At 38.5% G+C, this 288,358-nt stretch overlaps 3 protein-coding genes across 20 annotated transcripts in view; 2 read left to right on the top strand and 1 right to left on the bottom strand.

Moving 5' to 3' along the window:
* DGLUCY (D-glutamate cyclase) overlaps positions 1-10,700 on the bottom strand; it is a 49,969-nt gene extending 39,269 nt beyond the window's left edge. For 10 of the 11 annotated variants that reach the window (XR_012995948.1, XR_012995947.1, XM_076345281.1 and 7 more), the window contains exon 1: positions 10,594-10,700. The gene's annotated coding sequence lies outside the window, so the exon portion shown is untranslated. Of the gene's footprint in view, positions 1-10,546 lie in introns of all 11 variants that reach the window. The other variant, XM_076345280.1, reaches the window with a different exon arrangement.
* Positions 10,701-11,555: 855 nt separating this feature from the next.
* On the top strand, positions 11,556-96,469 carry RPS6KA5 (ribosomal protein S6 kinase A5). Of its 5 annotated transcripts, none has more exons than XM_076345272.1 (17): positions 11,556-11,877; positions 24,898-24,969; positions 36,603-36,821; positions 41,314-41,429; positions 42,192-42,299; positions 61,635-61,718; positions 64,920-65,023; positions 75,663-75,813; positions 77,194-77,355; positions 78,527-78,652; positions 79,377-79,510; positions 82,679-82,772; positions 84,786-84,956; positions 88,352-88,543; positions 89,155-89,314; positions 90,292-90,455; positions 91,436-96,469. In XM_076345272.1, the coding sequence occupies exons 1-17, from the start codon at positions 11,805-11,807 to the stop codon at positions 91,673-91,675; spliced, it is 2,370 nt and encodes a 789-aa protein (XP_076201387.1). In that variant the 5' UTR covers positions 11,556-11,804; the 3' UTR covers positions 91,676-96,469. The 5 variants fall into 5 exon arrangements, with proteins under 5 accessions (XP_076201387.1, XP_076201390.1, XP_076201392.1 ...); XM_076345275.1 differs by lacking the exon at positions 11,556-11,877 and adding an exon at positions 12,031-12,075; XM_076345277.1 differs by lacking the exons at positions 11,556-11,877; positions 24,898-24,969; positions 36,603-36,821 and adding an exon at positions 37,697-37,798.
* Positions 96,470-109,015: 12,546 nt separating this feature from the next.
* On the top strand, positions 109,016-258,961 carry TTC7B (tetratricopeptide repeat domain 7B). 4 transcript variants are annotated; one of them, XM_076345268.1, is made up of 21 exons: positions 109,016-109,236; positions 130,915-131,069; positions 132,213-132,381; positions 144,407-144,537; positions 146,747-146,868; positions 161,869-161,947; positions 164,278-164,450; positions 169,044-169,107; positions 174,452-174,589; positions 179,734-179,817; positions 181,060-181,164; positions 182,516-182,633; positions 182,831-182,888; positions 187,404-187,476; positions 188,764-188,924; positions 203,085-203,201; positions 207,439-207,536; positions 211,048-211,212; positions 218,737-218,877; positions 225,377-225,579; positions 257,968-258,961. In XM_076345268.1, the coding sequence occupies exons 1-21, from the start codon at positions 109,116-109,118 to the stop codon at positions 258,187-258,189; spliced, it is 2,697 nt and encodes an 898-aa protein (XP_076201383.1). In that variant the 5' UTR covers positions 109,016-109,115; the 3' UTR covers positions 258,190-258,961. The 4 variants fall into 4 exon arrangements, with proteins under 4 accessions (XP_076201383.1, XP_076201385.1, XP_076201384.1 ...); XM_076345270.1 differs by lacking the exon at positions 257,968-258,961 and adding an exon at positions 236,526-238,624; XM_076345269.1 differs by lacking the exon at positions 211,048-211,212.
* The last annotated feature ends 29,397 nt before the right edge of the window (positions 258,962-288,358 follow it).

Raw genomic sequence — 288,358 nt, 5'->3', positions numbered from 1 at the left:
CATCATAGTGCCTTAAGAGTTTCATGGTGTGGATTAATGCATGAATAAACTCCAAATAATTAAAAATATTATTACAACAGTATTCTTCAGAAGACAGGATTAAAGCTACATCAAGCCCAGTATCGTAAACTTCATAGTGGCCAATAATGCATACCTATGGAAGAGTTTAAAATCAGAGCAAATATTGACAAAACTTAGCTGGTGTATTCTTCCAGCATTCCATGACCTGCGATTCAGGACTTCGGAGCTAAGGGTGATCTCTTTGTTTGTAGAGGTTAACATAAAAACCGATAGCCAAGTGGACTTTATCCCATATAACGGCAGTTTGCAGCATATCATATGGATTCCAGTAGCTACCTCCTAAATTAATTTACTTGGGGAACTGTCTAGATGCAAAACCCAAGAATTTTGCATGGATTCCAGTTCCAAAGCTAATATATTTAAAAGTAACTAAACTATATTAGAATGCAATCTAAAAACAGACACTCCTTTAATCCTAATTCCATAAATATATATCCTCTTGAGACAAGCATCTAAAGAGTGTTCCAAATACAATTAATTAGCTATTACCGGCAATATCTTCTCCCAAAGAAGGGTCAGACTACACAGTATTATGAAAAAAGACAAGACAAATTAAAAGCACTCAGCAGCTTGCATTAATGGCCTCCAAGTCTAAATGTACAATTAAAATAGAGCATTCACATTTGCAAAAACTGAACTGTGAAAATCTATGGGTTTTCTCTCCAAAAGATTAGTCAAATGTGTGGGGATTTGATTGTGGGGGAAAGGGAGTAGTGAGTTTGGTTCAAACCTACGCGTATTTAGCTAGCTTCTCTTTTAATATAATTAGTATGAAGACACATTTCTGGGACCACCGAGAATTTTGAAAATGGAGTGAGTATTTAGGATCAGCATTTCTGGACAGAAAAAGATAAATTTACAAAAGAGATAATTGCTCAAGTACTTGGAAATAAAAACAAACAAAAATCATATAGAGCAGGGTATATTGTATGATATATTGCTATATCATACCTATCAGGGAGTATTTTTAATAATATGCAAAGATGGAAGAACATTATAATTTAATATAGGTTGAAGGTGTTTCTCACTACAGAAAGAAGAGAGAGGATTTTAATCAGCTAAAAGGAAGATGAACAGGCATCAGTTACTAGAACCTGCTATGATTTCCAGTCAGACTGGTGGAGCAGTAGAAGACTGCTATTAAAAAACATAGTTGCTGCTACTAAAACATTTGAAAAGATGATGGTAGCTAATGACTTTCAAACTCCATTCTCTACTGATAGATTTCCCTAATGGAAATCTCTTCTCTATTCTCATAACACTTGTCTTTGTAAATTAACCAACTTTGACATAGAAAGTTTGCTATACAAGGCTAATTTTGAATCTATTAAGCACTTCAAACTGCAGATATATGAGATATACAATCATTGTGTCCATGGCAAAACTGTCAGAAATAATGCAAGTTCACTGGAGCATGAAAATACAAGACTGGAAAGATGTGAGACTTTCTTGCTTGACATCGCAAATATAGTTGACCAGAAGGCATATAAAAGAATATGAAACCATAGATAAAAATTAGCAAATCTGTGTCTTCCTGATCAAACAATAAACATGCTTTTTTTTTCCCCCCATTTACTGGAAAGTTTAAAACCTAAGCATTCTGAGTAGATCCAGCTTCAGTTTGGAAAATATTATGCAGTATTTTCCATTCCTTTTGAAGAAGGAAACTATTGTGATCAGTATTTGGTTTCAAACTCTAGGCAAAAAAAAGTGTGTGCGTATATATATAATATATATATGCATTCATTCCATGGTTGATCACATAAAGCAAACTGGTCTCAATTAAAGAGAGTTATTTCAAGACTGCATACATTTAACAGAATAAAAGACAGTCCAAAGTGAGTATCTTATAGTTCACAGAATAGAATGATCTGTATGTGACTTTTCCATGGTTACTAAGTATACAAAAGAAAATACGCACAACAAAGTGTATTAAGCGGGCATTGTTTAGGATATAATCTATGTATATTAAAACCAGCTAAGAATATTAACAGACATGCATCTAACTTCAGTGACCTTGGGTTAATGCGCCCTGCAGAAGTCACACATCTCAAATGTCTTTCTTAAAAATAAACAGGAATAGAGAGGATACCATGCTTATAGATGGCCCATTTTGTTCCCGTTAGACATGTATTTTTGATGGACAACCAATTTCTGACCTTTATAGTAATTATCAGCTTCAGTGAAAAAGTAAAAGTTTTCCCAGTTTTCCGTCGTGCTCTAAGGGCCTTTATCATAGCACATTAATGAGAAATTTTGGGGGGCACCTTTTTGTTCTGAGTCTGTATATTGCTCAGCACAAAGGGGTGCCAATCTATAGCAAGGGCTCTTCAGCATTACTGCAGTGTGATGCAGTCTCTTACTTGCACTGAACACTCGTCCTGTGACTAAAAGCATAAGCATATGTTTTCAATCATAGATCGAAACTCCTGCTGAAAATAAACTCAATACCACCTATAAAATAGCATTTAGAATTAATTCATTAGATCTTTTTGTAATAAATCAGAACACGTTTGTGGCTTCTTTGAAACATCTGATGCAAATTGTAGGTAACTTGACTGCTGGGATATTTACTGCAGGAATATGTGGACTTAATAGGTAGATGCAAGACAAGCAAATAACCAGGAAAGGCAAGAGATAAGCCTTTCTGAAGTAAATAGCTAAAGATTAGCAATGAACATTCTATGAACAGGGGATAGTAAGATTATTAATAAGATGGATAGGTAGACTTTCTTTAAATGTTTTGGGTTTATTGTTATTCTAGACAAGGCTCTGTTTTAGTAAGACTATATGATTTCTGTATTTGTCACTTTTAAGAATCTCAAACAGAACAACCAAATCAATAGGGCCAAAATAGATTGAATTGTAGCCCAAAGCTTCAACTATGTAAGAGGATGCACTGTGAAGCTCCAGCCGAGAGAGGTAAAAGCATTAAAAGGAAGAGATGAGTGATGATGTGCAGATGCGCAGCATTACCTGCAACTGTGACAATAACATCCTTGCCTGTGCAACTGAAGACAAATGAATGTTGCTGCTACTGTAGCAGAGGCAGGGAGTGGGGGGGAAGGCTGCTCTCCTGGGGCGTGTAGGTGAGGTGAGAAGGCATTTACTTCTGCAGAGAAAGAGAGGCACTGGGAAGATTAGGCAACTGTTGCCTTAGAGGAGGAATGATTACTTTTTCATGGGGTATCTGAAGTCAGAAAGGGTACATAAAAGGCTACAGAAAGCATGGTCCTGGTCTGGATAGACTGCATAGCTTTCTAAAGAAAAATATTGTCACACGGTGGAAGAGTTTAACCAATTTATTATCTAAAGACTTAGGAAAATAATGAAAAGCATCTCACAGCAACCCACTACCACCCAAAACCAAATGCTTTGGTGGGAAGACATCATTAGGCTACGTTGCAGATATATGTTACTCAGAGAACGAGTGATTAAGTTGAAATCATACCCTAACTTCTCTACATATTACAAGTACTTCTAAGAATCTGTGGGGTTCGCCTCATTTGACTTCCCATTTTGAAGATGCATCTCACTAGAGTCGTAGGAAGGCAACACTGAGTCCAATGGGAAGCAAATCACTTACAGAGTTTCTATAATGACATGGTGGATTTGGTGTAATAAAATCTGGTTGAATAGGAATGTGTTCTTTTGAAGCTGGAGAGAGATGTAGTGTAAACCTTCATTAAATCCCAGAAAATGCCGGGGGGTGAGGGGGTTGAAGTAGCTCAGAGTTAATGGAGTTATTTAAAATGTCAATAATCTGCACTGCTGCAATGTTCCTCATCAATATGTTAACAAGCAGTCACAACAGAAAAGTAACTTTGAATGTGACATGTTGTAAGGAGGAGGATGCCAAACCTTACTCTTAGCCAGACTTAATAAATGGCAGCCAGAGGAAAATTGCTTAATGGGACATTTCTTTGCATAGAAGTCTAACGCTTCAGAGAAAATGCAAATCCTGAGGAATTTACAAAAGGAGTGTAAAATGCCTTCTGACCAACTGGGGTTTTGATATCCTCTTAAAAGACTGTCACAGCAAACACTTCACATTAGAAGAGAAAAGAGGTCTATTGAAACTGAGGGTTCTAATGTCTAAATAACCTCAGTTTCCCCTATAAACCCTTTACCTAAGAAAAATGAAAGAAATGAGGCTGTGCATGGATTACTGAAAGCTCAAAGAACTGCTAGTGCCTGGTGCATAACCTGTACCTACAGTAAATATTTTATTGGACATTTTGAGGCGGGGGGGACTAGTGCTTCAAATTCCAGGTTTGCCTATGAAATAGGGGCAGGTCCAACAAAAGCATGGAGGAGATAAAAGGTAACGATTCTTCACTCTCTTTTTTAACTAAATCATTACGGGTCATCAGATGAAACTAGCAAATGGCAAATTCAAAGCAAACAAATGGAGGTCTTTATTCATAGACTGCATATTTAAACCTTAGAAGTTTCTTACCACAGTTTGTCATGACACTACACAGCTGCTATTGGCCAGTGCTGGAGACGGGATGCTGAGCTAGACATACCCTAGTTTGTATCCTGTATCTCAATAAATCAATATGGGATGAAAAATTTAAGAAAAACAGTATCAAAATTATAGAATTGCTGAGTACCAGTTAGCGGTTAGCTCTACTCCCAAGTCATACAGTTTACAGTGCCAGTGTCAATTATGCAACTTCAGTTAAATATCCCCATTTTTTAGATTGAAAAATTTTAGATTTGAAAATTTGTAATTTATTATTATAGATACTGGGTTTACTACCTGATTTTTCACAGTAGTATTTTATATCTGGTGTGTGTTCACAGAATCATGTTTATCTACTGTTTTTATAATCCTTTTTTCTTTTTATTCTTTAAAACTAAGTGTAATCTTTCAAATCAAATCTTTCGTCAAAACTTTTTCCTGGTCCTTTTAAAGAAGTTTTTAGTTGTAATGCTGCTTATATTAAATCATATTGTATTATATTACATAATATTATATTACACTATGTTAAGAGGTGCCTTCCAGTCACCTGATATAGTACTTGAAACTAATGGGAGTTTTTGTATTTTTTCTGAGGAGCTCCAAGTTTTTTCCAAACTCCAGGAGATACACCACCTGAGTCTGGAATATATTTCTCTTTATCTATCCATCTGTTTCAGGATTTTCTCTTCTGTTATTTCAATTCATGGGAGCATCTTATCTTTGTAAATTTAAAAGAGTAGGTTCAAAATCAATAACCATACAACTTTTGTCAAGGTAAAGGGAAAAGGAAAAAAGGAATCTCTGCAATATTGTTCACATCATTAAATCTCTTTTTTGCTCCATGGTAATTTAACAGATGCAATATCTTTAAATACGTCAGTAGAAAAAAAGTTGTGGAAATGAACTTCTTAGTTTTCATTTATGCTTTTCAAAAACTGCCTTTCCCCCTTCATTTTATGTGGCACTTCTTTTCACCTACCTCCTTTTTGGTAGGCTCTCTTTAAGAACTACAATGCATACCTTTAAGCTCTGCCATTTAATCACTTTTTTCCTCATGTTTTTCTTCCTTCTTTGGGGTGGAAAGCAGATGCATGGCTTCTGCAACTATCAGGATGTACTCATGGTCTCCATGTTGAGTTAAAAGTTTTGATTTCCTCATCTCTAGGTTTCAGATCATCTTGATTAGCTTCTCTTTTCTAAAGTCCCCTTGTCCAAAGTTTACAGTCAATTTTCAAAATAGTGAGAATTCACGTGAGTCTTCTGAAAAGGATTTTGAGTTTAATTACACTGCAGTCAGGATTACTCAGAGGTTTAATAACTCTGAGTTATTAAATCCAAAGTCAATTCTTTGTATTAACTAGAAATTCCATCTCTGCCTAGCCTAAGCATTTAAGCAGATCAGAAATTGAAATAAACCCCTATTTCTGTTTTAATAGATAGTGCTGCTTCCTTTCCCCTCTGGACAGTGTTCATTCATTTTTCTTTTCCTCATCAGAAACTGAGTAACATAACAAATATTTCTATTGTTTCTCTTTTATAGCCATGTAGATTTTTAACAATTAAACTTTTGAAAGTGTTGCCTGGAATACTAGTTGTAACTGTACTGTAACTGAAGAAAAAATAAACAAATGAATTTTCAGTGAAGAAATGAACACTAACTGAAACAGGGCTTAAGTTTAATCAAAGATGTAACCCTAGAATCAGTAACACATCTTCACTTATATGCAGTCTTTCAAGAAACGATCCATTTCCTGACAGAGTTGTACCACTTCCGTTAAGAGAATTATTAGGCTTGGATGCTTAGCATAACTTCTCCTTTCATGGTAAGACATTAAGTGGTTTTAGAGAGATAAAATTGTTGGCCAGAGCAGTTTCATACAAAAATGCTTTAAACAGCAAATTTACCTACCCAATCTACTTTTCTGACAGTTATCAAGCACAAAATGTTCAGTTGCAGATTTAAAAAAAAATCACAGAGGATATATGTAAACTAGAAACTAGAACTAATACTCTACTAAATCTCACACAAAAGCTGTTTCATGTCACGACTGTCTTTCACGGGGAGTCCTTCCCTAATCCATTTCTTGGTTTCCAAAATTTGATCCTCTTTTTCCCTTACTGTGCAAATGTTCTCTGTGGAGTGATTAAAGGGAACATGTTGTATCATCTGGCTTTCCAACATTTGTACTTTGAAAATAACACCTATTTCTGTAACAATTCAATGACCATAAGAAAGCGCCAGATGCCTCCAACTTCAGCTCCATAGAAACTACGTTTTTCATATGCAGCTCCCCTTCAGAAAGAAAGTCAGTCAAGTACCTCAAAACTGTAAAGCTGTGACACCCTGGAAGTATGCAGCTACAGCACTCATTTTCTTCTCTCTTTCTCTCTCTCTCATTTCCTCTCAGAAGTCTGTACACTGAGCATTTCAATTTCACCTCAGCCCTCAAACCAGCTTGGCACACCACCTCTTTTAGAAGCAGAAAGGAAATGTTGTGACACTTTTTCTTAAATGAAGTTCAATAATATCTTTCCATGTGGGTACTTCCCACAACATTTTTTCCTCCCTCTCTTCACAATTAGGAAAGGCAAGTAAATACACATATTTTTGAACAGTTGTGTTGTGGGGTAGAGAAGGGACATCTATCTTTAGAACTCTGTTACTCCATGTTCCCAAACTTGCAGCACACGCTCAGCCCAAACATTGAATTGTCGGTTGATTGACCTGTCAGGTTGCTCTTATCGTACACATGAACATAAGAATGCTACTTAAAAAAAAAACATTTACACTATGGAGAAAGACTGGCTCTGCATCACCCCATAGTTTTTAATTGTTTTTACATCAAATATTTTTCCTTTTAACATTGGAGAGGTAATTTATTGAATGCACATCATACAAATAGTATTTTTTTGTTCTGTGTCATAGCACACACATAAATGAGTATTTAAAATGCAAATAACATTTTCAGTCAGTTAAATTACACTCAGAGCTGCACTTCTAAAAGCAGAGTTTACATAGCAAGGGTGGTTTTACTTCTCCAAACTATAAAGGAATTTCTTATAGACCATTCTGTACTCCCTGTGGGTCTATAGCCCATCATTGTTTCTGTACTTTCACATGCCTGCTTTGGCTGCAGGCTCAAGCCAAATTTCCTCCCTCATCTGACTCTGTGATTGTCTGTGTTAGTGATTTAAATGGGACAAAAGCAGAATCTGAGCACTGGCACATGACTATTGATAATTCTGACTGCTGGCATGCTTTTGGGAATGGTTGGGCCCCTGACTAGTACTCTCCCAGGCAATGCCCTTGTACAAGTTGGGGGCTAGCATAGCTCAGTAACGGTTTGCAATCTGTATAAATCCAGTAGGCAGTATGGAAAAGGCCACCCTGTTTTGAAGGAGAAAGAATTTAGCTGTGTGCATGCGAGCTATGCCACGCCATGTCATGCCACTTGGCCTGACACCTAAAGAACAAGTCCTAATCTGCTTTATTTTCTGGTACAGATGTAGCCTGTATGTTTCCACCTACCTGTAAATCCTGTCTACCCTTAAGGCAGACAAAACCATGTCCTTTTACAAACAACCACAAAGCCTTGTGATACTGCTTCAAAGACAAAGGTGATGGAGGTAATGAAACCAGCCCACTATGCCTGGACCATTCCACCGAAGGTAGGTCCACTTAAATCAAGCACACGACCAAGTTTAATCCTCCACTGCTCTCAAAAGTTCAGTTGAAATGAAAACTTGAGCATAGTCTTGTACTCATGGACTACCGACAGGAGGTTTAGGATTTCAGTGCAAGTATAGCTCTTTTGTCTGTCAAAAGGTGGGATTCTTTCCAAGCATTTGGTGGGGCTGCTTTGCTGTTTCTGGATATGACACGAGAATCCCACTGCAAAAATATTTTAACACTGGAGAGATTGTTATGTAAAAAAATCTTAATTTTTTAAATGGAATGACCATGTTGCTCCGTTACTTTTTCCAAGGTGCAAGCAAATCAGCGGGTCCCTCAGTGATAACAATGAACTTTCAGTTCATGCAATAGTACTTTCCAAGCCCAGTCACAACTTAAAAACCTAAATATTACAGGGTAATCACTGTGTCTTGCATAGTCAGCAGCTACCACAATGGATCATTAACCTTGGTTCGATGTTTTAGGGTTATCGCCTCATTCTTTAAAGCTGTTTTAACTGAAATTTAAAAGGAGAAAAGAGAAGGTTTCAGCCTGCGGCAAATAAGCAGATAAAGTCTGTCAAGCTATGAACATTTGAAACCAAGACTATTAGCAACTACTGGATTCATTGCCAGCTCCACTCACAGAGTGCTAGTAAGGAACAGAGTGGAGTCAGATTTCAGTTCCTCTCTTCTGAAGCTGCCAGGGACAGTTAGTCCGAAGTGTAGGCTAGTAGAGCCACTGGATGAAATACAGCACTAGTCTCTTTGAAATGTAACATCTCGGACACAGAATAATCAGAAGTGGTTGTTACTCCTTGTAAAGAAGTAAAACTGACACTCCCCACTAGTTGTACAAAGGAGACATTAGTTACAAAGACGCAAAAATTTAATTTAACAATGAACTTTATCAGTTTATTTTGCATTTTCTATTTTCATTATTTTCCCTTTTGTAGTTTAATATTATGCTGATGTAACATTTACTGTCTCTGCAATAGAGAGGCTTCTAAAATCAAGTGACAAAAGTTAGTGAATCAATTATTTTTCAGTATGATAACATCTTCTGTGATCAGACTTTTTGTATTTATAGTCTTGATATAATACTGTCGGAAAGGCAGTAACTGGATGGACATTTTCAGTGAAGTTATATGTGTATCATATACTACAGGGAGATACCTCAACGGAACACCTGCAGTGGAAAACTGCGGAAAACACCTTCAACAGTTTTACCAGGAATACTATGAAACCTTTAGATAGTATTTTTAATTTCTGGGAAGAAAACCAATCCCAAAAGCGCCCTAAAAACGAAGTTTGGTATTTAAACAATTCTACAGTAGAAAGTTCTTATCAACTTTAAATAGTTCAACTCAAGCTCTCTACAGGAAACTGTAGAAATGTGTGTATGTATATATGTACATGTATTTTTTTTATATACGCACACAAACACACACACACACATATAATACTGGAAAGTGAATAAAGGATTAACAGAAGACATTTTATTTCATTTATGTTTGATGTACCGGAATCAGGCTCTGCATGAGCACAGCTGTTGTATGTGACGTGGCATTGCAAATTAGCATCTTGTTATACAGTGTCAAAGGACAGGAAGCAACAGCATTCAAAAGCAAAAGGTCAGAAATTACTGTAAATAAGAAATGGAGAGAAAAGTGATTTGTGTGATCTGTCTGAGGAAATGTGGACTGCTTTAGACATATCAGATTGCTTCCAAAACATAACAGACTGAGAGGCTTAAGTGAGATGAACAGGTCTAATACGATTCAAAACACATCTTCCTTAAAAACGAAATCAAAACCCGCCGTCGGGACAGTGTGTTCCACGCAGCTAATAGAACCAGATGAAAACGCCCCAAGCAGTGCAATGTGAACTGGGTACATAGATACCCACCCAGCCTCTTCTCCCACTCCCGCCTCGCAGCACGCCAAGGCAGGCAACCCCCTAACAAGCACGTCCCGAGCCGGCATAACCACGCAAGCTCCTCTTTGCTTTGTGACCGTTCAGCGATCACAACGGTTGTTTTGTCTTCCAGTAAATTCAGCCTCTGCAACCTCCCAAGACGACGGCTCCGCTCGCTGCCCTGCGGCCGGGCCGCGGACGTCGCCTGCTCCCCCAGCCCGGGCCGTCGGGCCCCCCGGCCCCGCCTAAGGGCGAAGGCCGCGTCAGGCGCGACCCGGGGCGCCTCTCTCCCCGCAGCCCCCTCAGCGCAGCCCGGCGCCAGGCCTGCGCTCACCCGCCGCCCGGGGGCCCCGCCACCCACGCCCTCATCTTGCAGGGCCCCGGAGCCCGCGTGACCCGAACGCGTACCGCACGGCCGCTGCGCTGTCACCCGGCGCTGAGCGCTGCGGACGTACCGACGTGCCACACTGACGGCGGCAGCTCTCCAGCTGCCCCAGCCCAAGGAGGCGGCCGAGCCGAGCCGAGCCGAGCCGAGTCGAGCCGAGCCGAGCCGCGCCGCGCCGCGCCGCACGGACGGGCCGCCGCTGTGGGCCCGCACACACTGCCCGCGCCGTGCGGGGAGGCGGAGGTTCAGGGGGCGGTCAGGACCCTGCGGGAACCCCCCCCCGGCCGTCCCTCGCTCCTCCCTGCCCCGTCGCGTCCCTCGGCGAGGGGGTACCCTCGTCCCCGCTCCCGCTGCCGCCTCCCCCCGCGCGAGGCTAGAGCTCTGCTCGGCTCCCCCCTGCCTCCACTGCCAGTGGGGAAGCCCACGGCTGCTTCCCCCCCCGCAAGTACGATAGAACGGGCCCGTAACGCGAGGGAAGGGCGCCACCGCCGCTCCCTCAGATGATTGCCAGCTCCAGTGGTCAATCAGCGCCTTCCCTTTTATCTAGGCAACCCAGCGCCCGCCCTCACGAGGAGGGGGAGTGGGAGAGGCGGGCGGGAATGTTTACAAACAAGATTAGGGAGTAGCAGGATTGGGGGGAAATCGGGGGGCGGAGCTAGCGATTGGCGCAGCCGCTGATCCAATGAGGGAACGCGCCGCTCGGCGGAAGGGCGGGGGGAGGCACGCAGAACGTTCTCTGTCCAACAGCCGCTGGGGTTCGCGGGCGCGCGCGCCCAATGAGCGCCGGGCGGGTGGGGAGGGAGGGGGCGCGAGCGCCTGAGTAGGAGCCGCTCGTCACAGCGCCCCCTCCTCCCGTCTCGCCCAGCCTGTCCCGGCTGGGCCGCGCTGGGCTCGGCTCGGCTCCGCTCGGCTCGGCTCCGCTCGGCTCGGCTCCGCTCCGCTCCCTGCTGTTGGGCGGGGAGGGCGGCCGGAGCAAGGGGGAGGGGAACCGCGAGGACATGGGCTGGCTCTGAGGGCCGGGGGAGGGAAGCCGACGTGCGTGTGCCTCCCTGTATTTTAATAACTGTTTGTTGTTGGGTGGTGTGGGTTTTTTTTTTTCCGTCTTCCCCAAGGCGGAGGGGAGAACAGCCGCCCGCCGCCCCCAGCGCGCCTGCATGGCTCCTCTCCTCCGGAGCGCCCCTGGAAAATAAAATCTGCCTCGGGCCAGGTGACGTCCCCCCCGCCTCCGCGCTCACACACAAGGGGAGCGGCAGAGGCGGGGGAGCGCCCGTCTGTGAGAACATGGAGGGACCCTCGGGCCCGGCCGGGGAAGGGGAGCTGCCGCTCCTCACCGTCAAGCACGAGCTGAGGAACGGTGAGCGGGGCGGCCGGGGGAGATTATGGCGGTGGGGGGTGTCGACGGGGGGGCGCTGAGGGGAGCGCTCCTGCCTGAGGGGAGGGCGGCGGGAAGCGCGGGGGTTGGCGGAGGGGGGCCCGGGCTGCCGGGACTTGGGGAAGAAGCGGTGAGGAAGGAGGTTCAGGAGAGTTGATCGGGACCAGTATGGAAATCTCGGTGAGGAAAAAAAAAAAGAGGATGAGCTGAAAGACATGGGCAGAAGCGTGTAAGATGGGGGCTGGGGGGGGTCCCTTTTATTTCTGAAAAAAGTATTTCAGTTGGACTTCTGCTGCGTACTTGGCTCTCCTGTTCCACTTCCTCAGTGGTATTTGGCGCTTTTGAAGGAGATAAGGGTTAGCCATTCTTTTTTTATTTTTTAAATCGTGTGTTTGACTTTTATGGCTATGTCAGTATGGGGGGGGGAGGGGGAATGTTAGCTGTTAGTTACAGCCCTAAATAATGTCGTTTTATGTGACAGCTTTTCTCTGACCTCGGTGAAATGCCGGAATTGTAGGGAGGGGAATGTGCCAACATGTAACCGCAGGGTTATCTGCCTTTTCAGTCTGTGAATCTTCTTGTAGCTCAGTAGTTACTGGAAGACCCTCTGGAGAAGTAGTTCAACATGTGAAATGTATATGACCTTTCAAGATACAGTAGAAATGCTCTGTCGTAGGTTGTTGTGTTGGGGAAAATCTTTATATATTTTTAATAGGCACTCTGTCCTTCTCGGAAGTTTCCAGGCAACTTGAATACTGCACTAAATCTAGATTTTACTGTTACTTTAGAAGTGCGTGTAAAACGTAATCAGGATATATATTCTCTGTATTTATAAACAATGGAGGTGACATTAACCCATGTCCTTCATTCCTTTTCTCTCATCTTTTTTTCTCCATGATGAAGTAGAAGTAAGTATATGATGCTGTTCATCGCAAAAGTTTGAGAGAACCACCCCCCGGGTTCATGTAGTTGACACTCTCTAATGGGCCGACGGGGAAGGCAAGTGGTGGTGCTGGGTCTCTTCGGTCGCGTTCAGCCTTCTGTCCCCCTGTCACTCGGGTCTAGGGGCTCAGCGGAGGTGCCCCAGCGGAACGTAGCTATCACTGCAGCTTAGGAAAAAAAAAAAAAAGGCGCTCTTCCTGATAGCTACGCAGAAACCAAAAGGACTGTAGTTTCCTTCTTATAAGAAGAAGCAAAAGAACTGGTGGAAAACATACTTGTCTCGTTGGGTGTTGCTAGATTTCAGTGTGCAGGAGAAAAACGGGTAAGGGGAAAGGAAGTGGAACACATTTATTCTATATATTTACCAAGCTGTGTCTAGATTTCTTTTACAAAAGTTGAGACAGCACATATCCCTGCAGGATAGTTATTTAAAGATAGTTTGAGGAATAAACACATTCATATAACCTAGACAAAGAGCTGTCTAATATAGCATAATAATCCATTTTCATTTTGATCCTGATCTTAAAGCTTTATAGATTTAGGAAGCACCGATACTCACTTTTAAATTAAAAATTCTCAACCTTGTTTGTGTCTCTTTAAGCTTCTGAAGTTCAGCTTAATAGTAATCAGTTGCTTCTCCCCTCCTTATTCTCTTCTCCTTATTAAGTATTTAGAAAACTCTGCTTTCTGAAAAATGCTTTCTAGCAATGGCTTGTCTATTTCTGGAGCGTTAGGGTGGAGGAGGGAGCTGCTCTGTCATGTACTCCTGGGAGACTCCTACTCCTTAAGGTGTCAATAGTGTCATCACTATGCAAGACATATCAAGATACTGTTTCAGAATTTGTCTCTACATAATGCACAGAGATATGATAATTTGAGGAGAAAAATTGCAGTCAGCTTCTGTTGATATAGAAATAAATAAATAATCTATAGGCTACTTTGGATATTTTTCTTAGTTTTTTGTACTGGGTCTGGCTGTGTGGGTGCCTAGCTGCTGGCTAGGGTCAACCCACCACAGTTTTAAAGCATGCAGCATGATTATTTACTTTTGCTTCATTTTGGGAAAGACAGTGAGGGGACGTGCAAGAAGTAGAACTGGAGCCAGAGGATCTTCGTTGCTCTTAAATACTGAGGTTGTATACCATGAATATCCTTTTAATATGTGATTTGTTTAGATTCTAGTGTTCCCCTCCTCTCTGTGTTCTTTCTTTGATGTTGCTAGCTCTGTGACTAATTGAATGATTTAGAATTACGTATCGAAAGTAGCTGTCAGTTGGCAGATGAAAAAGAGGTCAGTCTCCACAGTGCTTTGAAAGAATGTACTATTGTGGTAGAAATAGTGGCTTCTTTGAGAAGGGAGTGTCTCATTTTCATATTGTGGAAGCTGTTGCTTCAACCTCTTGATAACAAACAAAGTACAAAATTATATATTCAAATCAACTAAATGCAGGTGAACCTACAGTTATACTTCGCATTTGCAATTACTTGGGTCTTGGAATTGCTCTAAAAATATTAAACGAGTTAGAGACAGGCATTGATTATGGTCAATTGAGTAAGTGAACATACTATAAAACTTGAATTTAAGATGAAATTAGTATCTTCAAGAATGACACAGATGATTGTTGTTACCTTCAAGCAAGTATTGCCGCATATGAAAATGCACAGTTAGAGCATATGCAGTGCAATTAATACACAGCTCCCAGCTGATTGTTAACCCTATCATACCATGGTTTGACTTCTTTTAAACTTTGACTTTGAAAATACAGTGCTGGCTTTGATATGTAGGGTCAACCTTAATTTTAGCTCTATATCCCATATTCTTAGGGCCCTGAAACTCCTCTGTTACGTGACCAAAAAGCAATTGCTGAAAAAACATCACTTCATAGGCATGTAGATTGAGTCTGTGATAGGGAAGGAACTGTGGCGCAGAACACTTGAGTGCCTCTATGAGATGCCATGTGATTTGCTGTATTACAAATACTGGGCACTGATCTGTGTATATATATTTTATTGTAATGATGCAAAGAATCAGAATGTCCCCGTACTGCTGGGGAAACTAAGCAGCATATGCTTCAATGATTGTTCCTTCAGCTGGTTATTTTGCAGATTAGACACAGCAGTGACTTTTAGGACACGTTTCAGTTAATAATGATTTTCTCCTAATATATTTAGCAACTTTTTTCTTTTTCTTTTTTTTTTCTTTTCCTGTCACACAAGCCATTTCTTTCTCAATAGAAACCTCACAATTCAGCCACTTCAGAATAGTCACCATCTTTCTTTTCTCACTTTGGGAAGGAAATGAGTTTTTGGGGAAAGTGGAATCACCTCCTCTTTTCAGGAAGTGGAAGAAAAAATATGTCAAAGATCAAATGGTAGGAAGTGGTGACTATCTCCGATTCTCACTGAAGCTCTCCAGTGAAAGTAATGAGAAAATGAATTTTTCTGCAGCATCTGTTTCTGGAATCTTGTAAAGGAAAAGGTTTTATTTTTTGAAAGCTAACCTCAGAGTTAGTACAACTTCTGATCTTTTTGGAGACCTAAGAAATTAAGTATTATTTACAGTGAAAAAAGAATATTGTTGCCTTTTCACATTTTCTGTTTCCTGGTAATGCCATGGAACTGAACAGTGGCAAATGTAAAGCCTGTTAGGGAATAATTTTTGTGTGATAGGGAAGGCTACGGGCAGAGAGGGAAAGACTTGTGATGTAGGAAGGCAAGAAGGAGATAGAACTGTTAACAGTGAGATTTCCCCCCCCACCTCCTGTTGGCTTCTGTCATAGCTCTTGTTTTTGGGGAAAAAAATAAAGTAAGGATCAAGGGATCCTGAACCTTCAGTGTATGTGACTAGGTAGGAGGTTGGACATCTTGCAGTGTGCCTGTGCACTCCCTGCTTTGCCCAGTGAGAGGCAGAGATTAACAAAACTGGGATCTTGAAGGGAACTTCTGAGACATTCCATGAATATATGGGCGATAGGCTGTATATATGTTGTTTGTTTTGCTTTAAGATGTTGTTCTTTTCCTTTTGGCAAGTCTGTTTTGAAGAGGATACTGGATTCATTTTAATGCTATCAAAAACCTTGGGGTAAAGAACTTGCTTTAGTTTACAGTTTGTCTGACTGTAACACATTACATGGGAAAAGGCATGTGTAGCCCAGAAGTCAACGTAGCAATCGGCTGCAGGGCTCCAGAGGCAGAAGAATTTGGAACTTCCACTTGAGTCAAATAGTCTAACTTATAATTCAGTATGAAACTATAAAAGGCTTCAGACAATAAATACATGGACTATTTGAAGGGTTTAGTATTGCAAATTCTTAGTTACCCCTTCTTGAATGAGAACTTAAACTAGAATGGATTTATCTGTAAGCTGTAAGGTCCATGTTACATTATAAGGCATTGTGAAAATTCCTATGGATAAAAAACATGATGAATCATGCATTAAATAGAGTATTCAGCCTTCACTGTGGAGCTACACCTGGCACCTCTACAGTATTCTATTTTTTATTTTTAAAAGGCAACGTTCTTATGAAAGTTTAAAGATACTTTTTAAATTATATTTTCTCTAATACAGATTTTTTTTTATTTGACTCTGTGTACTAATTCTGTATATTGTTTAGAGATCAGGAGCTATTAATAGTTGAATATTTCAAAGCTTGGATTGCTTTTACTTCTACATTTTTTGTTTGAGCACTAAAATTTATGTGTTCTCATATTGCTGTGGGAAGCATAAAGAGTGTTTAAAGAGAGTAAGTTTATGAATCATCCTTAATACAACTTAAATCTCTGGATTTTACTCTTTACAGAATCAGTACTTTTTAAAAATATTTTGTAGTTTAGGAATTTATTGTTATTTATCTTCTGGTAACTTTGATTATGATAAGCTTTGATTATGAAGGAGCAGAATGACTCCTGATCTTCTGGTGTTTGTTTTTTTTTTTTTTCCCCCCAGGCTTTGGAATCTTAACAAACCTGGGTAAAATGATCTGTAAAAGGGTCTGGTACCATTGCTCATTTTGCTCTCATTGTTTCAGTGATATTCTATAAAATGTCCAATATAAATGAAGACTTAGTCGCAGTCTTCATTGTCAGCCTGTTGTTTAGCTTTGTTCCAATGTATTCTAAATGCAATGGTATAAAAGCTCATGCTGAATTCCACAAAAGAGTTAGGAGACTTAAATGCACTTCAGGATTTTATTCAGGAGGCAATTCAGAAAACACTTGCCAGAGTTGCTTAAACATATGAGAAGGCCTGGGTATCTGAGGGTGTGATTTGCAGCTATATTCTTCATGTAAATATTTCTGTTGGATCCCCTTCATTGCTTGGCATCATCTGATATCTTAGGGTAAACATTCTTTCTGTGTCTTTTTTTTTAACCATTATACAATCCTAATGATGAGGTGCAAGCTCTGCTAAGATTTCTTTGCTTTTGACTCATTCTGTAGATAGGCAGATGACCTGGTTTATGAAGGACTCACGTTAGACTCAGTCACTTTGTTTTTGTGTTTAGTTTTGGGATCTGTTGCGACTGTTTCCTCTTCCCATTTTTTGTTGATGTCCATAAATATTTTATGCTGGCTTGGGCAGATGGTTATAAAAGCTTTACCTGAGAGAGGATAATTCTGAAGATAATTCTTAAGTTTCCTGGTTAATGTCTACATAAACTAATATGTAAATACCTTCCATCAACATTTAAATTGTCAGTTGCCCTTCTTTTGTTGATAAATTAATCTATGTTCTATTACTTTTAATACTGTGTCCAAAGTGCCTGTGATTGAATAAAGTGTATTTTTTTAAGTGTTGTACTGATTTCTGATGATAGAGAAGACCAAAGTTGATTCATATCTTGTACTTGGATGTAATTTCTTGTTTGAAAAGGTATGCACCATCTTTAGATATCTGTTATTTTGATCTGACTGTTTCAACTCTGTTCAGCATTAGATTCTCTATAGCACCTTTATTCATTAGCATCTTTCCTAATTAAATTTTGGGGGTTTTGGCTATTATGTGATGTATAGTGTAACTGCACCTTAAGCTTCTAGCTAACCATGGAGGTGCTTCTGGGTTGAATCTTGGTGACCTCATAGTGATTCATCTCACAGTAATGACAAACCTCATAGCAAAATCACCTCTGTAATAGCAAAAGGGCTACTGCTGATTAATGCAAATGGATCTTAACATGGAGCACTTTCCAATTCAGACTGTTAGGAGTCTGGATCGTTAATCTCAGATGTCCGCAGTTTTATCTTTATTTCAGCTTCTGATGTGCAAATGATAACTTCGGTGGGATAGTCTTCTGCAGCTTCAGCCTATTTTCATAATGGTGATGATAGTTTCCTGTCCTGTTCCCCACGGCATTCCATGCTTCTGAATTTCCGCATACTGTATTCCACTTAGCTAGTACTTCAGAGGTCTTTGTCATCTTTGGCTCTGTAAAGTTTTGGCTTCCAGGCCTTCTAGAATGGAATCAGCAGCTTTGTGAGAGCTTGAATTTTTTTTCAGTTCAGATGGCCTTCTCCTTAAGCATCTAATATTATAGAGAATGGACAGTTGTCACCCCAGTTATCTTACTTGTGATCCTAGAGTTCAGAGTAACATGAATTGCATTTTCTCTTCTTGATGTGAGTTTGGAACTGTGTACGTGTTTTGTTTTTGCTCTAAATTCTTTTTTGGCCTAAGAAAAATGCAGGTAGTCCTTGTGATGGTATGCTTTTTAAATTCCATTTTAAGTTTGTGAGGTAGTTCCCTGTCCTGATTAAATGGTATTCTTTTTCAGTGACCTGACAATTATTAGTTGGTGATGGTCTGTCAGATTTGAAGGACAGGAATATTTTTCACTTCCCTTCACAAATAGTTCTCAGTTGCTGTAACCAATTACAATCAAAGTATAATTTTATATATAGCAGAAAAACAGTATAACATCCTAGATGCATTTTCTTCAGTGTCTAACAAGCAATAGTTGTGTGGTTTCTGTTACGTGGTGGGTTGTTTTTTTTTTTTTCCCCCAGAAAGGAATGTGCTAGTTTTGCTTAATTTCAAGGAAAAACACCCACTCCTCAGTCTGAGTAAGGGATAATCTCAAGTTTGTGTTCATATAACTTTGAAAACAGCATCTGTTCTTTGTTGCTGTGACTTAAAAAAGTAGATCTGTTAGGTGAGTGGAGATGAGCCATTCTCTGAAGTAACAGGTTAGAATCTAGTTGATCTTGGTACCAGCCGTTGGACGCCTAATAGTTTGAAATATTACAGAATGTCTCCTGTCCTGTTTTCCTTCTTGCTTTCTCTATTCTGCTTTAAATTGTCTGAGGTTCATTGTTCTGCAGAGTGGGTCTCACATTGCAGAGAATAGCAGGGACAAGTCGCAGCTTTCAGGCAGAGCTTGTATTTGAAGGTCGCTTGATCAGTTCAGTAGAGGAAGCTCTAGTTTTGTTTGTCTGCTTCAAAACCTGTATGCAACGGAGTCCAGAAAGAGAGGACACAGCACATTAACTTGAAAACAACCACTGGTGAAATATTATTTCTTAAGATCATAAAAGTACAAGTAAAAGCAAATAGTCATTACACAGTACCAGCTTGCACAGTTCTCAGTTCACGCTTGGCCATTTCAAAGTTCAGATATAGTGCAGGTGACAGTCCTGTCTCTGCCATCTGGAGATCCTCCATCAAGCAGAAATACTTTGTTCTGGTTCCCAGAGTTAAACAGACTGTCCTATTTCCAGGAGGCTGAGAACAATAATACTCATCTCCATGCATTGGTGTCCCTGCATGTGGAGGTTTGTCTTCGCAGTGGGAATATTTCTAGATATTTGCTTTCTTTTTGCCTTCGGAGGTGATAATTGCGAGCAGTACCACTATTTCATCTTTGTTTTTATGGATGCCATGATGTCTTGGCCTTTCCCTTTAGTCTTTGTTTCTGAGTTGATCTGTTGTATCTCGCTGTTGCCCTCAGTTGCATACTCTCCTTTGTACCATGTTGGTCCAATGCTGATTACTGTGGACTACAGTAGAATGGAAGCTTTTCCTAATCGTGCACCTATGCAGTTAGCTTGTCTCCTAGAAGGTGCTGTCAGCTTACTGCTTTTTTTTTCCACGATATGCCACCATCTTTATACTGCTGTGTCATGTGTAGCTTCAGATCATTGGAGAAACTCTCGTCCTGTTGACTTGGACAGTACTTTCTTCCTGTCCAAGCTTGGTTCCCTTCCTTGGTACTCTTCAGCTGATGCATCAACAGACTTGGAAAAAAAAGGGCATGGAGAAGTAAATTTTCTGTTTCCAAAACTGCTTTCCTTGTGCTCAATTCTTAATTTAAGAGCTTTCCCAAAGCCGCTGTTTCTGAATAGCATCTTTGCACACACTGAAATGTTATGATACTATTTGCTAGAAATACTGCTAGCTAGATGCTGGAGTGCACATCCTGTTGCACTCTTGACATAGGTTGTCTTCATGCAGGTTGCACAGGCAGTTGTTGGGTCAGGTTCTGATACCAACGCTAGCATGGTGATGTCTGCGAGGTGGGAGAAGCCTTTCACTCTTCTGTCAGTGGTGGTAGTAGTGGCCTTCTTGTTGGGATTCTTTAAAGCCTCTCAAACTTGGAACAGTTGTCTTGTAATTGCAGAAAGCATTACTTGTGAAGGGTCCTCCAGCAGTGCTCATTTGGGTTCCTGGGAGTGATTGGTGAATAGAATAACTGACCTTTGAGGATTTATGCTCTTGAAAGCAAGTTGAAGGAAATGTCGGTATGATGACTTCTGTCATGGAGAAACTGCACCTCACCTCAGCTAGAATGTTGAAAAGTGCTGTGCCTGGTTTCAGCAGATGAAGACAAAGACCTGCTCTAGCAGTGTCTTTGGAAAGAATGTGGCAAAGACACAATCTCTTCAGCTTGCTTTTCTTGGCGTATGACTTAAGAGATGGACTGAGTGCAGCAACTGAGGCTGTTGGAGCAAGCCATTGCCAGCCATGGCAACACTGGGAGAAGCACCTTCTGGGAATTGTTCATCTTTTCTTGTAGCTTTGAAGATTTGTTATTTGTATTTTTTTTAAATCAAGGATAATTCTTGCTTTATAGGGAGTAATTCTGAGAGAGAGTTTGTACGTCTCAAGTGTCCTATCATACCTCTGTGTTATGCAGCACCTTTTAGCTATATGATCTTGTGGGACAGCTTTTTTCCTCAGTATAATGCAAAAAGAATTAGGTGGGACTTATTTTATAGTGATCATATGCTTATTTGTGATGTTGCTTTCCCTTTATACTATGAAAATAATATTACAATAACCTTCAAGACAATCCTAAATGAAAGTAAAAATGTGATTAAGTGGATAGTGCAAAATTACAGCTCACATTGAAACAAGTACATAATGATTCAAGCTAGGTATCACTCAGCTTTTTACTGGAAGTGGGAAAGGTTTTACTAAAGTTATTGAATGTGGAATACAAGTTAAATTGAGTTTATGGTACAGTTTAGATTAATGGATTGAGTGTAGGACTTGATCTCTTTTTAGGACTGTAGCCAGCACTACAAACCTTCGTGTTACTGGAGATGCAGCGTTTCTGTGTTCTACTCTGTCTTCCTATTCAGTTCCAAGAATATGGCAGGATTAAATGACTGTTTTGCTTTCTAGAAGGGTGTTTAATTGAAAAGCCTTCTGCTGACAACTCTTAAAGGATGTGAGATGGTAAAACCTTTCTGGGGTACTTCATAATGGAAGATCCAAATCAGTGGATTTCTCAGTGAAAAATTTCTTCCCACTCTGAGTTCAGCACTTACTTAGCTAGTATCGAGAAAAGTTCTATGTCCTGAATCTCTTCAGTGTCCACAGTTTTAATGAAGCAGTGGATGTCACTCTAGCCCTGGTCTCTTTAGGATAGTCCCTGACTCCTGCTGTCCCTGGCAGGAAAGACATTGTTTTGAAACTGTATACATTGAGTACCATTCTCAGTACTTGTTAAGAAGAGTAATATGTAATACTATGTTGCTTCAAGACAGACTGCTTTCTCACTGTGACACAACGTACTGTAATTATATAGACACTAACTCAGTCTAGATTTGCCTTACCTGCTATTACTCCTTTCTTGGCACATGAGTGCATCTTCTTTACTGCTGACTTCAGCAATGACTGTGATGTAGCACTAGCAACAGTATTTGTTCTATTGGCAGTGAAAATAGTACAGCAAGCTTCAATTCAACTTGTGGTGCATATTGCCTCGTTGATTTGTTAAGGATTCTGGTACTGTTTTGCCTAGTACATGTTATTAAGATGGAACTGAGCACAAAAGTAATATTGCTCTAATAATTTCACTGTGCTCTGTTTTTGGTTTTTTTTACATGTACTATTAGGATAGCTTGTAGATTCCCTCAGACTTGCAAAAATCATTGTCATGTGTACTTCTGTTTGTACAAGAAAAAATCCTGAAAGCTCTTTTAGACTTTCTAATCTCCCAGTAATTTCAAGTGGTCTCTCTGCACTTATTCCAAGTTTGATTAATCCCTAGTAAAGATGAATGATAAGAATTGAAAATAATATTTTAGATGAGATTTCATCAGCGCCTTGCATGAGACACTAATGTTACCCTATTCCAACTAGATGCATTTTGTGTATGTGTACAGATTCCTAGGATTGTTGGAATAAGTCACAGAATCATAGAATCATTAAGGTTGGAAAAGATCTCTAAGATCATCGAGTCCAACCGTCAACCCAACACCACCATGCCCACTAAACCATGTCCCTAAGCGCCTTATCTACACATCTTTTAAATACTTCCAGGGATGGGGACTCAACCACTTCCCTGGGCAGCCTGGTCCAATGTTTAACCACTCTTTCAGTAAAGACATTTTTCCTCATGTCCAATCTAAACCTCCCCTGGCGCAACTTGAGGCCATTTCCTCTCGTCCTATTGCTTGTTACTTGGGAGAAGAGACCGACACCCACCTCGCTACAACCTCCTTTCAGGTAGTTGTAGAGCGCAATGAGGTCTCCCCTCAGCCTCCTTTTCTCCAGGCTAAACAACCCCAGTTCCCTCAGCCGCTCCTCATAAGCCTTGTTCTCCAGACCCTTCACCAGCCTCGTTGCCCTTCTCTGGACACGCTCCAGCACCTCAACGTCCTTCTTGTAGTGAGGGGCCCAAAACTGAACACAGTATTCAAGGTGTGGCCTCACCAGTGCCGAGTACAGGGGCACGATCACTTCCCTACTCCTGCTGGCCACACTCTTTCTGATACAGGCCAGGATGCCATTGGCCTTCTTGGCCGCCTGGGCACACTGCCGCCTCATGTTCAGCCGGCTGTCGACCAGCACCCCCAGGTCCTTTTCTGCCAGGCAGCTTTCCAGCCACTCTTCCCCAAGCCTGTAGCGCTGCATGGGGTTGTTGTGGCCGAAGTGCAGGACCCGGCACTTGGCCTTGTTGAACCTCATACAATTGGCCTGGGCCCATCGATCCAGCCTGTCCAGGTCCCTCTACAGAGCCTTCCTACCCTCGAGCAGATCAACACTCCCGCCCAACTTGGTGTCATCTGCAAACTTACTGAGGGTACACTCGATCCCCTCATCCAGATCATTGATAAAGATACTGAACAAGACTGTCCCCCAAAAAAGATACTGAATAAGACTGGCCCCAAGTCACGAATTTGCTTTTTCATTTATTTAGTGTTTGGAGTTATACTTGTTCCTCCTTTGCAGAGAGATGTCTTTCTGAAGCTTTAAGTGTTCTGTTTGCTTTGAGTTGCTGAGTTACTGCAGTTCTGTGAATGGAGATTAACTATACATTTTGATAATTAATTCAGAAAGCACACCGTATTGATAAAATTTCTTAGAAATATCAAGCCAAATGAGAATTTCTATTGAACAGAGTAAGTTAATCTTGATATTAATAGCATTAATCTTGATAGCATCTCCTATCAAAGAGCTTTCTCCTTTTGGTTAGGAGATCTTTGTACTTGAAATCTGTGGTGCTGCTGCTAAAAACTTCTTGCACATCTTTCCTAAGCCTCTTTTTTTTTTTAACTAGCCTTTAAACATACAGTTTGGCTTGAAGTTGCTCTTTGAGAGGCATTCTTTTAGCAGCCATGCCAGCTTATGCAGCTTCTGCTGCTTGATGCTGCATCCTTAATTGTGCTAGTAAAACTGCTTATACAGCTGCTCATTAAAGTGGATTAGGGAACTGAATTTGGTTAAGAATAATCAAACTTAGTTACTTTTTTGCCTTACTGCTTTTAACCTGGATCATTTCAATGAGCAGCTCTGCTGAATGGCCTGCAGTCATATTGATGCAAATGGATGGATAATATTATGATAGGAATGAAAGAGGGAAAAAATGGGAACTGCTTAAGGCTTTCTTTTAGCAGCTTATAAAAGGGAAAAACCCAAACCAACAACAAACCAACCCACCACAACTCCTTTTTTAAATAGGGCTCTTCACTTCCCTGCTTCGAAAAATGTCTGTTAGACAAAAAAAATACTCGCAGTGGTATAGATTTGTATAAACGTAGAACCTCTCTCTCCCAAACTCCCCAACAAATGAAACAACTTTGTAGCAGCTTAGATTTTTCTAGACTTGTTGGTTATGTAGACTCAAGCTCTTTCCTACTCGATAGTAGTGGAGAGTCTGTATAGGTTTATTAATCCTATGTTAAATGCATGAATAGTTATTCATTATAGTCTACTTATGTCATCCCAGGCGCCATATAATCCAAGAACATGAGAGTATTCAGGGTGCTAGGGCTAAGGGATGACCTGATTGCTGTCTATGACTATGTGATTAGAGATTACAGACAAGGTGGAACTGGACTCTCTTCAGAGGTGCCCAGTGATAGGGTGAAAGATGGTGTATACAAGCTAGATGGGCTTCAGTTATTATTCTGTGATTTTATACCTCCAGGAACACTGATGGCAGCAAGAAAATTGCTCTCCCTTGCTTTTCAAGTTAAAAGAATACAGTATGCAACTGGAATGTCCTTTTAGTGCTGCTTATGTGGTTCATCTGCTAACTTGTTTTTACTGAAGTTGTATGTCAGAATGATGTTTGTGTACTATATATCTGATGTGATTTTTTTTTTTTCCTTCAGCAAATTTGACAGGCCATGCAGAGAAAGTTGGCATTGAAAACTTCGAACTCCTGAAAGTTCTTGGAACAGGGGGTAAGATGCACTGTTTTTCTAAGTTGAATGTTGGAAGCACTACTCTTAAGTGTAGTTTTGTTTTCTAGCTGAGATTTTGGTAATTAGAACATTCTTTAGGAAGATATAGCACCCTTGTATTGCATAGCATAATTTTCTTCACTTTTTTTTCTCACAAATATTGTGCAAAATTGGAGGTCACATGTTCTAGCTTACAGCACTTTTGAAGATGCACTTTTTAAAAAAAAAGGAAAATAAATGAGTTGAGATTTATGACAATTTAATACAGTTTGTGAAAAATCTGATCTAAGTTAAGGCATGATCTTGATAATTTCATTAAATTTTCAGACTATGTTCTCATGAATTTCTGGAAAAACACAGTAATGTTAGTACATTATTGAATAGGATGCTCCACTCTAACTATATGTTTTAGAGTTGGCATTGGCTCTACTAGTCTTTTTCTGTCCTATTCAAATCCCAGTAATTTTTAAGATGGAAAATGTGCACTGCTGCATTGTGGATTCCAGCACAAGGTTGGGTATTTGTAGGATGTTGTAGGATTGCTGCCTGTAACCAAAAAAAAAAGCTTTGTTTCCCCTTTGTTAAAGGGGGATACACACAGGCCCGTACAAAGACCAAAAGTTAATGGCTTTTATTCTTCTCAGTGTGTTTATGCATTTTTTTGTCAGTATTAACATCAGATGCAGTGTTGAGTAGATTGGGATAATCATGAAGGTGGACTATCATCAAGGTCTGTAGACGTAAGTTAGTTATGATATTAAATTTTGGATGTTATCAGCCATTAACAGCTAGCAGTGAGGCTATAATTGCACAAGCTGCTATATCACTGAAAAGAGCAAAGGGTTTTGATTTTCACATTTAGCTGTCATACAGATTCTTTCAAAAATTCATTAAGCTGTTAAATCACCTGAGAGTACATTTTTCTGTTTCTGAAGTAATTTTTTTTAAATTTAACAGGCTTAACAATTCAACCCTTGCTGCTAAATTTCAGTAGTTAGTGGTAGAGGCAAGGAGGCTCTAATATTCGTAGATATATGTTGCCTGTTCATAGGTAGAAGCAGCTATGCTGTTCTGAAGTGGTCAGTATTGGTCTGAGTGGGGTTCACAAGTGAAATTACTTAATAATTATGCATTTATGTGAGGATGACTTTCTCTCCTGCTGATGGAAACATTGGCTGGATTTTTAATGTACGTGTGTGTATGTATATGAAAACCAGTCCCATACCTGAATTTCTTCCTCTTTCCTTACTACTGCCATTGGTCTGAGATCACCTTAATATTACAACTGTTGCATCTGGAATACAAAGTAAGTTTTGGTGGTTTCATAAGTGTTGGTCTTCAAGTTCAGACTAGTAGTAGCCTGACCTCCTCCTACTGTCTTTAGGCAGCACCTCTAAAATACCCCTTTTGCTGCTGTTAAACTGTTGTCTGTCATTCATTGCTACCTTCCACGCTCTCTCTTCTTCATGAACAGATTAGCCAAATTTCTTTTGGCCTGGGATACTCTGAATCATAGCAGGTAGTCCTTAGGCTCATAGTGCAAAGCTATCCTATTCACTCCAGTTAATAGGGTAATTTTTATGAGTGACCCCTTTCAGGAAGGGCTACTTCAATGGGCTGACAATGGGATTGACAGTATGTGTATGTGTGAAGAAAAAAAAGCTGAGGAAGCATGCCTGTCTGTCTTCATCGTGCTCTAGTGGTCGCGTTGCTCCAGAAACATCTTCTGTCTTAGTAGACTTCAAACTATTTCAAGAACTGACTAAAAGATTTCTGCAAGCTTTAGGAATCCAAGGACACCTTGGGTATCCTGGAATGGCATTTGTAGGAAGAGTATTTTTTTGTCAAGGAAATGCTAGTCGCACTTTTTTAATATGTGATTTCAATCATGGCCTGAGATTCTTGCTTCGATAATCTAGACCATCAGGCAGTCAAGAAGCTTTGTTCAGTCATAAGTGTATCACAGCTAAGACTAGTGCACTAGGTATATCAGAGGTTGTGGCTTGCCAATTACTGGACAGCATTAAATGCAAATGACCTGATCAGAATGGAGCTAGATCTGTTTGCTTTTGGGGAAGTGACCAGCTGTGAATTGTCAGTGTTTGCAGTAACGTGGAGTTACTGAGAACAGGACTGGAATGCACTTGAAGAGGTTCTCTAATTGCTTGGCCCAAGACACAATCAGTTATACCTGTATCATCCGCGATGATTCGTTCTTAAAAGCCTCCAGTAGTAGAGATTCTGCAACCTTCCTAGATGTTCTTGCTGAGGATGCTTAATTTCCTAGCTTGAGAAGCATTCTGGGGATTGCAATAAGGAAAATTCCCCTCTCATTCTTGCAAGAGATTTCTGAAAGAACATTATTTCACAATAGGATATACCTGTGTTAAGGCATTTCTTCTGTAAATATCATCCAACAAATTTTTGATGCAGTTCTGAACACCATCTTCACTTTCAGTGTATTTCTAATTGTTATGGTCAGAAGAGTTTGTATCCTTTTCATTGACTTGACAGAGCAGAACAGAAACTGAAGCAAGATGTTGGCCATTTGGCTAAGATGATCCTGAAATGTTCTACTGTGAAATACATTTTTGTGAGTATTGCGCCTGCTGTTACAGAACCACAGAGAACTTGTATGAATTGATTCTGGTGCTGTTAGCTTAATAACATACAAACTCCTTTGTAAAAACTTAGTTTTTAGAAAGTTCTAGAACGACCTTGTCAATAACAAGAATTATTGTGCAAGCCCTCCATCTTAAGTATGGAAAACCAACTTAAATGCCATAGACCTTGCAGTATCTGCTGCATGTGAAAAGTCTGGGGCTATACATTCAGTTATTTAGCTATCTTACTGACTGTATGTTTTTCCTGTGCAATGTACCTTGCTTAAATTTTCCCCACAACTTCCATAGCAAAGAGATGATTTTTCAAAAACTTTAGAAGATGCTAGCCGCCTGTTTGCATGCAAACTTTGCTAAAAGATCTTAGGTGTGTTGTGTCATGAGTTGTGGGGTCCTGTTTAGGCCTGCAACTTCTTGTTCTTATGCTTGAATTGAGGTTGGAGGAGTGAGTATGACTACTCTGACTTCTCAGTTCTTTGTACCAGAATATATGTTTACTTGGGGGAATGAGAAGAAACATAAAGAAAACTGTCTATAATCACAATAATGTAAGTCAGAAATATTTGGAATAGCAGGGTCTTATTGCAGACTTGTCTTAAATGATACTGTACAAGAGTAAGGCCTCATTTAGAACTTGTACTGTCTTGTACAAAACTACTCTTCTGCATTTCAGTTGTCCTTAGTCTTGCTCACAAAAAATGAAGAAAAAGTTCAGAAGATATTTGCACGCCTTCTGTATTGATAAGTAAGAGTGAATTATCTTGTTCTGTAGTTTTTATTTTATTAGAAAAAGAAAGGAGGATATTTTCTTCAATGTATATCTAACTAGGTTTTATCTATGTATAGTTGGCAATCTAATTATGGTGAAGCTAAATGTTATCCCTCTAAACAGTAACTGCCTGTTGGCTAGGTTGTAAGTTGCAGGTGCTTATTAGATGCCTTTTACCTTTCAGCCAGAAAAAAAAGCGATGATTTCATTATTTCAGAAATTTGAAGTATTTCAAGTATTTTTCAAGTGGGGGGTGTGTGTGTGTGTGGGGGTGTGTTGTTTTTTTTGTTTGTTTTCCCTTCGTTTTTAATCAGGGTCTGTGGGGAAGGCATGGTGATTCCTGGAACACCATGAGAGACCTCTCCAAACAGTCATTGTATCTCCATTAGTGACTTGCCACCAAATTATGGACAGGATGATAAGAACTATTTTTTTTTTTGTTTTGGGGTGTTGGGTTTTTTTTGACAATTCTGAGAACTTCTCTGTTCTCTTACACGAGTAAATTCTATGAAGTTGAAGATGGGGCTGGGGGTTGAGGTCATCTTAGACAAATTGATTCACAGAGACAAAAGGGATACTACTGCTTTTTGGGGAGCAATTTAAAGAAAAATGAGGAAGAGGGCATCTGATGGCTTCTGTTTACATGTTGCTGTATATTTTTAGGCAAGAGCTATCTTTACTCTGGGAGTGAAAGCCTTATCCTGGTGTGAGCTTCTAGGTATTACTGATATTACTGTAATATAGCTAATGCTAAATAAAAGCTGTGATGCTGTTTTAAAATTCTTCACTGTGGAGTTGAGGAGCATGCAAAGTGTTTTCAAACCATCTGATACTTAAATGATCTACAGTAATGCAAGGCAGAATATATTGAAACCTCATAGTCATATTAAGTGATGACCGTAGATGCTATTTTAACTAATTACAATATATTAAATATAGTCTGCTATGAAGCAACTGGAATAACTAAAGAAGATACTCAAAATGTGTTAAACTAAATGATACCTTGCTTAAGTATATGTAATTGTGGTAATTTCATATAGTTTTTTCAGGTAACAGCAGTGAAGGTTTGTTTAAATCTTCAGTTTTAAGTTTTATTTTTTAAAAAGACAAAGAAAATTAAGATTATTAGAAATAGTATCCTTCTCCTGTGGAAGTGATTTTTTTTTTTGTGATAACATTTTCTCCATGCTATGGCTTAGCATAATTTCATACTTATTATTGTCTTCAATTTGCATTTCTTTCTTTCTTGCATTCCTTTATGTCTGGTTTGTTCTTGTACACACTCTCTCAATTGGAAGCATGCTTGTTATGTTTTGCTTTTTGGTGTTAAAAGAATATCATAGTATGCACATTCCTCTTTTGACCCGAGTCTCACAGGAAAAGACAAGCAAAAAACTGAGTTAGTAGCCTTTTAATCTGAGTTGGATCCTTTTACGTTGCATTAAGAAGTTATTAATAGAATAAACTTCCCCACTGAAGAAATCAGTAACACTTTACATCAGTAAAACAAAATACATGACAGTATGCCACTGTTAATAAAGCTATTAATAATGTACTTGTTGCTCTGGGAGCAAATTATTGCTTATTTGACGACTTTGACTTGCCCATGTTCTACTCAGTATATACATTCTGAAATTCCAGTCTCTTTTTTTTTTCTTTTAAGTCCTTTTCTCCTGCTGTTACTGTATAGCCTTGCTAATTTGGAATTTTCAGATTTCCTGTCTACTGAATTCATGTTTCTAGCTGTCCGTCCTATCTAGTTAAAGCTTTTTTCCTGTGACGTAGAAAACTAGTGTCTATTCTATAGAACAAGGTTACTTTACAGCAAAGTAATCTAATTGCTTCCCAAAGCCACGAAAGGAACAACAAGAGAAGGTGGCTGTGTTGGTTTATGCACGCCCACTTGGCTTATTTGCTTCATTCTTTGTAAATATGTTTTTAAAATAAAAAAATTGTTAATGTAGAGTGCATTCTGGGTCATACATTTTTTCACACATAGATTATTCCATTTTTCCTGCTCCACTGTTGCTTCTTTTGATTTTAATAAATGCTGCTTTAGTTCAGTCTTCCAGCTGTGCTTAAGAGACAATACAAGTGGTTCCTGAGCATGTGCCCTAATAATCTGGTCTACTGCTTGAACCTCAGTCTGCTAATGAAGACAAAAAATAATTAGAAACAAGAGTATAACTGCCATATATAAAAAAATATTTTATACATTATCTTTTGGAATTAACTGCTTATATGGGAAGCATATTCTCCTTATATGTGGAAGATACTTAGAATCTGAAGGATATATTCATATGAAGGGAAGAAAATTGGTAGGATGAATGTCAGATTTAAATAATAGGTTCAAAAATCTTGTTACACAAGAAGGTATATTGAAATTCCATCTAAGAGGTCAGAAAGTATTCTGACAAAGTTAAGACTGAAATTAAGTTAGATCTTTCAAAGCATATTGAAGAAAATATAAAATATTCTTCTCTCAGGAGGAGAAAGAAAGAAGTGGGGTTACTATGCTCAGGAGAGTGAGCCAAAATTAGGGAGTGTCTAAAAATAATTCCAAACTCCAATTTTTTACTTCAGTTTCTGCTGAGGAAAGCTATGACGAATACTGAATGGAAGGTGGGATGGTTAATCAGAGACAGTTTGGAAATAGGAAATTATTTTTCTGTACGAAGAACAGACTGAAAAGAGGGGACTGTGTTCAGTCTAAGAACCTGGACACATTTGTGCCATTCATCCATCAGAGAATTCTGAAAGATTCTGGACATTAAATTGGAGATCAGTAGCAAAGATTCTTACTGGAACTAATGTCAGAGGTGGTTCAGTATGACCGGAGAGAAGAACAAATGCAATCCTACATTTAAGAAGGAAGTAAGAAGATGATCCAGGCAGCTATTGGTTAATTTTTCTGACTTCATCTGACTTCAGCAGTATGCAGTGCCTTCAAAGCAATTTTGAAGAAAATAATTTACCTTAATTTTTGTAATAATTAAAAATGAATGGCATGCTTATCCAGTGGTAGATTGTCTTGAGAGTCTTCTAAAAACTTACTTTTTTTAAAAAAGAAAAAAAGTTAGGCATGTATTGCCCGCCATACCTATTTCCTGTAATAACACTTTTTTTAAAAAGCTAAAGGTAGAAAAGCAAAAAAAGCACAAAAGCATAGTGCTGATAGAAAGTACATTTTAAGGTGCAACTTACCCTCTCCTGTCACTTTCTGCCTTTCTTATCATCTCTCACTCACTTGTTTAATGGGACAGGGAACTCGTTCTTGGGGAAATAATAATGTTGAAAAAAGCCAATTAAAGATTCTTGCTTATCTGATATTTAAGGGAAGATGACAGAGGATGCCTCATCTTTGACAGTTTGGTGGTGGACAATAAAAATTGGAAGTACGTGTTCAGAATGCTGTTATTTGATCTTTGTTAAGGTTTTTGCTTGGCTTTTTTTTCTGTTTTTAGCTGCTAGAGCTATATGCCTTTCTGACTTTGCCACATCCCAAATTTGAGTTTATATGGACAGATACCTGCACAGTGAGAGTTCTGCCTCCAAATTCTTTAGGAAGATTAAATCTAAAGACTATTTTAACAATAAAAAGTACAGGGGAAAGAGGTCATTAGGCATATATCATGCAAGAATACAGTGGAATTTATTCAAATCATTAAATATTTTGTACCTTCGAGCTTTTTCCTATTGTTCTCTCATGATTATGCTTACACTGATAGTAAAAAAAGTAACTTAAGAGAGGTATAGCTTATCTTAACACTTGAAAACTTTGCTTTAAAGCTGTCTATACAAATGTCAAGTTTTGATGGATTTAGAAGTCCGCATAAACCATCCTGTGTGCTATAAACAATAAGAATTGCTTGCCTTTTTCTCTGTAAGAATTAGCTGGCATGATGCAATGGCTTAGCATGCTTGCATTTATACAGAAAGAATAAAGAAGCAAAGAATACTCTTTTAAAATCCATTGTCTTTCAGCAAGCGTGTACTTTAGAATATTCTAATGACTTGCTGAATTGTTACTTATGATGATGTGTATTACTATGAATGTGTATGAAAAAGGCGGTAGTGAAAGGAAAGATTTAACCCCCAATTACATTTTTCTGCCTCACAAATTAAGTGGAAATTTGGTATAAATTGCTGGTATGAAATCTCTTATTCATCTTCCAGGCCTGATGTCCATATCAGTCTGCAACTAATAATTGCTTTTTTCTTTAACTTTCATTTTATTTCTCTTAACTGCAACGTCAGTCTAACATAGTTTGTGTTTGTGTATGTATATGTGTGTGTGTATATATATATAGTATGTATTATATAGTCTTTTAGTTCTTCCATCATTTAAAATATTTTTAATGAATTTGGGGGGTGAATATTTGGTGACTATGGTGAATATGTGTGTGTTTCTTTATGGGGGATATATTGCTGGCTAAATATTTCTGCCTTGGAAGTAGTTGAGATGTGCATCAGATTTTATGAGAATGAACATTAAAATGTGGCTCTTTGAGAAATTAAAAAAGCTTTTCTGAAGTAAGATTATCAGGTAAGGGTAGTCTTGGAATTAGCTTATGTGCCTTCTCCTTGCTGCCACTCAAATGAATTGCTTTTGCAGTGTTGTCTTTTAAGTAGATTTCTTGTGGTGATATCAGAGATTCTGGTGTTGAATATATCGTGAGTCATTTGATTAAAATAGTGCTACTTAAGATTTATTCTCATCAAAACTGCTGAGAATCCTCATCATTCTGTCAGTCCTTTCCAGATTTCTGAAGAAACAATTTGTACCGTGGTAAAGCTCTATGTTGCAAATTCTTTTATGATAACACTAGTATAGTTTCTAGAGATTTCCTTACAGCTATTACAGTTACAGCACAGGAGAAAATTATCTGGTATGTAAAGCTGTAGTTGGTGCTGTTAATATACTGTTAGCATTCTGCCACTGAAGATGCATTATTGTAGGTTTCTATAAAGTGTGATTAAAGATACAGGTAGCCAAGCGTTAAAATCTGCAGGCTTTTGTTTATTTTAATTTAGCTTAACTTAATGTTCTCCAACATTTCTGATAAAACCACTGTTTCCCGGGAACCTAAGGAAACTTCTCTTTAATGCTCTAGACTGGGCTTTTCAGAGAGGCACAAGGAAGTTCAGTGTCAAGCTCCAGCTGAAAATTGGTGAAAACTGGGGCTGTTCCCTTAAGCAGTTGAGAAATGCAAGCTAAGGCCATGCTCCGCACTGTTTTTGTTGTGTTAGTAGAATGCAGGAGTGTTAGCTACACTGTTTGAGAAGTAACTCCTTAAAAAGATATAAATACTACTTTTGGAAGCTCTCAGTAGTACGGGTCTGTTTTTCAGATGCTAAAAATTATTTAACATCCAATATTGGAAAAATAGGTGAATAATGTTAAAATTGTGCATATGCATAACAGTATTACTGTCGTTGCAATATTATGGTCTGTACAACCTTGATTCAGATCACTTGTGTCTGTACATCATGACAGGATTTATGGCCCATATCTATTTTACTACAGTAATCTTTTTACATCTGTGGTTATCAATTTCTTGATGACCAGCTGGTGACTATTGAGTCCCACTTAGATACACTTGAGATCTCATACCTACAATTAAAGTTGAGGAATACAATACTGAACATCTTGAAAAAGATTGTCCTGGGTATCTCACATTTGTCTCCCAAAATAGAAAGATACGTTTACACTAACCTGTTCTGACTCTATTTGTGATTCTTGACAGATAATGTTGTGAAAACTTATTTTATGAAAGCTCTTATTGAGAATAATGGGTTCTATAAAGAAGGCAAGCATGATTCCTTAGGGTGTGATGATTCAGGTAAAGAACTTCTTAAAAAAAGAATTGTTCATTATATGAGCGGTATCAGTTTTGTATACTGAATGAAGCAGAACTCGGTTGTAGGAAAAAAAACACGTCATTTGATAATTTAAAACTCTCTATTACCTGTCTGGTAAAAACAGGAAAAATCTTGAGTTACATGTAGTTACATACTAGGGGCAGTGTATGCTATAGCATTTTTAAAGACTAACTGAACTTGAGTGTCTCACATCAGGACAGTATACTCTGTCTAGTGTATTTACAGTTTTGAGATACTTGAGCATTCTCTTTGAGAAAGTAATGTGAAGATAATTATAGATGTTGGACAAAACACCCAGCTGGTTCAGTTTTCTGTGTCTCATGATGGCTTAAGGAGACCCTACAAGAACATGGAGAGGCATACGATAATGGTTTCCGTAGTGAACTTGTAGCAGCCTGCAGTTTGGGGTCTGCCTGAGACAGATTCTCTTCTGTGTTTAGCAACACTTGGTATACTTTTCTCTCCCTCAAGGGTTTATACAATCTTTTTGAACTCATCTACACTTCCGACATCTGCAGCATAACATAACAGTAGTTCCACAGCTTAACTACATATTTGTTTGTGTGTTTTGGGCAGTTCTTAATCTTGATACCTAATGATTTCATTTGTTACCTTAGTTATTTTATTTCTAGAAATAATGAAAAATTGTTCTTTACTTAACTTCATACAATTTTTGATTTTTAACTCTCTAGCATCTTCTTAAGTATTCTACTCTTTCAGGCTAAATAAAAAGTCTAAGTGTGTTTAGTTCCCTTCATAATTAAAAGAATTCTTTTTATACTTTTCTGTGGTTTTTTTTTAACATTCTCCTATACTTTTTGTTTCTGATGGAGGGAAGGGGAACTGGGGACAGAAGAGAGGGGAGCCCGAAATAGTGTGCATCAGTCAAGATATGGGCACATGAAGATTTCATACCACAGCATAAGGGATTTCTGGTTCTGTGTTGAAGGCTTGGGGGATGGTACATCTGTGTCATTTTTCCCCTTCAATACTTTCCTTGAAGTTCTAACATTCTATTTGCTTTTTGGATTACCACTGGTGTCTTCTCATAGGGTTGTCTGTGGTAACTCCAGGTATATATTTTTTTTTCCCTCAGTTGTAACACTATGCACAACTAATTATTATCATACTTGACATAGATTACTCATTTACGTCTTTGGAATTTTATCTGCCGCTTTATTTTTCAGCTACTTAATATTTTGATACTGTGGTACAGTTTTCAGCAGTCAGCTTCAATTTCTGTTGCAGTGGATAATTTACTAAACTAAGAAAATCAGCTTCCTCACTGTTCATATATGACTGAATCAGGCAGGATGAATTCTTGTGGTGACCTCCTTTCACTGAAAAAGCTGAATATTTTTAACCTTTTGGTTTTTTGTCTGCTAATATAATTCATTCATAAGAGGACCCCCCTCTTTGCACCCATGATTGTTCAGTGTTTTTAAGATGCTTTTGTAAGGGAACTTAAGTACCTTGGAAATCTAAATAAGTTAACCATATCATTGTTCCTTCCTCCTGATTCCTTTGAGTGATTATTAATAGAAATAATTATTACTATCTACAAAAGTAATACTCATTCTTTCACATAGTATCCTGTTTGTGTATCTGCTAATTCTAACCTTTATTGTTTCTACAGGTTTGCCTAGCAGAGGTATCAAATTTACCTGTGTCCAGTACCCAGGAGCCCTTTTTATTTAAAAAAAAAAAAGTCCGTGTTTGCCACTTATTACTCCAGTATGGAGTGTATTTTTAACCAAATATGTAAACAGAACACCTAGACTCCATAATTTAAAACTCTGGAAACACTCCATTTTGGTCCTGGTGACTTTTTTACTGTTTGTGTTCTTAAAACTTTCTTTTTGAGATAATCCCTCTAGCTTATTCTCATTTAAGTCCAGCATGGGAGCCTCAAAGTTCCTATGTACTAAATACTGATGGGAAGAATTCATTGGCTTTTCTATGGGTTTTTGGAACTTCACTGCTGTAAAGCCAGTAATGAAAGTGTATAAGGTGTGCAAATATGGGCAGACTATAGCATCTCTCTTACTCCAAACTCTTGCTAAATTCTAGGTATGGGAGTTTTAGGTTATTACAGAGAAAGAAATCATCAGCTTTTAAAATTGTTTTTAAATACTGAAACTGTTTGATTGTTTCTCCCACTCTTGCTGTGTTCAGTCACTAAGCTCATTTGGTTGAAATTTTGCTCAGAAAAGGTCAGTTTGAAACAAAAAGTGTTCTGGAAGATTTTAGCCTGAATGGTTACTGTTTGCCATAACAATGAGTAATTGAAAATAATATCAGCCAGACCTGTAGTATGAGTAGGTGACTTTTTTTTTTCTCTCCACTTTTTCTTTTTTAAGCCTATGGAAAAGTGTTCCTAGTAAGGAAAGTAAGTGGCCATGATGCTGGAAAGCTATATGCCATGAAAGTACTGAAGAAAGCGACAATAGTTCAAAAAGCCAAAACAACTGAGCACACAAGGACAGAACGACAAGTGTTGGAGCACATTAGGCAATCACCATTTTTGGTCACATTACATTATGCCTTCCAGACAGATACAAAGCTTCATCTCATTTTAGGTGAGTAGTTTTCAGGATTCAAGTCTTATGTTAAAGAAAAAAAAAAAATCTGCCCTTTTATCTCCTTAATGTTTTGTAGGGTTTTTTTTCATGTGGTCTTAAGTACTACTGTGTGTTTGGCGATTGTGTGAGAGACCATAGGAAGTAAAACACTGTTCATCTTCAACAGTGTCTGTGTTTGTGGTTTTCCTGTTTGAAGTTCAGTGTGCTACTCTGGCTTGAGGGTGGAGGGGGAAGTATTATCAGTGACTTAAATGCAGCAAAAATGTATATGACCATAAGTACCTAAACCAGAGAAATATTTTCTTGAACTTACCCAGAAGATGAAATTTTGATTGGCACTTTTTTAACCATTATTATATACATACTGCATTAGTTTTCATTCATGGTAGCAATTTGTCTGAAAATCTGTAGAAAAAGTTCTTAATCTGTATGAATATGGGCATTAAAGTGATTCAGTTTATTTTCTCTGCATGCTGCCTTTGTGTATGTGGCACAGAGGTTATTGGTGGGGTGGGATGACCAAACATGACTTTTGTTACTGGGATTAGTTGGTAGGAAAGAAGAAAAAAATTAAGGAAATATTTAAGCAGCAGAAAGCCTTCTAGTTCAAACATACTGCACATTTCACTGTGAGAACATGTTGTATATTGTCCTCAATGTCATCAGTGTTTTTGAAATGTTGTCATCTGTCTGAGAGGACAGGGCTACCTGTCACTATGCTGACCAGTTAGTACACTGTTTTAGCACTGAAATGCTACAAACTGAAAGATCGTATCAGGCAGGTCTCTTTTTCTGAACAAATGTGCTCCTAATGTGGGCGATGCCAGTTAAAGATGATTGTGCTTTCATTTATTTCTGGTCAAATTCGTTACAACACTGGAATCTACAAGTTGTTGGTACAGTTTCCTGCTGTAAAACCCTGGTGAAAATACTTGTATTGTGGATCAGCTTCTTGTTTTATATACTTCATTTTGGTAAGTTCTACCAGTAACTTTTGTAAATCTCCATTTACGAGAGATGCTTGATAATGAACTATTGTATAGCAAGCCTTACTAGAACATTCTTCGTTCCACTTCTGTCCTTGCCATTCTGCTTTCCATTTTGATGTGAAAAAACACATCTATTTCTGTAGCATTTGCAAGGTTGGCAGAAGACTGATCAGGAGCTTTCTTAGGGTTTTCAACTCCGATATAACTTCTGTATATGTGTGTCTCTCCATTTCCTACTGCTATCCTTTTTTTGGGACAGTAACGTTTTTGGGAAAGATGCGGAGATTAAGGAGTTAATTCCTTTTGCTTTATTCCCCAATTTCCTTGCCTTTGAAGAGTCCTGTCTTTCTCAGGAAGATGAAGGATTTTTCCTGATAATAAGGAACATCTACTTCAGGAGCTGGAAAAGAGTATTAAAATGGACTCTAAACCTTACTGCTTCAGGAAGCATTTGCTGCCAAAACTTTTTGTTATGAAACCATTTGATCTTTGAGTATTGAGATACTTGCATGTTTCAATTTTGGGGTGTTAAGAGGCAATCCAAAACCACACATTTCTGTGCTGAAAGTAGAGCTTGTTGATAAGGCTTGGTACCACTCTAAAATTAGAAATATTTCTACCTTTCAGATCAGCAGCAAATTTTGTGTTTGGAATGTAAGATGTATTTAAGAAAACTACAAGTAATTTTTAAAGACTGCTTACTTAGAGTATTTTAAAAGAACTGGAAAATGAATAATCAGGTTAATGCTTTGATGCAAAATACGTTTTTGTAGTGAATTATTTGAAGAAGTAAATGGTCCTTTTAATTGAAGTGAAGTTTTGCAATTCCTTTTAGCTCATAACTTCCATTTATTGAACCTTTATTAACAGGCTGATTTAGACATTAAACTAATAAAAATTTATTAATGTTATGAATCTACACCACTGGCTGTCAATTCTTAGGAAGGTGTTCTATGTGTATACCTTAGTTTCATATACTACAGTGAGATAATACAGGTATCTGAGGAGCTCAAGCTTAAATGGAGTATTCACTAGATTCCTTTTGAAAATGAGAGTTGAAAATTGTAATAAGGATTCTTACAAATTCTTCTGACTAGGACATTAAAGAAATATGTAAAATATTGTCACAGGTTGGAAAATGCTAAAGAGACAAAGAAAAAATTAGTAATACATTGATAGCTTTGTGATTCCTTGATGTTAACCTTTAATAATTAAGGCTGGGGGTTTTTTTAGTATTTAAGTTATTGATTAATAATTTGGAAAAAATGTTTGAAAGATTAAAGGAGACAAAATGTGAACATGTATTATAAATATTATAGTACCATTCTTTAAATCCAGATATTTTTTTGCTAGAATGCAGTTTAGATCCCATTAGAAACATTAAAAAAAGACAGCAAACCAAAACAAAAAACTTCACACCTGAGATGGATGTAGTTACCTAAAAATAAATAGATAGTAATGGAGAAATTTAGGTGACAAGGATAATTAGAAGGCCAGAAAATCCTCTTAAGTGAAGGAACAATTAAAAGCTTGACATTGTATTCTCATAAGAATCAAAGAGGAGGGAGCCCGGTAGTTCTGAAGAACGTTACATAGCAGATAGCAGGCATGTGCCCATTTTACACTATAACACAATGTTAAGGTGATGTTTAAAGCGAGAAATTCAAAGCTGATGTACAATTAAAGGCTTTTTGTTTTGTTTTTTTGCTTTCCCACAAAGTCTACATGAATACATTCTCAGAATATCAGTTGGGGCCAGAAAGGCCTGAATTTTTTGGGGAAACCAGTCTCTGCCTTTGTTTTTGTACCTAGCTGAACTTGGTGTATGAGCAACATGTCATTTCAGTTTCAAGAGGTTTTCGAATTGGAGTCTCAGTGCAATATTTAATACAGTTCTTTATGCCATCAGATTATATAACCATATGAATTTAGTCTGGATCAAGTGCAGACGTGCAGCTGCATTTCTGCCGAACTTCCAGAATACAGGGTTTGCAGTTGATTCCAGTTTTTAGGTTGACGTTAAACTATGATTGAAAGAACAAAGTATTGTATCGATGTGAGTACTGCTTCTACACAAAGCCTGTCACACAAGGTTAACCTACTACTACTTAAAAAAAATATCTGAACTGTCAGATGGAGTTTATATTGAAGTAATTGATAAGTATTTTTTTTTTCCCCATTGTGTTGGTGGTGTATTTGATCTAGCACCAAGGATTTGAAGGCTGGTTATTTCATTGGGCTGTGGTTAGTGTTATAACCTGAATAGAATTAGGCTTGTTCTGCCACTCCTGTGGCAGCTTTAGTTTGTATCTGTCACAGTCTTTAGAACAGTGCCTGGGAATTCAGTTCTTACCTTGTACTAAGTTAGTGGTTCTGATTAGAAATACTTAAAAATTTTTCTGTTATCTTTGTTTTCTTCATGATTAGAATGCTGAAGTTCTTTTGGAAGAAGGAAGCAATTGTAAAAAGTGGGTTATTTATACTTTATTATAATTTTTTTCATATGCTTACTGATCTAGATAAATAATCTTCCTCACATTGTTTGATTCCACTAATATTCCTTCCCAAACAGAGAACTGGAGAACCAAAAAGAATAGAGAGATCAGAATGTCTATCATTTGTATATATGCTTTCTCCTTTGAAGTAGTAACTTACTTATAATAGGATTGGACCTTTTCACAGATTTATGTATTATACCAATGAATCTATAGAAACAATATTCAAGAAAATCTTGAGTAAGATGTTGTGGGGCATGTTCCCTGCTCTGTATATGTAGACCTCAAATACAGTATGGGGACTGTGGGGTTGCAAATCAATGGCTTTAATGTACACTGCTAGCATAAACAGCTCTACCTCTAAAATGTGTTTGTGTTGCAGTGGAGCTCTGTTGTAATAATTACTTCTTTCCCCCCCTCCCTGACTGTGGGGAAAACCCTTGTGTCATAGCCTGCAAAGAATGAAAGTGTGGTTTCCGTGAGGGAATGTATGTGGAAATAATCTTCTCCAGTAAGTTTTGCCATCAAAGCTCCCCTTGCAAAGGTTAAAACTTGTAATTGCTCATAGTTGATTATTTCACCTAATACCTGTTTTCTGAATTGCCTTTCTTGATGTCAGTCTGCCTTGTTGCTCTTAAGTATTTCATAAGAGTGTACAAGTGTTCTGTTTGTAGATATCATTTGTACTCCTTTCTTTTCATATTCCTAGATAACTAAAAGACTGATTTTGAAAAAAAAAAAAATTAATCTTTATAATTTATGGATGTTTGAGGCTTATTTTATGGTTTTGCTGCTTATTTAAAAGTTGGTCATGTTCTTCCATCAGTCCTCTAAGAAGGAAATAGTATTGTACAACATGATGAAATATTACTAATTACAATAAAGTAAAAGCATCTGATCCCAGAAAATCTTATTAAATAACTTACAAAGTACCTATTAATATTCCAATAAGAAAATTAAGTTGTCAGAAAGTGAAATTATAAGGTTCTTTGTTCTACTTTTTAGACTATATAAATGGAGGAGAATTGTTTACTCACCTTTCACACAGAGAGAGATTCTCAGAAAATGAGGTGCAAATTTACATTGGGGAAATCGTTTTGGCACTTGAACATCTCCACAAGGTAAAGTAACTTTATCCTAGTGCTGATTTTGTGGAACTACAACTGTATTCTTTTCACTTCATATAAAGTTAGTAAGGAGAACTATTGTTTTAGATTGTTTGAAGCTCAAAGTAACTTTATCTAGCAATGGGACATTAGTTGTATAATCAGAAATACTTCTCAATGAAGTGTCTATTCATGCGCACCAGATTAAGGCAAATTTGTTATTTGCAAATGATTGCTAATTCTTAGTAATCCTTTATGAAATGGTGTATGTCACTAAAACTACTTAGTAGTCAACATGAACAGTGTTTGGGTTGCACTGTTGTTCAGTTGTCCTTGTTTTGATACAATTAAATAGAGTTCTGAAATTTTGGCACAACTGTAGGCATGAAAAGTGTTATAGTTTTCAGAGGTAATAAGTAGATTTGTAGGCATGTATGTTCTAGAACATATTACAGAAGCATCCATTTTCATTCGTAATGAAAGCTGAACTGAGTTTTGCACTCAACAGCAAGTATTCAGTCACTTTTAGATTGAAATGATATAGTATGACCTTTAAATTTTAAGACAATGCACAGTGTAATTTCTGAGAACTTAAGTTGCTCAAAGTTATTTCATCAAAGGCATTTTAAAATTGTCCTTTTTGAGGTGCAACTTTCAGGTGTCAGATTACCTTAATAATGGGAATTTTGCTAGCTTCGTATTTAAATGCATTCAACAGTGTCTCCATGATGCGGTTACACTGATTTGGAAATACTTTTTCTTATATTCTGTTTGCAGTTGGGGATTATATATCGGGATATAAAACTTGAGAATATTCTCCTTGATTCTGATGGCCATGTGGTGCTGACAGACTTTGGTCTGAGTAAGGAGTTTCTTGCTGATGAGGTGAGTATTTGAATCTCCAGTAAGTGTGGACAGAATCCAGCAAGATCACAAGGTCAAATTCTGTCTCACTGAAATCAAAAACACATTTGAGAGGGGAGAAAAACTGCCTCTAGACTCTTACTTCATAGAACAAAATCTAGTAGTCTGTTTTACTAGGTTTTGAGCTTTCAGCTCATTGGTCTTTGGCCTGCCAGTGTTGTCAGACATTTTTGTCTGTTCTGGTTTTCCGTGAAATGCCTTTATGCTCCCTCCTGCTGCCCTTTATGTGAAAAAGGAGAGATCCACATAAGTCTGAAAAGCCACTTACATTATAATTTTCTGATGCCTTTTTAAAAACGCTTGACTGTGCTAATACTTTGCAGTGACTAGGCAAATGGTATGCTATGACTCTTCTTTATGCTAATAATAATTAATGTATTATTATCTTGTCTCTTTCTCATGTCTTTGTGTCACTTTTGATAAGCTAAATTGCAAGCTTTTGGGATAAAAGCCTATCTCTTATTAAATATGTGCATAGTACCTAACATGGTGATCTCTGACTGTTGACGTTAGTTGTTAATTATTTGTAAGGTACAGTTTTATCTCCAAATATGCTTTTTAGATTTCAGAGTCAAAATTGCGCGGGATTTTACTTCTGAGAGAATTTAAAAATGGCTATTTTTTGGCTTTCACTTTAGGTATCAGAGGTATTGAAATCTGGGACTGTAGATCTAAAAGTCTTTGTTAGAAGCAGCAGAGGGGCTTTCTAAAAATAGATAACTGGTAGTTTCCTCTAGAATATTTGCATTTCAAATGGAGCCTGGTAGGATTTGGGAGGTACCATTTTTAGAGATACAAAATGTTACTTTCTGAAGCAGGGAAATAGTACAGATAATGTCAGTATATTCCTTTTAAATTATAGCTTGAAACCAAGGGGAGGTTCAACTGGCATGACAAGGGATTAGCAGCAGGTTGCCAGACCAGTGCAAGAGAGGAAGTAGAGATGCAGTTTTCAGCAGGAAGGAATGACAGTAAAAGGTGTGGCTAGGGAGAGTAGGACCTGCTTAGAGTTGTGAGAGAAGCTGTGCTGGGCACAAGAGACAAAAGTAAAGTATATGGAATGGTATTACTGCACCAATGGGAGGGGAAAAGGAGCAGTCCTCCAGCCTTTGAGCCAAAGTTGAACGAAGGCAAAATCTTCCCTGTGATAATGTCATAATGAATCAGGACCTTCTTTAAGTCTCAAAACAGATGGTTTTAGGAAATAGACTTATTTCTCATCTGTCATTTGCAAGCAGTGCAAGGAAAGGGGAGGACTTGGATAAGCATCAGAGATGCCTGCCCACTTTTCCCACACTCTGAATCGGATTTTGTTTCTACAGTCATTAAATAAAGCAGTCTTACTGCTTGGTCATTTAATGTTGGTTCCTCTGACTAATCCATTCTGTTTTCAGTTATATACCTCAGAAATCTCTTCATATTTTTTTCTCCTATTCTCCTTCACATTTTATATTTGTCTTCCCTGTCAGAAAAGCTCAACATTTCTAGTGTTTCTTTTAAGGAAAAAAGTAATTGCAATTGTATTGTTTGCTTTCAAAATCTAAGAAATTGTCTGCACTTGACTACAGTTTTCATGTGTACTATTGTAATTTAGCCACTGAACCTAAGCATGATTAGAATGACCCATTTACACATAGAAATTGACATTTCATATTGTATTCTCTGTAGACAATTCAGCTACTACTAGAACACTTACAATTCCCATTACAAAAGATACTTAACTTACACTTCTGAACCAATGTACTTACAAGAGGTAAAATTTGCCTGTATAACTGCATAGCTTTGTATCTGTTTTCATGCTAATTGGGTAGCACTTTTAAATAAAATTACACAACTGCATAAGTCAGGTGAAAGAGTGTAGCATTTGCAATTTAATCAGAGCAGTATGCTTTCCTTTCTCCCCCTTTCTTCACGCTTTTTCCCTGGCCCACCCTGCTTCTTGCAAGAACTTTGCCATTAAAAAAGTATACATATGCAAGTGGAATTTATTCTAGTAACCCCCCTCTTTGGATTGTATTTTCTGAAAGAAGATATATTTAGGTTATTAAGAATGTATAAGAACTATCAGCAATTACAAGCATGTACTATGTTTACAATTCTTAGAGAATTCTTTACCATGTATTTATGAATTTCGGATGGTTTTGTAGTTAGGGATACTTGCTAGGAAACATCATAGTTCAGTGTTTTCATTACCCCTGCTGTAATCTGATGGTTGTTAAATATTTCCAGGTACCTGAGCAAGTAAAGAATCTAACAGAAGTTGTTTTATAATAAAAAATGTACTATTTCTTGACTATAATAACTATAGCAGATTAATTGAGTATTCAGCAACGAAGAGATGGGAAGCTGCTTTTCCTAAGCATTGTTTGAGTGAAGGGAAGCAAATGCATGTGACTTCTAGGAAAACAGAAACCTATTGATTTCTGCCATGCAGCTACTGAAGCATGAGTGTGAGGAGTGCATTGTCAAGTATCCTCTTTGTTTTACAATTATGTGGAAGTGCTTATAACATGCAAGAATTACAAATCCAAGCTGAAAGCAGTGCAGTTTTAAGAGCTCTAAAGTGTTTTATACTACTTGTTTGCTAAAAACTGAAATTTGTCTTGTACAAGTGAAATGGCATTCTGGTTTTGCCTTTGTTTTATCTTTAAAATGAAGTCCATATGCTTGTATTTGCATGCAAAAAGAAGAAATAACCTGGCTGGAATAAAGTAGTCGAATAAAAATGAATTTTCACATAGGATAGGTCAGTATCACAAGGTATTTAGGTATGAAATGACTTCGGATACTCAAATTTTATTTAATATCTCATGAAGACCTACAGTTTGACTAACCTAACCATAGAATGGGATTAGGTAAGAGATTAAGAGATTGAAATGAATAGTACCTTTTTAGTATTAAGTTTTATGGCATTAGCATTCTTAGCCCTGTGATGAATTGAAGGCTAGTCTTTCTGATTTTTAACTCTCAACTGAATTGCAAAGAAAATTGGGGTAAAAAAAGACTTCTTAGCCTTATGCTTTCATGCATCTCAGTTGAGTTCCTATCTAACTGGGATATAGAATATATTTGCACATGACAAATTATTATCGGGGGTGCAGGGGATTGATAGGACTGACAGACTTTGTATTGAAACTTCTACAACACTGTTGTGTTCATTGCATAAGTGCAATCACTTTGGTGTTGCTGTTTTTTTCAAGTCTTGCATTTCATTTACCTTTTAAAAAACCAAAACCCCTAAGTTGGTATTGTTGCCATGTTATTTCTTGTGTAGTATCTTTATCTTCTGGATTTGTGGCTTAGGCATAGTTTTATCTTTTTATCTCATTAATAGCTCTACTTGTATGCTGGAATTGTTTTGATTTGGTTAATGTCAGTTTAACCTAATCATTAGGTCTGGTATTCATTTTAATGTTTATTGTTAAAATGCTACTTCATTTTTTAAATCTTTTTTTCCTATCACATTTCCTTTAGTTCTGTAACTACACTAAAAATCATACTTTAGTATATATGGAGACCTTTACGTCTCAGAAAAAATAATCTGAACACATTCATTGAATTATTGTAGTAGTAATCTATTCTATTGGACCATGCATAACAATTAACACTTTTCTTGTTAATTAAATCCCATAAAGTACACTTTCTTCCAGAGTACAGTGAAACGCTCAATTCTTCTGCATTGCATGTCTTCTGCATTAGCCTAAGTTTGCAGTTTTTGTGTTTGCTTAATGAAGTTTAAAAAAAATTATGTAGTAAATACTGAACATTGTCAGTCTTCAAACAATCTATCTGAGAGCATACAAGTGCCTTAATAAATAAGAGTAGATATTCTGTATGAGGGATGATTGAATTGTAATCTTAAGTCAGTTGGATGGGTATCTCTGTACTTCTGTCTGTGTAGAATGAATAGTTTAGATACATTATTGTTTTCCCATCTGAAAATCTCTTGGTCAGAGTTGCAAGTTTAGTTATAACTGTCAGATGCTTTTCACTGTTGAATTGTTGTTTGTTTTTGTTTATTAGCTGGTTGAGTGAACATTTTATTCTGGAAAGAAAATTAATATGTAATTTTAAGACTTCAAAGGAAATTTCATTAAAGGAAAAATGATAAACAGGTGGTTAGTCCACTATGGATTTTGGTAGATGAAGCAGGAAGAGATTCGTACACATTCTTAGAGCAGTTTAAAGGTAGTCCAGAACAGAGGGAAGTGACTACAACTTGACTCTTGTTTAGTGCTGTATGAACTGTCATCTCACTTGAGTGACCTGGTAGATTAGCTGTGCATTTAGCTTTAAAAGACCCTTTATAATTGTCTAATTAAAGTGATAATGTCTGATCATTGAAATTTGATAGTGCATCCTCTGAACATTGAGCATTCTCTTGTGAAGATGAGTTAGAATAATCCATGCTGTGGATGACTGTTACTAGCTCTGCTTGCGTTTTAGTTAATTGTCCAGTGATGTAGACATAGGACAGTTATAAGGAGTAGATTTACATTTCTGCAAAGAGGAAAAAGTAAGAAAGAGTAAACTGAATAGTGAAGCTTGTCCACAGAAGTTAACATTTGTTATAGATCTGTCTGGACAATGAGTTATTATTTCCCTTATTTTGGAAAAGGAAATGAAACAATGGCAAAAGCTTTTTGCTTTAATTGGTGTGCTTCTGTTGGTGTTTTAAGTGTCCTGAAATTGAATGTGGAGAGCATACCAAACACTCCAAAGGCATATAACTGAACTGGACTCATTTATTTGCAAAACCAGGTCATCGGTGATCAGATGACTGTGCCTTAGCCCAAGAGGTATCCCTTTTTCAGTGCTTATCACAAAAATGATTGTGCTTTCCCGGCATGGAGCAGTAGTGCAGAAGATTGGAGAACAAAATACATTCTGTCCAGATTTTGATGCCAAAAATCTCAAAGTGCCATTAAGAACTTTTGCAAGACAGATCATGATTTCTTACAGTGACTGCTCTAAGAATACCATTTTCTTATTGTAATATACCACTTAAAAATCACATTTTGGGGAGAAATACTGATCTGTGTGTTAAGTAGCCTGGTATCTTATAATGGATCTTAGAATAATATGTTACTAGTCAACTCGGGAAAATTCTGTTTCTGTTTTCGAAGGGGGAAAAAAAGTAACTTTTTGAGGCCAAACACTGCCATCCTCATTAATCTTTTTTTCTCATAGATTTTTTTTTTACCTCTTGAATTACTGTGAATACCTAACTTCAATGAAACTTGGACAACCAGGTGTGAAAAACTTACATGACCAGAGATTCATAGCCATATGAAAATTAATTTAGAACCAGATGGATTGCATTTCAGCAAAATTGTCTGCTCCTACTCCTCTACCTTTTACATCTGGTGCTCTCTCATACTATAAATGTTTATTTGGCATCTCCTGTGCATTTTTTCTTTACGTTCTCTTTTTAAAAATAAATTTTTGAAGGCTTGCAGTGGCAGCCAGTAGAATTCTTCCCAGAATTAGTACTCTTTTATACCTTATAATTTTGCCTCTATTTGAAGAAAGAGAATTTTTTTCAGGTTTTGCTTTGTATACCTTACTTCTCTTTTGGTACCATTACTTCTCATCAAAAGACAATGCTTTAGAAAAAAAGTCTTCCAAAAATTGGAATTTTGAGAAAAACCTAGTACAAAACGTTCATCTGGGACAACAGTGGTACATACTTGCATTCCTCCCACGCAATAATGTGCTGTTTCTGAATTTTTTTGCCTGCAGAACTGAGACTTTTGTTTTCTCTTAGTTATTTGCTTTACAAATCCATTATCAGGAACTGATTTAAAGAATTCCTTGCAGAATTGCAATTGCATTGTACTGCAAAAGCAAACATAGCCATTGTATAAATCTGTGAAAAGTGTTTCTTGAACCTCCACTCGACATTAGGTGAGGGCTTAGCCTTGCATTGAGTTATGTTTTGGGGCCACAGCTGTAGAGGTTGCATGTTTCTTGGCTGGCGTGCAGTACCAGGTTTAGCTGTTCTTGCTCTCCCTTTTACGTGCCTGTTCTGATGGTAGCTTCTGGCAGGCGAATCTCACTCTTGCTTGAAAAATTCAGTAGCCTGATTCCATGTCTGTTTTGGAAGCAGAAGTCATTAGTGTGTCTAGCTCTGGCATGAGGTATAGTAACCAACATGGTATTTTGACTTAATTGGCTTCTTCGGGTAGGAACAGCCACCAGGATAGGATTTTTAATTAATTTCAGATGACCTTATAAATTTATCTTTTTTAATTAATTCTTCTTGAGATGACATTTCAAACTAGTGGACCTTTGATCTGCCATATTGCAACCATTCTTGGTCTAGTCTAAACCTTTACTTTCGTACTACATTCTTCATTATGATTTTGTTGAATGCAGCAGAGCAGTCTAACTAGTGTACTACTAAACATTTTTCCTGTCTTTGTTCTTCCTCCTCTGTCTCCTACAGAGATCATAGTTTTGGTCCTGAATAGAAGTTATAGCTACAGAAGCAACAGCCTACAGCTGAGAGATCTTTTGGGTGAAGCTGTACTCTTTCTGATATGGACAGCTTAATTACCCAGTGTTATGTCTGGGTATTATGACCAAAAAGGCTCCCAAAACAATTAAAATGGGGAAAAAAAAAGTGAGAAAAAAGAAGCCAGTCAGTCTGGCATGTACTCTGTTGGAACAGGCTTTTTGTTTTTCATTTTAAATCTACATCACATCTTTGAACCATGAGAGGGCTTTTCTGTCAATTTTTGTATGCCTTCCTAGATTGAGACTACAATTACTGTTATTCTGGACAACTAAAATGATGGCGAAGAATGTTACAGGTCTGATTTCTATGGAAACAGTTTTTTTTTCTTGGTGCATTTCTATTTTTGAGGTAATATCAATAAAATCACTTTAAGATAGGATGACCTCTAAGGTTCACTGAAGGTACAAGGCCTGTTTCTGCATGGAATTTAGGCTTTTCATTCTTTACTTGTGATTTTCCTGAAATGCAAAATCCATTTAGCAGGTCAGCTTGTTAGTAGCACCTCTGCTATGTGGCCTCTACAGCACTGCAAGTAAATTTCCATTTATGACAGTATTCTTCTGATTTTATCCTATGGCCCTGTTTTTCTCATTATCCTTACAAGGGAACTGTTAATGGCTCACTTAATCAGTAGCTTATAGACAGTTTGCTGATAGCTGATGTATGAGATACTCTGTCACACTGCTGAACTCTTCAACTGCTTAAGTTCTTCGATCTTACAATCTGTTTCTAGAGGAACTGTGGTTCTTGACTAGTTTGTCAGGCAGCAGCAGGACGGGGAGACTGCTCCCCATGTTAGTGCGAGCTGGGAGCTGAGGGTGACAGCAAGGCAGGCATGGATCAGCATGCTCACTGTCCAGTGGCGCAATCCCACAGTTGCCAAACAAGAAGACCAGAGCAAGTCCAGTGGCAGTAAGACAGGCTCAGACAACAGTCCAGTGGTTATCAGACAAGCTTGTCATGAGGAGGGAGGCTTGAGGTCAAGCCAGGATTTGAAGCTGGTGGATCAGGATCACTGAGGTACACAGCCAAGTACAGGCATACCTGCAGCAGAGCTGACACAAGGATCAAGAATGGGAATTGAGCTTCAGCTCCCAGCTGAAGGTGGAGGGAGGCCCTTGACAAGGTTTCACACAAGTTTCTGAGCTGCATTGTGTCAGCGTTGGTCTTGAGCACAGATGCCTTAATGCCTAGGATTGGGGAAGGAGGTTGCAGAGCCTGTTGGTAAGCTCAGGGCCCTGACGTGGTTATCCTAGGAAAGTTTTCACTATTTATGCCTGTAGCCAAAACTTAAGTTATGGCTTTCAGAACTCTGATTACATCCACTCACAGCTGTACAAAATAGCAACAATAATGATACTTTCCCTTGTATTCTAGAAATTCTGCTATTTTTTTTTATTTCTGATTGATGTTATTTGCTACACTACTTTGCTACCTCAGTGAGGGTCTAATTAATGCATCCTGGAAGTTAACTTCGACTTTGAAGTTCTTTTAACAAAGGAAGAAAGACAACTTTAGACTTGAAACATTTGTTTAGAGGTATAAGCAGTTAAAGAAGGTAGTTTTATTCCATCATGTTTCCCTGGGTTAGTCAAATGAAAAGCAACAGTGAGACTTCTCTAGAACAGTACAAATACTGGCATCTGTTCATACCTAGAAATGATCTACCACTTTAGGCATTTGAGGAAATTAAGAAATGGATTATATGTTGCTGTTGAAAGGACAAGAAAATTATTTCATTTGATAACCTGTGAAACTCTTCAGGTGAGCCCATACCCCTAGTTAAGTCTGAGTCTTACTCCTGAATGCAGTGGCATAATATATCCTTTCTAGCCTTTACTGTCTGAATTTGCTTATTTCTCAACTAATTACATTTTTCTTCAATGACCTCATAAAAATAGTAGAATGAATGATGCTTCTGTCAACTTCCAAGTATGCATTGAATAAATTAAAATGATTAGAAGGGACCGTGTAGTGTGTATTGTTTAAAATGTTCTTCCTTGTTAACTAAGAAATTGGTAAAACCATAAAATAAAGGGTCATTTGCCATAATATTGTGGCTGAAGCTATTCCTATTATATTGATACCGATAAATATGCATGCTAAGAGATCGCAGGAACCTCACAGAAACACATTAGCATTATTCTTCAAGAGGATTCACTGCCTATTTAGCATGTTTCCAGTACTATTACCTCTTGCTGCCATTTCTAGTCCTGAATTGGAGTCTGCTTTTCTGCCTTACCCTCTTGAGTGAGACCTTCTGTGGAAGTGTAACATGCAGGTTTCATTTGGGATGACTTGTTCATCACTGGGTGAAGTGTTACAGTCCTAGCCAGGTATCAGTTACAAGTGTTTATGCAAAGAGCGTTGGGACTTCTGCACGTTCAATTTAAATTAGTGCTAGGAGCTGTTAAATACTCTAATACAAAGTTAGATACTCGGTACCTTTTGGGACAGCCTTGCTCTCCCAAGCAACTTTTTTGCTAAAGCCTTCATGAGAGCATACTAGGGTTGTTAGTTGCCATCATTAAACCTTCAAAACAGAATGATACAGTCTAGTGTATGTCTTTTGTTTGAGCAGACTGACTTTTCTTCTGCTAGACTCTTGTAGCTGATGCAAAAGAAAGAGCAGACTTCACCACACAAAGTTAAGATCATGTGAGAAGCGTATGAGAAGTCATAGAAATTGTTCTGTGGGTTTTCTGTTCAGAATTTGTATGAAGCACTACTTAAAAAATAGAATTTTTCTTAGGTACAGTTAGTATATTGGTAATCATACCACAAAAGGAAACAGTTATTTGAGGAGCTTTACAAGCAGTTCTGAATTTATCCAATATAACCTTGCAATCTGTGACAGTATCCAGAACAATTCACAGCAGTCTTTCTGCAGATACCAGAAATACCTGGCAAGGCCAAATCTTCTTGAAGAATCTGCTGTATTAAGTTCCCTTTCTTAGTTTTGTAAAGACTTGTGAAGCATTCTGTATACCTAAAGATTTTTGTACATCAGGGAAATGTTTCCTGGCACAATTGAAACATGCTATCCTCCAGTCTCATTGAATCACAGAATTTAGAATATCCTTATTTGGAAGGGGCCCTCAAGGATCATCAAGTCCAACTCCCGACTCCACAGAGGGCCATCTAAAAGTTAAATCATATATCTAAGACCATTTTCCAAACACTTTCTTGAACACTGACAGGCTTGGGGCCATGACCACTTCCCTGACAAGCTTGTTCCCATACTTAACCACCCTCTCAGTGAAGAATTTTTTTCCCAATATCCACTCTGAACTTCCCCTCATGCAGCCTTAAGCCATTCCCTTGCTTCCTATCACCGGACACCAGAGAGGAGAGATCAGCACCTCCCTCTCCGCTCCCCATCATGAGAACATTGTAGGCAGCAATAAGGTTACCCCTCCATCTCCTCTGCTCTTAGCTGAACAAACCTAGTATCCTTATCTGCTCCTCAAAAGTCATGCTCTCTAGTCCTTTCGCCATCTTTGCCCTCCTTTGGACACATTCTAATATTTTTATGTCCTTCTTATATAGTGGAGTCTAAAACTGCACACAGTACTTAAGGTGAGGCTGCACCAATGAAGTGTGTAGTGGGACGATCTTTTTTTTGGACTTGTTAGTTATAATGTGCTTAGTGCACCAGGATATGGTTGTTCCCTTTTTTCCACCTGGGCACACTGATGACTCATACTGAGCCTACCATTAACTGAAACCCCTAAATCCCTTTCTGTAGGGCTGTACTCTAGCCTCTTGTCCCCCAGCCTCTACATTGATCTCTCATTGCAGGAGAGATCAAATGCTTCTGGTTTCCTTCATTAGAGATTGGTTGATGTACCTAGGAAACATTAATGACTTCAAGGATGAAGGTTCTCTCTGTGTCTTTCTCCTCTTTGTAGTTTGTGGTATTCAGCAAGGATTCATCTCGGCTGAACTTCTTGTGAGCCAAAAGCACAGCATCCCTGCAGATCTTATTTACTCTAGAACAGAAGTTGAAAATGCACCACCTTGTGCAAGAATTACAATACTGTGGAGTCAAAGAAACTTTAACATCTGCCATTCATTTCTATTCCATGTGATCCCTTCCCCAGTTGTGAGTCTTATTCCTGTGTAAAGACATCTTTTTTTGGCATCTTTACTTCCCAAGAAGTTATGACATGCTATGCACCTGGTAATATAAGAAGACTTACCCTCTGTCAGAGAAGAAAACTTGGGTTGTAAATACTTATGAATAACCATCAAGATTACAGATTTTCATGTGCTAGAATGTTTATTTACTAAATAGAATTCAGAGCAAGGTCTTTATATTGATCATAACTTTACCAGTTCCAAAAGGTTGGTTTGAAAATTTAAATCTTCTGGAGACTGGCTTTCTTCTTGTCATATTACATGCAGACTGCTTCCAATTTATTGTAGGTGAGAGGCATTTTCACGGAAGAGTGGTGGATTTTACTTGTAGCCCTGAGTATTTTATAGAAGTTGGAAACACAGTAGTAGCTTACTTGATTTACATGGTGTACACATTCACATGAAGTATAACCTGTTAGGTGATTGCTTAAAGAGAAGACCCAAGATATGCAGAGTTTTAGCTAAACTATGATTTTCATCAGTTTGATTTTTCATCTGTATACCTGATCTGAAAGTTGGTATGGAGAATTTTACTACCCATGCAGTAAGAAGGAATTGTCCTTGACTTTAAGTAGAAAGACCATATCTGTATTAGATTAAAAACCTTCTTTGAACTTGCTATGTGATTTCAGAGTACCTCCAACAACAGTTAAGCATTCCTCTCGTCTTGCTAGATTGTAACATTTTGAAACCTTCATAATGATGAGGTCAGATTAAGTGAATGAAGCAATTTAATTTGCCAACTAACAAGTATGGACAAGCATAGGAATCTCATAAGAATGTTGCTGAAATCTGTGGAAGAACCCAGCCAAAACACGCATAGTAATTCTATTATTTCTCTGTAACAAAAATGTGACAAGAACCAGTAAGTAATTCTTGTCTGGATTAGAGAATTTTTCAGTGGACTTGTGGAGAGTCAGTCCTGAGAGCAGCCCTGAATCTCTTCAGTGAGCTTCTGTCTGGCTACCTGGTTCCCTTCTGTTCCATTGCACCCTCTTGCTCTGTGTCACTAGGTGCTACTCAGCCACAGAGTTGTTGCTGACAGATGAAATACATGCCATCAGGGACTGCAACTCTGACTCCCCAACTCTAGAGGTTGTCTTTGTGTTCTTCGGCCCAACAGCACTTAGTGTTTCTAGGTTTTGGTTTTGTTGTCATTTTTTTAATGTTGAATACACTAAAGGAGTAATTCTTAAGCTATTTGATTATGTTCCTAGAATATTTTATACAAATACAGAATGCAAGGAAATTAAGGTCCAAGCCAATTTAATACCTGAGAAGTGCCCTTTCCCTAATATTGTATAGTTTCCATTTCTTGAAATTCTTATGCTAGAAATGATGTGCTCTAGGATTTAACCAAGCATTTTGACTGTATCCTACCATCGCTTCTATTAGCAAGGAATTCTTATTAGAGAACACATACAGTATTAAAGAACATTTAGAGAAGAGTAGCTTTGTTTTTATTTATTTGTTTTTATTTATTTTTTTTAAATTTGCGAAATTCATTTAAGGAGTCAAATTTCATGGTTCAAAGGAATATGATAGTAGTACGGTTTCAGAATGTGTCATATCTGATGTTCAGGGTAGTAGTCCAGCTCAGTTAAGAACAAAGTATTTGTGCATTAAGTAGTTGGAGAACAGAAGCAGTCTGTTCTGTTTCAAAGGTGACCTTTCATGTAGTTGAAGTGGGTCTTAATTGTGAATGCTGAAAAGAATGGCTTCTGTGAATACTTGGCTAATCCTCTGGCTAAAATACATTTTCACAAAGACTGTTGTGAATAAAATAAGCTGTAGGATTGTAGGACCCAAGTGTCTGTTGGAGCAGTGGCACGTGTTGCTTGAATGCAATTCATCAAGTTGAAGAAGTACTTCAAAGGCCATATATTTAAACATTAAATAATATGTCTTCAAATGGCAGAATGACTGTTTTAAGACACTTGAGTGCCTTCCATATCTGCATTCACACTTTGGAGATAAAATCACAAATGCTCAAGCTCTGAAGCATTTTCCCAAAGCAGTATTTGTATGGCAAATAGATGCTCTCCTTAGGCTTGGTGCATATGGATAGAACAGTGTAGTTGGAGTATGCCTCGGTATTCTGAGCCAGATACTCTAGGTAGAGCATCTGGTTATTCTTTGCAGATGTGTTTTTCGTTTTGTTTTACCTATGTTAGTATTCTGTTAGCTAGCTTTATCTCAACTCACCCTTTCCAGCATTCATACCTCAGTAGTCTTCTTTCATGTTTTTGTTTGGGTGCTTTGCTTTGATGTGTGTTTGTTTTGTTCTCGAGGCCTCTGAAACAAAATCTTGTGGGTTCTTAAGACTTTGTTTGATCTTTTCCTTTGTTTTTGCTCCCATTTTTCCAATGGTCAAATGGCATGCTCCAGTTTGCTCAGTCTGTCTCTTGTACAAACAGCCAATTTGGCAACAGATGGGTGCATTTTGTGCTTAATGTTTGTATAGATTATATGTTTCTCTTGATGTAACTTCTAGTTACTTGCAGAAGTCTAAACAGAAATCTTATTTTCTTTAGTACTCAGCAGCAACATACTGATGACACCATTGACTCAAGAGGTACTCAGCACATCAGCCCTTGCTTGCTTGAGTCTTGAACCTTTCAATGTGGGTCATTGCTCGGGGGCTGCTTTGGAGCTCCAAGAGCTGTTCTCTGTATTTTTCTTCAGGCTGACTTGGATGCCCTGTCTGCCATGCTATGAGTAAGCATGACAATCGCAAGATGTGCTTTCCAATTATGCAGTTCTCAGTTTCCAGAGGGTATGATTAACTTGCTTTTTTTGAGTCCCTGAACTAATGATGTTCTCTGCTTATTGAAGGAGTTATAATACCATGTAACAGTCCCTTGGGATCTTGTCCTCTGCTCTAAGAAGACTTTCTTTGTGAACGCTAGTTTGGCCCTGACATTCAGACAGTTGTCTACCTGTGTCCTCCTAGCTGAAGATGTCTTCAGCCGAGTATTAAAACACTTTGTTTCTCAGATGCAGATCTTTGGGTGCATGTGATAAAATAATGCAGGCCTTCACCCGCTAGGTGCTGGGAAACACCTGTCGGGAATCTGTTGTCTCTCTTTCTTTGCCCAGTTTCCATGCCCTTTCGGACATGTTAGGACATTGAATCAGGCATTTTCAGTGCATCTGCACTGTGTGAGTTTTTTGTGGCACTGGAAACTAACACCATCCTTTCAGCACAGTAACTTCTTAAGTCGGACGTAATGGATGTCCAAATAGCTGACTACCAAAAGGCAGTTTGGCCCAGTAGGGATGAGCCTTTTAGGAGCATGTTGTGCATGTGTGATTCCTTGGCTCTCCTGAAGTCTCATGTAATTCCTGCGGTTTGCTTTGGAATTAACAGTTCTTGTCCCACATACCCTGTTATGACCTGTTGAACAGTTATGAGACTTAATAACTGTCTGAGCTGCCATTGCATATGTTGCTAAACTGAATTTGCATTGCTGTAGACTGGGATGTGTACTCTCAAGGACACATCCTTGTATTATAGTAGTGACTGTTTCTCTGTCAGTCAGGCTTTTCCTGTAGATGTGGTGAGTTTGATTAGTCCCTGCAGAGAAATGGAGTTTCTTCCTCTTGCTTTTTGTGCCACTGTTAATGTGCTTTTTTACTTGATGAGGGAGCTCATTAGAGAACTCTGAAGGCATAAGTCCTCTCTGAGGAGAAAAGTTTACACGTATACTTTCTACAACTTCAGGTAGTTTCAAATGCCTGCCTAGCATTCCTTGGTTATAAAGCAGGGCCAAGTGGTGATACCACAAGAGCATGATGGTGCAAGACCTCCATCCTGTCAGCACTTTTGATTGAATTCTGGAGCTAGGTTTTTTGATCTCTGGAAATGGTGTAATTGTGGTCAACCAGCCAAGGTCAGTGTACATAGTCTTAGCAAAGAAGACACTGCTCTGAGGTTTTTTTCTTTAGTGAAGTGACTGTCTTCCAGGGCGAATGCTAATCCACATTACACCTCTCCATCTTGGACAGTCACAGAATTCTCTGTCCTAAAGCTGCTTGGTGGCTAGGGCCTTTAAACATTTCCTGGTTGGAAGACAAATTATGCCCTTTCCTTTTTGATGAAGGAAAAGGAAAATGGGATGCTAAAATAGATAACCTGGAGAAAAGGTTGCAGGTATCGTATAGACATAGTATTGAAAGTGCCCTAGTGAGTTAAAGTAGTTACATTTCACTAGGATGCTCAGATCAGTCAGAATGATTGCAAGGAACTCAGAAAGAGGGCAGTGCACTATCTTTTTTATATTGCCATAAGTGGAGTGGGAAAAGTTAGAGGTCTACCTGATGTGTGGTACTAGAGTATTTATTAGACACGGTCTGATAATACATATAGGCACATCCACAGTGTCAGTGTGTAGCTCGTCTCAAAGAATAAGTGTTAAGGGAATATAACGTGTTTTTCTAATTTAACAAAGGGATGGTTTAACAAAGTGAACTGCCTGGCTGTCCAGGTGAACCTATCTATATTCACTGATCAGGACCTCTAACAAAATTCTCTTTGTTTCAGTGGCTTCATGAAAAGTTGTTGCACTCTTAAGCAGCTGACCAGTTTGAAGTAGCCACTTTGTATACTTTTACTAAAAACTATGCTATTGCATAAACATTCAGGAATGTTGCTGAACTTGGTAAAGAAAAAAACAGAAATCAAAACCAGCTGTTGTGTGCTAGAAGACTGAAGACTATCTCCAGATTATCTGTAAACATGGAAGCACTGCTGATTGGGAACAAACATAATGACACTCTTTCAAAGACAAGGTCAATATTGCCATACTGAGTTCCTAGAGATGGGTTAGCCATGCTTCTGTTTCCTTCTGTTAGTGTCTGATTGCTTGCTGTTCTGCAACTCAGAAGAGGGAACCACAATGTTTAAGGCATGCATGCTGAGTGAGGGAAGAAAATGAGCATTCTGCATTATGCAAAAAATTCTTACGGTTGAGTATTTGCAAGGTGTGCGTGCTCAGTGAGAATTCACCTGTAGGTAGTCCACGTTCAGTTGTTGTTTAATAACTTCCTTTCTTGTCTTACATCTCATAACATGAAAGTATTAATAATGTGGATTCTGGAATTTGGATTCATGTTATAAAGTTGAATGAAATGTAAATTTCGGGGGTAAAATACAAAATGGGGTTTGGTTGTGGTTTTTGAAATTTGGGGGGGGGCTGCATACTTGATTTGTGAGTGAAATGTGATTTCACAAATGAATGGTGAAATACAACTTACAGGGACTTTTTGTCACAGAATGGTTGAGGTTGAAAGGGATCTCTGGAGGTCATTTGGTCCAAGCCCCCTGCTCAGACATAGTCACCTAGAGCCAGTTGCCCACGACCATGTCCAGAAGCCTTTTGAATATCTCCAAGGAGGGAGACTCCACCACCTCCGTGGGCAGCCTGTGCCAGTGCTCAGTCACCCCCACAGTAAAAAAGTGTTTCCTGATGTTCAGAGGGAACCTTCTGTGTTTCAGTTTGTACCTGTTACCTCTGGTCCTGTCACTGGGCATCACTGAAAAGAGCCTGGCTCCCTCTTCTTTGTACTCTCCCTTCACGTATTTGTACACACTGATGAGATCCACCCTGAGCTTTCCCTTCTCCAGGTGGAACAGTCCCAGCCTTTCCTCATATGCTTCAGTACCTTAATCTTCTTAGTGGCCCTTCCTTGGGTTCTCTCCAGTATGTCCACTTCTCTCTTGTACTGGGGAGACCAGAAGAAGACAAAAAAGGAAACTGTTGTTGGAGGTAGCATTCTTTTGAAAATGGTTTTAAACGTACATGTAATGTGTAATAGTAAAGACTATTAGTGACTCCCTGTAAGAGGCATATTTAACAATGAAAAATTTATGTAAGTGCTCCTAGTGAAACTTGCTATAAAAACTGTGTTCTGTAAGTAACAGCTAAATGTAATTGGTGGGGCTTGTAATTTAGTAAAACACGACATAAATGGAGGTGTCTAACGAAGTATCTAGATTTTGTGACTTCAACTGTCTGAAGTCAGGACTTCCTACGGCATCTTATGAAGGCAAATCTGTGTCAATTTGTAGTAGTGTCAGAATGCTTTGCTTTCAGACAGTTGGCTTTATTAATGTTCTTGAGAGTGCTGTAGTCCTCTGAGCTTTTTTGTGTGGTTAAATAAGAAACTGTAAATAGTTGGTATCAGAGTGTTTTTTCTTAATGGTCACCCTGTAACAGTCATAAGCTGGTTCCAACAGGGCTTCTGGAATACGGTGCTTGTATATGTAATGGCAAATCAGTGTTGATTATGAAGAAAATGCTCAGTGGGTGCACTTTTTTTTTTTCCTACCTAATGCTGAGTTGCAATTTACCACTTAATTTCTTGCTGGGAACTCCACTTGTGATAATCATCTGCTTTCTTCTTCTTGGCTCTGTTCAGCCTTGAATTTCAGCAGTTAGACCGCTTCTAAACTGAAAAGGAAGCAAGAGGTAAAGGATACAAGTACTTACCTATGTGGATTAGAAGTTGGGGTTTTTATAACCTCATTACAAACATACCCCAGAGTGTTTTCAATTTATAAATGCCTGTTTGTGACTTACAGTATGAGTTTTTCATATTGAAATTTAATTATAAGAAATGATTTCAAATGATTCAATACCAATTTTCTTAAACCTCCAAAATTATTTTGGGGGTTTTAAACACTGAATTTTGCAAGGGACAAAAAAATACCTCAGACATGAATTTAAGAAAGAAATAAAACTAATTTTCAAATATTGTTTCAGAAATTCTTTCATATTAAAAGCTAAAATGATTGTAAAAGGTAAAAAGTAAATATAATTGAACATCAGAACCACCAATTATGTATAGTAAGGGTTGTAATTGTACCTCGAAAAAGCTACTACTAATAGTTCTGCATGTTTTGAAATGTTTTTAGCGGGCCTTCTCACCGGCAAAAGGTACCTGAGATCATGAGGGTTCTGCTGTACCACTGTATACATCCATATACAACTCCCCAGTCTGTTTCTTGTCACTGTAGTATCTTGTAGCCTAGCTTTATTACACAATGTGGAGACAAAAAAGACATAATTTTACAGATGATTTGCTGAATTTACAGCTAAGTAAGTGATAATAGCTTTCATCCATTTCTTTTGATGTATTAACATTATAAATTGTTTTAATAAATCTCAGCTTGGCTGCATTATCTTTACTCTTTGGAGAGGTAGCAAGCAAAGAACAGTTTCGTTTTGTATTTTTCATTCCCCTTCCTTTTCCTTCTTCCCCTTTTTCCCCCCTCCATCTCTCCCAGGTGAAGGAAAAACGAACAGAGGGATATATGAATAGCTTTAGATTAGCTGATGCCAGGATGGAGGGCTAGGAATTTCTGAATTTTTTTTGTTTTTGTTTTTGCTTTTTATCATACTATTTTTCTTTTAGATAACAGGTACTGGAAAAGATAATAAAAGAGAAACAATATCTGTGTCAAAAGAAAGTGGAATCATGAAGTTTATTTTATGGTTTTGTCTCAGAAGTTAATATTTCAAGTTAATATTTGAACAAAATGAGGCCTATAACTATTTTGAACTCAGAATTTTACCCCAAAAAACCAGTCACAGTATATGTATTTTATAAATACAGTTTAATAATATGCTGTTGGACTGTTTAATTTTTATGCCTCAGGGTAGCACTGAGCACTATTTCTACTTTTAGAAGCTTCTTCTGATTAGTGTAGTAAATTCTCTTATATAGTACCTGTTTTAAACTCCAAATCTGAATCTACAAATGTAAAACCTGACTTTTGAAATATTTGCTTTTTTGAACACTCTTCTTTAAAGGACCTATCAGGATCTCTCCCCAAAATGCTAGAAGCTTGAAGGATAAGGGAGGAACAATGTTGCATGGCCCAAACACATGTGCTTTCGTCATTAGCAAGGTACAGCATGACCTCATGTTGACCTCAAAGGTAAATCGCTAACAGGGAACAATTATACATGCCTGTGAAAGCAGCTTAGTTTTGAACATAATCAAGACAATAACTTCAGTGTGTAGAATAAAATTAAATTTACACTGTCTGCCTTTCTCTTTCTCTCCTGTCTCTCTCCAAGTCTCTTCTTGAGAGAATGTTGTGTTTTTTATATATGTGCGTGTTGCGAAAGAAAATCACTTTTCTAGAGGTCATAATAAATTCCTAAATATGGGGAACCCAAAGGATCTTGTATCCAATTTAGTCAAATTGTACATCTTACAATGAAATGCTCTTTTTGATGGAAAAGTTTCATTTGTTGTCTAGAGTATTGCAGCCTTCAGAATGTGTGTCTATATTACCCTGGGGAATCTTGTGTAGTTCTGAAACGTATAGATCATTTAGACTTACGGGAAAGTTTTTTAAATATCAATACATTAATTTTTGTGTGCTTATTGTAGACTGCCACACAAACCTATGACACTATTTTTTTTTGTAGATGACTGTAAATATTCTGTAGTGTTATGTGATACATCTCTACATATGATGGAATATGATTTAGCTAGCAGTTCTAAGCTATTTGGAGAAGAATTGCTGCCAGCATTTTGGAACTGTTAGCCATATCTGTCCCATATGATTTGTATAATATAATTGTTTGACATGAATTTTATTTCTTTTTTTTTTTTTTTGCTAGAATGAGAGAGCATATTCCTTCTGTGGAACAATAGAATACATGGCTCCAGATATTGTAAGAGGAGGAGATACAGGACATGATAAGGTATGTTCTATCTAAGTTTATTACTGAAAAGAAATTATTTCTTTAGGCAACCCTGTTGTTCAGCTTGAGGGGTTTTTGTAAAATGTGAATAGTGTCTTATTTAAACATGCCTTATTTCAGGTTGTCCTAAAATAGATTTTTGCCTATATTTAAAACCATCAGTATGATGTATTTTCAGTTTTTAATCTTAAGTAAAAGGCATATTTATAAAGGTATTGTGGCTCATTTATGTTCTATTCAAAATTTGTTCTAAACGTGCAGTGGGACAAAAAAACTTAGCTGACACTTACTTCCTTTTAAATAAAAAAAACAGTCTGGAGCAGAAAAATGACTGTTTTGTGGCTAACTGATATATTTTTTTAAATTGTACATCAGGGAAATCTATTATATTTCTTGAAGTATAGAGTGGGTTATTAATGTTATAAATGTTCTCAGATTGTAAAAATTAATTCTGTTTAGCTTGAGGCTCAAGTTTTATTATGAATTAAAGTGTCAGTAATTGATGGGAAAGATCAAGACAACCATAATTCACAGATAATATTTGAAACCAAAACAACCCTACTCCCCAAATGAATTCTACAATATTAGTAGATAAATTATTCTGATTGCTCACTGTACTGAGAAGTTTTGGAGAATATTCAATATCTGGGTTTTTTGCTGTAGATTGAGTTGACTTGTCTTTCTGTTGGGGGTCGTGGAATATAGTTGATCACAGTTCCTCTTATAACAGCCTTTTTAAGCACTGGAAAATGTTATGTCACCCTCCATCTCCTTTTTCTAGACTAACTGGACTCAGACTGACTTTGAAAAGGTTCTTTCTTCTCCTTCTCTATGCATTCTGCTTCTCTTTTGGTCTGAGTTTGCCTGTATATTTCTTCAGGTAGGGAGCATTGTAGTGGGCACAGTGTTTCAGCTAAGAGTTGGCAGTTTGATTTGCAGCAGAATGATTACCTCCCTGATTCTTCTATTAAACATAAAATAGAATGTACTTTGTCTTTTCACTTAGTCATTGTCTCACACCTACTTTGTATTCCACTATAACCTCTGCATCTTTTTCTACCGTACTGCTTGCCCAGTCATTATTAAAAATGGAATTTTACAAACTTATGAATTGAAGCTCTTTCCTGCACCCTATTTCTTAGAATCATAGAATCATTAAGGTTGGAAAAGACCTCTAAGATCATCGAGTCCAACCATCAACCCAACACCACCATGCCCACTAAACCATGTCCCTAAGCGCCTCATCTACATGTCTTTTAAATACTTCCAGGGATGGGGACTCAACCACTTCCCTGGGCAGCCTCTTCCAATGTTTCACCACTCTTTCAGTAAAGACATTTTTCCTCATGTCCAATCTAAACCTCCCCTGGCACAACTTGAGGCCATTTCCTCTCGTCCTATCGCTTGTTACTTGGGAGAAGAGACTGACACCCACCTCGCTACAACCTCCTTTCAGGTAGTTGTAGAGCGCAATGAGGTCTCCCCTCAGCCTCCTTTTCTCCAGGCTAAGCAACCCCAGTTCCCTCAGCCGCTCCTCATAAGACTTGTTCTCCAGACCCTCCACCAGCCTCGTTGCCCTTCTCTGGACACGCTCCAGCACCTCGACGTCCTTCTTGTAGTGAGGGGCCCAAAACTGAACACAGTAGTGTTCTTAGTGTTCTTAATTTAGTCTTGCCAGTTTCAGAGCATCTCTCCAATGTGTCAGTCACTTTGAATTGTGATTCTGTCTTCTCAAATGCTTACAAATTCAGTATCGTTGCTGATTTAAAGAGGAATCTCTGGTTATCTTTGGTTCTATCTGATACTTTCATTAGATGTTGTGCAGAGCCATGCAGTGTTCTGTAAGAAATAGCTTCACAGTTTGATACCAAATGTTAGCTGATAAATAAGGGTGATTTTTCAGTTACCTATGTTATGGTAATTGTTTACAGTAATTTCGGTTACCTATGTGATGGTAATTGTTTACACCACACGCTCTTTGCCTCACCATTGGCAATGTCATGTGATACAGTGTTAGAAGGTTTTTAGTGTATTTTGTTTTTACTGCATATCTAGGAATGCAAAGTTCTTATTTAAAAAAGAGGAAATGAGATTGCTTTAGTATTCTATGCTCTCATTAATCAATGTTTTTGATTTGTAATCTCCTATAGATAGCTGTATTTGTCTAAAAGATTTGCTCTAGTATTTCAGTATTTATTTTTTTAAAGTTTGATTTTTTTGATTCTGCAGATCCTCCTTTTCTTTTGGAAAAACACGTACCAAGAAAAAAATTATTCTTCTGGGATTTTCTCTGATCATTGTGTATTTGCAAAGATAATTGCTAACAGTACAGAGACTTCTTCAGCTAGTTATTCTAGGCCCTCTTGGCTGAATATATGAAACATCAGATTTTTGTGTCTCTTGAAGCAAAAAAACCTAAAATACGAGGTCAAATTGCCATCATTTCACTAATTGTCTTCCTGTATTGCATTAATGTTGTCAACATAAGTAAAGCAGAACCTCTTTGATTTGCAAATTTCATGGAAGTAAAACTGAGAAGTTCAAACACCTGTAGTTAAACAATTTTGTTGAAATGACTAAACTTTATTTTTCATAGTAGCATCTTTTCTTTTGAAAGAAATATTTTGCAAGTTATGAGGTATCAGAGACATGAATAATAATTAGTATATGCGAAGCCAAAGATCACATGTGTTACCAGGGAATGTAAGATAAAATTCCCTAGCATTTTCAGGTGCCCTGATTAATTGTGATGGGTACTCTTAAGTTGTGCTTTTTCAAAGTTCCTTAGTTTCATTCTCAAGGCCCTAAAAGCTCAGGTTGCACTACTTCTTAGCAAGGCTTAGGTTCCTCTGTTATTTCGAGTATGTTTTAGAATTCTTATCACTTCACAATGGTAAAAATAAAAATCAATTTGGGGGTAGGGGGGGAAGGAAATTTAGTAGTCAGTGGGAAGAGTTCAGCTTGAGAAATTAGTTGAAGCAGCTAAGTGGAGAGATTTCAAAATAAAATTAATTTATCATAGAAAATACCTCCAATCAGTACTGCAATTGTTTATGCTTTATTGTATCCAGGTTTGCCTTTATATGGATAGGTGGGCTCTTCCTTTGCTAGTTGCTTTCTGAGTGCATTGTTTTGTTCCTTCTTTTGTTAACAATTTTACGAAAGTGTATCATAACATACATAATTATTGTTGTTCTATAGGCTGTTGATTGGTGGAGTGTTGGTGTTCTTATGTATGAGTTACTAACTGGAGCATCACCATTTACAGTTGATGGAGAGAAGAATTCCCAAGCAGAGATTTCTAGGTAAGATTCAAAACAGTAAAGTATACGTGCTTGCCCACAAAGTGATGCTTATGCCATGATATATGTTTTGTGAGAGTTTTAATCTAAAATTTAGGAAGAAAGTGCTACCAGGGTGACATTTCAGGTGCTCCAGTTCTGTTTAACAGAATCATGTCTGGAAGCAGATAGGTTTTATTAACCTCAGCAGGTTATTGAAATAATAGAACTGACCTTTACAAAAGACCTGGTTTTTTTTTTTTTTAAACTACAGTGGAACCACAGCTTTGTAGATATTCAACCTGGTTGCATGTTTACTGTTGAAAAGGAAGTCAAATGAAATATGAAATTATATGTAAATAGAATTATCACATTCAAAATCTTGATACGTAATGAAACATATATTTAGCTAGAGGGATTTTTGTCAGCTCTTGCTAGATCACTCCATCAGACTACAGGTTTAAAGTGTCAGGATGTACCCTATTCCTGCCTTTTTGTCACAGGTAATATTTATTTTATTAGTGTATAAAGTGAAACAAAGAACAGCATCTTTTCTAGCCATACTTGCATATCTGAGAAGAAATGAATATACTTATGGAACTGAAATAACCTATACCATTCTTATACATGTAAACTTTTCCTGACTGTCAGCTTTGTTATGTTCAGTAATCTCTACACTTTAAAGGTTTGTTTTCAGTACTCATGTAAAAGCATTGGAGCATTTTAAAAAGACAAAGCAATAAGCTTTCCCAAAACACATTATTGAAATCTCCCCCCAAAATGAGCATTTCCTATTACTGTATTTCTCTTGGAGTGGGGAGTTGAGGGCTTAAATTGCACAAATTGGTAACTGCTGTCAAGCTCAGCTTGTAAGCCCAGTCCCCAAACTAAGAATAGTCTTGCTTCTATTGGAATGTATTACCATGGTTCTGACCCTCACCTGAAGCCACTTGATATTTAAGGTTATAATGGGCAACAGAACATACATCAATTATTTAGATAATTTATTTTACTTCTGTTATAAATTCAGGCAATTTCTTGGAAGGTTGAGACCTGTTTATTGATTTCTAGGTCTCTAACAGAACAGGAAACTTAGAGGGCCACTAGAAAAAATATGGGGCGGAGGGAGGGGAATCCATTAACAAAGCAAAATTCAGGACTTCACTCTCTTAGTCATTATGGTGGAGTTAAAACTTAAATTAACTCTTTCTGACCTATTTAAGGTTAGAAATTTTGTTGATTGCTTACTTATGCCATGTCTGAATTGGTAATTTTGACTCCCAAGATTTACTAAATGGAACTCTGAAGGAGTTACGAATTTTTTAGAGAGAACCTTGATGTGAATTTTACAGATAATAGTTTTTCCCCAAAACTGGGAAACTTTTTAGATATGTATTCTACAGGATTTGACTGTCTTTTGGTAGGTCCTTCTGTGCTCTTTAATATCTTAATCTTTCTGATAATTTAAGATTGAATTCAAAGCTGAGAAACCGCAAGGTTGTTAACATCCATCCTCTGATGGCTAATAACCTAATTTCTGATATAAATTTAGTTGTGGCAAGTATATTGTGTTGCTCAGTATGCTTTTGTTCTGTTTGGTATTTATGCTACGCATTTATAGACATTGATCCTGTGGTCTTTCAGCTTTTATTTTGATAAATTTAGAAGGTAAATTCTTAGTTTTCTTTAGATAAAGATGTTCCCAAGTCGTCTTGTTTCCTGAAAAAGCCTTTTCTTAACTCAGCTTGTGGTGTTCTTTCTTACATATGGACAGTTTATTCCTGTTGATGTTTCAAGAGGATCTTGTTTAAGGGAAGTAGTAATTCACCATCTGAACAAAAAGATTCCTTCCTTTTTTCTATGATTCCTCTTGTTGATGCCAATGGTGGACTGATAGATCTAATTCCTTTTCCTTTTCTATCACTTCCAACTGATAAGCCCCTAGTTTATAGCTGAAATCTCATTAGTCCCAACTGTATGACTGCATTTCAGACTTGATTTCATCTGTCTTCTGTTACTTCAGTACTCATAAGACCCATGGTTTCTGAATCCTTTCCATTGATAGCAATTTCTGTGCTGGATTACATCCATTTTGTGTGTTCGTAGTTTATTATGTAATGAATGTTATGCTCCTTTTAAGAGTGTGGCTGAGCATGTGAGAACATTGCTGTTTTCTCTGTCCTGGCTGCTGCACTGAGTCACGTGGAACCTTCTGGGGAATGGTGGTTGCTGCGTGCCTTGGGAAACAACGGGAGTGTGTTTGGGGCTTTCCCTGAGGGTAGAGTAGAGCAGGCAGAATGGATGTGAGATATCACAGGCTGTGGTGCTCCTGCAGCCCAGGCAGAGGGTGGGAAGTGTAGGGAGCAGAAGCACATCTCGGAGAAGAAGGAAAGAGAAACTTTTTTCTAAGGATTGAAGGGGACTGTGTAGAGTTTGCTGCAACTTGGGAAGCTGTTGAACTACTCGCTTGAGAGCATGCCTGAAAGAAATGATCTGCCCTTCCTGACATGCTAGCCTGTTAAATTTAGAAATTCTTGTTACCATATTCATGGCTTTTCAGAAATACTCTCCTTGTATTTACCTCTAGCGTGAATACACTGGGTTCTTTCAAGAAATAACAGCTGAATTTTCAGTACCTGTCTTTATCCTAAGCCTGTCTGGCCTAGGAGGTATGATCTTTATTTCATTTTTTCTTTGATAATTTTGTCACTGAAGATACATTTGCAGTTTACACTTAATGTCCTTTTTTTGATTGTTAATTCTTTTAATTATGTCTGCAGCCTTTTCTATAAAGTTTTCTGTTAAATTGGGATGCAGACTCTAGATAATTTTACACCTATAATTAAATAGGTTCCATATTATCTCAGTGACTATTTTTGATCTTTCTAGTTTCATTTCCTCTCTAAACTGATGAAAAATGAATTGCAGATAACTTCATCAGATATTTACAGTTGCCAGTGGTAATGAAATCACTAGCACTGGCACAGAGCTATGAGTTGGTACAAACTTCTTTCTGGGTGGCAAGTTTTTCTAAACAGAAATTGTATTCCCTAACCTAAATATGCTTTAACTTGCCAATTGCAGCAGACTTAGAGAATTCAGTTTTCTCTTCCTTAGTCACAATCCCTGAAAGCATAGTTTCCATGGCCTTTGATTTTTCTGAGTTTAAGGAAAAAAGTCTTCTAAATGAATCCAGGTCCTTCTTTTATTTTACCTAGGTGGGAAGTAATCTTAGATATTTTTAGATAATGTTATTCCCTTGTGTGGCACAATGGCTATCTGCTTATAAATTTGAGCATGAAGTTTTGTTCTGAAATCTCTCTCTAATGGACAGTTCAGTTCTTCTGTCAGAAATAGTTACTGTGTGGTTTGTATCTCTTTTTACTCCTTCTGATGAGACATTGTGTTCAGTTCTTTTATCATAACCGTTTTGACAACACTGTGGACTTCTCTTTCATGGCAAGTGCAACTTAAGTGCATACTTTAATTTCCCTTATGTCTCTGTGTCTCTGTCTCTGAAGATGCTTTTTGTTCACATGCTTGGTGTTATGGTTATTAAACTTGATTAAAAAAATTTCACAGAACTATTCAAGTATCTCTCCTTTTCTAGCATGCCCTCTCCCCTTTCTTCTCTCTTCTTCCCAAATCTTCCTTTCATTTTTGAGAATTCTGGACTTCCATTGCTGCAGAGCTGTGGATAGGACCCATCCTGCAAAAGCATAGGCAAGGGCTGGGTTTGATTACACACCCAGTATTTTCAGTTTGACCATGAGTGATTTGTAGTGCTGGTTTGAAAGACAGACAAATCCATTTTAGGGTGTTGACTTTTGAGGGTCTCGTCATACATACAGGGATTTAAAATGAGCATGAAGTTTTTGGAGTATTATTTTGCTGCTCTGCAGCAGCTTAGAAAATCTTATCAGCTTTGGGGTTATGAATAGAGAGATATCTATCTTTTTCCATTTTTATACATATATACATCTATAAAATAATCTGTAGAAGCACATAATGCCATATTAGCATACAAATGCTAATAGCAGCCTATGCTCTTTATTTGATATAGTTGGTTAGACTTTATTTAAACTTCATGGAGGATGGCTGAAATTTGACCATCCATTAGATGCTATCAAGTTATTTTGTCCACAATTCTGCAAGAAACCTTTTCTTGATAAAACTGTTGGGAAGATTCATAGCAGGCATACACTGGGATAATCCCTTCTTTATTCTCTGCCTGTGAAGACTCCAGTGATTGCTAGATCTTTTAAAGGACAGAGCAGTCATTAAATCCAACTTGTAATTTGCATGGTGTCTTCTAGAATTTTGTCCTAGAGCGTATAGCTGTCTACCTAGAATATACAGCATTTATATGCCTAGACAGGGAGTCCAGAGTCCAAGAGCTGATAGACAATAATGTAGTGATGCTTTTCTAACAGATAGCAATGAGTTAGGAAATCCCTGCCACATGAAGGAAACCATTTGATGCTAGACTTAATGTGAATCACATCACATCAGCGACTGCCTACAGATCAGTTCAACCTTTCAGTAAAGCAGATGGTTTTAAGAAAGTCATAAGTATTGCATCAAAGTCTCTGACTTGCCTAGAACTGGGGATGCGCATGTAGATCTGGCTGCTCAAAGCTGGAGCAAAAGTACCTGGCATTAGTAGTTCTGAGATGACAGGGTATTCAGTAGAGTCATTCTCAAATGTGAAGGTGAAAACAGTGCTTTGGGAGCTTGTCCCTCTGCCCTTTAACAGGGTTGCAACTTGGGATTGCTTTCTCTTACTCCCTGAACATCAGGATGGATATGTATCTTTTTGGTGATGCTTACAATACAGTTCTGAGGGCACTGATAATAGACTATAGTAACAGTTCTAGTATAAGCCTAATGTTTCTGTTGGTCAGCTATGGTGATCCTTTCAGTTTTTTGTGATCTGATCGTGTCTTTTACCTGGTGGAAGCAGAAAAAGCTTCCAGGTTCTGCACTTTTGATGTTTTATTATCATCTCTTCCACAGTCAGGTTCAGGCATGTGCTTTCAGGCTAATCACAGTGGAGGGTGAAAGGTGGCTTCCATCCAGTAGCACATATTTTTATGTCTGTATCTTGACCAAGATAGTTGGGTTTTGTTTTTTTTTCTCTGTCTATAAAATCTTTCTTTGGTTGGCACCTAATGGTTACCACTTCCTAAACTTTTTCATCCTCCTTCCTGGCAATTAGTTTTGTTTCTCACTGTTGCTATTTTAAACAAGTTACATAGTTATGGTTTCCAATAATGAATTGGCATTAGTTTGTTCAAGCATGCCATCTTCAGTTAGTTTTCCATAGCTTATGCTTTACTTCTCAAAATGATCACTCAGTGGATATATTTAATAGTAATTTTTGCAATAGAGTTTATAGATTGGTCAATCGAATGCTAAAAGATAAATTGGTCAAATTGATCAATAAGTCAAATTGCCAAATTGGTCCTGTTGTCAATAGATGTTTTCATATTCTTTGACGTAAATTGGATTTTCTCAGCTACACAGTGCATCAGAATTTTGACTAGTTTAGCTGTTTACAGAGTTAATTAAAATGAAAAATTAAGAAAATATCTTTCAGATTCTGGCTAACAGCATATTTTCCCCTTTCATTTTATCTTAATCACTGGGAGCAATCTGCTGTCCATGTTGGGAAAACTCCCAATGACACTGTCTTTATAAGGCCTTTACTGAGCATTGCAAGGGCATTCCTGCTTAAGTCCTTAAGACTGTCACCCTGGAATGAACGAGGTCAGAATCCTCTTCAAATTCTCTTTAGACTGACATCGTAGTATAAGCCTTTGGCACGTTTTTTGCATTTCTGGTTGGTTTTAAATACTATGCCTTCTGTAGAAGGATGTTTTACTCAGCTAGCAAACACGTATCCCATCTCTACTGCTTTGGTAAAGAACAGATAAGAAACCTGTGGTCAGTCTATGTAACTTTTAAACTATGAGCTAGCATAGATCAGTGGTGGCAACTCTATGAATTTTTCATAATAAAATCAGTGAGTTCCTTGGCTGATTTGTCAGGCTCAGCAGCCTGCACCTGTTAAATAGGAGTGGCTCTGAAGATGCTGATAAAGAGGAGGAGCATCTAAAGGTCAAGGTGTCATTTCCCTACTGTATCATCCACTCACTGAAGATTAAGCATCTCCTTCTCCTCCTTATCATTCTTAGCACGTCCTTCACGTTATCATGTATGCTCTTGGTCTGTAGTATTTATGGGAGAAGCTCATCAGAGCTTAAGTTCCTGAAAAACAATACCAGTGGGGTTAACTCCTAGCTCTGCGTAGTCTGCCATAGAGAAGGGTAAGATGGAAACGATCCAGGATTTCAAAGTGATAACCTCCTTGACTTATGCAAGGGATAGTTTCTCTCAAAGTGTTTTCAGTACAGCCAGAGTGCTCTCATCAGCAGGGGCAATCTCAGCTCATCCCAGCTCAGAGGCGTTGTACTAGGCTAGGAGAAGCAGAAAATACGGCAGAGTAGTCCTTCAGCAGCTTTGACCACAGTTGCCACTTGGGATACTTAATTCTTCCTGCTTACTTCTGTCACTGTTATTGGACCAGATAAACATGAAATGTACAAGAGGATGGAGGTGATTCAGAAAAGGAAAGGAAGGTTGATGCTAAAGGCTGTAGCTTCTTTTCAGAAGCACAGACATCACGGGAAGGACTCTGACACACGCAGCTTCCTTCCTCTGAACACTTTATGGGCTACTGTTATAGCCTTGAGTGACTTATCCTTCTCTTTACTTGATCAAGCTACTTGATTAGTCTTCACCAATTTCTGCTCTCTCACATGTTGATTCCAGATGGTCTTTCTTTTCTGGCAGCTTGCTTTCCATCCTAACTGATGCGTGTACAGCTTCACGTACTTCAATTCCATGATAATTGCAAGTAGTTCCTGGAACTTCTAAAGAAACTACCTTCATTCTTCACTACTTCTGTAGCGTGCTTCTGTGAACCAGTCCAGAGCATCATGAATATCTTATAGTATCAGTCAACCTCAAAAGTATTTCTGAACGAGTGCCGCTGGCATGTATAAATGCAGCTTACATGGAGTCTGCTTGTACAGCATGGCAAAATGCTGCCTTCTCTGCAGTGGGCTCTAGGAGCATCAACAGATAGAAGATATCCCTCAATATAATCATAGCTTGCTTTTCACATAGCTAAATACCACTTCATTGTTAATTCTGCCTATAAAAAGAAATAATTTAAAACAGTAATCTTGGCAAAAGGCAGGAATTACTGATGCTGTTGCCACAGAAGTTTTCCATTAGGTAAAATACAGTGTTATACCAAACTATTATTGGCAAAATATGTATGCTAATTGTTTTGACAGATCTAATCTTTATAGCGGATTCCTTCCCCCAAGAATTTAAGGAGTGGTTTCTACCCAAAGAGCAGAATGTCAGGTAATACGAAAAGTTAGTTTATAAACTGTCTCAGCTTCAGCTGGGACTCTCTGCTCAGTTACCACATCAATGGCACAATCAATTGCAGTTCGCAGGCTGACCGAAGACATGCAATATGTCACTGGAAATTTGCAATTAGAAGGATTAGACTTACTAGTGTTGTTACTGTGGAAGTACTTCTTTTGGCTAAGAATTTTCCGGTAACTTTGCAGTGCAGGGTTCTATAAAAGCCTTTCCACTGCTTATATTTGTTTCACTCTCTTTTTCTTATGTGAATGTTTGTATTTGCATCAGAAGCCTGAGACATGGGCAATAATCTTATTGCTAGCACTTATCAGCATCACTATTACAGAGACTGATCTTCTGAGGCTGCACAGAGAAATTGCACTCATTTATTCTCTTTGTTACCCATGTTACCAATCATCCCAGTTCAGCATCTTTTTTCAGATTTTTATCTGACTTGGCCATCTGTAGTCTCTGACATTTTTCAGATGGGAAAATGCTCTAGAATTTCTCTTTTGGATTCTAAGGACATCCCAGATTCACAATCCCATTGCTTTAGAAATCAATTAAAATACTGACTTAGGTTCCCCCCCGCCACCCCCACCCCGCTTCTGAGAGCCCAAAGAGAACTTGTCTCTTTCCAGGATCTTTGTTATACCTTTCTGATTCTCTCATCAGAAAGGTTGATAAATACATTTCCTTGGACTCCTCTAACTGAAGTGATTTTCAAGCTAAGAAGTCATTGTAGATTTTGTTGGCCCTCCTGTAAATCAAGAAATTTTGCTATTAAGATGTTCTGTCTCCTGTCTTACAATAGGAAGGTCTTCTTACTTCCTTACCCACTTCCCCTTTCTGAAACTGGATGACTTCTGAAGAGGCTGAATCTTTACTTCTCCACCAGTCCTACAGTGAAAGAATCCTCTTCTTTAGTGATGTTTAAATTTGGTATTAACATCCCTAATTAAGAAATCATTTGGAAATACTGTGCTTTCTTCTCCTTTTCTGTAAAGTGAAGTGTGTCCAGAAGTTGAAGACAAGGCTTATGGTTGCTGTTACTTCTGCTAGCAGAGTGGCTGTGATTTAGACCCTTATTGGCAGATCATCCTTACCTCATTTAAAGAAACAATCCATCTTAAAACTCAGACTGTATTTTCCTAACTCATTTCAGTGCTACTTAAACCAAGAGATTAGCTTCCTTTGTCTTTTTGTTTGCTTGAAATTGGATACTACGTCAGTAGAAACAACCCCTGGGATATGTGCATATTGAACTTGTTTTTGTCCTTCCACATTGGTGGGACAAGATTATTTAGGAAACAATCTGTTTGCATCTATTTTTGGAGTAATCCAAGAAGTTACGTATTTCAAGATAAAAAATTTCCCATGGGATAGCTGACTCTAAGGATATGTCATGCAGTAACTTTAAACAAAATTTAGAAATGTCCTGCAGTGATCAACTTAAGCGCTTATCAGAGACATATAACAATTGAGATTTTAGTGCTGCCACAACTTCATATAATTTCAGCCTCACAGCCTCTTATAGCTTCAAAATCTTTCAGTCTGTGTTTAGTGGAGGCACTGTAAGACCTTCTGCTATGTATCGTGCTTCTGGAAGTCAGCACAGTGAGAGTATGCATATAGATATATAGACACCAAGTTGAACATGAGCCAGCAATGTGCCCTTGTGGCAAAGGCAGCAAATGGTATCCTGGGCTGCATTAGACAAAGTATCAGCAGGTTGAGGCAGGTGATCCTTCCTTTCTACTCAGCAATGGTGAGGCCACGCCTGGAGTACTGGGTCCAGTTCTGGTCTCCCCAGTACAAGAGAGAAGTGGACATACTGGAGAGAACCCAAGGAAGGGCCACTAAGAAGATTAAGGTACTGAAGCATATGAGGAAAGGCTGGGACTGTTCCACCTGGAGAAGGGAAAGCTCAGGGTGGATCTCATCAGTGTGTACAAATACGTGAAGGGAGAGTACAAAGAAGAGGGAGCCAGGCTCTTTTCAGTGATGCCCAGTGACAGGACCAGAGGTAACAGGTACAAACTGAAACACAGAAGGTTCCCTCTGAACATCAGGAAACACTTTTTTACTGTGGGGGTGACTGAGCACTGGCACAGGCTGCCCACGGAGGTGGTGGAGTCTCCCTCCTTGGAGATATTCAAAAGGCTTCTGGACATGGTCGTGGGCAACTGGCTCTAGGTGACTATGTCTGAGCAGGGGGCTTGGACCAAATGACCTCCAGAGATCCCTTTCAACCTCAACCATTCTGTGATTCTGTATGCTAAAGGGTTTTGTGTGTGTATCTCTTTAAACCTGTTGACGTGTCTTTGGTATGTGTTGTCTGTGTATGCATTCTCAATTTTCCTTCAGAGTCCTTAGCTTCAATATCTACAGTTGGAGTAACTGAAGGAAAACTTGCCTTTCTCTTTATATAAAACTGTGGGAGCTACACATATAAAAGACGAGTATTGAAATGTGATTCTACTTAGGCTTCCAAGATTTTGAACTTCAACTAGCTTTATTTGATGGCTCCTAGTTCTTGTATTGAAAGAGACAGTGAGGTCCTTATCCACTTTCTCTTTACCGTTTGTCATTTTGAGGGGAACACTACGCCCAGTCCCCTTAAGTCCCCTTTTCCACTAAGCTGGATAGTCCTAGCCTTTTTTGTAGCTTTTCATATGAAACACATTCTGTATTTCTGATTAATCTTGTTACTCTTCTCTAAAACTTTTCCAGTTATAGTGCCTCTTTTTGAGAGTAGGGCATGAGCACTGCACGCAATATACAAGGTGCAGGCAAACCTCAAATGGCCCAAGTGTGGGTTTTTTCCTCTTTATTTTCTAATAGTTTTTAACATTGGAGTTGTTTTTGGTTTTTTGACTGCTGTTAGGCATCAAGTTGATGTTTTTGTGGAGCTATCTGTTGTAGCTATGAGATTTCTTTTAAATAGTAAGCTCAGTATGTATGAAATGAGGATTGTTTCTCTTTTGTGGATTAAGTTACATAACTTATCTCCTACAGATGTCATGTTTCATGTCTGCATTTCTTCAAACCTTTCTTTATTAAAAAAAAAAGTTGGTTTCACGTTTGTCATCCTCCTGCCTTTGGGTACAATAGAAGTTTAAGTGAAATGTTAAACGCTGCCATTAGTGTGGTAACTATTTGATATAACACTCCACATGTTAAGTAATTACCAAATAATTGTTATTTTTTTGTTTTATAGGAGAATATTAAAAAGTGAGCCACCTTATCCACAAGAAATGAGTGCACTGTCTAAGGATATAATTCAGCGTCTTTTGATGAAAGACCCCAAGAAGAGGCTAGGTTGTGGTCCCACTGATGCTGATGAAATCAAACAGCATCCCTTTTTCCAGGTAAAACAAACAACAAAACTCCCCAGATACCACTTACCTTTGAAGTGCCTTTGAAATCCAAGTCTAAAGAAATTCTGTTGTTTTGTTAACAGAATAGCTTAGAGGTGTGTTAATTGCATGAACAATTGTGTGGAAGTTAGTAAGAATATCCATGTGGTTATGTATACGGATACTGTGCATACTACAAGAAGGGCATGGTAGATTTTAATATATTCTGTCTGTTTCTAACAGTTACTTGAAGCAGCCAAAAGACACACTACTTAAACCAGAGGGTTTAATGGAAAACACTTAAATTATACGTTGTGTGTTGTTTTTTTAAAAGAAAGTTTGCCACTAACATTATTAGTAAAATTTGAATATTGATAAAATTCACCATTAGTGATAAATGCCTCTTCTGTGTTTTCCTTTGCCTAATTAAATCTTTAGTCTTGTTTAGTAGATTTTAATTCTGTTCAGATTTCAGTCTATTAACATTTGGTTTCAAACAATGACGAAGACTGGATTTGCATACAACATCTGTACTGTTCCATCCATTGCGGTTAAAATTGTTTCTGTGCTTTCTTTGAAAAAACTATGTATTTCCAGTGCTTCTGAAGTTAAATATATTTTTAATTAGTATAAATTTTGGAGTATTTAAAGTTGGTAGTATAAATTAAACCTTTCAAATAAATATTTTCAATGTAATTATCATAACATTCAGCATGGGCAATATCTTGGCTTTTTAACGTCTGAATTTCTTCTCATCCCTTCTGTATTTCCTTCCTCTTATAAGAGAGTCTGACAAAGTAGAGTTAAACTTCCTTTATTCAGTGTTTGTTTTGGAAGATACATTTTTTCCTCATACGCTATTTTCTAATCTTGACTTCATTTCAGTTCCACTCTTTTACAGTAATAGGGCCATTTTCTCATAACTACCATGTCTATGCTTCCTACTTCTAGCCAAGCATTTAAGTAAGAATCCAGAGGCGTTATGCTCTCAGGGCTCTGGAAGCTGGGATTAGTAATTGAGCATAGAAATCAGCAATGAAAAGTTGAAGATACTGCATGCATGCACTATGGCTTACAAAAATAGAAATGTTGTTTCCTCTGAAATAGAGGAAGAAATTTAAGGGCTGTCACGCTAATTTTTTGGCTTATCTCCACTGTTAAATTTTTGTGTTGATTTTTTTTAACTGGATTCTGTCTACTTGCAAATAAGTATGATACTTCTTGCCTTCACCTAAGCAAATTAGTAGGGCATAATTTGAATGCTTTTCATCTGCCTGTGGAAAATAGGAAATGGAGTTAGGACTGTTTGTTTCTGGGCAAGTCTGTCTTTCCAATATCTGCTTCTGTTAAATTTTCATTTGATTCAAACTTATTTTCCTGGTTTTGGTTTAGAATATGAATTGGGATGATTTAGCTGCCAAAAAAGTATCAGCTCCATTTAAACCGGTAATCAGAGATGAGTTGGATGTCAGTAATTTTGCAGAAGAGTTTACAGAAATGGATCCGACATATTCTCCTGCAGCAACCCCTCAGACTTCAGAAAGAATATTTCAGGTATTTTAAGAATTCACATTAATTTAAAAAAAATCATTTATTGAACAGTTCCACGTGTATAACTAGTTTGTTCAGCAATTGCAAAATGAGAAAGGTGGAAATAGTCCTACTGCAAACATAAAATTCCATGTGTCTCCATTCCCAGCTGAATGTCCTACCTGCTGGACTAAAGTCAGTCTGTCCTTTATTGATTCTTCATACCTTATGAGTCTTGTCATCTTGACTCCATCAGCCTGAGCTACCAGCTTCGACAACAGCAATGTAGTTTGCCCATGTCCACATTATGCTCTAGTTGAGGTATTCCTTTGGGAAGTGGGAGCTAACTGCGGAGTTGAATGTAGGCCTTCCACATCCTTTAGGAGTGCTCTAATTGTTAGACTACTATATACAGACCAGTAACAAAGCTTTCCTTACCATCTCCTCTATGCTATTAAAGAATGATCTTTTCTTGGACTGCACAGTCTGGATGTCAAATGTGCAGCCTTGAACTTGGTACCAAAGCTGCAGTGGTGAACAGCAGTTCAGACTGCTTTGTCTCCTCCCCCTCCTTGTGCTTTGTTGGTTTTTTTTATTGGCTGTTTTTAAGCAGCTTAGTGTACAGGAATGTAGCATCGTATTTTGGAAGTTTAGGTTTGTAGTGACTGTAGCAAGCAATTTATGCATGTCATAATACAATCTGATTCATCCTGCAGTGGTAGTCACAGCTGTTCTTGTTACGATACCCAAACTGGGCACGTCATTAATACGAAGTTTATTTTGTTTTACCATTTAAAATGGTTTGCTTACATCACAACATAAAAACTATTTCATGCCTTAACTTAAAGGTGTTCTGGGAAGCTAGCCAGTTTGAAGTATAAGCCGTTATCACTGTTGCAAAACAATTGAAGCTGAGCCAGATTTTTAGCATTATTTACCAGAATTTTTGTATTGTTGTCATCATTTTATCTGTAACTGTGGAGAATCATATAACTAATTCCAGGAAGATACCTGTTCGCATTGAACAGAGTAATATCTATCCATCAATGAGCCAGTTACAGTTTCTGTATTATGTTATGAAAATTCTGATTTCTTTGAAAAATTCTGCTGAAACTTCTGATGTTTTGTATGCGGTATGATAGTTTGTGTGCAACAATTTCAAGCCATGCCCTTTTCTGATGTCTTAATTTCACAGGGATATTCTTTCGTTGCACCTTCTATTTTGTTTAAACGCAATGCAGCTACAGTAGATCCTCTTCAGTTTTATATGGGGGATGAGCGGCCTGGAACTACAACTATTGCCAGAAGTGCTATGATGAAGGTAATAATAATATCAAGAGCTGAATTAATTTGGTTAATTTGGAACTGCATATAACTTTCAAAGCAGCAATCACAAGCTAGGCTACAGATTACAAAGTAGTGATTATTCATTTATCTGTTCTCTGTAATGGCTCCTCAGATGATCCAAGCATATAATTTGCATGTGGCACTGTTAAGAAGTGGTTGAAGTTTAATCTGAAAAATGAGATGATTGTCTAGTTTTCCAGAGGACTGAAGTATAGTAGTAATAGTAATTTGACTCCTGATAGTTCTTATTCAGCCAACCATTGTAGATATTTTTGAAGCTACTTTAGTATATCAGAATTCCTTCTATGATGTATTTGCCCGAAAGTATGTATAGTTGTGTGAAGCCTTATAAGAACACATGCTATTGTGATGTCTTCGAACGAGCACATAGTTTTGTGGATAAATGTATGTACAGCCATCTTTGATCCTGTTTGTCTGAATATTTTGTATCTTAAGTTATTGTAGTAGTAATGATTTATTTAGTGATTGTTTAATGTAACATAAGATTTACTCTTTGATTGTTAGAATAAAGTCTGTGCATATTATTAAATAGAAGTTAAGATTATATTTTATCAGAAAGAGAGCTCTTTTGCAATTTTAAATGTAGATGAAAGATTCTCACGAAACTTTACTCTTTGTCTTTGACTGTGTATACTAAAAGTATTCTGCAGAACTAAATACAGACAGTTTCCTAACAGGACTCTCCATTTTATCATCATTATGAACTGGATCTGAAAGAGAAACCATTGGGAGAAGGAAGTTTTTCCATTTGTCGAAAGTGCTTACACAAGAAAACTAGCCAAGAGTATGCAGTAAAAATAATTAGCAAAAGGTATAAATATTCTATAAGACAATAAAAATATTTTCTTTGCTTACTGTCACCCATGGATTAGAATAATGTTCGCTACATTTTTGGAAGTGGAAAAATAACTTTAAAATAATTTCCTATTTGAAGAGTCTACAGAAACTTATAGTAACCTTATGACCTTTAAAAGATTCTGAGAGTCTTTTGAAACAAAATGTTGTTCTTGTTGGGGAGGACACAAGAAGAAACCTAAAGGGTACTTTTCTGGTTCCTAGTTGTATTCTACCCTAATTCCCCCTAATTTTGCTCCTAACCAGAGTAAGGTATAAGGCCCTCCTATCTTTAGACTTAAGTGAACTGAATGTAGGCTTATGCCAGCTCCCTTTCCTAAGCAGCCCAGGTGATTAGCTAGGACATTGCTTTTAAGAAGGATCTATAGTGTGGGTTGCCTCAGATCTAATTAAGTGTGTGTGTGTAAAATGGAATTAGACTATGGAGTTGTAAGTTGCATCTTGTTTCCTGGATGTTCTGAAGAGAACACCAGAATGGAGGCAGCTGACTTGCTTTGTACGTGGGGACCATCTGGTCCTCTTCCAGAATAGATACCTCTGGCAGTTTCTGCCCAGAGAAAAATGAAGATAAGGGATTCTTTGAGGGGTGGATGGATTTTTAGCTTCGTTTTGCAATGTTCATTAGTAAATATGTCCCTAGCATGTTGTAGAATGCTGGCAGGAAAGGAAAGGGGAAGTATAAATGTTCTATCAGAATGATAGTTCACAGTGATCTCTTCTCCAAGACATTTGGCTGTACCTCTGTTTTTCTAGACTCTAGAAGTAACTGTCCACCAGACTTAAGTGTTTCATCACAGGCTTTTTGGATAGGATAAGTTCAAGAATAAGACACCTAAATATAGGTGTCTGAGTCAGTTTTCTGAGGTCTGCTATGATTAATGGAGGCCTACTCAAAACTGTTAGCGGAGCCTACAGAGACACTCGAATGACCAGGCACTCGTAGTGGGATTCAGTAACTTAAACATAGGCATCTACGTAGTGCCATTTTAGCATCTGTTGGTTCCTCTCTGTTCTCCAATTCCCATCAGTCTTGTGACTACTACCTTTATGTAGATGTCTTCCAGGCTTTCCTATGCTTAGGCCACTGAATCCTACTCTAGGTATGTATTTTACGGTGAACTAGTTCACCCTGTAATATTCACGAACTAGGATTTCACTCATTATAATGAGACCTTAGACAAGTAGTACACAGTAGATACCTACATAGGGTATTTTAAGCTGGCAATTTCTGCCTTGTGTCTACATTCAAAATTTTTTCCTGTGGTGCACGCAGAGCTGTAGATCAGTACTCCCATCTCATCTTAAGCTAATGGATTTTTTTGTTTCTGGATAACAGTGAGCAAACTAGTATTGACTTTTCCCATAGAAATAAACTTTTAGAAATTATGTCCCTAAATGATATTACTCACAGGTTCGTTTGCTCTTTCTCTTTCATCCTTGTGGACCAGGCTAAATGAAGGTAAGAAGTGGTCTGTATACAGAGACTTTTTTTTTTTTTGAGGATTGCAGGCTGTGAGTATGTTTGTGTAGTATTTAGGGGTAGCAATAAACCCACACTCTGAATGGCTGGACACAAACCAGCCCTGAATAAGAAACTGTTAAACTGTAAATAATATTGCTCTGAGGACCACACTATAACTCTTGCTAAAAGGAAAAGTATAATAGGTTTCTAGTAACTTCTTTGCCTCAAAGTCAGACGGTCTTTCACTCCTACCCATCAAAGGTGCCAAAAAAATGAATCCTTCACCTAGGCAAACCTTTTCATGATACGTGAGGTGAAAGCTCAGATCAAGAGTTCCTCTGTGGTGTTGCTTTGTTAGTAGTGCTGGACCTGCCTCCATCCAACAATGAGGTTTATCTGTGTGTCTGAAGGCCAATGAAACATGGGAGTCTTGTAAACTTGCTTGAGTTACTGTTTTAGAGCTTCCCATTTGTTTTTTCACAATATTTTCTGTTTAAAATCTGAGATGGTAACTATTTATAGAGGGAAAATACTCAGAAAAGTCCACGCACAAATTTCAAAGGTTTTTCATGATACTGAACCTTTTTCATCTGTTTCCTAGGTCCACCTTCTCCTGATAGTAGTTTAGGGAGGAAAGACTATCTGAGTCAGTTTTTTTAATTTCTTAAGGACCTGAAGTAATTTTCAGTTTAAACAACATAATCAGCAGTGATGCAGGTGGAACAGCTTAGTTTACTTGTTGATTATATGAAGCCTGCAGAAAAACAGAATTCTCCAGCACAAAATTCTCATCACAGTTCCTAATTAAGAAGAAAAAAAAAAAAGGCAACCAAAACTCAAGAACACGTGTGGTGAGAGAGATTCTATCTGTGTTGTTGTCATAAGGCCATTCTCTTAAGTCAGTACAGGATTAGCCTTTCTTGGAGAGAGTTTTGGCAAAAACTTTCAGGCATTATTTGCCCAAAACAAATCAACATACATATTTAGTGGAAAATAAAATGTTCTGCTCTGTACCCGTTCACATAGTTTTTATAATGTTCACTGTGTTCACTTTTTTGGCTATGGATTTCAGTACTTGAAAGAGAATTTGTGCGATGATTTTTGCTCTGGAGCTAGTATCTTCTTACCTCTTCCATTTCAGATTTTTAAAATGGCCTGTTTAGGGGTTCATTTGTATAACACAGTTCATATCTAGATGATGTTGCTCTTTTTTCTAGTAGGATCTCATAGTTTCCATACAACTTTGGAAGTACTTGCCTCCTATAAGAATGGAAAAGGACTGGGCCAATAATTTCAATCTTGAATATAAAGCTGAACTAACATACTTGTAGGAACAGAGGTGAAGTCAAATTGCCCTGGACTAGAGGAAAGGTTTGTTTTAGATAGAAACTATTCTATAATATCATTTCAGCTTTTGCTGTAGCAAGTTGCAGTTGCATCAGAAACGTTGTTTGATTTGGGTGTGGTTTTTTAATGTCCTAACTTGCAGGGTTACGTGGAGAGTTTTGCTCAGCTTACTTTGAATATGCTTTTAATTGTGTTCAAGCGGTTGTAATATTAAAAAAATCTGGATTGCAAGCAATTAAAAAAAATAGGTGTAACACTTTGAATGTGCAATTTGCTCAGTAAAATTGGTACAAAATGACTGCCCAATTTTTTCAGAATGGAAGCCAACACCCAGAGAGAAATAACAGCTCTGAAACTCTGCGAAGGACACCCGAATGTAGTGAAGTTACATGAAGTTTATCATGACCAGGTATTTTGAAGAAACTATAATCAGCACTTGCCAAACACATTGCTATGTCTTTTTCCAAGACCTTTTAGGAGTTAAGCATACTGTTACTGCGGAGGCAACTTTTTTCCTACGGCTTTTGTCTAGTCAGTATAGAAGATGAAAGAAGTTCTGCATTCAAGGGAACCTGCAGTTACTATAGCAAATCAAAAAGTATTTGGAAGAATTAGAGTCCTGGATTCTGTTTCTGGTTCTGTCCTTGATCTGCTTTGTTAATCATCATACAATATATTCATGGCCCAGTTTCCATATCTATGAAACTGAGGTACCTTCTCTCAGGGTTGTCATGAATCTTCCAAATTATTTCACAAATATTATTTTAAGTCTTGCATATGAAGATTACATATCTAGTGTTTTTTCCTTACATATCAGTAACTTAATGGAGATAACCAATAGCTTGCTAAATTACCAAATGTGAAAGTAGAGCTTCTATTTGAAAATATATTGAGATCAGTTTAGGGTTTATTTAGAGACCTTAGTTGTCTTTTTCCTTAGTGTAATGCAAGTTCCACAGCATATAATAAGCCATAATTTGATCTAATTTGGAGGTTGGCCCTGGTTTGAGCTAGGGGTTTGGACCAAATGTCCTGCAGAGGTCTCTTCCAACCTAAACTAATCTGTTTCTAGTCTATGATTTTGTAACAGAACATGGGCCCTCTTGCCTCCCCACGTATCCCAGTCTATCCCCATTATGCTGTTTATACAAGGTACAGGAGAGTGGAGCACTTCTAAAATGAGCTGAGAGGATGAAAAATCTGTACTGTAAGCTTTAATGATAAGGAAGCCCTTTTTTGCATTTATGTACAGTATGAGTACATGTGTGTAGAAATGACTACAGTCATTTACATTTACATTTTACATTTACATAGTAAAATGACTATACTCAGGAATACCTAAAAAAAAATGTTCTTCAGATTGCTGTGCAACTGAATAGGCTACTCTCAACCAGCCAAATCATTGTCTTTTTAGTTGCTCCTTGTAGCTGCCAGGTGTTACCTTCTAGATTACTCATGCACAATATTCTGAAGACCAGAACTGATCAAAATTTTCTAGTTTTGATACTTGTGTGGTTTGTCTTAAAAAAAGTTCCAATTTTTAACTTGCTCTAATATCTGTTTGATCATTTGAATTTCATTTTTGACCTCTTCCCAGAGCTCTTTATTTGCTTGCAAATATTACTTTTGTTACTGTCATTCAGGGGAAAGAAATGCTAGAAGCCATCACATGCCTACATCCATTGCCTTTTGACAATGCTAACTCACTTTCCTGTCCTGAGAAGTCTACTGTTTGTTTAATGGCAAGACATTTGAATTGCAGTTGATTGTGTGCTAATGTTGTCTTATAATCAAGGAAGTCACTGCTTATTGTCTTGAAAAGAACAACCATCTAAACAACCATTACTTTTTTAATTAAAAAAATACTGTGTAATGTTTGGGAAGATGTCTGTTGTGATTCTAATGATAGAGTAGCTTTGGCTACTACTTTTGTAGGGGATTATCTATAATTTCTTCTGATTTTATCTTTGATTTCACAGTAAAGTTTCAGGGTGTTTTTAAAGGATTTGGTAACATTAAATGCCTAACTCCTTATGCATATTAATAGAAATGTATCCCTACATCACAACAAGCTTAAACAGCAAAAGTCTAGCTTTTTCCAGCTTTATTTGTTAGCCTACAGAAAGGCATTTCGTCTCCCTACACACTTACCGGTTTACCTGGCGGCATTGCATTTTTGTAAATAAACATGGGTGGACATGGGGAAGACATCAACATTCTTCCATCTCAGTGAGCTTGATGGGGGGAAAAATGTCATCTGAGATGCAATTTGGTGCTTCTTATTGGCCTTCCGAATTGCTATGAGCAGCAGTGTTATTTCTTCAAAATTTGAGAAACTGTCGGAATAGCACCTAGCTCCTGAATGAATATTGGTTTGTAATGTTGAATTTCTAACATCCCATATTTTTCTTTATTGTTTCAGCTTCACACATTTCTAGTAATGGAATTGCTGAAGGGAGGAGAATTGCTTGAACGTATTCAGAAAAAGAAACATTTCAGTGAGACTGAAGCCAGTCATATCATGCGCAGGCTTGTGTCAGCGGTGAGCCATATGCATGATGTAGGAGTAGTCCACAGAGATCTGAAACCTGAGGTATAGTGACTTGCTTATGTATGTTTAGACATTGTTATTAAATATCTGGAATGTGACATATTTCTGTTCCTCCAGCTTTTTCTACTTCTATATTTTTAATAAAATGTTCTCACTTTTACTTAGCAAATTCTGTAGATATTTTTCTGTTCATAGGTAAAAGTAACTGTTAGGAAACATTTTTAAATTTGTAAGCAATTTACAGTCTAACTTGTTCAAAAACATTCTTTGCCTATTTGGAGACAGTTTTTATTAGTGGTAAGTATATATTTATTGTATGAAACAGTTCACAAGCAGAGCTAGGTGAACTAGCTATTTGCCTGTACATTTCCACCTTTTGTTTGATCTTAATTCCCTTGGTAGGGCTTCTTTTGGACGTAGCTGTGACACCCTTGTACTGTCCTCTGTCCCAGTTAAACACAAAATGAACCATAAACTAACAGAGCTGACTAATAAAGATAAGAGATTTGAGTTCAGTAAGTTTAGTTTCCCAAAAGAAACAATTATACATATTTTTCAATAATTACTTGTTCTGGTATTGTGCAGCAACATCTTGCCTTCCAGACAATTCAGTTTACTATGGTAAGGTTGACTACCGGCTTTGTTCTGCTTCCTGGAGCCAATATTTGCTCCTTTTTCTTTGCTGACAGTGGGCCTGGATATGTTAGTTTTCTTTAGCCCAAGAATAGTGTAGATTGATGTTAGTTCATCCAGTAAGGATGTTATGTTGTATTAGTGATTACAGCCATCATACCTCAGGAAATAGCTACTCCTTTTGTATCTGGAGTTTAAAATGATCCACCATTCCTACCGATGTTTCATCCTTTTGTAACACACCTTCTGGTATATTACAAACTTACTTCTTTTATAGTAATTCCAATTCAACAGGTAAAGAAGTCTGCTAGGTGTTGGTATGAAACTGTTCTTGAAAATTGGACCAAAATAAGTTGCAAAAAGTCTCTGTACTAAATAAACAATTAAATAAAGAAGGGCTATTGTTGAAATTCTAATGTGTCAGTTGAAAATATGACTCTCGGAAAAAGTTTCTCTGCTGACATCAAGGAAAGAAAACGGCTTTTGAAACAAGTCATTATTAAAAGGACAAAACCCAGAAATCCCTTCTCTTTTTCTATTCTCATCATTTTAGTCCTATTGCCGTCTTGAATATAAAGGCCAGATTCTGTAAAGCAGAGCTTCAGCTGCATGGTAAATTAGGAAGTCTTTAATTCTACATGATGTTCAAGAACAGAAGTCTGGGAAGTCCAAGTAATGAAGGGTTAGCAAACAGCTTGCAGAATGCATTGCCCCCACAAAGTTGGACTTAACCAGCCTGTCTCCTTCCTGCTTGTTGTTTTGAAAGTTACTATTTTAGGTTCAGACATGAACTTAGGATGGGATATGCAGGCTTCCCAATATAGATGTGGTTAGTGCACCTTTCTGTAAAAAGATATATAGGAAATTCTGTTGCTTTTCTAACAATTCCAGTCAGATTTGTTTGATGTTCAACTTAGACTTATCAGTATCACATTAGATGTCAATTTTAAAAAACATGGCTGGTTACATGTCACTAAGGATGAGGCTCTTTTTAACTGCATGGAGTGGAAGACTCTTCTGTTTAAGCAATAGTAATTAGATCACACATATTGCTCTGCAAAATAGAGGAAAAGTACTGCATAGAAAATAGAGAATTCACAGAAATAAAGAATTCATGTAGCATATGTGACCAATTGGAGCCTCTCAGTAGAGAATTGGAGGACTGTTCCTGTGAAGTGATCGTTAATCTATAAACTGGGTTCTAAAGATATTAGAAAAAACATACCAAGGCAGAGATAATGTTGTTTTTCTATATATCCTTAAAATATATGTGGAATATAGCTTTAAGTGTGGGTTTTTATGAAACACGCTTTATTTACCTAATCAACAAAGTAGTCTGAACCCAACTGAGGACGTATGGACTGTACCTTTTTTCTGTTACATAGCCAATTTCATTTGTTTTAAGAAAGGAGGTCTTTTTAAACTAATGTTACTGCAGTACTTTATTTACTTGTTGGCTATATAACATCACCATAGAAAAAAGATGATTGTATTAATCACCTATTCTCATTATACATTATATTAATATTTTTGCTGAAATTAGGCTTCCTTCAGATCCATTTTGCACAACATTTTCATATGGAAAACTGACTTTTCTGATTGTGCATTAAGCTATAACAGCAGTACAGAATGCAAAAATACTGTTTTGTAGCAGCTATTCTCTTCTATCTATAATGAATGCTCTCAGGTTCTCCTCATTGATCTGCTTGCGGTCTAGCAGTCTTTTTTCCATTCTTAATGAGTTTGAAATTCATTACTTTGAGTCATTCACCTTTTGTATTACAAAATTACATAGGGCTATAGGATTTCTAATATTGAGACTTTTTCTAGCATTGCATAGATTAAACATCAAAGGCAACAGCAAAAATTTTGCGCTCTCTTCTCTCAGAAGTTCCAGGGGGGAGTAGAAATAATTTATAATTCATCTTGTATCTTTCTTGACAAATATAAATACTCAGGGAAAAGAAGAACAGATTATCTTAAATCTTCTGAACTGATAACAACTTGTCTGTCTTCAAGTCCGAGATGCCACATTCCAGTTTGTAAAGCTGGAATTCTCAGGGACTACTCTATCAAAATTTCTTTACCTTGGTGAAAGGAGTAGGCCATTGGTTTGAGATTGGACTGCAATGTGACCTTCAGTGCTTGAATGCCGTTGGTCCCAGGTCTCTTCCAGAAAGCATACCTATACTGACTTTGAGCTCCATGCCAGGCAGCAGTCAGTACAACTACTGAGCTATTGGTGCACTTCCTAGTCCACCATCCTTTGCTTTCAAATTATTCTTTTGCATTACTGTGCTCATGGCAATATGGCTTCAGTGTGTTACCACTTGAGGACCAAAGACTATTCAGTCAGAAGACAAGACATGCAACAAGAGTTCCACACACAAGGAAGCTGTCATTCGCAACATGCCAGAAGGAAACGGAAGCTTAAGAAAATTTACTTTTGTTTGAGGAAGAAGGCAGTTCTCCGTTTATGTTGATGTCTTTGCTTTTTTTTTGTCATTGTTCCCTGAATTATTTTCCCCGCTGTTCTCTGCTAAATATCCATTTTTCACTAATAATCTCAGACAGAACTATCCTAACTTGCAGATATACAGGAGGCAGATAAACGCATCACATTTTCTTATATCCCAAAGTACTGTTATTTTTACTTTTCCATTTTTTTCCCAGTGTCTCCCAGTTCCCCTTTTCTCTAGGTAATGGGAAGTTTTCTGTAGTAATAAATGTAAGAAAAATAACTATTAAGTATTCTAACCAATTTTCTAACTAGTGCTGGTATTGATTTTGTCTTTGCTTTTCAGAATTTATTGTTTACAGATGAAACTGATAATTCAGAAATAAAAATAATTGATTTTGGCTTTGCTCGTTTAAAACCACCTGATAATCAGCCTCTTAAGACTCCATGCTTTACTCTTCATTATGCTGCCCCAGAGCTCTTGAATCATAATGGCTATGATGAATCTTGTGATCTATGGAGTTTGGGGGTCATTTTGGTGAGTGATAGAGGTTTTTAATTGTAACTTTATTGTATGTATTTACTTTTTGTTAAAATGCAAAAGACTCGGCACAGTTTCAGACTTGAATTGCGTAGATGCTGAATTCAAGTGAGGTGAAAATACTGCTGCACAAATAATAGGTTCCGAAGACACATGTTTTCCAGGGGTGGAGATTTTTTTTTCCCTAAGCAGTAAATTAAATTCAACATTTCTGGGAATGGAAAAAATACTTGATGCAGTCTGGTTCTTAAAAAGAGGTGTTCTTGTTAGGAAATTCTACAGGCATCCATATAATCTTCCTACAGTTTCAATTCAGAGAAGGAATCGGCCTGCATTCTGATTTACAGAAAATGAATTTCAATAGATATAAACTGGGTAGACATACCATTTTGTTTTGTGTATAGTTTCCTGAAACATATGAATGTGTTTTCTCACAAGGACTCCAGAGAAAGTCTTGCATATGTTAAATTTTCTACAGCCTTGAAGTTACGCTAGTCAAAGTTTTATTGTATAGCACTGGTGATGGAAACAACAGCACTCCATATTTAGTAATAGGGTTGTCAATAAATATATTGTGTTTGTTAATACTGCTTTTGTTCTCATGACAGTATACAATGCTATCAGGACAGGTACCATTTCAGTCTCAAGACAAAAGTTTAACATGTACCAGTGCATTGGAAATTATGAAGAAAATTAAAAAGGGAGAATTTTCCTTTGAAGGAGAAGCTTGGAAAAATGTTTCTGCAGAAGCTAAAGAGTTAATTCAAGGTATGTATTCACAAATATTTCATATACCTTATATTTTTATCTCAAAAGATAAAATTTTGAGAACTACACAATATCTGGATGCTGTGATCGGCATCAGAGTGCCTAACCTGACAGAGTAGTATCCACAGCTTGAGCTATGTGCTGACCCCCTAATGCAAGTTATGGGTAAAGGTGGACACATCAGAATGGCTTTACAAATTAGTTGTATGCCTAGCAGAGAGCTTTCTAATGTAGTGAGATGCTGATAGAAGGTTATCAGGGTTAGAAGTAACTGAAGAGCTTCAGAAAAAGTGAAGTCACTCTTTAAAAACCTATTTAAAAGCAGTTTTTCTTTTATGTTATTTTTACTTTTGTAAAAACACCAGGTTATGAGATAAATGTTTTAAAAGCTGAGCTTTTGCAGAAAATTAATGTATTACTATCACTTTTTCCTCAGACTGTTTTTGAATGCGTGTACCAAGACTACTGTATTTCTTAACTGCTTCATTCACATTTGCCATGCTTTGATTCCCCTTAAGCTTTTGAGCATCTAATTGTGTTTTCAGCATGAGAGAGACACCAGTCTTAGTAGAATTAAGATGGAGTTCTGAATTTCTGTAGAAGCAGGCTTGTAAGGAATTTTTCTGCCAAAAATGTAGGCATCTCCAGATTCAGACTTCAGGGGATCACTCAGAGAATCTGAGGCTTACTCTCTTGAACTTCATCCTAGACAGGTTTTAAGTGAAGAAATCATTTGGTAGTTCTGAGTTTGTGTGAGAAGAGATGAGAGTTATCAAACAGTTAAATAGTAATTTCTTGCATTTGATGATTCTTCTGGAGAGGATGATAGTATAACATTGTGAGTCTTATCTAGGATAAATATTGTCATTACTTATTTATCAAAGCAATGCGTGAGATTTTCTTAAAAAAAATTGCATTTTTTATTAAAAGAAGATAAACAGCTCACAATTTAAGATAATGTAATATATTTCTATTAGGACTTCTAACAGTGGATCCAAACAAAAGAATAAAAATGTCCAGCCTGAGATACAACGAATGGCTTCAGGATGGCAGCCAGCTGTCATCCAACCCTCTAATGACTCCTGATAACTTAGGCTCTTCAGGAGCTGCGGTGCATACATATGTCAAGGCCACTTTTCATGTAAGTTCTAAGAAATCTTATGTTGTGCTAAATTTTGTAATGTGTTAATCTAGATTTTTGTATGTTTTCTCTTAATTAAAAATACGTATTTGTCCTTATAATTCAGTGATTGCTTATAGCTGCAATTTTTTCCTCCATACCTAACATCTATGATTGGGTACAGTGAAAACATGAATGATGAGGCAAGAATAAATTTCTTGAAGACATTTCTACTAATGGGGTTTGGGGGACTGAGAGACAGCTATTCATGAAATAGCTAGTATAAATATTCTGTTTCTTAGAGAAATCTATTAAAAGGTCTTCAAACTTTTATAAAAAAAGAGAAGAAACTTTCTGTGTAACTTAAGTAACTGACTTTTTGTCCTTATGGTACAAAATCAAGGTAAAATTTCTGGAACATATCTAATTCATGTCTTTCATATCATGGATATCGTTTTTTAATGGACTTGCTTGTCTACCATTGTATATTTACTAAAAATGTTTGAACTGCAACTGTATTATACAAATATAGTGTTGATTCTTATGATTCCTTCTACAGAGAATAAACTGAAATTGAGCAGATTAATGCTGAAATACTTCTAGACACTTACTACCAAGAAGAGAAAAAGAAAGGAATTGTTACTTGGAGAGGTCCTGATAATGCAGCATAATTTGGGCTGAAAGAAAAACTGTAATTTAACTAAGTGTAGTTTCTGAAAATGTAGTCTTAAATAGGTTTAAGGCTTAATAAAAAATACTTCTAAATTAAAAAGAACAAGGGGGGGAAGATGCCAATTAATGTTATGTATTGGCTCTTAAATATGTGTAAAGGCTAGTAAAGTTATTGTTACAGCTACAATAAGAAGTAGTAGGGATCTGTCAAGAGATTACAGTTTATCTTATGACTTACCATAACATTATGAACATTCATAATAAGCTGCGAGCCATAAAATGTCTTAAACCTCTTGAAAAGCTTAGAATTACCTTTTATTTTTAAACAGGCCTTTAACAAGTACAAAAGGGAAGGATTTTGTCTCCAGAATGTTGACAAGGCACCTCTTGCAAAGAGAAGGAAAATGAAAAAAACAAGTACAAGCACAGAGACACGTAGCAGCTCCAGTGAAAGTTCACATTCTTCTTCCTCTCATTCTCATGGTAAAACTACACCTACAAAGACACTGCAGCCAACAAACCCTACAGACAGCAATAACCCAGAAACCATCTTCCAGTTCTCTGACTGAAAAGCAGAGAATATCCTGTCTTGAAGATTTAGGTGGTTATAAACTTGGTAGTACCTATATTGTCTTCTCCCACCCTTCCCTCCCTGTGGCTTACAGGCTACAGGAATATGTCTGTCGCTTTAAAAATGTATTTCAATCATACCTTTTTAGCTTTGTATTTCAATACATTTCTTTTTAGCATTAAGTTTGATATCACTGGATATGGTATAATACTATTATACAACCAACATTGTATGCTCTTAGGGCTAAATTACTAGTGTGCAGTCAAGCTCAAGGTAAGGAGCTATGCTGCTCGTGGTACAGCTTGGAGGAAGACTGTTTCTCAGTGTCAGAACCTTCCTCCCAGTTTCTTTGAACAGTGGGGGAGAAAGGAAAGCTCTGTAACACATATAGAACTCTTGGATCTTCTGCTTTTACCCAGCTCTGTGAAGAATGTCATAGAATTTGATTCTTCACGCATGTAAGGAATCATTGGTACAATGCACCAAAGCAGTATAGTACTTCAAGGCCTTTTAAATTTGTGGATACGTTCTATCCCATTTATTTAAATTTTAAGAGCAAAATGAAGTGTTATGGAACTCTTATGTTTTAAAAAGTAACTCCATGTATCTTGTTCTAAACAACTGGGAATACAAGTCTTAGATTTTTTTTTTTAATTTATTTATTTTTTTTTTAAAACCTAGGGTAAAAGATGTCTGATAAGGTGAGGTGTCTAGTACTGTGATACAATAATTTTTATTTCTACTTTTTGAAGTTACTAACTTTTAAAATGTTTTACAGATTCTAAAATGTAATGCTATAAGAGAAAAATTTCATACTGAATGCTTTGGAAAATGGTCACGTTAAAATATCTATTTCAAGAATTAATTATAATTTATATTTTCTTTTTATATTTACACAATAACTTTAAAATACTAAGATTTTCTTAAAGATGCAGAAACTCCAGTTTCAACATTTGTTATTATAGGGTCCATACAAAATGTATACCAAGTTATTTTAATTTTGCATTGTGCAAATATGGCAGTTTAATAGTGACTGTAAAATATTAGAATATATGTTTTCTTTTTTGCACTTTATAACGTCAAAAGGAGATGTTTTATAATAAAGTGCACTCAGATCTCTCTTCCTACAAGGTGCTGAGCACTGTTTTACTGGGTTGAATGACCTGAAATCCACCTTATTTGGTGGTTGTGATCATTGTGAAGGAGAATTCTGTACTTTGCAGGAGTGAATCCCTGTATATTACCCACTGTTTTCATTCCTTACTTTCAACTGCAAAGCTCTTTCTATCTTGCTTTTACATTGTATATAACAAATACTAGACCTGGGCACCTTGTGTAGTGTAGATGTTAACAACTTATGCACTGGGAATACTAAAGGGAAATTATATTGAACACTGTGCTTCACAACTTGTTCACTGTGGTGTTCTACAGTGAAGTATTTCCTACTGTGATAGTATAGTATGTACATAACTGTTTGGAATCATAAATGTGACTTACAGAAACATCAGCATAAACTTTTAAATCAGCGTATTTTATAAATTTATGGAGAGCTCTTTTATTGCTCATATTCTCAATGACTAGGGGTAACTTAAGTGCTAAAGATGACTCCAGTTTTGCAAATGCTTACATGTGTAAGTTTCCACTGAAGTCAGAGAGACTCCTTGTGTAAAGTTAATCATATGCCTAAATTTGTGATGGAAGACTAATTGACTAGGGGATTTTGTTAACAGCTTGCTCTATCTTAAAGTAACCTTTATCCAAACCCTATGCAAAAAAGGTTATAGGAATTGTTTATATCAGTGGTTTTATTTATAGAATTATATCAGATATCAGTATTGACAAATACAATACATCCATGTTTACAGGGATTGTGTGTATCAAAACAAGGCTTTGAAGCCCAACATGTTTGTTCTGTGTTTCTTTACTATTAATAATGGCATTCTGAGGTTTTGGAATTGCTCATGTGAAATAGTTTACTACTTTCTTGATGTGAATGTCAACAGTAATTGCAGCATTAATTTCAGGTTGATGTGAATATTGAGATTTGCACTGTTTATGTAGAAGTAGTATATTTAAAGATCAGTATATGTGCTAATAACACAACCAATTTTAAGTGGCCAATGTTAAAATATTGAAAAATAATTGTCAATGTAATATATTCAGGTTTGCTTTCTGAATGCTCTCTTTGGAAGTAATCTCAATAGTGAACATGGCTCATTTGTAACAGAATACTTTTCCTCTCCCCAATAAACTTGCTGTAAATACAACAAACAATCCACCATTAATACTTGTTACACAGACAGTACAAGTAAATTGAGGGCTTGGAGAACAGGTTGCTTGTAAAGTTTGCACTTTGAGGAGTTCTTGGGATTTGTTGTCTTCAGGGTGAGGACAAAAAAGCAGGTTTTGGTTTGATTTCATTTAAGTGTAAGAAACGTTTGGATACCAGGTGGATTTGGAATATTGTGAACCAGTTGAAATAACTTCTTAAAGTTAGGAACACAGTACAGTTGTTTCCCTGTTGGGAAATTTAAACTGTTGCTTGACAAACTGATGAAACAAGAAAAAAGAATGCTTGCACAAGGTACTAAATGCTAGAGATAATGGCTGTATTGTCAGAGGTTTTTTCACACAGGTTTTGAGAGACTGTTGTGAGACTAAAATCATTAGAATACATGACTTGTATCAAAGACAACTTTTACAGATGAATATTTCTGTGTCCTCTTTGTGCTCTAACAGTAGTTATTAAATAAAATTTTAAAAACAGGGTAGTACTTTTTGGCAGGGGTAAGTACATTTAGGTGTCGCCTTGCATTTGCTTTGAACCAGTTAACCTGGGGTAGCTGAAATGTTTATCATCTCTGACTTCCTGCTGCCTCCAGGTAACAGCTCTTGAGGAGGTATGTTTGACGCTAAGCTGTCTGAATTTTTAGATTAGCATCTTTACATAAACAACTGCTGATCTCCATTTACACTGATAAAACTGAGTTGCAAACTAGGCAGCTCAAGAGGTTCACTTCTTGTTCAGATGTCCCTGCAGGAGACTAGTTACTCTTGGCAGAACGATCTTGTCTCACCTTAATCTGTTGCCCAACCTGGCACTCTAGGTCATATAAAGACTGTGGGCCAAATTTTTCATACTCATACCACTATTTCAAATCTGAAGTGTACGAGCCAATCTTCATTAGTACTATAAATACTTTATATTGCCGTGGTAAAGAGGTGTTAGACTGTAAATTATGTTTATACTCAGATTATGTTTCCTTCACAGTGCTCCTATGCGTCAAGCAACTTTAATGTCTAGTAATGATATCTTTCTACTGTCAGAAATATAATGCGGTCAGCAATATTGTGGGCAGATTTGTTTGAAAAATCAAATTTCTTATCAGTAAAGATTTAAGTAACTAGTGTGGTTATTAATCTAATCTTTAACGTACTCGATATACTGTAAAGCATTTCTTTGTAATACTTTTAGAAACACAAATATTAGTAATTAAGAGGTAATTCTGCTAAAGGATTTAGAGGAGTACAAAGGAAGTAATGTGACTTACTGTTCCTCCGGCTTAGTGAAATGTCTACACTTTTACGTAAGGAAAAGCAGCTGAAATATTTATTGTTTCTTAATAGAAGGGTCAGTGCATTTGGCATATGTATTGTTTACTGCTATGAAAAAAACTTTATTGAAATGCTTTATTAAACAGTTTGGGAGGGTAACAAAAATACAGTGTTGCATCAGAATGGATTGAGGCTTCAAGTTGGCATTGCTGATGTACATATTTTTTCAGCCCTTTACCATGGCTACTTTTCTGAACAAGGTAACGGTACCTGCACAGCCATGTTCCCTAGCGCTCATCCAGGAACAGAATAATTCTTGGCAGAAAATAGTCACAGAATGATGATGTATGTTTATTGGTTGTGATGAAGTGTTGCACAAGTGTCTTACATTTTTAATATGTGCATGTATTATGTGCATGTATGTCGATACATGCTGTACTGCACGTCTAGGCCTCAATTTAAAATAATATGCTTTGTTTAAGAGAACCTGTACTTAAAAATGAGTTCTCGACTCTCACAGATTCAGAGGACCAGACAAGGGGGCTACCACAGAAGAGGAAGGTTATGGGAAGTCAGAGATGAGAGGCTTCTGGGAAGATGTTTTCAGGGGTAAATTTCTCCCCTCGCTATCTCCATGTGCGTGTAATATTCACTGACACTGAATTGCAAGCTTTCTTGCCAGTCACCCAGCATCAACACATTTCCTAACTCTGCAGGTCTGTGAGTATGTGTGTGTATCTACACACATATGTGTATCTTTATACGACATTTTGGTCTTCAGTTGGAATTTTTTGTTATTTCTCAAGTATCGTTCCAGGTATTTTTACCAAGTTGGTGGTCTTCATTCTTTTCCCCCATATATGATAGTCTTTCTCAGCACCAATTTTTACATTGTGACACATGACCTTGCCTTCCTTCAGTCGAGATAGTTGACTGAATATTCTGGATTGAGAGAACAGGAAATAACATGGCTGTTTCTGCTGTAAAGAGATAAAAGTGCTTTGATCTTTGTCTGCCTGTGAGAAACACTTCTCAGTTTGCTCCTTTGACCCACAGGGCACTGGATTCTATAAAAAATAAGAAATGCAGAGCTGTTGGCTAGCTCTCACCTGCCATCCTGCATTTTTATATATCACTCGTTCAGTGGATTCTGGATGTTCAGAACACCTATGTAGAAAAGAAAACTGAGGATGATTCCTGTAGTCTGTACTAAGTAAATAAAGTGATGCTTTGAATTACATAGACCAGCTGGAGCAGTCTTGTTTGTTGTGCCCGGAAGCAGCAAGAGCGGAGAAATGTAAGACACCTGCAATAATGTAAATTTGAAGAAAACCCGTGTGTTTTGACAGCCTTTGTGTTCTGCACGATGGAAAGGGAAGTCCACAACTGCCTGGGAATCAGTGGTAAGTGTTTAGGTAGATGAGATAGTACGGGCTGGTCTGACAGCTTACTGTCACCCACAGGGCCATTCCTGAGCCTTTCTTCTGGCCACATGCTCTACCTTTCGTTGGTTCTGGTGTTTGTATCATCTCAGCCAGCAGAGACAGGGGGAAATAAAAGTGTTCTATTAACTTAGTTAAGGCATTTTGGTTAACACTGGATTAATTGATTTCATAGTTAATCCAAAGTAAAAGTAGTACAGAAGCATCACAAAATGTAACATGCTATAATGCTATGATTTTTGAAAACTAGTATTTTATTCAGAGGTAGAAAGGAATCCATACTATTCACGCATAAAATCACTTTTTAAAATTGGCAGCCAATCTGGCTGTATTCACAAAATTCATGCAGAATTCCTTTGAAATGCTAATAATAAAGCAGAGAAAACTAGAACTCTTCTTTAATTGCTCAGGAACTGCTCAGCCTATCACAGATGAAACTGGAAACTGATTGCAAATTTGCTGCATTTTTCTTAATACAAAGATAATTCTACTTTGTCAACAAATCAAGCTTCAAATCTTAAAATTGGCATCTCATTTATGTTCATCTGATTTTCCTTTGTGTTTTTGGGGTTTTTTTTAAATATGTAATTGTCTTAGTATGATTGTGACCAAAGGTTTATTTTCATAAATAAGAGAAAATCTAAGGAATTAGGGTAAGGCCTTGTGAATAACAAAAAGAAGTCTGCTGGGAAAGGTAATCACTATCTTTAGCTAGTTTAGTTCAAAATACATATTACTGATATTTGCTGATATAACTACATCTACCCAAGTACATTTTACATCAGTTATGGGTGTGATTGTGTGACGCATTCAGCTATGCTAAAAAAGCTTTCAAGTGTAAACTAGTCTTTGGAATTACAGCAAAGTGAGAAGAAAGGGGGGGAGTTGTATTTAAAGATGATGATGCAAAGAGGGGACAATGTTCAAGGTTTGTCTCCAAGTTACGTTGACAGAGGTGACTAGACGATAGTATCCTATTGTCTGAAGGAGCTTACTCATTAATAACAGTATGTACCCTTTTTTCCCTTTAAAATCAATATACAGTGGAGAAGAGAAACTAAATTAATTCACAAAAGCAGCAAGTACGTCAAAGCTTTTCTCAGTTGTCTCCTTAATGAGTTCTCATCCTTTAAATATATAGCTCAGCTGTACATAATACTTACTCTGTTGAAGCTATGCCTACTTGAGGGAACAGGATCCCACTGTCTGGTGATGCGTTCACTGTACAGTGATTGTACAAATTAGAACTCAAGGTGCTATATCCCTGCTGCGTTTAAGTTCAAGTGTTAATACTACTCTCCTTAATATGTATCACCATGTCAGTCTATCCGTATGCAGCCCTGGCAGGTCACTTAGTTCAATTTTAAAGCTGTCAGATTAAAAGGAAAACTTGAGATCTACTCAACACCAAAGTGGGAACAGGCCTTTAATTTTAACCTACATCTGGACTACAAAAATGAATAAAAGCTTGGCATTGGCTTTCAACCTTGACAGTCTTATTAGGATACTACTGCAGCAAATTTTGATGCTTACAGATATCTTGACTGTACTGATCTTTCACCTGTAGAGACAGAAACCTGCAAGATTATTTCCTATCAGAAAAAAATTTCTTTTGCTGGAGTCCCAGTAGAAGAGATCATCTGTAATTTCTGCCTTTACCTCTGAAGCTGTAAAGGCAAGAAATTAATTGGTGACAGATTCTGACAGCTGGTTATAAAGGAGCAGGCTGTGTTAATTTGCAAAAAGTGGAACAGGGTGTGCTGTTTCTTGTGTCGGTGTGGGCAGGGAAGGGGAAGAGGGAAAGAAATGGGAAGAAGGGAATGCTGAGCGCTTTGCCTCACCGTCATGTACAGGACATTCTGGTTGTACACCATGGCTTTTGAAGAAGCAATGGTCTCCACATTTAACTTAAAATCTTTAAGGAAAAAATCAGATTCACCTGTCAACTTTTTTCTTGGAGGGAAATGGTGCCATCTTCAAATGGTAAAGGCGGCGACACGGACATTGATTTCCTTAACTCGCTATATGCCAGTTATCAACAGATTACAGCGAAGATTTTCTCACAAGTATGAATTTCACTTCTCTGAAATTCTTAGTCACATCAACAAAGTGCAAAACCTTGTGGCAGAAGTTTACCAAAAAGCAAGATAAATAATTGTAATGATTTATTTTAACCAATATCAGGATATTCAGAAAATGAATGAGGATAGGGTTCTGATTTTGCAGGTAGAAAAGCACTAGGAGAGGATCATTTTGCGAATGCAGTGGTGGAAGAAATACAAGTAAGCTCTTTTCTGGAAGACTGCTCAGAACTCATTGAAGATTTGCAGAACCAGATGTCAGCTGAATGCTCCTGTCTCTAGAGCTGTTAAAGCCTAACTGTGCTGATCTGGAGGATGGTAAACCCAGCCTGTTGTTGGCCAGTTCTGTCAGAGCCACTAGTTTATGAAAATCTGTTGTTGGGGCTTCTGTCTTGGAGGTACTTGCCCTTATTTGTAAGTCGTGCTAACCACCAGGGAATGAACAGCATTTGGGAAATCAGGTTCTTGAGCTGTGTTGGAATGATAACTGTAAGGAAGGTTTTGATCTTCAGTCAGCCCGTTTTCTTCTCCAGGCTATGGTGTTCAGAAATAGGAAGAGATTTTTTGTTGCCCGAAATTGTGTGGTTAACCACTGTGATGGCTTCAAAGTTAATGCAAAGCAATGTGGAGACGTACATCATGTCAATATTAGCAAGTCAACCTTGATTTCCTTTAGGAGAGATTCTTGCCAGAGCCGTGCGCAGCGTAGCGCAGCAGCGTGGGTATTTCCCTTGGATAGCTAGTGATCTGCGTGTCCATTGTTTCTCCAACTCTTGAAGTCGTGCTGGGAACTCTTCTCACAAAGATGAATTAAAAAACATAAGCTGAACATCTGAATGCTAGGCAGATGATATTTGGGTGAAGGCAGTTTTGTAGGTAATAACCAAAGATGTTTATTGGCTGTTGCATTATGCACATCTTTTATGGCAGTAGGGAGAAGTATCTGAACAAGTCTCTAAGACAGACTGATTGTATTTGAGCTATTACTGATCTCCAGCATTGTCAGGAGCTTGTTTTTGGAGAAAAATGTGTGAATATGTGTATGTGTTTAAGTCCTATGGTATAATGCTATCAGTACACCTAAAGAATCCCACATTCTTCTAGGGTACATTTGGGTTAAGTAGTTTATGCAGGTTTTGTTTGTGGTTTTTTTAATTATTATTATTTATTTTTACCCCCATATTGTATACTTGGCTCTGTTCCTTTCCTGAGCTTTCGATTTATGTTAACCCTCTTATCTCTGACTTCTCTAGCCTTTCTGCTTGTCCTGAAAGGCAATGCATGGATCTTTTTGTCCAAAAAGAACTGTAGAGTCAAATGTCCAATATATAGAAGGAATAAAAATACGAAGGAAGGCTATGCAACAAATCCTTCCCTTTATCAGAAGCGTAGAAATACCTAGCTTAAAATACATTGGTCAATGAATAAGTATCTTACTCTTCAGACAACTGTTACATTTGATAAACGGAATGAATAGTGTTGGAAGCACAAAAAGAATAGTTTTAAAAATACCAAAAAAAAAAAAAATTTTTTTTTGAGAATGAGTGCAAACCAGAAGGTACAAACTCAAATAGCACCTTCAAACTCAGATCTAAACATACTCTGAACAACAGGTGTCCGATCTGGCTGGCTGATTTGCCTTTTACACTTTGAAGTAGGGTTGGGTCAGAATCATGCAGGAGAAATATGCTTTGTCCTACATATGTGAAACTTCAGATTTTCAGGAACCTGTACTTGGACCCAGCAGGAGCACTAAGCGGCTGAAAGCTGGCAGTTATTCCCCAGAAACTTTGTTCATGAATCATCTTTGTGAACTGAAGATAGATAAAGCCCACAGAACGATAGTTCACATCTATCCCCATCCAACTGTAGTCACAGTAACATTATTGCTTTCTGCTTTAATTTTTATCAAGCAGCTAAGAAAACCACATATGTTCTGCTGTCACCTGGTCTGTGCTGATAGGTAGAATGATCTCCAGGGCAGTGAAGCAGACTGGAAATGATCCGTTCTGTGGTTTCAGGCAAATGCTAGACCTTTCAGAGTCGTCTTTGATCATGTTACTGTATTTTAAATAAACTGCAGCTCAGTCCTAATTGTCCCTGGAAATATCTAGTTGAACTTTTCATAGAAAGGAGCTACGACATGGCGGAGTATGTGAAGAGGAAAAATTTTGATTTCTGGAGAATCTCAGAAGACACAAGCAGAATTTGTCTTTCTGCCAATGAGAGCAAGTGCCAGGCAATAGAGTTCTGAAAGGTTGAATAGGGCGAGAGAGAATAAGTTGCAGTGTGTAAAGCCAACTGAATATTGCAAGAACTAAGAAATGTCCTACTGTGTCAAACCAATGAGACCAGAAATGCATGCAGCACTCAAGATACAGGTGTGCCACAGTTTACAGAGTGGCAGAATGATGTCTGCTGCTTTGTTCTCAGTAGCCTTCCTGGTGACGCCTGATGTTTTGTAGGCTGCCACTGCACAATGCAGCAAGGATTTCAGGGAATTGTCTGTGAATTCCTATCTGATGTCCTGTGTAGAACAGGGTATCAAATGTAAATCAGTTAGTCTTCTGTAGAGCAAATAACTTGTGTTTGACCAATTCATGTTACCCAAAAAGCATGCAGTCTTGTTTTGGAGACATCAGGACTTAAAGAATCCACTGCCTCTTTGGTATTTGACCAAATAGTTAATTATCCTGATAGTCTTTAAAAAGATCTAATTTCTTATATAAATTTGTCACAGGTCTCCAGCTTTGTGTTCTTATTTTATTTTCTCTATTAACCTATTTGTAAATGCTGTTTTCTTTACATGAAGTTTAATTTCCAAAACACAGAACCAGCATTTTGTTGGTTCTGCTAATTATTATTGCAGAGAGAGACTGTTGATCGGCCGGGTCTCTTAAATCATATTTGCTGTGCAGAAATGGCAGCTAACACTTCTGTTATTGGGTCCACATTTTGCCAGTTCTTGGTGTTTCTGCCCATTTGGAGTACAGGTCTCTTGGAATTTGCCCCAGCTGATCCTAGGAAGTCTCCTTCTCCCCTCTCTGCTTGAGGACCTTGCTTTTGGAACATCGTAATGTAACTTTGTATGCAAATTTCCAGGTTTTCCTCTTAGGGTCAAATCAGGCTAGGCAGGCTATACCCTACCACTGTCTTCTGCCTTCCTTTGGCACATAGTTACAAGCCCAGCGTCCTCATGGATGTCTCTGGCATTCCATGAGCTATTCAGAGGGACGTGATGAGACCGAAGGGGGCAACCCTTTGTTTAAGGACTGTTGTGTACTAATTCTGGATCTACTGATTTTTAAGACTTCTCTCCAGTTATTAACGTCATTGAAAAATCTAATTTATATGCACGATTTTCATTCTTTCCAAATACAGAACAAAAATAGTTGTTGAAAACTCCTTTATCTGTATCACAAACATTTTTCTTATTTCTGGATAGTAATGAACTGATGAGGTTGCTAGAATTTTTTCATTATCTTTATCCTCAGCAAATCCCGATCTCCATGGACTCCTCCAATTTATTCTGTTTTTCTTATCCATTTGTCGTAGTACTCACAACATACAGCAATTTCTGTTAATGTTTTGAACTGTAGCCTACAGGTTTAGAAACGTTCAGAAATTATATGTAGTTTTCGACTCCCTCTGGTGGTCTGACAATGTAGTTGGCAAATTGTTTAACTGCTAATACTGACGGTAGCAAGGAAAATGTTTGAATGCACTATGACACTGTAGATGCTTCAAATTTAACCATCGTTTGTCCCAGATGCATTTAAATAGCAATGGGGAAGATACTGATGTTTATTAATAAATAAAAATAATTTTATTACTAATGAGTGGCTAGGAACATTGCAAAAAAAAAAAAGTGAAAATTCAAAGCTTTTCTTCTATGTAACAATTGAATTTATTTAAAAGGATTGAACTTAGGAACTGAAGAAGAGATATAACTCAACTGCTGCACTCTGCTGTATCAGTAAATTCAATGTGAGAAACACTTGATCTTCATCTTCTCTTAAGTGGTCAGAGAAGTGAAGTTTGAAACAGCAATTTTGTGAAGACAGTGATTCCTGTGTAGATAGAAACTGATCTGGGAATAAAACCTAAGTATGATTTTAGCCAAAAATATAATTAAATCAAACAATTGTACTACAGAGAGAAGAGCTGCCACTATTGCTTTGCTAGTTAAAGAGACTTCATTCAGATTTAAGAAGAGGTTCATATTTACTAAAATCTAGTTTTCTAATTTCCTAACATGTAATAGGTATCTTATTTTTACCCTTAAGAGAGAGTTAAAAATGGTACATGGCTTATTTTCTGTGCTGGATAGAACAAAAGGAACTGAAAAGCAGTGGGCTAATTGAAGTGTAAGAAGTTTGCATCTTTCTAAAAATACATAATTATTATTTTTTTAAATCCAGAATAGTTCTATCCTGGACACTTTTTGCATAAAGTCAAAAGACTGAGGACATGAGTCAAAAGAATAGGAAAATGTCTTTGCCACTGAGGTTCAGTTTGTCTAGGAAGATATTTTTTTGAGCTCAAGTGAGAGATTAAGGTACAATCTGGATCACATCTAGAATTTAGCTGAACTGTGTCTATCAGTTTTGTTATTGTGCAAAGACAGTGCGGAAACCCTCTTTACCTGCTGCCCTACGAGCATCCCTGTGTGGGACAACAGTTTGAAATACAGCAGGAAAGAAGCTTACTGTGAGTGTAACACAATGGAAGACCCATGATTAGACCTTACCTTGGCTCTTCCCTGAACTTAAAAGTAGCCAAACCATTTATTTGAAATCCTTAGACCTTTGAAGAAGGCTGAAAAGTTTTACACTGGCACAATAAATGTGAGAAACAAACTATGGTATTTTTCTTCCCATTTTGCTTCCTGTTAGTTACTACATGTTAACATATGATAACAACTTTACTGGCAATATAGCTTTAAAAATACAGTTGTGGAACAAGTAGCAATTCAGATATAAACACTCATATCTATGCAGCCTATAAACATTAGTGAAGTGCTTTTTTTTTAATTCTGAGAGGTAACATTTTTTTAGGTTTTTTTTGTATGTGTAAATATATGCATTTGTGATGCGGAGGATATTTCCAGAAACAGTATGACAGGTTTAAAATGCAGCATGAAACATTGGGCCAAAACAGTATGATTTTAATATATATTGCCAGTTGAGTGATACTCTTTGTTGCTCTTTCATTGGCAATGCCAGTTCCCATTTAGCATGAAAGGGCTTGGAAAAGGATCTCTTTTGGAGTCTGACTCTTTATCTTTTGCAGCACAACTAGTAATTAAACTTCAGATTCAGCCTATCAATAGCAATGACTGTTAGGCCTGTCATTTATTAAAGACTAAGAATTGACATCAAGGGATTTCATAAATAGTGAAAAATAAGTATTTGCCTGATTGTACAGGCATACATTCCTTTTTAAGTCTCAATGGTACTGCCCATTATTTGACAAGTGCAGTATGAATTGAATCGGTTCAAAAGCAACAAACTACAAAATCAAAACTCCATTGTGAAGAAAAAAAAAATGCTTTCCAGGTTCCTAGGTTTTCCTGAATTGTTTTGTGTATGATTTTAACTTTCAAAGAGCAGTAAGGGCTTAATGGTTTACAAAATAATGTACATTCACAGATGTAACGCTTTCATCTTTAAGAAAATAAACTCATCTAAGTACAAAACCTTGAAATGTTGAAATATTTTGATAAAGCATATTTCACTACTTATATGACTGTGTTCCTTGCTATGAGGTGGGGGTGGCAGGTTTTATAATGTGCATGTTGTCAAACTGTTGATTTTGCGGATGTTGTTCAGTCTCACTTTACTTCCCTTTAAATTGCGTTTTGATACTCTCAAAAAGGAACAAAGTGTCACTGTGAAATTATTTTCTCTAACAATTTTCATATGGTCTGTTCTAAATTTCATAGAGATTATTGGCTTCAGTAGGAATGGAGAACTCTGCAGTTACCTCGTTTCACTAACAGTGTTATGCTAACTGAAAAAAAAAAAAGACTTAGAAGCAAAAATTTTACTGGCATCTATAATGCTTGTGAGTTGTGCTCTTCATTGTAGAGAAATTACTTCTCACATTAATGCATTTTGGCCTGAAAATTTCTGCACTTCACATTTGAGAAAATGGCAGATGGTGGTAGGAGTTGAATACGATTGCTTTAAAATACAAATAATATTTGAATTGCATCTCTGATCACTTGCAATAGAATACATTTAACATCTTAATAGACATTAAAATGTTGATTTGAATTGGAAGAGAAGAAATTGGTAAAAAGGATTTGTGCTGAGGAAAAGCTTCTTTTTAATATTAACTTTTAAATGCTATTTTACATTTTGGAGATAAAATAAGGACTTTCGTGCTGTCTTCTGTAATATATTTCCCTCAAAATCGCCATCTTTCTGTAATGTATGCTATAGAAACTCTGAGGAAGAAAATAGTTTTAATAATCAGCACTTTGATTAGCAGCTTCAGACAAACTCTACCTGGAAAAAAAAAAAAAACCCACTGGTCAGTGTGCCAGACTGAAACCAGAGTAGTAAACTTGCATATTAAACACTTTTTTTCTGTAAATAATGAAACAACACATGCCATTAAGCATTGATAGCCTTTGACACAAATTGGATGTTAAGCTTTGATTAGCCTGTTATTTCAAGGCCCTCCACACCAGTGAGCTGACTTCAGCAAAGCTGTCATGAAAATAGTATTTTCAACTTTTTTTTCTTTGTTCTTGTTTTAGAATAAAGGAAAGCTAGAACAAAGGTGGGTTTGGTTCCTCCCCTGCCACTTCAGTGAATAGTATTTTCATAAGAAGCCAGAAGAAACTCAGTCTAGAATAAAACCCAACGATCTTGTAATTTTGCTTGCTTTTCTTTTTTTGCTCCTGTGAGTTACTAGCATTCTATTTGAATATGCTACCTTTAAAAATGCAAGTACTTTTTGAATTGGTTTTTCTGATTCCTTGTTATAGAATGTTTAATATCTTAGTAGAGATTAAAATGTTACTTTATTTAAGTCAGTATTCTCCATAACTTTTACATTTTTACCAGTTTAAACCCCCATCACTTCTGTTTCTCATAGTTCTGTAAGGAGTACTAGTGCAGAAAACTTCTTTGAGGTTTATTTTCAGGTTACCAGAAGTATCACAGTACCATATCGGTGTGTTCCTGTTTCTTCATACCAAGCTCATGAAATTGCACTGAACAATCCATTATTTCTCTCATTGCCCTGTGTTTGGGGGATTGGAGTGGGAGAGGTGGCATAAGGCAAAATGGTTGACCAATATGTCTTAGTTACTTTTCCTGCATTTTAATTTTCCATCGTTTTCAGAAACCCAGTGTATCTCTAGATCTTCTAGTTAGCCAGCTACCTGACCTTGCAAGCAGACTTCCTTTTTCTAGCAGAGTGCATGTATGCTTCAGTCTGTGCTAAGTTTACTAAATAGACCACTTCCAGAAAACAACACTTTGTTTCAGTTTGAAAAAATAAGTGGCAATTGACAAAATATGCAGGATCAGACTTTTCTGTATCACTTTTATGCTATTCATTCCATACCCATTATTGTATATGATTATGGGTCATCTACAATGGAGTCTTCTCAGAGCAGTCTTAGGTATATGGAAGTTTCATTAATGTTAAAGCAGATGTTCCAATGCATTTCAAAATACATAATTCCTTTTGCATAGATGTCTCACTTCATAAATAGTAGCTGTTGAGATAATAAGCCTGATGAACTGTTATGTAAATATTTTAATACTATTCTTTTGCTGGTAGCTTTTACTGAAATGATGTGATCAGTGCCTACAAAATGTGTTAAAATTGTTATGAATAAATATGAATAATCTTCATAAGCAAATTAACTGTTTTCAAAAGTTGAAATTTTAGTTTTCATAGTCTTATGTGTAAAAGAACTAGTAGTTATGATATCAAAGATTTTGAATTATCATTCCTTTTCTGCCTCATTTTTAATTTAATCATCTTATCTCTCCAGTAAAACACCATGCTATAATCAGTTTAATGTTCTCTGGATCTTCTGAAACCTCGCTTAAGCAAAAAATGCTTTATCACATCTTTCTCCTTTTGCTTTTGTTGAAGTATTAAATCTTCTTTCTACTCCTGCAGTACTCCACTGTATTTCTTAAATGCTGTTATGTTCTGCTGATGTTTCTATTTCACTTTTTAAAATCTGAAGTATACTTTGTTTGAAATTGGACTGGAGCCTGAAAGTGCTATAACAGCAACTCAATAAAAAGGCAGACTACAATATCTGAATTTTGTGCTATTATGCTTTCAATAGCTCTGGGAATGAAAAGTAAATTAGTTGAAACACTGAGAAAGACATCTGGTCCTGTCATAGAGTTGCAATAGCTGTGATGGTCGCAGGATAGAAGCAAAGCAAGGTTCGTAGGAAGTGGATATTTGTTACATTGAGGATACAGCTGGGGAACACATGGACAAGCTTTCAGTCACACAAGCCTGGGTCCGTTCCTGATCAATTAATGATTCGATGGCAATCGTTGATTTCCCGTCTTTGGAAAGATGCATCCTTTTTCTGATCTTTCGGTTGACGATCAAAGCCAAGCAAAACTTCAGAAAGCACCTATCTCTAGTATATGCAACACACACACACAAACTAGAAAAATTGCTTAGAAATTCTGTTATGTGGACAATGACTCTACCAATGCCCATAGGCATGTCATGTTTACATTTAACGGATCTATTTCTATAACAGCACATAAACGTGGCTGGTGATAGTATTGTTCCCCAAGAGTTTGAAGATCATAATTCACAGGGTTTGGGGAATAAGATACATTGTTCTTAACAGTTATGAAACAATGACTGACTTGTCTCAGGCTGGTTTGCCCAAATTTGACTTCAGAGTTTGTGATCTTGACATTTCTGAAGACTACAATGTGCTAGACCCAGGGGAGTGCAATGTGTGTAACAGCAATAATAGCATCCATCCTGTATTTTGAATCTTCAAACCTGCAGACAGATGGTCATCCTCACAAACTCAGCCAAATAGCTTTTGGCCTCACTGACTTCTCCTTTCTGGGGATAAAGAGTATTAATTGTGCAAGTCTGCACTATAACCCGAGGATGTGGAACAAGACATTTAAATTATGTAAATTCATATTGTGTCTAATGTAGCAGATTAGACTGCATCTCTGCACAGCCTGTTCTTTCTGTCAGTGGGCTGTATCCTTATTTTGGGAAAAGTAAATAGCAATTTGCAAGATTTATCTTCAATGCAGTCTTGGTCTTTTTGCTATGTTTTCCAGTGAAAAAGCAGTCATGGCAGTTGTTTTCTGAGGTGTATGTAAGTTTGTGGAACTGATGTGTCACATATGTGTGATGTAGCATTTGAGAAAGATACTGAGACAACTTCAATAAATACTATGTATTTTTATTCTACCCAAATGTTGGAAATATATTTGTTTTCTCAAAACATAGGGCGGAATCTATGTACAGTGCAGATCTTTGTTACATAGGCGCTGCTCTACCCTCTGCTGTTTAACTAAGGAGCAGGTGAGTACTGAGCCGGTGGGCCATGCTCAGGTCCACCTTGCTGTGGGACACGATGGGAAAGAGAAAAGAGAGAAAGCGTGGTGTGAGAAGACAAAAAGGAGAACGCCTTTCAATGGATTAGAAACCCTAGCGCGCGTGTGGATGAGTGGGTTCAAGGTGGGGAAAGAGGAGGTTTTGTTCTTAGAAAGAACTAATTTTGTGTTACATTTTGTGGAAGTGTTAGAGTATAGCGAGGGGGCGATGCTGCATGTTCATCGTTAGCCTGTGGAAGAATGAGATTAGATGAGTTTTCCTTCCCCCCCTCCCCCCCATGTGTTAATTAGGCAAATGGTTTTAAAGGAGCAGTTCCACCTGCCGGTGGCCGCAGAAGCCCGGCTGTACCGGCCCTGCAACCAGCGGCACCTTCAGCAGCGCGGCTATCTCGTTAGGCCGCCTCCCTCCCTCTCCTCTGGGTGTCAGGGCAGCCACGGCAGCGCCCCGGCCCTTGCCGGGAGGGCGGCAGGCAGGCAGGCACTGCCGCCCCCGCGGCCGCGCAGCCCGGGCCGCGCTCCCCGGGCGGGCTCCGGGACGCCCGCGGCCCCGCCCCGCCGCCCCGCCACTGCCCGGCAGGTGGCGCCGCTCCCGCCGCTCGGCCGCCAGCGCGGCGCGGGCCGCAGCCCTCAAGTTCCGCCGCTCCAGTCGCCGCTGCCGCTGCCGCCGCCCAGGCGCCCGGTGCCGCCGCCGTCCTTTCCCCGCCTCCTCCTTCCCGCCCGCTCCTGCTGCCCCGGCCCCTTCCCCCGCCGGGGCCCATCGGCCCGGCCCGGCCATGGCCACCAAGAAGGCGGGCTCGCGGCTGGAGACGGAGATCGAGCGGTGCCGCTCGGAGTGCCAGTGGGAGCGGATCCCCGAGCTCGTCAAGCAGCTCTCGGCCAAGCTCATCGCTAACGGTGCGGAGCCGGGCGGCGCAGGGCGGGAGGCGGCAGGCCGCGGCGGAGGGCCCGCGGGAGGCACGGGGAGGCCGGCGGGGCTCCCGGACGCCGGGCCCGGCAGGTGCAGCCGGGCGGGCCGGCGTGAGGGGCCTGCGGGCCGCCCCGCGGTGCCCGGCGAGGTGGCGGGGCGTGAGGGGCCGCTGGAGGGGCGGGGAGCGGGTCGGGGCGGCCCGGCCGGCGCGGCCCCGCGGAGCGGGAGCCCCGAGGAGGGCGGCGGGGAGGCGGGTGCCGCTGGGGCCTGACCCCGGCGTGCGGGCGCCTCGGAAATCGCCCCCGGGCGGCGAGCTGGGGCGCTCAGCCCCCGCTTGAGCACCCCTCTGAAGTCCGAGGGAGGCCGCGTTTCGTCTCGCCGGCAGCGGGGCCCTGCGGATTACGTCCTGAACTGCTGAGCAGTCTGATGGTTTATCATGGGTGTTGCAGTTTTGCAGGCACGCATGTTGACCGTGTGCATGAAGCCCTAATGTCCTTCTGCCTTCTGTGCACAGCCAGAGTATCTGTACACAGTGTGTCGTATGAAGGCTTCTGTCCTTTTACTTAAAAACATACCTCAGCAATGTAGTGCTGCTTCATTTATTTTCTTTTAAAAACTATGAATGGTTTGCTTGGTCACAAGCTTGTAAGTTTGCTTACATCACAAACTTTTAAATATTTAGCTGAAGGAGGTGAAAAGCAGTGCTTCATTCTGAGGTATGGAAGTGCCTAATGAACAAGGGAGATGCAGGGAAGTTCTTCTCTTTGGCATGGATGCCTTCATTCTGTGTGTGAGAAAAGGCATGGGGATAGTGTCTGTCTCTCTGGGCTCACTCATTTGCTTGAGGTGGACCTGGAGGTATTGTTAGAGAAAAATCAAGTCTGCAGAGACAGAACTTGGGGAGAATTCAGAGGTGGTAAGTTGAGAGGATGAGGCGTAAGGTTGGTGTCACCGGCAGTGTGTTGCGAAGGCAGTGATAGCTTTGCACGTTTAGGCAGAGAAGAAAACTGCATGATTCAGGTTTATAGAAATAAAAATAAAGGAGGAAAAGATCTGAATCAAAGTAAAGAGAAGAGAGAGAATTTAAGAATAGATGGATGGGTAGTAGATAACCTTACATGTGTTGGCCTAAAAACAACTGGGTGACGATCCTGAAACACACTGGTATTATACTAACTAAAAATAAACACAAGTGAAAAGGTGGAAAGTATTATGTTTAGTTTAAGGACATGCTTTATTGAGTTATAGGCTATGGACTACTTAGAGATCAGTTCAAGCAAAGGGAAATGTTTTTTGGCTGTCTGGTTGAGAAGAACGATCCTTCATAGTTTTAAGATGTACTAAGGTGTTTCAGACAGGTAGGGAGAGGTAGGCAGATGTTGTTGACAGTTTGACTTAAATTTCTCTGACCTGGGTACTTTTTACCTAACTGAAGCATATCAGTCTGCATAGTGTTACACTTCAGTGATTTTCCTAATATGGTATCTTCTAGATTCTGTACCAGTCAAAATACAAATTATTGGAGCATTTCCTGATCTTTAAAACATGGGAAAGTATCATACATAGATTTTGTCTCTTTCTGACAGCACAGGAATGATTAAATCAATGTCCACGGCTTCCAAGTTCTAGCTAACTGACAACATCAAGTCTGTAAGCTAAGTGATCGTAAGGGACTCTCCTTGTGTAGTGGAGTAAGACAGGAAGAGAGTAATTTATTTAATGAAATACATGCCCCTGCTGTTGAGAGTATCTAAAACTGTAAGTTTGTGTTCTAGGTCCTGGTGTACGTAACAGGTTGTAGGCCAAGGTTATGAGCTAGTGAGACTAAGAAGGAGAGGCAATGCCTCTGTTCCACTCCTGACGACAGATATGAACTGAAAGGCACTCCAACGCCTATCCCTGTTGTTAGTTAATCTGAAGCAATTAATTTAAGAAAAAGTACTCAGAACTTCACTGCTTCCTTCTGTAATAATGTTCGGTTTTACAAATCAGCTAGGGAATGGATAACAAAAGATCTATGTTTTGGCTGAATGTGGAACAATATGTCATAGGAATGATTTAAAAGTGTGAGAGAAGGAAAAACAGGGGAGAGGATCTTCATTCTGTCCATATATTGGTGTGGAGGGAATTGGCTCTGACTCTTGAATGCTGGAGCATTTTAGCTGAGGATATCAGCATTGCTAGGTTTATTGCTCTTTGAACACAGATGGGAAGGGATCCTTTGGGGAAGCCCTCTTGTAATCTCTTCAGTCTTGCACTATTGCAAAATAATAGACTGTTACTTTACCAGGACTTAATTACACCTCCTGTTTGGAAATGGGGATTAGAGAACTTGACAGAAATTTTAATAGGTCAGATTATTATTTGGGCTGTCTCGCATTGATATAGTATTTCCTATTATCAAGTTCCCATCCCTTGAAGCTTGCAACTCAAATTAGATGAAGGAAGAAATAGCAATAACAGCTCTCAGGATGAAGGTCTGTGTGGATGCATAAGACAATAATATATACTTCTGGAGAAGCGCAGCATTTAAGAAGTGCAGTATTTTGAATGGACTCGATTATCATATTGTTTATTCTGTTTTGTTCTGCTGATGGATCCTATCTACTCCCTCACAGAATTAGGAGTCTGTATAAACCCTGACAGTGGATCAAATATAAATGGCAGTTTATGTAGGATTTTGGATGCACAAAAATGGCACTTACTGGAACCTATTTCTGTATCTGATGGATTGTATTTGAAAGGCTTTGTGAGCTTACTGAGCTTTAAGATAAAGAGGGAAGAGAAATGTTAATGGATTGGTCACTGCCTTTGCTATTCTATAAGTAATAATCACAATTTGGATCATGGAAAACGTGTGCTCTGTGTCAAGCCTGTGACTTGCATTGTTTTTCACAAAGGATAGATAGATGAAAGAAGTGTCTTTAACCTAACTCAGAATTGTTAGGCACTTATCCAGTTTGTATTACACTTCTCTCCTTCAGAACCAGGACTCAGCAGCAGTAATAAGATTCATGCCATGTAACACAAATCTCCGTTTGAGCTCTTGCTTCATCAGCAGTCCTGTAAAAGATTGGGTCAAAACTGTTACGTGTGGGTGTGGCGGGTTAGCCTTGGCTAACAGCAAATGCCCACCCAGCTGTTCGGTCTCTCCCCTTCCTTAGTGGGGCAGGGGCAGAAAATAGGATGTGAAGACTTGTAGCTTGAGATAAAGACAGGGACATCACTTACTAATTATTGTCACAGGCAAAACAGGCTCGACTTGGGGAAAATTGATTTAACTTGTTGCCAGTTAAAATAGATTCAGATAGTAAGAAACAGAAAGACAGACATGAAAGCAACACTTTTCCTCCCCCCTTTCCCAGGCTCAACTTCACTCCTGTGCCCCTCCCTGTGTGGTGCAGGGGGCAGAGGGGTTACAGTTTGTGCGAGCTGGTTTCTTTCTGCTGCTCCTTCCTTCTCACGTTACTCCTCTGCTCTGGCGTGGGCTCCCCGCAGGCTGCAGGCCTTCAGGAAAAAAATCTGTTCTGGCATAGGCTCTCCATGTGCCTCAGTTCCTTCAGCACATATCCACCTGCTCCAGCTTCAGTCCTTCCCAGGCTGCAGTGGTGGATATCTGCTCTGGCACCTGGAGCACCTCCTCCCCCTCATTCTCTGACCTTGGTGTTCCCTCTGCTGTTTCTCACTCCTTTTGTTCCCTCCTCCTCTCTGTGGCATTTTCTGTCCTTTCTGAAATACTCTTGCACAGAGGTGCCACCAGCTTCGCTGAGGGGCTCAGCTGTGTCTTGCTGTGGGTCTGTTGGAGCCAGCTGGGCCCGGGACAGGGCAGTCCCTGGCCTCTTCCCACAGGGGCCACCCCTGCAGCCCCCCCGCTGCCAGCACGTTGCCGTTTACACCCAGCAGGATTTACAACAACTGTAGCAGCTGGCATAGAAATCATCGTGCTACTCTGAGGTTCATGAAGATGTGGTCCTTGGCTAGTCTGTAGGCTGTTTGGGTGCAAGAAAGGTGCCGTCCTCAACTGTTCAGATCCTGAGTATCACTTCTCAGATGGAACTGAGACAAACCCCATGTCATTAGAAATAAAATCTTAAAGCAGTTTTCACTAATGAAACTTTGTGAGTGTTCCCAAGTAGTTTAACTAACTGAAAAAGGTTCCTTCTAAGAAAACGATCTGAAGAAATTTTGATTCCGTTTGTTGAATTTTGTCTAACATTGTGGTGGTGAAGTGCGGTCATGAGAGTTAGCAAAAGCTCCAAGTACAAAATTACTTGTTCACAGATTATTGGAAGAGGTAAAATAGTAAATGTTGAATAACTGAAATTAATGAGAACGTATTTTAAAGTGCGCCCAGAATTGGGAAGCATTGGTTATAGGATTCTTTTCTATTTTAAGCCAGTCTGAATGGGCTACTTTATTTAATAAAGGCCTTAATCTGTAGGAGAACCATATACAACTTTGTCTTGGAAAACTTGGTTGGCATCAAAAACACAGTTGTGTGAATGAAATGCAACATGCCATAAGAGGGAGATTTTCTCTAAGATCACAGTTTAGTGTAGCAGTCCCCAAAATAACTAGTGATGACCACAACACTTTGATGTTAATGATCACATGTATTTGAAATCCCCTTTTTTTTCATTAAAAGCTTTTATTTTTTAAGATATCTGTAAAGTTGCTCTTCTCAAATATTGAAAAATAAGACATGAATTATCAGTGATGATTCATTTTCAGTAAGTTTATCCTAACATGTTGGTCTTACAGATGACTCCTGTATTTTATTGAAGTGTTCAGGTTTATGAGGATTGTGTTTTGAAACCTCTCTGCAACAGTTTTAATGAGAGTATTGTATCATTCATAGCTTTGAGAATTGGGATTCTCAAGGTGCCTGGAATTTTGTGGTGTTTGAATGATAATTTTGGAAGCTAGCAATCACATTTCAAAGCCGATTTCAAGGCCGTCATGAATTTTTGATGAAACAGTAGCGTCTCGAAGCAGCTACAATGGACTTCAGTATGAAGGTTGTGTCTGCTCAGAACGTTCTCAGGACATCAGTGCTCTAATGTTTTCTTTCCTTCCTTTGGAAACACAGTGAGGAAACCTTAGGTCAGTTCAGTGGCAAGCTGAATGGATAAAATAAAGGATCCATGAATTTCCACGGGTATTTCCGGCCATTCGTTGTTGCTGCAATTGGAACGTGACCTTGCGCAAGTTCAGTGAGATGCATGGCTCTGTCTGGAAAAGCACTGAGGTGGTGAATTTTTACAGTTCAAGTGAGGTAGAATGATGTAGTTCTGTAGAAACCTTAGCCGGTGTGAAATACTGCATTACTGTGGGGAGAGAATGCACGTCCCGGAAGTTCGTGGATCTATACGCTACCAAAGGCATTGTGACATTGCCATGAAAATAGAACACTGTCTACAGGTATCAAGTTTGCTGATGGAAATACACCAGCCTTTTAACACACTGCTTTCTTACCAATTGAATTTCTTACTACCATTACTCTCCCATTTCTGTTTGTTGTTGTTTTGTTCCATGTGTGATCTTTGCTCTGACTACCTTTCCTCTCAACACCTTGTTTCTATAGTTTCTTATTATATCTTTCTACACATTTAGCCTTGCAGAATAAGGGAGCAGAGAGGAGTTAGGAGCAGAGTAGCAAAACCAAAGGATCAGGAAGTATTTTCTATGCTGCTTCTTTTTCTGGATATAAGTAGGACATAAAAATAGAAACATCTTATCAGTTTTCATTTGTTTTGCTCCCTTGTGAAATACAAGACCTCAAATGTATGGTTAAAGCTTATCCTCAGAGTAAACCAGGGATTTCTAAACCTCTTAGGACCCATGCCCTACTTAGAAGGTGTTTATCAAATTTGTTTGGTTTTTATACATACAACTTGTAATGCAATTTATATATGCAAAACTTTCTGAAGAGATCTACATCTCTACCAGAAAAGTTTGCAGACCATGATGTGATATGCCTTTTTGCATTTCCACATAAGCAGAAATGAAGCTCTCTCTTCATTTGTTACCTTTTTTATTTTTCTTCTGTTGTGTTCACTATCATATTTACAGAACAAGTGTACTAAAGACACACGTTTTTCTGAATGAAGACCAAAGACAGTACTAAGATGTGTTGTCTTATTTTTGACTGACAGCTTTGTTTCTTCAGATAGCCAGGGGTGTTAAAACAGTGTAAGTGGTGATGTAGACCTGCTGCTTGTGTTCCAACTGACTTGTCATCTGGAAGAGAAAATGCTAGTGTAGTCAGTATGATTTCACAAGTAACCAAGCTGGTCTAACACCTTGCTGCTATTGTGTGGAGGAGCTCTTTCTTCCTACCTTTACTCAAGCTGCTCCTTCTGTATGCAGTTTCTCCCGGTTACGTGTTCCTGGCCTCTCCCTTGTGTTGATGAACACCAGGGGTGGGACTTACTGTGCTGGGCCAGCAGAAAACTCTAAGCTCCTCTTTGTGGGGTTAGTTTCTGCTGGCTTACTGAGCTGATTTGCCTCCCACAGGGGTCTGAAGAGTAGTATAACAGCTGGTGGAAAATGAACAGTGGCAGCAGCCAGTGAAGGGCAAAGGCGAGGGGAACTTTCTTCCTCTCCCACTGGAAGAAAGTTCATTCAGTGGAATGAACTAAGTACTTCTGGGTATTTGGAGCTTATAGCTTCTTACATTCATAAGGATACTTCCATATATTATGAATGTAATTATTTTAGAAATTAGACATCTCAATATATTAACGTTGGGTTGGTTGCACTCTGATGCTTTGTTTAAAATCATAGAATTGTTTAGGTTGGAAAAGACCTTTAAGATCATCAAGTCCAACCGTTAACCTAGCACTGCCAAGTCCACCACTAAACCATGTCCCTAAGCACCACATCTACACATCTTTTAAATACCTCCAGGGATGGTGACTCAACCACTTCCCCGGGCATCCTTGACAACCCTTTTGGTGAAGTTATAAGAAGAAATGGTAGCCTGATTCATCGGTGTATATGTCTGTATATATGGTATATGTCTGTATTATAGCTGCTCTAGGTTCCTTTAACCTAACTTCAAGGGTTAAAGGTTAGCATTAACTTTTCTATAGGGAAATAAGTTCATTAGTATAAATTCAGGATCATTGGTGTAACTTTTGTTTGAATTTGATTTGCATGGTAGTAAAGAAGGGTGCAGAAGGTCCCTAACCATGCCAAATGTGGGCCATTCTCCTTCTCTGCCAAATCTGGGCCATTCTCCTTCCCCACAAATCTGTCTTGTAAGTAATCAGATTTTAGAATTTGATGGTTAAGTTCTCTGCAGTTTTCTCTGCACTGAACACAATTTAATTGGTGATCTGATAAGGAGCGACTGAAGACAATGGTGGTCTGATAAGGAGCGACTGAAGACAATAACTTTGTAAAAGGCAAAGTGGCAGGATGTTGAGACAAATTGGAGGGAGTGAGGATGTCGGGCTAATAGTGCCATGTTTGTTGGTAGCAAGACCTTTAATCATTGGAGAGCATTTGATCTCTGCTCCATGCTCTGGAGGAAGAGTGCTGAATCTGGGTGTTTCCCTGGTGTCAGCAAATGTGTGGCAGAATGCATAGTGGCAGTTATTAGTAAGCTGCTCTGATCAGAGATGTTATCAGTTGCTCTGTTGCTTCAGGAGATGTTGCATGAGTTTCTGCAAGTTCCCACCCCACTGATGATCTGTGTGTGATTGGTATGATTCCACTCAAAATGTGTATGCATAACCAGAAATCCTTTACTATAATCTCATATTGTCTTCAAGAGAAGGGAATGCATGAAAGGTGGTGGGTTTTTTTAATGTAGTTGTAAAGTAATTTTAAGTCTCCTTTTTACAGATTTTGCTAGAGCTTTATAGTGTGTATGCTGTTTTTTTCCAACAGGATCTTGGTTCATTCAGTTCACAGAATAGACTGGCCTCTGGAGATAGAGCCATAAATCTTAAGGCCAGAATCAAGTATTTCATCAAATCATTCATTCTGTCTTTAGAATTATCTCAGTCACTGCCTGTGGAATTATCACATAAGAAATCTGTAAAATCTGTAATATTGTAGTAGGAAGAAAGCTGCGCTTAAGCACTCTTACTAAGTTTGTCACCCACATTAGTATTCTGTAGAGATGGCATATTAACAATGATTAATCAACAACTCGAGTTTTGATACAGCTGCTCTACAGCTGATGTTTCTGATGTGTAACATGTAAAGGGCGATAAAGCAAAGGAAGGACTTTGAAACGTGTGCTTGTATTGTCTGGAAAAGAGGAGAGGATCAGGATCTGACCCTAGCAGATACTTAGTTGTTTCTTTGATAATGACAGTAGATCCTGAATGTTTAAGCTGTACTGAAGGAAAGGAGGAAATAAAAGAGGACTTATGTGTTAAGGTGTTTGGCAAATGCTGCTCTTCCACTGTTATGTTCCCTGTTTAAGCGTTTAATCTGAAATTGTGTATTGTTGTTCTGTTTTGGTTACTTCCTTGGCTGTATGAATTAGAGCTTCCCCTTTATTAGAATAAAGGAGTAGTCTTTTCAGCCTTGAGCTCGTTAGGTGCTGGAGCCCTGGTGCAGACAGCTCCCTGGGGAACTGACAACTATTACGTAGTTATGCATCATCCTGAGGTGGAGGGTGTTGCCAGGTTTCACAGAAGACTTATCCTTCCTCTTCCCAAAAGGAGGTGTAAACTGTGCTGCTTTCACAAAAAGTGGGTGGGAAATCACTTCTGGCTCTAGACAAATCCTGAATGTAGCTCACCTGAGCCCAGTAACTTGTTTTATCTCCATAAAACTTCTGGAAAGGCAACCAAGATATGAAAATACCAACAGCTTCAAGGCCCTCCCCTGTTTTTTCTGCAGTTAATTATGTGAACAAGTTGTTGCTTATCTTTCAAGTGTGCCTTATTTCAAATTCAGGTTTGCCTGGGCTCAGCTTCCAGCCACACTTCTGTTTTTCTTTGTACCATTTAATTACAGTCTCTTTGCCTTAATGGGGAGAAAACGCTGTGCATTAATCAAGGCTCTAATGGGATTGCTTTAGAGCTGGGTTTAAGGAGAAGCAGAAGTAGGGGACCTACTGCTTTTAGAACTGCTGATAGAATTTTTAAAAGAAAACAACAAAGTTGCTGAAAGGTGCTTTCTGTCTTAAAACTGGTGGTTATGTACCTGACACAATCATCTCTGAGAGTGACAGGTGTAGGCTACTGCCCTTCAAGAATTTACTTGGGGTTTCCCAGGAGCTAGTGGGTGGGGAAGAGGATAAGAAGAGGCTGGTTTTTTGAGTGACTGGCTTTTGGAAATGGTAGAGAACTGCAAGGTCTCCCCTTTGGGGAGCAGAGGCTCATCTGTGTGCTTTCATCTGAGCTTTGGGTCATCCCACAGATGAAAAATGTCCCTCTTCTGACCTGACGATCAATCAGTGATTAATACAGAGAGATGTCCAGGGAGTGAAGGTGCGAACCAAAATCTCTAGATGGTGAGGTTTAGGAGTAAGGAAGTATTCCTGATGTATAAGAGGTTGGACAGAGTCAGGATCTCTTCAATCTCTTATTTCTTCTTTTTTGTCAACCATTTTCTTTACCTTCTTGGGAGAACAAAAGTTGGATTCCATTGTCATCATCTGTCAAATTTGCACTGTGCTGCAATGTAGCCGTTTGGTAGCGCATGGACAAGAGCCACTGTCCCCATGACATGGTTTGGTTTTGCCTTCCATCTAAATAGTCTCTAGTCGGGTTTTTTTGTTGTTGTTAGTAGCGACAGGAAAACTGGTTTGTCCTTGGACAAACAAATCATGGCAAGAAACAAGACTGAAAAGAATTCCTAACTATCACAGTGTGTGCTTTTCCTGTTCTCCAAGTCACTCTTTGATCTTCTTTGTAACCTAAACAAAACATAAATGGAAAGAAGCTAAATTTTGATCATTCTCCCTCAATGTGGTTACTAGAACTGTTCCCAGTTAAACACCTGAAGATGATGGCGATTCTGTTTCCCACACTTCGTGCTTCCCAGTCTTGGGTATGACCCGCATTCTTATTTCTTGGTTTTACATTGCATTTGTCTGAATGGGCCAAGTTTAATTCAAACATAAACTTATCAATAATCTAGATGATACATTGTGGATGTCAGCTTGATTATTTACTGTTCTGATGGTCTTAACAATTCACAAAATTTGGGAGCTTGAATATTAAAAAAAAAAGCCATAAAAATAATATGATTTGAAACAATTGCTGCAGTTTTCTGTTCTTCTTAATAAGTGCCCTCATAAAATAAATTTCTGTAGTAGAGGTACTTTGGAAGTAAATTTGCATGTGCATAGTCTGGGAAGCCTATAATATTTTTCTTCAAAGTGAGTTTTGGCTGTCAAGCAGGAAAATTGCCTAGATTCTGCATAGCTGCAGAGTAAAAGGGTGCCATGCCCTCTGTGTACTTAAGAGGCAGAGGAGTGAATGACTGTGTATAATTAAAGGTGTTAATAAGTAGAATTAAGTTTCTTTGAGCAGCTGACTCTGTATTTTCTGCTTCTGGTTTTACATGTGTATCGTCTGCATCAGTCTGCAGCCTTTCTACCAGGAGTGCCTGTTGGTCTGTACATGTTCTCTAGCTATTCTTCTGCTGTCCCCAGAGACCTGACTGGACAAGATCCTGGGCAACCTGCTGTAGTTGATCTTGCTTGGAGCAGGGGTGTTGGACTAGGTGATCTCCAGAGGTCCGTTCCAACCTCAGCCACCCTGTGATGCTGTGAATTCTTGCTACTTAGTAGTCAGTGATGGAATTATAAGTGACATCTGTATATCCATATATTGTTTTTCTTTTCTTTAATGTAAATCTTGTATAAATCTAAGTTTAGTTTTAGCATTCATCTTAATTTAAGTAACTTCTGGTCAGAGTTACTTGAACAGGTACTTGGAGACTTCTGCCAATATTCCTCTTCAGGTACAGCCAGTGCTCTTAATAACTCTTACGTGCATCATGAACAAAGCAAATGTCTTTGTTTTAAGTGTATGGTCAACTTGTTCCCAGTTAGAAAACACGTTTCATGCTGTTTCTGCCAGATGAATATGAAATCAGATCTGGATCCAGGATTTCCAGATTCTCCTCTGGAAGAAAGCTCCTTTTCAAAATGGCCTTCTTAATAAATGTTCTGTGGGGTGCTATAAGATTTTTCTCCTCTTCAGCTGTTTTTACAGAAACTTTACTCTGAAATTTTTGTCTAGGTACTACATGGAGCAATTGACCCCTTCGGGATCCTTCTTGCTGCATCCTACTCCTGGATAAAAATTCCTCAGTTTGTTTTTCAGATTTAGGCATAACGATAATCCAACATGTTTTAGGAAATGTGAGGAAAAGTCCTCTCAAAATAATGCAACATGCAGTCCTTCAGGTACTCAGAGCCTTCAGTTTTACCTTTAGAGAGAATAAGAGTTTTAGGGATTGAGTAGGAGGAGTTTCCTTTCTCACTCCCAAGCTAGTTTCCCTCTGGGAAGATTTGAAGCACCAGAACAGAGATTACAAGGCAAGTCTCAACTTGCTGGAATCCTGCATGTCAAATTATGGTCCTATTGGGATACTGGAAATCTCATACTTGTCCTCTTTACCCCTTGACCCTTTCCCCCCCTGCTTATTTAAATTTTTTTTATTTTTAGTTCTGAGTTAAGACTTGAGTTTTTTATTTCTTTCTCTCTCTGGAATCCAATACAGGGCAGGTGAAGCAGCAGCGTCTTCTGTTCTGGCAATTCCATGCTTCATCTAATTGATCTCACCTCATGCAGTATCTTCATTTGGAGCTAACGATAACCGTGATCTTTTGACTTCAGTGCATTCAGACAATTGTGCTTTTTAAGAGTCTGAAATATGTTACCTGAAATACTGAAGATTTTGGTGGAGAGTGGGTGAAGTGATACAGCATGCTTCTAGATTTGTTATCTGCTTGCTTACAAGGAAAGATTAAAGTTTGTTTGGCCAGTCACCTCAGATTCTGTAACTAGTTTGCTCTATATTTCCTATTCCTAAATACTTCCTATTCAAATTCAGATCCTCAGGGCTTGAGTCTGGGGTTGAGCCTCTTTGCTTAAAGCTTTGTGGTAGGAGATTTTCTCTTAATTCTGCACATTTTTCTTGCAGCTGTGTAATTCAGAAGAGAGTGAAACGAAATACTAAAAATACTTCTTTTAATCTATGCCGTTTGGTGTATGAGGAAGAAAACACTGGTTTTCCCCATACTCTTTTTGCCTTTAGATGTTGAGCTGTTGAGGCCCCATAATGTGTAACTGTCTTTGTTAGCACAGGATCGTGGGTATTCTTGCCAGTGTATCACAGCAATATGACATGGATGTTTCATTGCAGAGGAACATCTTGTGCATGGAGCCTTGATACCAGGAGCAGGGTTGTTGATAGTTGTTGCCGCAGAGGTGATAGCAACTATGTTATCTGTGAGAGGCGTGTTTGCATTGTACCTTTCAAGTATTTCCTTGTGATGTTAAAAATACAACTGAAATAAATAATTTTCAGGCCCTTTTAAAAAATATTACCTTTTCTGCATTAATATTAGGAACACTTGAGAAACCACACAGATAGTAGTTGTGGCCTAGATAACCTTCAGTGTTTTGCTTTGGTTTTTATCCAAGACTGTTGAACCACCACAAGAAAAGCAATACTTGAACGAAGTAGCTATACAGAACAACAGGTAGCAGGTTCATTAGTTCTGTTGAGAACACTTAATCATTCACTATGGATGTATCTTGGTGTACTCTGGAATTGAATGAACTTTCAAAGTCACCTCTTGGAGAGAGATTCTGCAGGCAAGAGACAGAGCTTCTAATCTGTATTCAGTTAGGGCTTTTGGTTTTTTTTTTTTTTCTGAGCTGTGTGCAGTGTTGCCATGCTTTCCTTTCTCTCCCCTTCTCCCTAAACTTACTTTTAGAAAGCAATTTAGAGCTAGATATTCCTCTCACCTAGCCTGCTAACAACCCCTGGGTTCTTCAATGAATGCCTGGAGGTTGTGGTAGCATTCATCAGAAAACTGATTATTTTGTATTTTAGCATGTGATTCAGTGGATGATTCAAGATGGACCATAGTTTTAAGCTAATAGTAATAAGTATTCATCATTCTTGACCCAGGATAAATGAAGATTAATCCTCTGTTTTAATTCACTGTTTTTCTGCGAGTAACTGCTTCGGATCCTAACAGTGTTGTAACAATTTTGCTTCAACAAGCAGATGTTAAAAATCAAGTAGCAAAGCAGCTGTCATTATGATATTTTTAGACACTATTGTACAAAGACATGTCATCATGTGTGGTTTTTCCCCTACCCCATATTTATGCCAGCCTTTATTCTCATTTTGAAGGTGGTTAGGGCTGATCCATATTGCAAAGAGGGATAGCTATGTTTGCACAAGGTTCTTCTCAAGACATTTTGTATGACTGTGTCTAAGCTTTCTCTAAGCTGAAAGAAAACAGCTTGCATATGTAGATGTGTCTGGGTTTTTTTGCTTTTGCTTCCAGTACTAACAGAAATGGATATTTCACCTTCAGTTTGTCTTGCAGTTCCAATGTGCTCAGACTTGTCTTTGATTATAGGCAGAGGACATTCTATTAGGCAGGTGGATTATTTCAGTGATACTGTGATTTTGCAGAAACAGATGGGCAAGCTAGGCTGTCCTTCTCCAGTTAGGAAATGGTTCTGCAATGCAGTTGTGATATAAGTCATCAAATATCCCCTAACTCTACTAACTAATTGTTGATGAACTCTTCAGCAGAGGAATGGGTGAATAAGAGGGAGTGTTGCCTTTGATCAAGAATTTTATATTGATCCATAACTATCCCAATTTTCTAAAAGTGGGAAACTAGTTTTCATGGTATTGAAACTGTTTACTAATGTTTTTTTTTTCTTCTGAAACATCTATTTAGACTGGCTGAAAGAACGGTAGACTTCAAGGTATCTAAAAACTTTACACAGTTTAATCCTGTCTTTATAAAGTGTCTTATAGAAGAGTATAATCTAGATCACTCATACTGTGCTGGAAGAAAAAGAAAAGCAATTTCTTCTCATACATTACTTACGTTATTTCAGGATGACTTAAGGGATAGCTAAAACTGATTAAAAACTCTGCTAGAGCTATGGTTTCATAAATGGTTTCTTTCAGAAATGTCCATGTAATTGGAATTTTGTTATAAGCACCATTGAGGCTCGATCTTACTGGCACAGAATGGTTGACATGCTTCGAGCCAATGCTTTGTTAATAAAGCACTCCCTCAGTCATAATTTGATTTAAAAATTTCTTGCCCATGTCTGGCCCCGACCGACTGACTTAGCAGATGAGTGACTTGGTAAATATGAAAATCCTGCTTTGCAGTAACTTCTATGGTTTGCATTCTGTGACCTGTTGTCTTCTGGTGTTGGTCACCAGCAGCTGAGCGAGTGCAGCACTTCCATGATGAAAGCCAATCTGACAGTAACTGTTTCTCATATGGTGCTGTGTCTCATGATATACAGCAATGGTACAGGGAAAGGGTGAGTTGTGCTGTATATGGGTGACCTAGAAGAACAGCTTTTGTTTTGATGCTTAATCAGATCTGTGTGTAAGTTGCGGCTGTTGTTTTCTCCTCTCTCACCTTTACTCTGAAAGAAAGTACGTGTAATACATGTTGCTGCACTGTGACCGTCCCTAGCTAGTGTATGGATCATTAGCTTCTCTAACTTGCATCAATGATGGGAACAAAATGTCTGGGTGCTATGGACTACTTTGATTCTCATCTTAAGGTGTCTGGATAGTTTCAAGAGTATGCGCCAGCATGAAATTAAGGCTTTGCTCTTGCTTGTGTCCTGTCTTTAGAGACAATATAATTTTTTTTTCAAGTCATTGTCAGAGAGGAGAAACTTATCTTAGGGTGAAGGGGGGAGGATGAGAGAGGGAAGAGAGAGAGAGAGACTAAATTAAACTTTCTAGAGGTGGCTTTTTGTTTCTTTACTCTTACTTTCCCCAGCGTGAGAAATTCTGCTGTGTACAAGAGAATAATAATCTTACAAACATTCTGCGAAGTGCTAGGTCTGTGTCAGTGCCTGTCTTGTTCTACTGCGGCCCCACAAATGGGTGACAATTGGAGCTTCTAGAGCTGGTCTTCCTCTTTCTGTGGTGCAGCTGTTGAGCAACTGGAGTATGGCTACACTCTGCTCTTGCATGTGCCAGTGCTGTTCTTTGGTTACAAGCAAAATGATTATTTTCCCCTTTAGTAATAGGGGTGGTTTCAGCACTTCGTTTTAAGAATCCTCATGCCTCAGGGAATGCATTTTCACACCTAACAGTGCAAGGTTTATTTTCTTTCTCCTTAGTGTCTAACCTGTTCTTCAGGATATCCGCTAATCTATTGTAACCATCCAAACTAGTTGTTTCACATGCTTCCATGACAATTTTGCAGTTTATATAAACAAAACATCTCTGGCAGCTGGTGCACAGTCTAGCTGTGTTTTTTACCTGTCTCTCCATAAAGATAGAGCTACTGTATTTAACTTACTTAAAGAAATGCTTGTTACAGGAGTGTGGGCCAGAAGAAATTTTCATAGAATCGTAGAATCATAGAATAGTTTGGGTTGGAAGGGACCTCTAAAGGTCATCTAGTCCAACGCCCCTGCCGTGGGCAGGGACATCTTCAACTAGATCAGGTTGCTCACAGCCCCGTCCAACCTGTCCTTGAATGTTTCCAGGGATGGAGCATCCACCACCTCTCTGGGCAACCTGTTCCAGTGCTTCACCACCCTCAGCGTAAAAAATTTCTTCCTTATATCTAGTCTCAATCTACCCCCTTTTAGTTTAAAGCCATTCCTCCTTGTCCTGTCGCAACAGGCCCTGCTAAAAAGTTTGCCGCCATCTTTTTTATAAGCCCCCTTTAAGTACTGATAGGCTGCAAGAAGGTCTCCCTGAAGCCTTCTCTTCTCTAGGCTGAATAACCCCAACTCTCTCAGCCTTTCTTCATAGCAGAGGTGTTCCATCCCCCTGATAATTTTTGTGGCCCTCTTCTGGACCCTCTCCAACAGGTCCATGTCTTTCTTATGCTGAGGGCTCCAGAGCTGGATGCAGTTCTCCAGGTGGGGTCTCACCAGAGCAGAGCAGAGTAGAGGGGCAGAATCCCCTCCCTCGACCTGCTGGCCACGCTTCTTTGGATGCAGCCCAGGATACGATTGGCCTTCTGGGCTGCAAGTGCACATTGCTGGCTCCTGTCCAGCTTTTCATCCCCCAGTACCCCCAAGTCCTTCTGGGCAGGGCTGCTCTCAATCCCTTCATCCCCCAGCCTGGATTGACACCAGGGGTTGCCCCGACCCAGGTGCAGGACCTTGCACTTGGCCTTGTTAAACCTCATGAGGTTCACACGGGCCCACTTCTCCAGCTTGTCCAGGTCCCTCTGGATGGCATCCCATCCCTCTGGCGTGTTGACCGCTCCACTCAGCTTGGTGTCATCTGCAAACTTGCTGAGGGTGCACTCGATCCCACTGTGTATGTCATTGATGAAGATATTAAACAGTACCGGTCCCAATACAGACCCCTGTGGGATGCCACTCGCCACCAAATGTTGAGACCTACTTAAAGGAATGTGTATGAAAGGGAAGGCATGTGTGGTACTTCCTTCTTTGGCATGTTTGAAGTTCTGCTATTTGAAGTGTTGAAGAATGTCAATGATAGACCTCACTCATTGCAAACAGCCTTGATGATATTTCAGCTCCTGCATTAAAGCACTGGTTTTAGTGTCATTTGGATTCCTTGCTATGTTTGATGTTTGTGTTTCCTCAAGCTTCTTTGGAAATGAAGTTTGCTCAGCGAAGCGTTAAACTGAATAAAAGGAAAGAGGAATGTTGCTTGTTAAATGAAATACTTTGCTTTTGATGAGTACAGATCAGGGAGGAAGTATCTACTTGTACATCCCTTAAAACTTAAAGTAAACAGTTTGACGTATTTTTACCCGTTTTTAAGTCACCACTTAGCTTTAAAAATACAATTAGCAAAATTAATCTTCATTGTTCTTCTCCCAAGTAGGACATTACTATGCTGACCTCAAGTACTATTTTCAAGGCCCACTCTTTATTTTAATCACCTTTTTAAAGAGGCTCATAAACAAAAATTGTGTACTCGGAGCACTCTCTGGAGTCTTCAGAATATTATTAGTAAAATACCTGTGCTGAAAGGACCCCTCGGACACCTGTTCTTTGCAAGGCAAATAATTGCATCCTGTGAATATGTTCTGAACCACAGTTTTGTAAGTTTGGAGCAGGCCTCTGATCTCTGAGACCCTTTCACACAGAACGTGTTAAACTCCTTACACCAAAGACTAACCTCCCTTGCACTGGTGTACAAAACCAGCTGTCTTTTCTGTGCATGCAGTTTACACTCTTTGTTTTCCAGAGAGATGGAACAGTTACAGAAAGTGCAGTCCTACAGAGTGCTATGCTAAAGCTATCTTTGAGCAGGGTAATGGTGCTCATAATATCTGACTTTACTATTTGTTTATAATAATACTGTGTCTATGTAATGAAGTTTGGAATTTGGAATAAGGCTGTAACAAAGGGGATTTGGTCCAAAATACCAGGTTTAGATTTGGTCAGTTTAATGTCCTTTTTAGTTTGCAGCTTGAAACTGAAGCTACGCAAGCTGTTGATTTTTATCAATTGTGCTAAGATTTCTGTTTGAAGGAAAAGAAAGAGCATGCAGAAAGTAAACTGTAACAAAATAGATGCTGAGCATCTTTAAAAATAAAAAAATCTCATTTTAGCATGTTGCTTCTCTTGGAAAATTTGCTTTATTGCAGCAAGTGACAATTGTCTCTACCATTTGTGCTTTTTAGTATATGTATCAGTGCTTGCAGAAAATCTGTTGATATTGATGGAAAATTACTCCATTTGATGGAAAAGTCTCGTCAAGTGAAGCATTATGCCCTGACAGAGGATGACTGTGTTGGGCAAAGGGGGCATATGCAAGTCTTTGATACCCAGGTGGGTTGTGTTAGAGTGCTGAAAGAGCTGGCCAATGTCATTGCAAGGACACTGTCATTTTTTTAAAGGTCCTGGTGATCAAGGGTGATTCCTGGTGACTGGAAAGAGGCAAATGTGGCCGTTTGCAAGAAGGTCAAGAAGGAGGATCCAGGGACTGCAGGATGATCAGCCTAACCTCAAGCCCTGGGAAGATTAGGAAGCGTGTCCTGGAAACTGGCTGGAAGGATAAGGAGGTGATTGGGATCAGTCGACATGGGTTTATCAAGGACTAACCAACCAGATAGCTTTTGATGACGAGAAGTGACTGACTGTATGGATAAAGTGGGGACAGTGGATATTGTTGGCTTCAACTTTGTCTAGACTTTGGACACAGTTCCCCATACTGTATCTTGTAGCTCAATTGAAAAGACAGGTGATAGGTGGAAAACTGGCTGGGCTCAGAGGTTTGATCACAGGTTAGAAAAAAAAATCCAGTCTGTGACATATTAGAAGTGGGGCCTCTGTTTAGTATTTTTCTTGGTGACGTGGACATTGAGAATGCACCCTCAGTAGTTTTGTGGGTGATAGAAAACTGGAGAGGAGTATGTGACTGCTGTTTAGAGGGATCTCAACAGGCTGGAGAAGTGGGCTAATGGCAAAACTCACGAAGTTCAGCAAATGCAAATGCCACGGTCCTGTACTTGAGAAGGAATAGCTGTAACAGTATAGCCTGGGGATCAACTGGCTAAAAAGAAGCTTTGCAGAAAAGGGTCTGAAGGTCCTGGTGAACAACAAAGGGAGCATGAGTAGGCAGCAAACCCTTGCGGCAATGAAGACTGACCGCACACTGCTCTGTTAGCAAGAATGTAGTCAGCAGTTTGAGAGAAATTATTATTCCCTACTGTTTGTCACTTGTGAGACCACATCTGGAATATTGTATCTAGGTTTGGGCTCTCCAGCACGAGAAAGACATTGGTATAGTAGAGTTAGCCCTGTGGAGGGCCACCAAGATGATAAGGGGGCGAAAGCACGTCACCTAAGAGAACCAGTTGAGAGCGCTGCATTTGTTAAATCTTAGAAAGGGAAGGCTAAAAGGGGATCCTACTGCTGCCATCTCCCACCCCCTCCTTGAGTACGGAGGTGGCCTCTTCTCAGAAATGCACAGTGAAAGTATCAGAAGCAATGGACAAAAATTGCAACGAGGGAAATGTTGAATGGATAGCAAGGAAAAAATTTCCACAATGAGAACAGTCAAATGTTGGAAAAGGTTGTCCAGAGGGGTTTTGTAATCTGTGGAAATGCTCAAAACTCAACTGGGTATGATCCCGAGTTGCCTGACCTAATGTTGAAGTATGTTTCTTATTTCTTTTTCTTCACTTAGTACATTGAAATATCTTTTATTTTTCATTTTTGCTGAACAGACTTCAATGAAAGAGTAGCAAAATTAGTGTAAATTGCTTCAAAAATTCATGGAATTATACTGATAACATTGTGAATGTATGGGAATGAACTGGGTCCTTCTCTACTTTTATTTCCTCAGAGGATTTAAAATTTCAGGTATAATATCTTAGAAGAAACTTCAAATGATAGGAGTTTTGAGAGCCGAGGAAATTAAAAATGGCAATTTTCAATTGTGCGAATTACAGATGAGTGGTGTGGTCCAGGACGATGAGCTGGGTGCAATAAAAAGGGATGTTTCTGGCTGGCTCTCTTGCTTTTCTCCAGAGGGCAAAGTGTGATTGTTTGCCTTTGGCCAACCTCAACCCAGTCTTCAGGCAGGCTCTGAGCCTGCCAGAGTCCCAGCCTATAGCTATGGGTGGGAGGCAGTCTGGGTGCTCTGGCTTGGGCCCTTTCCTAGGAGAGTGCAGTTGACCACGACTATCAGAGCTGGTGGCTGCTGCTGCTACAAGGTCGTAGAGGAATGGAGGCTGTAGACAAGGGATTCCAAAGCCTGGTGTTGGTCCCTCCAAGTGCTTATGTTGAGAGAATCTACTGCCCCTTTCCTTGCTTTCTATTGTACTCTGATATAATGTATGGGTAAAACTCATGCTGTAGTAAAGAATTTTTTTTTCTCCTTGTTTTCTAAACACAGGGAAGACTGCATTCAGATTATTTGGTGTTGTCTGATCTCGAGATGAGATGAGTATAGCTGAAGTATCAGGAGAAACTTTGGTGGGCAAAGGAATGGAACTGTTACTGCAAATCTGAGATTGATGAATTTGACAACTATGGTCTGAAAGTCAGAAAATTAAGCAGATGCTGAGATCTTTCCCTTCTGCAGTAGTGTTTAAACAGTAAAATGTGAGTGAATGGTAGTTGAGAACAAATAAATGTCCAGATTACCATGGATGTCTTTCCCAGAACACCAAATAAAAAACATAAATAGAAAAATAAGCACTCCCTTGATGCTTTTGCTATTTGTCTGGTCTCTTAAACTCTCTCTTGAAGAAATTGTCGTTTAAGAATCAGCAGTTAGCTGGAGGTTTTAAGGAGAAAAAATTCTAGGTTTTTGTCATTCTACTTGATAGGACATGTTACAGGACAGCACTGGTCCTTATAGCTTACTGTATAATGGCATTGTACATGGGTCATATACTAGTCCAACTGACACGAGACTGAAATTTGCTGTACTTAAAAGGTGAGATAATGCTGAAGCATTTATAGTTCCTGAGGGAAAGCTTTTCCTCTACAATAATACTGAGTTCTGCATGTCCTGGTCTTTCTGTCCCTTCTCATAACCTCTAAGGACACTGCTAAAGGTTATAAGGCGGAGAGTACTTTTCTGATAGCTTTTTGCCTTTCCCCTTTTTTTAAATCTTTTTTATTTATTGTTAGTTCAAATTTGGGTTATTCAGACATTGTTTGCAAGACATGATCTGGGCTTTTCAAGTCCCAGATAGTGAGGTGATGACTTTTACAGCTCTCTTCTCACTAGACAAACTACTCAACACGTTTCAGTAAACTAAGTTTAGTGCTCCTGGATAAGGGCAAGGTAGAGGATGACTAGTTTCTTGAATTTCGGCAAACGTGGTAGCTGCAGCTTTGCTGGACAGCCTGGTATTCTGTTCTACCTGTGTGTCTGAGAAGTGGTGGTATGCCTTCTAAGACACAGGGAGAATGATGAGAAATGGACTTTCATACTGAAGACTTGGGATGGCTGGAGTCTTAACAAGGTCTGAGTGATATCTGCATTCTTACAGCTGAGATACGGATGGTGATCAAAGACTTCCTGAGGGACATGTAACCCAAAACTAGTTGCATAAATTAATCCAATATCTCTCTATTCATATTTGAAACTACAATAAGCATTTTGTGAAACACACACCATTTTTTTTGGTAAAGTATAGTACATAGTATATATAGTATCAGAAGTATATCTTGTCACATTCAGAAAGCTACATAAGGCTTTTGAATGAAGTGTTGCTTTTTAAGGAGGAAGGGGAGAATACTGACTTCAGGTTCTGAGAATGAATGTTCTCATTCATTATAGCTTAGAACACAGGACACTTGATTCTACAATGAATCAGGCAGGTAAAAGATAAATTGAAAAGTAAAATGAAGTACCACGTGACTTGTGTTAAATCTGAATGCTTTGTGTTTGTTTTGCTTAGTTTGTATTTAAAATTCAGGCAATGGCTACCTCCACTGAAGTGTTAGTGAAATAAAATTATTTCTAATCTTTCATGTGTTTGCTTTTATTTACAGATGACATGGCAGAACTTCTTCTTGGGGAGTCCAAACTAGAACAATGTTTGAAGGAAAATGCTCTTAAACAGAGTAGTAGTCCACTGGGCCCCCGGCCAAAGCTGACCGAGGTCAGGAAACATCTCACGGCAGCACTTGATAGGGGAAACCTAAAGGTATGTAAGTCAGTCTGAGCAAGAATTAGAAAAGCTGAAATTGACTGGAGTACTGTGCTGATCATGGAGAAAAATGTGGAAAGTGCTTGTGTGGTGTTTTATTATCATTGCTGTTCCCAGAACATCATCAGCGCTATGCTATTTCATGGCTCTTTGTTTCTTCGTGGATTTTTGTTCAGATAAATTTCTCAAATCTTCTTTCATTAGAAGAGTAAGAAAACTGTCATTGACTTCTGGGATGCTTATGTGAAGTATTTACAACCTGTTTTGTGGAAGTTCTTCTTGGAGTATATAACTATATTGTTCTTTGTAGTGCATTAAATAGAAATGTTAGAAAAATGCAAAATATTTCACAAATTTCTGTAATAGTCTCTTAAGTATTCAGGAAAGGTTCCTTAAGTTATGTTTGCAGGGGTGGAAAGCGAGGTTAATACTTGAGAGCGATTTTCTGTCATAACCTTTTGATGTTCTTAACCATTCTGGCCCTCTTTGCTTAACTATTATTGTAGCTACTACATCAGCTTATCTTTTCTGTACTCAATGTCCATCTTTTGAGAGATCAAAAGGCCCTTGTTTTACAGTCATCTGTAACATTTTGTTTCTTGTGATTTGTGGGAGTATTAATTTCTCTTCCTTCTCTTTCTTCATTCTTCCATGAATCCTTTTTTCAAGACATTTGTTCTGCCCCGATACTTTGAAATTACGCAAATTAAACACATAGGCTGTGGAACATATATCATTAATTTTTGATGCTATGTTATTTTCAACTGTGCTTGTGGTGTTAGAAAAAAATCATTGGAGGGGTTGTAATGATAGGCTGCCTTTAAATAGTTTTGTCACCTGGCAAAGCTGGATCCTGACAGAGGTATTTCTGGTGCATGTGTAAATAAATACGTGAATATACAAAATGACTGGAATGCTTTTCAGTAGCTTGGTGGAGTGAGATTTTGTGGATTCAACCCCTACTGCAAGCTTCCCAGATATTACATGAAGACAGAGTTTTGTTGGTTTGTTGCTCTGTTACAAGAAATATCCTGAGGGTTTCTACAGTGCATATATACAGAAAACGGACCGAATAATTATCAGAAAGAATTAGGTGTGTTTTCTCAGGAGAAGAACCATTCTTATATCTCTTCCTTCTAGCCAGAATTCTTACAAGAAGCTAACCTAATTATGGCCAAGTTAAACTATGTGGAAGGTGATTACAAAGAAGCTCTGAACACATATGCCAGAGTTGGAGTTGATGACTTGCAGCTAGCTGCAGTGCCACCGTATAGGCTACGGATGATTGCTGAAGCATATTCTACTAAAGGTAAGATTGCTCTTTCCAGTATAATAATGTGGAAATAGTTTTTAAAATGTTAATTCACATCTTGTCTGAAGTTAAAGAAATTTTTGGCGTGCATATCATCAACACAGTGGTGGAGTACCACATTTGTAAATAAGTAAGAGGATGGCTTGGCTCCTTTAAATTATTCAGAGTTTGTGCTAAGTTGACAAGACTTTTACCTTAATTAATATTCTAACTGTGCTGTCACCCAATCAAATTTTTTTGATGTGTGTATTTAAAAGTCCTTCAATATGTAAATGTCACAATAACTGTGGCTAGATACTGAAAGTATTATCACTATTGCTGAAAGTTAAGAGTTGCAAAAGTAGTGCAGTTTTGCAGCTGCTGTGTACAGAATTGGAGACCCTTGATTCACCGTGATGCCTTTTACTGAATGTTAAAATGCTCAACCTAAGCTAAATTGCTTAACTAAATTGCTACTTATTTGAGAAAAATAGTAATAACATGATAAAATGACTTAAAGCGGTGCATTTCTTGCACAGTTTTATTTTTGAATTTTTCTTACCTGAATATCTTTTTTTAAAAAATTCAGAAAGTGAAGTTAATTTAAAAAAAAATTTTTTTTTACTAGTCTCGTATAGTGAAAATTGTAATGCTGGCCTTGTGTCTTAAGGTGGCAGTGCCCCTTCAGTTTAGAAAACTCATTAATAGGCTGTAAGCTGGGTCAGTGTGTTGAGGAAAGTGGCAGTTTGTATGCGGTAGGTTTATTAGAATTTACTGTGTCTAAATGTTTGCTTTGGTCTGCTGTGTTTAAGCTTGGGTTTAGTGTGCATATGTACTTTTGTTATGGCGAGAGGAGTGTCAAAGTCAGCAAACACAATTTAGGAGAGACTTCAAGAGCATTCACTGACAACTGGTCAAGGATTGTTTCTAACATTAGTCTTGGAAGAGAGTGACTGTTTTCCACCAACACAGTCCTTTAGTAAACGTTAGACAAGCATGAGTCATTCTCTGTAGAGATGTCAAGGAAATAAGAGAACTAACTGGTAGCAGAGACAAAAGGTTGCTTCCTAAATCTGGGCAATATTTAGATTAAAGTGGGAAGGGAGTACATGGGGAGTTCATATATATGACGTAAATCTGCCCAGTTCTCTCATACAGCATCTGTGTGGGCTTTTTGGCAACGTCTGGTATGGGTAGACTTCCACTCAGCTTTGTGTTTTTTGGTTGTGGTTTTTGTTTTGTTTTTTAAATCTATGAGGATGTCTGTTGAATTTGTCATGTTCTTTCCATGAAAATGCAATCTTGGACTTGATCAACTTTAAGTACCTAAATTTGCTTATATCTCCAAGGAATCCCAGTAATTTAATTGAATTTTTCCCAGAGCTCAACTCTTCTGGCTCTGTTTTATTTGATCTCATATGGATATATAACAGTTGAAACGTAAAGGCATCGATTTTGCAGAAAGGATTAGTATTATTAATTTTACTTAATGAAAAAATAATTTATTCAAAAATAGTAAAATATGTATCTTTTCTACCCTGGAATGTTTTGTAGGTTCAGCTTATTTAAAAAAAAAAAAAAAAAAAAGGAGAGAGAGAAGAAAACCAGCATGTCTTCTGCCAGACATGGTGGGTTTTTTTTGCTTCTGATTTCAAGTTTTATACTTAAACATTGAAATCTGTCATATCAAGCCTGATCTAATCTTGATCAGACTTCATTAGTTTGGTCACTTCTACTGGGTGGCTGGCTACCAGTTTACCTGAGCAAACTGAGCAAACTCTCGGGTTTTTCTTGTTGTTCTGTTCATGTTCAGAATCATCTTTTTCTGCTACTATGTTTCCAGCTTGAATGGAAGATTAATTAAATTTAATATCCCTTCTTCCCATGGTAGCAGGTTGCGAGAATATCATCTTCTGTGTGTTCTAGAATGAGGTAGAAGTCACAGAGCAGTCTTAAATTTAGTATTCAAGATCTAGATAAGTTTAGAGTAATTGACAGCTAAATAGCATATGTTTCTTCCCAATAGTGTACAGTTAATTCTCCTCCTCTTCCCCACTCCCCCTGGAATTTCTTCTTTCTCCTTGTAAGAGTGGACTATAAAACTGCTCAGTCTGAATTCAGAGTCTCTTCAGAGGTGATTGAGGCTTGTATGTATTACCCAACTAAATACAAGTTATTCTTACAGGGATTTTGTGCTTCACTAGGATTTGTATTTCTGCTTGCAAGTTCAAGGGTAACCTGATTATATAAAGATAAAACTCTTCTGAATATTTAGATATTATTTCTTTGGCAGTCATGAATATAGCGCCATGTTATTAAGCAATGAGGGACTGTCTGTGCTGCCTGTTTGCAAGCATCAGCCCGGCTGCACTGTTCAGTGTGGCAACCTGCACAAAGGCAGTTAAAGGTACCTGTTTTAGTTGCCCCATTTCAAGCCAGTTTGGGGAAAATCCAGTTCCAGTGGATTTGCAGTCTCGTATCCTATTGTGCAGTGGTCTGAAACTGGTGTACTTACCTCTGACAGAGGCATAGGGCAGATGACTAATGGTAGTTTTTAATTGCCTTAAATTTTTTTTCTTTATTTAAGGTAGGACCAGCTCCAAGTGCTTACCTTCTCACTCTGAGGTTTCATTCTGTAACCTCAGAGGTGATAGATTGAGTGGGATGCATGAGGCAAAGCCTCAGAAACTTGATTAGCATAGGTCAGGACTCAGCACTGTTTAGATATCCCTCATGCAAAAGTTGTGAGGAGATAACTACCACACAGTACACTGAATGTAGTGTAATTCTGATACTTTCCTGCCTTTCTTCACCATTTCCTCAAATTCACAAGTTAAAAATGGAAGTGTAGTGGAGGATGGTCGTCTTCTGTGTGGTTAACTTTGCGGACAGGCATACTTTTTTGACCTTACACTGATTTTTTTTTTTCTTTTTTAATGTGTGTGCCCATAGAATCCAGTTCTGGATTAAATCTAATGTTTTCTTTACTTTAAGGAAAGAACTGATTTTGATGCTGTGCTTCTGAGTAATGACTCTCTATGTTTATGTAGAAGGTGTGTGGGATAGTTGCGGTATTAATAAAATCATAGTTTTGATATTAAATACAGAATTTTCTTAGATTCAAAGACTTACTTGAAGAAATTGAGTAGGGTAATTTTTAAATGTCATAAAACAGAGAAATGAGGAGATGGAGCTTTTCAAATCAACGGGCTACTTTGCATTTGCAGAAACATGAGAATACTTACTTGGAACTGTTGTTTAGATTTACCCTGCATCTGCTTGTAATTACATTTGACACAAAAGCAGAGGAAAAGCGTCTGATAAAACTGTTTTCTGTAGCAAAATGTCTATGGTTGGAGGTGCCAGCTTATTTCAAAAGGGTGTGGTGAGGGAAAGAAAAACGGGCATTAAAGGAGGACATTGTTGAGGAGATGGGCAGGTTTGCATGACTCCGTTGTGGCAAAGTCTTGGCCTGAAAGCAGGTGTATGAATGTTGCTGGAGCCGGCTCCCTGAAGCTGTTGCCTTTCCTTCTTTTGTAGTAGCATTTAAGATAGTAGGTCACAGGAGCGGGTCATACCTTTAATATGAAGTTTTAAGAAGCAGTACAGAAAAAAGCAGATTTTTTTTTTCCTTCTGCCACAGATGTAGCTTAGCATCGGTATCTGTTACTAGAGGTGTCTTATGCAGCAAGAGCAAAGCTAAGAAATGAGGCTGGGCAGGGGAGGAGGAGTGAAGGACAGTCTTGAGGTTGTGGTGGCAAGTCTTCGTTCAAAGTAAAATGTAGAGGGGTTTTGCACATTTCTGGCTGTATTACATATTTGATATTTAAGTATCTGCTTAGGAACGACTACCTTCCGATAAGGCGAGCAGGTTCCCTTGTTATGAGGTTAATTTTGTCTTTTTAGTATCCATTTGTTTACTTTCTTTACTAGATCAGTTTAATTGGCAATGCTCAATTCTGAGACTGAGGAAAATCTTAACTTACGAAGAATTGAAATAAGACAAGTTATGAATCCATAAAGAAGTAATTAAAGACTGTATATGTATGACTTTTTCAGGTTAGGCTTGTGTAGCTAGCTCCAACATTCCTACTCCCTTCTCTTACAAAACCAACCAGAAAACATTCTGTATACGCTCTTACCATATAGAAGCATATATTTAGAATCCATTTTAATAATGGCTGAAGCTAATATTCTCCTAGGGATATGGCCTCTGGGAACAGGACAATTAAGTTTCTGCAAGTTTTCAGCAGTATATGAATGAGGTAATATACTGGAAAGCACACGTAGGCATTATTCAAATACTGTGCATGGCAATATCTCCTATGTTTCTAAGCAATTTTTGTTTGCTTATGGAAGCAGAGATGAGATGCATGCACAGTGGGATATCGAGGTGTTAATTTGGGGAGGTGCAACTTGTCAGTAACTCAAATAACAAGTATATATTTAACTGGGAAATAAGCTTATTGAAATCTTAGGTAACATGATTCTGATACTGCTGCATAAGTCAAAAGACATGATTGAAAAATGAATTTGTAATACTTGGCGTTACAAATTAGTGGATCTTTCTACAAATGCTTACAGATGGGCATAGCAATTTACAGGTCTGACATTTCTTTAGGTCTACAAATTTGTAAACTTGATTTTAGTAAATAAATTGTGTTTGTATTTACTATAGTGCAATAGATTAGTAGACTACTGCAGGTATCTGTCAAGATGGCTGTGTTGTATTACAGTAACAAATTCTTGTTAAGTATGTGAGGGATGTCGTATGTAAGTTAGACTGTGACATTACAGGATTGTAGCCTTATTGCTGCAGACCGTTTTACGTCTCATATTGCCTGCTCAAATAACTGTGTTTATATTTAGATGATGTATGTTGAGTAAGGTGAGACTGTCTTTACTGCTGCTGACCCATATTCAAATTTAATGTTGCATTTACCAAGTTAAATGATTGGCTATTAATTAGTTCTATTTACAGAAACATGGAAATACTCATTAGGTTCAGTGGAAGTGTCAGGTGCATGTGAATTGCTACTTTGCACTTCGCAAAAGATGCTGCACTTAACTTTAGTCATATACAATTGTAATGAGATCTTGTGCACTGCTAGCCTGTGTCAGCAGACACCAAGCAGCTCTTCATGGAAGAATGCTAAATGAAAACTGTTTCAGTAATTATGCCGGGGATCTCTAGCCTCATTAGGCAATGGGTCAAGAATTCAACTTCCTTAAGTTCCCTCCTCCTATATGGCTGTGCAAATGTTGCAGACTGTCAGCAAGCCGTTTGCAGACCATGTCTAGGAAGCCTGTGCCATAGGTACTTCAAACTTTGTCTGTTAAAGCTTGGCTTTCCCCTGTCTATTTTTATTACTTCTGCCCTGCTGGAGCAGGGACTAGGGGGGAAGCCAGGGGTTTGTCCTGCTTTCCTCAGTGCTGCTTTTAGCTCCAGTATTTGAAATTAAAATAATGAAATGAAGTTAATTTGCTTCGTATTAAAATAGGCATCTTTACGACTTGCGTGTTTTGGTGGTGTGTTTTTCTTGTTCTTAGTTTCTTCAGAATCTTGCCTTTTGGCAGGGTGAGGAGTGGGAGAAAATGTTGGGCCAAAATTAAAATCAGTGATTCTGGCCTTTTTTCTCATGTCATGGGAAGAACCAGTGTCACAGTGGTGCCTGGTCTTTTTTCCTCAGAGGTGCTTGTAGGAGCAATCCTGACAATAAACAGAAAAACAATTCAGTATAAATTCTGTAGTTGAACCATCTCCTTTCTCCTGAGCGAACAGCTTCCTCAACGACCACTTTATATACTGATGTGCAGCTCTTCTGCTTTGGGGAGGGTTTATCAGAGATTCACTCGCTCCAAGATCTACAACAATTATCAGTCCCTTTTCCCAGCTTTTATCTCTAGTTTGAACTTTTTCAGCCTCTCCAGAAGTTGCTTGTCTGTCAAAGGGCTGTACTGGAAATCAAGAATTGGCTGGCACATGGTTTGTAAGAAACAAATGCATCTGAAAATACTGATCTCTTCTGTTTAAAAATATTATAAAAGTCTATTTTGTGCTTTTAAGAAAATGCAAAGATTTGAGTGTCGTTACATTTAGAGGAAAAGTGCAACCAATCATCTCACAACAGTTATCTCAGATGATATTACAAGAAATCCCCAAATATTGTTACGGTTCTATTGACTGCTTGGATTAATAAGTAGGTGTTCACTTCAGAAAAGAGATGAGTGTTCCTGTTTGTTTTGTTTTTTGCTTTTTTTTCTTTTTAACTTTAAGAAACTTCAAGACACTTAGAAGCACTAGCATAACTATGGTATTAGTAAAGTCGTACTAATGAAATGACATTGCAGTATGAGCATACATGATAAAATGCTGTCTTCAGCTCTGGGAAGTTGTGCTTATGTTGCTCTGGGTTTCATCTAGAATGGATTTAGTTCTCTGTAAGTAGTCTGTGTTTAAAAGAGTGGCTAGCCAGAGCAGCTTCCCTTAAATTCAACTATGTTGAGAGAAGGGGGTATTCACTTTCTTTCTGATGCATTTTCTGGAAAGCTAATTGGGTATGAAACTAGCATCTTGACAGTTGTTGGAGACTTTTTTCTCTGTGTCTTGGCATGGGGGGGACGAGCAATACAAGGTACTTGAAAAATCAGAGAAATGAATTGTTTGTGTTTCCTTAGATCGTCTAAAGAAATAGGCAGTTCCTACTAAGACAGGGTATCTGCAGTAACTGTGAAAGTAAGAGGTAATTTATTATAAATATATTTCCCTACTCTCTATTCTTACTTTTCCTCCTTTCCTTTATAATAATTACTTTACAAATACCAGTAGGGAATTGAAGAGGAAAAAAATTCATGCTTTGCTTTCTAAAAAAAACCTCTGCAAGCAAGTCACAATCTTTAACTGAGGACTTCTAGAAGTAAGTCCTTCCCTTCAGTGAGATTAGCAGTGTTCGTTCTAAGTTCAGAAATAAACTGTGGGAGTTCCTTGATAGCAGTAACTCTAGATTGTTTCAGTTCCTCTTTTAAAATGACTAGTAAATATTTGCCATAGTCTATATAATTGTTTGTTCTAAATATATAAGCTAAATATGAAGTTTCTTTAAAAGGAGATGAGAGGGGTTTTTTGTGTTTATAGCATTTGGAACACTTAACCAGTGTTGCTTTGCTTATCTTATAGGGAAGCGTAAGTGCTGTATACTAAAACATACTTGGATTTTATGTGTCCGTTTAAGGGAAACAGGAAGCAAACCCAGAAATCTTTGTCTATGGACGCAACTCTTCCTCTCTCACAAAAGCATTTTTATTTACTTAAGTGTAAAGTAGTCTTTCACTGTTTTTCCTCTGTCCTTTTGGCTTGTCTACTGAAAACAGTAGATAAGCCACGAGATCCATTATTATTTGTGGTCTCTAAAATTTAGTAGCACTTATACAGACAAGGTGCTGTCTGGCATCTTGGAAAATCCTCAGATATACAATGCAGTAAATGTGATAGGCTTTTCTCAGCCTTGTGGGATTTTTTTTTTTAATGGTCTCAGTAGTGGTCTGGGTAGTAGGAGTACTTGGTAAAGATCTGAACTGTGCTGTGGATTCCCTTTTGACCTTAGAGTAATTTTTGTTTTACTCTGTATGATGAAATGGGAGTGTTAGTTAATCAGTTTTCCTACAAAAGTTATAAGTCTGCTTTTTTTTGTTTAAGTGGTTTCTAAATGAAAAGTAATTACTGTCATTGTCCTTAACATAAAAACAGTTGGTTCTGTAAGAATAAGCAAATCTATTGCACGGGGACTTCTTAAAAATTGTTAGTTTGTTACTCGTTCTTACTGAGGAGTCCTCTTTTTTGGGTAGTGGTTAGTGTGTGCATATGTGGTGGTAGGGCTGGTCTGCTCTTGTATTGTAAAAATGAAATAGTTTTCTTGGCATAACCTTGACCACTGCTTTGAGACCATAGACACAAGAATGCCACTTGGAATACGTGACAAAACTATCTACTGTTTGCTTTCTGAATCTTTTACAAAACACGGACAATTTATGAAGTTTTTGAAGATTTAAAGAAAACCTTTGCAATTTATCATGTAACTTAAATATCAGGCATACTCTTTTCTTGTCCAAATACTGTTTGTTGCTGTTCTAGTCTTTAGACAAGCAATTTTAGAGTTACTTTGCAAAACATGTAAGCTTAACTAGTATGGACTCGTATTCATTTCACTGCTTCTCAATTTCTTTTCCCTCAGGAGTCATCTTGCTTGATATCAGGACTAGATATGTATCAGATAAGTGTCTTCCCAAAATAAAACTGACCCAGTTTGTTGGAAGCTTTTACTTGAAGGTGATTTTGACTGGAAGGGCTTAAACTTAAAAGCCATGAGTATCAAAGTCAACTTGTGATACCAATTGATGTGATATTCTTGAATGCAGAATAAAACAAAATAACCAATAAAATTAAATAAACCAATAGCTATGACCTTTACAACAAATGCAGTAGTATTTTGTAGCAGTAACATGTACCTCTCTTCCGAATATCTCAAAAAAGTTTATAAACAGTTAAAGAAATTCCTGCCCTTCTGAGGGAGAATAGCAGAGATTCCTGCCTGGCAGGTGTGGGAACAAGCACAAAGGGGAGAACTGACCTGTCTGAATATATACAATAGTCTTCAGCAGATAATTTAGGGTGATATGTATTTCTTTGAAATTCATGTTTCTCAATTCAAGTTACCACTTGCTTTAATATAATAATCCCTTATTTTAATTCACTTTTTATCATCTCTCAGTATTCTCACAAAGAAGTGGGCAGTATATTAGGTGGTTGTTATTGCTGTGTTGCTATTTATACCTATTTAGAATTAAAAAATACTTTTATGTACTTTAATATATTATTTCTTAAATTTCATCTGTATTTAAGAAAAAAATAAACAGGTAACCTGTTACAGAAATAATAATTTATTCTGGGTTTTTCTTCTAGTTGATATGTTTTCATTTTCAATACAGTATTGAATTGTAATTATTCCTTGTGTCATCAAACCAAATAAAGTGTCCAAACCATCCTGTTAAGTTGTCATTTCAGGATAGTTCTCCAAATGAACTTCCTGCTTCGTGCATTATATGCTTAAAATAGACATACTTTTCCTGGGTTGTAATAAATACACCAGGAAAAATACGGTGAATACTAGCTGTATAAAAAAGTTACCCTGAGAAATAGTATTATATACTTCATCAAAGGACGCTTGGAATTGTGTACTTCCCTTCTGCATTAATTAAAGTTTCTGGCAGAGCACTGAGGCACTTTCATATCTTAAAGAAAATTCTCGGCTAAAATGAGGGAATGTTCTTACAGTGAGTTTTTCAGATTAAAAAGATTATAGTTGTGGCCATAGAGTATAAAAATAGAAATAATAAATCCAAGTCAAATCTACAAATAGCCAGTTGAGTAATATGTTTCATGTAGTGGAGGATTACTGTGGGGCACTGGCAGTTCATGTCATGGGAGAGAAGGAGTGGGGAGGAGTGATCAGCTTACCAACTATCTGATGCTTTCAGTCATTTGACATTTTTATTGCAGCTCATTTATTGTATTTTATGGTCACCTCTAAGTCTGACTTTGAAGGTGTTTGTGTAGGACACTGTAAACTTTCTATTCAGCATCAACCTTACATTTAGATCTTCTTATCAGAGGGTCAGTTCAAGCCTACTGCAGTAGCAGGATAACTGGCCTTTTTCTATAGTTTAATCTTGCTGCTTTTGGGTCTATGACTTACAATTAGCAAAAAAACCTCTCGGATATTTGCTATTTGATTGAAAAATTGCAAGAAAGCAGATTAGCATAGGCTACTCTAGACTATTTTCAAATATAGTTTATTTTTAGAGATATGTTAGGTGAAAACCATAACGTGTTAGAAAAGTCCAGTGTCTGTTGTACTCAGGTTTGGCAGGTTTTTAAGAGACGGACTACTTATGTGTTTGCTGCTCTTGAGGAATGTATAGGTTTTTGAAAAGTATATTGAATTTTATTTTGTCTTTAGCAGAGCAGTTAGTACTGGAGTCAGGATTTTGTCTTAACTGGATATATAGCTAGTAAATAGAGCGGTGGGATATATGTTGTTTGTACTGGTAAAAGCGTGGATTGGTGGGTAAAGGTGGCCAACAAACTCTGATTCAGACTTAAGGCATCCTCTCAAGCCTGAAATATGGCTTGATGTTTTTTTATACAGATGAGTTATACTTCTACAGGGAGATACTGAAACTTAATAGATGTTTTAAAAGAATCTGGAGGTCACAAATATTGCATAGTTTGAGTTTATCTATAAATAAACTCCAGATTCCATGTCTGTGTCTTCCGAAGTTGTTTTAGTAGGAAAACTCTTGTCATTCCAATGAAACATACTGTCCCCACCTTACATTACTGATGGACAGAAATCCTTTGATAAACTATTCTCCAAACTAGGGGTTTGTACTACCTGGCATTCTACAGGCATCTGCCCAATATATAACTATGTGTTTTGTTGTTGTTTTTGTTTTTAGTTTCTCCAGCAATGGATTCTGAAAACCTTGGATGATGACTTGACAATATGGTCATTTAAATTGTGAATTATATTAATGTGGGAGCAGTTGAAAGCACTTTAGGATCAGCACTGACTGCTGACAAGCTGGAAGAATGACCTGAAATACATCTCTTAAGAACACGTGGAAAGTGCTACTCCTCAAATACAAATAATTATTCAAATAAACATAAGATGGGGTAACTGATGAGGCAGTTGGCTTGTATAATATGATCGGGTGGTCTGTTGCAGATCATAAACAGAAGAGAATGTTTTACTAATATGTAAGGGAAGGCACTAAAGTTCTGCTGATTTGTATTTTTTTTTTTAAAGTATCCTATATCAAAACCAGGAAGTCTTTCATCTTCTCTGCTCAGTGCTATTGAGGCTCAAGTGGAACAGTGTATCCAGTTTTGGCACAGTGTCTCAAGATAGAGGTAACCAGTTGGAGAGTGTCCAGAGGAGATAAAAATGATTAGCTGTCAAGGAAGCATGAAAAGATAAATGAGTGAGAATTGACATTCTTTGTTGCAAGCATGTCTGTCTCTATCTAGATAAACATTGAAAAAATGTTTTGTAGAGAAAGGAATGATCTCTCTGTGAAGACGACTAGGAGTAATTAATCTAGGGAGGGAGATCTAGGTATTAGGTAAAAATACTAATTGTGAGAATAGTTGAGCTCTATAATAATTTACATAGGAAGGCCAAGGCGTCCCTGTTGTCAGAGGCTTTTAAGAACAGGTTAGACAAGTGTCTGGGGTTGGTTGATTCCTTGGTCTGATAGACGGATTAGTGTTCTCAAGATCCTTTCCAGCTGTTTTCTCTAATTATCTTGAAAACAACTGTAATAGAAGTGGCTTGTGTAGAAGATAGCATTGATTGGTAAGAGTTGTCGGGTTTTTATTTTAGACAAGCAAAGACTTTTTTTTTTTTTCTTCAAAGCACCAGATAATGTATTTGTTGGATAAGTTTAATGAAGTCCTGAGAGGAAAAGACTTCTGTGCCTTGATGAGAGTGAGCTATCTCTTACTAAATTTAAATACAAAAATTACACTTCCTAACCTCTTACTTTTTTTGAAAATGTATTTGTTTTTATAGGTGCTTCTGCCTTGTACAGTTACTAAGTTTAGTATTACCTTGAGTGCCTTTCTTCACCCTGCCTTGGTTTCTGTGATCACTCTGGAAAGTGAAGATGTATTCAGTAATTTAAAACTGGTATAGAAGGACACTAGGCATTTTCGTGGTAGACTGTCATAATGTCTTTTAAATCAAAATTGCTTTAAAAAAAATTGCTGCTTCTGGTTTTATAATTATTAAGGAGGAGTCACTGTTATTTATATATTTATTAACATCTCTATCAGAGGACCATACCTTCATAAGTTTTTGGTAATTTTTTTTTTTTCTTTGTTTCTTCTCCTGATCAAAGGGGCTTAGCCTGGACTATTTTTGCGGTATAGTATTATATGACATTATTTTTTAATGCTTCATTTGAATTCTTTTCTTTTTCCCAGGTCTCTGTCTTGAGAAGTTGCCAATTTCTTCTTCAGCTAGCAACCTCCATGTGGACCGTGAACAAGAAATTGTTACATGCTATGAGAAGGCTGGGGATATTGCTCTTCTGTACCTTCAGGAGATAGAAAGGGTAAGCTGGGATGATTTGCTTAATTGAAGAATTGCGTGGCTCGTCTTTCATTGATGTGGTGTTACCAGCATTTTGGTAACTCAACTAGATGATGTGTTTGTTTTCTTAGTACTTCAATGCACACTTACAATTGGGCAATAAATCAGTGTGCCTTCATGGATGTCTAGTATCTGTCCTTCTGACTGTTCTCTTATTCAGACCTCAGAAAATAGTGCTAGTAGTCTGAAGAGGGACAGAGCTCCTCCGAACTACTATGTATAGTCAAGATGCTGATCTGTGGCCTGTGTTACCATATGGTAGTTCATTTATGAACATGGGATTATGGTGTCTTTCAAACACACATATGGGAATATGTACATTGTATGTATGTATATACTTACTAGATTTTCAGATAATTCTTAAAAAGAATTCATTTCAAAATGAAGCAAAATTGATCTTGTCGATGTTTATTTGGAGCCAATAACTTCACTGCTCTTAAATCTTCTTTATAAAACTACTTGAAGGTAAAATTCTGAAATAACATTGTACCTGTCAACAAGACGCTTGACGTATCAGTGGGGTGTCCAGAAATAGTAACTGAAAGTGCGTTTGCTTCAACTAATAGGCACAATCCTGGGACAATGAAAAAATCACCAGATATTAAAGCCAGAAAAACATACGATTTTAAAATATAGGTGAACTTGAGATAAATCTTAATAGTTCTATAAATTGGATCAGGACAATGTTCTCAGTCTTGGTAGCCCATTTGTCATTTTATCTCATTAATATATTACTCACTGTATGTATGAAACTACAGTTACTGTTAGAAGTACTTGGATATTTTTTCCTAAAGAGACAGTCGTCTACATCTGAATCTGGACTCCAGAGTCGCTCTACTTTTCATACTAGGTATGAGTAGAAAGATAACCAAAAATCTGAGGTACTAGGTATGTAGAAGACCTGTTTTTTCTTGATGAAAGCTGATATATCTGAGCTTCTTAATGTTAGACAAAATATAACCTACAAACAGCTCTGCAGAATATTAGGCAAGTTACTGTTTTCTTTTTTTCCTCCCATTTTATAAGTTATGGACTATGAATTATGGAAAGTTAAAGTTAGGCTTTTTATTTGTAAAGAGCGTAACGCTTCATGATTTAAAAGCTTCAGGCTTTGTCTGAATTTAAAGGGATACATAGGCTTTTATTTCCTCCTCTTGTTTTCATTTACACCATTAACCTCGTCTTCTGTTTCTTACCACTTAGCAGCAACCCTTCAAGTGTTATAAATACTTTCTTTTAAAGAAAAGAAAATTTGTGGTACCCTTTGTTTCTAGGAGTTACACACTACTGCATTTTATTTAGACTTTGAGATATGTCTGAACAAAAGACAATGCACTTGGGGCTCTATTCTTTGGCTTGTGAATACTATTAGAAGGAAGCAAGCTAGCAGTATCAGTCTGACCCTCTTTTTTCAGACCTGTTGCTTACAAGCCTCAGGTCTGTCATTTGGCAGTTGTCTTTGAAGGGGTTATTAGATACAGTTAGGGTCACACAAGCAAAAGGAAGGGGAAGGAAAAGCTTGATGTGATGGGGGAAAGAAAAGTAATTCACACTGTTTTTTAAATACATACACATTTTTTCTCTTTTTTTCTTTGGGTTTTTTGTTTGTTTTGTTATTGTCTTTTAGTGGCTGGTAGACTGTGTGGTGAATATGAAGGCAAATGAAAGCTGATAGCTCTCCATTTTGAGAGAGCATTTCTAATGTTGGTGTAATACAAATAAGTTATTTCTAAATTGTTTTTTGGAAATCACTCTGGAGATCACTTTTAATCTTGTTACCGCTTTCTGCAGCAGTCTTTCCTAACCTAACAGGGTTTTAGGTTTTGAATACCATCACCTCCTGCTACTGAATAAGGTTGCAAATATGCTTTTTCATACACTTCTCTTTTGTATACCATTCTTCACAAAAATTTCTGAAAAAGTATTATAATACGTTTCTTAGTGGCATTTCTGCTTGGTGAAGAAATTACCTTTAAGAGTATATCCAAGAGCAAAAAGATTTATATTTAGGTGGGAACGGAGGTAAGGATAGAAATATTCTACTAGCCATTGCCTACAAATGAAAAAGACTTCTCCAACATTAAGTATTAGCTTCTGTGTAAAAGTCCACAAAACTTGATTTTTATTTTTTTTCTAAATACATTTTTTTCCTTTTTGTTTTGTTCTCTTAGCTAATTAATGCCAATATACAAAACAGAAGCCCTAAGCCAGGGCCCACTGCACATGAACAAGAACTTGGTTTTTTCTTGGAAACGGGACTTCAAAGAGCACATGTTTTATATTTCAAGAATGGGTAAGATTTGATTCTCCTTTTTTTTTGTTTGCTCTTTTGTTTAGGTTTTGTATTTGTGATCTAACCGGGCATCATCATTTTTATCAATTGTGGATTGTGTAGTCATGATGCCTAACATTAATAAAGTAGTAACATTTTGATTGAAATAGTAAGGCTGCCCATATTGTATTTATTTACACATTGTAAAATAATTTAATCAAAGTATATTAAACAGAAAGCATTTTATATTTTTACTTACTAAATGTGAGAACTTAAAATACCTTAAACTTTAACTATTTGAAATTGCTTTTACTTTATTACTAGACGCTGTTAGAAAGTGATTGACAACATATTGAAACTCTTGATTTTTATAATTTTGATTTTGTAATTTTTTCCAAATCTCTTCAGTTATCACTTATTTTAACATTATGCTGCAGGATAAATGTGCATGAAGATCAACAGTATGTATACAAGTATACAATCTCCATTGTACCTGCTCTATAGATCCTTTTAGATTGTGCGTGGGAGATCCTTTTTATTTTATTTTAAATAAGGCTTCCCTTAAAAGCCTAAAAATAAATTCTGGTATTACAGAAAATGAAAAAAGGAATACAACTCTCCATTTTTAAGAGCTTCAAAACTTGGCACAAATGTTTTTTAAGTACATTTCTGACATTTGTTGTTGAAATCACATAGTTTAAAAATTTGTTTGCAGGGCTTCTTATTTTACTAGGAAAATGTGGTTTGATTGAAATATTGGAACTCTTGATAGGACTACTGTTTCATACCAAAAACGTTTCTTATTCTTTCAAATAAACAGGAGATGAAGGGAGATCATGCAGTGTCTGTAAAGAGTTTGAGATTTTAATGTACTGATGGTAGGGTGACAAAAAGCTATCCAGGTTTTCAAACGGTTCAGGGATTTCAGCATGGAAATGATCACTAAGCTTTTGAAATCTCATTCTTAAAGTAATGAAGTAGTGCTGCAATAACACATGATCTGAGAGTTACATTTTAGTTCTGTTTTCATCATTTGATTGCAGGAGGAGTGAAATGTTCTGAAAGTTAATTTTTTTCATTTACCAGAGCTAAAAATAAAATTTCTGTTTTCATGCCTGCACAAAAGATAAATAAAATATATGTAGAGAAAGAATCCCAGTGGCAATCGTGGTTAAGAATAAGCTAAAAATTCCACATTTTGGAGAATTTTGATTGAAGGCCAGGAATGGAAATGGTCCATTTAATCTGACATGTTGTGCCTAAAAGCAATCAGCAATAGGCATAGCAGATGAAGATTAATTAAGAAAACAAAAAACAACCCCACAAAAAAGTCATGCAGTGGGTTATTAAGCAACATCCAGCCCATAGGAATGTTTTTCCCTGACCATATCAGTTGGTCTGGTGTGAACTTTGACAGGTTGATTGTGTTCCGTGTACACTTTAATCCTTCACAATGAAGCTGGTGGTGTTCTTGTTACCTCCTACGTAAGCATATAATCTTTTTTGCAGTCTTCAGTACAATGGTCGCTTGCCGTTTACAAGCTAATTACACATTATATATTTAATTTTAAATTTCTTCTTCCAGTTTCATTGGCCAGTGCTACTTTTTTTTGTGGTACGAGAGGAAGCGAGGTGTTAGGAAAAATAGCTCTGTGCCAATCATTATATTACATATTCCTGCCATTATATCCTTTAGTTTCCTTTCTTAATTTAGAGCCAATCCCAATTCTTTCAAGATTTCCTATTATGGTCATTGTTTCAGGCTGCTAGTTATGTTGCTGCTTTTATGGGTCCCTTCTTTGTTTTTTTTAGTTTTTAACTTGGGTTTACCAGAACTGAACAGAACTTTAAATATATACTTTTCTAATAGTGACAAATTTATAGCATGTGTTTTAATAAATTTCTTTTAAGGATGCTTCGCTTGGTTTTTAAATTTGTCATCTCTCCTGATGTTAGGTTTATAGAAATTAGATTCAAGATCTTTCCATTGAGCTTTGCAATATACTTCACGCTTGAATTTAATCTAAAATTGTAAAGATTATATGAACATTTTCAAGGAGAAGAAATGTAGATATCTTTAATATAGGCAGTTTAGAAACTGAAACATTTCTTTTAAATAAACTTTTTCTGCAGTTGAAGCTGTAGATGTTAAAAGGGCTTCAGTCCTGTGGAGGAGGCAGGGAATCACTAGAGTTTAACTGCTTGTGAGTGATGGGGGAGAAGGAGAAGAGGAAAAGTGTGCCTGTCTGTTTTTACAGGCAGACTAAATCTGCTATTCATGTTGCAATGCAGTGGAATCTCTTATTTGTGTATGCTCATGAAGTGAGGCTGACACTCAGAAGAGTTGAAACTAAAATAAAATTCCTTTCACCAGACTATAACCTGGCATTGGTTTGAGTCAGTTCAAATGTTATCTTGTTACCAGCATAGTGGCTATAGTAATTTATACGTTAGAGCATGCTTAAAGGTCTGCGTAGATGTCTGTGCATAAATCATACGGATTTTTTGGTGGGTTTTTAGACTTCATTTCCCCTCCAATGAGTACTAATAAACATCTCTCAAAATCTGCTGGAGAATTCAATTTGTCTGAAGTCCTCTTGTTACGGAGTGGGTTTTTGTTGTTCTATATCTAGGGGTCAGTTGGCTAATCACTGCTTTTAATTACACTTCTTCCACTAGAAGTGGAAGCATCATTTTTGTGCATGTGTCAGTTACAAACTAGAAAAGCAAATAAGATAACTTTTATACTAGCTGGAAGAGCATAATTTTAGCAGTAATGTGGAGAGTATTGCTGCCTACCCAGAAAGCCAGTTGATCCACTTTAAATTTCCCCTTTGTTCACTAACTGTACAGAGATTTTCTTTTAAGCCAAGAAATCAAGTTTTTGTAGAGGTTTAAGTGACTATCTTTCAGGTATGCATTATCTTGTATGAAAAACTAGAAAGTGTTTGAAACCTAACTTAGCCTAACTGCTGAGTGCTGGCATTTTGAAAATACATGGAAAAGCAATTACCTAAAAAAAAAACCAAAACAAAACAAGTGGCAATAGTCTGAATGGAAGAATGTTATTTTAGTGCTCTATTAAGACACAAATCTGAAATTAATGTTTTCTTCCAAAGTGTACAGAATTTTAGTAAAGAATCAAACTGCGTACCCATTTTTCACTTGGGAGCAGAGGAACGTTTCAGCTTGGAAATGAGTAACAAAGAAGTTGAGGAAGCTGTTCTAAAACTTAAAGTAGAGTTTATGTGCTTTTTAAAAAACATTCTGAAATATGTAACTTTAAATGACTTTCAGGCTGATTATGCAACTTCCATTTAGTCTAGTAGTTGCTTTGTAATTTCAAATTGAAGTTCAAAGTCCTGATGTTGTTCCAAGAAAAGCTATGAGCATAGGAACTTTGACATTAGTACTTTAACATAGCTATTTTCAAGTAAAATGCTCCTGAAAGGACAGCAATTTACGTACCCAGTAATCCTTCTATCCTAGTATTTGCTTTGTGTTAACATTATGAGATAAACAAGACAAACTTAAATTGTGAATGGTTTTTATTTTTTAGCTAGTAGTGTTCAGAAATATACTGGAAGTGTATGCTCTTAAAGCAAAAGAGCTTTCTGACTGGAGTCTAAAATCAGGTGGCTGTCATGTGAAAACCAGACTTAGCTAGCTTTCAGAGCTCTTTTTTGTGGCTTCTCCTATATTTCGCCCCCTCTCCAAGGATATTGCTCTGTCAGAGTCCAGGATCCAGACTGCAGTTTGGTCTAATCTCCATCATGGTTCACATGCTGAATCAAAGCCTGAGGAACCTGGACCAGATCTGTACTCCTCATGGTGCCGTTACCTGTGCTGGCACAGCTGCAGTGAAGCACGACCTTCCCAGCCTTCTCCATGAACTTGATTCTCAGAGGCTGGCTTTTTCTCAGTAGAAAATTACACCCTCCCCAAAACAAAACAAAACAAAAAAACCCAACCAGTTTTTCTGCATATAATTGATTTTTATTGGGTTACAAAATGTGTGACAAGCACAACAGGGGAAAAAACCTCCTTAGAGTTACTCACGTAAGGGACTTGTCTACGTAGAAGTTGTTTCTTTTATCTATTTTTCTTTTTCCACCATAACACAAATAGGAATACCATAGGAATATAGCTTTCATGTTAGTAAGTGAGGGTGAGTGGATGGAAGACAATCCATAAGTACTTTTGTTGCACATATATACCTATACAGCGCTCACATGTAAATGCTTGACATAAATGCACATCAAGACACTGTATGACCAGCTGTCCACTGTATTAGAATATAGCGCTAGCTACCCATCACTCTCTGAATCTGTTGAGATCTTGTTGCATATCCTGCATCGGTCTCAAAACAAATTGGTCATTAAATAAAGAATAGAAAGTAAGATGAAATTCAAAAACATTGAAATCCTACGAAGTATCGCATTGTTTATATGTGAGATACCACTGCTGTATTGGAAAGTAAACTGGAAATTACTTCTGTTGCAGTTTTCAAAACAACTTTGTCCTGGAGATAAGTACTTTCATGTTTGTGTGGTTAGGAAACTAAGGCAGAATATATTCAAGATAGAGACAGAAATCACTGTTCTGTGATTGCTAACAAAAATGTGGTTTCAAAGGATATTTTAATATCTGTCATATCAGACGCTTTCCCCATACTTATTTAAGATACTCTTCTCACTCTGTTAGTTTTCATTGAAAAAACAGAATCTATTTGAATGTGAGGGGAAATTATTATTCCTTCAGATATTCAGAAAAAAATATCCATCAACAATGCTTTCTCTTTCAATCCGTGTTGTGTGCTTATTGCTCAGAATTGTGTCTTAACTTCAAGAGTTTAAAATAAGATTCCACTGTGAAGTTAAAGATGGAAAATCTGGCAGTTTTACATGGAGGACTAAGGTGGATATAAACATGAAGGAATCGCTTTTATTCAAAATAATCTCAAATAACCTTTGTAATAATAAGTTATACAAAGCACACTGAAAAAGTAATGTTAGTATCTGAGTTGATCTTGAATTTTGATAATTTTAATAATGTGCAGTTGGAATTCTGACTCTAGCTCACTTTTTCCGAGACAATACTTAGCATTTTTTAGCCCATGTACAAGTCTTGCTGACTGTGGCTGTTGCTTGCATTTGCAAGCATCAAATTCAAGGTTTTGGTTTTATGTTGTGTTGTGATGGGCAGCAAACAAAATGGTATTGGAGCCTTAAATTGGGGAGGGAATATTTTTGTCCCTCCCTTGCAACTTGTAAGATATGCATTTATAGGATCATACAGGTTGAAAGGGACTCCGAGGGGCCGTCTGGGCCAAACCTCTGCTCAAAACATGGCCAGTGCAGAGCAGCTTGCTCGGGGCCTTGGCCAGTTCTTCTGTGTGTCACCAAAGATGGAGGTTCAAATTCTGATGAAGTTTGGGGCTTAGGTGTTTTGTGAACAATATTCATGAGATATATCACCTGAATGTGAGCTGCAGTAACCTACAACTAATTAAGTCTTTTGAGTTTCTGTTAATACTGATTTTTCTCTAAAGGACAGTTAGTTGCTGTACCTGGATGATAGTTATTTTCACCAAGAGAAAGATTTTGTTCTATGAATGTAGCATTTGGCCATTTCTGTTAAAGCTTTAGTAATAGTTTAGCATGGAGCTTTTCAGGGTTTTGGATTACTGGTTACTAATTACATCAGTTCTTTTTTCATATTGAAATCATGTTTTTGAACTGATTAAATATTATGGAAGCTGTCGGTTTTAACTGCAAAAATGTTGATTGACCCTGTTAACTTCAAAAGGAGGAAATTAGCAGGTAGGAGGACTAACTGGTGCTAGGTTTCTTTATGATAGTAGTAGAAAGTGATTTGCTAAGCATTAAGGTAAGTTTGCCAAGGAAAGAGTGCATGTGTTTTGGTCACAGTGGTGATAAAGGGAACTGGCTCTTGGAAGAACTAGGAGACTAATAATGTACAGAGCTCTGAAGAAAAAAAAAAAAGACTAGTACTAATTGACGATCCATCTTTATTTTAAATAGTAATAACTATTCATAAGCTATCTTTGCAAAGAGTTACCGAATTACGTTATTTGACTCTTCAACACTTAAGCTGTAGGCAGTGCTGTAGCATTCAAATTGTAACAGTGTGTTTCTATTCAAAAATCAGTGAACAGAAGACTGGTACAGTGCCAAGAAAAACTGAATGCTGTGCAGGTGTTTGAGGCTGTGTGTGTCTGTTTTCATTTGTTATTGAGATTAAAAGCATTTGAAAACTCATCAATTCTTTCAAAGTATCCATTACTCAAATTATTTCCTTGTCATTGGCCAAACAATTTACAAAGTTGTTTCTAATTTTTTAAGATAAAAAGCAGTATTAGACTGACCGTGGTGAGTATTCACTGCTGTGAGTACCTTGGAGACATAATACATTTACAGAAATGCTAGCCACCAGCTGAAGCTTGGAAGGCAGGCAAGCTTTACTTTTATGTATTCAGGTGAATACTGGAAAATTCCCCTTCCCACCTCCTGATTTCCACGTCCTTTCCTTTTAAAATATGTAACCACCAGGATAATGTGTTACACAGCTGGTTTACTGAGGATTGCTTGTAATTTTTTTTTTTTTTTTTTTTGTTGACATGCAGGCATTTTGGTGTTTGTACTGAAATAGTTTTGATTGGGTTTGGTACACCTCTTAGATCTGACCTTTTCTGCCTCCCAAATTCCCCTTCCAATGCTGGCCCGCTTTCCCAAATGACCGTTTTCTGAGTGCCCATTTGATACGCTGTATTTTAAGCATGAGAAGGTGAAGGTAATACTTCCTTCTCTGGGTGTATGGTAGTGCCCTTGTGCATTTTATTTCTGTCCTGTGTATAAGCATAGTGCGTGTGTATAAATAATTTTGACAAAATTTCGGTGCGTTTTTGTTTACTAAATCCCCTCGTTACAGCAGCGTGGGTATTTTAAAACAGAGTTTCTTTGGAAACAGGTAGCTCCTCAGAGATGACACTCAAACAGATGCATGCCTGGTAAGCAGCTCAGCAGTGAAGTAATCTCATTTACTTCACTGTGATATTTTTATAAGACTATTGGCAGGATGTTTTATAAAGGTGGTCTTATGTTCTCCTTCCTGAAAGAACTGTTGCTGTAAGCCTCATGCTTAGGAATGCTGCATGAATTCTTACTGGCAGTGAATGAACAGAGGAGGAGAATAAAGAAAGGTGATAATTAACAAATATTCTGCTTGTATGTTTTGAAGTATTTGAATATGATTTTCTTTCCAGAAAGTGTTGTCCCTGTTTGTAGATACAACTCACATTTTGTGTGTTGTATATAGTATGAATTTGGGGAGTTTTGGCTCTCTTTCCCTGCCTTTCCCCAAGTTAATGTATTCAATTACATTGAATGCTGGTTCATGATTAATTTGAAGAGTATAAAAATAAAAGACAGCTTAGTAAGCATTTTCAGAATTGCCATTGTGTGCAAAAGAGGAAAGGAAATCTTGTCCTCCATTCTACTTTGTTTTTTTAGTATAATAGCCTGATAGCAAATACAAGAGTTGGCAATAAAAGGACAAAACTCTTATTAACTATACTGATGAATAAATGGCACATAAACAACTTAAAGTAGTGGAAAACTGTGCGTGTTCTTCTGATTTTAATACCTCTAGCTAACTAGAAGCAGTAGCTTCAAAATTAAACATCTCCAGGGGTTACCAAGAGAGTTAGAAAATCAACAGAGGTTCGATAACCTCTTGTTTTGTTTTGTTTTGTTTTGTTTTTCTTTTCTTTTTTCCTTCTCCCTCCCCTGGTTCATTTTCATTATCATTTTTCACACTTATGTATTGCTGTTTTCACACTGCTGTCCAATATATTATTCTTTGGCTTTCATGTTGGACAGGCATACAGTGTCAATGAATCCCCCCTTCACAAATCAGCTTAATTCTTCATAGGTGTTGCCCCTAGTTTGCTTTCATTGCAAGGGTGGCTCTCTATTCCTCTCACCCTTTCTCTTCTTCGGTGTCACCACTGGGAAGGCTGAACAGGATTTGGCCTTGTTTGTCATTGCTCAGCAGTGTCTCTGGTTAAATATTTGATCTGTTGCTTCAGATTAGCTGTTTGGGTTCAATCAAATGTTTCGTTGATGCAACCCAGCTGTTTTGTTGCTGCTTAAAATCTTGTGTCTTATCAGAGTATACTTACTTTATGGTTTCTGCTGCTGATTTCTGACCTTTGAATCTTTAAGACAGGTTGTAAAACCATGCCCATGTTGGTCACTCTGCTGAAATTCTCCATGCTTTTATCAGGCTTGATATTAAACTGAGTGGCCTCCTAGGTCTTCAGTTTGGTATTCTAAACAAAATCACTGTTGGTGCTTCACATTCTTCCTTCTAGTTCTGTAGGAGTTTTTATATATTTTTAAATATAGATAAAATAACTTTATAAAGTTTATGACCATACAAATTGACTGATGTGTAATACAATATTAAATAGTTACCAGAGTAAATTCTATTTACTTTATTCCCTCTGTTAACTTATTTCCTTAGTAAAACTTCCTGGCATGTTTAGCACTTTCTTCTTGTGAATTCAAGAATAGGCTTTTTTTGTTTATGATTTTCTTTGGCACCTTCTTAATCTACCCCCATTTCTTCCTCTGACTAGATCTCTGCTTGAAAGGAGAAACTTGCAAAATAATAGGAGATAAAGGGCAAGACTTCTAATACAGTCTGTCTCCAGTAACTGGAGAAGTCCTTTTATGAATCCGGTCTTTGTGCCTTAATAGTTGAATCTGGTACTTAGCGTATACACATGCACATATATACATGTATGTAGTGTGCTGTACATATACACTTATATGAAAGAACATTCTGAGGAGGAGCTGACGTGGTAGTGTCAAGAGAAGTAGTAAACAAAATGTGTAGCATCCTGACACTGTAAAGTGAAGTTACCTGCTCTCATCTTCCCCATACCTGCACTCCTGGTATGCATTTTTCTTGTTTGCTTTTTGCTGGTTCAGGTATTTGTTTGGCTCTTCTGTGGAGTCATCTCATTCTCCAAAACAGCAGAAAACAAACAGAAAAGAAATTACTGCTTTCTGTCATTTTAGTGAGATGAATTGATTCACTGGAAGGTGTGATAATGACTGGTGTGGTTGTGAGAAAAGAGATAGGGCCATGCAAGTGAGAGTAGGAAGATGTGAAGAAGGAAGAATGGTGGAAAAAGGGAACAAACACCAAGACAGGGGAATGAGGAGAATAAGACCTTCCTCTTTCAGTAGCGAACCATTAGGTAGACTTAGCTACCAGTGGAACTGCAGTCTAGGCAGTAAGTGTTTTCATTTTGAATGCATGAATGCAAGAATTGCTGCTTGATTGGGCTGTTTCAAATACCTAGGCTCGTGTAGCTGTAACGGCACACTGAAGATGTTTCATTTATAAGCCCAAACGTCAATCAGGAACCTTCAAGCATCAAGCAAACATGATCTTCTGTAGTGAATTTGAGATACCTGGGATTTTTCTGTCTGCATGAGTTAACAATGAGTAAAACGAGAAATGTATCATGATACTTTTTTTTTTTTTTTATTGAAGAGTGCTTAAAAAATTAGTAGTTTTGATTCTGGCAGGAAATAAAGGATTTTCTACATGTAATTCAGAAAGTAATGCCCAGTGATAAGCAATGTTTTGTGGAAATTATACAGTGTTATGAGAATATTCAAAGTGTGACTATGAAAGAACGAGAGGGAAACCTGAGAGGGAAAACAGAACTGTCTGAATTTGCAACTGTGTTGCCTTTTGGAGATAGATATCTAAACCTTACCAGGATGTTTGCTTCAGGTGACTTGGATTGCATTACATCCATCATTTTTCTAATTGTGGTTAAAATTATGCTTTCCCCCCCCCCTCCCTAAACCTGAGGGAAAACAGACATTAGTCACAACCATGTGAAGCATCATCAGTTGTGCAGAAGACTTAGCATTGTCCATTTGGTCAGACCTTTTAGAAAGTTATTGCAGAAAGCCATAGAATTTCAGTCCTTTTTAATTTTTATTTTTTTTTAAACTCATCTTTGTAGGGCTATATAAAGCAATTGCTCTAGTATGGGAAATGGCATGCCTCAGTATTAGGATGATCTGTTACTGCTAAAGAGTTAATCTCTTGATTTGTCACATTTCTTGCTTTTTGCTATAGTAACTTGATTTGATGTAAAATAATTTCTGGTCTTAATACTGTGTAAATTACTCTTAATCGGCCAAAAGTTAATAGCTGGAGTGTATGGATTTAGATCATTGTTATGGTTTTTTGTAAACATGTCAGTCATACCAAAGTTACTGAAATGCCGCTGTTCTGCTTGGCATGCGCATCAAGAGTTTTGCCTGCCCTTAATCCTTCCCTTTAGAACAAATACCTTTCTTTTCTTTGCTATTTGAATTCTTGGGAGAAGAACCCAAACTTTAAAACCTACAATGTACCATTGAGTTTAAAAACATTGCATTTCTTTTTCTGTATATAAATATAGAGAGAAAAAGAGAGAGAAGGAGAGAGAACACGCATTTGGGAAGTGGGCTCAATTCCAAAAGCAATTTCTGTTTCATCACTTCGATCAAACAATCTAGATCTCATTGTTCTTGGTTTTTCTCCTTTTAAAACATGAATATTTTTTAAATGAGATCTAGTAAGCCTCAGCAACGAGGTAGTAGTTAGGCTAGTATAAGTAACTTAGCCTGTTCACTGGCATGGCTCTGGATATACTCTTCTCTCTTAAATGGGAGAAGTACTGACAATTTAGCCACCAAATTGCAGAGCAGGTGAGGTTTGGTCTAAGCTCACTAAGCAAAAATGTATTCTAATTCCATGTTTAATCTATAAAAAGCAGTGTTAGACTAAATATTTGGGGGTTTTAATTGATAAGCATAAGAGAAATGCCTGACAAACAAAGCTCTTCTCACACTAATGGAGAGGATGTTATCAAAATATGCTGTAAATACAAAGTAAATTAATCTTATCAACCTTTCTGAGGTTAAATTTAAAACATTTCTTTTGTAGCGTGTTTTGAGTATATTGTGATTAGATCTCATTCCCTTTGTTATAAGGAATAGTGTTTGGTTTTTTATCCTAACATCTTTCAAATATAGACTGCTTCTCACTGAGCAGTTTCATTCTTTTCACACTGTGTGTGTGTGTGTGTTTAAAACCACAAAGATAAGAAGTATTTGTCTGGGGTGTGAGGTTTATCTGGACCACTAATGCCAAAGCACTGTGTTGTCTGATGCCAAACATGCTTTTTAAAACCAAGAGACTTCTTGGTGGTGATGGTGACAAATATGTTTGTGCCAGAAGTTTGCTGTTGCTGGCCTACATGCTTATATTCAGGTCTTCTGATCCTGCATTGAAAGTCTGTCCTTACTGCCCCTTAATTTTCTTCCTGCACTTTCCTTGTATCATATCTACAGTTATTGATCTCTCTCTCTCTTTAGGAGTGAACACCTTTGCATAGATGCAGTCAAAATAGTTTCATTATTCTAAACAGAAATGGTGCCTGAAGTTTTCAAAGGAGGATAAAAGTTGATCTTGCATCAGAATAATTAATTAGGTTCTAACATAAATTGTTGGGGTTTAGGGTGCAATTATGTAGACAGAAGGATGCAAATTAGCCCTAAGGGCATCAATCTGTATAGACTTTCAGTAGTAGATTGTACCTGGTTCTCAGTCTTTAACTGGTATAGTGCTACTTAAAGAGTCAAAGTAGTTTGTTTTTTTTTTTTTCCTTGAAGGTTTAAAGCAGTAAACATCTTAATTGGTCTTTAAAAACTAGGAAGATGCAATTCAAAGGGCTTGGCTCCAGCATGTTCTGATGGGCGGCAGTCATATAAACATACACATATGTAACTAGCAGTGTCTATCTGTGGGCTGTCTTTGTCTCGTCTGAAATGACTGAAAATGTGTCAGCTCTGAGTGCATGTTAATGTACCTTAAAATTCCTTGCCTTGAGAATGGAAGGGATCTCAAAGTCATTTACAGACACTGTGAGATGTTGTTTTCTAAGTTAACCTGCCCTTTTGCTCTGGCATTCGATCAGCATGGGTGGAACTGCTAACATGAAGGCACATCGTAGTGAAAAGCAGGTAAAAGTTGTGTGCTTCCTAGGCTAGGCAGGAAAAGTGTGTGCCAGAATAGCCGCCACCCTCTTCTCCCCAATGTTACAAACTGTTAACAAATACAGGAAATGTACTTTGCTAAAAGCAGTGCAGTGTGGAGATCTACCATATTGTTCATGGTATATTTTGCTTCATTATTTGCCTCTCAAAGCATTTAACTCAATTTTTGGGTGATTTAGATTGTAGTTTTGAAGTGTGTTGGGTTTTTTTAGTATACTTCATGTAGAAGATGCTCGACAAATCAGTATTGTGTTTGTGATCGCTTGTGCAGTGGATCAGTGTTAAATGTTTTATGAAGCAAAAACTAATTCTGTATTTTAAGGTTTTTTTTCTTGTACAATCTAACTGCTTTTTCCATGATACAGTAGAACTTCAGTCACAAGTTTCAGTCCCTTGCAGATGCTTATAAAAATGTAATAGGTAACTAACAATGACCTGTCATGAAGCTCTTAAGGATTTTAAAAGTTGCATACTTTTTCATAGAGTTTTTTTTTTGTTCTTGTAACACGTCAAAAAACATAAACTTCATATGGAAAAAAATGCTAATTCCTAAAATTTCATAAGGATTTAGATTATTGTGATTTGAAGTTCTACTACATAGTATATGTTTCATCTGTACTGGGAAATCAGTGTTTCAAGCTGACAAGTTCTTGCTCTTTCTTGACAATTTTGCAGGGAACATTTCAGTTTTCTGGCAAGTCTGTCTGTCTGTTTTTTTAAATCTTGTTATGAGGACACATCTGTGACTTTACAATACGGTCCTTGAGAGAAAGCTCCATTTATAGGAAATACACACTTAGAGCAGAGCAGAGAACTTAAAGCTGGGATTCCAGTGGTCTGGTTTTGGCGCTCTCAAATATTTGGCATGTGGTGTTACTGAATGGTATGTATTTTGGCTTTCCAAAGGTGCTGAAGGTATCCAGCTTCCATTGAGTTCAAAGGTTTTCTTAAAATTTGGCCTACTGACTTTCTGTACTTACTTCATTAGTATATGAAGTTGGTGTAATATTCATTAGCTATTAAGAGGCCTGTCTGTGTGAAATATATAAATAAATATAATCTTTCATGCAGTTGTTTCCATGTTAGATGTATACGCAAGATTAGTTTTCTTTAATATGTACTAACAGGTCACTCTGTGGTCAAGCTCTGCTGTAACGTGGACTTTTTACAAAAAATCATTATTTCTTGTGTGACTGGTGATTATTTCTTTTTAACCAACTGGTAGCATACTTTGACATAACTTTCAACCTGTTCATATAGGTTTTGTTATTTGGAAATGCTAGCTCTTTTTAAATGAGCTTTTATATAAAAGTATTTTAGAAGGTGAACGTGTGCTAGTGAAAGATGTCTGTCTGTGCTGGAGACTAAAGTTTCTGAAATATGCTGATAATCCTTTATTATATAAAACAGAATAGACATGATTGGGGGTTGGACTAGACGACTAGACGACTATTCTATGATTCTATGACCTCTGTCATGTAATCTGAAGAGTAAAATAAATGAGTAGGTCTCTAGGTAAAGTGATAAGAGTTCTACAGTTCTATAGCCAGCTCTCTTGCATCAAAGACTCTGGTTTCAGGTGTTCTGCAACTAAATTTAAAGAAAGTATCTGTGTAAAAATGCTGGCTTTTTTGAATTTGTACAAAGTTGCAATGCAGAAGATCAGTATTTTAAGTATATTTGTAAATAAAGGCATCAGAGTAAGGAAGGCAATTTCAACATCAGCTTTGTAGCGCAGTGCAGTAGTGCTTTTACTTATGAAAAGCTTACATGATATGTAACATTTCTCTTTTGAGTCAGTGTTAGGTAAATGTTATGCAACTTGCACATAAAATCACATCTTAAGATAATACAACTATATGACATAACAGCAATGATTTAACACAAAACATGCTTTTGATCAACTAATTTTGTTTTACAACTAAACAAACAGTGTGTGAAATGACTGTCCTGTTATGTGTTGAGGTTGCAGAATTCAGTTGTTCAGCTCAGCAAAAAGCTAACCCAGTCCTTCACCAGTTCAGAGAAGAACTGTATTAATATGAAATAAAATATCTCAACTGCTTGTAAGTGCAATAAAAAACAAGCTGAGATAACTGATACAGTGATGAGAAAAAGATAAAGCTGTAAGACCATTCAAAATAATCTATTGTTTGAGAAGACAGTTCAGATCTGCTAAAATTGTTAGTATGAATGATGCCTCCTCTCTGAGGGTCTTGAATCTCTCTGCAAAAGCTGTTTAGGCAGCAGAAATGGAAGAAGCATAGATGAAGAAACCTGAGTTGCAGAAGCCATAGCAAAAGCCAGATGTAGTTGAGAACAGAACACTGATCCCCCAGTCGTCTTCTGGCCACACAGTGAGCCTTGCTGTGTTTGTGCTTTCATTACTTTCACTGAGGATTACAAGATTTACTCCTTTTTTATTTCCCTATTTTAAGGTATCAAGAGGCAGCTAAAATGGAAATTTTTTTTTTTCAAAGTTTATACTTCAAAGCCTAATGTAATTGAAAACTAAAACCATTGTAGGAGCAAGAAAAACTTCAGGTTTTTCCCCTTTTGGGGTGGTCACTTCTTACACTTTTCCTTGCTTTCTCTTGAGCTATCTACTGATCATGAAAATGTTTCTTTTTGCAATAAACTGGCAGGGAATGTTGTTATAGTAATCAGTGGTAGGGTTCCCAGATGAATGAAAATAAATATATATATATATATATATAAGTGTATCTACACATACATCTCACAGAAAGGCAATGATGATATGCAGAAAAAAAAAGATAGCATGGATTTTAACAACTTTATCAAGTAATATATTAAGGTGTTACTACATCCAAGTTGGAATACTGTCAAATTCTATGTTTATATACAGGAACTTGACGAGAGGAGTTGGTAGATTTAGAGAGTTACTAAGAGCTGTCGAAACAAGAACTACACAAAATCTGCGAATGGTAAGTTATATTAAACCACATTCCTATTCCGCATCTGAATTTTAGTAAGCAAGTAAAGCATAAATATAGCGGATGAGTTAGAGACAAATAATCAGATACACAGCATATTGATCAGGATCTGTTATCCACCACTTTATAAGGTTACATTTCCTGGCTTAAGTGAATTATTAAAATAAAAAGGAATGTTTGATACTCAGTCTCTCCCCTATTTCTCTTTCCTATTTGTGGTTGTGGTTAAAACCTGATTGGTCTCTGACTGACCATACTTTCAACCTTAATCACTTGCCCTATTTATGACTTACCATAGTTTCACAAGGGCGTTGTTTCATCTTTTTGTAATGTAATGGGAGTGAGGACAGAGTGCAGTGTCTTTATGTGTGTCCTACTAAGTTGGAAGTTATCAAGTTATCATTTCTTTATTTTTGTGATAAAGCCTCTTAAAGGAAAATAATCAAAGCAAAATCATGAAGATTTGTTATTTATGTTGTCAGAAAATAAACCTTTACCAAATGAGTGATGTATCTTTTTGCATCTTTTATATAATAAAGGGCCAAGGCTTATATCTTTTGCTCTGATGTAATGATTTTCAAAATGTCCTAGATTAGTTTCCTAATACTAGGCCTTTAAAACTTCCAAAGTAGTAATAAGGAAGGTAATTGGTTTCTTAATTCATTTAATAACTGATTCCTAGTAAGGATATTAAAATTATTAAATAATAGACTTTCAATGGAGAGGGATAATATTGCAAACTTTAATAGAATAAAAGATGAAGGGCTTCTTATGGTATAGGAATTAAGGTGGAAGATGCAGATCATATGGTGCTGTCCGTGGCTTAAGCATTACACATCTGTTGCTGGGAAATACTGCCAATTCTTATGCAAATGTAGATCTTGCCTTCTTCCTGCTGCCCTGGTACTAATCTCTGAGTTTTCAGCATTGTGATATATAGTCATGCAGCTTGTATGCATATGTATTAGAAATTAAAGAGGAGATTAACCTGATAGTTATGGATTATAGGATGACTTCAAAGATTTAAATAAATATTATTTGCTTAAATAATATTTATGTAAGTATTTCTACACTTAAATATATGGTGCCAAGAATAGTTGGTCAAAATAAACTTTTTCATGGTGATCTACAACCTCGTTTCACTCTTGCTGAGCCTTACCAACAGTAGCAAACACCAGCACCTTCAAGTACAAGTTGTCAGAAGCTCCAATCAGTCGGGGTTTGGACTATAGCTGGCTGTGGTAGGTTGACCTTGGCTGGCTGCCAGATGCTCACCCAGCTGCTATCTCACTCCCCTTCCTTAACATGATGGGGAGAAAATAAGATGGAAAAGCTTGTGGGTCAAGGTAAAGACAGGGCGTTTGCTTACCAGTTACTGTCATGGGCAAACCAGACTTGACTTGGGGGAAACTAATTTATTGTCAATTAAAAGATAGTGGGATGGTGAGAAACAAAGACAAAAACTAAAACACCTTCCCCTCACCCCCTTTCCTCAGGTTCAACTTCAAGCCTTCATTCCTGACTCTTCTACCTCCTCTCCCTACCCTCCCACTCCCTGAGTGGTGCATGGGGGGTGTGGAGGGTTGTGGTGGGTCCATAACAGTCCCTCTCTGCTGCTCCTTGCTCCTCACACTTTTCCCCTGCTCCAGCCTGGGGTCCCTCCCTTGGGCTCCAGTTCCTTCAGGGAATATCAGCCTGCTCCACCATGGTCTGCTCAGCAGGCTGCAGCGTGGACATCTACTGCACTGTGGTGTCTCCTACGGAAACATCTGCTCCAGGCCTGGAGAGGCAGTAGAGGTTATTGGGCACAAACATCTGAAAATATACCTGAATGTGCTCCACACTGAGGAGCAACAGTTGATGTTGTTGATACTTCAGAAGTATCTGGATTTAACTGATAAAATTGAAAAATTGTTTGTTATTGCCTTTTTTTTTTCTTTGTGTTTAGAGAATTGAACTGAGTACTTGTACCTTTCAAACAGCAGTATGCCTGTTTTTTTGGATGTTTTAAAATAACAGAAAATATATTCTACATGAATTGTCTTCATTAGAAATAATCCAAGTCTTTTTGAAGATTTTGCATTCAGCATTTCTAAGGAAAACACTTATCTTTACTGAGAGGGTGGTCAAACCCTGGAACAGGCTTCCTAGAGAGGCGGTCTATGCCCCAAGCCTGTCAGTGTTTAAGAGGCATTTGGACAATGCCCTTAACAACATGCTTTAACTTTTGGTCAGCCCTGAATTGGTCAGGCAGTTGGACTAGATGATCATTGTAGGTCCCTTCCAACTGAAATAGTCTATTCTATCTTTCACTTTTACAGACAATAGCAAGACAACTCGCTGAAATTTTGTTACGAGGCATGTGTGAACAGAGTTATTGGAATCCACTGGAAGATCCTCCTCACCAATCACCCCTAGATGATCCACTTCGAAAAGGTTCAAATACTAAGAATTACGCACTCAGCAGAAGACCGCGGGTATACACTGGAGAAAAGTATGACTGAGTTTATACCTCTCTTGTTTCTATAATTGCAATTGTTACCCAGTGCACTGGGTAATTTAGTTTATATTGTTGAAAATGTATAAGGAATTGGGCAATGTGAATGGGAATGTTTCCCATGCTGTGTGCGTATATATATTTTCCCTGAAGAGAACTAGGGAAGCAACATGCTTCTCCAAGCAGAAGTTTGCACTGTATGTATGAGACCTTTTGTTCTCAATTCTCAAAATATTTTTTATATATATACTGTGGTATATGGTAGAGTTAATATCCCATATTATACCTGGGATACAAAAAGAAAAGTTTTAAAAGTTGTGTGCTGTTTCTAGACCTCTATTCTGCCTTATCATAGAAAGGAAAGAGTTAGCAATATGGAGATTCAAATTCATCCCTGAAACATTATTAAAAAAACCCAAAACATATCTAGCAGTTTCAAAGGTAGTTTATTTCCCAAGGCAGCTACCTTTTAATCTTCATAGGTTAGTTTTGGCATTTCTCTGTGATGCCACCTTTTTGTTGAGTTTTATTCTTTCACTGATTCAGATAAGTGGTATGCTATGGATCATTTTTGTGTAACGTATCCCATGGTTAATTCTAGAGTAGCTTTGGTGTGTTTCTTTTCCTTCTTGAAAATGTGTGGGGTTTTTTCAAAATCCATCACCATTAGTATTAGTATTAAAAGTAGATACCCATTTCCTTGAATTTGAACTTTTTCCTAAAAGTTAATAGCTTGTTGTTTTTTTGTATCTGATCAAATGAAAAATGGTTTCTAAGGTAAAATTGTTTTCCTTAGACACACTCTGACAGTGCCAAAAATATATATTGACAAAATTTTGCACTTTATTACAGTCCTTGGGTGTAGCTTACTGCCTGACAGTAATGTGCTTGTGTCAAAGCGTACTAGTGAAATCTTAACTCTTTGATACTGTCTTTTTAAATTTATTTTTTATTTCATCGATACTAAGTTTGATGTGATGAAACTTTGTTGCATGCTTGTTTTACATAATCTGCAACCTTTGCACTGCTCTGCTTGTATTCTACATGCAAGTCCTTGTGGGTTCTTGTATTTTGTATATATGTATTTAATATAGTCAACAACTATTGCTTGCTTGTTTTGATACATGCTGGAAAGCACTGTGAGCTAGAGAACTGAGAAATAGATTGTAGCAGTGGAGATAATGATCTAGCCAAGATTGTGATTTGCCATAGTAGGACAGTACTAAGTAATGCAGATGGAGAAGATTGAAATTCCATGTAAACTTAAGAAAAAAGTTTTACAGAAGATGTTGTGGAGTCTGGAGAATATCACTGGAGATATTAAAAATCCAACTGGACGTGGTCCTGAGCAACCTGCCAGTTGACCCTGCTTTGAGTGGAGGGGCTGTACTAGACGATCCCCAGACACCCCTTCCAACCTCAACTATTCTGTGATTCTGTGAAATCGGTGTGATCTGGGACTCCTTTGAGGAGACTGTCATCTGTTCCATTTTAAATTTTTGACCCTTTTTCTCCACAGAATTTATTATTACTATGTTTTTTTTAATATTGTTGTCCAGCTGTAGGATTAAAACCCAGGCATTGTGAGTTTTTTAATTTCAGTCTTGTCTGACTATGTCTAGGATGTGAAGTCATTAAAAAGCAGTCTTTTGAGCTTTAGGAAAGGATGCAGGCATAGAGTTGAACATTCAGTTTGCCAGAACAACTACTATGTTTCTCTGCAAGTACATAATTAACAAACTGTACATGCAGGCAACCATTTTGGTAAAAAGGAAGTACCTGGTTTGTGGATACAGCTTGATCACTGCACTTATAAAGTATGCATTTATTGCCCAAACACAAGGAAATCTCTTTTATGCAGTGTCACACATTTTCTCATTCAAACTACTTGTTTTCACACAGCAAATCTTAAAGAACAGTCTGTTCCTCTCGTACAGTATATATGCCTTATTAGTTAATATGAAAGCTTTTTTCCATAATGTGACCTTGCTACATGCAAGAGTCTGCTTCTATGGTAGATTGCTTATAGAAGTAGTCCTACCTTAAATTCTGAAGAGATGTTTTGTTTTAGTGTTCACAGTATCTTTATATTGTAACCTAAAATACTGTCACGCTGCAGGCATTTGAGTTGTTTAGCTGCATTTATTGCAGATTTCCATTAATGAATACTTTATGCAGCAGCAAGCCCACAAAATTATGGTGTCATTACTACTAACAAGCAGAATGGCCTTTATTTTCAAAGATTCCTAGCAAATTTTCCTTCCTTGACCCAGAATATTTACAGCAGGTTTCTCAGGCTCAGTCTTTCAAACTTATGTTCTTCATTCTCATCTCATCCTTTTGTAGAAACATGCCTCCTGGCAGAAGTGGGGCTTTGTTCAGTGTAATTTTCTTGTTCTTGGGACATGTAAGTGAGGAGTTCCACAATTTCAACAGAGCATGTAATTAAGTCCTTTTCTTTTGTCACATCAGAGTGATTAACACCAGATCAGATAAAACGTGTCTAGCCAAGTATCTCATCTCCAGCAGTGATTGAAAGCAAGTACCTAAGACAACGAATAGCAAGACAGACATGTAGGAAACTTCTTCCTAGGTATTCATCTGACAACCAACACTGTTTGAGTCTGAGATGCACTGTTTTATTCTAAATATGCTGCCTGATATATTAAGTAAGTGTACTGTGTTCTTTTGAGGATGGTGAATGTGATTTGGCTAATACCATGTATGATTTTGTAGATCTCTGTGTTACTGCCTCTTCAGTTTTCTTTATCCTCAGTTGAAGAAGTGTTAAACTTCTTGGTTTGCGTTTGGTTGGTAGCCATTTCATACTTCCAGTTGCTTCTTTTGCTTGGCCCTGTTACCTTGGAATTACTTTACTCCTATGCCTGCATCTGTCAGAAGACACAGAAAATGTCTGAGTTCAGTCAACTAAATTGAGCTTTTTGCATACACAAGTCAAAGGAATTTCCCAGTAATTTCTGCATAAAGTGGATCTTCACTTCTTGAGACAATCATCAACTTATTTACCAAAATACATTCAAAGTTGTAGGAGAAAATAATGTTTGCTTTCATTTTGATAAGTGACATTTTAGTAGTTCTCTTTGGGGCAACTTCCCTTTTTTCTCCGAGAAAGTAATTTCTCCAGCAACTATTTCCAATCGTTACTGTGCTTTCTGGGAACCATTGCCGGTCGGTCAGGTTAAATCTACTTCCAGGTTGCTAAATTCTGCATTGAAGACTGGATAGGTAAATGGGGAGCTCTCTGATGCTTCCTCTTCACTGCTCGTTCCCTGTCCTGGGTGGTTCTTATTCATGAGTAACTGTGTTTTGAAAAATGTCTTCTAAGACTTAGAATACTCTTCAAAGACTTGTGAGCAACTTGCACTGATTAAAAAATAAAAATCCAACAACAAAACAACTGCCCTGGGGTCTTAGCTGCTGTGTATTACCACAGTACATTCACAATCTTGCTGTCAAACTGCCTGGAGTTCAGATGTGTTTTAAGTTTCCATTACCTTTCAGGCATTTAATTACTGCTTAAATTTCTAATGCATTTAAAAAAACCCAAAAGGTGTTTTAATCTCAGACAAGTTTAGTTTCCCATCTGTAATTTATTGTAGTTTAAGCACCCTTGGGGTATAGGAATTGCTTATTAACAAAAATAAATTATTTTCTACATTTAAACAGTTAACTGTGGAACTGTTGGTCTGGAAACAGGAAATAGTACTTGTGCTAATTCAGAAACAGTTTAGAGAAAGAAATCTGGAGAGTTAAAACACAGTCACTGTGTGTGTGTGGAGGGGGACGACAGAGAGAGAGAATGAATGAATGAGTGACTGACTGACTGACTGACTGACTGAATTCCTACCAGTCATGTACCCAATGCGGATTACTGTTTTCTGTCTGCCAGCACAGAAAAGTGTTCAGAAAGCATCCAGTGTTCAGAGAAAGCAGTAAAGTTTGCAAACTAGTCCTGTGCAAACCTTCAGTATTAAGTCATAAGGAAGTGTACATCATTAAAAACAAATATTTTAAGTGCTGGGAAGTAACAGTGGTTGTGGCAAGGAGGCAGAGATTGCCATGGCTCTGTTTAAAACTATTCACAGCTATTGAATGCATCGGAAAAACAATTCTTAATCATATCTGATGAAAGACTAATAGAAGTATTTATTCACATATTGCCTAAAATACAAAAGTTACCTTGTTCTTGTGAGAGAGTTTCTTGTTGCCGACCTTTGAATCAGTGATGTAGATTCAGCTCAGATAGATTAGGTGCCAGAGGCTAGTTAAACTATGGGTACAGTTTTTACAGTTGTCAAATTATGTGCCATTTTGGGATATTTGAATGTGTTCAACTCTGACAGCTGTGGTGATTTTGTTCTCTTATTGTGTTTGGTCAACTTTTCTGAAATGCAAATTTAGAGCATTGCAAAGAAACGCATTTTAACCAATCGTTTTTTCTATGCAAGTTACTTTCTATTCTCTTCTCTGGAAATTTTCCAGTTTTTAAAGTACTCTTACTGTATTTGTGTAAGCTACTCCTAAAAGTAATGTCTTCTGCTTAAATAATTAAATTCTTGTTTTGAACAGCATCTTTTGTCCTCAAGAAAATACAGAAGAAGCCTTATTGTTGCTGCTTATTAGTGAATCTATGGTAGGTAAAATAGAGTAAATGTGCGTGTGCTGTATGTGTGCGTTTTCCTTGTTTTTTTTTAAATGAAAATAGAACTTTTTTTGTCATACCTTACTTTATGACTTGTGTTTTATTCTCCGTTAGGAAAGCAGGCAGTTACTTCTGAAACTCAAGCTTCTGTTCCTCTGAGCCAGCAAGATGAGGTCTGCAAGTGTTATGAATAGGAGTTCTTCTCGTTTAGAGTGGCTGAACTCAGCCTCCTTCTAACCATAGGCAGGTGAACACAAAGCCAGGTCTTTCATTTGGCATCACTTACAGTATGAACCACTGTTACACCAGCTGGTTGCCATTCAGACAGACTCAAAATGTAAGTTATTTTTGTTGTAAAAACCAAATCAAAGACTACTAGATGAGCACAATAAACATAGCCAAAAAGTATTTTCCATTGTGCATTAAACTTCAGATGTCACTCAAATTTGTAAATTATTTTTAATGACATTGGCATTCAGCCTTTGCTACAGGATTTTTTTTTTTAATGTCCTCATTTCCTCAATAGGTGATTCCTTTCAATGGCCTACTTGTGCCTTTTATCAGCCTTTCGTATTTTTCTCTAGTATGATTTTACAAGTCATCTATCAACTGCCACGTACTGACATTCTCATACCAGGTCAGTTATATGTTCTCAAATGGCAGAAATGAAAAGCTGAAGCTGGAATTTTTGCTGTTTTCCTAATTGGAGGGGTGGAACCTCTAGAATCTCAGGCATCATATAGTAGTCTGTCTCACTGCACATCCATGAGACTTAGTCTGTTAAGTTCTAATTGGAGGGGTGGAACCTCTAGAATCTCAGGCATCATATAGTAGTCTGTCTCACTGCACATCCATGAGACTTAGTCTGTTAAGTTCTACAGGTGATTCAACGCTTTCATGCTCTGGCATAATTTCTGTTTTGATACGGTTAAATAGGATCAGAACATTTTAGTGAACATTGTCCTATTTGAACCATTTTAAAGTGGCAAACACGTACGTTGTAGTGCAAACTACTTTCCTCATTCCTAGTGATCTGCCTTGCAATGTTCCTGACACAATCTGTCACCAGAAAACTAGACTGAGCAAACATTTCCATATATCATGTGTTGGTTTTACTGCAGTATGTACTTCCCACTGAAAGGGGCCGTCTGTGCCTCTGTAAGGTGCCTGAGCAGTTCATGGCCATATACAGAATTCTGATGTGAACTATGGTCATGGTGTGAAGTGGAAGCAGTCCCAGTTCTGCAGGATCTGACTACTGATTACTGTATTTGCATGTGTACTTCCTTGCATATCAGCATTAAGAAGCCAAAAAACAAATTAAAGTACTGCCCTGTTAAGTCTCCTTTCAGGTTACTTATAGCTTTTCCTTTGTGAATTAGATCTGCCTAATTATATCAAATGCTTGTCACTGTAGAGCATATACCCTTGGCAAGCTTTCAATATTTTTTTTCTTTATAAGTAATTATTGCAGGTTATCTGAGGCAAAAGAGTTTGTTTCGGGGGAGTATAAAATCTTTCACATGATTGACTTACTTTGGCTAAGCCGTTTGTTCAAATTAGTTTTGGAGGGGGAGAAGGGGAAGATTGAGCATAAAAATTTTCATCACTACAAACTTATGTTTCTGAGAGTTGAGAGCTCTTACTTCAGCATGCTAACTTTCTAGCTGTAGTAGTTATGAAGTAGTATGTGATTTATGATTTTGAAACTAGTGTTTGGGAAAGAAATAAGAACAGTTACAGAAGATTGAGTAATCATTGGTGTTTTGAGATGGTATTGTGTTATTAAAGTAGTATGATCCCTTCCTTGCATTGCCTGTGAATTAATAAAAACACAGATAAGGTGTCAAGACCTGTCCTTCAAGAATTTATTCAAGTAAATATTGGAAAACAGAATGAGGATCTGACATATAAGTAGCATTTTGTGTAAGTAAAAGTAATCAAATCACTGTGTGTATATATAAGCCCTAAATCATACTGCTAGTTTCAGCGAAGTAGTGCACTCTAACATCATAACTTCTTATTTGGATTACATCTAGTGCAACATATATCCAGAAAATAGAATCTTGCTAGTGGATTACAAATGCTACATTTGTGTCACCTTGAGTTCCCTTAATTTCTGAATTCAGAAAGGATGCTTTGAGTAAGATTTAAATTGTAATATTTATGAAAGAAATGCTCTGGGAAAGATAGTTCTGTGCTTTTCAAGTGTTCTAATTTTCTTATAGGTACATTTCAGAGTACAAAATGTCTCTTTTAGCCACATGACTGCTGCATGTATTGTCATGCATAATGAGGAAAGTCAGCTGCAACTCTGCCATCACTCTTACTGTAAGATGTCCTTGTAGTTTAGCTGTTAGCGAAGGATAGACCAGCCTTTCCTTATCTACACAGGAATGAGTAGAAAGGTGGGAGCTGAAGGACTGACATCTTCACATTACAGTGCGTGTACATGTTGCTGCATGTCAGCTGAGCTGTAGTAACAGAATCACAGAATGATTGAGGTTGGAAGGGACCTCTGGAGGTCATTTTGTCAAACCTCCCTGCTCAAGCAGGGCCACCTGGAGCAGGCTGTATCTGTGTCCAGACACTTTTTGAATATCTCCAAGGAGGGAGACTCCACAATGTTCCTGGGCAACCTGTGCCAGTGCTCGGTCACCCTCACAGCAAAAAATTGTTTCTTGATGTTCAGAGGGAACCTCCTGTGTTTCAGTTTGTGCCCATTACCTCTGATCCTGTCACTGGGCACCACTGAAAAGAGGCTGGCTCCCTCTTCTTTGTACTCTCCCTTCAGGTATTTGTACACATTGCTAAGGTTCCCCCCTGAGCATGCTCTTTTCCAGGCTGAAGAGTCCCAGCTCTCTCAGCCTTTCCTCATAGAAGAGATACTCCAGTCCCTTATTCATCCTGGTGGTCGTTTGTTGGACTGTGTCCAGTAGCTCCATTTCTCTCTTGTACTGGGGAGCTCAGAACTGGACCCAGTACTCCAAGTGTGGCCTCACCAGTGCTGAATAGAGGGGAATGATTGTCTCCCTCGACCTGCTGGCAACACTCCTACTCATGCAGCCCAGGATACCACTAGTCTTCTTTGCAGCAAGGGCACATTGCTGGCTCCTGTTCAACTTGTTGTCCACCAGGACCCCCAGGTCCTTTTCTGCCAAGCTGCTTTCCAGCTGGCTGACCCCCAGCATGTACTGACTGGTGCCTGGGGTTGTTTCTTCCCAGGTGCAGGACTTTGCACTTCCAAGTCTTTGAGGAGGCCTTTGATGAGGTTCCTGTCAGCTCATTCCTCTAGCCTGTTGAGGTCCTTCCGGATGGCAGCCCAGCCCTTTGGCATCTCAGTTCCTCCTCCTAGTTCTGTATCATCAGCAAACTTGCTGAGGGTACACTCTGCCCCATCATCCAGATCATTAATGAAGATTTTGAACAGGATCAGGCCCAGTATCAATCTCTGGGGTACACTGCTAGTTACTGGCCTCCAACTACACTTCATTCCACTGATCACCGCCTCCTGGGCTCAGCCTTACGTGTTATTCTTAGCTGATGGTAAAATGTCTGAGCATATCCTTTCTTCCACTGTGGGTGAACTAAGTTATACTGCTCGCATTTGCCTCAGGCTTAAAGTGTGTATAGGGTAAGTGTGGCCAGTTGACACGTTGCAGCTTAACTAATTGTCACTTTATTGTGTCTAAGACCATGGCGGTTCTGAAACACTGAGCACTTAAGTTTGTACGTACATTCTGTTTTATAATTATGCAGAAAATGATTGTTCAAATATATAAGATATCTTTAATACTTACAAGGCATCCTCTCCTATAATACTGCTTTGGCGTTGTCAGCCATTTTTTCACAAGAAGTGCTAGTTCATAGCTTGTTCTGTACTTGCAAGGAATTGAGTCAAACAATTAAATGTGGAGTTAGGAAGAAGTTCTTGAAGCTGACTAAATATTTATGCAGTATGGAAAGGAAAAGCCAAAGACTTCTTGATCAAAAGAAAGCAAAATGTCTGTTTTGGGGTGCGTGTGCGGGGGTGTGTGTTTTCAAACCAAGCTGTGGATTATTCAGTTGAATAATATATAATTATTATATATATTAATAATAATAATAATATTTTCAGGAATAATAATTCCTGAAATGTCTGTGCATTTTACGCTCCATGTATCTCTCTGAAAATTTCTTTCAGTATTTAATTATTCTGATTTTAAAGATGTATTGAGTATGTTCAGAGCTTAAAATGTTATCCTGTTAAAGCAGAGAAACAATTTATTAGCTTTTAATTTGTGTCATTCCTCCCCTCTGAAAAAGGGGGAAATAAGCTGCCCATTAAAATTTAGTGTATTTAAATGTATTAAGGGGGCCATGCCCTGTGTAATTAAAAAAAAAAGAAAAGGGGGGGAGGAAGAGCAAGAAGGATCTTTAACTTCTGACTTCAAACTACCAGATATACTAGCATTTGTACCAATGGAAATATTAAACATCAAGAAGTCTAGAAATAGATAAGATATCAAGATAAGGTATTTTCAGAGGCTTGATGGTATAGTGGGAGAAGTACTGGGTAGTTGTATATAAGTAGTCTTAGCTACTGGGAGACCTGAATTTTATCCTTTGCTCTTTAACAGGATTTCTCTGTGAACATGGTCAATTCATTTAATCCAGTTCTAGCTCAGCTTTCTTCCTTCTCGAAAGGAAAAGTTTAATTAAGGTTAAAGTTTAATTAATTAGGTTTGCAATGTGCCTTTCACAAAATAGGATTGAAAGTACAAAGCCTTACAGCAAACATGGCCTGATTCCAAACGTTTGCTCATAACCAGGGACAGTTTTCGCTTCTCACTAGTAACTCGTGAAGGTGATTGTGTGGTTATCCTGGGCAGGTTACCACTCACAAGTGAGAGGATAGTGTCATAATGTTATGAAGCGAAAAGAAATTGATTGCCTTATTTTACAAAAGATGGAATAGAAGATTTGAAGATCCTTCTTAATATGTTACTTTAAAATAAATTTTAAAAGATGAATATGCATTATATTTAAAAAAAACACCTTATTTGGTTTCTGAGAACTCTTCAATAATTTTAAATACATCACCTAATTTATGTTATTAGAATCAAGTAATTAAAAATAGAATATAGAATATTCTATATATAGAAACATAAATCTTTCCACTAATGTATAAAATTGGTGATTCTTGCTATCTATAAATCAGTAGCAGATACTATCTCTCGGTATCACCTGTATCAACTGCTGACTGTCAGTCTGAATAGAACAGTAGTTACTTGAGCAAAAATATAGGCTGGATCACAATGGATGACTTTGTTTCTTTTTTCATGATACGTTTCAGGCTAACCGTGATGCTGTACTGAGCAGAATACCAGAACACAAAAATGATCGTATCATCAGTTTGCAAAGTGCATCTGTGGTCTACGATTTACTTACTATAGCCTTGGGAAGAAGAGGCCAATATGAAATGCTCTCAGAGGTTTGTCGATAATAGTGAATATTCAACTGTGTCTTCATTGCTTATTTCTGTTAATCATGTTAATTGTGGTAGTACTTAAGGGCTAAACAAATATAGGACACTGTCATTCTGACTACTGTATAAATACAGTAGGTAGTTTCCACCTCAAAAAGTTTACTGTCAAAGTTTATACAAGTGACTTGAGGTGGTCAAGCACCGCAATTGTGTGAAAGATGTGATAAATATTGAGTGGCACAGCAATTCACGTGGTTTTTAGGTGGGGAGGCATGGATCTGCTTAAAAGGATACACATTAAATGGAGGCAGCAGGAAGGAACAGCAAAAGATAAAAGCTGTTGTGGATATAAGTGATAGATATAAATACCTAGAGAAAGGATTTGTGATGTTTTATTTCAAAAGAAAACTTTCTTTTACACCTCATAATATTTGGAGTGCTCCAAAGTCCTTGTAGTTTGTAAAATGGCTTTGAAGTTAATAAAATGGAAATGTATTACTTTTGCAGGTCTGTAGGAAAGTGCATTCTCTGTCTCAAATGTCTCGTGTTTGATTATGCAACTTGCATGTGTTTTGTTAGATTGTGGCGACTTACTTCTTCAGGAAATTTTCAAGTATCATTAACAGTTTTATACCTGAGAAACATCTACAGCTCACTGGGCAGAACAGATCTTTCTGCTGCTCAAAACAGAGCTCACCCAGCAGCAGGATACTGTTGCTGACCATGATTAATTATTGGTATCCAGAAGGAACACTTCAGCATGTGTGGTAGGAAGGCATATCCAGGGATTAATTTGCTGAGGAATGGTTTCTCTCTACCATAATAGAGGACTTTTATTAAGATAAAAATGAAAAAAATACCCCAGTTCTTCTCTGGTATATGTTGATAGTCACCCTTTAATCTGCATCTCCTGCGATGTTAAGCTCTGAATTTGGGTATTCTTCTTCTTGAAAGTACTTCATAGCTGCAAGTTCGGCATACAAAGTCAGTTTTAATCGGTACAATAAAAAGTCTTTCATAAAATGAAGGATTATGAAAGCTCATACGGGACTGTTACCCTACAACATAATCTAATCAGTAATATTTCCATTTACTTGCCACTACAGACACTATCACCTTCATGGAGTTTTAGGCGATTGCATCAAAGCTGCAAGAGATGAGCCTCCATATATTTTAGTCTAGAACTTTTTAAAGGATAGACATCGACAAGTATTGTAAAAAAAAAAAACAAAAAAAACCTTGAAAAGGTAACTCTGATTTATTTTTTCTTTAAGCAGCTGGCAACCTTTCCTTTTCATGTACTAGCCTAGCAACTAGCCAGGAGTAGTATAACCGTGGTGTCCAGTTCTGATTCTTTTATTTTGTCTGTGGTGTTGTGGTGGGGGTTTGTTGTGGGGTTTTTGTCTTTTTTTAAATGTTAAACAACCATTCTATTAATGGGAACATCACAGGTTCCTGGGATTCCTCCACTGTCTCCTTTGGGAGACTTTGGGTAGTATTTATGTCACAATAGACGCAGCTTCTTGTTTGCAATTCTTCTTGCCTTTCTTAATAGTTTTTTGGCTTCACCAAGAAAGCTAGATGTATCTGTGTTCTTAGGCACGTATCCTGAAGTCTAGGACATTACCCTGAAGGGTACCAGAAAAGTCTTATAGTCCCCTCACATGGAGAAGAGCATAGAGCTTGCTTCCCTCACTGCTTGTGTGATTGGTTTAGCCCATGTAGCTGACAGACGAGTGCCACTGCCTGTTCCTTTTCCTGCTGTGTTTTGAGCACAGTTGAATGTTCTAACTAATGGAAGATGTTTTAACTTGACTTAGATCTTGGATTTCAGTGCCTTTTAGAAGTTGCTTGTGCTGGTGATGATCTTGGTTACAGACAAAAGCAGAACCACGAGTATCTGGAAAGTTAAAGAACCTCCATGTTTGACCAGCTTCTTAGTTGAGGGTTTTTAGTCACTGCCTTGGACTTTGACACCTGAAGTCTACCTAAGGCTTGTTTTAAGGTCTTTTCTTGTTCTTTTTTAATCTGGGTCTAGCATCTTTGTAGTTATATTCCATCAAAATTGTATGTATATTCTTTTGAAATGTTCTCTTTGAAAAATAAAAATAATTCTTACGTTTGAAAAATATTTTTCAATACAGAATAATTAAAATGTATTTATTATATGTCCTCGAACTAACTATTCTGAACATGAAAAAAAAGATCTTATGAAGACCTGATGTAATAGACAATACTTATTTTAGCATACAGATACTCTAGATATACAGCTGCAGCAGGAGCTTATCAGGAAATGGTTAGAACGTCTCATTTGTTCCAGTTCTTGTCATTCAAAGCACAGCGGAAAACATAGACTTTAAGAAGCTCTTACAGTTTAGTGAGTGGTTAGAGGATATCTGCCCTCAAATCCTGTGGCCCATAGTCTGAAACTTTTATAACTTAGTATACTTATATATATATATACAGAAGTAGTTAGCTGTGATATAAGAACATAAAATGACCAAAAATCTGTCTCATCCTTGTTAAACTAGTCTAATGCTGAGTCATGTTCTTAATTGAAAAGGTCTCATTTCTTTACGGAGTTTGTATACCATGGGCTTTCAATTTCTTACGGCTTTTTCAACTAGATCAAAGAACTTTCTACTGTCATAATTCTCTCCTACACAAAAGTACTCTGACTGTCGTCAAGTTGATTTTTAAGCTTCATAGGATATGACATATTGAGCTTATCAATGTCCTACTAGGGGAGATGTTTTCCAGACCAGAAATTTTCCTAGATACTCATCTTTCAACTCTCTAACTTCAAGCATATTCTTTTCAGGAGGAGACCGTAGTGCTAAGCAACAAAATTCAGTAATGCGTTCAACATTACCTGTCCATATAGTGAGTTGTGATTATTTACAAGGCAATGTCAATAGTTGCATTTCTGCCTTTCAGGAGAGTGATTGTGCTGAACGTGTTTTCAATTAGTTAAGTCAGTTGCCATTATCCTGAACATTATCTTAACTTGCAGTTCTCCAGGGTACCATTGCTTGTTATGTATTTCTCATTGATTTCTTGATGGAGCCTGCTGCTCTTTGAAATTACTTGTTGTTACTTGGTTCAGGAAAACCCAGTTTATGAGATGTTCATGTTGTTGTGTAGGTCACATACACCTATGTGCACATATACCCCTTACCCCCGCACATGCTAACCACCAATTTTGTGATCTTACAAGGGAAGAAAGTCATGTAATTTGTCACATTTCATACTGAATGACTAGAACTTGAAGTCAATGAAAAAGAACGGTAAATAGATCATGAGTACGTTGAAACTTAAGCCTTTTAGAATAATCTACAATTGTGTCCTGTGTCCCTATAATTACAAAATTATAAAAGCCTAAAGTATCAACTTCTCCCACTTCTTTATTTTCTGCCAGTTAGAATTGGCAATTAATTTTTAATTAAGCAAGGCCTAGAAAATAAGATTTTTATTTTTCTAATTGTGAATGAGTACCTCTATATAATTAATGCACATGTATACATATATGAATATGTAAAAAATGGGAGAAGAAAGTATGATTAGGCAGCCTAAAAAGTTATAAACATATTTTGACTTTAAGTATTAAGTTTCCCTGCACCAGTTGTTTGTGTGAATCTCTGGGATTATATGGCTGCTGTAGGTCAGAGTTCTGGAAGAAGTGCTGAAATTACTTAAATCATATGTAAAACACTGGTATCAAAACAGGTAGAGTGAGTTGTATTTGAAAGTGTATTTGAAAAGATATGCCTGAATTAATTCTCCTTCATTTAGAGGCACTCAGGTTAGCACCATAGTTGTACTAATCGGCGAAGAGAGAAAGAGGGGAATTTAGCAACTTTTGATTTCTGCCAAGTTCATGGAGGGAGGTGGCAGAGTGTGCCTCACCTAGGTGTCTCTGTGAAGTATCCAAAGTAATAGAAGATAATCACACATAACTTACTTGTTTCTTGCTGTGATGTTTTTGCTTCCACTGGTGGAAAGAAAGTCCAATGGGAAAATAAATCCTGAGTTGGTTTTCTTGATAGACATTTAATTAACTTACTACACATACAATCTGATGATGAACTTTTAACAACAGTATTGGAAAGAATTTGGTTTTAAAAACTTCATTCCTCTATATCATTGAATAAAAATTCTGTTTAGTAATAGTCTTGATACTGGACATTGTGTAGTAGGAAAAATTCTAGCATACATTACTTATATGTAGTAAATAATGCATTTCTTGGATTTGTTTTGTTTTATCCTCAGTGCTGTTCTTTGCTTCCGGTTCTGTTAAAGTGTGGGAACATGCTACACGCCTGGCTGTGGTTTCTGTAATGTTAAGGCTGAGTTTGAATGTGAAAAATAATTCATGGTATTGCAGTTTAGCATATACATTATAGCTATCAGAGCAGAAAAGCTGCTTCATGTAATTGGGCTCTGCAGACTAGAAAGTTAATTGCTAAATCAGTTTAATCCAGAAAAGTATTGCACCTTTTGACTCTCTGGAGCTGGCCTGATTAGTAAAAATGAGCATAGCAAAATGAAATAATTCTTACTGACAACAGCAGATATGAAACCTACAAAATTAGCATATAATGCTAATATAATATATTTAATTTCAGTATAGTAAATAATGAATTTCCTTTTGGCATTCAGTTATTAAGTTGAAAATCTCAGCATAATATTGAGTGTGAAGTTAAAATTCTTAAAAATAGAAATAATATTGTCAGTTGAACCTTTTCCCCCCCTTTTAAGTGGTACTGATTAGTACTTGTGGTACCATTGCTTGTTAAGTGTTCACAATTTAGGAAGAGTGTGTGTACAATTTTCCTTTTCACTTAAGACTTATCTCCTGCCTTTTGCAGCTGATAACTTCAGTAAGCTGATATTTATCATTCCTTCTTTCAGACTAAATAGGACAGTACCAGCAGGAGTATTTAAACAAACAGAATAAATGGGAAATCAATTTTCTGTTCAATTCTTTTTCTCCATATAGAATCTGGCAGCTGTTTTTAACTTACTTGAATGATTTAAATTTTTAACTACATGTATTTTAGGTATGAGTCTGTAAGAAAATTTTTATACTAGTATATCTTCTTAATAATTCAAAATGTGCCCTTAAATAACAATTTTCCCCCACAAATTAGTGTTTAGAAAGAGCCATGAAGTTTGCGTTTGAAGAGTTCCATCTCTGGTATCAATTTGCATTGTCCTTGATGGCAGCAGGAAAAGTAAGTCTCAATTTTTGGATGTTATTCTTGTATTGATGGCTTTTGATAACAACTTTTGGCACTTCCATAATTTTAATCTGTAGTGTTTTTGAAAATAATTCTAATCCTTAAATCAGCTAAGTACACCATACTCCTGGTTTTATGCCTAGTGCTGTACAAAGAATGTTACTATTTTCAATAGTTTCTAACTTAGGAAGACTGAAAGGTGATGATAAGAACTATCTTGCCAACAAGCTTAAGCTAAGCTAATTGAGTATAAGTAGTTAATTATACCAGATCATATTATCCAGTAACAGTCTTTTTTAAGTGCTGGTTTGATGAACAAATTTTATGCTTAGGTACAAATTAATGCTGATTCATGATGCTCTTGCTTTTTTTTTCTTTGGGAATTTCTGATTGTGTCTTTTTTAATATTGCTGTCTTTGAGACTGTGTATTCTGTGCAATTAAAGTGAGTTGGATTTTTTTTTTTAATTTTATATAACCTAGGAACTTACCTTATCAGATGCAATCTTCTATTTTCAGTTCTTTTTGCTTTTCCCTGCCATGTTAGGGAAAATAAATCACATTCATTATGTACTGTAAATAATACTAATTTTCTAAAAGATCATTCTCAATGGGGGTAATTTGCTTATCTTAGTATGGGGGAAAGGAATGATTTGTATTTTCTTTAGAAAATATTTTTAGAAGCACATTGGTTCTGAAGGGGCTTGATTCTTCTTCCCATTCTCTGTTTACTTACAGTTATCTTCTAAACTGTGATTGGATGGAGGCAAATGAATTAAAAAAGGAGGAGCAGTGCCACTGTTATACAATCTTATATCAGAGCTCTTCCTAAGTGCTGTTGTAACTTGCAAAGAGCATTAAAACACTGCTTGTTCTGAAGACTCTGTCCTGTTCCTGCTCTTTCATTTGTCTGGCTCAAATGTTGTGAGCTTACAGGCCTAGCAAAGTTTTAAATGCATCTCAAAACTGTTTTCTGAATCATGTACCATTGGAATTATATTCTGGGCAAATGTTCCACTGGGAACACTTAATGATAGTTCATAGAGGTTAAATAATGATAGCAGTGCCTGAAGCCTTGTGTTTCACTTGCATGAGGAGTTGTGACAAATTGTCAACAAAATGTTTAGTAATGTTCCCTTCACATTGGAAAAATAAAGTAAATGATGGAAATAAGAATCTTCTTTCTGTGAAACATATTTATGCTTTTAGTAATTTCAATGGAAAATGTTTTTAACAGTCTGCTCGAGCTGTAAAAGTCTTGAAGGAATGTATACGTTTGAAACCAGATGATGCAACTATTCCACTCCTTGCTGCAAAGCTCTGTATGGGATCTCTCCACTGGGTAAGCTTTGCCACTCTTTGTCTTTTCAGCAAGAGCTGTGCTAAAATGCAACAAAATCTTGGTTTAGGGATGGAGCAAATACTTCTGCACAGTGACTACATGCACTTGGTCATCTCTGAAAATACAGCACAGATACATATATGCACATGTGCATCCCTGTTTGCATGGCTGATTTAAAATATTTGACAGCAATGGTTATGTTTATCAAGGTAGCATACTTGATACTGATGTAAGACAGCTAAAAATGTATTAGAAATTGAAACATTGGCATACAGAGATGAAAAATGCAACTTAGACTTCTGTTTCCTCTGTGCAAGAGGAAAATAACTTTTTTGGGAAGATAATGAGACAAATCTCTCATATTCAAGAGACTCTTCTGGTGATACCATGTTTGCAGACAGATGGAGTTTATGAATTCCTAGTAAAGACAGTGTCTTTTTAAAAAATGTTACTGGAGATGTATTTTAGATAACCTTGAAATTGGTATATCTGTACAAAAAAACATTAAGGTGATCAAAGAACATTGTGTGGTTTTCAAGATACATGTGTAATTTTTAGAAGAATGAGTGTATTTAAAAAAGGAGGAAAAGAGGAGGGAAAGGTCACAATCAGAAATTGAGAAAATAGCGCAGTAGCAGAAACATGACTTGCTGAGTCTGACAAAAATACAGTCTTAATAATTAACGTAGATCCGAGTTCTGTAAATTGTTCCATGTAAATTGTTCCCTATGGATTGACTCCATATGGAGTAGCTTACTGTACTTAGCATTTACATTTACTGGAATGGATTCAAATGTTATTTTTTTCTTTCTAGATTGTTAAATAGTGTGCTAGTGTGGGTGTGCAGTTAAACCTGTTTATTTATGAGTTCACATACATTCAGTAATACTGTATGTGATGCAGAGTTCTGCATGGCTATGCTTTTTTTTTGCAGGGTTGGAGCCATAGTTCTTGCAATTGATTTTCCTAAAGAAATGGTTCCTGGGGCAAGAACTCTATTTATGAAATGCAAAAATGGCAGATGGCATATGTAGACCAGAAATGACTTTTTTATTTTTAAAAAATAAATAAATAAATAAAAAATGGCAAAACCACAGTAAGTTTAGAATGATCTGTGTGTTATGTGCCAGAGTTTCTCTCAACCATAGGAATGGGTGCTTCAGCTTAAATCTGTGTTCTTTACTCAGTATTTAGCAGGAAAACTAAGTCTAATGAAAAACGAAATAGTCTGTAAAAGCAATCATGGCTGAGATTTCAACAGACTCATAATACACACGCTGTGCGTTCTTCTCATTATAATGTAAACTTTAGGTAGTTTTAGACTTACATGGATGTTTTATAATATTTTCAGTTGGAAGAAGCTGAAAGATTTGCCAAAACAGTTGTTGATCTTGGGGACAAAACATCAGAGTTCAAAGCAAAAGGCTACTTGGCACTGGGATTGACTTACAGTCTGCAGGCTACTGACGGTAAGATAAGAATAAACATTCACATTTGGAAATTCCCATGTTGCCTAAAAAAGGATACCTAGCAGAATGCTAGACTTAAAATGAAAGCTTCTGTGTGCAACCATTTTTTTCAGTCAATGTATTAAAACTTCTTCAATGAGCATGTGGAATGAAATCTCTTGATCTTGCATATCACTGATTAAATATATCCTTTTCAGCATCTTTGCGAGGGATGCAAGAGGTCCTGCAGAGAAAGGCTCTTCTTGCATTTCAGAGGTGAGTGGGTGTTAATCTTCTCATTTCATTCTGCTGTATGTAGTGAAAAGCTTTATTATGTGTTAAAAAGAGGGACTTGTAAAAGATTGTGTAATGAGGATTTCACCTCTGGGAGTCTCCCTTCATGAGTACAGAATGTATTTCTTTAGCATTTACTTCATTTTACTTTAGCATTTACTTTAGCATTTACTTTCATATTCTGTCAGAAATATCTAAATTGATTTATAAGGATTTCCTTTTATTTCATTTTAAAGACATTTGTGTGGCTCTCTAGTATAAAATATTTGCTCAAAGGAGTATTCTGTCCTGATCTAGAAGGGAAAATGGTGTGATGCAAGGTTTCAAGTCATGGTTCAATGTGATAGTGTTTCAAGAAGAGCTGGTCGCTGATCAGATTATATAGCAGGCTTTTGCAATTATCTCTGTAGAGACAGAGCGATAATTGAGGCCCTGCTGCTGTGGATGAGTGGTGAAATGCAGGTAGTAAGGTAGTAAGCTAGGGGGGAAAAGAAAAAATTCCATCTAGAGATTTAACAACGTAGGCAGTGACAATGCAAATGCACCGTCTTCCAAGTGCGTTACACGGAAGTAGCGCTGTCGGGGATGACAGTAGTTCATTCTCAAGGGTTTGACTCTGCAAACGAAATGACAATAAACAGGTGAATGAGAATATCTCTACCCCAATAATAGAGGAAACAAATCTTGATGGCAAAGCTGGCAGAAGTGCTGCAACATCTAAAGATGTCTCTTTTTACGTTTATATACTTTTGAAAACCCTACTTTGGTGAGTGTTGTGGTTTACCCTCAGTCGGCAACTGAGTACCACACAGCCACTCGCTCACTCATCCCCCCTCTCCCCCGGTGGGATGGGGGAGAGAATTGGAAGAGTAGAAGTGAAAAAAACTCGTGGGTTGAGATAAAAAACAGTTTAATAATTGAAATAAAATAATAATAATAATAATAATGTAACAATAATAACAATAATAATAATAGTAATAATACACAAAGCAAGTGATGCACAGTGCAATTGCTCACCACCCACCAACCGATGCCCAGCCAGTCCCCGAGCAGCGGCCACCCCCCGGCCAGCTTTCCCAGTTTATGTACTGAGCATGATGTCACATGGTATGGAATGTCCCTTTGGCCAGTTTGGCTGTGCCCCCTCCCAGCTTCTTGTGCCCCTCCAGCCTTCTCAGTCGGTAGAGCATGGGAAGCTGAAAAGTCCTTGACTAGTGTAAGCACTACTTAGCAACAGCTAAAACATCGGTGCGTTATCAACTTTGTTCTCATACTAAATCCAAAACACAGCACTGTAGCAGCTACTAGGAAGAAAATTAACTCTGTCCCTGCCGAAACCAGGACAGTGAGATAGGCCTAAATGCTTTAGGGAAACTGATTTGTGCATTAATGTGAATGAGAAGTCTGGGGTTTTTCTTGGTGATTTTGCATCTGAGGGGATAGGGTTGAAAAAGTGTTTTGCAGGTATCTTTAGAGTGAGACTGGTATGTATTGGTCCTTCTTTTTTCTGTCCTAACTATTCCTCTGTATGTAAATATGTTTTAACATATCTTTGCTCTTCCTGTTCCTTAATGGTTTTAATACTTTTTATTACTTCAGCATTCTTTCTCCATGTTGAAACTGAACTTTCTACCTCCTGGTTTGTACCTTAGTTCCTCACCCATCCCTCTTACCACTGACTTAAGCATCACTGTTTCAAAAATACTGTGCTAACCATTTCTCACCATTTCTACCCATTCACTACTTCTGAGGTTCTAATAGTGTTTTGCTTTCTTCTGCTGCTTCTTTGAAACAGCAAGGGATGAAATGAACCATAGCCTGAAGCTAGTCCATTCCAGTTCAGTGCTTGCTGACTCTACCCTCCGGTTTAGTATAGCGATTCCCAAAATTCTGAGAGTTGTTCCCTGCTATCGATCTGTCTGGAAAATTTCCATTTTCTGAGGTTTGAGGTTGTGCAGCGTTTTGACCACCTGTAAATATGAGGATGTTTTTATAGGTAGCATATTGCTTATTGTGGTAATATTTTATTAGGTTGCTCTAGAAAAAGAATATGTGGTTTGAGTTAAAAGAGAATAAGCAATACACAGTAGGTTAGGAGAGCTGTTTTTCAAATTATATTCAGCTTCTTATCACTGCGAAATTACTCTTTCACACTCTCTATTCAAATATTGTTGCTTGGTTGTGTTATGTCATCTTTCACCCAGGAACTTTTCTGTTTCGTTCTCTACAGCTGAAAAATAAGCCTCTTGATACCTTCTTAACTGTTCCGTTTCAAAGACTTCCTAGCAGCGAATAGTGCCAGCTGAAGTCTGAAAACATATCTAGCATCTCTTCAGTGAACCATTACAGATGTCCTTGAGCTATATAGGTTGAGTGGAACTTCAGTTTTGTAGTGATATGGAGCTTTGAAATATTTGTGCTAACTAGCAGAATATAAATTTATACACAGAAAGTCTTGGGAACATAAGGATTAATTGCACATGATTTCTATGCATCTTTCTGATGCCTTGGGGTTTTCTTTGTTCTTTTCTTTTTCCAGTTGATACAACCTCCTAGAAACAATATTTTGTATTTTTGAGTGCATGTTCCAGGGTATTGATGTTAAGTTATATGTTCATCCTTTCTGCTGGCCTTCCTCAGAATGAACTTGTGCATAGGCTTTTAATTAAAGTCTCTTTCAGAGGTTTTAATAATGTGCAGGGTATATGTTTTGAAAACTCTAGTGAATTGCTAATGTTGCTGTTAGTGATAGGAGTATCAGCTGATTGCTGATATGAGTAGCTCGGACTCCACACAGAATCTTGAATAGAATGGTTTGGCCCACGAAAAGAACAGAGTTTCTGCATATCAAATATCCCATAGCTACCTTCTAAGAGAAGGGAAAAAGTATGTTTTGAAATGTGATTGTTCTGCATATTAACGTTTCCCCACTTGTGTTTATAGAGAGACTCACACCTGATAGATCAGCTGTACTGGAAATACACTTCAATGTGGTTGATAATGTTTCTGGTTCCTTGTGTTGATAACATAAGGATAGGATGTTTCCGAAAATTTGTTACCACAGAGCGTATGTTATGCTCAGCATACCAGTCATGCCCACTTTCTCTTCCCACATCTTAAAAATAAATGTTTTCCAGGAGGTGGAAGTTGAAATTCTCCATTCATCTTCTACACAGTTTACAGAACAAGCAGCTGTACTGAGCTCAGTAGTTTGATCTGCCAAGTTTTTTTGTTTTGTTTTTTGTGGGTTTTTTAATCACTTACCTAGAGGACCAATTCCTGAAGAAATAGAGGTCTTGAAGAAATACAGTTATGTTTTGGACCCTTGCCTATGCCAGATTTCAAGGCTACCAGTTTGTGATAGTGGCCATTTGAGAAGGTGCTTGTTGCCATCTTCACACAGTGCTGAGGGGGTGTTTGTTTCACTAACTTTTTTTTTATTATTATTTTGGAAGACTTTCAGTGCTTTTCCTATGGTTGGTGTGAATTGAAGTTTCACAGAATTCACCAAATGGTTGATAGATAGTAACAGCTTTATTCTTTCACTAACTGAAGCTTGGGTGCCTGAACAAGTACTCTCTAAGTTAAGATCTCTTGTTCTCACTTAGTCTTGCTTAATTTGTGAACTTAAATTTAAAAAAGGACTGGTTCTGGACCCTGTTAGGCTTTATATTTAACTCCAATCTCCAATTTAGAGATAAATCTAGCAAAATATGAAACTGTCTCCTAATAAGTTAAACTACTTTGGTATGTATTGGGTGTAGTTGCTAAACTGATGGAGCTGTCTCTTTGGACGTGAGAAGACAGAGGTTCCTGATGAATCAGATCTTATGCTGCCTTTTACTATAATGCTATGATAAAGCTGTCCAGCCTAGATTCTTTTACATTGATTGCTACATAGCAAGGTGCTCTGCTAACTTAATCTCAAAGCAACTGAAAGTCAAGAAGTAACTGGCTTCCTAGGAGGCTTAGTATGCTGGACTGAAAATGTGCTTAAACTTTGGGAGTCTAAAGAATGAACAAAACTCTGATCTACTTTGCTGCTACTCTTCCTCTTTGAGTTCTGTGCTTCAGAACCAGTCTGGTCAGGGTCGGTGCAATTGCTTGGGTACTTCTCGTGCAGATACCATGATTCTTGTCTTTGAAGACATGTTGTTTTGGGGGATTTTTTGTTTGGGACTTTTTTTTCCTTTTTTTAGATAATTACATGTAGTGTTTGTTTAGGAGTGTATTTTAATTGAATCATTTTGTATTGCTCATTTTTAAGATTTATCCTGAAATTACATAATTTCTATTAAAAACAACATAATTATTTTCTATTAAAAGTGACAGAAAAGTCACTAGAATGAACACCACTTATATCAAAATATGAGCATACATGTAGTCAAAGAGATCTGAATATGGGTACATGAATATATATGCGTTTGTATGTATGTCTAACCTGTACTAACAGGGGAAAAATTCACTGGGTTTTTGTTTTGTTTCTTTGTTTTTAAGGGCTCACAGTTTGTCTCCAACAGATCATCTGGCAGCATTTTACTTGGCACTGCAGCTTGCCATATCCAGACAGGTTAGTTGTGTTTTAAAAGTGCAGCCTCACACTGTCATATGATGATTAGAATTTGTATCTGTTGATGGATACAGATGAAGATTTCTTCAATAAAAACCTGGTTTTCCTTGTACATATATGCATATCTATGGAAAAAAAACCCAAAATATTCTCTCTGAACACCTTCAGTCTTGTACACTTCTCCAGAGTTCTGCCACAATATTTCCAGCTCTAGGATTAGAAATAAGTCACTCAATTTATTTGTTTCAGCATTTATGGTGCTGGATGGAGAGAAAAAAAAAAGTCAGTTTTCACCCTGTTTTTACCTATTACGTGTAATCTCTGCTCAGACTGGTTATCTGGAGGGTGGGACTCTTGAATCTAGTTTTTAATGATCTTGACAGTGCTTAAATCTTGAGTATCTGCTAAGATCCGTGCCTTTTCTGAATATTTGAAGGAGGTTTGGTTATTGTGAACAAAATTACAAAAATGTGTTTAAGAAAACTGGAAAATACTTTAAAGCTGTAAAAGAGATCAGAGCTTGGTCCAACTTGTACAGCTGTTATGTTTAAGGGATTTAGGATTCTATCACATATCACATGAATTTGGATAACGTGGAGCTGCTTTGTATATGTCATGGTAAGCCTTTTCCTGTGTCATGTTTATTTTAGGAAGTAGTTTTGAGCACAGTAGTTTACATACTCTAGGTGACTACTTTTCATTGCTAATGAGTAGCAGAGACATTGGACTATGTCGCATTAGAGTGGAATGGATTGTCACTTTAATAGCACAAAATATTTTTCAGTAGCAGGCTATGACTCTGTACTTCTGAATTCCAAACTTCTCATGTTGCTTAATTAAATTTACTGTTTTTAACACTTAGTGTACTTATTTTGAGCAAAAGCACATGCAACTGAGGAGATAATGAAATTCCATGTGAAGAAAAGTTACTATTGCAGTCTAGCTGTACATTTTAGTTAATGTATTACAATTAAAATATTTTCAAAATCATGTAGAAATACAACCAATACTTGAAAAAAGAATAGTAAGTGAATATTTTAAAGGGCTGAAGGGAACTGTTTTATTAAAACTTGTATCTTATTTTCCAGGGCTAATATATTATTTAATTTTTACTGTTCACTGTAGAGCATCAGGTCCATTTTAAACTTCTGAGTAGTGTCTTACAGGAGTCTATAGAATTCTACATGGTATCCAGGTGAATATTTTGAAAATTTTATGGACGTGCAATCAAGTAATAGGCAATACTTCTAATAGTGATGCTTTCTTTTTCTGCCTTTTTTTAATCAGATACCAGAAGCTTTGGGTTATGTTCGTCAGGCTCTGCAACTACAAGGAGATGATGCCAACTCTCTTCATCTCCTTGCACTCTTGCTATCAGCCCAGAAACACTATCATGATGCTTTGAATATCATTGATATGGCCTTGAGTGAATATCCAGAAAATTTTATGTGAGTGAATGTCATGTTTGCTTTCTATGCTTTCTCTCATATTTGTTTTTCTTAGATTCTCATCTCATTCCTTTCAAGAGGGGGTGGATTTGAAGATTGGTCTTGAGTTTTTTTCCAAGTGTTCCCCCCTGCCCATTTAATGCAAGTCTGCTTTTTATTAAAGGCTTGTTAAATAGTGATTAAGGATTTCATTTTGGAAGGGAGGCTAGAGCTGGATAGTTGATCTTATTTTGTCTTTTTCTACAGACTCTTTGTTTAGATAATTTCTCCCTGTTGCATGCTTTAGAGTATTTTTTTCTGTCTTCTGTTTCTATGCAATATTCTAAGAAGGGTAAACAGGACTTTACTATTAGCTAGGATAGATTTATCCCATCCTACAGATAACTCTATGCATATTGTATGGAATCTATTCTGTAAAATACACCATAACAGAGAATCTCCTGTTTTGCCTGTATAATAACCAGTCATCTGAAGTTTGCTGATGGATAACTAAACAAGTGAACAGGGAAGAAGCACGTTTGGTAGATGTTCTCCTTTTGTTTAAGAAAGAAATCATTCTTTGTGTTTATTCTTCATGTTAAGTATATCTTAAAATACATTTGGATTTTATACTTTTGTAAGGGGTTTTTTTTGTTGTTATTATTTATTTTCTTATGAAAATCTGATGAAACGCTTCACAGCGAAATATCTCAGGGACAGATTCCATTAACTTCCAATGTTCCGTTCCGATGCTTTACCAACAGTCGCTAAGGTTGTAATCCATAGTATTACAAATATCCTAAATGCTTATTTAGACAATTTTTTGAAGTATCAATCAGTATAGTTGTTACTATATCAACATACCAAAAAAATATGATTTCTTTAAGAATTATTAGTTTGAAAATAGGGATTATAGTCTTTTTCCTTCCTGTTCCTTGACATTTCATGCCTCTTTTTGGCTGTCTATATAAGGTACCGTTGCCTTTTTCCTCATAAATCTGACCAGGACCTCTGTTGATATCGCCGCTCCTCAGAACTTCTGTCTCTGGTAGCCAGTTCTGTGCAACTGCTTTTGTGGCCTTTTGCTGTTTCTCACTTCCTGGTTTATCCACACACGTATAACTTGTCTCTGTTCTTACTAGGGGCTTCCACACATGCTTCATGATTTCAGAACTATCTAGCAGTTCCTCTCCCAAACCTGTCTGTGCTTTCCTCAGGTCTGAGGGACCTGTCAGTAAGTCATGGTTTGAGCGGCAATTGAAGTATCAGCTACCTAATTTTATGCCCTGTTATTGTTAAAAACAAATATGTTCAAAGCACCGTGATCTGTCATCTTCTGTCTGTTACTGGTTCATCTTCTGCCACTTAGTGGCGATGTAAATGACAAAGAAGCTGCTGTCTCTCTCAGAATATGAATAGTCTAGAAGAAGTATTTCTGAAACTGCAGTTCTCCCTACTGTAATAAGAGAACAAAGGATCGTTCAGTAAAATGTTTAAAATTACTCTTGTGAGCATTCAAAAGGTATTTATGGGTTTTTCAAATATGGTTCACGGCCTTTCTGTACTTGTTTATAATTGCATCTTGTGGTTAAACAAGTTGCCTGAGTTGTTTTAAAAAGTACTGATCTTTCTATTAATGTATGTCAGTATATTAATCATATGGGTCATAATGGTGGTTCTAAATTGTTAGTCCTGTTGTATAATACAAACACCGTGGTGATACAGTGTACTATGTTACAACCTACTGGTACAGATCAGGGAATTTGAGAGGAATATCTTGGCAGTAGGAATCGCCATCAGATGTGGCAACAATTGCTGAAGGATCCAAGGTGAAACACAGCTCTGTGTATCTAGACAGTCTTTTAGAGTCTTGTTTTTAGTGCTGTCAGGTTACTTCTGGTTCCCAGAGAAGTCAAGGATATGATTGAGACTCCTTGTGTGCTCTCTGCAATTGATACCGACAGCCATACAGACACATCTGGTCAATAATACAAATTTGGATTGATTCCTTCATGTAACTGGGTTATTTTTGCAAGGATTTATCAGCAAAACCTCAAGTTTACAATCTGTTCTTGTGCACTATATCTGGTGCTCTTGAAATGGCTGACAACATGTATGTGCATATATATATATATAAGATATACACCACAAATGCTTAGTGTATTGTTGTTTCTGTTTTCTTATTCTGCAACATCTGTAAACAGTACAATCTCACAGTACTTTCTAGCAGACTGGGAAGAGATCCTCTTGTGTTCCTCTAAGGCTTGCTAATTTTTAGATATACTGAAACATTTGATTATTCGCCTATCGTATTTTATTGGCTTTTGTAAACACTTCAAATATCATCATGTTTTATGTTTTATCTTTTGGTTATGTCTGCAATCCCAGTAAGCTAAATAGTACAAGACTTTTCTCGGTGTTCTCTGTATTTCTGTTGGAATGAATCTATTACCTCAGCCTTATGCAAAATGATACTTTGATAGCTTTGCAGCATAATAAATGTCTGTACTTGGAAAATATTAAAGTAACACATAGGGCTTGTGACTTATGTTATTTCTTATTTCTTCTATTGTTATTCTTATCCGCATACCTCTGTATGCTGTAATTGCACTGCTGCACTGAGTGCTGTCCTGCCCTGTTCACAGCTGTATGTTCTTTTTGTTTTGCTTTTCTTTGAGAAGAAAATAAATTTTCAGAAGTTTATAATGCTACATATTTGCATAACGCCAGAGGTTGCAAGGAAGTCATAGAATACACTGTGAGTCACGCTGAGAAGTGGATACTTTCCAGCACTTCTGTTGTAGTCAATTAGTAAATATGTTGCCTGTCAGTTTTTAACCTTTGAAAATCTGATGCATTCCTAGAATTCATGTTCAATATTTGAGGTATATAGCAAGCATACCTTCGTATCTTAAATTAGCATTAACCTTCCTGCACTATAAAGCTAGAATGCTGCTGAACAAACATGGCCAATCAGATAATGATTTTGCCCCATGCGCCTCTAGGTCAGTAAGTAGAAAGAAATTCCTCAGAGCCAAAGACTTGTGTCCCATCATTATCTAAAGGAGCGGAAGGACTGTGAGCAAACATCACATTGTGCTGTTAGCAGCAAGGTACAGCTTTTTCTTTGAATGGAGAGTTGATTGTTCTTCCTTTGTTCGTTATATTGGCAGCATAAATACGCAATCTGCTCTAAGACCTTAAGGGGTATAGGAAAAACTATTGGTGAAAATCTAAGAAAGCTCTAAAAGTGAAATAGGTATGTAGTAATGTTTTCCAGAAATAATCAAAATGCAAGATATTTGCTGAATATCTATAGCACTATCATTTCAAACTTTTTGTAAGCTTAAAATGCTAGGTTGTAACCACTCTACTTATAAACAAGTTACCTGTGTTTTTCAGAGCAATACAATCAATCTACTTTTAAATGCTAGCTAACCTCTGAAGCCTCCTGAAATCTGAGAGTGCTTTGATCCAGGGACAAAAAGATCTCTAGACAAAAGATTACTGAACAGATTAAGATTATTGAAAAGATTATGAATACCCTGCTCTGGTGACATGGGTGGGAGTAAGGTGCCAGCACCAAAAAATCTGAATAGTTAATCTCAGTCAGGTCCTACTGCATTTGAATTCATCTAAAGTTACACTGTTTTTTCCCCACCTTTCATTAGACAACTTGTCCGTGTTGTAGGAATGCAAAGTTCAGTTCTTCTCCAGCTTGACAGGATTTGAACCCACAGATGATGCAGCTCAGAGTCATAACCATCAAACTATATGGGAGACTGGGTGAGATGATCCATTTCTCCTCTTGAAACAGAAGCAGGGACATGCTGCCCTGAATGCAAAGAGAGTAGGCAGGAAGGAGCCACAATATATCCTAAATCACTAGAGTACTTAACTATGTGGGAGGCTTGAGGTCTTTGCTGCTTGGATTTTCCTTGAATTGTATTTATTTTAATCCAGTGATTGTCTACTCTGAATGTATAAGCAGTCCCAGAGGTGTGCATTACAGTCTGAAGGTGTATTCAGAGATACGATGCAAAGTAATGGTGGTTGTGTTGCATTGGTTCATATTGGGCTTGTATATCTCGTGCAATATATATAGTACAGTTATATGTGCAATTACCTGAGGAGCCTTATTTACAGACTCCTTCCCATGACTCTTTCCTGTCTTTTTATCTGCTTGTTACAAGGAATCTATATCATAGTGGACTTCTGAATGATATGAAATCTTGAAACAACACTTTTTATCTATTTCTACTTCATGGTTAGTCATAAGTAGATTCTCAGTCAAGGGAGACAGAGTTAGGTTTCTTAATGAAATACTTGTGATGTTGTTTTCTTAATCTTAGCTGTTTGGGGTTCCCTCGTTATTTCAAGTGTTGGGGCACTTAAAGACGAGTATAGTGCCTGAAATTAGTGTAATTAGGCAAAATAAATAATAAGTATCAATTGCTATTTTATGCTGAAAATTGAACTGCAATGGATAGCAGCTGACAAGCTTTTAAAGTAGCAGAAGTAGGGAACAGCAGATGGGTTATTTGAGGAGTGCAAGCATGTTATTTTAATGTGAAGTACACTCAAAAAGGAAAGACATATGGTAACAGGTTTGAAGACAACTGAAGACTAAGTTCACAGTTTAAACATTTACATTTGTTGAAGTGTGATGGAAATTTTTTTTCTTCCAAGCATATTTCACAGAAGCATCAGGCCAATATGTCACTCCTCTGAAAACTATTAAATCCTTTCCTTCCTGACCCTCAGGGGCTCTTTTGAGCTACATTAGATTTCCCGGAATCGCAGAGCCTTTTAACATCCCTCTCAGTTCATTGATTAACAAACTTGTTTCCTTCTGGGAGTTGTCTGGGTGGGCATAACAGAAGAGCTGGTTGGTGCGTGCAGTGTATGATGATACATACATTGATGTTTTGTGGGACAGGGGTGTATTTATCAATTAAAGGGAATAGACTACACTATTGTGTTTTCCTAAGGTCGGTTGTAGTTGCGCTACAGTGTGTGGTGCTGGTTAAACTTAAACTTTTTTTTTCTTGATAAGTAGAGCACTGGGAATTATTTGAGGAAAGGGCAGTAATATATGATTGGACAAGAAATAGTGATCTGCTAGGCTTGCCAAAATCACGTCTTTCAGGTTCTTGTCAAGATTTGACAACGTGCTTTTTCAAATCCATTCCATTTTGATCCTGTCCATCTTGGGAGTTAAATGAATTTGTTCTCAGGAATCATTTTTCTGTAAGTCATGAAAGACAGTATCGGTTGCTTGTGTTTTTTATTTTCATGCTGGGCTTGTCTTCCCCCCCGCTTTGGTTGTTGTTACGTGCTTTTACAGAATGGCCCATTAAAAAAGACATTGTTGATAGGTAGATATTACTTTATATAACCAATTGGTCATTGGCCTAAGGGTCTTATCCCTGAATTATATTTGCTAGGCTGTAGATTCTTCTTTGAAACTTGATTGAAAGAGTCCCGGTTTGGGTCATGAGGTGGCTGCCGCAGGGTGTTCAAGGCAGGAAAACAAAAAGTTTTCAAGTATAACTAATTTGTTCTGGCTTTAGTCAGAAACTATCGTCATTATAGTTTACAGATTTACATTTTCTTAAGGACATTGAGTTCATAAGATGGAATACAGTATACATAAACTCCACTAAAATTCATAGGACTGACTGCTGCTTTTCCTTGCAAAGAAGCAATGCTACTGCTTTGTGAAAAAATATATGGGGAGTAGTATTTCAAAGGGTGCAGCGTAGGCCATCCAATGCACACCAAAGATACCTACTCATGGTTCCCACAAAATTGTGTTATTTTGGGGCTTGAAGGGCTGTTTTTGTGGCATCTTTTGCTTGTTTGAGAGTCAGGCTTCAAATAGCAATCTGAACTGCCTATTTTCACTTCATCTATGTTTCTATATATGGGCTTCCCACTACTGGGGATCTGTGCAACCAAAGTTGGAGGAGATTACCCTTATGATTAATATTGGCACTATAGAAATCTGTCACTTTTCCTGAATCACTTGGAACAGGTTTCACATCTTTTGGGTATGTTTGGTGATTGATTGGGAAACAGTTTAGGAGACTTTCTTTATTAAGTTAAATGATTTTCTGGAGTTCTTACAAAAACCAGAGTTGGTTGCTTGACCTCCTGTTGCCAGTGTTGGGCATCCAGTGATTCAGTCAATTGGATTTCCTGAAGGAACCGGATTGATAGGAGCAGCTGAAAAAAAACCCTAAGTAGACATTGCTTATAGTTGTGTTCGGTAACCTCTTCTCATTAATTGTGTCTTGTTAGCTTGCAAATGCAGCTTGGATAATTGAGACTCATTCCTGGCTGTTGACACTTTGAACAAAAATGAGAAGCAGATATGATTAATTGGGAAAGAAGAAACTGGCTTCAGGGTAAGGCGAGACAAATTGATTGGGTAACAATGTCACAGGAATTCAAAAGAAATCACCAGGAAATAAGATTAATTTGTTCAGTCATCCAAAAAGTTATTTCAAGGTACTTAAAAATGATGATTTTTCATGTTTCGTAATGAGTGATTTATATTTATATCTTTCCTGATAATAAAACTTTCCTTGAATACACAAAATGGAGTAGACTGACTGTGCAAGGGTTCATTTTGCAATTGCAGCAGACACCTCTATGAATTTCTTTCTGTACTTTGATTATCATGGTGATAGAAGTGATGCACCTAAAATCACTGAATGTGTAGGTAAATCCTTTATAAAACTATACGTATGTCATATTCTATTTAGTTTCATGTTGTTATTCTCCTTGTAGGTTAAATTTTTGCAGTTCTGTCATTTTGTGTTTTGATGATCATGCAGATGGTTTGGAGTTGACTAACATGAAGCTGTAAGCTTTCTACAGCAAGCATTAAAGGGACAGCTGTCAAAACTGGATGCTCAAATTAACAGAGTTTGAAGCCAAGAAGATAAATTTTTAAAACTCCTGACCTTCTATATATCAGAAGTTGCCAAATTTGCTATAGTTTTTCTATTAATATAGATTTAGCTAAAGCATACCTTCCAGAGGACGTCCGATCTTGATAAGAACACATCAAAAACTGGAGAAACCATTGCAGCATGTGGTAGCTTGTTGTAGTGTTTCAGCTGCACTCTTCATTAAGACTGTATTTTTGTTCTTGAGTTGATCCCGTATTTGTTTCCAGTCATTGGTTTTTATATCGTTCTTTACTAAGCACTCTGTAATACTTCATACTCTGATGGTAGCTTCTGTAATCAGGTCACCTCCAAATGTCCTTTCTGATAAGAACGTCACCGTACTTGCTGACAGTAGGGCACGTTCTCTAGCCTTTAAGTTATCTGTTGCGCTGTTGAACTGTAGCCAGTTTTCATCACATGTAAACAAGAACTGCACAAAATATTTCAGTATCGTTTATCACTGCTTTATACAGAGACTCACCTGCATCGTGTCTGTTAGAAAGGATTGTGTTAATTATTTTGAGCGTAATTGCTTCGTTGGGGGCTTATATTCAATTACCTGTTTGCTGGCATTCTTATTTGCTTCTTGGTCAGTTATTTCTATGATTCATTTCCACGCTAGAGTGCAAAGGCTGTATTTGTTCCTATAGCTATATGCTGGGTTTTTAAAAAGAAATCCAGCTTAAGAGCTGTTAAGCCATGCTGCTGAACAAATTGTTTGGAAAGCTTCCTACTGTGCTGTTATAAGGATCTTTTCATTAAGAGAGTATATTACACATAAATTAGAGTCCTGTTGGATTCAAGTGGAATTCCCAAATGAAGGGTCTTAAAGCAGTCAGCCCTACCTCCTCCTTTTAAAAGAAGCTACAAACTTGCAGACAGTAAACTGTTGTCAGATTCTGCAGTGTGAATGAAGTAAACGCTGGGAACTCTAGGATTTCCTTTTAATTTTAACCTTTTTCTTCTAAACCATTTATTTATGAGTAACTACAAGACTCTCAGAAGGGCACTTGCTGATAGTACATACTGACTAAGAGAAACTGAATTTGCGAAGGTTTTTTATATTTTTCAAGCCCTGAACAATGTAAATAATTTCTATAGTAAGAGAAGAATAATTAAGTTTACTCCCAATCCTAACTGAAAATAGAGCATTCTGTTCGGTTTTTATCAGGATATGGGGGTATGGACCCTTCAGAAGAAGTAGTCTAGTGGAATTAAAAGTTTGCTGTAGAAGGTTTCTTAGTCTGAGGGACTTCAGGGAGATTCCTGATTACTGCTGCATTGAGTGACACTGCTCTAGCAGGCAGATCTGGTGGAAGAATGATAGATAGCATGTCATATTGCCAGATTTGAAGAAAGAATTGGGGAATGAAAGGCAGGACTCTTCCATGCAGTAGCGTGTGGAATACAGATATCCAGCTATGGCTGATCCAAGCTGGTGTGCTCATACGGTGCACAGCAACTTGTGAAAACTGCTTACTTGATCCCAAAAGCAAAGCAGCTGGTTTTAAAATGACACCCAAGGCGAGCAGTACCTGTTCACTGAAAGAACTAAGAGTTCTCAATACTAATAGTGTTACTTGTCACATAGCAGAGCTTGGTCTCCACTACTTTGAATTTTTGCTTCATTCTACAGGATAGAAATATCCTTAAAAACTTAAGCCAGTATTGGACAAATTAACTCCTCTTGATCTCCTGACATTATAAGAGTGTTGCTGTGGAAGGGGATTGGTGGTTGTAGCATCTGGGTCTTTTATTTCAAAAAGTGAAACAGGCTGGCTGAGAAGAAGGAGGCATAATTAAGACAGTGATTTTGTTTTGGAGATTCACAAGTTCTTAACTATGCTACAAATTACACTGACTGGCTGGTAGGCAAAGCTTCAGATCATGATTTAATAGATAGTTTGTACTGATTAGGAAATAGAGTACTAGCAAGAACCTTGGAAGTCACAAGGCTCCATTATTACAGTTGTCCTATCTGTAATACTTTTCATGAACTTATCAACTGTATTTTAAGAACAGTTAGGTTATTTGCTCCACCTCTTCTGCAGCCTATCCAAAACAAACTGTGAGGAAGCAGTCTCTTCTACAATTTCATTTATAATCTTGAGACCTAATTTCCACCCTTAATGTTTTAATAGTCTGTATGGTCTTTATATATGCTAATTTTTGTGGAAACATTATCCTCTAGATAAATTATTCTTTTCCCTTCATGGTGCTTGTCTCATCTGTATTTATAGATAGAATTTGTAACTCTTCTTGGCTTTTTTTTGCTAGACTGACTAAATGAAGTATTTTTCATACTCTGCAGTCTCCAGTCAGCTGATGACCCTCGCAGCCTTTCTCTGCAGCTGCTCCAATTTGAAATTTCTCATGTGTGTGTTTTTTAACTGTTAGAATTATGTATAACATTCCAGATGTGGTCTCACGGGGGTATTGTACAATGGCACTGTCTCTTTCTCTTTCTGCTCCAACAAGTACATTCCAGAATTGCATCTGCCCTCTTTACAGCTGTCTCACCTTGATGAACCTGGCTGTTAGGCAGCTCTAGTTTGGAGTAAGTGTTACACAGGTTGTTTGGTACAATCTGTTTATTAAACTTGAACTATAACCCATTTTTCCATTAACAATGTTATCTAATACTTCTTTCATTTTTTGTATGCTATTTTTATATAAATTTTTGCATGTTATTAAGATTTTTATATATTCACCTGTGCCTTCCCTCTTGAAAAAAACATTGACAATATAGTTGCTGTTCCCCCATCATTAGAGAAGTGATATTTTCTTTAAAGTTTTTACTCTAGAATGACAATCTTATGTGTCGCTGTTTCCATAATTCTGAGAAATTGATTATTTTTGACTGTATTAATTTTAATAATTTTTAAAGTGTTCCAGTTCTCCATTTGTCATTGTTTTCATATCTGAGACAACATAGATAAGGATTATGGTGGAGGTTGGGGCTTCATTCCTGAATATCCTTAATCTTCATCCCGTTGTCCCCATTTTTAGTATACACATTTTCTTTTTTTTCCTACTTAGGTACAAAAAAGCCTTTAAAGACTGTAACTTTTTTGTATAATAACCTGTTCAGGTATAGTTTAGCTTTACTTTTTACTATGTACCTAAGATGCAGCTTTCTGTGCTGATTTTTCTTTCTCTTCTCTCCCCTCTGTCCCCTGCTATTCTTGATAGGATCTCTGCATGTTTCTGATGTCTTACTTGCACAATGTTATCAATGATTGGCTTGTCGAACATTGTTTTACCCCTTCAACTTGAGATGTGGCTCCTTAAATGTTTTAGCATCTTTGTGTTAAATGCCAGGCTTCTGCTGTATCGTGGATGTCTTTGCCAACATTCGCTATCAAATTATTTGGGTGTATGCCGCTGAAATTCAAAGACCTAGTTATAAACCCGTTTGGGATTTTTCATTCTTTATTTAAATAAAAATCCAGTAATATATGGATTAGGTTATGAGCAGCTGTTTTATAACGTCCTCATTAGTTAGTGAGAACAGTCTTGAAGTAATGGAGTCATTTGCTGCTTCAGTAGCTATTTCATAAATCTATCAGCTATTAGTTCCAAGAATAACTAAGCCCTTCCACTTGAGAGTTTGATTTGTTCTCCATTTTGTGCCTGGGTAATTAGTCTCCTAAAATGATACAATTCACTTTATTTTTATCTAACGTTAAAAATCTGCATCCATATCAAACACTGATGCTGGAACAAATGCCCCATTAGTCTAATGTCTTTAACAGAACCTGTTTTTACCTACTTCCCTTCCCCAGACAATTTGACCCAAACAGATTTCTGTTCTTGTTATCTGTTATATTTATTCCAGTTTGACACGTTGCTGACACATATTGTTCTGCTCTTCATTTCTATTTTGAATATTGTCTATTCCTCGGTAGTTGCATTCTTAGTCATGAGTGCTGTCCCACCATGCTGTGGTTACTCTGTCATATTTGTTCTGCACCGTGTGCCAGTAGTTTAAACCACTGACTCTTACAAACAGACACAAACAGATAATTCATGATACTCATAAAATGTACAGCTTGATTTTCATCATCCTATCTCTTGGTAGTTTTTATCCATTCTTCACCATTTTTAATAGCGTATTAAAAACAGGTGTGAAAATGTCCCTGTAAAGTTTAAAATTCTCTGTGTCAGTAGTGCAGGCTGTATTCCAGAAGAGTTGTTTCCACAGATGCTTGAAGCTGAACTTTCAGACAATCCTTTTTCAGATCATCTACCTCATGGTTTCTAAAACCTTCCTGATAATACTTGTCCCTGAGCTGCTTGTTTATCTTGTTATGAACTTGTACCTCCAGCCATATTTCAGGGGAACTTGGAAGAATTAAGTTAATTTGGGAGACCTGTTTGTCACATGGTGTTCCTCCTGCCTGTTGCCTCCTTCCTTTTTCTTCCCTTCCTTACCCCATTTGTTAAGTAAACATTTAGTTGGCAGGTTTTCATTTTGTTATTAACACCCCATCTCAGTTTTCTGAAGTGTCTTAGTTATTTTATGATTTGTAGTCAAAATATTTCTTGGACCCAGGGAAACTGCTCTGTGTGGCTTTGTAAATGCAACCTTTTCTATTCAAAAGATTATTTTTGGTTTAGTGTGGATAATCCCACACCAGTGTATTTTTTTTTCCCCATTAGATACAATTGCCTAGCCTTTCTTTATTAGAATTATGAATATTTTTCCATCATACTTTGTTTATTGTTTGTATTTTGGGAAACGTGCAACCATCCAGTCCCCTTGATTGCTGTAATGCATAAAAAACAGGGATGATGTTGCATGTGTACCAAGTGCATCCAAAAGCATCAAACTCTGATGTGTTGCTTTAATTCTTACAAGTATATTTGTCTTCGGCTATCTTGCCCTCGAATCCTGCACTAGTAGTCCAGGTTCTTATGTTTTTGTTGCACAGACTCCTGCTATTTTGTACACGTGTTTAAGTCATTTCTTAATAATCAAATCCCCTCTCTATCTCCTGCTCAATTTTTCTTTTAGCTCTTGCGTGATGAATCTTAGTGATTTACTGACCCTGTGCCTTCTCTCTGCTACAGAATTCCTGAAAGTCTTAAATGCTTGAAGGCTGTTAATGTAAATTCAGTCTATCTGTAAATCGTACATAATAAGGTATATGTTACGATTGTCTTCTTTCTAGAATGACTTGTAAATTCAGTGCTTCTGAATTTATTATGTTCCATAACTTTTGTAAGGTGTTCTATGATCACAAATTTTAAAAAATTGAACTTCTATAGGCTCTTCAAACTGTAAAAAGTACTCTCTTCTTTTTACATACAGAGAAAAAGGAAAGGGATTGTATGAGGTAGATTCCTGTGGGTTTGGGTTTGGGTTTTGATGCCTGGGTCTTGTTGTTTGGGCAGGGAGTGTGTGTGCGCACGCGTTAAGGGTAGAACAGATGTAGTAGTGTGAGTGGAGGAGGATGTTATTTGCCATTTTTCCTTGAGTAAAATGATGGACAGACCTGGACATTTTTTCTTCCAGTGATACAGTCACAGTTAAACAAATATCTAGAGAGGACTGCTCTGCCAAATGAAATATGACTTTAAATTATCTATATAGTTCCCTGTATACTCAAATCCGATTTACTGGTAGGAAGAAAGCTAAACTAGTGTAACTTGATTCTGTTCTGCATTCCTACAAGACATCAGATGAGACTCCATATGATCTTATTTACCTTGCTTATCCACAGGTGCTCATTCTCCTAAACTAACTCAGCGACCTGCCTTTCATTTCCTCCTCAGTCCCACCAACACACATATTGTACAGTTAAGGTAGCGTGATTCATTTTTAGATTTACATGCTGGGTAGTTTCTGCAAAGGACGTTCAGTGCAACACTAAAGCTTTAGCTACTGTAACTTGCTGAGGCAGTTGATGTCATTTCTTATTCTTGAGAAAACCCTCTGGCAGTTTGCAGTTACTGTTAGCAGCCTCGAAGTTTGTATTTGGGATAAGAAAGTTCTGAGCTTTCACACATGCCCACCCTCTACACCCTTCTCAGTCTTCCCACGCAAACCATATGACCAATCATATAAATTTTTCACTTAGGATGATTAAGGTTGCACTGGAATAAAATGCCAGAGTACACCTGGGTTTAAAAACAGAAAGTAGGCTAACAGTTTTATATGCATCCTCTCCTCCTGCTTTGTGCTCTTTCATCTTGCAATTTACTAAAAATTGCTTTTAAATTAGTGTTTTTTCCAGCGTATTACCTGTTCCCAGATGCTGTGACTCCTATAAATGTGCATACCAATTGACTAGTTCCTTTATTGTCGCACTGCATTTATATTCTTTAATTATCCAGGAAGGTGTCTAAGTTAATCTCTGTGGAGAACCTTCTGCTGATACAGGGAATGTAAAAGGAATATGCAGTCGTCATCTTATGAGGCTATGCACTTTATTTGTCCTGCTGCAGTTAGAAACATCAACTTTGAAATCAGAATTAATTTATAGTGGCTTCCATCAAACATGTTTACTTCCGTTATGAGTAGTTTGCTGCATATTTGATGAATTATGTGCTTTCTTCAGGTTGTCACTTGTAAATGTTCAAAATGTTCAAAATTCAAGTCAAACACCAATTTTGGTGCCTGCTGATGGCAACATAATGTAGAGTGGAGCTACATTTTCTTGTTGACCTTACCAATGCTGACTTCCTCCCATGAATCTGTCTGGTCTAGTGGTATCTTTTTCAGTATAGCCTCTTCCATTTCCTATAATAAAAGTTGATATTATAGGGAAGTAACTTGCATCAGTACTGAGTTGTTTTCTTCCGTGAGTTATATGTTAGATAACTATCATCTGAGCCAGTTAATGGAAAATACTTTCCTTTCTCATAAAAGTAGTAAAGATTTTCTTTAGTGAAGATGTCTCTCTTGTCTTCAACAAATGAAGTACTGTTTTTAGTGGTCCTGCAATTTCACTAAGCTATATTATCTTGCTTAACTTTAAAAAAAAAATTTAAAAATCCTGTCAACTATTGTTTCTGTCCAGTTGAAAAGGCCATCTTATAAAAAGCACTGTTACTTTGATGACGTTAGATATTTGACTTTATTGTAATTACTTCCTGAAACAATTACTTAAATTAACACTGTCTCCAGTTTGGTGTGATGTTGGCTGTCTTTAAAAATGTTTTGCTTGAATTGGAATCTCTTTTATTTCTCTTCTAATTTCCTTTCCCTTTTCACTAGATTACTGTTTACAAAAGTCAAATTGGAGTCCCTGTGCAGAGGCCCAGATGAAGCACTCCTTACCTGTAAACACATGCTCCAGATTTGGAAATCCTGCTACAATCTCACTAACCCAAGGTAAGATGCTGTAGAATTCTAGGCTGCTTGATACCTTTCTCATTAGCCTTTCAGCGCAGTATTAGGTCAGCGGTCCTGCTTTTACGTGGTCTGGTATTTCGTATGAACAAACTAATCCTCTGGGAATCTGGAGACTGAAGTGCAATGATACCAGTTGATGGACATGCAGAAACTACCCCGAGTTCTGTGAAGTAAGGTACGCCAAAGCTAATAAACTCTGCAGTGATGAGGACTGATTACAGAGATTGGGTAACTCTGCCATTCTCCTTGATGGGGCTCAATGTACTGGTATTGTCTTGATTTTTTCCCCAATCTGGGTTATAGAGCCTTTTATATTGGCTGGTGGAGATATTGCTGTAGTGGAAATTTAGTTCAAGGACTTTCACTAAATAAAATGAAGGAGGACTAGATGTTAATTAAGACTATAGAAACGTCACAGGTCACATGGATAAATATGAGGGGCTTGCAAAGTCAACATGGCTTTTTTTTAAAGGGAGGTCTCGCTTAGGAACCTATTTAGGTTCTTCAGAGGCATTGGCAAGTATTTGGATAAGTTGATATAGTCCTATTTGGGTTTCCAAAATGCTTCTGTGAAGGTCCTTTGCCATATATATTTAGATAAGCTGTGAAATAAACAGGAAGGCCACTTGTGGAAATCCACACTGGTACTATTCAACACATTTATCAAGTACCTGGAGAAGAGGACAGGCAGAATTTCTTGCTATCTGGTTGTTTGAAGGGTTGACAGTTTCTGGAGAAGAGATGCTGCAGCAGAAGAGCTTTGTACCAGGTGGCATCAGATACCTGTATAGCAGTATGATGAACATCATCTGTTCAGTTTTTGCTCTTACTTTGTTTGATCTGTTATGTAAACACATGCATCTCTTTAAGAAGATTGAGAGAGTTGGCCTAATGGCCAAAGGGGGAAAATTGCTTCCCTCTTCAGCGAGCTAGTGAGCAGTTCAGAGCAGGAAAATTTGGAGGGTGTGGCAGGAGAAGATGGGGAAGGGACCCGAATCAGGCACAGTGCATTGGGAGAGACTTTGATACTGCGCTGTGGAGCAGGGAGCAGGACTCAGGAGTTATAGAAAGCAAGTGTGTCAGCAACCAGAAAGGTTTGAGCTGAATTGTTTTCAACTCAAAGTCACTGAATAGCAGCAGGGACCTGGGAGAGAATTTCTCTTCTAACTTAGTGGGTGGTGGTTTATTTTAGTTGGCTGGTTGTGTGTGTGGGGAGGGGGGGTTAAGAGTTTATTGTCAGAATGCTGTGCTGTGCAGAATAGTTACAATTTCTATGTAAGCTTAATTTCAGTGAGGCTTTGCATGTACTCCAGCACAACTTTTCACTTTCCATCTCTGCTGTTACCTCCTTTACACAGATCAGGGCTCTAATCATGGCTTGTCATTACGTCGTCGTCGTTGTTGTTGTTGTTGTTGTTGTTGTTGTGCTAAGACCTACTATGCCATGTTAAATACACGTTAAGTAATGCTTCCTTCAGACATCAGCAGTGACTGAAAACTTACTCTTGGCTGTGTCAGCTTCAAACAGCAATGTTTGCTAACTCTCATGTCACTGTTCTACTTCAAGAACATCTAAGTGGAAAAATTAACGAGGACTACTTCACATCTGATAGTTTTTACTGCTTTTCTGTCTTGACATTTAAAGCTTTTCTTGAAGTTCTGGTTTATGGTAACAAATGAAAATCAAATTAGGAATGGAATGGATGGGAGCTGTGAATAAGTGTCATGATGGAAGGAGACAGGTTTCACGAATCACACATTCAGAGTTATGTCAAACAGTGAATACGGATACCAAGCTGTAACCTTTCTTTGGATGGTCTGTGTGAAATTTAAGGGCTGAATACCTTCATATTGTATCACGGTGATCCAGATCTGTCTGACTGGGATAACAACTATCACTCAAACCTGAAATGTGACTGGGAAGTTCTATTCATGCAACTGCACTCCAGATGTAGCGAAGAATGATGATGTAGCCTTGTTGTGAAAACTTATATTTTCCAACCTCTGTAATTTTAACACACGCTTCATTTTGTTGAAAAGCACCGTTTGAAAATTATGTCTCCCACTGGAAATAATTGAAGCTTTTTTTAACAGTTCTTTAAGCCAATAATAAAAGGTCTTTTAATCATTTGAAACCTTTTTAGAATGTTGTTTTTCAAAGATCTAAGTATCCTTTATGCTTATTTGAAACATCTTTTTCTATTCTGATTTGGACTGAAAACTAATTTTGATGTATCATTTTCCCAATGAGATAAGAACTCACTTTTTTGATAAGCTGTGTTTTATGTTAAACATTTCTTCTTGCAATTAATCAGATTTTATGGAGTAAAATTAGGTTCAGTGTCCTCAATAATCTTTTAATAATGAAAATAAATTACGTATAACTAGATGTACCACACAAAGTAAGGGCTAAAGGCAACACTGTGACTTACCTTTGTTCAGCTCATTTAGAACAATTTTCTTTTGTCTTTAATTGGCATACAAACATTTTCCTCATGAGATGGTTAATATGAATTTAAAGCTTATTTTGTGGTGCAAGGCTTGGAAGGTTTAAATGTTTATCTTCAGCCTGCTGCTTGAAGTTCATTAGAAAATAGTTCAATTCTTTTCCAGTTCTTAGTTTGCATTAGGAAAACAGAACAAACCACAATGCCAGTGCTGTGCTTAGAAGATACTTATGCGAAGCCTGGCTTTCCTTGTCAGCAACATTTGGCATGCTAGTGCTTGTGGATTGAGGAAGTAATTAATACAGCAGTTACCAGAAAATATGCACCAACTGATGTAACAACTATAGCTGATAGTGTGTGTCCCAGAAAGTTCCCTTCTGTTTCCTCTGGATTTCTATAATGGCATCATTTTGTAAGGAAATTAGTCATGCAATAATGTTAGGGTAATGCAAAATTTTCTGTATACCATTTTAGTAACAGCTGTACAAAGAGAAGAAGCTTTTTCACTCGTTTTTGGAACGTGCAACTATAAAGAGTTGCTGAAAGGCTTCTTGCCCTTCTCTCAGTTCAAATTCAGGAGGAGGGGATTTTAAATTGAAGGCAAATGGAAAGATGTACTGAATTCCAGTCTTGCAGTTTAGATTAAAGTCTCTCAGGCTTTACTTTAAGCTAGGAATTTTGTGGAGTTTTTCCTCTTCGGTGAAAATCAGTCAAACGTTTGCAACTCTGCTAAGTTGGGCTAACAGCCCAATTGCTTTAAAGCTTAATTATTTTTAAGTTTGTGGGGTGCTTTTTTTTTAAATGAGGTTTTTAAAAAAGTATTAATTGATAGTGAATAGTACCAGACTTACAATCCTAAAAATGAAATTACTGTATTAACCATAGAATGTTAAAGAAGGAGTGCCCATATGTGGTTCCTCACACTTTTCTGTCAGTGTGTCTCAGTACTCTCCTTATTTTAAGGAGAAGGAGCACTTAGTTCTTCAGTCCCTGTTCTTCCGCTGAATCTTCAATAGTAGTTCTAGGAGCAACTAGTTTTCCAGCAAGTATATCAACAAGAAGCCTGAGGGACAGATACTGAGTTACAACTAAAGTAGAAATTAAGTGCATTTGTCCACAGGAGCAATCAGTGAAAACCACTGCTACTGCCTAGGCTCCTGAGGTGTTGGAAGTGTTCAAAATGTTCCTGCTGCACTATTAGGATCAAATTCAACATTAGGCAGTTAATATGTGTGTGTATTAAAAAAAACAGCCACCCAAACCCAAAAACTCTAGAGAGAAAAGTGATGCCTTTTTATGCGAAATGTAGTTATGGCATCTTTATAACACCTTTACCTAAAATTAGATGCCCTGAGTTTAGTGTTTCTCTTCAGTCTGGGAAAAGTGTGGATTTTCAAACTTACATCTGCCATCTCAGCTTACTGTGAGAGCTATACCTCATATTATATAAAAGTTTAAGGTACAATAAATCCATTCTGTAAAGCTGTTAACTATGAATCAAATTAAAAGCCTGTATTCCCTTTGTGGCTGTATTAATTATGAAAACGGAATTGCTGAAGTAAATATGGATTTAGTTTTGCTCAGCTTAATTCTGTTTTAATGCAGCTGGCTTAATGCACTGTGAGTGGTTACTGGTGCTTGGTACTAAATTTGTTCATAGCAAGAACTTTTATAGCAAGAACCTTTGTGGGAGGAGGGCAGCATTCAACTTGTACCTCAGTATATAATTTTATATTTTAATAGCTTACAATTTCTATGCTTCATTACAGTGATTCCGGACGTGGGAGCAGCCTGTTAGACAGAGCTATTGCTGATAGACGACAGCTTAATACAATTACATTACCAGATTTCAGTGATCCTGAAACAGGTAAGAACTGCATTTGAACAATAAAATAGGTAAAATGGTCTGGCCATAGCTAGATTTTGCATTAGTTTTTTTGTTTTATTTTGCAAAATGAAATCATATTTTCATTGTTGTCATATAAGTGGAAATAGACATTGTGCAATATAAGATTTTTTTCTTTTCTATTTACGAAGTACTTGCTGACCATGTTCTCTGTAAATTAAAATATCGATAGTATGGATCTTGCAGAGCTTAGTGGTATTTTCTTACGTAAGGGCTAAAAATTAGTATGCTGAACTAGCGTATTTGACTAAGTCCTGTGCTTTTCTGTCCATTTGGTATTTGCACATATTTTCTTTTTAAAAGGTAAATCAGAAACATTTCAGAAAACTTTTAATCTCAAAAAACCTGAAGACATCGTTGCTAATTAAATTCATTAAAATCTCTAATGTATATTAAAATATAATCACATGGGTGGGTTGGCTTACTTTAGGCATAGCTTTGACATTATAAGCAAAATTTATTTATTACAAATCATATATACTGTGAAATTTAATATATATATATCTCAAAAATTGTGGTGCACAGATGCACTACATAAAAGCTAAGATTGTTACATGTCAGTAAATATTTACAGTATGTAATTTGCCTATTGTAATATATTCAGTTATCACAATGAAAATTGATATGCCTTAAAAGTCATATAACCAAAAAGCAGGTGAGCCATGCATTCTGTGAAAATTGCAGAAGGAATTACCATGATGATGCTAGTTCCAAATACCTTTACAGTATGTTACTTGCATTCTAAATATTGAGAGTTTTCTGTTTCCTGGGTTTTATCTCAAAACTGTAGCATGCTTTTCCTGGCACCTTTCAGATGTGAATTTCTGTTTAATCACACTTTGACACAAACAGCTTATGGAAAAGTTTGCCAGCCTATGAATTAGAATACACTGACCCATAAATTAAGATACATTGAAATGTGTAATGTATCTGTTTGTTTAATATCAGAATTGTGCAGAAGAGAAAAATCCAATTTAGATATTTAACTTCTGAAAGTTAAAGTTGGATCGAATGTTCACTCAATTTTGAAATCATGTAAGTAAATAGAAAGTGTTCTGTGCTTACTATAGTGGCAAACAGTTTTGATTACAAAGATCAGGTCACCTGATTTCAATGAATTGCAATATGATATGGTCTGAAGTATGGCATAATTTAGCTTGCTGCCCCTAATGTGGAATTTTGTCTTCTTGTATTCGTATAATTAAAATGTATAAGATAACATTACATCACTCTCTAGTGATCATTCTATATTCTAGTCTAGCTCATTGTTTCATTTTAAGGACATCACTAGATTTTAAAGGTTTCATATACATATATAGATAGACATAGATAATTTATTTTATGCCTTCAAAAAGTGCTTGTTGGGGAGGTGTTGTGGGAGTTTTTTTGTAGTTAGTTATGGTTTTTTGTTTGTTTTTCCCCCATGGGGACACAAAGCTCTTGATATACACTTTTGGGGTGTCCTGTTTTGTATCTGCCATACTTGAGAGCATAATGAATTGGTGCTTTTAAAGACTGCATATTCCTCAACACTTTTAAATAAAGATCGACCCTCATCCAAAACAGTGAGCTTTTCAAGAAGCATGCCCCAGATTCAAATCCTGCAGCCAGTATCTTGATTGGAAAACAGGATCTATACATATGTTCTGATTTTTCTAGAAGTTCCAATTTGTCTTTTTTTCTGAATCTCAGCTGTGTTGTTAGAGCTTATCTCTACTGTCAAGGTGGACAAGATGGGAAATTAAAAATATGGGGTCCCTTTTTGATTATTTTTCTTATAAAAGGTAATTGTGGAGGATGGGGGGGGTGTCTTTTTTTTCTTTTGGGGGGGGGTTGGGGTTGTTTTTTGTTTGGTTGGGTTTTTTAATTGTTAATTTTAGCAGAAGAAACCTTGTTGCAATAGCAATACTCAAATTCTGGTAAGCACTAGAGCTTTGTTATCTACTGTATCTGTACAGTAGTGTACATATAAAAGCTCCATATCCAAGTTTCGTCCAGAATTCTTCACCCAGAAGATTATATACAAATTTTGCAGAAATTAAAAGGTTATGGCACTATAAGAATAAAAGAAGTCAAGCTTGTCATAGTGTTTGAGTGAGAAAACTTTAAGCAGACTGTCAAAAAACCATTATTCACCAAAGGTAGATGATAGAAACAATAGATGGTCGAGATGTTAGACCTATATAGGCTGAAAGAGCTCATGTGCAAATTCTGTGGATCCCCAGCGTTTAGAAATGCAGAAGGAATTTGACATTTAAATAAAAAAACAAATTTTAAAATAGGGTTATGCAGGAAAGGTATTGCGGAAAATCCTCTTAGGACAGAAATGTTTGCTCCCCTCCTCTTTATACAGTATAATGCTACCATCTGGATGCATTTATGTGTGTGTATACACATGAACATTTGGAAATTTTCCCCTTCCTGACTTTGCTTGCCACCTATGATGATGGTCCCCTTTGCCCGTCTAGTCCGAGTTCGGCCAATCTGAGTACCAAGAAATGAGAGCTAAAATTCAAATCTGAAGTCTTATGTACTTGCGATTTGAATTTTAAAATCCTTTTTAAAAAAAGTACATCTAGCTGTAATGGGTGTAAAACATTCTTTTTCTTAGATGTATCAATTAAGCAGAAGTTGAAATTTGGAAAAAAAAAAAAAAGAAAGGTCTTAAAAAACAGTTTTATATCGAGCTCTTACCAATCCCATAATCAGAAATGTTTAAATGATTAAAATTTAAATTTGTGTAACCTTTGAAGTATAAAAAGAGTGTACAGTGGATTTCTTACAAGGCTAAACTGTTAATTCTAATGCCCTGATCAATAACTGTGGCAAATCTACTTTAAGTTTGCCTTCTATTTCAGCTGGTTGGCTGTGAGTGGCATGCACCCATATTTGTATATATTGATGAAGGAAATAAATACGGAGGGGGAAAAAAAAAAGTTTTGATGAATCAATCACCGAAGTAAAATCTCACAGGGAGGCAGGTACATTTCCTATCCAAAGATAGATATGCATATGCATATGAGACTTAGTTGGCTATTTTGGTTAAGGTAAGTTGCACTCAATCTTTTTAAAAACAGATTACTCAATTTGTTGTTTATTGGTTGCAGTCCACTGAGTTTATCATAGGAAGAAACAATAGTAGCTGAGTTTTAAACTTTGGTCTTTATTTCCCCTTAAATATATTTTACAAATTTAGGCATTAGAACATAGGGGAAAAAATCTTTAATTTATGGTTTTTTTAAATCTAGTTTAGTGTGGAAGGAGAGTACATATGAGTACAGGGTATTTTTTTTTATGTTGCTTTCAGAAGAAGTGATACTTATTTTATGTAGAAGCTATTTCCATCTTAGTGAGTGGTGAAATAAATGCTTTGCATTTTTTGGCATCCATGAATCCATTAAACCCTGTTCTTGGATCTTTTTTCTTTCCTGCCCCCCCACACCCTTATCATTCTCTTTGTTTCGCTTTTTAGCCTCTGATACTTCCTCATCTTCTCTCTCAAGAACAGAGTCTCCTCTCCAACTGTTTGTATCTTCTCATCTTCCTCATCCTCATCCTAAACCAGATACCTTTGTCTGGCCCCATGCAGCCTCTCCATACTGTGACCAAGTTCCTGAGCCCTGTACACCTTCTCACTGTAAATTGGTTTTCTATTCCTGATGGGTGTGTTAGTTTGTGCTGTATTTTTCTGATAATCTTCATAACTGATAAACCGTGTTTAAACAGTTTAAGTTTCAACAGAGTGTCAGTGAAATCTGGCCTTTCAGATGCACTTCATTAAATACTGAATGGGTTTTAAGAATTTCATCAGAATAGAGTGTTTTATTGATCCCAAAAGATGTAAAGTTACAGATATATTTAATACTCTGTTCTCATGACTGTTACAGAAAATGATAGGTGTTTGGTAAAAGAGGTTATTGGCCAAGACTGCTTTGTAGCATTTACTGCTCTAAATTATTTCCATTGCTGGCATTTTTTGCCTAACAAGACTCTCCTTTCCACAGAATTTCCTTTTTATCTGTACAGTTTTTAATGACTTAATTTCAGAAAGCCTTAGCTAATTGCATCCAAAACCTTCCCTGAAAATTCACATGAAGGAAGAAATTGCCTAAACATCAGTGTGTATTTTCATATTGCAGGTGGGGCATATTGGAATGATTCAGAGGTATTAGAGCAGGGAAAATCAGCATTATGCTGTTTCAAGTCAAGAGCCATTCTGTTCATTGAAATGATGCCAATTTAAACATGCTGTAAGATCAATCCCCACGTTGTTTGAATACAAACTGTACAGTAACACTGCCAGAGTAGTTCAGGTGGCAGGGTAAAATCAACATAGTTTTCCAGCCATTTCTTTTTAACTCCTTTTCATTTCTGTTAAATTGTCCTTCACTCATAGCTTTATGCATAGTGCTGTTTTTGTCACTGCATTTACTATAATGCAATCTTAAGAAATTAATTTTTGACACCTAGTCTTTAACTGATATCATGTCAAAGATAGTAATTCCTAACAAAATGTAGAAAATAAATCTTTGAGTATTAGCAAAATTCACTTGTTAAAATAGCTGACATAAGACCAGAGTTTTGAAAACACTAGCTCATATGTAAGCCTGTAACTGGAAATTAAGGAAAGCACTTCCTTTAGACTCCAGGAAATCTGTGTCCTGCAGAAGTTTAACTAGTTGAAGTCTGACTTTCTTCTTGAAGCATTTGAATAGCTGATTGATTGCTATTACAGGTTTGGGTGTCATTGAGTTTAATTTTTTGCTCAGACCTACTCTATAAACAGTACCTCCCGGTTAGCATTAAATTACTTGTTCTTTGCAGAGCTACAAGTTAATAAGAACCCACTCAAGAATGAAGGCAAACTGAAATAATGCAGAAGCCCAAGCACGGATTCCATTATGTAAAGTCCAAGTTTTCCATTTCCAAGCTACTGTATCCTCAGGGAAAGGAGGTTCTACCATATGCATGAGAAGTAGCGGAACCATGAAAAAACCAGATACTGGAGTCCTTTGTATAGTGTAAATAATTAATGAAAGATAAAGCTCTCTATCTTTGAGTAAGTAGAGGTTTGCCTAGATGCTTATAGCATGTTAGTATAGTTACCAGGGCTGAAAATCTCACGTTCTATATCTTGCTTAGTTCATTTTTTTTTCTAGTATTATTGACTTGACTTCCAATTAACAGGAACACGGTTTTAAAGGTGTAGCAAAGGCTCTATGAAAATACTAATTGTAAACAGTAATCTTCTTATTTAATTTTTTTATCTTTCGAAACTCTGTAAACCTGATTTACAGTTTGAAGATTATCAGAAATCCTCTGGCTTTCAGAGTTCTTGGTTTATATATATATATGTAAATTTTTTTTCTCTCCTCCTTACTTTGGATTTTAATTTGTGGTTTGATCTGTTCAAAGGCAATCCATCAGATGCTTACTTTCATGGTTTTTACTCCCTTTTTTCAGTTTGTAAGTAGTATTCACTGTGCAGTTCTATTAATTTCTTAAGGACTCAAATCACCTTTTCCTTTACCACAAAACGTACATGTTTTGTCCATCAGTGGTGGAAGTTTGATAGTGAGTAAAGCAAGGCTGATGCTCTTTGCCCATTCAGTCACCCCAAGGGCTGTAATCTTACGAGATCTGAATGCACTCAACTAACACTTGCATTTAATAATTAAAGAGGCAGTATTCATTTCTAGAGGACTGCAAATAAAGATATATTAGGAAGGTCTTGTATAACATAATGGCCAGCTGCCAGTATGTTGTATTAGAGAAGATTTTATGCTACTGCTGTTCCTCAGGAGTACATCGGTCCAGAATGCAACATTGCAACTGCTGTCATGAGTCATAATAAACTACTACTTTCTCTTGTGGTACAAATTTTCCTTGTAGAATAAATCTCTTAAGAGTACACTTTAATATAATGAAATTATGAAAACAAGCTAAATAAGAGAGAGTAAAGAATATAGATCAATAAAAATAACTGCTGCTTTAACCAGGATGTGAAATAACATTCTTTTTCTCTAACCAATTAAATTATAAAGCTGTGTGTTTAGCCTTGAATAGTAAATTATGGGATTTTTTTTTTCATTGATTACCTTTTTCATAGATTTTTATGACGTAGTACAGGAGACCAATTTGGTGGAGGAGAGAAAAGTAAGAAGATAAGTAAAACAGCATGTTTGACAGTGACTAAGCAAGGAAAACCTTTTTCAAAGAGCTGAGAGGATGCTTTATGAATGATGCTGTCCATACCTGACTACTAATATCTCCGTGCATAACTTTGTACCAAAAGATAAGCTAGCTTTGTAATTTGTGATTGCAAAAGGTGTCTCAGACACTTAATGAATTTTATAGGAAAAATTGTTAATTTTGGCTAAACCTGCCAATCTATCTCATCAAATGCATCACTTCAGTGATGTATTAGTCCTGCAGAAGGTACTGCCTCTTTGTATCATGCGATTGATTTTTTTTTTAGCACAGAGTTCTCTGTACGTCACACCACTAATGTTCTTACTGCCAGCTTTGTCTGCATGTAAAGTTGAAAGTCATGGGGTTTTTCCTCTTTTCTCCTGCATGAGCATTACTGTTAAAGCATTTTTTTCTTTATGTAAATGTTGAAAAATTGAAAACGTGATAAATGTAAAACTGTTTAGTAATACTATCTTTTACGGTATAAAAAGAAATGCTGTTATCGAGTTTTTGTCACTTGATATGAACATGTTTCATGAAGGATGACAGTCCATTCTTTTACTCATTTTCAGAAGGAAAATTTGATGTACACAGCAAAATGATTTTGTTTTCCTCCAAGCCTACATGCCAACTGAGTGCTGATAGAGTCCATGTCTTAGTTCATGTCCATTAGGCTACGTTGTGAAGAATTTATTGGGAAATGACCAAGGAAAGAACTGAAGAAATCATAACACGTTTATTTACATAGGGTGACTTATAAATGGTATTTAAAAGATGGTAGACTCTCCTGTAATATTTATCTTAAGAAAAGCCTGTAGAGAATAAATTGAACACTTTGTTGTTCACAGAAGTTGAACTGTAGGTGTGACTTAGAAAAGAAAGGTTTCTGTGAGATGACTTAACTTATTGGTTAAATTGTGTTTGTACAAGGCTATTGGTACGTTTTCTATTTGAGATTGGATTGAAACATGACCATGGTTGTTGCAGATACTATGTTAGTATGGTGAGTAGAAATTCTGTAAATTCTGGACAAATGTCATTATAGGAAACTTGAGTGGGAGATTACACCTTTTTGGTTTAGAAACGTTTTGTTATGATTAAGACCTTCTCTCACACTTTGCAGTATGCAATGTGTTTGTGATTCCAGATGTTAATCAATAAGTAATTTAAGTAGTGAATTCTAGATCTTGCAAAGACAGTCCCTGTTTCACACTTGGCCTTTTTAGTATAAACGAGCTTCAGAACAAAACTGAACAAATCGAAGTGAGTAGCCAGGATCCATTTTGGTGATATATTACTTTTCCAGACCTCATGCTTTTATATTTCAAAATAAACACTCTTGCTACTTGTGGTATTTTGAGGGAATTTTTTCTTGATTCTTAAGTGTCACGCTATAACAGCAGGTATAGAAGTTGTCTGGGAAGAGCAAGGGTATTTGTGTGCGTGAAAGATACGGTAAAATTTTAAACCAGAAATTACTGCTATTTTATCTGAGCATTTGAAGGAAGCTACAGCTGAGTGAATTGTAACACTGAAAGTGAGGATGTGTTTGTGTTTGGCTGAGGGTACTGAACAAAGACCAAAGAAAGAAAAATACAGATAAGGCTGGGAAGAGAGGGCAGAGCTTATGACAAAACCAACAGGGAGCCATCAAATAAGTAACTGGCTATATAGGATCTGTGAAGCCTCGAGCAGACTTTAAGATCCATTCTTTACCCTCAGTTTCTCACAAACCACTTTATATCTTTACCAGTTGTAGTTGAAATTACTGTACATTTTACAATTGTAATGTGACTATAAACATGTGAATCTGGGGACCCCTGGGTTAGAACAAGGAACAAATAGTTCAGATAAGTTAGTTCTAATAAGAAAAGGGTTGAATAAAATTTGGAGGAAGGTCAGAAAAAGCTTTTTAGTACACAGGATCTTTAAATGATCTTTAAATGATTTTTAGTTGTCTGCAAAATGAAAGCTTACTAATTGTGTTTTAACAGAAGGAGCCACAAATGAGTCAGATGACAGCTAATTGTGGCAATACTAAGGAAGCATTTAGGGGTTTATGGGTTAGAGCTATCAGCATGAGTGCAATGTACCTGAAAGACGCCTGATTGGGCAGTGTCAAAAGACTACTGTTACTTAAAAAAAAAAAAAAAGAAAGAAAAAAGGTAATAGCAAAGATGTAAAAGTGTGATAAAGGATACCGTGGCTGTGCTGATTAGATATGCAAGGCTGTACTAGAGGTCATACCCCCTCCTTTTGGAAACTGTATAGCCCTGTGCTTGGTATCTCTCTTAATAGCCACTGCAAGGAGGGTTTTTAAAGAAACAGAGCCAAACAAAAAAAGCCCAATTATCGATGCTCTTGTGTTGTTTCACAACATCCTTAAGTTCTCTACATTTTAAATAAGACTGAAGCATGAAGGATTTCAAAGGCTGGGATTTCCAAACAGCCCTACAGAAGATTACACCAAGTTTCTTTGTATGCTGCTTGACATTGATCTTTGAACTTAAACCCCAAGAATCCACTTATTTGGGATGTTGTTTAGAGGCAGCTTAAATTTAGTTGATTATGTTGAATAATCTTCAGTCTGAGTTTCTGAAACAGTTATGTTACTTGGTCTGCGTTGAATTTTAGATTGTTAATATTCATGATGAATTTAGAATACGGTTTTATATCAGCTGTATTAATTTAGTGAAAGATAAGAGGTAACTATTTTCTAGTAGCTTGATTTAAGTAAGGACACTTGAGGACTATTACTTCGTATATGTGTGTGTTTTCTTCAGAGAACTAATTGCTGCAATATGTTAAGGGATACCTTTTTCTTAAACAGGAAATATAAGCATATGAATAATAACACTTTGAAAAAAAATTTCTAGAAAGATTTTTTTTTTTAAGTTTTTTCTTTTTTCTGCCACTCAGAATAAAGGCCAGGGTAGGAGTTAATTACCATAGGAAGCACTTGGTATCCACTCCGTTTTAACTTTAATATAGGTGGCACTACATCTCACAAGAATTTTATCACAGTATAGTTCTTTTTTATATAGAAATTGGTGTACCAAAAGTTTTAATAATATATTACCATGTGTGCTTTATGGTTAAGTACTAGAGTCTTAAAATCTAACAGCACACTTTCCATATGAAATTACTTGTGGCCTGGCTAGCAGGCAGAGTCCTTGCTTTAAATAATAGAAAATACAGGCCCTTTCTAATAATAAATTGAATACTTGTTTTTAAGAAGGAAGGGATTAGATGATATCCTTTGTGTCAGTGAATTGAACCTTTTCTTTACAAATTCTTCTGGAGAGATGAGGAGGCTCTTTCACTATTAGTTCCTGGAAGGCTAAAAAGTGAAAGGCTATGGTGACATGCATTTACAGAAATGGATGTCAGACAAGAAAAGGATTACTGGTGACTAGTGCTTATTTATGGTACCTTTGCTGGTATTTTTCTTGGAATATGCTCCACATGCTTCTTGCTTAGACTTCCCTTTTATGTTTCTTCAGAAGTTAAGCCTTAAAGATAAGACACACAAAAACTTTAGTGAATGTTCAACTCTGCAGGCTGGAGTTTGAGTTGTTTCATCAGCCAGTAAAGGAAAGCGAACTCCACGGCCAGATACTGTTTCAGATCTTCAGGTCAATTCCTTGTTCATAACGACATATGAAATGCTAATTATGTCCTGTGCTGCTTTTCCCTTGTTTCTGTCAGTTAAGGGAAACAAGATACGCACTTTCAGACAAACTTCCTCTTCCCACTGATCTATGTACTAGGAATTTCTTCTGCTTTTCTGGTTTGCTGATTTATCTTGTCACACTTAAGAATGTATGTTTTATGTGGCAAATCCCTTCTTGTTAAAATTCTTAGAAAACTTGTGATATTGAGAGCGAAGGTTTCATTTGTTTCTTAACTGCTAGTGATGAGGATGAGCTTGTGGGGTGCAGTTCAACCTGTAGAGGATTCAGTAGTTTCTCTTGGGGTACCTGCCATTGTTGACCATTACAGATATGCTGATGGGCTTAGACTTCTCATCTGATCCAATATGGAATATTTCACTTCCATTATTTATTAATCAGGCCTAGTCAGTCTGAGATTTCATAATTTGTAATTATAAAACAACTGGAGATACGTTGAAGCTTAGATGACAAGAAGGAGTGTAGCTTAAAATATTCATGGTCTTGATTTAAAAAAAAAATCATGACTAAATACGCTGTCAGTAATTGGCTATCCAAAGTACAGTTGCCATTAGATATTCTCTAGTCATAGAAGCTTTTGTATTTCCAGTACTTTGAAAAGGGTAGTATTTGCCAATGAGATTCTAATCTCACTTGTAAATGCTTCATTTTACGAGAATTATCCTTTACATAGTATGCTTTGGGAATGTACTTTATGCAAGGGACTTTTTTGCCACAAGGCATTTTAACTCAGCCTTCTTGATTAGCTAAGGTTTACATTCAGTGCAGTTTAATTGTCTGTTTGTGATGGGGTATGTTGTGATCATCTTGTATATTTTAATTCTCTTTTTTTGTACTGTTATTAGTCTCAAAATAGTCCTCTAATTGCACTCTATGGAAAGACATAGCAATTACTAACATCAAAGTGCATGCAGCAACCTGAAGATTACAGTGTACGATACCATCACAAACCTTTTTTTGGATCGTACATTGCCAGAAAAGAGGCGTTGAGTTTAATAGAGAGTATTCATAGTAGCAACCCAAATATGTGTCAGGTATAGTTACCAATGTTTAGCGTGGTTTTTATACAGTCTTTCAGACCAGTAAAAAAGCTTTCATAACAAGGAAAATTAACCTGACATTTCAGCAAACTTCTCCAAAACGGTACATGTAAATTAAACCTTGAGGAGTTTGCGGTAAAACCTCTTACAAAAAGGGTTACGATTAAATGTTTTATGCAACGTGTATGGCCTCGTTCTTTCTATGATGGTAATTTTTTTTTTTTATTACTTCCACAGGTTCGGTCCATGCCACGTCAATAGCAGCTTCCAGAGTGGAGCAAGCACTGTCTGAGGTTGCTTCATCTCTGCAAAGCAGTGCCCCTAAACAAGGTCCCCTGCATCCTTGGATGACTCTGGCTCAAATATGGCTTCATGCAGGTATTGTGAAAGTAAAATTCTTTCTTGTTCTTTCCCCTCCCCTTTCTTGCTAGCCTAAGGACTTGCAAAAATCTGTTGGTTTCATTCAGAATGTTATCACTTACCAGATCAAACTTTTTCCAGGTGTGTGTGTGTGGCACTGAAGCAAGTCAAGAAATAAAAAGCACATTAGAGGTGCTCGTGTGTAAGATCATTTATGTAAGATAAGGCAGTAGTTTTATAATGCAGCTGTTATCAGAGGCAACGCTCTCTCCCTTATCCATGAAGATTTTAGTTTCTGAGTATCTTAGTATTTGGAAATTTAGATGCCCTAATTCCATTGGTTGGAAAAAGAAGTTTGTAATATTATTGAATAGAGTTCCTGCAACTAGAAAAGCTTTATGATTGAAAATAAATAACTCTGCATATGTGGAAAAAAAGGGTAGTAGTACTATTGAGCAGCCTGTCCCTTGCAGCTGTGATAATGAGCTCTCATTCAGTTCTCTTCCTTCTAGCTTCATTAATGTAAAAGACCCAGGATTGTTTTTCTAAATGTGGAGTCATCTTGAATGGATGTAGTATTGTTATGCTGCTTCAAGCCTCAAGCTAAATGCAATATCACAAGTGGCTGTTATATAAAATTTTAACCAGAAAATGATGATCCAGTCTATTTTTACACAGTTAAAAATGTATACCGTGCAATTGTTTTTATTGATACTTGCATAAGAAAGGTGTAATTTAGAAATCAGTGAGCAATTGTTCTGCTTTGGTCTGCTCTCAGACTTGAGCATTTTTCAGTGACATAATTATTTTTTTCTTCATGTTTACATTCAACAAAACAGTGCTGTATTTCTTAGCGTTTTAATTTACCTATTTTGCATTAACAGTTTTACTGTGTGAAAGTCATTACAGGGCAATGGTTCCCATTTATCAATTAGTGTTTTAGAGAAAAAGCCTAGATGATTGGAAAGAAAGAGCAATGATGGTGATTAATAATAGTGATCTCATTTGGGGGTGGAAGGGCTCCTCGAAAGCAACACAGATTAGAACAAGGCAAGGTCCGCCAGGGCATAGTGTAGTCATCTGCCCTGGATCGTGGCATCGTTGATTTTAAATATTTATAAACCATCACAGACGGCCATCTAACAGTAACTCTTAGCATTTATAATGCTGATAATTTCTCAACCTTCTGTGACAGCTTGTTCCATTGCTTATTTTCTGTTTTTTAATTTTTGTCGGTCATGTTCTGTTATAGAATCATAGAATCATAGAATCATTGAGGTTGGAAAAGACCTCTAAGATCATCGAGTCCAACCGTCGACCCAACACCACCACCCACTAAACCATGTCCCTAAGCGCCTCATCTACTCGTCTTTTAAATACCTCCAGGGATGGGGACTCAACCACTTCCCTGGGCAGCCTGGTCCAATGTTTCACCACTCTTTCAGTAAAGACATTTTTCCTCACGTCCAATCTAAACCTCCCCTGGCGCAACTTGAGGCCATTTCCTCTCGTCCTATCGCTAGTTACTTGGGAGAAGAAACCGACACCCACATCACTACAACCTCCTTTCAGGTAGTTGTAGAGAGCGATGAGGTCTCCCCTCAGCCTCCTTTTCTCCAGGCTAAACAACCCCAGTTCCCTCAGCTGCTCCTCAGAAGACTTGTTCTCCAGACCCTCCACCAGCCTCGTTGCCCTTCTCTGGACACGCTCCAGCACCTCGACGTCCTTCTTGTAGTGAGGGGCCCAAAACTGAACACAGTATTCGAGGTGCGGCCTCACCAGTGCCAAGTACAGGGGCACGATCACTTCCCTACTCCTGCTGGCCACACTATTTCTGATACAGGCCAGGATGCCATTGGCCTTCTTGGCCACCTGGGCACACTGCCGGCTCATGTTCAGCCGGCTGTTGACCAGCACCCCCAGGTCCTTTTCCGCCAGGCAGCTTTCCAGCCACTCTTCCCCAAGCCTGTAGCGCTGCATGGGGTTGTTGTGGCCGAAGTGCAGGACCCGGCAAGTGCAGGACCTGTTGATGCTTATCCAGTCCATGCAAGTGACTGCTACTGTTTTGCCCACAAAGGAGGGGTCTGGACATTCTTTGCTGATTCCTTTTTAGTTCACAACTTAAGTTTGCCTACATGTTGGTGGTCTGCTGCTGCAATCTGCTGCACAGTCTACTTTCCACTCTTAAAAATATCTATCTCAGCAAGCGTGGTCTGTAGGCCATATTCTTGATTCCCAGCAGGAGGAAGCATGGGTGTGAAGTAGGAGAGAGTTGGGTTGGAGAATGAACTAAAGTGTTAAAGATCCGGGGGAAGGACACAACAAAGTATGAAGAGTGCTCTGACTCTTTGTGTATGGGGAGCAATCAAAGAAAAAAACAAGAGATGAAAGAGAGCTTCTGTCTGCCATCAGAGAAGGTACTGCAACCTGAAGTCTACTTCCTCTCCACTTTGGAATGATCCTGTTCTTGATAACTTCAGGCTGGTGATTTGTGCTGCATTTCAGAGTGTTTAGGTATCCTGCTATTCAGCTACTTGTCCTGCTACAGTAAATGCCCTGAGCCTTGAGAAAGGCTCTTTACTGTAGGAACATTCAGAATAAAGTTTTCTCCCAAAAGCACAATACAAAGCAGATATTCTGGAAGATACCTTCATCAGTATATATGGGTTACTTGCATAGAAAACAGTGATAAAATTACTTAACGCCTTACTTACAGCACATGTTCTTTAAATGAAAGTGAAGATTTACCATTGGGAAAATGCTTCCTTTTTGAGACTCATGCCACATTTAACTGTTTGACTCCCTGTATGGTAGTGCAGTGTTTTACTTCTTGTGTGTGTGGGGGGAGGGAATCTTTAACAACCTTTAAATCTTAAAACACAAAGATTGACAATTATTCTTCCTGTTAGATTGTAGAGACATGGAAAAGTTACATAAATAAGTTCTAATACATGCAAAACTTAATGGAATATATTTACCCAAACTAATACATATGATGTGAAAAAGAGAGAAAATGCTTGTTCTTATGGACATATAGTGTCATTCCAGCTGACATTAGTGTAAATGAGCATGGTATTCAGTCCAAAGAAGTTGATTTTGCACACAGTAACTGGCTTTTAATTTGTCATCTTATGTGTATTAATGGACTGTTTCAGCCTTTCATACACATACAGTGTAAAGGTGGAAAATCAGGCTTATTTTAAATGTGAAACCAAATTACTTTTGCAATTAGTACATTCTCCAGTAAATCACTATTAAAACCAGACCTGTCCCTAAATGATCAATGGCTGTGACAGTCCTTTCAGAAATGCATCAAGACTGAACTCAATGAAAACATTGCTATGCAGTTTGATTGGAAAATAGAATGATTTCTCAATAAAATGCAAGTGTAAGTGTTGGAAGGGTTTGAGCCAGAAGGCATTATTGGCTTTCCCTAGATGGAGACATTGAGAAGAGCACATCAGACTTGGCACCTGGTTTCTCTTCAAACTGCTGCTCCTCTCTGAGATTTTCCTACAGAGTCTGCTGGCACTTGTCAGTTTTCCACAACTGATTTATTTGAATTTGCCATGTTGGTTTTTAACATTTTTATTCAGTTTGAAGTCATTCTCTCAGAATGAACAGCTGTCCTTCAGTTTCAGAAATTTCTTGAATGAACTTTCATGCCTAACACCTAGCCACAAGTTCAACTTTCTATTCATTCTTTCATAGTTTTTCAAAAGGCCCGCTGTATATTCTGTTGGAGTGGCATAATTTCCGGTAGAGAAAAGGAGAAGTTATCTTTAAAATAACTCTGTAATAACTTTAAACATAAAGGAATTATTTTGTTTAAATTTAACACTTTTAGGAAGGTCTGTTAATAACTCAAGTTTCTCTGCTGCAGTTATTAAGCAGGACAGCAAGATTTAGTACTCTTACAGTAATGTAAGACTAATTTATAAGCAGTTTTGCAGCCTATATTGACTAGTGTTAAAAGCCATTGCTACCATACTTGTTTCCCCTCAAGGAATACAGAATTTCAATTGCAGTCTGTTAAATCAGCCAATCTCTGCTTATTTTTCAGTCTAAAATTATTGTGGTAGCAGATAATCACCTACTTAAGTAATTTTTAGTTTCTGCATATTATTTGCTAATAATTATAGCTTTTACTTTAGTACCTTTTACAGCCTGTGTAAATTATATTTTTCCTAACTGTCTTCTCACCGAGCAACTTGGGAGTGTGCATTTAAAACTGTGCTTCAAGTCTGATGATGCTGGAGAAGAGACAGTGAAACCAGGAAAGCTCAAATTATTAGCTTTTAAAAAATGTAGTGTATTTTATACTCACTAAAATCTTGTTTCTCACATAGTAATATTGACCATGTAGCTTTTAGAAAAGCTCTCAAGAATGAAGTACCCAAAGCTTTTCCAAAATATTTTAGGGTTTTTAGAAAAAACACCTCTCAGTACAATTCACATTTTATGCTGTATGTCCAGCTCTCAAATTATGGCTACAACTTACTCTTTGGATTCTACCAACAGTTAATAAAAGTAAAATCCTAGAAAAATTTAATTTCTCCCAAATTTAGATTTAGATTTTCAAAACTGTTATCCCTTCATTATCTTCCAAGTTTGGTATTCTTTAGTTATACAGTACCATCTCTGACTAGGTGAGGTGGTTCTTTCAGGGTTGGGGGGAAAAAAGTGTCGCTGGATCTGCAATTTCATGTGTTAGTTCTTCATGTGGATGAGACATTTTTCCATCAAAAAGCATTTCATTAGTTTCTAAAAATATACTACATTAATCCATACATCCACATGGACATACTATTTATGTTAGGTAGAATGTGTTCTGTGAAATCACTGAGTCAACTGAGGAGCAAAATAATGCTCTTCTGGTAAAAAAAATGCCTGTTCTCCCATCAATAGGATCAGGTCTTAGAGGAAGAAAAGAATTTACTCCAGCAACCCTGCAAAAATCAGTTAAAAAAATAGAAGATGAGTAGGACCTTTAAACTGTGCTTACTCACCAACTGCTACTAAAAGTCCAGGTTTTGTTAGTCATTGTTATAAATTGATTTTGATGAACATAATTATCACTATTCATAGCAGGTATCACCTGTAAGTTAAGGTTTATATACTCTGCTGTACTGAAGTTGACTAGTCAGGTATACTATTCAGTCTGTTTGATGCAATTATCTCAGAAGAAAGCTCCTTTAAAGTCACTCAAACATCAGTCCCATTCAGAGTTTTAGGCATAATCCCAAATCCACTACTGTAGTGTGAGATCCTGATCTGACAGCCTTTAAACCAAGATGGGTGGCCTGTACTGTACAGTGAGAAGCATGTCTTGAACAGCAATAGATCACTTTGCTGTTTTGATGGAGCATTTTGATTTAAACCTTAACCTGTAAGACTCTTGTACAGTGTGATACAATAGAATGCAGTTACACAATTACTTTGAGGCTCAATTTTTCTAGGGTCTGCACCAATGTAAAAGAAATAGATAACCCAACCCAGAACCTTTAATATCTTTTTCTTGTATTTAGTATCTCTTTATTCCTCTCTTCTCCCACTCTTTCAGCAAGAGATTAAGATAATCCAGCAGGGTAGTGAAATAGCAGCGTTGAAGAGTGTCATAAGAGCTATTGAAGGCAAATACTTCTTCTATTGTTAGTTGTTAATCACTTACTGAATGAACCTTTTTTTCCCCCTGTGGTCAATCTGATTTAGACAAGTGTGTGTCAGGCTACTCAACTGCTTTCATCAGGAGTGATTTATGTTAAATATAGCTGCCCTTTTTTTTTTTTTTTTTTTTTTAAAGCTACAGAGTTAAATGTTCTTAGCTTTTGGAGCATATCTTAGATAAAATGCTTGGAAATATGAACAAATTTTGTCAAATCAGAATGCTGATTAAGCATTTCACATGTTCTGCTAACTTAAATAGGAAACTTTTCATATCAAATGACATTATATTTCTTTTTAAATGCTCTGAAGTAGGAAACTTAGAACCAGGCTTGCCATTTAGTGATTGGTAGCTGGAGCTATTGCTACTGCTTCCTTAATGGCTGACATTAGGAATGTCAATGTAAATGTAAATGTCAGCGTAAAATTCAGAAAACCCCATGATTAGTTGTGTTTTCTTACCTACTGTAAGGATCTCTGTGTGCTGCTTTGTGTTGGGTTTTCTGTTCTTAAATAGTGCTGGAATACTGGCATGCTCGCATCTTAAAAATGAAACTAAAATGAAAAAAATCCCAGACTTCAGTTAAAAACAACAAACTATAAAGAGTTTTCTGGTGTTTAAACCAGCCATTTAGAGGTTCAAACTCCTATTACATTTACAAAAGCAACTTTCTTAAAAGAATAATTCATTTAAAACAATTTATGTAATAATTTCTCTTAAGCTGCAAAATTTTTTCAGGAAAATAGCCTTTGCTTAGAATGAAACTATTTACAAATACAGCACACGTGACAACATCTAGTCATGGTATGATGAAGCAAGAATCATGCATTGGTCCTCACATTCCTTCCACAGCTGAAGTCTACATAGGAATTGGGAAGCCTGCTGAGGCCACAGCGTGTACCCAGGAAGCAGCTAATCTCTTTCCAATGTCGCACTATGTTCTCTACATGAGAGGTCAGGTGGCTGAACTTCGTGGAAATATCGATGAAGCCAAACGCTGGTATGAAGAGGCCTTATCTATTAGTCCTACCCATGTGAAAAGCATGCAGAGGCTGGTAAGTCTTAAGTCCACATTCATAACTACTTTTGTCTCAACTTATGATATTGTATTGTGAAATCTTAACTTGGTGTGGGTAACCCATAGCTTATGAGTTTTGGATCTATAGTCTTATTAGCAAAATAGCTTTCGAAACAGTCTTTTCTAGCTTTTTATTCTCTCTTCTGTGTTGGGACATAAAAAGGATCTGCAGGCAATAAGACTATTTCAGTCCTAACAGAGACTGCGGAAAAGAAGTCATTTGCATCTGCCTAATATTCAGTGCAGTTGGGAAATAAAGGTGGCTTATGGTGAGAGAAGAGTTGGATACTGTAGTCTAGAGGAAAGACCAGTTATTCTGCTATCTAATTCCAAACTAAAAGTTGAATTCTACATGTTGATTGATTACCTTCATGCTATGTGATTTCTTGGATTTTTGAAAGGTAGAGAATCAGTCTTGCCCTCAAAGGAATGTGTAGCTTTAAGTACAAAGGTGCCTTCCCCAGCATAAATGCATAAGTTTGTTTATATACTTCATATATACATACATGTATATATTCTGTGCTTACTATGTTAGGAGAATTATTTTCTTTTTTTAATCCAGTTTTCTTCCAGCTAGAGCAGAGTAGAACAGCGGCAATCAGCTTCTTACCCAATCTTTTTGTTCAGAAGTAGAAGCTGGTTTCTGCCTAGGTGCTTATGAATTATTCAGAGAAATTTCTCGTGCATCCCTGAGGGGAACATATGAGACAAAAGATCAGATAGGAAGGCAGCACAGGGAAAGTTTTTTGTTTCACCTTTTCAGCATTTCAAGATATTTGAGCCTACTGACAAATGCCAAAAGGTTCCTTTTTCTGAAGAAGCAGGCAGTCGACCTAAAGCAGTGCAGCTCAGTGAAAATGAAAGCTTATGTTTTTCTGGGTATCTTTTTGCCCCTCCTCTGAATCCATCTTTGAATAAATAGTCTGTAAACACACAATGCTCTTCAGAATGACTGAGAAATTAGCTGCCTTTAGAGGCATGTGAGATGAAAAATACTGTGTTTCCAATCCGGGTTCCCTTTTTATGAGCTTTTCCGTTTGAGTGCAAGCTGGAGGATGACTATTCATTTCACTGGATTGGCCAGTCCTTTTTAAGCATTGTTATAATTTAAAATTTTGTTTTTAAAAGCTTTCTCTATTACTCTAGACCTTTTCTGTTCTCAGATGTTATTTTGAATAGATGCTGAGAGATTTATGCTGCTTAAATGCAAATATTAAAGATGTATGCTATAAAAATACTTGTCTATGTAATTCCATGTGGGGAAAAAGTACGAGATTCTGTATCCTTCTTGATCTTTTGACTATTGCAAAAAGTATTTTGAGGAGGAAGTTTGCAGTGTTTACTCTTGCCTGTGTGTATAGATTAATATCTGTACATCTCAACACTTTGTTTGTGTATATTTACCTATTTATTATAAAGAGATATGATCTCAGTGGCAGGGGAACTATAGCAACAGCACTGTGGAGGTACCAGCCTCTATAACAACAGCTGAAACATTAACTTGTAATATTTGTATTCACAATTCTAAGCTGACAATCAGTTTATGAACCAAAGTTCCGTGAAAAGACACCTTATTTTCTGTGTTTAATTTGGTATTTTAAAATTATATGATATGGCTTTCTAGCAATGCTTAGAAAGCAATATAAAACGCTACTGTTTCAACTTAACAGTTACTTTAGAGCTTAGATTTATTTAATAAGCTTTGGTGAATTTCTTTTTTTGGGCAAATACCAAGTATAGATCATAATAACTTTATGTATAAAATGCAACAAAAAGGAAATAAGATTTAAGGATGGCACAAGTTCTAGCATGTAGCATATGTATCCAGCCCTGCTTCTCCAAGTAAAATTACTTGAAATAGTTGAACCTGAAATCAGTTTTGAAGGATTTTTTTCTTTTAATTAAAATTTTAGAATAGGTGATATCTGACATTCAGTAAAATTACCTGATGCTAGTGGTTTAGAAATCTGGATCTTTGATTTGAGATATTATTTGTAGTTGTCCAGAGAAGAACAAAAACCAAATAAACTGTTTGTTTATATTTGTATAAGCAAGAATGGCTTACTTGGAATAGGCAATTTCTTGCCTATTTATAAACCATCCTTTACATCACTGTGGTAAGAAGGATGAAAAATTAAACTTTGAAGCTTTACTGTTTTTCAGTACAACTTTTTGGCCATAACTCTAAGTACTTACTCCTGGATACGATCTATTGTTTCTACACAGAAACAACCTTATTAATCTAAATTACTGAAGAAATGTGTGAAGAAAGACTAGAAAGTTTAGTCTTGTGGCTTGAGAACTGATGTGCTTCCTCCTGTGAGTTGCAGCATGTCCCGTGCTTTGGAGCTTCTGCATAAAGACTCTTGCATTTGTCTCGAATGCAGACTCCATATTCTGTTAATGTGACCATGAAGACATGCTCTTTGCAGAAGTCTAATGTATTATCTGAATGCAGTTACCTTTTATGGGCTAGTATGATCTGTTAAAAGACTATATTTGTCTAAAATTACAATTTTCTAAAGAAACAAGTTATTATTAATTATGCTGCTGTCTCTAAGGTCTTCACTGATTTACTCCTGTTTTAAAGATTTACTAAAATGAAAAACAGGAGGACTTGGCGATGGTGTGAAAATTGGAGCAGTTAAGAGTGGTGCAAGAGATCTGTTCACCAACAAAATGATAATGATAAATGGGAGGGTTTGGAAGGAGAGGTTAACTCTTGCTGTATTTGCCTTAGTAATGAAATGCCTAAGACAACGTGACACCAAATGGTGGAGGCTTGATCCACGAATAAAAGACAATTTGTTTAGCTGTATTCTGCTTAATTAAAATTCTTGGGAAATGGAACTGATTGGGTTATAGTGTTACATTACATAAGATGTGAGATATTCTAACAGAGACCTGGCTGCAGGGGGCAGTGTGTTTGTGTTCATGCTCATTGCTATTTCAGTCTCCTCTGAGAGACGACTCAGAAGAGTTATCGTCTTCTAAAATGTTGGGGTTTTTATTAATTAAATCAGCTGAACAACAAAACTAGTTCTTTCAAAGAGAAATGCTGTTAAAATTCTCTTTAGTTGCTTGTGCAACTAAACTATTCCTCCTCCAGTTAATGTTTGAATCTATACGTTCATTCACTGTATTCTGTTAAGCAATTCTCATTTTAAGATCTGCCTTGTTCTCAGGTGCTTTTTTTTACCGTTTGTCGCTAACTGAAATTTTCTCCAAGCCAGGGGTTATACCAGCCTGCTATTTGGCTAGCTCTGACTGCTCGCAAGATGTCAAGAGTGAAGCAGTAACATGTCAGTATCAATTAAGTGTACTTCACCGAGTGCAGCAGCAATGCTTTTGAACAAATGCAGTGTCCTTTCTTGTTTTTAAGGGTTGTATAGTGCACTTGGGGAAAACAAAGCAAAGTTGTGTTCTAAAGGTTTGAAATACTTCAGTTTGTGTTCTGTATTTCAAATCACTTTTTATCACACCCAATGAAATTTAAAATTTTCTTTAATTACTAAATTGAAAAATGATGATTCGCACTTCAATTGAATGTCATACATACTTGGTTGTCACCTGCCTGATTTTGTCCAGAATAGATTTATTTGAACAACTTTCTCCATTCTCCCTACCCTTTATCATCACCTCCAGATTTCTGCATTACTGCTGCCTTCCTGCTTTTGTCATTGTTTTCCTCCCCTGTGAAAAAAGAATAAACAGTCTTTTATCTCCTGCAGTCAGAGTGCTGTTGTGGAAAGTAGCCCTTACTGCTGACGTATGAAAAGTCCTGAAACAGGCCATCATTCAGTAGTGCCTGAAATGGCAATGAATATTTCAACCCATTGTCCAGGAAAGAAATCTGTGTATTCTCTCTCAGGCTGAAAATTTCTTAGCTAAATGTAGCTTTGGCATGAAATAGTTTTTCCAGCATCTGTATATCATTATAATCCTAGAAGACTCTAGTATTTTTCTAATGTTAAGTAATTCATCATAGCACTTGCCAGTTAATCCTATTAGTAGCTTAGCTTCTAAGAGTAGAAAACTAAAACAGAAAGGGAGAAATTACTTATCCAAAATTACCCATGTAGAAATCAGTTTTCAAAAAGCATTATCTTAAAGAATTACATTCCACACTCCACACTGTTAGCTATCTGTTAAAGTTTCCTATAATTATGCAGAACTAAGTCAGATCTCTTAAGGCTTAGATTAACTATGTGCGCTTTACCTCTCCGTTATAAATATATTGTTATTTATTTCTAACTACATTGACTTCTTACATTGTTTTCCAACCCAAAGACACTTTGCCAGAAAGAAGCCTGGCAGTACCTATGGGTAGTGTGTGTTTATGAGCCTGTCAAGGATGTAGAGCTGAGTGAAAGAAAGGAAAAGCAGAGAAGACCTTAGAAACGTGAGTTCAGACCCTGTTTGAAGGGGTCAGGGGAGTTAGAGAAGAGAAAGACTAAACACAGTCCCCCAAACTAACTTTTTTCCTTCAGTGAGGCAGTATTCTCTAGTATTTATTCTTCCTTTCATAACAAGGACCTCATCTGGGGAACATTCACTAACTCATTTGATTTTCATTGTCACGCCTCTATACTGTAAAATTTGTTGGTTTAGGCCACATAGGCTTGTCCTAAGCACGTTTGGCTGGTTCTTGTGGGTGGTTTGTGTTGTAACTGATTACCATAGAGCTAAATGCTAATGCCAAATCTCTGTGCTCATTTGACTTGCTCTCTAAGTGCATCCTTATGCACACGGTGGTTGAAGAAGAATGGAGAAATAATGGTAATTGGTTTTGTTAGATTTGTTAGTAAAATACTGTGGGATTGCCCTTCAGAAACTCCAAGGTTATTTCATAGAAAGCAGAGAAAGCAAAACATATGTTCAGCCAAAAAGTTGCTGCTCCTTACAGAAGGCATTTTACTGTGATTTGACCACTGTCATATCTGAATATTTCAAGCAGTCGCATTCTGCACTCTGAGAATACAATGGCAGTTCTACTTGCATTTTAACCTGGAACACACCCATTGCGTTCAAGTGACTCAAGGGCCATTTCAATACACTTTAAATTCTTCACATGCCCTGTGGCACTCACAGGCTATATTCTTTTCTGCCCTGAAAACATTATTTCCCGTTTTAGCCTTACAACAGAAAAACATCAGTGCTTAGTGCAAAAAAAGTACATAACACCAACTTGCACAGTCATTAGCTTTTGAAATATAACCAAGTGTGAATCAAGGTGAACAATCAAGAAAGTGTTTTTTCCCTGTTTGTTTCAAAGTTATCTCCTTTTATTTTTAGTGTTATTGAGCTCAAGTAGAGCAGTTAACCATTTCATACTGATTTATATCTTAAAGATTACTATTGGAGGAAGATCCGTAGAACTTCTTAATTCCTGGATGCTCTATTTGAGTTTTACAGTACTCTTTTAAAGCACATCTATTTTTGTTCAGTATTTGACAACAATAATTGCTACAAATTTGAGTTTAAACTAGAACTTAGTTGCTCTTCTCAAAACAGAAAGTGACTGTGGGAATTTACTGCACTAATTTTGTGTATAACTTGAAGCAGTGAGCTCCCATTTACTCAGGCAAGACTGTCTGTGCTGACCCCCTGAGAACTGTTGTCCTGAAAGTGGTATTTTGGGGCTGATGAAAACATAGGTCCTGCTTCATAAAGGACTTCCTTTTCACATTACCCTGTGTTTACTGCAAATGGCTTAAAGCAGCTGTAGCAGGAGCAGATCTTTCAACAAGAAAATACCTCCACTCTTGGTGCTTTTCACCACCTGAGAGTGAGCTCTATCAGGACTCTTCAACTTGTCTGTGCTGTCCTCAGCTGACAGCCATTACAAGAGGAATACTGCAACTGGGCTTAGATTCGTTGCTTGGTTTAGACAGTCTGTGAATATCTGAGGAGGCAAAGGTAATCTGATTTTGTGGAGCATGCACTGTTGTTGCACTGAACAGAACTGGAGTAAGATGGAGAATCTAAGCCATTGGGGTGTAGTATTTATTGAGAATCTACTAGCAATGGTTAAGGCAGCTTTCTGTAACTTTTTAAAGTGTTTTTTAGATCTATTTTTTTAATTAACTTTCCTGAGATTTCTATTTGAAAGAGAGTTTCTCTCTGAATTGAAAAGTGAGGGGTTTTTTCTTTTTCTTTTTCTTTTTTAACGTAGGGATTTTTGCCTGGTATGCTCAGTTTTAACTTTATGTTTTTGTCTGTTTTCCTGTAATCTGTGTGATAGATTTTTCCACAGTTTATCAATTCAGGCTCAGCTTGCCAGAAACCATTTTATCACTTCTATTTGTCCCCATTTTTAAAAAATGGAAAATTAATTAGTGGTAGATGCTGGCAGAAGGAAGGGATGCTTTGGCTAGAGTTAGTCCTCTTTATTTGGCAGGTCATTAATCGTTCCAGTGTTTTTATTGTATTGTGTGGAACTGATAAAATTCCACCCATCAGATACATCACAGTTCACTGTTGCAGCAGGTCAGTCTGCAGTGTGCAGTATTACTCCAAAGTTGCTTCTCCTTGCTTGGAAGATTTTAAGAATCTTTGTTTTCAATTTTCAGAATACAAGTAGTGTTCATCTCGAGCTTTGATTCATGTTTTATGGCATAAAGTCTTTGAACTGGGTTCTATTATCAAAACTGAGCTATTATCAATTCATTTCACATACAGCAAGTACGGGTTAAATATCATAATTTGGTAGGTAGCAACCAAGTATTGTTTCAAGTTGAAGGAATAAAATCCAAAGATCACAGTGGTCCAGTCTGGATCAGGGCTTTCGTTTTGCTACACATCATAACAAAGCATCTGAGGAGGGATTCCCTGCCCTACAGTGTCCGTTTCAAGTAATTGACAGGCAAAGAGCTGGGGAACAAGAGTATGATCACATACCATTTGTGTCATGGTAACAGTATTTCAGATATACGTGTAAGATACATCCACTTGCCCAGAGAGGTTGTAGAGTCTTGCATCCTTGGAGATACTCAAAATCTGACAGGACGCAGCCCTTGGCAACCCGCTCTAGGTGACTCTACTTCGAGTTTGGATGTAGACAATCTCCAGAGGTCCCTTCCTACCTCAGTCATCCTGTGATTCTAGGAATGCAAGCAAGCCAAGCTTTGTAGGTAGAGGTAATGATTTCTGTTAGACAACTTGATGGCAACACTTGTTTGTGGACAAAATCTTGTTACAGTCTTCCTATTATGCAAGACTTTCCTTATTTTTACCAGTGGTAAAAATCTATAAAGCACAGATTTTGTTCTTTTTTCCCTCACTTCCATGGTAATCATGGAAGGAAGGTGCAAAAGATTATCTTTCTCAACTGTATTCACTCGTCTTACATACATGCATGTATAATACACACATATATGTATGTATACATATATTCTCTGCTACAAACCTGCCTTAATATTTTGGATACATCTTATTGTCTTTGCACTGTAAAAGTGAGGTGCTGCCAAACCGTGTGCCATGCCAGTTAATTCCAGAATATTTCCACTCTCCTCATGCAGCCGGCTTATGCAATATGGTTGGGGAATGTCCATACAAAAGTGTCAGTGGCAAAACAATGCAACTGAAAAGCCTCAGTTGGGATCTTCACAAATTAAGTTTTTGGGCTTCTGTCTCTCTGGATGGTTTTCTCATGGGAGTTTCAAGTATACCGTAATGATCTGCATTGAGGCTTCTATAGACAAAGATGTGTCTAATATTATTTGAAGAACACAAAATATTTATGACTCTTTACAGTTGTTTACATGGAAAGTATCTCCTTTTTCATCGTACTAAGTAGAGATGATGAACAGACCAGCAAGCTAGTAAAAGCATCTGATCACAGCATAATGAAAAAATTACTTTTTCAGGCTTTTTTTGTAGGTGTTGGAAAGGGTAATTCCTATTAACAGTCTTTCCAGAGTCCTTCTATCTCTTTATGCATTTTACCCTCTAATGGGCTGACTACATTAAAGTCGTTATCACTTGGGTTTTGTTGATATCCAAAGTAATGTTTGCCTTTTCCTCCGTGCCTTTTGCTGGGTAACTGGCCACCTAAAAGAGGATGGAGGGAAAAAAAACATACAGATTTTTACTAGTGGAAAAATACTAACAAGCAAGACTAATGTAACAGAATGAAAATGTCAGTAGTCTTAGTCCCAGTAATTCAGGATATGGACAGGAGGCCTCAGGTCAGTAAAGTGCTAATAGTTGCTCTTGATATTTAAGTTCCCCTTGTTTAAAAAAATAATAAAATGGAAATGAGAGAAGGCCTGGAAGAAATTGAAAATGTGTGCTATTCCCTACTATCCTCTGTAGTCTCTTACATCCCTTTTCATGGATATTTGTTGGTGCTTTTTTGCATGGATCTCAAAAATACAGTTTTTATTTTGCTCTGTATAATTGCCTTTCAATATGAGAATTGCTTTGCAAAACACTTTTTAAATTAGGTCATTCTGCTGAAGTATGCACTGGGCTAATTACGATTATTTTGCTTCTCTGGGCATTTTTGTGCTCATTGAATTTATTAAAGTATTATCTTATAGCTGGAGCTGAGAACTTACACAGCAGTCAAAGCTATGTGGCACCTGGTATGCACGGCTGTCTTTCCTGTAGTCTCTAAGGGCTTTTTCTTGTAGGCAACATCTGGCATCTAATAATTTATAATTGAATTTCATATAATTAATAAATATTTTTAAGGATTTATTTTGGGGTAAATATAAAGAATGTGAAAAAGTTTGGGGAGAGCAGCGATCCTCAACTTTAAATGAACAAAAGCGATTTTGTTTTCCTTTTCCTGAGAAAGGTTCTGTTGTAGAATTCTGTAGGTGAGAACTCATTAACTACAGGAAAACACTGGAGACGTGAAGTCATCTACCTGTGTTGTCTTTTTTTTTTTTTTTCCCCCTTTTCTTGTGCTGCATAACTTTGCATACTGGTGAAATATAACTAAATGCTACCATCAACAGCAATCTGAATGAGACAAACCATTCTATGTGGTTTAGTTGTGGTTGTTAGTAAATGTGTGTGAGAAACTTGCAGCACTGTGGCCAAGGGTCTGAGACCTAGCTCTTTAGCAGCCTCCCTTATAACAACGTATTATTATAAAATTGCGCAGGAGTTATCAGTGCATGTATTTTGCTATAAATCTCTTGCAATTTTCAGGTGCATTTCTGGTGCACTGATGAAATTACCTTTTGCTTTTTGCTTTACATCTATCACAGGGGGGCTTAATTGCTTTGGCATAAGCCTTTTCCTGAGACAACAGACTGCTCTTGAGAGGACCAGAAGTTACCTAATCAATTATGATTCCTTTTTTCTAACTAGGAACTATAAACAACTTGTTCATAAAAATTGTGCTTTATCTTACCCTCATCAAGCAGAAAGTGGCCTACCTTAATGCAAAACTAGAGATCTGGAAGCAGCTGTCCCTCAGGAAATTATTTTAATGCTTGCTTTTGCCAGGGTTATGTCAAACAGCTGCATTCCCCAGATAAGTTGTCTACTCTGGTACAGAGTTTTTTCTGCAAATCCCCAGTCTGGAACAGTCTTTTTATGTGTCTTTATCTCTCCAGCTCATCTCATTTTAAATTTTATTTGAAAACCTCTTTTCCATTTACTGAAGCTTTACTTCCCTGCTAGCCAGTATTGTACTTAGCAGTCCTTCCCCTGCTCATGAGTCTACAGTTTAAAGATGAGTTGAACTTTGGAAGGATTCAACCAACTTACTATGTATGAAGAGCATACTGTAATTTCTCCAAGATTAGTTTTCTTTAAACAGAGACTGTGTTTTCTGGTAGCTGACTGGTTTTAGATGGAGTTAAAGAATTGGCCTTTAAGGTTAGTGCCAGACTATTTTTTATGTCAGGATATTTTTTTAATCTAGATGATCAAACTAACAGAGAAAGCAATTCTTTCAGTGAGCTTTAACTCATGGGAAAATCTGAAGTGTGTTTTGTCTGACTCTGAAAACTGTGTTCCTTTCTAAGGTTTGATGGTTATTTTTCCATTATTCTTCATATTAGAGTATATTTTTTCAACGACTAGCAACAAATGGTATGAAGAAAGTTGTCTGCAGCTACTATTCTTCAGAAAGCTGCCATCTCTTGATTTCTCAGTAGGGGAGAGGAGACATGCTGTTTGGCCACCTTGTGTACTGGATGTCACTAAAAAAGGCCGGTGTTTTCGCTGAACAAAACTGACTGCTGTCTTCTGTAACTATAGTTAGGGAATAGGAGATGAGAATGGTCTTTTAAGTAAAACCGTTGTGGCCAAAGCTGTGGACTGCAGGAGCTCTTTACTAAAAGCCTTTGGATGACCTGCTTCTGTACTGTAACTTCATTGCAATCAAATTTCATCAGCACTCTTGATACCTATGTGCTAAGACAATAAATTAAACTAAAATATGGCCTGAGGCCAAACCTTGAAGTCTGCTCACCATCATCCATCCCTATTGGATGGATGGACTAGTGGAAACTAGTTCTTAGCTCATTCTTATATTCTTGGGCTGCTCTATGCCATCTCTAGTTCGTTTTCCTACATCCAGCTATATTGAAACTTTACTGAAAACCAGACAAATTAGTTCTACAACCCCCCCCCCCCCCCCCCCCCCCGGAATTAATCTATCTAATCAAATACTGTACAGGCTAGCTTAGTGTCTCACCAGTGACAAACACATACTGTGTTTTATTCCGCTTTTCCCTATTACCATTTCCCTATTACCATTAACCATTCCTTTCTTCAACATTTGTTCTAAGGCCTTGCATGTAATTTAAGAAAACTGAAATAATAATTTTCTTTCTGAAATACTGAATTTCTTTCTGAAATACAAACAGTATACTACTTTTTGGTAGTAAAAATGCTTTCGCTATTAACTCGCTAGCTAGTCTTTGATTTCTTTTATTTTTCTTTTCTGTTCTTTTCTAGGATGGAGATAATCCAGTTCTCACAACTTGATTATCTGGATCTCTCTGCTTTTGGTTTTACATTGGCTTGGAAAAGAAAATTCCTTTACTTTTACTTTGAAAGTCTGGATGCCTTTTTAATCTGATTTTCTGCTGAGCATAAAGGATCTTTTCACGCTGTTGCTATGACGTGATGTAATATTAACATCAACACTAAAGTTACGAGCCAGTGTCCTGGTAAATTGGTATTGATGCTGTACATTTGGCATTGTGAAACAATGGTCTGAGTTTCAATTTGTGTTGACTTAATTGGGTAATGACCGAAAAGTCTGGTCAACACTGCAGGCTCACTGAAGCCATAGTAAGCTGACCATGTTTAACCTGGGTACTGGGTAGACCTATATCAGAGGCTATGTTGTACAGTTTAGTTGCTTGAGCCAGTTATCTATGTGTAAAAGCACAAGGATCAATGTTTTCCAAAACTAGACTCTTTCCAGTACTCTGCTGTCTGCAAGTAACATGCCCACCATGTGTTCAATCCAAGTTCACTCTACATGAGACATAGCGAATGCAGATTTAGAGTTGTTATCACTTCTAATGCCACTTCTGTTATGGTAAGCTACTTGGCTAAACTGATATGAGTGGAAAAATACATAATGAATGAGACTTAGTAATGCTAAACTTGAAAACAGAAAGCTGTTTTGGGCTTTCATCACTTTTTCAATCAGCAGTGCAGTGTTGATGTGCATCTTTTTAATTCTGATATTAATATGCATGGACTTTATAGAGAGCAAAAAGATAAGAGCTTTGTAGTTTCAACAGTTAATCACATACGTACGAATCTAGTCTGTATGTTTTGTTAAAACACTGAATTTGCAAACAACTCTTGGCATTTGAAAAAAATAACATTAGTTATAGTCTTTTTTTTAACCTACGCACTATAAATTTTTACATTGTTGAACCAATAGCTGATTTAAATCTTGAATGCGATATTTAATATTTGGTTGCATAGCTGCATTTTTAGTTTCAGCTCTTTATGTTTTAAAGCATGAATATTTAAGCATCTGAGCAAGTTTAGAGGAATAAAAATGTAACTGGCTAAGTTGAGTGGCTGCAGATAGTATGGCAACTAAGACAGTTGGTATGGCAGATAGTAAGATAATGACTGAAATCTCTTTTACTCTTTTTCTAAATCTAAAGTCTAGATATTTAAAAAAGGCTATGGTATTTGTTTTCATAACAACTTTGAGTGGTCAACATGTTACAGTTTAAATACGTTTTGCCCTGAAGTATGTATTATTTATTCCCAGTCAAGAAATGGGGAAACTGAGGCATAGATGCTGCGACTTACCTAGCTTTAAATACAATACAAGCCTCCTGATTTCTTATTCTGAACATCACATTCATGGGACTTGCATTTAATTCCTGTGCTTATTCTTTCCAGTGCGTTTGCACTCTGAAGAAAATAATTTTCCCCACAGGGATCTCCAATGTATCAGTCAATCTTGTTAGGGCAGCATCATCAACATTTCTGCTGCTTGCAGGGTGTCTTTTGTGAGTTTTGACTTGCAAATGATTGGCAGACTTTAGGAGGGTTTTCCTTTATGATATTTAAATTTAGTACTGTCACTGATGGACCTCCTATTAAAATGTAGATGATTAAAACAGCTCTATCATTTATCAGTGAAAATTATCTTTTTGATAGTTACTGCCTTTGCATGCAGTTTAAGTGAAGGCAGCTCCTTGATAGCCATTTCAGCTCAGCCAAGTAAAATGAGGCCCTTGTTTCAAATTCATTGCAGAACTTTTTATACTTTCAAATAATAAATCAGTTTGTTTACCTATATCTCTCTTTCCCCCAACTATCTTACTTTCTGGAAGGCTTTGTCAATGTTGTCTTGGATTTGCTCAATGAATATAATATTTCCCAAGTCATTGCAGCCGAGATGGTTGGTGAAGGAGATGGCTGTTTGGATAGCAGACTGTTTCAGAAGTATCTGTGGCATCAGTACTTTGTTTCTGTGATTCCTTTTTGATCTGGTTTTGAGAGCTCAGTTAAACTTAGCACTGTTTTATAGTAATGTACTTCTATAGTTAATAAAGGTAAACTACTTTCATAGATCTTTGTTTCTTATCTTACGTTATTACTCGGTAGAAAGTTCAAAATTCAAGAAAAGCTAATTTCAAACCAGCACTAAATATGAAGTCTGTGGATATAGAGATCTGAAGGAAAAAGGATTGCTGCTTTCATTATAATGGGTTGTCAGTTTTTCTCAGATGTTCTGTTCAGGTCTATGCTTTGATGCATCCTTCTGTCCTACAAATCAGACTCCTACCTGGGTTTGAACAAAAAAGAACTAAGTCTTGGTTTATGTCCTTGGGGGAAGTTGAAGGATATTATAGCCTCTTGCATATTTATTCATGTGTAGCATGAGTCATATTTGGAGAACTGATGTCATAAATTTCCTTTTGCTGTTATTTTGTCTGTGTACTCATGTAACTACCGTTATATGCAATAAATACAGTTTTGAGTAAGACTTCTCAGGCCAGCTTTTTTCTGAAGAGGGGCAATACCCTCTGGGGAAGGAAAACAGTAAGATGTGGCAAACGATAACTCTGTGCTCCCACTCTGTGATTAGTGGGAGGTAAACAAGAGAGGGCAGTTTAATACCTTAAAGTTTGTCAGAATGGTTGTAAATATTTATTATTGTCCAGATACTGAGGTTGAATGTAGTTTTGTACTAAGATGCACTTATCAGAGTCTTGGGAAACTAGAAGAGCTCTGTACATAACAATGCATTACAGCTTCTTTCTGCTAATCTGACCTGAAACCTGTGTAGTTTATACGTGTGGCTTTTTCATACAAACCTGAGAAATGCTGCATTATAATAGATGCTGTTGTGGTGCTTCGAGAAAGCTGGCTTTCAAGAAATAGTCCTTACGTTGAATTTAAAGTTGCTTTTAGAAACGGCTTTTCTTTCTTAAGAACTGGCATAGAACTAAAGGGAAAAGAAGTATTAGCAAAACATTGAGATGTTAAAATAGAGTGCTCATACTCAAAAGCCACATATCTTCACATAAAGCATTTGACCTGGAAGAAATCTTTAGTCTTTTAGTACTGCTCAGATGAACCAAGCAAAGCAGTTCATTAGCAAAGCACTTACTTGGCAGAAATATGAAAACACAAACATTGTTCACACTGTTAAAAGCTAAGCACTGCGAGGAAAGACACTACCCAAAACACTTGAGCAATATAGCGTGGTTTAGTAGGCCCATTAGGATGCAGACATTCGATTCTTTCAATTTTTTTTCTAAATACTTTGATGAAAAATCCCAAAGTTTTTAAATGCTTCCCTCTTATCCCAGGAACTAAACTTAATAAGTGAAGTTATGAATGTTTCTTTTATGGATGTATCTGAAATTAACATTTGAGTTCAATTTTTTCCTGTGTTGTAATTAATTGATTAGTCTTTTTAACCAGTGATGCTGATGAAATAAATGTTGCAGTTCAGTGTGTTCAATCTCCCACAGCCACTGCTGATACACTGTTTATATCACACACATTGAACTTGCTGTTTAAGACTGATATCCTTAGGAAATCGGGCTTACTAAATAATTATTGTTTGTGTGTGTGTGTGTTTGTCAGCTTTGCCTTCATAACTTTTAAATTCGTTAGCTGGTTTCATCTGGACAGAAGAGGGAATGATGTAAAAAATAATTTAGGCTTGTGCAAATATTATAAAAATAGAGGCAGGAGGAAAGACTACTGAGGCTGTTTGATAATTTCAAATTTTTATTAGATATCAGCAGTACACATGAGAGTGAGGGTTTGTAAATTCTCTGCTGCAGGGATATAAGACACAGTCATTAGAAAACCAAACCAGGCTTCATTACAGTCAGTGCTCATGGAGATAGCTCTTAAAAGTTAACTTTCTAAAATTGTTCCAGAACGTAACATAATGTATTCTGCTACATTAGGTTGGTTAGCTATATGACTTGATAGCATAACATATTTAGACAAAATAGTGAATTGTGTTATAAAAACCTTATCAGTAAAGAGCTAGGGAAGTAAAAATTAAAAAAAATAATCATGCAGATTCAAAATTTCTTCTGTGCAATACACAGTGTGAAAACGGTTTCAGAGCTCTAAATCTACGTGGACAAAGGTTGTGTTAGGTAGCACTTTGGAAAAATACTTGCCTTCTATCAGAGGTGATCTGACCTACTAAAAAAGAGGACTGCTTTTGCCTTGGTTTCTGAATTAAAACTTCTCTGCTGGTAAGTGGTTTTTGCTACCTTAAAATAAGTAATTTAAAATAAAGACATAGTTTTAAAAGTATATGCTCTCATTTAAAAATAAAACCCTTTATTTTCTAAATGGAGGCAAGTAATAAATTGAGGCAGATGTCAAGTGGTTACAAATGTTCAAAAGACGAGCAAGTGAACCTCTGTCAGCTGCAGAGCCATTTCAATTTCCAATTTTTTCATGGTCCTTGTTACAGTTTGTCCTGACAGCTGACAATAGCTTCTTTGGGATTCTGTCTGGTTTTTAATTTATGACTATTTGAAAAAGCGATAGCCACAATGGCATTGGAACAGATGGTATTATGAGGGTCACAGACCCAAAGACTTACTAGAGGGCTATGAAATGCTGTGACACAAATGCAGTCTGTGATGATGCTTTGTCATGTTAATTGAATGCCTAGCCAGAAGTTGGTAGGTTACAGTTGCCAGAAATAACTGTTCTTAATATAAAGTCTAAACCAGTATGAAACGCTGTCAGATCTATTAAAGTAATTGACGCGTCAAACTTAATTTCCTTTAAAATTTTGATATGATAGTGTGAGCCAGCTGGTGATCTCTGTTGAAAATAAGTGATGTTGCTTTAGCCTGGGCATCCAAAGTCATCTCATTTGCTGCAGAATCAAACCCTAAGCTTCCTAAAATTGGAGGAAGTTTTATTAGTAGGTGCAGTCTTTCTGCCGTGTGCATTACATTCGATTTAATGTAACATAGCTGAATATTTTTGCCAAAGATAAAATCCATGGATGTTTAACACAATAGCTGGTAGGACATGTTTGCATCTCACCCCACACTCAGCAGCTGCCTTAAGTTCCAGAATTCCCACCTTCCCCACCAAACCCACGCTGTTGCTGTAGTTCTTATCCTTGAAAGTGGAAGCTGCCACTCTCCATTTCAGCTCTTTGCTCAGTGAGCATTAAGTTCCCGGTTTGCTTATTCTGATCAAATCCTAGCTTTGTGTGGGAGTGCCTTTTTTGCCATTCTTGTGTTCTTCCTGCCAAGTGTGCTCCAGTGAACTAGAAAAGTGACTCAAATGGACAAGATTCTGACACTGGGGAAGCAGGATTCAAATCTATTTCAGCTGCCTGTCAGCTGACAATAGTAAACCAAAGGAAAGGACTGAGAGGGAAATGGCATTTGGAATTACACTTTCTCTGCAGATTCCAACTTTGTGCACTAACGTATTATACAGTTCGGAAAATGGATTTCAAGAGCCATAAACCAGCTGCAGCATATGATTTAACATGCTGTGGAAATCAGTGCAGTGATGGATAACCATTTATAAAAAGTCTATAACCACACTAAACTTGTGTTTTGCTTCAATCTTTAACAGGAATGTGATATCCATCATGGATGGCAAAGCTAAAATTAGTAGTGGAAATGAAAGTACGGAAGTGGTGGCAAGTACTTGCTGGTGGAAGAGTTGGCCAGAATTCTGGAAGAACTAGTAAATGAAATAACAAATCATTAGTCCAGTAGTATTTAGTGAAACCTAAGTTAACAAAAGATTGTAGGATAGTTAATGTACTATCTACACTTGGGAAGAGCAGTTGCAGGAGAAAGGCGTCAGTTTGATTAAAAGTGAGACTTGGAGATCCTTCAGAAAAAGAAATACAATGACTCACAAATATAAAATGCAAGAGCAAGACTGAGTATGGAAATGACTGGAGAGGGCAAAGAGCTGGGGTACTAGTTGATCTGAGCTACATCTCCATTGTTCTACAAGAGCTACATCTTCATTGTTCATGAGTTGGCCAAGCCCAACACAAGACATCATGTTGTTCCAGTTATCAATGTCATCATCTTGTCAACAGTGTAGTCTCACCATTAATTTTGTAAGCCTACAGATTTCTCCTTCCCTTATGGGAGATGGTGGTGTTCATCCTCCGCTGGTTCCTTCATGTCCCCAAAATACGGAGACTGCCATGCCCAGTAAAACCAGTTGAGGCTGGCCAACAGGGCAAGCGTACCCTCAGTGTGAACTAAAGCATAGGTTTCATTTGAGGTTTCCTCCCAGGCTGGCCCTGTGATTCTCTTGTAATCCCAAGTAACGTGGCTGAATGAGAAAATTGGCCTGTAGCTTTGGATCAGTGTTGTCCTTATACACAGTGAGCACTGAGTTGACTGAACTGTAGCACTGGAAAGTCTCTGGAGCATTTTCTGGGAGGAGTAGGAAACTTTAACAATAATATATGCTCCATGTAAACATGAGACAAATAAGTATAATCAAAGTAAGGCTAGGTGACATTGGCACTGGAACAAATGAAAAAAAAAATGGCTATGGAAAATTTTGGGAAAATGATTTGAAGAGGATTCCTAGCACTTACAGTCTAAACATCGTGTGGAACAAGATATCCTGTGCTGAGGTTGTCGGTAACAACAGGGGAGCAAAAGGAATGACCTAAAAGGGCTTTTCTGATCTCATGTTAATTAAACTGAAAATACCTTATTTTTGGCAAGTTTTAGGTAAAAAATTAACAATGATCCACAAAAAGATAGTTGTGAGAAAACCTGATAGGCTTCTATGGAGTTGAATTATAAAGGGTAGGTGATACTTCACTTGTATTTATCTGTTTGCTTCCAGATCAGTATTAGCAAAAGCTGATTTGTTGAGGTACATTAATGTTGTTTTTAGCTTTTTAAAAAAAATATTTTTACTGTTTTTTCTACAAAATACTGCTGTTTGGGTTTCTCTCTTTAACTGTCCAAACCTTTTTTCCTTAGTTTTCAGTATATTCAACTTCTTCAGGTTTTGTGAAAGGTAAGTAGGTATATAAAGAAGTGTTTTGTTTTGTTTTTCTGACAGTGCTAAAAGCCCTTTCTTAGCCAATGGTTAGGGTTTGGCTCTTCTGATCTCCACCTGATAGTGCATAGATGGGAGGGTGTATGCTTTCGCTTCACACTGAAAATAGCCTTCTCTTAAAGATGGATCTGCTGGCAGTTGTCCTGTCAGACTGACAGGTTAGCAATGTACCTACAACTTCTGCCTTTCATTTAAGAATCTAATGGGGGGAGGAATGGGGTGCATTCCCTCTCATGCTGGGAGGTTTTTGCAAAATGCCATGAAGATGGCTCTTCCCATTGTAGTCTGTTGGGCCTGAGAAGCAGAAGGCAGTTCGCATCGGCTTTGGGGGCGGTGGGGAAATGGTCTGTTTCCTGGGGATGCTATTAAAAAAATACATTTATTAATGCTTTATTAAAAATAACCTCTTTTTCTTGGAGATTATTGCAATGCCAATCTAGCATGTGCTGCTGCCGTGTCATAACACTTTCGAAAGAGTGACATTAGCCGTAGTTATAACTTATGTATGTACATGCTTCTATATGCAAAAGTCTCTTTGGCTAAGGGCAAAAGGAAGAAAAATGTGAGTAATGTGCTTTAATCTTTGCATTTCTGTTTTATTTTAGTAATGAAAGGACTGGTCATCTTTTCTCTTATACTGCAGTTCTGACTCTGAATATTTAATACAGCATTTGTCAGAATATTTGAGAGAAATGTGCATGCATAAATGCAAAAAAGGTACTTCAGAAGAGTATCATTCACTTCTGATGCCTTTTCCATAGTCTCAAAAGTTCAGACAAGTGCGTGCTGGTTTGTGTAGTATTGAGCATGTACAAGTATGGACTACAAGTGCTAGCCTTCAATAGAGTGACAATCTAGCTAAAGATCTCCAAAGTACTCAATTTGAACTCTGACAGTTCTATTAATTATAAATTTTAACCACAGAACCAAGTACTGGATCTGCAACTCTGATTTTTCTTCGATACACAAGCTATTCCCCTGACTTCAGATTGATTTCTTCATTAGAACATTTGATCAATTTTTCTAATTACTATTTCCAGAAGCCACATACCACCAGTATGTTCATTGTGATTTTATAGAAAAACTGTCATTAATGAAAAACAGTTTCTTAAAAAGCCGTTGCTTGCTATTTCTTATTATTTATTCTTTGATTCTATCAGTGGTTGACTGGTGGACAGAAGAACATGGACTTCTTGACATTAGTGATAATTTTGTGTGGAGCACAAGCTTTCAAAACCAGGAACCTTCAGATGTACTAAATGGAAATCTAGTCTTTAGGCAGTGGAGTAAGGACACTGAATTCCGAGTATCCTCAGTTCTTGTGAAAAATCAAGCTTTTGTTCAAATGGTTGAATATTGACTTATGTGGGCTGACTTTGAAGCTCCTCGTTTCAAGAACGTTGGTCTGAGGCTTTCTGTTTCTCCAGCCTATTCTGAACTTGTACCATTTTTGGAGGATTTGGGGTTTTCCTCTTTTGGCTATTGAAAGCACTTCTACGTTAGTCCTATGTCTTGAGTAACAGAAATACAGTTTTCTCAACTTCTGACCCTTTGACTCAAAACTTGGAAAATAATGGCAACAGTATCAAACAGCACCTATGAGTCTCTGTAGGTAGCATGATGATGCAGTTGTAAACCTAGCCTTGCTTTTGAAACCAGGCAATGTTGAAATACAGCCATGGATTAGACTGATGGGGTGGCATGCTGATGCCAGGGGTGAAATCGATAGCCCAGCTCAAGTGCATCTACACCAGTGCACGCAGCATGGGCGGCAAACAGGAGGAGCTGGAAGCCATTGTGCAGCAGGAGAGATATGACTTAGTCGCCATCACAGAAACATGGTGGGGTGACTCTCACGATTGGAGTGCTGCAATGGATGGCTATAGACTCTTCAGAAGGGACAGGCGAGGAAGGAGAGGCAGTGGGGTGGCCCTGTATGTTAGGGAGTGTTTCGATTGTATAGAGCTCAACAATTGTGATGATGATACGGTTGAGTGTTTATGGGTAAGGATGAGGGGGAAGGCCAACAAGGCAGATATCCTGCTGGGAGTCTGTTATAGACCACCCAACCAGGATGAAGGGGCGGATGAAGCGTTCTACAAGCGGCTGGCACAAGTCTCTCAATCGCTAGCCCTTGTTCTCGTGGGGGACTTCAACTTCCTGGATGTCTGCTGGAAATACAACACAGCAGAGAGGAAGCAGTCTAGGAGGTTCCTGGAGTGTGTGGAAGACAACTTCCTGACACAGCTGGTAAGTGAGCCTACCAGGGGAGGTGCCTTGCTCGACCTGCTGTTTACAACAGAGAAGGACTGGTGGAAGATGTGGTCGGAGGCCGTCTCGGGCTTAGTGACCATGAAATGGTAGAATTCTCCATTCTTGGTGAAGTAAGGAGGGGGGGCAGCAAAACCACAACCATGGACTTCCAGAGGGCGGACTTTGGCCTGTTCAGGATGCTGGTTGAGAGAGTCCCTTGGGAGACAGTCCTGAAGGGCAAAGGGGTCCAGGAAGGCTGGATGATCTTCAAGAAGGAAGTCTTAAAGGCGCAGGAGCAGGCTGTCCCCATGTGCCATAAGAAGAACGGGCGGGGAAGAAGACCGGCCTGGCTGAACGGGGAGCTCTTGCTGGGACTCAGGAAAAAAAGGAGAGTTTACCGCTTGTGGAAGAAGGGGCAGGCGACTCAAGAAGAGAACAGTGATCTTGTTAGGTCATGCAGAGAAGAAATGAGAAAGGCAAAAGCCCAGCTAGAATGCAATCTGGCCGCTGTCGTTAAAGACAACAAAAAAAGTTTTTACAAATATATTAATGACAAGAAGAGAGCCAAGGAGAATCTCCATCCTTTATTGGATGTGGGGGGGAACATTGTCACCGAGGATGAGGAAAAGGCTGAGGTACTCAATGCCTTCTTTGCCTCAGTCTTTAACAGGCAGACCAGTTATCTTCAGGGTACTCGGCCCCCTGAGCTGGAAGACAGGGACGGCGAGCAGGATGAACCCCCCGTAATCCAAGAGGAAGCAGTCAATGACCTGCTACGCCACCTGGATGCTCACAAGTCTATGGGGCTGGATGGGATCCACCCGAGAGTGCTGAGGGAGCTGGTGGAGGTGCTCGCCGAGCCACTCTCCATCATTTATCAGCCGTCCTGGTTAAGGGGGGAGGTCCCGGACGACTGGAGGCTTGCCAATGTGACGCCCATCTACAAGAAGGGCCGGAAGGAGGATCCGGGGAACTACACGCCTGTCAGCCTGACCTTGGTGCCGGGGAAGATTATGGAGTGGTTCATCTTGAGGGTGCTCACAAGCGGGACAACCAGGGGATCAGGCCCAGCCAGCACGGGTTCATGAGAGGCAGGTCCTGCTTGACCAACCTGATCTCCTTCTATGACCAGGTGACCCGCCTAGTGGACGAGGGAAAGGCTGTGGATGTGGTCTACCTGGACTTCAGTAAGGCCTTTGACACTGTCTCCCACAGCATTCTCCTAGAGAAGCTGGTGGCTCATGGCTTAGACAGGTGAACTCTGCACTGGGTAAAAAACTGGCTGGACGGCCGGGCCCAGAGAGTTGTGGTGAATGGAGTTACATCCAGTTGGCAGCTGGTCACGAGCGGTGTTCCCCAGGGCTCAGTTTTGGGGCCGGTCTTGTTCAATATCTTTATCGATGATCTGGATGAAGGGATCGAGTGCACCCTCAGTAAGTTTGCAGACGACACCAAGTTGGGCGGGAGCGTTGATCTGCTCGAGGGTAGGAAGGCTCTGCAGAGGGACCTGGACAGGCTGGATCGATGGGCCCAGGCCAACTGTATGAGGTTCAACAAGGCCAAGTGCCGGGTCCTGCCCTTTGGCCACAACAACCCCATGCAGCGCTACAGGCTTGGGGAAGAGTGGCTGGAAAGCTGCCTGGCGGAAAAGGACCTGGGGGTGTTGGTCGACAGCCGGCTGAATATGAGCCAGCAGTGTGCCCAGGTGGCCAAGAAGGCCAATGGCATCCTGGCCTGTATCAGAAATAGTGTGGCCAGCAGGAGTAGGGAAGTGATCGTGCCCCTGTACTTGGCACTGGTGAGGCCGCACCTCGAATACTGTGTTCAGTTTTGGGCCCCTCACTACAAGAAGGACGTCGAGGTGCTGGAGCGTGTCCAGAGAAGGGCAACGAGGCTGGTGGAGGGTCTGGAGAACAAGTCTTCTGAGGAGCAGCTGATGAAACTGGGGTTGTTTAGCCTGGAGAAAAGGAGGCTGAGGGGAGACCTCATCGCTCTCTACAACTACCTGAAAGGAGGTTGTAGCGAGGTGGGTGTCGGTCTCTTCTCCCAAGTAACAAGCAATAGGACAAGAGGAAATGGCCTCAAGTTGCGCCAGGGGAGGTTTAGATTGGACGTGAGGAAAAATGTCTTTACTGAAAGAGTGGTTAAACATTGGACCAGGCTGCCCAGGGAAGTGGTTGAGTCCCCATCCCTGGAGGTATTTAAAAGACGAGTAGATGAGGCGCTTAGGGACATGGTTTAGTGGGTGGTGGTGTTGGGTCGACGGTTGGACTCGATGATCTTAGAGGTCTTTTCCAACCTCAATGATTCTATGATTCTATGATAAAATGGTAGGACTTCAGTAGTGAATATACTGTAATCAGGTCATGCACTTATATCTGTAAAATGTCTATGTAGGGGAAAAGGGGTGAGTGTATGAATGACAATATACAAGAATATACTGAATTAAGGAAATTACTGTAGGCCTATTTCATAAACAGCACTGTCTGTAGCTGTGATCTCCAGGACCTGTTTTCTTTGCGGGTGTATGTACTTGAAGGATGGTGTACATCTGGGAAATCCTCTTTTCTCGTTTGTGGGAAAGGTGATGTGTGCTGGGAGGGAGGGGAGGGAAGATACAGTGCTGCTGAGCTTCCGGATGGAGGAAGGTGGTCGAGAGACGAATCACCTAACCTTCAGTGTCATGGTATCGCAGCTGGGAGGACGTGTTAAACGTTTGCACCGGATGACAAGTACTCCAAATTCAGGACTGGCCATTATCTGAGGACTAAGGTATTTAATTATTCCCTGATACCAGTGTTGACACAGTACTTGCCAGAGCTGTAGCCATCTGACTTCTGAAGGGAGAATTGTCGTTGTTTTAGTGTTTGTAGATACAGCATATGAAATAAGACCCTCAGTATAATTTTCAGATGGAGATAAAAGGTTAGATAATCTCTGAAGTCCCTAGCTGTTTCATTCTATCAGTAAGGTGTTCTATTTGTTTCCAGTGTGCTTGCTATAGTCAAATTAGTTCTTGCAATATAGTGTGGTAGTCACGCTGGTTTTATAAGCTGATACGACAGTCATGTAAAGTGTAAATCAAAATTACAGCAGACGATTGCAAGATCATGTTGTCTTAACAGGAAAAGAAGTCCCCCAAGAGCTTCCATCTCAGTGGAAGGCTATGATCAGCAATTTTAAAAAACAAACTTCAACTTTGAACCTTTCTGCATTATCGGCTGTGAACAGTAACGAACCAAAAGGCAAGCACATCCCTGTTGGAAGGGGTCAGTCATTTTCAAGGGGGTTATAAATACACAGGTGCACTAACAACCATGCATGTTCGTTATTTCACACTGGCAATGTAAACTTCAGTGAGTAACAAAGCCTAAACTGTTGTTTTAAAAATCTGTTGCCAAGCGGTAGGTTTTCTCCTAGCAACAAGTGTTTTGCAGCAGGGGAAGCAATTGGATACCTCAAGGGGGTATGTTAGCATTGGGGGAAGGGTAAAGAAATAACAAACTGGGGTTGGGAGCTTGCTTCAGAGGTGACACAGAGCACACAGTTTCTGGGTGTGCTGGGGATCGAGGAAGGCAAGTGAGGGGGGCGAGGCAGGAAGGGACACATAGAACAGGCAATGTTTTGGGATCGGCAATGAAAAAAAATGTTGGCTGCAGGCACAGGTTCATATTTGTTCATCAGTTGCTTTGGTTTGGTGTAGTGAGTCATCATCAGTAGTTTTATTAGCTGGTTGTCCTCATTTTAAAAAAAAAAATCCATACTGAGCTGCTAGGAAGTTTTATTTTGAGCATATTTGAAAAAACACACTTTTTATTATTCAAAGAATTGCATTATTAGAGAAAATGAGATAAGTAGTTTTGTATTCTGCAGTTTGGAAACAAATTACATATATGTTGCAGTTTCTTTTCCAATTCAAAAAAATATTTGTTTATGGAAAATTATCTTTACTGGTAAATGTTGGTGGTCAATCCAGTTGTTTTTAGACCTTATAATATGGACACCCTTCAAAATCCCTGCATTAAAATGCATCTTGTGTCTGTCATTGCAGACAGAACTATGTTTATTCATCGTTTTTCTGATGGAATGGCTTATTTCAAACTGATGCACCGTGTCACAATTTTTTCACACTTGCAGAAAATAGTTACTCACAATGACTAAACATGCAACTGTTCTTGGTGTATGCCTTTGAAAGAAGGAGTTAATAAATGATTTCTTCTGCAAAGGCATGTTTCAGCACAAATTCATCAGCTAAAAGGAAAATAGGAGAGCGTAGTATATAAATAATGTGCTATTTCACTCTACATAAGTGTAAAATATTGATTATAGAATATATTTAAAATGCGTATTTTTATCACAGAGGATGGGAAATATCAGCAGCAGAATTTTACTTATTTTTCCATATATCATGACAAATTCTTCCCGTTTTGCCTCACTAACACTTCTTCTGTTTCATTATTATAGCATAACACTGTCAAGTCTCTGGTAAACCTTCAAGTTTGATAGATTTGTTTGAAAATAGCAGCCACCTTAACACATGCAAAATAGGCTGAAAAAGCAGCATGTAACAAGGGGCAGTTTTGTGATGCTAAAATTACAGTGCATATGGATTTGCAATGCAAATGCATACATTGCATATTAACAGTTTTGTAACTGTTTATGGTCATAATCCTTGATTTTCAAGTTTTTTAGATAAGATGGGATGTTTCTATCATGTCTTTCTGCATACCACGCTTGAGAGTTGCTTGTCTCTTAGGCAGGCTGGGACTTGTTTAAAAAAATAAAATAATGAACTGGGAAAATTACTGGGAGTTAGATGTAGTGGGTTCTTTAGGCCTTTTATTGTAACTTTTAAAAAATTGTTATTTTTCACATCTGTATAGCTCTATATCTGATTATAGGTTTGCAGCTGCTAGCTTATTGGGCTTCAGCAGGTCATCAGCGAACAGGCAAGTAGTATTTCCGCTGTTCTTCTGTCTCCCAGCTCTCATCATTAAAAGCAAAATCAGTCCATTTTTTATTTTCATATGCTTATAATGTTTGCTTATAGCTGATGTTTTTGCAAGGGAAACTTTTAGCTCTGAGGGGTATTTTTTAGCTAAATAAGGTCTGCATCATACAAATTTAGAAGCTTTTTAGCAAACAAGTCATGTAATAGACCTACTAGGAAAAAGTTAATATTAATAGCTTATCTGGTAGAACTCAAATCTCCGTAGTTGAGTCTTTTGCAGGTCAACAGGCTGTGATTCTTAAACGTGGTGAGCGTCTCTGATACTTTTTCACATTAGGTCAGCCACATTTCTTCTTCTCATACTCTCCATTTCTCCCAGTTATCAGTTTTCTTCTCTGCAGAGTTACGAGAGAGTTCAGTGCTGAGAGTTCAGCATCCTCTCTGAAGAAGGCAAAAGTGCAAATGGACTCATGGTCAAAGTTCCCATTATATTTTTTGCACTTTGAAATAAATTTCATTGCTTTTGAGAACATCTCCCACCTACGGTCTATATTTTTCTTAGAGAAAATGAAATTTTTCCTCTTGATATCAAACGAATAAAGGTAAAAATCTCAAGTGGTGCTTCTGTTGAGAACTGTTTATTTTCCAGGAGGGATGGAGAAGTAGACAGGCGGTTAAACCTTAAGAAAAGCTCCAGCTCTCTTGAGCAGAAATTTTTAGTCACGTGGAAGAAACCACAGTGATTTTTTTTTTTTCTTTTTTTTTTGGGGGGGGGAGCAGTTATTGCAAATCTTGTTTAGCATTTTATGATAAAGCTCTGGTTTGGTGAGACATACAATGGGTGATAATTATGGCTTTAATTTTTTAAAAGTTAGTTCCATGGAAAAAATTTAAATGTTAGCTTCTCATTTGTCTAAAAGCAAATTAAAAAAATGACCTTACTAGACTCTCCTCTAAATGGCTAGTTTTAATCATGTTTTCAAAATCAGAAATTAGTTATTTAAGTAGTTTTCCATTTCTGTCCCGTGTTTATTTTTCTAGATGTGTGTTTTCCATTGACTGTTTGGTTAATCATCATGACAGGTTAATTTGCAAAGAGAGAAAGCCCATTTGCCAAAAAAAAGATACCTTTGTAGTGAAGACTACACTACATGCTTATTTAAGCAATTATGGCTTTATACAATTGCTTATTGTATCATGTTGTTCAGATTCTGAGTGATGATATTTTATTAATAAATAATGATGCATTTGCTAACTGAAGGTTTTAGTTGGAAACTGTGTAAAGCTGCATTTGGAAATTAGAATTCATTTGACTGTTTTCCTTTTTAAAAATGCTTATGTTTAGCTAATGAAAAATAACCTTAATATGTTGAACTGCAAGGGGAAAAATAACTATGCCAAAATATAGTTTTGACATGTCCATTATATATCAAAGTATAATTCTGGCTTATTGCAGAAGGTATTGATTGTAATTATTGGTTTTATTGTGCCATCACCATAGACCAAATTTTAAACATATCTTGTTTATAAAGGATACAGATAGATATGTAATGACATACTGAAAGTTATCTAGGTGGAGTAAGGATTTAGGTCCTGTTGAAGTGAATGCTGATTAAACATCTTGTCTTACATGCATTTAAAATTCCATTATGCATCTTTCTGTGCCCAAAAGACTGTGAATATGGTGTGGGGTTTGTTGTTTGTTTGTTCGCTTTAAAAAAAAGGCCTCATGGATTTGAAGATTTCAGAATCCATTGATTTTGTCATACTAGTTTTCTTCTTTCAGAAATAAGCTGGGTACCTACCATAATTTTGCCTTTTAATCTTTGCATTCATTAGTTGGACATTTCTCTGCATCTGCTTCTGCAGTGTGACCCAAGGAATCAAGAGAAAGTTGTTCTTAAAACAGAAGCATCAAGTAGTAATATTATATAGGCATGAAAATGCTATCATTCTCTTTCCTCTCAATGCAGTTGAGGGAGAACCTGATAGTGGAACAGGAGTAGTGGAAGCTCCCTTGGCCCTCTAGACAAGTCTCTTCCTCATAACCATCAGAGCGTGTAAGCTCTTCCTGTAGGACTCGGTCTTAACACTGTTTCGCACCCTGCTACTGCGAGTAGAAGACTGTTCCAAAATCTCTCTGCTCCAATTGCCAGGAATGTTTTCACCTTTTTTTGGTAAACTTACTCACAGCCAATTTAAACACATGTATTCTTGTGCCAACATTATTCTCGAACTAAAATAGTTCTACTCTATTCTGTTCTCTCTACTGTTTTTATAGCAAGTAACTTCATCTTCTCTCAGCTTTTGATTTGCTAGGTTAAACAAACCAAGTCTGTTAGTCTCCTCTTGTAAATTAAGATTTTTATTGGTCGTCTCAATAGTCATTTTCTGTGCCCGTTCAGTTTGAGTAACTTTTGTTGAATAGAGGAGACTACGCAAGGTGCCAGAGGAGGCCCTACTGTAGCTGTGAACAGCACAGCTGCTAAAGTCTTTCTCTCTACTCGAAACCTCTCCTGATGTCACTTGAGTTTTCCTCTTTCACGCTGGCACCCTTTCACACTGTCATCCTGGGGTTGCCTCATACATCCAAGTCCTTCTCCCAAGCTGCTTGGTTGACAGGCTTCCATCATGTTGCAGAACTTCTGTCTTACTGTTGTGTTATTTTCCACTGTGTTTTACTGACTTTTGCCGTATTTCTGTTATCCTAGTTCTCATGATCAGCCTGTTGCTTTCTCTATCGTATCCTCTTAACTTTTTCTTATCTAATTGTATCATCACTCTCATAATTCTTGTAATGTGTCATTAATTAAAACACTACACATGATTAGTCCTAAGACAGTATCCAAAATACAGAAGACATAATCCCCATTCCTTAACGCATGCAAGATAAGTATAAATGAAGGTTATTCAGCCAAATGTTTTGGGTGGTACATTAAGACATTTCTGTCTATTCAGACTCAATAGCTGTTTTTCTGGGCTGTATTTGTGTAGGTACCTAGGAGATATTGAGTAATAAATAACGAATTACTTCTGTTTTGACAACAGTGCCAAGGGCCTTCAGTCAAGGGTTGGGCCCTGTTTGGCTGAGCATTATAAAAACGTAATGTAAAATGAAGTGTAAGGGTGATGATCGAGGGAGGAAACACATGTAAAATCATTGACCAACTAGAGGGAGACTTTGTGACTCCAGGCTGGATGAGGAAAGAATCGGCAAGATCTTGAAAATAACCTGCGCAGAGAAGAAAGTTGGAAGCACTTTTTCCCCCTTTTTATTAATTCCTAGAGTGTTTTGTTCTTTTGTGATGTAAAGCTTGTATAGAACCTTGTTGGTAGTAACTACAGTACCTCCCTGTCACAGGCAGTACACAGTAATACTCTTTTTTAGAAAGCCAGCCCCTGTAGGCTCTTGAAATTGAGAAGTCCCTGTTACTCCCAGCTCTGAGCCTCGGCGATGGCCTGGGTGCTGTAGAGGGCTGTTGATCTTTCCCTGAGCAGAGAGCATCTGAACTCCACAACCTATGAGTACTGTTGATTATTCAAAATGACTGGTAGAAATATCAACAAGTCGGAGACATGAAGCACTGCTTTCACTTCTTGTGATGATGGCACAAAAAAGTCTCTGTTTCCTCAGAGATTCCCTTCACTTTCTGCCTATGCCATTTCTGATTAGAGTTTTCTCTTGGAGTTTTTTGACTTACAAAATCAACCTCTACAATGTAGAACTGGCTAAAAGAAAAATAAGATTTGCTTAGAGAGTTTACAACATAAAGACATCCTGAACAGACAGAAGCTGGAAGCCTTAACACGCTTAGGGGATCAGTAGTTTGCCAAAAAAAACCCCAAAAACAAAAGAACCCCAAAATTCTCAGCAAACCAAACATGGGGAAAAGTAATAAACAAAATTTGTACTGAGCTACAGAATGAAGAAGGCCACACACATTAGAAGCTTTTATAACTGTGTTAGAAGCAAATGTCATAAATTTATCGGTCTTCCACATGAAAGAGCTAGTGAAAGAGATGCAATAGCAGGAAAGATCCTGCTTTCTCCGAGCAGGATGCCAACAGTTGTCTTAAACACCTCTGCAGCATTTTAAAATGTACAAAGAAAAAATAGATTGCCTTAGATTTGTGTAATTCCTTAGGAACTTACTGTTTTCATCATCTTTTGTAGAATGGGTGTTTTCCTACTAGTATTTCTTACTATTTACTCAAATGATTATATAGCAGTTTTTCTAATTGATTCAGGTTCCAAAATCCTGATTTTTTTTTTTTTTTTTTTTTTTTTTAAGTTTATGTGCCTGTTTATAAAGAGGATATAGGGAGAAGGCATTCTGTTTAGGTTTTAAACTAACATGCCAAGTCTGAAGGTGTGAGCCACATATTACTTAGGTACCCCTCTGTGTTTCTGCAGAGTTGATGTGTTGTTCAAGCCCATCTCCAGCCATAAAGCAAGAGACCTAACATTATTCTGCAGATAAATGTTGTCTGTACATCTGCTGCTAAATAGGTAAAGGCCAGAACTGGTAGCTTCGAGATTTTGTTTCCAGTTAGGAAGCAAAGGAAAATACACAGTGAAGGAATAGGATAATTTGTATTGATTTCTGGGAAATCTTAGAGGAGTTTTGTTTTGGGGTTTTTTTAGGGTTTTTTGGGTTTAGTGGTTTGTTTTTTGGTTTTTTTTTTCCTGAAGGGTTTAGTACAGAGAGCAAGCATATGCTTGACAGCTGGTAAACTGGAGGTCAGTTTTTGTGGATGGGTGACGGTGCGAGGTCACTGAAGGATGTTGCTGTGTGATAGGCATGCCTGCTCCTTCTTCCCGTGGTCTGTAGTGTAATGCTTAATAAGGCAAAGTCGGGCAAGGAGCGCAAACGATTTGAAATGTTCTGTGCCTCAGAATTTTAATGAAGTCATCCAGGAAGGAGGTTTACAAACTGGACACTAACAGTACATGACATCTGACCATCACTCTGAGAGAGTTAATGAATCAGAGGGTATTATGTCTTCTTTCTCTAGATTGCTTGTTTGAGCTCAGCCCGCAGCTATAGCAACCAAATGTCACTGTCCTTTTGATGCTCTGCATGAAAGGAGTCTAATTTTCTCTCCATTGGTTCTTTGGAAGCAAAGCTCATTGCCCCAGTGCTGCTACCCATGGCAGGAGTCTTCATACCATCCCAGCCTGAGACACCAGTGAAAGACTGACTTTTGGGAGAGTCTCCCTCCAAAAAACTGTGCCCTCAAAACATGAGGGTACAGGATGCAACCTGATTGCCCATGCAAGAGCGGATCTTTCACTAGTGCTAAATAGCTTATATTCTTAGAAAAGTATAACAGCAGGCAAACAGCTAGTATTTGCTCTAGTTCTATCACCTGGAAAATCTCAGCTACGCGTTTTTCCCGTACCGAATAGGGCAGATGTGACATAATGTGTTTCTCTTCCTATCAGCAGGCTTATGTCTGCAAAATTTGATTGTTTCCTTTGGTCATGAAAAGAACAGCTTGTATCCTTGGCAAGCGGGGAAAACAGTCTGGCATATTTGTGGAAAAAAGTATTACCAGTATTCAGAGAACTCCCATGTTTAATTAGTATGAAATATACAAATCTGCACAGAAAAAAAGGAAGATTTTTGAAAATGAATTAAAGACTCTTGTCTCTAAAATTAAGAACATTTTAATTTTACTAAGGTTAGGTGCATGCAGCCAAACCACCTTTATATATTCCACCTCCTTGCTTCATTTTTTGTAGTTTCACATCTGATACCCACCAGTCACTGGCAATCACTTTCCTGCAGGGAAAAAACACCGACCCTGAGAGTTATCTGATTTTTGGATTGGAAGTACTGTTCACTCACTCTGGAAATGCTGACTCACTTGACAGCTCAAAAAAAATCCAAAACCAGAAAAGCCCTCTAGCACCTTTATGTGAGAACATCTGCTAGGCTGATAGAAATTAGCCTTCATTACATTTATTTATTTACTTGCCAATACTATACAGTGCTCTTTATATTGTTCTTCAGAGCATGGTCTGCTCTGTTGCTCTGTAGGATGGAGTTAGCAGTCTGCCCATGCTGAAAGTCAGCCTGATGGGCAGCATTCCAGAAACATGGTGGATAATTCAGGGGTTGCATAGAATTTCAGTACTTTCTAACATCGGCACTCAGGTTGATAAGGATTTGAGGGACAGATGTACAGAGAGAAATAAAAGAAATCATGGTCCAAGGAGTGGGGGCTGGGAGGGGAGAAGTCACAAGGAATTTGTGAGCATGTAATCAGGACGCCTCCCTGGAAAACAAAGATTTGTGGTCCATATGCATTTTGCAATACAGAATCACAAGGTAAAAAAGCATAACATTGTTAGGATTATTATAATCCCGGAATAAAGCTCTCTTACTGGGTCATTCCACGACTTTTCTGGCACAGTAACGTAGCTGAATGTGATGGATGGAGATTTCCACTGCCTCATTCAGCCCATATCCTAGTGGGTTTGAACATCCTCTTGGATTGTGTGGCGTTGAATTGGATCCCGTCCCACAGAGGAGGATGAAGAATCTGTGTCTAGGAAGCTTCTGAGGAAGTTATCTGCCTGCTGGATCTTTATACACTACTGGTGCAGTATTAGTCCCAGCACACTTCCCGTTCCACAGGTTGAATCAAATACCATGGCTGTTGCCCACTGGGCTGAATTCGGTTCTGTTACTGCCATCCCTGAGAGCCGATGGTGCCGTGTGTATGATCTCAGATGTTATAAGACATGAGCTGGGTGCTGAGATGCGCAGGCAGGATACGAACACTTCAGGGCACGCACCTTAGTAGGACTTCAGACACGGAAGCTTGCCACAAAAGGTCAGGTACTTACTGATTTTTGGTGGTTGGGTGGAGTTTTTGTTGTTCAACTCAGTTTTTGCATTTCAGTGTGTTTGTTTCCTGTCCAAAGCCACTTAACTCCTTGTTGGTGTGGAGTAGCCTGCTCCAGTCCTGTTTCAGGTCGTTTCTTTTCTTAAAAAAAAAAAAAAAAAAAAAAAAAGTATTATATAGTCTGTAACTCTTTGAACCCAAGAGCCTACCTATGCTTATTTCACTGTTGCGACATACCATTTTAGCTTCAGGAAAGTCCTACTGGCCAATCTTAACCATTTTTCCTTTGTTTTCTTGCAGGCTCTGATACTTCACCAGCTCGGGCGCTATAGCTTGGCAGAGAAGATTCTCAGAGATGCCGTCCAGGTGAACTCCACGGCCCATGAGGTCTGGAATGGCCTGGGAGAGGTGCTGCAGGCTCAAGGCAATGATGATGCCGCAACTGAATGCTTCCTGACAGCGCTGGAGCTTGAAGCTAGCAGTCCCGTGGTCCCTTTTACCATCATTCCCAGAGTCCTTTGAGAGGGCATCTTGATCAACCAATTTTGGTCTGATTTCTGGGTGAGGAAACCCAGTGTATCAGGCTGCCTGGTAACTGGTTAGTTTGAAAAACTTTAGAGCTACAGGTAACAAACTCCAGTCTTTTGCGGGAAAGTGGCCAAAACAGTGATGTGATGCAGTATATTAACGTTAGACTGAGAGGATAAAATGGCTAGCCAGAACCAAATCACTCATATCGCCTATATTTTTGCCCTGGTAGTTTTAAAACATCGTTATATTGTTCATGGATGATGTGCCATATTTTGTTAGTGATACTTGAGTGTTACATAAAATTATAATGGAATCAACTACCAAATGTAGAATAAGTTAAAATTCAGTGGAGAGCAGACTATTTTTAACAAGGCTGTTAATAAAACTGTTCTCTTTCTGCCTCTCAACCTCTTTTGGCCCAAAGTCAAAATGTGAATTTTCTGTTTCCATCTCTATTTTAGTCCAGGCCAGAAAATCAGTTGAGTTCTTGTTTTTAGTTGTTAATAACTGTGATGTGTGGCTAACTGTTATCTCTATTTAGAGCAAAGGCTGAGTACAAGAATATTTATATTTTACCAACGTATGCCTGTTACAAAAAATATATTAGTTATTTAAGTTTAACTTTTTTATGTGAATTCAGAGTTTATTTATCAATGGAAATATGTAAAAAGAAGCCTCAAATGGAATATTTACCGACATTCCTTATACATGACCCACACTTGCCTAAATGGGAAGATTATGTTAATAATAAAATGATTTTTAAATGGAACCTTTCCTGTGTCCTGGTTAAGAACCCAGGGGGAAATAGATGGCTTGTTGAACGCATTTTCATGATGCGGGGCCTGTGGCTGACTGGCCTCGAAGATGAATGACACCAAAATCAAATGCCCTGAGGCCAGTCTAGAGAAAAGAAGCTGCTATACTCTTTGCCAACGGTAGTTATCCTAGATTTCAGGTTTCCTTAAATCTTCACTTCTCCTTTTTTATTCCTTCCACTCCAGCTCTCGATGAAGCCACATTACTCTGCCTCTACATAATACGTGGACGTTTACGTATACCTTGGTAGTGCTTGGGAAGAGCATGTTAAATATTTACAGACTATTATTCAGTTTTCTTTACCTGTCTTTGTAGTTCTTTCTCAACATCTCCTGCACTTTGCGTCCCTTGAAGGAAAAGTTGGCTGGTAACATATTGCTGCCATATAAGTAGTAATACAGCCAAATGTTTAGTAGACAAATACTTGCCATAGTTTCCCTGGGATGCGTGGAGAAGAGTCATTCGTTGCAATGAATATTCAGGGTGCGTGAGCTGGGGTAGTCTAGTGTCTGCTCATTTACAACATTGGGCTCGTATGGAGCCTGGGAAGAATTCCAGGTTCCCGTTAGACTGGGTGCTCCTTGGTATTTGCCTGATTTGTCACAAGAAGCTGTTTTAAAGTGCTTAGCACAAGATAGCAGATGATTCAGGAAAAAAAGGGCAAATATTTTTCTTTGTCGCTCACCAGAGAGCTTACTCACCTCAAATGCACGGAGGATCCTCACTGCGACACAGGCTCTGCGCGCTCCAGTGAGAATCTCCAAATCGCAGAAGACTTAAACTTGGGGGAGCTCTTCATTTTTGCCTCTCTTTCCCCCCCTAGCATTTCATGTGCCTTTTAGGCTGAGGCTACTTTCAGATTGTATCTGCTTAGTGCTTAGACTGTACGTTCTCTGTAAAATGGACCAAAAGGCTGTAATAGGCAGTGTTTTCAAATCTATTTAAAAGCCAGTAGAAATTGTGTCATCTTGCTCACTGCGAAAACATCAAAGTTTTCCTTACCCTTTTAAAGTGCCTGTTTTGCATGTTTTCTTCCTACTGTCCTTGGCTTTTTTTTTTCTCTTTTCTATTTGCCAACTGTTCTCTCTTTTCTAGTCCCAGCTCATAACACATGCTCTGGCCCTGCTGTCTTTGAGCACCCACTGTATGGTACCTGGTGCACCAAAAGATGCTGCAAAACCTTTATTTGTTTAATTCAATTCTTCCTGAGCCTTTCTGCTATCACAGTTCAGTTACTTGAATTTGTAATACCTTTCACAGATGTGCTCCTTCACAATATTTATTCACCTTATTATCATATCAAAGCTTTTCTAACGAGGCAGTTTGCACCTAGATCTGAGACTGGTGGTCTTTCTCAAGAGAGCTTCAGACAAAAGTGGTGAATAGGACAATTCTGTAATAGCAGAATTTATCTTTGATTCTTCTCATTTAATTTACAGTCCTGGCCTCTTTTGATAAACTCCCAAAGTGGAAAGGTTAGCAGTCTAATTGTGTCATATCTTTTATTAGTGGAGAAGTTGTCACTGCTGTGGTGTATATATCAGGTGAACCTGAGTATCTGTTTTATTTTTCTTACGCTGGAATCAGTTTCACTGTAAATCCACAAGCTTCTACCTCTTGGGAGTAGCCTCAGCTACCTATTTTTAAAAATGAATTATCACTGTAAGACTGTACATTCAGGAATTTTCAGTCAGAAGTGGAAATCCTTGCAGCATATGAATTAAACAACACTTGCTTAAACATAGTTTTCAACTTAAAAAAAAGTTACTAGGTTTTACAGCTGTAATTTATTTTTTTTTAAACTCGAGTAAGAAGGCCAAGAATATTTTTATATTTATTTTAGTTGATACACAGAAAGATCTGCCTTTTGCAGTCCACTCTCAGACTGCTCTGATATCTCAGTCTCTGCTCACAGCTCAGCCAGCAAGCGATGCCCGTGTGAACAGCCAGGGCCGGGGAAGGATTCCCCTTGGTGCCAGTGGGTCACTGTCATCTGCACGAGGGTTGCTCCTGGACTCAGTGGCTGACCAAATCTCTGTGTGGATACACAGATCTATGTGTGCTCTTGCTCCCCCAGCCTGTATCAGAAATAATAGCTGTTCAGATGAATGGTGAGATAAATCAGGGGCTGATGCAGCTGAAAACTAAGCCAACCCCTTGCTCCCTTGTCCCAGGGTTTTACTAAGCTTTGACTAGAAGCCTAGAAAAGGCTTCAGGTAGTTCTTTCATCTGATCTACTGCACAAGTAGTAACACTAACACGCACAAGAGAAGACAGGACTTCCCCTCCGCACAGCAGCCCATACTTGCATCAGTTTAAAACGGTTATTAAATTGCATTGTCAAGCACTCTCACTATAATGACAAGTTGCACAAGCTTGAGTTCTCCAGCCTTTCAACAGGCATCAGGTACACTTCTCTCATCCATAAGACTGGAATAGCACGTTTCAGAGGAGACTTCCCTTACTCTGCAGTGTGCTTGTGCTACTCAAAATGATTAACATTTGCTGTATTAAGCACGTGCTAGAGTGTAACAACAATCTCTGTTGCACATGATAAAAGGTCTGACTCTGCAGTGCTTACAGTAAGAAAACTTACCATTCAAGTAATTGGTTAAAGTTGATCTCTAATTTTGGTGCAGATAACCATTTTTACTCCACGAATTATTTCATTTCTTTTTTTGCTTTCATGATTGATAGAGAATCACAGAAGCGAGAACCAGTTCAAGCAGAACTAATCCAACTGTATCTTTGAAAACTTTTGTCATTAATTATATGCACTTTAAACATCAAAGGCTATTTTTAAAAGTCCTGAGTAGACTGTTCTACTCTGGAATGATAGTATAAGCCTGGGTATATCAGAGTTCCAGATTTACCTCGCTAATTTTTTGTTTGTTCAGTTGTCAGTTAACATGACTTTTTTCTTAACCGTCAATCTGGCAGTCATCCTCTCTCTCCTCTAGCATCAAGTTAAAAACCTTGTATGCTAAAATATGCTTTCAGCAAGTACACTTCTCCAGCATTTCATCTATTTAACCTCATTATCTCCAAACTACCTTCTCTGATCCCACCAGCGGGCTATGCTGGAATGTGTTGCACTTCCACAAGCATCTATACTATCACAAAAGACTAGCTGGTAAGAATCCTACTCGTGGACAGTAGGGAAGATGATAGTGAATATTCAGCTTTTGGCCTGCGTGGTTGTTGTTGCTGATTACGTGAAACTTGATGGGAGTCTCTCAGACTTGCAAAGCCAGCAAGTGGGCTTGAAGAGATGCGACAGTGAAGTTAAACCTAAAGAGAATCAGAAAGAAATGCAACCCCGAGCCTTTTGGGGAAGAAGAGTGCGTGTGGGGTGGGTGCTGGCCAGACTTCATTCTTCCCTGTTTCAGGGAGGCATGGTCCTGATACGCTGGTTTGCCACCACCTTGGTCACCTGGCCTTTCTAGTTCCCGGTTTAAAGCACCTTTGTAGCCCAAGTGCCTAGTCTTCCTAATTATTATTTCAAAGAGCGAAAACTGTACCTTTTAATTTCTAAATCCTTTGAAAACATGTAACCACTTCTGTCCGGCTCCTGTTACGTACCCAGCCATGGGATGAACAAGCACTAGACACCACTGTACTGTCATTTTTGCCGGGACGTTTTCAGAGTACAGCGGCTGACAGATGTGATCTTTTGGACGCAGTCCGTAAGGCACAGCAGGAGCACACAGCAAAGCTCCCAAAGGTAGGAGGGAGAATGCTTTTGCCTTTCTAAATATGCCTTCACTTAGAAAACTTATTTGGAGGAACTGAGTGTAAAAACTTATTTATTTTGGACATTAAAGGATTGATGAAATGTGTCATTGTTGTGCTGAATTCTTTTCCTTTGTGTCCTTAACATGAGGCGGGCATCTCTGTAGGAGAGATTACCCTTGTCTGCTTCATCCAGGTATAAATCTCTACGGCCTGCTCCCCCTGTCTGCATTGGAGTAGCATGTCTAGCTCTTGGCTCCCTCTCTGCCTCTAAAATTGCCTCCCCAGGAAAGTGACACTCTTCAGTATGAAATTGCTGAGGGCGCCCTGTCTAGCTGGCTTGAAAAAAATAATCAGTAGACATAAGCCATGATAAGGTAGTAATAATATTTGTTGGTTATTACCATAGTGACGTGGCTTTAAAAAGGTGTGGAGTCAGTGCTTTTCTGTTTGTTTCTATAGCTGAGCCCCCCTCCTCTGCGAAGACGATGAAGCTGGGGCTCCCTCCGGTTGGTACAGCTGAGGAACAAACATCTGATCAGCATGTGTGCCCTCAGGCTTGCCACCAAAGAGAGAAATGGACTTGCTTATGATTTTTTTAAGTGTAATTTTTTTCTACACACATGCATACACATGCTCACAGGTTACAGGTGCATTTTACACTTATGGCAGAAAGTTTTGAGAGGACTCGAAGTTCCTCTGTGAGTTCACTTCAGCTCCTATAAAGCTGTCTCCTCTATAAACAGGCTTTGCTTTCCAATAGAAAGTTGGCAGTGCCAGAAAAGGAAATTCTGACCCCAATTTTCACTTCCAGTGCGTGTCAGATGTGCATCAAATAATGAGCCTGAGACATTATTATTAGTGCAGGTTTTCCCAGGATTGTTGTCTTCCAAACAGCACCGACTACTAATGTAGGACTGGAGGGGGCAACAGAGGCCATAAAACATAACAAGTTGCTTCCCTTTCGACTGCCTTGCAAAAATAGCTCTTTATCCGGAGTAAAACAGCAATCTTCTGACTGAACAATTTATTTTTTTTAAGGGTCCCTTCCAGAAGGTGGTTTTTTTTTTTTCTTTCTTCTTTTTAATTTTGCAAACAAACATTTAGGGTAACAAAATCCTGGGTGCTGGAAGGGGAACCCTGCAACCTGCAGGGCAGGTCCTATGACCAAAGCACCCAGCGACTGCCTTCACTGACGCAGGACCTACACGCTCTTAGGCTAAAATCACTTCTTCCCACATGTGCGCTTCAGGAATAAGTCCCACTTGCTTCATGATCCCGTTGCCCTGCTTCTGTGGTACTTCCCCACGCTGGTGACCAGCCTGCAAGAAGCCAGGTTTCTAGAGCAGGTGCTCCTGCCCACTGCCCCTGCCTCCCCGGACGGGAGTTGCACAGGGTGGCAGCACCGCATGAAGCAGTGAATCACAACACACCTGTTTGCGAACAATTGCTTCATGATGTGTGCTGAGTCAGCCAGCATTGGCGTCTGAGAGATTAAAAATAAAAAAGGGAGTAGGCACAAGCTCCTCTGGCTTATGAAAAGCCCCGGAGAGGGCCCACCAGCAGATGCAAACAAACCTTTGTACAGTTTCCATCTTCTACTGTCCGAGAACTCTGGCATGTTTTTCATTGTCTGTTTTGGGTTAGAGGCTTCACCTGAAGGATCATGTACTGCAAGGCTGAGCTTCAGCAGCAGAAAGGGTTAACCAACATGTCTTGGATGCCGGGTTATGGTGCAACTTCATCTTATGCCTGACCCAAACCAGCAGCAGCTGCTGTTGAACAGGAGACCTTGTCCCTGCATTTGCTTTGCTCCTGTTGTGTTACATCTGGTGAATGTGAGGCTACAGGGTGAGCCAGACCAGCTCACCGTGCTCATGGCCTTTACTTTTGGGGTTGGTTTTTTACTGCAGAGGAGGCAGTGGAAGTGGGGAGGCAATGTGAGCCCCTTTCAGAAATAGCCAGCAATTAGGTAGGTTGGATTATGCCTGTTGAGAACCTGCACTGTTGTTTCCCTCGCTGTTTTCATCAAAACAAAGGGTGAAGTAGGGTGGCTGAGCACAAGTTAGTTGGCCTGGCAGTTCCCAGCTGGGTCTCACCCACATGTACTTGCGAGGTAGTTTTGCCATCCTGGCTGCAGAGCACCACACCTGCCCTAAGAAACACAATAGGAAAGAGCATGGCGGGTTTCTGTTCCCAGCTGAGGTGCCTTTGCTGTTAATAGTAGCCTGAAGTATTATACTACTGATGTCTCTTGTTACATTATAGTTTGAAAAATAGAGACTGGGTGATAATGGAGATGCTCAGGGAAGTTAAAATGGATTCATTACAACTGTGATGCAGATAATCTGTAACGTAAGAATATACTACATGCTTATGTGGATGTTCTTGTTCAGAAATAATGTGGACTTTGCTCACTGTGGCTTACAAATGCACCACGAGAATTCCTAAGTGGGTGTCTAACAGTAGCCTAGACCCAGAGCTCCCAGCCCTGTTAGAAATGCTGAAGGAAAGGAGGAACAGATCATATAGGTCACAACTGAGAAGACCCAAAACAACTGCCATGGCCAACATACCTCAGTGCGTATCAGCCTCACCCTGTGATTCTTATCTCAGACCTTGATTCCCTGTCTGTAGAGAATTTGAATAGGAACTGATGCTATTGCACAACTATTTCCCTTCCTGGCCCCAAAATGAACTTAATTTGTGATTCTTGGCCATTATCACTACCAAACATTCAGTGCTACATATTGTGGATTGCAGTTTTTTAATCATTCTCTCGCTGTAGGTCTAAATTAGGCCAATAGTAACATACTGCTCTGGCACATGATGGACTGACCATCCCTGCAGTCTAGCCGTGCTCAAGAGATAGCTCTGTCAGCATCCAGCCTTCACAGACGTTTCTAATAGGATTTTCACTGGGTGTGATATACTGCGGTATTGGGCATGCAGTCTTAGCTACATTTAGAGAGCAAGGCCACCCGTGGATCTTACTCTTGTTTGAAAGAGAAGGGACTTATGCCAAGCCTTGCCTACACCAGAGGTGTTCTCCAGGTGATAATCCTGGTGCACAACAAGCCCGCACTGTTGTAACACCCAGAGATCTAACAGCCTTGTGGTGTGGCTATACGAACACATGGCAAGCAAGGGTTTTGCCCAAACAGCCTCACTCCATCTGGGAATTGAGGCACCGAATGTACTTACCCACCTAGCAGCTAAATGCCTAAAAGGCTCTAGCCAAAGGTGAGAAAATAATACATTTTCAGAAGTATTCAGAAGTAGTCCATTCCCACTAATTTAGCGGGGACAGTCATAAGACAGCTAACAACTGCTCCTGGGGGCTGGCACATGCTCCAGGAAAGCTGGACTTTCTGCCATCTTGGAGGAAGTGCGCGTTAGCCTTTTTGTAAGCAGTTCAAAAGCAGACGTAGATTTTGCCCCCTTTTTATTCTACTCCCCACTAAGCATATATCAATGCTCTTCTCATGTTCAGATGCTTCAGCCTCCTTTCCGTGCAAAGGGCAACGTGGATCAGTGACAAGCGCTGCCTCCATCCTGCTCTCTGTCCTCAATTTCCCGTTTCACTGGGAGATGCCGAACAATACGCTCCAACGGCTTTTGTGTCCTGATTCCTAGAAGAAAGCATCCTCCAGAGAGCAACTCACTCGGCCTGAGACGCTCAGGCACAGCGGCAGCTGCAGCCTACATGAAGTGGGGGTGGTATAAATAGCTTGCGAGAAGAGAGGCAGGAAAAATTACATGGTATGGCGCTATGGCCAGAGCTACAGCATTCAGGTTCAGCTTGGTTCTGCACTAAGCTTTGTTTTAGACAGCATCAGAGTTATATTGGATGGTCCTAAAATTGCCAGTTTTCCTCATTTGGTAAAATTCAGGTTTTCTGAATCTTTTGCAGAAATTTTACTGTGGTATCAATGACTGTGAGTTTTAGAGCTTTATCTTAGTCACTGACTTACAAAAAAGAAAAAAGCATATGTATTTCACAAGTCAGGGACTCCGTGCTTGCCAAGCTTTACTCTCTAGGCTGCTGGCGAGGGCCTTACTCTGTACACTCTCTAGCCTTTGTGAACCCTGTCTTCCTCCTTGCAGGACAGCTAGCTACGAAAGGGGGGTGCTTTCTCTTAAATTTCCCTCCTTACCCTGCTGATTGACTGCCTTCCCCCATGCTGTGGGAGCTGTGGGTCCAAACACTCCCAGCCCAGATTAGACAAGACCTGAACCATCCTATTGAGTGGGCGGAGGCGGTAACTTCTGGGCTGTTGTAGCCTGGGTAGAGGCTCCAGCAGGGCTGGCAAAGGGTGCTGCAGCCGTGCCCATGTGCTGTTACTGCTGTGCTGGTGCCCCATGTCAGGCATCGTCTGGGCACATTTGCACACCAAGCCCGAGAGGACTGCGGCAAAGCAGGGCTGAAGCTTTAAGGGTAGGAAGCAGATGTCTAATGGGCCCAACCTGAGCACCTCCGGCCGCATGCGGTGCGGTGGTCACACAAACTTCCCGGCTGACGAGGAGATGCTCAGGGACTTTTAGTGCTTTGAGCCTGCTGACTCCTGGAAGTGCAGGTTGCTCTCCTGAATGGTCACCGGCATTCCCGGTGCGTTCAGCTGGGCAGGACCACTGGTGCCTGTGTTAACTCCAGGTTACCATCTGGGGGAGATGAGGATTTGTTAACTAAACCCTAAACCTTGCAGGGGGGAGTGGAAATGGCATTGAGGTTCGCAGTCTGCCTGGAGCAAATCCACAGGCTGACAGACTTGAGAGGTTTCACAAGTTAGTGCCAGGTATGGCCAACAGTAACCCTCATCCATCACCCCAGCGCGGAAATGGCAGCCGATGCTGGGCTGAGGCCGCGCTTGTGCCCCCAAAGGGAGGTACCTGCTAAGCCGAGCCACCTCACTCAGCACAGCCAGTTCCCTGCTCCAGAGCCAGAGGCGGACAAGCTGCTGGAGTGTTGCAACCCACTGGTAGCCACAGTTGGTGACGACTTACAACTGTCACTGCTCTGTACACATCACTGTGTCAGACAGATGCACAGCATTCGTAACAAAAACTTGTGCTGAGGCCATCCCTTAGCAACAAAGCTCTTACAGTCCTGTTACTGGTGCAATGGCTGAAGATCGGACACCTTCTCTACTACCAGAGCTGCAAAGTGGCGCGTAGCAAAGCTGTCCCACGTAGTGAACCTGCAGTGAGGCACTGCATCAGGAACACTGATTCATGTGAGCTGACCCTGCTGTTGTGAAAGACACTTCTGGGTGTCACTCTATACATATGCTCATCCTTAAATTATGTTCTACAAGACACATCTATGTCCTTCTTGGTTGGCATGGCTTGGCTGCCTTGGAAAAGCAAGCCTGGTAATCTTGAGAAGCACAATAACTAGTCAGCATCCTGAAGAAACCAGTGTGACACAGTGAAGCCCTTCAACCTCCTAGACCTGAGGAATAAAATACCCATGAATGAACGTAACCTCAGGCAGTAATAAACAGCTCAGCTTTTGCCCAGGTCTCAGCTGAAAGCCCCAGCAACACCGGCACACTGGGTGAAGGCGATGTTATGATAGTTTCAGTAACTGTCTTCTGATAGTTTCTGATGTGCTCAAGTCTGGAGCATCCTGAAAGAGCAATACCACAATGATTCCAGTTATTCTCCTCCAGCAAGATCAAGAAAGTCTTCACCCATGAGATGCCACCAGCATCTAGATTTATGTATTGCCTACATGCTCTAGGTTCCTTAGCGCTGTTTACTCCAACTCCACAAGCCTCCAGCACTTGGTAAAGGTGAAATTACAAGCCAGGAAGCCTGAGTAAATTAAAAAAAAAAAAAAAATCACAAATATGGTACTTCAACTATATCGACTATTTCTTGCACGTGCACAAACTCCTGCTTCACTGCTATTAGCAGAGCACTCAGGCCCTTACATGCTAGGTATTTACTGTTTTCTCACCTTTAGCTAGAAGCTTTATAGGATAAGATGGAAGACACTAACAACCACCTTTGATCACCTTTGACCACCTTTGTACGTCCATGGACAACTACCTGAGGGAGCTAATGCATGGTAACCAGGCTAACGTCCCCATGCGCTTGCTGCAGCGTGCTGGCCATGGGAAGAGGCATACCGGCAATCACTGAGCAAGGAACTTGCAAGAAGTGCATTAAGCCATCTTCTAGAAGAAAAGCTTAAATTTCATTAGGCCCATAGGGTGCAAGTGGGCCGCACTTGGTGGACTGTAAATTCACCATCTAGCTTGCTAGTGAAAACCTCCCAGAGCAGAGATCAGAGTAATCAGCCCTTCTAATAAATGGAGTGAGATTGAAGAGGCCTGCAAGGGAGCTGCCCCACTTGCACAGAGTGCGCCGAGGTGTGTTACTGATAGCCGCCCAGCATTTCAAGCAGTTACTGCCAAGCGGCAGACGCTTTCTGCAATGGCTGACATTAAAGGAGGCTCTGAATATGCATGTTGCCCTCTCTGCTGACAGCTGAGTGGCTGATGTAGTGAAATGCAGAACATCTGCCAAAGGAGCAAGCCTTCCTGCATAAATTAGCATCCACCCGGGATATGAGCTTGGACCCCTCGACCGACTGAGACCAGCTAAGAGACCAGCAAGGGGACGTGGGGGCATCCATGCCTCACTTCCCAAGTCTACAGGAGGCTGGTGAAAGTCAAAATCGTATTGCGTGCAGGAAGTGCTCAGGGGAGCCCCATGGGCCTTGCTCATGTTCAGGTCCTTTGTGGCAGCCTGGGACTTGTTCATGGCGATTCCCAGGTGACCACAGGAAGTAAAAGACCCCCCCCAAGCTGAAGGAAGGAAGGAAGGGAGGGAGGGAGGGAGGGAGGGAAGGGAGAGAGGGAGGGAGGGAGAGAAAGGAGGGAGGGAGAGAGGAAGGAAGCAAGGAAGCAAGGAAGGAAGGAAGGAAAAGCTGTGTAGTGGTTTCCATCAACCTAGGCTGGAAAATATAATTCCTCCTACACATCATTGAAAGCCCACAGGTATTAGCAAGCACACTGCTGGGAACACAACCCAGCCTCTTCACGTGCCGTCACTTGCTGATGCCACACTCCTCTGCATCACTGGAGGACAGGAATAACAGAGAAACAAATTCCCCCATATCCAAGGTCTGCACCGAGGAGCTGAGCAATTCCTCCTTTGCCCCACAGGTGATCAACAGAAGCCCTGATGTGCAGACTTAAGGCATTTCAAGAGGGTGCAGGCAGGATCAGCAGAGACATATCTGTCTCTTTTTCAGCCTGTCCTCCCTTGAAGTCAGAAATCTGATGCTGAAAGAGACCTCGGGATATTGCATCCCTTTTGTCCATTGTGGGGCAGCACTGCCTTTTCCTTGCCGAAGCGATGCAGCGGGGTCCTCTGAGCAACAGGCTCCGCAGACCTTCCAAGGAAACGGGCCGTTCCCGGAGGTTTGCATCTTCCTTCACAGAATTTATTGTCCAGGCTACAGCTTGGGTCGCAGCCCTGGCCGGGTGGCTGCCTTCGTTGGCTCGGTGGGAACGCTCACTACCAGGGAGAGGAGGAAACTCACTGAATTTTAATCGCATTTTGGCTGCCAGTGCCAAGGCCAAGAAAATACTTGTTTACATGATAAGAAACAAGATGTGTTACATACACATAGTCTTGTCAGCAATTAGTGCCTGAGCATAGCGGACAATAACCTCCTGGCTGAATACAATGCAAATCCCTTGGCTATGACCTTCTGGCACGACTTTACCTCCAGAACCCTGATGTTCCTAGAGCTCACACGGGGGAATGGCACCTCGGCCGGATTCCTGGTTTGACCAAGAAAAAGAAAATGTACTGGGGAGCTAACAAGCCCTTAGCAGGAAATGCAGCTAGAAGAAAGAGGGAGCCTATGTGCATCAGGCATAGCTGCGTTTGGTGAGGGACAGTTTTAGCTCTCCATCAGGAGCAACTCAGTTGGAGTCAGTGAGCCACAGTGGTTCAGAGGAAAGCAAAATCCAGTTCTTCGCGTCTGCGCAATAAGGCACAGAAGAGAGACCCGAGACAGCCACAGACTGGGGTTAAAGCTCTGTTCGTCTTCCGGGGGGGCTAGACCTCAAACAGAGGTGGGAGCTCAGTGAAAGCCTCACGATGGCTCTTTGCAGAGCTCAGACTGCAGCTCGCCAGTGGGTCAGGCCAGAGAACGGAGCGGCGCGTAACGAGGTTGGGAAGGGAGCCGGTCTTGGGCAATGGTTTCACCTGGCCTGCCTGCAACATGGGCAAACCCTCAGTGACAAGATTCCTGCTGCAGGAGTCTTATGGGAGGGTTTGGAAATGCAAAGCACCTTTACAACTGCATCCCAATTCATTAATTTCTGAGCAGTTACACAACCGATGACCCCAGCCACAGAACCACGCATGTGTTGGGTCTCTGTCCCTCTCTCCCCCTCTCTCTGTGTGTCTCTTTTTAACATTAAAGAGGCAAGTGCTTCAGCTTTTACTTGAAAAATCTTTAATGCAACCGTCTAAAAACAGCCTCCCTTAATGCCGCTGCCTATTTAGGTATCTTTTGCAGCTCATCATCTGTCACAAGAAATGCAGCACATTTGTTTTTTTATACTGCAAAAACTGGCAACACCCTCTGCTTCCTAAATCTTCCAAAATAAGCTGCATGCATCTCCGGATAACTTGCAGAGAAGCTAAAAATAGGAAAAGCCAACCTCTGAATTTAATTTTTTGCTTTTCTTTTTTTTTTCTTGGATGTGCTCCCTGTCTTGAGCAGTTGCACTTCCCGTTAGGTCAGGCACTAGACAATAGTTTTTCAAGAGCCTGGAAATGAGAGAAACCCATAAAACAATTCCACATCCAGCAGCACAGAGGTGCTGGCACTCACTGAAAGGTCTGCCCTGGAAGTGGCCTGGGTTGTCTTTCTCCTGTCTGCCTTCTTTATACTGATATTTCTCTTCCAAAAATCTTCCCAAGCTGTCTGCTTTTATATGCTCCTGCTACTTACTGAGCCTCCCCGGTTTTCTCAGGCTGCGCATCCCTCAGTGTCTTGCTCCCACTCACTGCTGAGATTAATGCCGTGTAATATTACAGAGCTATCACATTCTGTTACTTGGAGCTCATCTCATTCTTTCTCAAAATCAAATTTAAATTAAAAAACCACATAACTGAAAGAAAGCCTGTATATCTAAGTGGATACACAGATCTAGGAGCAAGTAGTGGTTGGGGGGGTAATGAAGGGGAGGCCATGTCAGACAAAATGGGTAGTCTTTTTGATGTGAAAAAGGTTCTCCACTTTATTTAGGTGTAGGCATGCAACTTTTATGAGCCAACACTCCCTAGCATGCAGTGAAAAGCCTGCCTAATTTGGAGCACCCGGGTGCTCTGGATTGCCCTCTGCAGGTTTCCTGACCAGGTCAGCAACAAGGCAGGGACTGCACCAGCCCAAAGTCTGAGGGATGTTAGGAGGTGGAGAGAAGCCATCCTGCTCCATGGTCATGCTGTTGGCGATGAGCGATCGGCTCAGGGCAAGTCTGGCTGCAGGACGGTGGTGCTATGATTCACCCCCTCGGGCTGGGAGCCAGCTAGGAAACAGCCAGGAAATCAAATTCTCGCACTTCTTGGGACACAGGCAGGAGGCGGGTGGGAAACTGGGCAAATCTCGCTAGTGAATAACTGCAGAGTCAACTGCAGAGTGTCTTGGCCCTTCTGTCTCCAGCACCGGCAGAGCCATGTCGGAAGACAGGCACCCTGCTCATGTCTGTTCCCAAAGGGGCTGGATCTCCCCTTCCCATGCCCCACAAATAGACCGGAGGATTCGCCTCCCTCTGCCCAACCCAAGGGCTAGCTCCAGGGCACAGCAGCTGACTTCACCACGCATGGATAGAGGAGGCACTTTCTACCCACACTTGCACTTCCCTTTGAAATAGATGTTGCTCCTTTGCCTTTCAAAGGAATAAAAGCCATGAAGCACTACAGTGGTAGTTAAAAATGTACCTGGATACTACGTCATGGAAGAGTGGGCTAACAAGGTAATGATGACTAACTCCAGTGTTTCAAACCGGGGGAACTGAGTTCCCTGGAAGAGCAAATTAGGTGGCATGTTGTTACTGACAGCTCCTACAGCAGCCCAGTCAGGTACATGGCAGACAGGTCTCCCGACCCACAGAGCAAAATGCTGATTTATGTGGTATAGAATGATGTTTTTCCTCCTAGGAAGGGCAGTCTCTGTGGGCTGGAGCTGATGAAATCTGCTTCATACCTTTTGTGGGCAATGCTTGGCTGGACAAAGCCTCTCTTCTGTGCCTTTCTAAAGAAAGAATAAAACACCTTATTCCTGCATATATTGAACTCAGCTGCCAGCCATTTCCAGTTTATTGCAATAAACTGAGAGCTTCTGAACTCCGGCTGGTGTAAGAGTGCAACAGCAATGAGGTCAAAAAGGACAGGAGCATTCTGCGCTTTGAAGAGAGCTGGGGTATTTGCCAAGCTCAAGCACAGTATTTTCTCTAGCCAGTCAAGAGACACAGAAGCTTTTCCAGACATTGTTGTCCAATTCAGAGCAGTTTGGCCAAAAGCAATTTTCTGGAGGAATCCACTCTGGGCTGAATTTGGATTTTATTTTTAGTCAAAAGGTCTGTCCTTCATTGCAAGGAGGAAAATACCATACAATCTATGTTCAAGCATCCACAAAAATACTGCTTTGAGACATACGGCAGTAAAAGCAACCCCACCACCGATTCTCCTTCACGTTGGAGTACAGCCATGGTGCCTATCATCGATTTGTACGGTGTGCAAGCCGTTCCAGGGTATGGAAACTTCGATGTCCTTTCAGCGAGGCTCACTCCCTGGCACCCTTTGCCCAAGCCTGGCTTCTGCAGAAGGTCACTTTTCTGCCACCAGGGCTTCGGGTCAGGGGGAGGCAGCAGCAAGCAGCAGGCCCTCCCCTCTGCTGTCACGGTCCGGGTGCCCAGCCTGACCTTCTCCCTGGCTTCAGGCTTCTCTGCAGAAACGCTTCCTTCTCGTTATGGCGAGCAGTTTTACAGCAAGGCCCCACCACCTATTACACACTGCAGTCATTTCTGCTGCATGCCTGTGATTAACTTCTCCATAGTGGTGAAAATAAAGAATGGGCTCGTAGAAATGGCAGGAAGAAACCAGAAACACTTCTCAGTTTTCTATGTGAAGCCTTCTGGGACATGTCACATCGTCCCAATAAAGTCTACAAACCCAGGGCTCCCTGGTAGCCAGGGATTTACCCAAGGCAACATGACATCCGGGCATGGATCCTGTTCCATTTCCACCTGCATCCACAAATGCCATCCTTCTCCTTCCTCCCCTCTGCCCTTGGTCCCCCATTCAAGGGTCGCTAGACCCTGAGCTCATGCCTCTCAAGACAGCGTTAGGAAAATCATCTGACTGCTGAGAGTGGTGCCTGGCTGCCCAAGGCTGCCCTGGAAGACTGGCGTGTTAGGCCAGCTCAGTGTCATTTGGCAACATAATGAGGTCTCCTCAGAAATGCAGTTTCAAAATAGATTACCTGGGCTCACAAACGAGCTGCCCTCTGGTCACAAACTAATCCTGCTTGGGGGAAATCTGGGCACAACAGCAGCGCACAGGGATATTCCTACTTAAAACTAGGGTAAAACCCGGTCTGAGATTTTTGTCTTTTACACCTTTTCTAGATACTAGCTTGCTAATTGCTTTCTGTTTATAGAGGGTTCTATCATATGTAGACAACAGAGGCAATGACAAACTTTTCATAACCCTCTTGCAGAGGCATCCAGCTGACAGATGCAGAGTAGCCATTGCCTACGCTCGGTGATGCTCAGTGGCAGCTCTCTGTGCCCATTCCTCTCAGAGACACTGTGTCCCGCTTGACAGATCAGACCACGTGCAAATGAATGGAAGACAAAGTTTCAGAAGAAGGACTGCAAGTGTCCCCTGGACTTTTTGCCCAGAACCTGTGTTACACCCAATCCTTCAGCATGCAAAAGAGATATAGTTTATCATAATTTTATTTTTGCTTAAAAATAAGAATTTGGAGCCTCCTCTTTCATTTCCTAATAATACATTAGGTATAGGCATCTGCAGACAATAATAGTCTTTCTACTTTTCTATTGCAATGCAATAGAGTAATATAAAGATTTAGCTAGGAGGACAGTTTGACCTCTCCGTGTAAAAGCTGTCACAGTGAAAATAAAAATGAATCCAGCAAACAGCGCAGCCAAACAAACCCACACTGCCTCAGTCACAGCAGGACGAGTTGCTGCACCATGACAGCACTTGGGCACCAGTGCCGGCGTGCAGGCAAGCTGCCGGGAGCAGCCACGATGAGCCCAGAGGATGCACTACTGCCATGTGCGCAGCAAGATGCTGCCAGCATTTGCCAGAACCGCCCCATTTTCCACAGCTGCCTGTTGTCCACTCTGTGCCCGAGAGGCTGGAGCACCAGCGCCATCAGCCTGCCACGTGTGGAGCTCAGCAGTATGGGAGGCACGAGGTCACCTTTAACAAAGTGAGAATGAACATCTGCAGCTGGTGTTATTGAAGCTCTCTGCTAGCCTTGGATAAACGCGTCCTGCAAATGCAGGAAGCAAGAATCCAGTTTCGTTCCCTCCTCACATCAGTTTAGAGAGCCAGCGGTATTTCAGTGTGTATAAAAATTAACATTGTTTTAAATTATTAAAAAAAATATATATGAGGTATCTAATCATATGAAACTCATTCCTTATTATTACCTATGTACTTCTGGAAGGCACCAGTTTAGTCGAGGACTGCAGACAGCTTTGGGAACCCTGGATGAAGGGTAACATATACAGGGAATTGGGTCTGGCAGCCAAAAGCACTCAGTGAGGGCGCTGACATGTCCAAGGCGATGAAGACACATGTTTCCGAAGTGGGGATCTCTCAGATGTGCAGGTCTCCTCTAAATCAGCCAGAAAGCTCCCCCTCCTTTCTTTCCACCCCACTTCAACAGGGTAGTGCGGGAACCAACAGTGGGTTTGTTATTACCGGGGCAGCTAAGCCCTTTGTCCTCGTTCAGGGTCTCTCCTTAGCCAGACATGGCATCCAAGCTGCGGAGGCCCTCTCTCTGCCAGTGCAGTGGCGATCGCCGCTGGAAACTCCCCTGGCACAGCTCCTGGCCCAGCTCCAGTGACACATGTGGAGTCACATCCTCCCTGCGGCTTGCGAGCCAGCACTACCTTCCACCGCATGTTATCACCACTGAGTTTCCTTCCTCTGTGTGCTGAAGAGAGGAAGCGCTGCCTCGGGCACTGCTTACGAAGCACGCACGCATCCAGCTATGCTAAGATGAAAGTATCCTCAGCCATTTCCTCCTTGGTAAGCTGGCCCAAGAATTAGCCCACTTCTTCACGCGGCTCTTTGTCACATCCCTCCGTGGCATAAATTTAAACACGTAAATATTTTTACCTTTACCCATCAAGTTTATAATCTCAACAAAGAAGAGGTCTCCAGTTAGTTTGACAATAGTGACTGGCATTTATTAGCCCCCTCCCCCTTCATTTTTTAATAAAGAATCTCATTCAGCTATTCCATTATTTTGCCTGGACTCGAAGATCATGAATGGACATCTCATTTATACTTTTTAAATATTAGTAAAACCATCATCTTTCTTTCACTTTTCTGGCATTTCCCTAGTGCTCCTAGTGACACTGCAAATCAACACCTTTGGTAGTTTCTGCTCAAAAGCCTTTTGAGTTACTTTTGGACAAAAAAAAAAAACCAAAACATTTCCTCATTGTCATGCAACATTTGTATCTGCATCTAGCTTTCTCCATAGTCCTTGCCGTGACCAGGAACTCTGTTGAGTATTGGGCTGGTATCACTGATATAACTAGTTTTGTCCTGAAATATGTTTAACAAACCCCCCTTGAAGAAATGCCTTATTTTTCTTTACTTGGCTGGTTCAGACTGGTTTCTCTCTTTTGAATGTACCTATTTCCCACCATCCTGCTGTTACAGGATGCAACAGCTGTTGCAGGTGACTGCAGGTGCCACCCGCACATTGGTGACGTGTCCCTTCCCCAAAGAGTGCCCATCTAGCACCTCAGAGGAGGTCAACAGGTACGGGAGATGCCTGGGGTCATGCCAAGAAAGGGAGAAGCCCAGGGTAAGAAAGTGTCAGGCTGACTCAGCATCCCTCCATGGCAAAACACTCTTCTGGTTACGAAGAAGCAGATCTCCCTGGGGAGAGCAAATTAGCAACCAGTATCTGACACCGTTTGTCTTTCTTCTGATGGATGAGCCGTTTTTTCCTCTCTTTCAGAGTAATATTTGGCTGTACTTTCCTTTTAATGAGCTTTTGGACCAAAGCCCAAAATGGATCAAAGCCATTGGAGGGAGGGGCAGGGGGACACATGACCCAAATCTTTGCCTTTTTTCTCTTTGTCTTTACAAACAGAAGTTGTACCTTTCATTATTGAGGTTAATGTCAACAAAGGGGCTCAGTGCTTTGCTTCTGGAGTGGAGGGTGACCCGTCTGCCAGTTTAGCAGTGATGGACATCAAGCAGGAGGCTGCTGCTGCCTCCACGCTGGGAGAGCTCTCCGAAGAGGGGCAGAGAAAGGGTGGCTGCTGCCGATGGGCAGCACTCACCTTTCTGAGCAAATGCATCCCCACCTGAACAAACACAGCAGCTCCTGGGGGGAAACCAGGAAGATTAATGGACAATTTTCTACTTCTTGTGTGACACAAGGGCCCTAGTCTCAAGGTGGCGAGAAATTGCAACTGTCAGGAGAGACAGGAGCAAGGCAGGGCAGGCAGGAGATCATGTCACGTCTCCGTTCTTCCTTAACCGTGTCCCTGAAGTGTGATTAGTGAGAGTCCACTGCTCTCAGCACACAGCTTTGAGATTGCTGGGTGGGAAGCACCCCCACTGCCAGGAGCTGTTGCTGCTCTGACAGCCCAGTACAGAGCGCAGGCCTAAAAAGGGGAAATAAGTTGTCCTGCATGGTTATGGCCATCAGGGCTTGGCTGCGCTTTTTGAGCCATTTTTCCCCTTTTCCAACAGAAAGCTTTGCCAGGAGTCCGGAAACTTGTACTTGCCTACATGTGCCTGCCATAAAAGGGAGCTGAGCACAATTAGGTTGCTGATGAAGCTGGGAGAGGACAGGAGAGACAAAAACCGTTTCATCCAGCAGAAGTAGAAACAGCAGTAGCTGTAAAGATCCCACAGAGGCCCTCCGTCCCCCCACCAAGAGACTTGTGGCTGCTTAAGAGTGGGGCAGTGTGGGCCCCGTGGTGCCGGGCCAGGGGAGAGGTGTAGCCCCCTGGCTTGGCAGAGATGGGGGGACGCCCAGGGGCTCTCCAGCTGAGATGCTGGGGCTCTGCCAGCTGCCCTGCACCAGCACGTAGGGCCACTGGGGATGCTGGGATGCTGCTGGCTGGGATGAGCGGTCAACAGAGGCTGCGTGTTGATGAAGACCAATGAGCACCCAGCGGGCAGCTGCTGGGTGGGTAACAGGGCGATCGCCAGTCCCAGGCCACCACATGGCCTTCGCCTGCCGTTCAGACTGGAGAAAGGCCATTTCTAGCGCAGCAGGAGCCAAGCATCCTCTCATCGGGCTTCAGCAGTTTTTGCTCACTGTCGATATTTCTCCTGCTCTCTGAAAGTCTCTCCAACACAGGGTGCTGGTGGTGCTCCGAGCAGCGTGCTGAGGGCCATCCCGCTCCCAAATTGTAGGAGGGAAATACTGCTGATACAACACAGGCTTTTATTTCCAGGAGACCTCTCACAAGAGGCGGTTGCCCTTCACTGAGTACATTTTGTGTATTAGGCTCCAAGTGTGACTGAGCAAGAACAGCCCGTGGCTGCTGGCAGGCCCTCGGTACGCTGCCCGGCTTGTCGCAGGCTTGCAACACCTCTGTTTTACACAGACCTGCTCATGGCATACTCCAGATGGCAACTCAGGATGAGGGGATTAGCTGTATGGCGCACACTCCTACAGAAAATGAAGATGCTGCCAGGCTTATTTGTTGGTGATTGTGTGCAGAGCTCTGGAACATGCACGCTTTGTTCTCCCTGTTTCCTACCTTTGAAATGTCTCTTCCCAGCAGAAGACAACCACCATGCCTTGTTCGGTTTCAGGGCTCCTGTTGAAGGGGGCAGGGAGCCACATAGGCTCATATACATAATTCTCTTACTCTTCATTTAGTTTTCTTTTTCTTAGGGTAAAATAAGAGCCATTTGAGCTGGAAGCATAGAGCTGCTTCTTATTTGCAAATCTCCTCCCTCTACCCCAAAATACAGCGATTTAAGGGATTTAACAAAAATGTCAAAACCTTGTATCTGTCCTCCTCAAATATTAGCTATGCTGAGCATCTAAATAGGAAAGAAACATAATGAGGTTCCATAAGATTCAGAGTGTGAAACACACCCAGGAGAAACCCAGCACACACTAATGGGCAATCCCTGGAGTTTCTGACTCATGGATGTGTTTGGTACTATTTCTGTAGGGCAAACAGCAAGAGGAGGAAGACAGCCACTAGCAGAGGTGTCTGCAAGCTGACTGCAGAAGTCGGTAATGCCAGAAGACTGGAGAGTGGCTAATGAAGCATCTCATGTCAGAAACGACAAGGGGAGACTCCGGGCAAGTGCAGTAGTGACCTACATAGAGCAGAAGGATACAACAGAAAGGCCTGGAGAGGTAAGGACAGCCAGGAGGAGGCAGAGGAATTGTCAGGGCAACACAAGGAGACTATCTGTATAAAATAGGATGTAATGAAGCAAAGGAAAGCATCTTTTCTACTGTGAGATAAACAGGCAAGATGCACTCTGAGATGTGCTAATAGCTGATGTTTCAGTTCTTTCATGTTAAAAAAATATTAATAAAATTGGATCTGTGTTGGGAAGTCAGGTCAACCACAATGAAAAAACACAGACATTTTGTGCAAACCAAAATATGGGGAAATCTTTTTTATCAATTCAAAGAAACATAAAAATGACCCAGAATGTTTTATTTGAGCCTTCAAAACAGTAAGGAAAATTTCTAAATAAACTATTGCTTCAAATGAAAAGAATATTTGAAAGCATCTCAACAAAATACTTTTATGTTTTAAAAGGCTTTTTCAGGGTTCCTTCCCACTGAAGAAATTTAGTAAAATTGAGATTCATTTACAAAATGTGCTGCTTTACCTTACTTTATATATTCCAGGGGGAAAAAACGAATTCAGCTGCAACCAGCAGCTGTTTCTAGAGCTGACATTGCCTATTGCAGCTCCCAAAGCAAAACAAAAGTATCTTGTCTCCGTTAACTATTGTGGAAAAAAAAAAAAATCACCTATTTCCCAGCGAAGACCACATCTGAAGATGCGATGCTGTTTCCTGATGAACACAGAAAACTGGAGGGAGATGTCACTGTGGCAGACTAAGCACTCGCCCTGTGGCAGGGGCAGTAGAAGGGGCCCTGTGTCAGTATGACCACTGCCTCGGCTTTCAGAGCTGGCTTAAGCTGATGAGGGGAATGCAGAGCAAGTGAGTTAAAGTGGGAGCAAGTACTTCTTCTCTTCCACTGTGAAATAGCAAGTCCTAAAAAAGGGGGAGCCGCAGATGGTAAAGTCTTAAATTACCATGGCGAGCTTTGCTGGAGAGTGTCTCTAGTCCCCTTAGATGGAGCCCATCTGCAGCTGATTCACAGAAGGTCACGTCTGCCAGTCCTGCCCCGCTTCCCGAGCCTACTCATCTAGTCAGCATGGCTGACAGGGGTGAAAGAGCGGAGCTGGTTGAAAACATTTGATATGGCTCTAGACAGGCAGACTGATTTGCAAACGCAAAGCACAGGAGAGACTGAGAGCTATTGCAATGGATTACAAATTAGCCTGGAAACACAGAGGCGAGGCACAAGGTGGGAACGTGGCTGGAGCTGGGTGGGCGAGTATCCTGACAAGCTTTCCAAACCCCTCTGCCCCTGCCAGCGTCTCTTCCATTAATAATTTGCTCTGTCAATTGATACCATTTTGCAAACCCAAGTAACTCTGCACACTCAGCAACGAGGTATTCCTGCAGCTCTCGGGGTATGTACACACACATACCTTTGGAGTGGGACTGTACACCAAGTTTGATTTTGAATGTAAGCATCATGCCATGCTGGGGCATGGCAGCTCCATCGGGAATGCCTGCAGGAGCCCAGCGCCAGCCATTGCAAGCCCTGTGACTTACCCAGGTTTGTTTCTCACTCCGGCAGTGTACTGCCCATCGGCTGACTGCAGGTATCTCACAATGCTGACAGCTGGCATCCCCTGGATCACAGGTTACTATGCTCAGCTCACTGACAGCAGAGCAGGGTTACAGCAAGTCCAGCTGAGTGCTCAGTGGGATCTTCCATGCTCCTAAGCAAGAGGGCAGGATCCAGCCTCCCTAATCTGCGCTTCTGCTGGGTCACAGATTGGTCACTGTCTCACAGCCACAAGCCAGGGCTTCTTAAGTCCTCACCTTGTTGGGGCTGAGCCCAGTTTAGAAACAGAGGCCCTGGGAGTAAGAAAAGCCTCCCCCCTGAAGGGCAGGCTGGCCCCTGCCAAGCTCAGGGTCTGGCCGGCACTGGGAGCCAGATCTCTTGGAGGCAGCTGCTCCCTTCAGGCCTCCATCTCCTGCTGAGCTAGGCAAACCTGTCCTTCCATAAGCACCAGAGAAAATGCATAGGAGCATGCTCATGATGTGGAAGTCTGGGGTACAGCTGCAGCTCCTAAAAAGGACCCTGAGATGTGATCCTACCAGCCTGGTTCAGCCTTGTTTTAATCACGTTTCCCTTCTTGCTGCTGTGAGCCCTGTGGTTTCCTGCTTGCTTCTCTCCCTGCAAAGGGACAGAGAATTCATCTTGGGCAGGAGCCTCAGAAAAGCTCCATCTGCCCTTTGCCTAGCTTTTCTCCCTTTCATGCCCGTCTTCCCCTTTGTCCTACCTCTCCCTTTGCCAGGCAGGTCTCTCCTTTCTGAAAACCATATTTATTTGGCATAAATGGAGCTGGCTGGGAGAGGTCCTGAACCAGAGGTCCCAACTGTTACCAAAAGCAGTAAAGGGAGGTGTGATTTTAGGAATGTGGAGACTGGTAAAATCTCTATTGCTGGGTAGGCCAGCAGCAACAGACAGTCTAGGAAAACTATCTTTTCACTGGTTAGAAATCGCTGCAGTACGATTACAAAACACATCAGTGTAGAGAGAAATCACAGTGAAACGTGAACCACGTGGTTCAGCTGTGGCTGAACAGCAAGACCTTTGTTACAATAGCAAAGTGCGAATCATAGGCATGTTTCACTGAAGACTTAGTGCTGTTGTTGCCGTGAATTTCTGTCCAAGCTATCAGGACTGTAACATCTATAGAAATGTTTAATGCTGTGGGTGGTAAGCCGAATAGATAACTATAGTTAAGGTCTGACTATAGGTCTGTCTACCATCTAGCCCTTACAGTCTCCAGCAGTTGTCAGGTAAGGATGTTCAGGAAAGAGCAAAGTGAGGTGTGGACAGAGAAATCCCTCTGTGGCAACAGCCTCCCAGCTTCAGTGATGAGCAGTTTGGGAACTTTCTGAGCTGGAGGCTGCTGCCAGGCTTTGGTATCTGATAGGCTTTGACAGACCTACCCTTCCTGAAGTTGTCTAATCACTTTCTGAACTTTTGCCTTCCACAACAGTTCACAGCAATGAGTCTCACGGTTTTAATATCGGAACTATTGTGTGGGGATGGATTGTGTGGGGAAAACAGACTTCATTTTGTTTGTTTTATATCTGCCAGTGGATAACATAATTAGCTAACTTGTATTGCTAGGGCTAGTGAATAATCATTTCCCACTCACTTTCTCTGCAACATCTGTGATAATACCAAATCTATTAACTCCACCCTCTTTTAAAACAAAGAACTGGAGGCTGTTTGATTCTCCATGCAGAGAGCTGTTCCCCATGTATGATCACCCCAGTTACCCTTGTTAGTGTGCCTCTGAGTCCCACTATTCCCCTTGCTGGGTTGCATGACGACAGCTGCAAGCAGATGCTACTCCAGATGCCAGCAACTTATGGATTTATGCAATGGTGTATTAGTGTTTTGTTCCTAGGTCCTTCTCTACAAACATCTCTGTGTATTTTTGACAGCTACTGAGCTGCAATTTTTCAGAGAAATATCCACTGTGACCCAAAGATCTCTTTCCTGAGTTGCACTTACTAATCTAAAGGTCATCACTGTCCATGTAAGGCTAAGATTATTGTTACAGGTTACCATCCTCTTAAACTATCTGATGTTAATCTCCTTTACCATGCAAGGTAAATGTTCCTATTGATAAGCTGATGTGGGAAATTGATTCTTAAAGGTAATAGCTAGAAAATTTGGTATGAAATCTCTCTTTGGCATGAGAATGGTGTTCTTAAGCAGAACATGGTAAATCTTGGAAGCAAACTCTTTATTTAACCTTCTCTTTTATGGGAATTTCTAATACATCCAAGTCCTTTCTCTTCTATCAGCTCCATATCAAAATGCAGCTTAGGCTGATGGCTGAAAGTCATTGCTGATGGTTGGGAAATGAGTTGCTATTTTTAGTTCATTTCCAACCTCCCATTAGTCCAGCTGAGGCACATGCTGAAATCCTCAAAAAGACAAGAATTGAATGGGCAGACAGAAGAAATTGTTCCTGCTACCCTAAGGTTAAATCTCTGAATGAAGGAACGTCGAGGATGGGAGACTGTATACACACTACATCTGCTGTCTTTCTGTGGATACAGGGAGAACACCATCTAGTTGCTACACCTTTCCACAGACTTATTATTCACCAAAAAACATGAAGAGTAGGGCTGAGGTTCCTGAGTGCCTTACAGATGCTCCTAGACCCCAGCAACCCATTTTACGTCAAAGCTGTGGGCTGGTTCAGAAATTATGTTTTTTCTTTGAAAAATCAAGCCATCATCTTCCTAGGTATTAATATTAAGCTCACATTTTCCTCTCAACTTCTGTCCCAGCAGGAATAACATAATCTTCATTGGTTTGCAAATTGCAGACAGCTCCCCTACACCTACTCTACCTTCTCAGTTCCGTTTTTCATACTGAAACTCTTCTGGAGAAGGGACAGGGGGGCTTGTTTTCCCAGAAGAAAAATAAAAAAATGTTTGCATGATAAAACTGGTGCCTGTTGCATGGTAGTTTAAACAAAAGAACCCTACTGTGGACATTTTCTTCCGTAGTGCAGAGCAGCTTGGAAAGCTGTGTAATGTGTCTTGACAGCAGTACAAATCACTAAAGGTCAAGAGCTTGGGGATTAACCACATCCCCATACAATAGGCTGATATAGAAAGGGCAGGACGATGAGGGTTCAGATTTAGAATGAAAGGTTTTGAATAGAGCTGATAAAAACGGGTTTGTGGAAAGGGGGGACTACCAGCTCGCAACCCTCCAGCACTCAGGCAGGCTAACAAGATCACAGTGCAGGGGCAAATACGGTGCTCTCCCCATTCTTTTTTAACGTAATTAACAGCTGGTTATGGGGACCATAGTCCTGAGATATCTTTTGCCTTTCTCCTCAAATTTATTTTAGCTGCAGATGCTCCATTCAGCTGCAGATTTCCAGAGATCCTTGCCATTTCTAAAGCCTAGATCAGGTTAAGAGATGGGATGTCCCACTCAAAACCAATGTTCATCCACAGTGACAGGCAAGCTACTTGATTCATCTCTGTCCCTATATAGAATGGAAATAAAGAATGATTCCCCTCTCTCAGAAATACTGCTAGGTTTAATTCTTGCAAAATTTCTTGCAATTACAGTGTTATAATGTACAAAGCATTATAAACTAAACATCTTGGGTTGACAATTAAGGTCTGTTTCTAGCACGCTATTGAAAATGACTACTGAAGGGATAGTCTTGCCAGTGGAAACACTGGTTTGGCTGGACTGAGGTAGATGATATGGCACGTGAAATGCTATCAACTTAAATCCTAATCGCTGGTGGATGTTTTCAACACAATCCCATTAAGTCTGTTCTTTAAGTAAAAAGCTGGACCACAGCTTGGGAAGGTGATTTTTTTTTTTTAAAAAACCTATCACAGAATCACAGAGCGGTTGAGGTTGGAAGAGGCCGATGATCTTGAGATCATCAAGTCCAACCGCCCTGCTCAAGCTGGGTCAGCTACCACAGGTTGTCTGGGACCGTGTCCAGTTGAATATCTCCACAGACAGAGGATCCACAACCTCTCGGAGCAACTTGTGCCAGTGTTTGACCACCCTCACAGTAAAAACTGTTTTCTTGTGTTCAGAACATCTCATGCATTTCCGTTTGTGGCCACTGCCTCTTGTCCTGTCAGTGGGCACTACCTAAAAGAGTCTGTCTCCCTCGTCTTCACTCCCTTCCATAAGGTATCTATACACGTTGGTAAGATTCCCCACAAGCCTTCTCCAGGCTAAACATGAGCTTAATGAAGTCTTTGTATTTTAAAATCTGATTTAAAAGCATTAATTCACTCCTCTAAGATAAGCTGTGGGACTGGAAAACTCGTAGCTTCAGATATTTGATCCCTTGAGAAGAGAGGTATACAAAGTATTGCTTACATAGTCACATTAATACTTAGGAGGGTTTCAAAAGAGAGGTTTTTTGGTTCTTTTACTTCAACTTTGTGATTGTAGCATGCATCAACTGCATTGTCCGAGTTTTCTGTAATATGCATGCAGAGCAGACGCAAAACACCTCAGTTCAAGCCTTTCCTCTTCTACACGAAGAGAAAACATCAGATATTGTTTCCTGTATTAGAGGTCAACTGAGCAGAGTCTGCACCAGAAAAGCCTATTGAAATTACTTTTCCCCCTCCCATCAATAGAAGTATTTTTCCCTGGAATCGGCAGCGATGACATTATTGAGTGTCAGCAGAGCATGGAAAGGACAATGAAGCTTTCAGAGGACACTCTTCTTTTAGCTGTACTCACTGGGTAATGAATAAGTTAGCGTTCTTTGCCAAAGGGCAGAGCATTTCTTACAACTCTCATTTCAGTAATTCTGCTATGATACTTGTGCTCATTTTTCAAAAAAAGCAAGACAAGTAAAAATACTATAGGCTACATAAGCCTGATGAGCGCATTGACAGGAAAGATGTCACTGAATGCCACTATTTATTAGTAGCATGGCTCCATGAAAGAATTATTGTGTAGGATTATTGTTCACTAATTATGTGCTAAATTACATTAAATTATCACAGTATTGCCTCGTAATTACAGTTATTATGACAAACACCAAACAAATGAGTAAAGGAGTGACCTCTTTCATTTGAAAATAGGCAACATAAGTCTCTCACCAATGCCAGCTTTCTGAATATGCAGCATTAGTGTCAATTTTCATTTGTGATTTGCAATTGGAAGGACTTCTTCAATTAGCTTTTTTAAAACCCACTGCTCAGTGAAGGTCTCCCCTGTTTAGCTTAGACAGGAATGCATAAAACTGTTCCCACTGGCTGTCAGTCATTTCTCCCTCCGCCTTCCAGGTGGCCTCCCCTTGCCTACGCAGTCCATGGTGCAGCATTCCCCAAGCCTCCTGGAGACATCTCTCAGAATTTGTGTTTTAAAAGCCCCACTAAAGTTAATATTAAACATATTAAATATATTTATACTTGATGTTAAATATAAACCCAATATTAAATTATGTCCAAAGTGTAAAGCTAGGACCATTCTGGATTTTTTATTAAATTCATGGTTTACCTTTGATGTCAATAACTAACTGCTACAAATCCAGATTAGAATTAAACTCCTATTTGCCTACAGTGCATTTCTCACACCTTCACCTTTATCCAAAATGCCTGATACACGAGTTTGTCAAAAATAGGACGCTAACTTAGACGGACTGAAAATATAATCTAGTGTGGTAATTTTTATGTTCCTCTGTTCCTTCAAAACCTGTCAACAAGGTTCTCCCATTCCATACCCCACCCACAGAAGAGTTAACAAGTCACACTTCCTATAACAAATCAAGGAGGAACCAGTCATCATTTCTATGTGGCTTCTAACATGGGCTTGCCGAACACACACACAAAGCACGTTACATTTCCATTCTATTCAATGACCATGAGTAACACAATGCATAGTTTACCGGCAGATTTGTTTCAGGGAATTGTGAAATTCCAGTATTGTTCCTACTGCTAAGATAAGGTTAAGTCACATGGTAGTTACTAGCACTAATAAAAAGAATGACCATATATGCTTGAGACACATGGATATTCAAATATTTGTTATTTCAAACAGCCGAACACATACACTGAAATGGCAGTTATTCTATATTCATTTAGTGCAGGCACAGAAATGCTGTTATTTGATTGACGAGTCATCATTAACAAACAATTTGAACTGCAGCTATCCAGACAGTGATTACTGGTTGACTAAGAAGCTAACCCGGAAGAAAATGACTCAGCACAAGCAAAAAAAGGGGTGAGCTAAACTCATCAGATAACATTTCTTAGGAAAGATTTTGCAGCAAAAATCAACTAGTTAAAAATCTAGCCAGATTGAATGATACGCTCAGAAATAATATATACCATACATGGCAGGGCTATTTTGTATATTAGCTGGGGCTTTTTTGAGAATCAAGAATGGGATGTCATGTTACGGCTACTCTGGGATTTTGAAATCCATTAACCAAGTCCTTTCAGCAAATATCCTATAACCTATACTCATCTAATTCCAGAGAAAATAACTATTTGTATTCTTTAACAAAATTTTAATACAGTAGTAACTTCCAGTTACAGGGCAGCTTTTATCTCAGTGCTTTATAATCGATATGCACATAGGTGTGACTTCATCCATTCTTAAAACACAGCTCCCTTTTAGCTGAATATATTGGCTATCCAGACAGCACAAATGTTGAGGCTGTGAATCAAGTCTGGCGTTTAACAGTATACATCAGAATTTGATGAAGATTTGAAGGCTAAGGGTACAGTATAGAGAGCTTAAACAGAAAGCCAGCTGCCTATACTCTTGGAGAGAAATGACTGTGCTTGCATTTTATTTTTTATCTACTTCATTATTTGTCAAAAAGACAGCAACTCTTGAATGGCACTGCCCCTTAAAAGCATGTTGAACTGAATCAAAGGAAAGAGGATCCAATACTGTTTCCCTCAGTGCCTGATTTACCCATTCATGACTCATTTAGCTACAGATCTGACTAATTGTGCTGGTTTTGGCTGGGATAGAGTTAATTTTCTTCATAGTAGCTAGTATGAGGCTATGTTTTAGATTTGTGCTGAAAACAGTGTTGGTAATACAGGGATGTTTTCATTACTGCTGAGCAGTGCTGACACAGAGTCAAGGCCTTTTCTGCCTCTCACACCACCCCACCAGCGAGTGGGCTGGGGGTGCACAAGAAGTTGGGAGGGGACACAGCCGGCACAGCTGACCCCAACTGACCAAAGGGATGTCCCAGACTATATGACATTATGCTCAGCATATAAAGCTGGGGGAAGAAGGAGGAAGAGGGGGACATTCGGAGTGATGGCGTTTGTCTTCCCAAGTAACCGTTACGCGTGGTGGAGCCCTGCTTTCCTGGAGATGGCTGAACATCTGCCTGCCGATGGGAAGCAGTGAATGAATCCCTTGTTTTGCTTTGCTTGTGCGCGCGGCTTTTGCTTTACCTATTAAACTGTCTTTATCCCAACCCATGATTTTTCTCACGTT

Source organism: Aptenodytes patagonicus, chromosome 7 (genome assembly GCF_965638725.1).
Source record: "Aptenodytes patagonicus chromosome 7, bAptPat1.pri.cur, whole genome shotgun sequence".
Taxonomy (NCBI): domain Eukaryota; kingdom Metazoa; phylum Chordata; class Aves; order Sphenisciformes; family Spheniscidae; genus Aptenodytes; species Aptenodytes patagonicus.
This window is presented reverse-complemented; position numbering and strand designations above follow the sequence as displayed.

What these genes read in the sequence shown, in the direction of transcription:
- RPS6KA5 (XM_076345272.1), top strand. Translation starts at nt 11,805, where the DNA reads ATGGAGGGACCCTCGGGCCCGGCCGGGGAAGGGGAGCTGCCGCTCCTC. An exon ending in CTTCAGAAAGAATATTTCAG is followed by an intron (nt 77,356 to 78,526) that starts GTATTTTAAGAA and finishes TTAATTTCACAG; the next exon opens with GGATATTCTTTCGTTGCACC. An exon ending in GTAAAAATAATTAGCAAAAG is followed by an intron (nt 79,511 to 82,678) that starts GTATAAATATTC and finishes CAATTTTTTCAG; the next exon opens with AATGGAAGCCAACACCCAGA.
- TTC7B (XM_076345268.1), top strand. Translation starts at nt 109,116, where the DNA reads ATGGCCACCAAGAAGGCGGGCTCGCGGCTGGAGACGGAGATCGAGCGG. An exon ending in GAATATCCAGAAAATTTTAT is followed by an intron (nt 188,925 to 203,084) that starts GTGAGTGAATGT and finishes CCTTTTCACTAG; the next exon opens with ATTACTGTTTACAAAAGTCA. An exon ending in GCCCTGTACACCTTCTCACT is followed by an intron (nt 211,213 to 218,736) that starts GTAAATTGGTTT and finishes TTACTTCCACAG; the next exon opens with GTTCGGTCCATGCCACGTCA.